The sequence below is a fragment of the Schistocerca cancellata genome, chromosome 7 (genome assembly GCF_023864275.1).
Source record: "Schistocerca cancellata isolate TAMUIC-IGC-003103 chromosome 7, iqSchCanc2.1, whole genome shotgun sequence".
Lineage (NCBI taxonomy): Eukaryota > Metazoa > Arthropoda > Insecta > Orthoptera > Acrididae > Schistocerca > Schistocerca cancellata.
The window spans coordinates 259,638,194-259,926,551 of NC_064632.1; the positions used below are offsets into that span (position 1 = coordinate 259,638,194).

At 40.9% G+C, this 288,358-nt stretch overlaps 2 protein-coding genes and 1 pseudogene across 3 annotated transcripts; 1 reads left to right on the forward strand and 2 right to left on the reverse strand.

The window, feature by feature from the left end:
- Positions 1-57,105: 57,105 nt before the first annotated feature.
- On the forward strand, positions 57,106-183,395 carry LOC126092045 (KIF-binding protein). The gene is made up of 6 exons (XM_049907451.1): positions 57,106-58,354; positions 72,424-72,572; positions 83,701-83,938; positions 124,848-125,108; positions 147,845-147,995; positions 183,074-183,395. Exons 1-6 carry the CDS (start codon positions 57,510-57,512, stop codon positions 183,200-183,202), a joined length of 1,773 nt encoding a protein of 590 aa, XP_049763408.1. The 5' UTR covers positions 57,106-57,509; the 3' UTR covers positions 183,203-183,395.
- A 49,694-nt stretch (positions 183,396-233,089) lies between these two features.
- Positions 233,090-250,837, reverse strand: LOC126092577 (40S ribosomal protein S7). 2 transcript variants are annotated; one of them, XM_049908266.1, is made up of 5 exons: positions 250,773-250,837; positions 250,340-250,507; positions 246,015-246,196; positions 238,874-239,024; positions 233,090-233,211 (listed from the first exon to the last, which is right to left on the reverse strand). In XM_049908266.1, exons 2-5 carry the CDS (start codon positions 250,505-250,507, stop codon positions 233,134-233,136), a joined length of 579 nt encoding a protein of 192 aa, XP_049764223.1. In that variant the 5' UTR covers positions 250,773-250,837; the 3' UTR covers positions 233,090-233,133. The 2 variants fall into 2 exon arrangements, with proteins under 2 accessions (XP_049764223.1, XP_049764222.1); XM_049908265.1 differs by having other exon boundaries at positions 250,719-250,817.
- A 3,936-nt stretch (positions 250,838-254,773) lies between these two features.
- LOC126093121 (5S ribosomal RNA) lies at positions 254,774-254,891 on the reverse strand (annotated as a pseudogene).
- Positions 254,892-288,358: the final 33,467 nt, after the last annotated feature.

Below are 288,358 nucleotides of genomic sequence, written 5' to 3' on the forward strand. Positions count from 1 at the left end.
ATATTTTTTGGACATTCAGCAGACTAGTTGCTGATGACAATAAGAATGTAGACTAAATAGTGTATCAGTAACTTGAAAGCAGAACAATAACCAGAAAGAAGCTATAAAGAGAACTGAGGTAAGAAAAAGAAAGTGTAATAATTATTAGGTTGAATGTTCCTGACAGCTGTCCGCCACACTGAGAACTGCGCAGACATCTTTACATTTCCTGGACCACTTTCTACTTCCTGTGTATGCTGTGTAGAAGTGACTGTGAAAGACAAAGATCTGGACTAGAGGCCCAGTGAAGCACACTTTTTAATTTATTGGTGAGGTTCATTACTGCACTCATACCACCAAGAGTTGAATTGTGCATAATTATATTCATTGCAAATGAAAGTAAAAAAAAAAAGTGCTAAGAACATTTGTGATAAACATAGTGTAGACTTACCAGCTGCCAAATTAGGAGCAACAGTGGAACTGAAAGACCCAAAATTTTAAAGACTGCTTTCAGATCTGTAGCTTTGGAATAACTTAAGTCTGTCATCAGTAAAAGGTTGAGAATAGGAAAAATGAAAGGTGTATACTTATGCATTACAGCTCCTTTAAAAAATGCCTTTCATTCAGATAATTATGTTGGGGCTCCTTTCATAACTGTGTAGCCTTGGCTTACGTGACTCAGTGGGCCTTGTCAAAAGATTACAGTATTGTTCATAAAATTTGACCGTGCTTGTCATATGAGGAGTGATTTAAATAATGTAAAATGTGTTAAACCTGGACATTCCATTGTTAGACTGAATGATTACTAACAACACCAGCATTATCACAGAGTGTCAGAGTGACAAAGGAAGGATGAGAGTTACAATTGATGACAATACACAGTCCAGAAGGAAGGGGATATGATGTCTGCAGTAAATTGGTACTGGATTGAACATTGCAGTAACATTAAGAAGGAAACACTTTGCTGATGTTCTGAATATATATTTGCAGCATCTCAGGAAGGAGTTTTAATTTTAATATTCATAAATAGCTAATTTTCTTTGATCACCACCAAGGCACCAATTGACATTACAAGATTTTCTTGACATGGATCAGGCCAGTTTTCTGTCAGCATCTATTTGAGCAATGTTTTTCCTTCTGCAAACCACACTCGTACCACCGATAAAAGAACACACTATATACATGTTATTGTTTCCACTGCATTTTGTTCAAGAATTTTGGGGGAAGGTATGATGCTTGCCATAGCCACATTGTTTCTAAGTTATGTATGCCTGACCTGTGAAACAACACACTTCTTGAAGCTCAATCCTATTGGCTGGATTCATATTAGACAAAACTGGTTTCCAATCCATGAAGTGATCATTAAGACCACCCTCCTGTTACTATAAGTGCTATTGTGCCCCAGTGAACACTGTTAGGGGCAGTTACGAAACAACATAATGTTTCAGTGTATTGTTGGTTGAACTACCTGTATTGTGACAATGCGGTAATTTCATTGAAGAGCCCACAATCATAAGATGAGCTATGTATACACGAGATAAATAGACATTGTTAGTAAGCAACTTGTGGAATACCACCTGCACATAACACTGACATAATTGCTCACATGAAAATCTGCACACATACCCATTACTATTTCCAAAGTGAAATCTTTGCAGTTTGCAATAAACCGTAGAAGTTGAAGTATATACAAAAGATCCATCAAGTACCTTTGACACTCTGCCTGTTCTTGTTGAGTCACCATTTGAATGAGCTGACTGGCATGGTTGAGAGACAAGTGGATCACAAAGAATTGGCGAAATGTTCCTCCCATACTTGTGAGGAGCATTAGTGTATTCTTGGTATTGTTTTTAAACAGTTCACATATTTGCTTATAAGTTTTTGATTTCTACAGGAAAGTGGTGTATCTCTCTTGTATGGACTTTCCCACCTCAAAAAAGTAGATTAATAAACATGTGTCTACATTAATTTGTCCACCTCTGATAGAGAGGGTCTTACATATACAATGGATAATTCATCTGTCCATTTCTCCTTTTAACAGGCATTGTAATTGTTGAATTGAGAGGGGGTGAAGGGGGTATAAATCTGCTTGATTTAAACAGTTATATATTTAAAGCCCCGTGCTCTCAGAAGATCCATACTTCTTCAATTCATAGGTAACACACTTTTGCACAATGAAGCTCTTCTCTACCATTCATCTTGGTATGCTTATGTCCCCCCCCCCCCCAAATCTCTCCCCCCCCCCCCCCAATCTCTCTCCCTGCCTCCCCCCCTGTCCCTGTGTGTGTGTGTGTGTGTGTGTGTGTGTGTCACTGTATTTATTGGTCTGTTTCATTATTTTTGTGCACAGTTACAAATTGATATTGGAGACAATGTATACATACAGGTTAATGTCTTCATGCTCTTCTCAAGAACTTATATCAGTTTTCTAGTGAAAAAGCATTGTGTTGATCACAGCTTACAATTGTTTTAAGGAAACAAATTTACATTAAATAACAACACTTTTTTATGAATTAACAATTAACCTAAATAATTATAAAAGCAGAGTGATATTTCCAGTTTGTGTGACATCTCCACGACTATAGTTTACAGCTTTTGTATTTGTACAAATGCCACAAATTTAAAGATTAGAAAATATTTACAGTTTATGTGACATACACTGAGTATGTTACTGAACTATTCTATAGGAGCTCATCCACATTTTAGAAAGCAGCAAGCTTCACCAGCTTCTACATAGTGTAAGATTTTATATATATATTCACCAACACTATAACACAGTGTATTTAAAAGATACATTTTTAGAGCTGTTTTAAAATTCCTTTAATTTTTTTGTGTCTTAATGTGGTGTGGTAGCTTGTTAGGAAGTTTTTTCCCTGCTAGAAGGGGCCCATCTTGTCTAAGTTTTGTTTTTGCATATTCGCTATGCAGTTCCTTTTTCTACCATGTTTTGTACTTATGAGTTGTTTCATTTTTTGTACTAATTGATCACCAGTGTTCATTATTTTCTTAGTGAAACATGTAACTTCCAAAATGTATAAGCAAGGTAGTGGAAGTACTTGTAGGTTCTTAAATAGTGGCCTGCATGAGCTTTAGTTGCTAATGGCCTTGCTGCAGTGGTAATACCGGTTCCCGTCAGATCACCGAAGTTAAATGCTGTTAGGCTGGGCTTGCAGTTGGGTGGGTGACCATCCAGCCTGCTGAGCACTGTTGGCAAGCGGGGTGCACTCAGCTCTTGTGAGGCAAACTGAAGAACTACTTGATTGAGAAGTAGCGGCTTCAGTCTCGTAGACTGACATACAGCCAGGAGAGCGGTGTGCTGACAACTTGCCCCTCCATATCCGCATCCAGTGACGCCTGTGGGCTGAGGACGACATGGTGGCAAGTCAGTACTGTTGGGCCTTCCAAGGCCTGTTCAGATGGAGTTTAGTTTAGTTTATGAACTTCTAGTAGTTGCATTTCCTATGGTCCTTATGATTCTTTTTTGGATAATAAAGCAACTTCTGCTGGCATGTGAGTTGTCCCAAAAAATTATGCCATATCTCAACAGTGATTCCATATTTTTTATCATTTGTTGTGTCATGCAGCCAGTAAGAATTTTCGTGCAGTAGCAGGTGGTACTTAATTTCTTATGGATGAAACTTACATGTTTGTCCCACTTTAGGTTGTCTTGGATCCATTGAAAGTCTGTGTATTGTATTTACATGGCATATTTGTAAATATTTGGTCAATGGTTGACACTAATGTTGCTGTTATCAGTGTTGTTGCTTCTGTTTTAGGTTATAGATTAAAAGTTAAAAGGAAGTTCAAAAGATCAGTTTTTGCTTTGATTCTTTGAGAAAGTTAATATTAAAATCTCCACACATAATGAGATTTTTGCACCTTTTTGTTAAGATGTATGATTTCAAGCTTGTTAACGGGGTAGGTACATTGCGTGTTGGAGGCCTATACAAGCAAATAATGACTACATTTTCAGCTACTAGTTCAAATCCAGATGTCCCTAAAACTCTTTCTTTGGGTATATCTGTTGCAGACTCAACATTTTTAGTTTTTATCTTTCAAGCCAGTCTTCTGTTATGCGAAGTACAGTAACAAATTTTTGTTCAGTCTCTAGAACTAAAAGACTCACTTTGTCAGTGACTGTACATTTAGATGAAGCATTGAGAAATTTGCAAATAACTTTGGGATTTGAAACTTATTTGTTAAATAATGTGGTAGTTTTGCTTCTGTGTTGTTCCTTTTCAAGTTACAGTAAGTGCCGTGATCATTTATCTCATTTGCTTCCCCTTCTGTCTGCCTCTGACTAAAAAGTCATCCATATGGGTGGGCAGCACTGTTTTTCTCCTGTGCACAGTGTTTGACCCTGTTTCTCCTGTTCTGAAGTGTCTGCTCTGATGTCCCTGATGTTGGTGACAGCTCAGCTGTTTCTGTTGAGACTGAGGCAGATGTTTCTCTTTTGTTATTGCAGGTTTTGTAGGCTTCACTGTTTCATTTGGAGCTACTGCTTCTGCTGTTTTTTGTTTCTGTGGGCATTTCATCTGGGATTGCTTTCTCTGTACCACTGCTTTTTGGTTACCTCACTGGGATGGCAGGTTTGTGCAGGCTGTTGGTTCTTGCCAGCTGTATTTTTCTAACGCTTGGGCGATTTTTTTTTTTGCTGAGTAATTTTTTGCCACTTCTGTTCAGACACATTCCATGTTTTGTATAATTGCACCTTTGCAGAAACTTCACACTAAGGAAATGAGCATTTGTTTACATTTTACAGATCTTGTGAAACTGCCTGTTAGCCTTTTTAATTTCAGAATTTACACAGGAAGTAGCCACGAGATCATGTCTGTGTGGTATTCCTGCTACAGTAATAATTTTCTTACTTGACAGTGAAGATATTTCCTCAGATTGCAGTTGCCAGTTCATTTCTGTAAATATCATTTGCATCCCTAGTCAACACAATACTTCCATTTTTGCTGCCTGAACTTTCATGTTTGATTTTTTTGGTAAATTCATGCACAGGTGCACCAGGTTTAACATATCTGCATGCTTTCACATTGAAATCATTTAGTAAGATTTCTGCAAGATTGTGTCCACGACTGTCCAATTGAACAGTCCATATCATTATGACTTCTTGCCTGTGTCTACAATTTTTCCTCGAGCAGAATTCTTCACTTCACACTTTTCTATTGTTTTATTGTTTACACCTGGTTCACTTGAATTGGTCACAACACTATCACACTCCAGTTTTGAAGGATCCTTAATGTAATTTTCATTCACCTCACTTATCTTCTTTTCACAGTTTTCTAGATTTTCTGTTTGCATCTTTTAACTTCGCTTCTCCAACTATCATGGTGCGATTTTGAAGAGCTCAGTTCAGTGTTTTCTTTTTGAAGTTTTTTAATATCCATCTTTAGCATACTGATAATAAACTGTAAACTGGAAATGCGTTTGTTCATCTTTGCTTTACAGTTAGCACACTGTTTCTTTTTAACACTAAAATTTACATTTCTTTGTGGAGTCACATGCTAAATTTTCAAACTGTTCGCCATCATACTCTAGGTGTGTATAGTGTGAATTTGTGTATGATGTACACTCAAGTGAGTAAATACCTGCCCACCTAGCTCTATCTTTTGGAGACAACAGACAGCAGCAGAAGGCCACTTGAATCAAATTGATGGTAGTTAGGATAAATGGAATGCAGCATTTCCGAGTTATTAGTATTTAAAGAAAATATCCAGGGCGGAGTGGACCACATTTCTATGCCAATCCACCACATTACTAATACAGTAATTTTAAGAACCACAAGTAATCCTTACAGGCAGCCTGTGTGTTGGTAGAATGACTAGTGCAGGCATGCAAATAGGAACAAGTGAATGTGCAGCACAGGATTATGTAAATCCCTGTGTGGGGTATCTCTGCTGTCTGGATTGTGAGGCCGAATGTCCACTGCAAAATGAAAGAGTAAGAATAGATTTTGGCTGGAGTACCTGATATGACTAATCATCTGTGCCACTTATGAGGATGAGGCCACCCACAAGGAGGGGGCCGCACCCATCCCACGCCCTAGTTCTCAGGGAAAGGAAAAAATATAGCATAGTCAGGTGTTTTTTCTTTCAACAAAATGATGTAGAAGTCAGTATTATGCAGGTATTTAACAGGGTTGGAAGTGGACATTTTTAATGGCTACTTGCAAGTCGCCGTTTATCTTCCAGTGCATTAAAAATACTCCATGCTCCCAGGTCTTGCGCCAGGGTGCTTTTGCATGTGAGTTTATATTACAATTAAAAGGATACCTGACAATAACTATTTCATAAAGTCAGTACTAAATTGGGAAGTGGTACTTTCAGTACTTTGCACAACAATCTAGCCTAGAGACTAGTGGAACACTTTCCCCAGGTTACATGCACAATGTCAGGATCCTTCACTTATGTTGACAAATAATGCTTTACAGGAACTAGTGCAAGTGTTCTGTTGTGTACAGATGACATTCAGTCTAGCTTAAAGAAATACCTACATCACCTGCCAAAGGAAATCGTCTGGTAGTTATTAATAAAACGTGGTCTCGTGACACACAGTGAGACATTATTAATAAAAGCAATATATTCCTTAAATGAATCTGCCATCATTAAGTTTTTTCCAAGTAACAGTGTAGATTTTGTAGCGTATTTGCATTCAGTGCAAAATATTTCGATTACAGCCATTATCAGATCCTGCAATAAAGCTCAAAGTAGCGAGTAAGAAATGATAAATAGGTTATACAGGGTGTCTCTCTCCTAAGAATCACCAGGTGCATTGTCTCTGGCATTTGCAATTTCGTTTTTACAATGTGTGGATGGAGCTGATCCAAACAAATACTGCTTATCACATTTTATGCAATACTTAGGGCCATTGAAAAGCGTCAGTTTGTTTTTAGATAGAACAAAATTATTTTTAAAACAGACTTTTGCTGCTCATTCAATAGATGTGCCTAAGAGTAGTCTAGTGCAATATTTGTTTTAATGATTTTTATTAACGTGGACAGTAAAACATGAAGAATAACCAGTGATCCAGCAGCCACTGAATAGGGTTCAAATGGCTCCGAGCACTATGGGACTTAACCTCTGAGGTCATCAGTTCCCTAGAACTCGGAACTACTTAAACGTAACTAACCTAAGGACATCGCACACATCCATGCCCAAGGCAGGATTCGAACCTGCGACTGTAGCGGTCGCGTGGTTCCAGACTAGCATTTACAACTGCTCGGCCACCCCGGCCTGCACACTGAATACGGCATGGGGCAGTGCGGTGCACAAGTTGTCATAAGTCAGGTGACGAAGACGTGGTGAATTAAGGTTTTACTGTGTTGTACTATCCTTGCTAATACATACCTTTGAACTGAATATTGTACTAGACTAATTGGTGACTACTCTACCAAATCTACATAGAAAATTCCACTTTAGAAGCCATTTTGTCTGACATGGACATTCAGTTGACACTGGCATTGCATGAAAGGCACCATGAGGAATATATTTTTAAGTTGCCTCCAGCTACTCATTGCAAGAACAAAATTTCAAATATCTGCCGAAACAACAGGAAAAAATGTGCCTGGTGGCTCTTAGGGGTGAGACCCGGTGTAATGGTGCAATGTGTTGAGTGGTACTTAAGTAAATAAATTAGTGAAATCAAAGTGAAGTAGAAATTAGAATACAAATGAAAAACTTGGTTTAGTTTAGAGAGTTACACACTGGCAAACAGCGGGCAGAACAGCAGAGCAGAAGAGACAATGACCATGAAGTCAGCAAGTTCCACGTAAGCGGACGCTGTCGATTCAGCCGTCAGGGCATCGCCCGACCGGCTCACGTGTTTCTCAGTTGTCACATGTGAGCAAAGGCCCTCGCCTACATTCCAAGAGCCAATGACCGACGTTAGGAAGATTCTTCGAGAAGCTTTTCAAAGTGACAGAAGAGGCAATAACCATGAAGTCGTTCACCTCCAGTAAACTGAAGTGAATAAATACGCGAGATGCAGTGAGCCTGACAGATGAAGGAAGAAGAGAAGAGTAGCAGTAGTTTTCAGTCAGTTTCGGTGCTGAAGACTGTCATGCAAGAAGAGACTACATCATGCACAGACGCACCAAGTCCGCCGCTGTAATGGAATAACAAGCAGCAGCCTTGGCACCAGAAGACAGAAGTTAAAAGGTATTTGAAGTCTGATTTTTACGTACCCGGGTGACTCGTGAGGATGGGAAGGAGACGGCCTCACATCAGCAGTCACCTTTGAGCTGGGATGAAGATCTGACAGCCGAAGACTGGCAAGCTGGTGTCCGGGACACTGGCCTTCCCCCACCGCGCCACTCCGCTGGCCGACGCACAACACACGCGGTCGCTTTGAGAAGAGAAACACTGGGATGCCACATCCAAGGTATCACCATCCGATGCACGACTTCGCTCGCAATAATTAAACGGGCCACCTCTCGCTGCGCGTCTCCAGTCAGCTGGGCGAGACGGCGACAAGAGATACACACGGCCACGCGTAATCAGACGCCACCGCTGCCACAGCAGAAGGCTTCACAAACGACACAGCTGCCGCTCTCAGAGCCAGCACATCGAGTAAGGAAACAGTTGTACAAATCTTCAATAAAAGTTATCTTACGTAAAAATGCTGTTTCATTCTACCTCATACGCGAGCCAAGGAAGAACCCACCCTGCCCACATGTTAAGAGAGAAAAATTAATTTATTTAGTATTTTCACCCTGACATAATGCTTTAGAATGCTCATCCTGACAATTGACTAGCATCAAAAGAGAAAATCCAGTTACATTTAGTTTCAGAACTGTTACAAATGTATCACTCCGGCAGAGTGATGTGTAACTATATCTCTACCTAGCTGAGGAATGAGGGTTGCAACGGGTAAACCATGTAATAGTTTAATGTTTAGGAATAGGCTTTTGTCTTCTGTTTTTTGCATATAACAAGAATACAGATGGACGCCGTGAATTTTCAAGGTGGGACAACAAATGCAGTATTATCAGGAGTTGCGGTATCTGCGTAGGACTTTTGCAGCATCTGTGAGTCAGCATACTGGTTTGGTGTAGCAGGATGCACCACTGAGTAAATGTGTGTGCTGTGACAATGCATAATCAAATCAAAGCAGAACAGAAGGCATCAATTAACATGATTCAGTAAAATGTCAGGTCTCAACATGTCCATACAACCATTGTTCCCTGTTATGTAACAGTGTAACATGAGAAGTTGTACATTGGGATACAATAAGCTGAATTATTAAGTGAAGAGTTACTTTGCAATCATTTGTAGAAAGACAAAATTTGGTGAAGTTTCTCTCGAGCACAACTGCAATGGTGGTGATGTCCATTAACCTGCACTGGCACGGTCCGAAGAAAATTTAATTGCAGATGCAGCAGTTCAGACAGTCAAGAAAACAGAAGTAAATCTAAGAACACACACATTTAAAGAGCAACATTGAATTCTGACACCCTGGCAACAGGACGCGGAATAGTTTGTGCTGTGAAAAAATCAATAAAAATTGAAAAAGAAAAGATTATAGTACTTTTACAGGAGATTTATTGGAGATTATCACTGTTGTCATTATCAAGCAAGTCAACAGCAGAACATTACAATCAAACAAATAAGTAAACACATGCAAGAGAGATAAAGGGATTTGAGAAGAAATAATTTGTTGATGAATTATAACCACATTAATCAACAAAAATTATGTCTATGAAGAATTTAATTAGTCCATTAGTCGGAAGGTCAATGGCCACGAATACAAAGGGCTCCTACTTATCTCATCCAATCCAGACATATGCTGCAGAAATTAGCAATACCTATGGCAATTTCAGACTGAATTTTGTTTCAGCTTTACGCCTGTATTGACTAGAAGTACAGAGCGGAATTTAGAAGATATATTCAAAATCTTTACTGCACAGCTATGTGAGCCAGATACTAAGTTAGATACAAATAAGGCTGAGTTAATAGAACAATTTGGTGCTCAAGGCATTAGATTTGAAAAAGCTCTTGCTGAGAGTAATGCTCAGACAGTTGCTGAATTATAATAAATTAGAGATAACTAATTCTGATTTAAGGGTATAAAAATGAATTATTGAATGAGGAAATAAGTTTTTGGGAAAATGTATTTTCAAAATATTTAGATCCTTCTGTTTAAAACTGCATATAAAATATTGAGATAATGTGCATAGAAGTATTTTAAATGATTATCTTTTTATTTTTATTTTTTTAAATTGCGGCACACAGTGTCCTGCAACAAGGTTATGAGACACAAAACATGTCTGATATAGCCTACCTTGCCAGAGATATAATTGAGCTCAAGGGCATTATCTTTTCTGTCGGCAACACTGCAAGACAGTTGACAATCTACACTCCTGGAAATGGAAAAAAGAACACATTGACACCGGTGTGTCAGACCCACCATACTTGCTCCGGACACTGCGAGAGGGCTATACAAGCAATGATCACACGCACGGCACAGCGGACACACCAGGAACCGCGGTGTTGGCCGTCGAATGGCGCTAGCTGCGCAGCATTTGTGCACCGCCACTGTCAGTGTCAGCCAGTTTGCCGTGGCATACAGAGCTCCATCGCAGTCTTTAACACTGGTAGCATGCCGCGACAGCGTGGACGTGAACCGTATGTGCAGTTGACGGACTTTGAGCGAGGGCGTATAGGGGGCATGCGGGAGGCCGGGTGGACGTACCGCCGAATTGCTCAACACGTGGGGCGTGAGGTCTCCACAGTACATCGATGTTGTCGCCAGTGGTCGGCGGAAGGTGCACGTGCCCGTCGACCTGGGACCGGACCGCAGCGACGCACGGATGCACGCCAAGACCGTAGGATCCTACGCAGTGCCGTAGGGGACCGCACCGCCACTTCCCAGCAAATTAGGGACACTGTTGCTCCTGGGGTATCGGCGAGGACCATTTGCAACCGTCTCCATGAAGCTGGGCTACGGTCCCGCACACCATTAGGCCGTCTTCCGCTCACACCCCAACATCGTGCAGCCCGCCTCCAGTGGTGTCGCGACAGGCGTGAATGGAGGGACGAATGGAGACGTGTCGTCTTCAGCGATGAGAGTCGCTTCTGCCTTGGTGCCAATGATGGTCGTATGCTTGTTTGGCGCCGTGCAGGAGAGCGCCACAATCAGGACTGCATACGAGCGAGGCACACAGGGCCAACACCCAGCATCATGGTGTGGGGAGCGATCTCCTACACTGGCCATACACCACTGGTGATCATCGAGGGGACACTGAATAGTGCACGGTACATCCAAACCGTCATCGAACCCATCGTTCTACCATTCCTAGACCGGCAAGGGAACTTGCTGTTCCAACAGGACAATGCACGTCCGCATGTATCCCGTGCCACCCAACGTGCTCCAGAAGGTGTAAGTCAACTACCCTGGCCAGCAAGATCTCCGGATCTGTCCCCCATTGAGCATGTTTGGGACTGGATGAAGCGTCTTCTCACGCGGTCTGCACGTCCAGCACGAACGCTGGTCCAACTGAGGCGCCAGATGGAAATGGCATGGCAAGCCGTTCCACAGGACTACATCCAGCATCTCTACGATCGTCTCCATGGGAGAATAGCAGCCTGCATTGCTGCGAAAGGTGGATATACACTGTACTAGTGCCGACATTGTGCATGCTCTGTTGCCTGTGTCTATGTGCCTGTGGTTCTGTCAGTGTGATCATGTGATGTATCTGACCCCAGGAATGTGTCAATAAAGTTTCCCCTTCCTGGGACAATGAATTCACGGTGTTCTTATTTCAATTTCCAGGAGTGTATTTTCCCCATTCACTTTGTTTCTTTTGTGAGTAAATCCATGTGATTGTTCTGAAAGTCATATCTGTGGAAGCCGGTGAGTTTTCTTCTCGTCAGCATGCCAACACCAAGTCTGAAGGAATTTAAAAAGCATTTAAAAATTGATGCAAGAAAGTAAAGGGTGCTCATAATTCCTCTGATTCGTCGTCTACATCAGTATTTGATATCCCAGTAGTGTCTAACTCCTATGCTGGTAGTGATACATTAAGTGATATTGCTGCCACTACACCTTAAAGTTCTTCAAAAAGAAAAATAGCTGGAATTGTAGTACAAGAACTGGAAGTGTCTTGAAGAAAAATCTAACCTATCCCGCGAAAAGTCTGTTAACAAAGTTCCAAGAACTGCGAGGTGTGAAGAACCTCCCTGTTCCACCCTCAAAATCTGACAAATTCATCACTACAGTGGGCTCTGCTTTTGAATATGTAGCACAGGAAAATATGAAAGATGCTGTTGAGGATGCTGCTGTTGAAAATAACAATAACGATAATGATGATGATGATGGGACTTGTCCATAGATTTTGATGGGAGCTGGAAGAAGAGAGGCCACACATCTCTGAGTGGTGTAACTGCTGCAAGTGTCGACACTAGCAAGTAGTTGAAGGGGCAATAAGTTCCAAGCATTGCAGATGCAAGGGTAAAATTAATGAATATGAAGGAAAGTGCATAGCAAATTATTATAGTTCAAATGGTGGTATGGAAGGTGCTGGAGTAGGAAGTATTTATCAACACTCAGTAAAATGGTAAAATGTTATGCATAAATTATTATTTTTAATCGTGGCTGTAATTTTCAGCAGCTTTAATATTATTTTGCCATGATAAAATTCAGTCATCAGTTGCAAATAAATTTTACTATGCTTTACCAGTTTCGACAAATTAACTTGTCATCTTCAGAAGCTTAGTACTGGTTTAGCAGATGTCAGTATCTTCTTCTTTGAAGCATCATGGCATGGTATATCCAGAAATGTACATGTTGTATGTGATTAGTTTAAACACTGATTGACAATTTACAGTAACTGAATCACATGAGATGTAAAATTTATTTACAACTGTTGACTGAATTTTATCCATAATATAATTTATACATAATTTTTTATAATTTATTTAATTATTTTTATAGTTTTTTTTAAATTTATACATAAATTGTCTTGGAGATGGTGACTCAAAGGCAATCAAAGAAATTGAGGAACTGATGCCCTATGGGAACATTGTGAACATTTGCAGACTAGTGTGTTTGCCAGGTTCAGAAAGACTTAAAACGGCTCAACACTAGCATGAAAGGCAAGAAATTAATGAAGGGAGAAACTTTAGATTGGAGAAGATAGTTGGCGCGAGTGCAGTAGACTAAACAGTCATCTTCATAATTTGCCACTTGCCATAATGGACAAAATAAAACCAATATTCTAAGACCTTTCTGATATTAGTCTACTAAAGAACTGTCTTCATGGGTGGACTCAAAATCCAAAAAAGTGCAAAGTTTTACAGAAGATGGTGCTTTGTGTAGGATTACAAACTGCAACAGCTATTCTTTGTTTAGAAAAGAAACTGCTCAGATCTTCATATAATGCAGTAAAAATCTGCTCAAAGATGGCTATACAGCATAAGAGTGCCATCAAGAGGAAGGTGTTGGATAATTCTGATGATGATACCTATTGAAAAGATTGAAGCTTATTTCTCGTAATATTAATTTTTTTTTTACACAAGGTACATTTACTCTATTTATAGTAGAAAGATGAAATTATCCGATGTTATTCCTTAGGGCCTTCTAATATATCTGAATTGAAAGATTTGTGAAATTGTTTTGTATTAATGGATTTGTATTTTAAAATACTTGTTAAAACATACAACCATTTTTAATGTTTGGAAAAAATAAAATATCTTGAAAACTAAACTTTCATTTTTCCAAAATGATTAATTCAGCAGGTAAACAAAACATATGTCTGGATTATATGAAAAAATCAAAAGGTTAGTCCCAACAACCCATGAGAATATGTTCCAAACTTTTGGCTCAATTTAACATTGTAAACATAGTGTGTTGTGTATACCCTTAAAGGAGAGAATAGATAAGCAGGTCCCAAAACTGCAAGAGCACATTACACTCTCTCACAAGGAAAAGTTAAAAATTAATAGTAAAATTCTTAAAATCCAATCCACAGTTTCTCATTTAGCAAAGGAGTTACGTATATTCTGAAATGACGAAACAGCTTGACTTAGTGAGAAATGAAGGTAATGAGTAATTTAGAGACATAAATACAGATTTAAGATTTTATGGAAATTGAAATTACTGTGTTCCATAAACAAATCTCATACTCTATCTTCAGATGAAATGTACTAGAGCAATACAGAGAATAAGATGTAACTACAATCGCAAATTCTAATCTTGTAACCTGGGAAGAGTAAGTTAGTAATTTAATTGAACAAAAGATTCAGGAAAAAGTTGGATCATCTATAACCATACCACATTTATCAGTTGAGACTGAAAGGCTAGAGGTGGAATTCCTGGAACTCTGCGTGAATTGGACAAATTTGTATAAACAATTTCCAAAGTTCAAACCTGAAGGGGATGTACACCCCACATTTTTCTTAAGGGTATTTGATAAGTCACTGCCCAAGTGTAGGGATGATTCAGATAAGATCAGTTTCGTCCTTAGCTATTTAGGAGGGGACGCTGCCGAGTGGGGAAACTGCACACTGCTAGGAATTCACTTCTGAGTGTGACTCAAGAAGAAAAACTTAAAAAGAAATATTGGTCATCCAGTACTTCAAAAATTGGGCTTTGCATTATTCAACTCTAAATAACATAATAGCAGCTAGAGTAGTTACAAGAAATACATTGAATGGTACACAACAAGGTCAAATTATTTGGGCAATTCTATTGAAGAAAGGCATTTACTACATAACAGACCTCACAGTATTTACAATCTCTTTGAATTTTGCAGAGATATATCTATGGAGACATGACTCGATTGCCATATTCTCTCACATTTTGCATTCTGTATAACTATCCTTCCTCTGTTACTATTCTATTTATTTTCAATTGTATTTCCCACACTATCTTTCTGCAATATGCTAAAACCATGGAGAACTAGATTTATGCGGAAAAGAAATGAGAACTGATCACAGGAGCTGCATTCGTGACAAATAATTGATATTTTTGCTCACAGATGTTACTCAGGATCTTGCAATATAAGTAAACAGCACCAAGTGGTTATTCAAGAAAAGTATTGAACATGCTTTAGAGTACTGGGGGTGTTCTCCTGTGTGCGGCTGTGCGTGCAGTGTGAATGTGAAATTCTATAGTGTGAGATGATTTTGGTAATACAGATATGAGAGACTGAGAATTTAGGTGCATTTATCTATTTGCAGCTGTGGAGACAGCCACATTCTCTCTGTGTGTAAATTTTTTGCTGCATTTAAATAAAAAATGAGATCTCAGAAATTGGGTACTCTAGTCCATCATCTCCTGTGTCACACACATTAAAATTGATATAACAAACTTTAAAGTTAAAGGGCATCCACCAGTGTACAGTTGTGAGGGCAGATTTAGTCCAAAAGATTTTGATACTGAAGTGAATATCATACACTTTACAGTTTATTCACAAGTTCTTGTAACCTATGGAATATTTTAATATCATCCTTTAAAGAGGGTTTGTCAGTGTGCAGCTGTGAGAGCAGCTTTAGTCTGTATTTTCAGGTTAAAGGTTTTCATAAATATTCATAGCAACAGAAGTCGATCAGTTTTGATAACTTAATAAAAGTTTCCAAAAAGTAATTCAGAGTTAATATCAGTGGCAGTTCATCCTACAGCATGACACAGCAATGAACCCCCATGGAAATATTTGCGTTTAGTTCACACCAAATCCAATTCTGCATCCGAGGGGACCACATGCAGGGTGCTGAGTTCATTGACAAGGGGTGGATAAGGGAGTGAGGACAGGAGGTTTCTTCTATGCTGAGCATTGGAGTAGTGCTCCGTTGAGTATTCGCCAGAGCCTCCGTTTCCCTTCCTGCTGTTGAACCTCACCACAGTGCGGTCCACTTTCCTCCCCACTTGTTCTGCCAACATCACACATAAATATTAGATTTTGACAAGTTTGTATCTACACTATTCGGTAACTCATTATCTGTTGTCTCATTGATCCCTCCGAGCAATTATATTTCTGAAACTTCGATAACAGCAAAAGTCAGCAACAATAGATAGGAGTTTTCTCTTATTTGTTGTGCTCAAGTTACTAATGCTGTGACCAGATTTTACTATTTGTCATGCAGGATAATTCAGTATGCCATTGTGAATTTGAAAACATGAGTTCTGAATGTGCAATTTCTATAATGTGAAATCAATATGTCTGGTAATTCTGTGCAAAGGCTTAGGGAAATTAATTTCTCTTCCCTATCACTTAAAGAAGAGCTCCGTACCAAGGATCTAGGGGGAACGGTGCCAGATATCGAGATAATTAAGCAAACTAAAAATAAAAGTAAAGAAATGGCAAGAATTTTCTGACTGTGCATTTATGGCAAAGTAGACTGAATAAGTGGTTGTGATTCCCACAAACTAACTGTACTCTTTTCCATGTTGGTTGTTTGCAAAAGAAAATGCTGGGTGCGAAATGACTTGGATGCCAAGATGTTTTGACAATATCAGACATTTATCACAGAAGACAGAGAAACACAAGTGGTCTAAATCACCAGTGACTGCACAGCTAGAGCACAATCTTTAAGGGAAACACAATATTAGAAACTAGACAGTGCTTATATGCATTCAGTTAAAAGACTCAGTGATCAGATTCGCAGAAAGTGCTATGTTCTCTCTAAAACTGTGGAGTCTATTAAATTTTGTGTGCTTTTGAGCTAGCACTTCGTGGACATAATGAATGCAGTGACTTGTCTATTCCAGGAATGTTCTGTGGTCTTACAAAAGTTCACTGCTGAGCTTCGTGCAGTACTTAGCAATAGCCTCGCAAAGATTACCATTTCCAAAGGCTCTTCTAAACATATTCAAAATTAATTATATACCTACCTAGAGTTTCCGTCATTTGTTTCATATTCAAAACTATTTACTTTTTATATGCTGGAAGTTCATCATGACCTAGTAAGAAATGAAATTTCTGCTGCCAGTTTTGTGCCAGTTACCGCAGCTGAGAGAACGGATATTTTAACAGTTCCACAGTTAGTTATGATTTGTTTGAGGGTAAACCTGTAAAAATGTGTTAGACTTTCCTCACTCCTCATGAACATTATGCAAAAATATTAGTACAATTGGATTACTTAAAGAAACATCGCTGGGTATTGTGGAGAATTCATATAAATTTAGTTCTCAGAGATATGAAGGAGCACCTCTCATGAGTGGTCATGATCAGATATACAGACTCTTCTCAAAGAGCATTTTAAGTATGCCTGCTTTGTTCACTGTTATGCCATAAGTTGAATCCGATTTTAGCCCAAGCAACAAGTGAGGTTGTCAGTTTTTTTTATACATATTTCTTGACAATGAAGTGTCCCTCATGTTCCCAATATGAGATGAAATTTTAAAATGAACTTTGCAAGTTGTCGGAAAAAAGAGGGTCAGTTATAGAATGGATGGAGCAAGTTGAGCTTACGTCTCAGCTTCCTACTACAGTTACTCAAACAAGAGGGCTCCACCTGAAATTAGAGCAGCCAACATTTCAGTTTCAGTTGTCTGTATTCAGTCGTATTATGCCACACATTGACATATTGTACAGTCAATTACAAAAATGGACAGTACAACAAGTGCGAGAACATTTCGAAAGAGCCATTCATGATACCCAAAGTAGCATCACTGACAAGATTCCCACATACAGAGAGGTGCTGTATCCTGTGTAGAGACAGACACAGGAAAATGAAATTCTGAAAACTGTTGTTGCAAAAGAAGTATGAGATACAGTTATCACTCAAGCTGCCGAATGCTTTGAGTTCACATGGTACCTCATTGCTGCAACTTTATTTGGTCCCAAAAAGTTTGATTTGTACACAAGTTAATTTCCATGAACATTGCAGCAAAGGTCTTGTGATATACATCACTTCCTTAAATACAGTAAGTTGAGAACAAACCTTCAGATGCTGTACACAAAGAATGAATGAGTTTAGAACTCTCTAGGTGTTATTCCACTTCTGCAATTTCTGATTGAAAACAGTTTACAGGAGTCTGTTAGTGAAACAATGAAACTCCTGAAGGTGATTGTTACCATACTCATAACCACATCTGTGGCAGAGCATTCTTTTTCTACACTGAAGATAATAAAAACTTTTCTGCGAAGTAATAGGAATCAAAAGCGGCTAATAGCCCTAGCAGCGACCTCCATCGAGAAGGGCTTTTATATGCAGAATTGTAAACTACGATGAATGCATCACTGATGGACTCCCTGCTCTTATGGAGAAGAGAATGGATTTTTCATACAAACATTCATTGTAAGGTAAGTGTATTTTCAGATAGCAGTTATTTTGTTATTCATTTTTAGCATTTTTAAAGTAGCATATGGAACTTCGCAGTCCATATTTCAGTGAACCCCATATAAAAAACTACAAACTGCCACTGGTTAACGTATACTAACACCAATGAACTACACATAAGATTGGTTACTATGTAAAGTGGGGTGTAGAGAATTTAATTGTGGTGGGGGACTGGAATTCAATAGTAGGAAAAGGAGAAGGAAAAATAGGAGGTGTATATGGACTGGGGGAAGGGAATGAAAGAGGAAGCCACTAGTAGAAGTGTGCCCAAAGCTTAATTTAATCATCATTAAGATTTGGTTTTAGAATCATGAAAGGAGGTTGTATACATGGGAGAGACCGGGACACATCAGAAGATTTCAGATTGATTATGTAACAGCAAGACAGAGATTTTAAATTATGACTCGTTTCCATGGGCAGGTGTGACTTTGACCACAATTTATTGGTTATGAACTACAGATTAAAACTGAAGAAATTGCAAAAGTGTAGGGAATTAAGGAGGTGAGACCTGGATACACTGAAAGACCCAAAGGTTGTTGAGAGTTTCAGAGGGAGCAGTAGGCAATGATTGACTGCAACGGAGGAAAGAAATACAGTAAAAGCGAATTGGTAACTTTGAGATAAGAAATAGTGAAGACAACAGAGGATCAGGTAGGTATAAAGACAAGGCCTAGTATAAATCCTTGGATATTACATCAAATATTGAATTTAACTGATGAAAGAAGAAAATATGAAAGTGCAGTAATTGAAGCAGGCAAAAGGGAATACAAACATCTACAATATGAGATTGACAGGAAGTGCAAAATGGCTGAACAGGAATGGCCTTTGGAGAAAAGAGAAGCGCCTATATGAATATTGAGCTCAGATGGAAAACCAGTCCTAAGCAAAGATCAGAAAGCTGAAATCTGGAAGGAGTATACAGAGGGTCTGTACAAGAGAGACGTACTTGAGGGCAGTATTGTAGAAATGGAAGAGAATGTGGATGAAGATGACATGGGGAATATAATACAGTGAGAAGAATTTGGCAGAGCAGTGAGACCTCATCTGAAACAAGGCCCTTGGAGTAGACAACATTCCGTCAGAACTACTGATAGCCTTGGAAGAGCCAGCCTTGACAAAACTCTTCTGTTTGGTGTACAAGATGTATGAGACAGGTAAATTACCCTCAGTTTTCAAGAAGAATGTAATAATTCCAAAGACAGGTGCAAATATTACCGAACTATGAGTTTAATAAGTCATTGTTGCAAACTATTAACACAAATACTTTACAGAATAGTGGAAAAACTGGTAGAAGCTGACCTTGGGGAAGATCAGTTTCGATTCCAGAGAAATCAAGTAACACACAAGGCAACACTGACTTTACAACTTCTCTTAGAAGACAGGTTATGGAAGGGCAAACCCACATTTACAGCATTTGTAAATTTGGAGAAAGCTTTTGACAATATTGGCTTGAATTAACACTTTTTAAATTTCTGAAGGTGGCAGGGATAAAATACAGGAAGCAAAAGATTGTTCAAAACTTGTACAGAAACCAGATGACAATTATAAAAGTCAAATGACTTGAAAGGGGACAGTGGTTGAGAAGGGACCAAGATATGGTTGTAGCCTATCCCCAATGCTATTCAATCTTACATTGAGCAAGCTATGAAGGAAAGCAAGAAGATTTTTGGAGATGGAATTAAAGTTCAGGGAGAAGAAATGAAAACCTTGAGGTTTGCTGATGACTTAATTCTGTCAGACACAGCACAGCATGGGGAAGAACAGTTAAAAAGAATGGATATAAGATGAACATCAACAAAAGCAAAACAAGGATATGGAATGTAGTCAAATTAAATCTGGCGATTCTGAGAGAATTAGATTAGGAAACAAGACACTAAAAGTAGCAGATGAGTTGTGCTATTTGTGCAGCAAAATAACTGATGAATGAAGAACATATAAAATGTAGACTGGTAAAGCCGAGAAAAGTGTTTCTAAACACAAGAAATATGTTAACACTGAATATAAATTTGAGTGCTAGGAAGTCTTTTCAGAAAGTATTTGTCTGGAGTATAGCAATGTATTGAATAGATCATGGACGATAAACAGTGTAGACAAGAAGAGAATAGAGGTTTTTGAAATGTGCTGCTACAGAAGAATGCTGAAGATTAGATGGGTAGATCATGTAATTAAGGAGAGAGTACTGAATAGAATTGGAGAGACAAGCTATTTGTGACACCATTTCACTAAAAGAAGAGACTGGTTAATAGGGCACGTACTGAGATGTTAAGGGATCATCAGTTTAGTATTGGAGGGAAGTATGGGGAGTAAAAATCATAGGAGGACACCAAGAGATGAATGCAGTAAGCATATTCAGAAGGATGTAGGCTGCAGTAGTTGTTTGGCAAAAGAGGATTGCACTGGATAGAACAGCATGGAGAGGTGCAGCAAACCCTTCTTTGGAATGAAGACCACAACAACAGCATAGATTTGTTATGAGAAATCGGAGAGAAAGATAATCAAGCAGCCAGATATGGGTATTATAAACAGGTTGCTGTGCTCTTATATGTGAGTTGTGGAATAAATAGGGTAAGTGTATCAAGGAAGGACGATGTACACCTGAAATGAGGAAGGGGATATTTAGGGACACTATCACTATGAGTAATGTAGTATAATGTGAGAAAAGTTTCTCTAAGGAAAGAGGTGTGATATGAAGAAAGTTTCTACAGAGATAGAACAATTTAGAGAAATCTGCCTGAATTGTAGTGGTCTGGCAACTATACTGAGTTAATAAAGAAGAAAGTGTCTGCGTTTTGAATGCTGACCATCGTTAAAGTTCAGGGGATGAATGATTGTAGTGTACAAAACTAGATTATTAGAGGCTAAAACTGTAATTCCATCAGTATGGTTCCAGTGACCAGCCACATGATACAAGTTACTAACATGTATAGTTAAAAACATAATTGGAGGTTGTTGTAATGAAGGGAAACATCAATGCTAGGGGTAAAATTGGCATAAAGAACTATGTATATACAAAAGAAAAGTATTTGAAATGAAAAAATTATACAATATAACTTAGATGTCTAGTTAAACCCCCTAACAAGTTTTAGGGTAGGGGTATTATTCTAAATGAAGGATTATGTTCATCCGTTGACAAATATGACTAAAGATTTTATGGAATGGTGGTGTCTGTTTTGCAGGATTGATCCCTCAGTGAATTTCCTTCCACCCCACCCTGACACTCCACACCGGTTGGGGAGGGGGGGGGGGGGCGATCCTGGGATGGGGTATGGGGGAAGGGTGTCTGTCTTAATGGGATCTGTCTGCCTTCTTTCTTAGGTTTTAAAATTCCTAATCTTACCTTGCCTTTCTTACTTTCCCACCATGGGTACCATTCTGTCCTCCCTCGGTCCACATTCAATAATTCCATATAGTGAACCATTACTTTGTTCATATACTTCAGTCTGCTTTTTCAGGTTTGCCCAAGTTGTAGCAATACTCAAGTAGCCTCCATATGAAGTATTCTAATGTTGGCATCAGAAAAGAAATTACTATTTTCTGGATTCCAGTTTGAAATGAATAGCTGATGTAATAACATCATGAAAAAGGCTACCCACTGTATAGTGGGATGCTGAGTCACAGAAAGGCACAACAAGACTGTTTGAAAGTTCATTCTATTGTTACATTCCGTCCTCGATTTTCCATTATTTAACTGATGTAATAATATACATAAGATGGAAGATGTAAAGGTAATATAGCAATTGTAAGGCCAAGATTCAAACATGTGTGTTACTAAATATTTATTTACTTCTGTATTTGTTGCAACATAATTTGACTGAGAATTCATTTTACAGAAGAAAGCCATACTGATCACACCGAAGAAAAAGCAAAAAGAATCTTGTACAAATAGTTTAAAAGATCTTAATTTGTGATGTTCTCACTCATTCTGTATATTCAAGATCATTGTGACTGCATTACAAAATACCAAAAAACTGAAGACCAGTGAGTTCACTCGCATAACACAAGGAACAAAAAACGTTTGTACTCCATTTCACATAGATTACAGGTTTTTGAGAGTGGCCCTAAATACTCCAGTATCAAGTTAATACAAGCAATGCAAAGACAATAACAAAACATCCCATACTTCCCTCCAATACTAAACTGATGATCCCTGTAAAAATAAGAAAATTTCTAATAGGAGAAGAATTCTATAGTACAGGGGCTGAAAGTGAGTAAACATTCATCCCATGAGTTATGAATTTTATATGTCACATTAAGAGAAACTAGTGTTAGAAAGTAAACTAGAAGTAGAACTACTCATGTACACTCAAAAGATAACATTATGTCACAAAATTGTATTTCTTAACTCTGGTATTGTAAATCATTGGTTCCTGAAAGATTAAACATCATGAATCATTATGTATATAATGTGCAAGGTATTGTACATATTTACCATGTTAGCTATTGTATGTATGTATTGTCTAGAATGTAAGCATAATGGCATATTGTATGTTACAAGTAAAGAGATATATAAAAGGTAATTTACAGGACCAATAAAAATCACAGTCACATTTGAGTTCAGAACGTTTTCAAAGATTCGACAACAAATGGAAGTCAAATATACTGAGCAGTAGTTTTGTGGATCATTTCTGCTACTTTTCTTCTAGATGGGTGTTACCTGTACTTTCTTCCAACTACTTGACACAGGTTTTACATACAGTTACAGATAAGAGTGTCTAACTGCAGATGCCTATGGCTGTGGGCAAACTCATCTGCAAATCTGATATAGAATCTGAGAGGGGTTCCATCTGGTCCTACAGGGTTGTTTAATTTCAGTGATCGCATCGTTTCTTAACAACACTGACATTAATGTCTACACCTATCATCTTTGCAGCAGTGTGAGAATTAAAACGGGGTCAGTATCCCCCTAGACTGTAAGGAACATTGTAAAATGGAGTTCAGTGTTCATACTTTTCCTTTGCTACCCTTATTTTCAGGAACTTTAGGCTGCTCCACACACAATTATCTGTCTCTGCAGATATCTGCACAAATGTCTGTGCACACAGTAAATTGCCACAAATGTGGTGTGTTAACATGACACAGTTTTAATCTACAGCTGGCTTGCCATTTGTCAGACTAGGCAAGATATTTCACCAGCAAGTGACCATGCCTTCATAAACAAAAACTAATTTACATAGGAACTCATAATGGAGGAAATATTATAATGGTCTGTATTCACAACTTATGCTACAAAACATTTCCAAGCACTGTGTAAGAAACAGAAATAACAATCCAAATGGTCTACACACTGGCTGCTTAAGCAAATGCAGTTTTCACACATAAATTTACTTTGTGAACTGCAGGGCAAATTCGATGACTGGTGTAATTATTTCAGGATGGATTTGGAGATGCAACTCCCTGTATAATACAGCAAAATAGTTTTACAAGGAGAGAAACGTGAGCGCCTGACAATGATGTTAAGTTTCCTACCAACAGGAGGAGTTACAATGATCTAGAATATTTTTATTGCATTTTCAAAACAAGCATTGAGTATCAATTACCAAAGTACGAGTGAATAAGACTTTTGGTGTTGGGTTGGGCTCATGCACAGTGAGTATCTCTGACACTTTCAGTCTGCTCTGAACAATGGTCAAGGAGAGGTGCATTCGAGTTGTCCCTCCATGTGGTTATTAAAATGTATTAGAAAAGCATCAAATTGGCCCTGAATTGGATTACAAACATTTCCTTCTGGAAATTTCACAATGGTGGCCCCGCAATGAATGACAGCAGCTACTACAATTAATCAATGTACTTTATCTGATTGTCTTCGTATGACAATGAAGCCACCCTATGATTGCCAATGCATGAACAACAGGTACAAGAAATTGACTCTCATAGTGCTTTGACAGGTGTCATGTATAATTTTGGTATAATAATTCAGGAGAGAAGATTATGATTATTTTTTTTATATTGATTCAATCAGGGCCAATTTAGGTTATTAAGAAACAGTTTTTGTGATCAAATTTTGCAAAGCCAGTTACTCTAGGTTTCATGTCCAAGTTATTAAGGCAGTTTATACTATTCAAAATTCTTGTAGTCAGATTGCTAACTTCTACAGTATGAAATATTTCCCTTTTCAGTATAACAAATAATTACTTTTACAGTGTAACTTGGGTTGCACATTACGACGGTACAAGTTTCATTACAACAGTTGATTTATTATCACATCTCTAGCTTACAATCAGAAACAGAGTACTTCAGCCAATAATTTTTATTTATTTTAATCACTTTCAGCTTCATAAAATGATTTCCACCACACAGTACACCCTACATTGCATGTGAAATGCTTAACTTCCTTTCTTCTTACCATGCTATCGATTGCAACAATGACCCACATGTGCATGAAAAATGTGCAGCTACTTTTTATCTGCACAGTGACTTTGGTAATGAGCTCAGTTGTCTTCCTAACAACAAGAAAATGTTCCAGAGACCATTTCCGGACCATGCAGCAGTGAATCATTCAATTCTGGCAGTCTATTCATGTCGGGCACAATACACCAGAATCTGCTAGTAACCCCACGCAAGGCCAGGCGTTTGGGCCATGTGGGAAGGTTCTCATTTTACCATCCATGTTGCGCATGGCCTGAGGGACCCCGGTTGCGGTCGCACTCCTACCACGTGTGCCACCACCTCTGTGACAGTGTGTCTGTGTCGTGAAGTCGGCCGCATTGTGTCCACACTTGTTTTGGTGTCAAAAGTGCGCATCTCCATTATGCTGTGCAACCATCCAAACACAAAATTCAGTATGGAATGGGGGTTGGAGAACACTGGACTCACTCAAGTCCTCTACTATTGAAGCAAATGGGCCAATCCAGTTTTGCCCGAAGTCTTAAGTGATAGTGCTAGCCACTATGTGTTACATCACCTAGCAAATGAATACTTTCTGATTGACACTGACTTTGAAGTGAGAACCATTCCAAGGGAGAATCCAATAACAGAGATTCCTGACTGCCCACTGCATGCCATAAACAACTTTCCTATCAAACTTTATGGATGTGTAACATGCTCTATATACCTTGGCCTCCACAAAAATTTTCATTTCAGTTCTTGGCCACAGATGTTCACAAACCAGTCTTGGGTGCAGATATCTTCTGTCACTTCAATCTTTCCCAAGATTTGACATAGGAACCCTTCACGAAACCAACTGCAGAGAACCAGTGCAAGTCATCACTGGTTGTTCACCACTACATGCACAACCAGCTTCAGAGAACGCTACTTCGCAAGCTTCTTCTCCATGCTCCACACGAGACAACTGTCAACAAATACACAGCAACTGTCAGACATCAGTATCAGGATACGGAAGATCACAATGTGCTACGAGGAAGTTGAAAAGGAGAAACTCTGACTAGACAATGAGAATAACGAGTTGCATACCACAATTCTTTCTTCAGGAAGTGAGTTAGAAGCCACATGTTCCTATTTGCATCCCTCAAACAGGGACAGTACTATTGTTCCAGCATAAGCAACACAAACAAGGCAGCAAGAAGCAAGAAGAATTCCACTTGGGACCTGTGGAATGGTACATTAGTTTATTTGTTTTAGTTGTAAATATTTGTCATGTATTGTTGTTTTTCTGACATGTTCCACATCCTGGAGGACCTCCTCACTACGGATCAATTGGAATGAAAGTAAATCTAATCTAATCTATCTTCAACAGCAGACACTAACATGCAGCTGAGACAGAATGCAACGCATGATCCACTGCGCACACAGATCAGTACAATGTACAGTCTTAGACATAAAAACTGACCGCCGGCCGGCCGCCACAGAGACTAAGACCGAGTCGTTCACTTAAGGTGGCCAATAAAACTGACCGCCCCTGACAACTCCAAATCCGGCCATCTGCACAATCTGACAACACTGTAAGATGCTGAAGTGTTTGGAGGAAGTGTTGTCTACTTCCTAGATGTTATGGATGGAGTGAGCCCGTGGTCTTGCGGTAATCGTCGTGCATTCTAAAACTTAGAGTCGCATGTTCGCGTCCAACTGTTTTTTTCTTTTACCACATTTCGGTCTAAAGTTATGAGTCGGATTCAACATCCAAGACAATTCGCTTAACATTCTACCCACCCGCAATAGCAAGTATTCCAGAAACAATTACGCAGGACAGCTCGTGGCTGCGTCGCGATCCTAACAGCTTACGCTCGGCCGTTTCCTCGCGCTGCAGCGGCTACCGGCCAGACGCCACCCGCCGCCTGAAATCCGGTGCCGCCCATGTGAAGGCGGCGCCACGCTGTCAGTGTATGTATCAATGCCATTTTCGAATTTGAAGTTCTGGTTATCATCTTGCAGTTAAGTATTGGATTTTGCATACTTGAAAATCATGAACTACAGTTAAGCATTGTAAAATTGAGCCGCAAGAGGAAAAAGGTGTAACATCTGCAACACAACGTTTACTTTGGTATAACAGAGGGGTGAATGTCGAGGAGGCAGCCAGAAAGATTTGAACTGTGTTTGGAGCGAGTGCTTTTGGGTAAAATACGCCAGAAAAAGATATTCTTGTTTCAACAAAGATCATTCTGGCATGAATGATTTTCCACATTAAGGAAGTCTCGACTACTGTCGATATATGTGGCAGATTAGCATTTTTCCATCATGCGACATTTGCATTCAACAAAGTTCAGAAGTCTGGTGTAGGAGTACTGCATGCTCTAATTCGAAACAACAAAAATCCACGGAGTGACTATTATTGAACGTCATCAGGTCGCTCATTGAGCATTCCTATGCAGTACTGTTAGTGGTGACGTGTTATGATGCCTTTGTCGTTAACTTCCTAAGAAGAAATGAAAGGCTGAGCCCCACCAAAAGACATAGACTACAGCAAAGAGTAGTGTGAACATAATATTTTACATCTGATAGCTCCAAAAGTGTGTTTGTTTTGATAGGAAACTCCTCTCTCAAGCACTTGTCCTTCTCGTCATATATTCGTAAAATTATGCCTTTCCCACTCTTGATATATCAACCGCCAAGGCAGTTCATTTCTAGACGAAAATACTCTTAAAACTACTCTGGTTTAATGACATCGTTAGAACCAGTGGGTTTCTACAGGCGTAAAATTCGCAAACAACTTTAGCATTGTCAGATTGTTTTTGATATCGTGAAAGAAAATTCAGCTGCTGATTAATTTCTCTTTGATGATTACTGTTGCGATTAGTAAACTAATGGAAAATGCAATTAAAACATGCACTGTACTAATACAAATTAAATTCAGCTTACTACATAAACATCACGACGGCAGTCTATCTTAATAAAGCATTAAGTGTCTGTAAGACGATTGAGCCTATTTTAACACGAATTAGTAGGATATTACCGACTTTTGACTTCGAAAAGATCTGTATTTACTTAGTTTCCTGTATCATTCGCAAGTTTTATGAAAATGTGGCATTTCATAGATAAAATTATGTATTCACAACAACAAAAAATATGTCTGCAGAAAACAAAAGTGGCATTATGAAATTGGCAGTACCGTAAGGTTTTCGCTCTGACACTAAGGGTTACTGTTAAGTAGCAAGACGAATTTTGCTCGAGCGTTATCTTACGATTCCCTTATTGAGTTTGTATCTGCCTTCTTGTAGCTCAGCTACAAAAGAATTAAAAATCTGGCTTTCAGCGAGTCTCGAAAGGCGAACGAAAGCAGCTTGCACCTGGCAGCGAAGCATGTTACCTGGGAACTGTTTTTTTTTTTCCTAAAGTTGGAAGACATCCTTTTGTGGTTGAATTGTTGGCAAAAGTCAGTCAGACGTGTGCCGTTGGTCTAAGCGTTTCGGTATGTTGGATTTGTGCCAATGGTTTTTCTACAGGATTTTTCTGTTCCAAATAGAGAGTTGAAGTCTCCCACTAGTATTTTCACGTCATCTTGGTGAATTTTGCTCATAGTATTTTCGAGTGTGTTCCAGAATTTTTCGACATTTTTGGTGTTTTTCTTATTTTCGACGTTGGTGGGAGCATGTGAATTGATGAGTGTGTATTTTTTACTGGGGCTCTGAATGAGTGTAGTCATAAGTCGATTGTTGATGGGTGCGATTTCTTTGACAGAGTTATTGATAGATCTGTGTTCGAGAAAAGCAATGCCGAAGATTGGTACACCTTTCGCTACCTTTTGTTGTATTTTGCTCTTGAAGATGCAATGGTTTCCGTAATGCAAGGTTTCACTGTCAGTCGTGGTTCGTGAAGAGCAAGGATGAGAATTCTTTGTTGGTCGATTTCTTTAGTGAGATTATTTAGTTTTCGTGCTAGGATCAATGTATCGATGTTTAGTTATAAAAAAAATAGTTCTTATGTGTGTGAAATCTTATGGGACTTAACTGCTAAGGTCATCAGTCCCTAAGCTTACACACTACTTAACCTAAATTATCGTAAGGACAAACACACACACACACCCATTCCCGAGGGAGCACACGAACCTCCGCCGGGTCCAGCCAAACAGTCCATGACCGCTGCGCCTTTAGACCGCTCGGCTAATCCCGCGCGGCGTGTAGTTTTCAAATGCGTGTAGGGAAGTTTACAAGAGATCTTCAATATTCTCTGCCGTGCTAACCTGGACTCCCCAGAATCCGAAATTCCAACTGCCGCCTGCCGACAGCTGGGTTGTGTACCACCTGGGGTAAAGTTGACTTTGGTTGCATAGTTCATGTTTGCTTGTGTTTCATTGGTTTGGCGTGGGTGATTCCAGGACCGGACAGGACCAGAGGGTGTTGAAGTTTTTGGAAGCAAATATTTTCAGCCGAGCTCATTGAGCTAACAGACGGTGACCAGAGTAGCGGTAGTTTTCTCTCAGACGTGTCTGGATTTTGAGTTCAACAGATTGAGTAGCCGTTCAGGATTGTGTTAGTATTTGATTCACCCCAAGTATTTGATTTCCTCGGTACCACCCATATGGGGGAGGGTTTCCCCTATCGGCCCCACGGGATTTTTATTATTATTATTATTATTGTCATTATGTCATCAGCAAATCTGATATGGTGCATCTTCCCACCACTGAAATAGATGTGCATTGTTCGATTCAGTATTTCCATCACATAAATATGGGTTATAATTACGTTACATTGCTGCTAGCAGACATATTTCTTACTTTTTCTTAGGCAGTTGCTACCTGTTACTCCATCATAGGAATTTATGTGCGCAGCATTGTTGCAATACAGACGTTCAAATTATCCGATTTCTGTAATTTCATTTCGATACCAGATCGTTCTAATCGGATTCTCGGACTCTCATCATTTGATAGACTGGGTAAACCACATTCTTAATCGGACGGTTGAATCTAGATCACTTATTTATGACAGGGCCTGAATTCTTAAACACTGTGGAAAATAATAATACAATGTGCTTATTACTAATATGTTATTTAAATATAACTATATGAGCGAACGAGATAACAGTTTATTTACAGGAACAGAGCCCCATCCATCATAGCACAGCAGTGCGAGATTGGTTTCAGGGCCAAGAGAGGATAAAGCTGTTCCCGTTGTTCCACGATCACGGAACATCAACCAGATACAGAATATGTGGGCAGAGGTAACAAGGTCATTGCCGTGTGGACCTAAAAATGCAAGCTACCTTTGGACGAATATAGAAAACGTATGGTGGGAAGTAAACCACCACGCTACACTGTCGACGACTTAATGAAATCAATGCCCCTATGCCTTCGAGATATCTTACGCAATGATCGTGGGTGGGTTGGTTACTAAAAGGATACTCGTCCACAAAACCCATGTGGACAATTATCTGATAGTCGGTCAAGCTTTGCTTTGTCGCAGCTCTTTAGATACAATTCAATTTATTTCAGTCTCCTCCTTAATATTCTTGCAATGCAAGGTAATTGAAAAATCTCATCCACTCGACGCCAACTGAGGATTTGACTGGTGCATGTGTTGTTCAACACACACAATAGTTGTCACCCTCTCTGGAATCAATGACTGTTTGTGTGTGTGTGTTTTCGTGTTCACGCACAATCTGAATCAATACTATTAACATTAGAGAGACAACCAACAATAAATATTGCATCAAATATGACTGTAAAGTATTTTAATGCTATGGGAAGTTACAAACTGAATTTTTACGCAATCCACGACCTGCATATTACGTTAAGTAAAATGTATTAACTCTATTGTATCGTTAGCAGAGACAGTGCGCTCTTGTTGTCAAGGCTCGCGACAAGTGGATCGATTAGCAGTGCCCAATGCCGCCGCGATTTGTTTATGTTGGCTGAGCGTGGACACTGCAGCAGACGCTTCGCCATAAACTTAAAGAAATCACCTTGGCTCTGACTGCAGTGAGCGGATATCACTGCCTGCGTGTTCTTACAGTAAACAACGTGAGACTCTACTCACAGGTGCCATGGAGCAATTGCAACGGGTATCATGTCATTAGTCATCAGAATATTAACCAGTGATGAAATGTCCACTCTATTTGAATCCCAAGAAAATAGGAACCTTCTCACAAAGGAATGTGAGGTGATATCAAAATTTCTCCAGCATACAAAAATTAACTGCAGGGCTTTCATGTATGCAGTAGTAGCACACAAGGAAATATTATGCCTTGGAAGCGTATATTTCATTTCCTCTTCTCATATTAACGCCCTTGTTTTAGTATGAAGTGAGAAAATGAACACGAAAAACTAAAGTTCCTGAGAAGCATATCAGTCATTTCCTCTTCTCACATCTTAACTTTTGTTTTAGTGTGAAGTAAAAAAATAAACAGTTTAAGCATAATATGACACCAGATTCTTATCGTAGGCGCTATCGAAAACGCAAAAAGCAGGGAGCTGTCCATTCTTTTTTCCAATAGTCGGTCTCCTTTCATGTATTACTCCCGCTAGGAGATTCTTATTTAAGGACTTGTGGGCATCAAGTTCTTGAACAGAACAAGCCTTACGTTATTGTGCTAATTACGGTATGGAAAAAATGCAACAAAGACGATTTCCCCTAAAGCAGGGGGGATATTTGCAAATGTCTGTATTCAGCAATGACTGCCAGCTGCCACAACACATCACAGAATCCATGCGGCTGGCAACACAACTGTGCGTGCACTTCAGATTTCATTCAGTAAGACGTCAGGAGATGGATGGAAACGTCAAATTAACGTCGCTTTCCGAGTTGTATTCAATCCAGAATGAGCTGTTATTAAGGTATTTGGGCGTTCTAGCAATTACACTTTTGTAATTCACATATTGTGCTACAGAAGAATGCTGAAGATTAGTTGGGTAGATCATATAACTAATAAGGAATTACTGAATAGGATTGGGGAGAAGAAGAGTTTGTAGCACAACTTGACTAGAAGAAGGGATCGGTTGGTAGGACATGTTCTGAGGCATCAAGGGATCACAAATTTAGTATTGGAGGGCAGCCTGGGGGGTAAAAATCGTAGAGGGAGACCAAGAGATGAATACACTAAGCAGGTTCAAAAGGATGTAGGCTGCAGTAGATACTGGGAGACGAAGAAGCTTGCACAGGATAGAGTAGCGTGGAGAGCTGCATCAAACCAGTCTCAGGACTGAAGACCACAACAACAACAACAACAATTCACATATTCCGATAGCCAAAGGACCCGTTAGCGTGAAACTATCGGGAACTGCATTAATATCAAACTGCAAGAACTCGAGACAAAACGTGGACTCCTCTCTTCGCTGGGTGACCTATTACTGTTATTTAGGATTCTCTCCGTCCTAGACGTAATGCAAATGGAACTTCAGAGGCACTTTCCGCTATTCTTGACAAACATCAGCAACTTGTAATCACTGCGAGTTACAACTGCGTGATGATGTGGCTCAGGTTGTCAGTAGTTGTGGTGGTGTTATGCTGTCAAACTGCTTACAGTGACGTTAATGGTAGCACACATAATTTAGCGCTGACTACTTACTTAAGTAAAGATAGTGTTGTGGGGTCGTCGCTTCTCTTTATTTGGCCTCAGCTTAAGTAATCCGATTTAACGTGCCCGCATCTCGTGGTCGTGCGGTAGCGTTCTCGCTTCCCACGCCCGGGTTCGATCCCGGGGCGGGGTCAGGGATTTTCTCTGCCTCGTGATGGCTGGGTGTTGTGTGCTGTCCTTAGGTTAGTTAGGTTTAAGTAGTTCTAAGTTCTAGGGGACTGATGACCATAGATGTTAAGTCCCATAGTGCTCAGAGCCATTTGAACCATTTTCATCGTGCGGGTATTAAATTAATTCTGCAATGAATTGCTTTACAAATATTACCCTCAGCTATGCAGCTGGAATGACTCATTATACAGGTACTCTATGTTGCACTTGGTTAAGGGATCAGTTCGCTGCAATCCTGCTTCTACTGTTCGTAAATACTTGTATACTTCATAAATGGTTCAAATGGCTCTGAGCACTACGGGACTTAACTTCTGAGGTCATCAGTCCACTAGAACTTAGAACTACTTAAACCTAACTAACCTAATGACATCAGACACATCCATGCCCGCGACAGGATTCGAACCTGCGACCGTAGCGGTCGCGCGGTTCCAGACTGTAGCGCCTAGAACCGCTCGGCCACCCCGGCCGGCATACTTGTATACTGACCATTCGTTATTTGACTAAATATGAACTACAATCTGATTCGCATATATATGACATGGGTTAGCGCCGGAACAAAGCAGTGACTAAGGGTTGGATGCCGTTGGAGTTCCGTTACACTGATGGCAAGAAGAAATGTTCGCGAATCACCTCTATTGCCTCAAAAACAATTGCATCTTAAATATCGAAGGACCGACGTCCACACTGTCACAGCGCGTTGAAATACAGCTAAGACGGCAGATGAATATTTGTGACCGACTGGGCTTCGAACCTGGACCTCCTGCTTACTAGACAGACATGCTGATCACTGCACTATTATTTTTTTTTTAAATTTTGAGAAGAGTTTCAGCACCAGGTAGGCGGAGGCAAAGAGGGCAGGGGTCGAAGATACGAGGCCTGGCCTCAATGCCTCCCCCATACCTGTCACTGAGCAGCTGCATTATTTCCATGTATTCCATGTTTGCACCCATATATACATTTAAATTGTGGAACAAAATTGAAGTAGTAATTAAGGTAAAATAAATTACAGATTGCCACCTCCAGTGGCGTGCGTTCCTTGTAGAACATAACTTATAACAGTGAAAAGGGTGACGGAAAAATACGTAACAAACATTCGTCCAGAAATGTATTCACAATTTAAGTTATTATGCCCTTAACCACAATCCGAGTTGGAGTCTCTCTTCAGTTACAGCTAACAAGTGTGCACCTATTGCACTATTGTAAGAACCGAGATGCAGTATTTTGGATTAAAAATTTTGTAAATTCGTTGTAAGAACTTATGAGACCAAGCTTACACACTACTTAATCTAACTTAAACTAACTTACGCTATGGACAACACACTCACCCATGCTGGAGGGAGGACTCGAACCTCCGACGGTGGGCACTGTCAGGACACAGCAGCCAACCTGTCTTCAGCACCAATCTACACACGCTCCTCGTCAGAGGCGAATTCCCATCTTTGCATCTTTGCTGCATACCACATGCGCTGTACCCCCCGCCCCTGCCCCGCCCCCGCCACCCCCATCCACCCGCCCCCCCCCCCCCTCCCGGCCATTATTCCACTCGCTCGCGGCCACACTGCTTTCCCGCTAGGGTTCGGACGATGTTTTGCGTCTAACACTGAAAACTTTCGATGACCCGTCGAGACCCAAATAATTATACAGGATGTTTGAGGAGGAATAGTAAATATTGTAGGAGATGGTGGTATAGACAAATTGCAGAAAAAATGCCATTAACCCCCTGTATATGGATATATGTGTGGTGTCTGTTCTTTCGGGAATGTCCGAAAGAAAAGACACTACGAATCCGGGTTCGAACCTGGTCAGGCACAAATTTTCATCTGGCGCCGTTGTTCTATTTTAATGCGCATTACAGCCTGGACATCTGTCCTTCAATCTTTAATTGATTAACAAGGCTGTCTATTTCGATTCGTAGTGTCTGTTTTTTCGGAAATGTCCGAAAGAACAGACACACACACACACACACACACACACACACACACACACATACACATTTTTATCATAAGTGCTATTCGGAAAATGTTTGGCAACTCAATGATAGTGCTGGAGCTTCATCAACCTACTCATTTCAGTACATATAGTTGTAATTTTCTGAACAATTCATGTTTAATAAGTGACAGCGACAGTGTCTCTCATCGTTTACTTTGTCGGAAACCTGCTTCTCTCGATTCTAGCCTATACTATAGCAATGAGTGATTGCTCACACTCTTGATGCCTCACTGGATGATACCTCACTGGACGTGCTACTGCAACTGTAGCCAAAGATTCAAATCCCGCTGGAAAAGTATGTTTCAAGTCAGATGGTTTTGCTCCCCCCGTACAGTCATTGAAAACGATCGCATTGAAATTAAGTATAGGTATCCTATGAAACCCTTGAGTTCATACTGTGGTGCTGTGAAGATGAAAAAGTAGTTTTTCACAATTATCAGATGACAGATGGAATTTGTCAGATTCCACTAATTATGATTACATTATTATCTGTTGATTCACAGGCGCTTTTCTGCCGCTTATTGTAACTGTTATTTGAATGTTAGAGCTGGAAGAATAGAAACATCAAATTTTCGCCATATGGAATGTTCGAATTCACCCTGAGTCTTCACGTTTCGAACAAAGGCAGAATATCCATCAGGAAAGCGAACAACAATAAGCCAGGCCATGCCTGTCTTCTGGCAGAATTGCCAATGACAGTGATCTTAATAACAATATTGTACAGCAAATATAAATTGCCAACTCTACCACTGGAGAAGCTCCAAAACTGTGAATCACGTCTGGTGAATACGCTTTCAAGGTTTCGGTCCGATTAAGTCAGTAAAACACAAATAATTTCCGCAGTTATTAATTTATGACATTTAGTTGGCATTCAGTGCATCGGCGTATTACAAGTAATTGCACTCTAGCCCCTAAACCTAGTTACAGAAATGCGAATAAGACTCATTGACATATAATGAGGATCTTGCGGCCCTTGCCACCCGCAACTTTGAAACGAAGCTATAGTCACTTCCGAGGTCACTCACAGAACACATCAGCTGGTATCCTTCCTGGCGGTGTAACTGAAACTTGGCAACAGTGCAGAATATGTTTGGCAACTCTGTGACCGACGAGTTACTTCCTTGATGGCACAGAACTATCCTGTTAAATTCACTTGATATTATCGTGTCATTTCAATTTAATACTGAGTGATTTTCGCTTGAGATGTGACATAAGGATTTCAGTTAATCCTTTTGAGCCCACGAAAATCGTTCCACATGGGAAATACAACGACTGTCGCCTCTTATGTTACGGTTTATCTACCATAGCGCTTACTGAGTCAATAAGTAAGTGGAAGACACCGCGCCTATTCGCTAGCTCCGCGGTAACGTGCTTGCCTGTCAGGTGCATATTGCCTCTGTTCGCCTTTCGAGCCTCGCGGAAAGCCAGATTTTTAATTGTTTTGTAGCAGAGCTACAAGCAGGCATATAAAAATTCAATGAGGAAATCGTAAGACAACGCTCTAGCAAAATTCGTCTTGCTCCTTTTAATAACCCTTAGTGTCAAAGCGAAAACCTTGAGGTACTGCCAAATTCATAATGCCACGTTTTTGTTTTCTGCCGACATATTTTTTGTTGTTGTGAATACATAATTTTATCTATGAAACGCCACATTTTCATAATACTTGCGAAGCAAATCTTTTGAAGTAAAACTTCACCAACTTGTTGGGAATGTGGAAAAAGCACTACCCTTTCTGGATGCTCTCTGTATCTTCCTGGATGTCAAGTAATACGACCTTCGAGTAAATGGTTAGAGATGAAGAACCTAGTGGTGAATGAACTCATAGATGAGCTGAATGCGGGAGACTACTCTTGAAAAGAATAAGTAGATGATCTATTCACAGTAAGACTTAGAAAATTTGCTAGTACTGTTAAACCTATGTGCACTGAACATAGTGAAAAAGTATTTAAAGACGAGTCCCTCGTAAATTGGTGCAGTATTATTTATGGGGAAGCATGTCCATCACACATACTGAAAAATTATGTTTCTCGATGAAACTTTAGAGAGGGTTGTAGTGTATCTAGAGGTAGCCCTGGATGGAAAACTATTACGAACACCCCACATAAAGAATATTTTCCAGTGCGAAAGATAATCTTATAAGCACTAGAAGCTGCTGTAGGGTAAACTAGGGTGTAAACCCAGTACGTACTGGATATACATCCCTGCAAAAAGACCAATGATAATTTATTGGCCTATAATATGAACAAAGTCGAACAGAAGATGGCTGCTAGGGAGTCTGGCAAAGTGCAGAGACTGGCCTGCTTTCACAAACAGATGGAATTAGCAGGACATACACTCTTGGAATGGATATTATGTTAGACATGCCCGCCTTACACCTGTAGCTTAAAATGGAGGCAGCGACAGGGACATAAAGGCAAAAAATTGGAAATAACTGGATATAGTTAGAATATGAGGAATCCCAAATCAGTAAGGCGATGGCTGAGGAAATGCCGACTAACTACGCAATAACTTCTAGCTGTTTCAATAAACTTTGCCATGTAACAGTTGGAATCAGGGAACAGTGGAAAAACGAACCACAACACCGTGCAGGAGACATAATATAGTGGTTTACTGACAGGTCGAAAGCAGATGAAAGTACCAGATCTGGTGTACCGATTAGAATCTCTTTAGGGAAGATGGCCAAAGTATTACACGTTTTTTTTTTCTGTCAGCATGTGCACGGAGCAAAATGAGAGTAGACACTACAAAAATCGTAGCATCTACTTTTATTCAGACAGCCAAGCAGCTCTGAAATCTGTATCAGCCCCTGCAACTAGATCGAAGGTCGTTGCAGAATGCCATGAAGCATTTTCTTTCAGACATGTCCAAAAGAACAGACACCACACATATATCCATATACAGGGTGTTTCAGGAGGAATTGTAGATATTTTAGCAGGTGGTAGTACAGATGAAAAAAATTCCATATAAATGCGTCCACTTTTTATTGAGTACAGAGATACAATTGTTAGTACGTAACGCTAACAAACTCAAAGCAAAGGCAAATGAGGACATTCAAAGTTGATTTTCAAAAATTCATCAACCAACTTCAATGCACATTTGACTTCTCTTGATAACACCACATGTAGCTCTACTGAGGTCGTCTTTGCGTTCTTTTATGAGTGAGTGCTGCACTATTCATAACCCGAACTATCAAATCGGCTCTTGGGTTTACTTTTTATTTGTAGACTTCGCCTTTAACCATCTCCGCAGGCAAAAATCCAAAGAGATAAGGTCCGAGGACCTTGAAGGCCAAGAAAAGTGCCCATATCTAATGATCCACCTTCCGGGAAATGTTAGGTCTGGATACTGTGTCACCTGACGACTAGAATGTGCAGGAGCCCCATCATGCTGGAGGAACATACACATTCACATACACATTCTTGTTGGAGGCTGTCCCTGTCGGAGATGGTGTGAGCTCTGTGTACAAGAGTTTTGAGCACGCCATTCTTTTGTGCCGGGTGGTGGCAGCTATCTGCATGTAGGTACAAATCGGTGTGCATCTTCTTCCTGAACATGCTGTGGCCCAAAGTGCCGTCAGCTTGTCTTCTAATCAAAACATCTAGGAAAGGGAGCAACCCATCCGTTTCGATCTCCATGGTGAACATAATACTCTCTGCTGCACCTGGACCACGCGTGGGGCCCGGACAGCACCTACTCATAGGAAGCGCCTGAGGGAGGAGCAGGAGGGGGATTGTCCCATATATACATGGCGCCGGCCCACCGCCGGTCAGTACATCAGTGCGCCTGATGATGGCAACGTGGTTGATTGCTGAAATATCGTGTCCTACGCACACTCTTACTAGGCTGTTCACCCGAGATTTATTTTGTTATCTCAATATGAACCCAGTGAAGAAGGAGTAGGTGGATTTATTGTGTTTCACTTGCTTGATGATAATCTCTCATGTTGTTTCTTCTTGTGCAAGCTTGTAAAAATAGGTTCTGGTAGCAGATTTATATTTGATGTCGTCTTTAAATAAACAGTCTTGGCCATGATGTCATTTCAACAAGTGATTTAATCTCTGATTTTGATACACTTTCACATTCATAGTCTACAGAGATGTTCATATATAATTATTGTGTAATATATATAATTATGATGTAAAAGTGCATAGAGTGAGCTTAAAATACATCTGCTTTCTAACATAAATGTCTACATGATAACGAAGTGGCTTGTCAGCTTTGTTTAGGCAAAAACATTGCAAAATCCCCAGGTTCACACTGTAGCTATTCGTCTAGCTTTTGTATTAAGTTAATAACATAATTAAAGGTATCAAGTACATTAAAGGTATACTGTATAGGTAGTGAATGAAGCTTACAGTCTTTATTGGTACTCATTTGCCGGCCGGAGTGGCCGAGCGGTTAAAGACGCTACAGTCCGGAACCGCACGACCGCTACGGTCGCAGGTTCGAATCCTGCCTCGGGCATGGATGTGTGTGATGTCCTTGGGTTAGTTAAGTTTAAGTAGTTCTAAGTTCTAGGGGACTTATGACCACAGCAGTTGAGTCCCATAGTGCTCAGAGCCATTTGAACCATTTGGTACTCATTTATGAGAATGTGAATATCGATGTTCTGTTGACAATTGTAAGCTTAATTTTGGCTACAGCTTGTTTTTCAATCTGTTGCAACTCATTGTTTAGAAGTTTTCTAATATTCTTGAATAAGTTACATACGTTTTGTGTTCAGTTTCAGAAATATGGAACTGTAGAAGGAATTTTGGTGTGAATAATTTCGTGAATTAGATGTTTCTGAAACCAAAATTACAATGTAATTTCCACATTTGAAATTTGGATATTTTCTGTTTGGAATAGATTTGATGAAAACTAGAAAGTGTGTCAGCACATCTGTCTCCTACGTTTTCTGATATGATATAAAGTCCAAATGGTGGTAATTTAATTTATAATTTAAGGCACTGTAGCACAACAAACAGGGGAAAAATGCCCATCACTAGGTTGGACCTATAATGCACTGTACCACTGAAACTACGTATTTGTACAATAAGCAAGTATAAATACGAAATCCACCAAATACTGCACGATAGCTTTGGAAACTGTGAAATCGAGATTGCACTGTATGTTGAGCTTTTGTTATTCAATTTGGGCACAGAGCATGTGAGCTCTTCAACCAGTCACAACACAGGATGACAGCACATAACACATTATGTAATCAGCCAGTCATATCTTCAAAATTTCAACGAGTGAACGCACAAACGACGAAAAAATGTCAAAAATGAAATGCAAATAAAGTAGATATTCCAATGCAATGTACAAAATGTACAGTACCAAGCAAAATGATGGTGTAACAGACATGTAACATTGAGGGAACGGAAGGCACCAGTTTTTTGGAAAGACACGGAATTGTTGTCGCTATTCCTGCTTGCAACATTCTTCGAAACTGCATCACAGTTCTGCCAGGAAGGTAAAGTTTACCCACTCCAGCAAAAAAGAGATGTAACATTTTTTTCTGGCAATGTGCTCAACGGAACATTTACACAGCTAACCCACAAAATGGTTGGCCCGTCTGCCATATTGTGAGATGGCACCAGTGATGTCCTACCAGACTCTCTCCACGTTCTGTGTGAAAGGAAAGCTTTTGTGTACCTACAAAGTTCACACTATGGTTCACACCAAGATGCTGGAAACGATCAACACCTAGAGAGTTGTATGAACTGAAGCAGTCAGTAATAATCGTCGTCTTCCTTCTTATTCTGAACGACACTTCCTTGGTCTGAAATTCAACAAGCTCAAGGAAGCACAATTTTTTCAACCCTCACTGAAATCCGATGAACACCTAACTTTTCATAGCCTTTGTTGTGTTTCCTTTTCCCAAATTTCACTTCACCAACTCACAAACAAACTGTTGCATTCCAACCTCACCTAGCTCTCTGGCTATAATACATATCAGTTTGTCACCACAACCAGATATCTTGCTTTGACATTCATTGGCTTCGCCAAGTCACTACCAAATTTTGCACTCCAACCTAACCTAGAACGCTGGCTAGGCTACATATCAGTTTATCACCACAACCAAGGCTTTTGCTTTCACATTCATTGACTTCACCAACTCACCATCGAACTGTTGCATTTCAAACTAACCTACATCTATGGCTACACTATAGATCAGTCTGTCACCACAACCAGGTTTCCTGCCTTCACTTTGGTTGGCTTCATCATCTCACAACCAAACTGTTGCATTCTAAACTAACCCAGACCTATGGCTATGCTCAGATTAGTTTGCCACCACAACCAAGTTTGATGCTTTCGCATTTTGGCCTTTACCAACTCACTATCAACCTAGATATCTTGCTACACTATAGATCAGTCTGTCTCCACCATCAGGTTTTCCACTTCCACATTTGTTGGCTTTGGTAACTCACAACCAAACTGTTCCATTTGTGTAATAATTAAACAACTAGCTCTCAATAGCATACCTTTTTATTTTATTTTTTTCTCATTATTAATTTATATGAATGTTTTCTTTTCCTCATTAGTAATAAGAAATTTGTACATTCCCAAAGAAGATGGCAAATATAGGTTTTTAAATTTATCTTTGTAAAAGAAGAGCATTGTCTGAAGAATATTCAATTTTTTAACAACTTTTGTTTCAGTCTCACTTGAGAGTACTTACTTATTAGATCTCACACAAAAAGGGCGTGCAATTTTTACTCATGCGTCAACAATGTGTGTAGTAAATGCTTTGTTTGTATAAAAATGCAAGCACATATACATACTAAAAGTTATCATAGCCGCAAGAATATTTTTATTTATTACGTCAATATTTGTTCACAGCATGACTTTTTCCTGCAATCATAAGAAGAGGCAGTAATTTCTTCCATCCTGCAAGACATTAAGCACCAAGTTCGCTGCAAAATCACACACTCTAAAGTCTATTCACCGAGAGCTGGGACGAAACATAAACAGTGTCACGTGAGCGATTACGCTCGTTTCCAGAGAAAGCATTCAGTGTTCACGTGATACCTTCGACCATAAATATAATAGACTGGCCCTGACGTCATTTTCGTGGCTCCAACATCTCTGGGCTAAAGTCACGTGAATGTTGGCAAAACATGGTTGTTTCGTGTTGCGCTTATGGCTGTACTAAGCGTTTTGTCGGGAAAATGGCTTTACATTTCACGTGTAAGTGTTTCTATGATAGTGCAGATGCGTTTATTGAAATCTGCTGAAGTGACTTTCATATGTTTTTTACGCTTGAAAGAGAGTATCACGTAAATTAAAGTGTTGAAAGCGATGCCTGTAAAGTCAGACTCATTTTACATTTTGGAAAGTATCTGTGATAATTCGGTTACAGAAGTAAGTATAATCGTTTCTCGTTCCTAGTCATAGGTCCCGTGAGGATGAAAACCGAAGGCAGCTTTGGATACAGGCCCTGAAACGGAAAAACTTTAAGCTGTTTGCACATACGCGCCTTTGCTCGAAGCACTTCGCGGAGAAGTGTTTTGATAGGTTAGTTATTATGTACAATGTATATCTATAATTTGTATTTACAGTGTCTGTCATTTTTAAACCTAGGCTCCAAAATTATTTTCTGAAACTGCAAAGTCTCATCTTTCATCTAAAATATCATTTTTTTAAAACTGATAGTTTAAACTTTTCTAAAAATAGTGAGAACTGAACCTTTGAAGTGCACCTAAAATTGATACTCTAAAATGGATCTGCTCCTAAAGTAAACAATTTTGACACCTATAGTTGACATAATTCCCATAGCCAATTTCTTTTATAAGTGACTAGAGCTCGAAACGTTGCGAATACAATGTTTAAAGTTTTGACACGAGGCCACTCTTACTGTTTAAAAGAATTTTAACGACGTTTATAGTAATTTCGTCCCGCTGCCCACCAGAGTGGCGTTCGATGTTTTTGTTAGATTTTATAAATGGTACTTTGAACAAATCCAGGTCAAATGTAGTTCTGGCATAATTTTTCACAAATAAAAAAGTAGTTTTTGTTGGAAGCGTTTGGCAGTCAATTGAGAAATGTGGGGAAAATCCGATACAAACATAGCATCGCAGACCGCTGATTGGAAATCCCGCCACGTTTTGCCAACAGTCACGTGGTTTATGTTGAAGCCACACCAGCCCCATAGCTTCTGCCCAGCAAGGCCAGTCTACTAGTATCTATGGTCAAAGCGTGATACATAAGGGTGTGGAAAATTCTTGGCGCACGCTTTGCAGCTGGCGGCGTTCGGCTGGCTGCCGAGCTGTCACAGCGGACCGTGAGAAACCTGGGCAACAATGTACGAAAAAAATTTAACAATCATGTTAAAATAATGTTAAACTGAGTTCATTCTGTCGAATCATATTTATTTTCATTCAGGTTGCTAACAAAACGCTTCATTCAAACACAGTTAATTGTTAATTTTAAGAACAATACCAGTAATAATAATGATAAAGGACGATACAAGGTTCACTCTGTCGAACCAGCACTATTTTCATTGAGGTTTATAACAAACCACTCAGCTCTCTCCTCTATAATGCAGTCTAATTTCCACATTTGAGTTTCCGCATTTTCTACGACATGGAGGACCCACTTGTTCCAATCCTCTGCAGTCACTGTTCTTACTGCTTCTTCTAGCAGTACTTTAACTTCTGGCATTTTGTATGTTTTGTTTTTCGCTGCAACATAGCCTTTGATTCTGGCCCATACTAACTCGATGGCGTTTAATTCACAGTGGTACGGAGGAATTCTGAGAACAGTTTTCCCTGCATTCTTCGCCATTTCATCTATTGCGTATTCGTTGTGCGCTGTTCTGTGATTTTTAACTAGATCTAAAAGTTCTTTCTTTAACATACCGTCTTCGAAATCGATGTTTTTAGATTTTAGCCGCTCTGATATTTCGTGCTTATTGGAACTCGCATTGGGAACTTTTTCTTTTCTCCGAGAATGGTACGGTGCGTTATCAAGAACAATAACTGCATTTTCATGAAGCCGAGGAAGAACATCTGGAAACCACTTCTCGAAGGTTTCGGGGCACATCTCCTCATGATAATCTCCACTTTTCTTGGATTCGAAAGTCCACAAACATCCTTCAACGAACCCTGCTTTGCTGCCAATGTGTGGATAATCCGGACAGAAACGCTTGTTTTGAGGAATTTTTAGTGTCATCTACCCAGACGTAACTTCGAGTATGTCCTGCATTCACCCACGTCTCGTCCAAATAGTAAATGGGTCTGCCTTCATCTCTCAACCGTTTAATGGTTCGAAGATAACGCCGCCTCTATAAAATGATGTCATCCCTGTCTATTAGCATGCTATCGCGCCCACGCCGGACATATTTGAAATTCATTCCTCTCAATAACTTATAAAATGTAGTTCTCCGAAAATTGCCCATATCTGCATCTTCGTTCACGACTGTAAGCACTTTGTTAATTGTTGGCAAGTCGTTACAGAAAAAAAATCGTGTACTTTCCTTCGTATCGCATTTCTCTCGAAGTCATCAACACTTTCAGCGTCTATACAGATGAACTTAAGATATCCTGAAATTACCGCTGTACAACACCCACTAACGAGCTCACACCTGCAACTGAGACGGCCACACTGACTGAGCGCCGCGCCTGCGAACCGCACAATGAATCGCTCATAAAGGACAAACGGTTGCACCCACCGCATTCGAACAAACTACAAAATTAAATTCAAACCTTTCTGAAACTTTTCTCGCTTACGCTCCTACAAAACAATTTAGGGGGGTAAAGTTTGTCGCTTACTATATTTCGGATGATGATTTGGTAAAAGTTCTGCATCAGACGTGAGATTTTAATTTATTACTTCACTATTACTGACTCTGTTGGGCAGAAAATTTGCAGACGTCATCAACATGACTGTGCGACACACAGTTTAGGAGAAATGACGTGATAAATATAGAGTAATGCGAAAAAACATATTTCTTTTTTCAGGGAGAATAAATTTTAATGCAATATAAAAAAGGTGTAGAAAGGTAGTTCTCGGATCACTTTATCATGTTCAGGTGCCAAATTATAAAAAACAAGACTTTCATTTTTTTTAATTTCTGTCGCCCATGCCTTGTACACCCCTCGACGGCAGCGCTGTGGCCACGCGCCTTGCCGTGTTTACAGTTTGTCTCTTGTTTCGGTGAATGAAGTATAAAAATCTATGTCGATAAAATAAGAGAAATTATCCTAGCCACAATATTCGTATTTTTCACCTTCAGTATTTGTACATTCCATTGTATTTTTCTTACGCTGCGAGGAAGACTGTTCATGGCACCAATTTAGTTTCAACAAGATTCCATACTTTAATTCCAGTACTGCAAGTAGTAATTATCTCTCATTACGTAAATTTCATGCCGATTCATACTCTTTGTGTTATCTGTTGGGCTGACTCCCAGCATGGTTATTCCAAAATCGGCCAACAGACTAGCACACATTCCAACAAGCTAGATCTTTGGCTATGCTAAAGATCAATCTGTCACCACAGGCAGATATCTCGCTTTCAAATTTGTTGGCTATGCCACTTCACAACCAAACTGTTTGATTCCAAACTCACCTAGACCTCTGGCTACACTATAGATAAGTCTGTCACCACAACCAGACTTTTTTGCTTTAACATTCATTGGCTTCACCAACTCAATATCAAACTGTTGCATTTAAACCTAACTTAGATCTCTGGCTACACTATAGATCAGTCTGTCACCACAACCACGTTTTTGGCTTCACATTCACTGGCTTTGCCAACTCACAAGCAAACTGTTGCGCTCTATTCTGACCTAGACCTCTGGCTACGCTCCAAGTCAGTTTGTCATCACAAGCAGTTTTTTTCTGCTAATTCAAGCTGTTGTCTAATGTCGTAACCTAACAGCAGTATATTAATTGTGAGAAATACAGCCAAAACAGCCTAACTACACTATTGAAATTCGTGACCTATTCATATAACAGCAGCCAGGCATATGTAACAACAAAAAATGTAAAATCCATTGCTTCATTCCCAGCAGTTTCACGCTAAATCACTGGTCTCACCTACAATTAACGATTGCAGCTGGAACCATTTTGTGGTTCCTGCCAACATTTTGAGCAGTACAGTTGTCTGTATAGGTTGCAAACCCAGGACACTTTGTTTTTTATGTGAAATACTACTTTAGACTTTGTAAATGTAATTAACTAGTGCATAAACTATAAATTGTGACTTCCCTGGAATTAAAGTTCTACGATTAAATTCTGTTATGTCTAAGCCATACCATACCTTCAGAAATCACTATATGGAAACCACGACATATTCGGAATAAAGGGACTATACATTAATCGCAAACAAGAGTAGCAATGTCATTTTTTTCATTTGAATCAATTTAAAATGTCCTCTTACATCTCAGCTTAACCAAATTTCTGATGAAAAAAGGAGAACCAAAATTATATATTAATTCACAATTCTGCTTATTTCTATACTGCAAAATTCCTACATAGTCCATACTGTCTGTATATTAATTTGTGTGTGTGAGCGTTCAACGAAATAGTCGCTTTGCCATTGGCTGACCAGATCATGTCTGCTATGTTTGCTGTAATTGGCTAACTACACTCCTGGAAATTGAAATAAGAACACCGTGAATTCATTGTCCCAGGAAGGGGAAACTTTATTGACACATTCCTGGGGTCAGATACATCACATGATCACACTGACAGAACCACAGGCACATAGACACAGGCAACAGAGCATGCACAATGTCGGCACTAGTACAGTGTATATCCACCTTTCGCAGCAATGCAGGCTGCTATTCTCCCATGGAGACGATCGTAGAGATGCTGGATGTAGTCCTGTGGAACGGCTTGCCATGCCATTTCCACCTGGCGCCTCAGTTGGACCAGCGTTCATGCTGGACGTGCAGACCGCGTGAGACGACACTTCATCCAGTCCCAAACATGCTCAATGGGGGACAGATCCGGAGATCTTGCTGGCCAGGGTAGTTGACTTACACCTTCTAGAGCACGTTGGGTGACACGGGATACATGCGGACGTGCATTGTCCTGTTGGAACAGCAAGTTCCCTTGCCGGTCTAGGAATGGTAGAACGATGGGTTCGATGACGGTTTGGATGTACCGTGCACTATTCAGTGTCCCCTCGACGATCACCAGTGGTGTACGGCCAGTGTAGGAGATCGCTCCCCACACCATGATGCCGGGTGTTGGCCCTGTGTGCCTCGGTCGTATGCAGTCCTGATTGTGGCGCTCACCTGCACGGCGCCAAACACCATACGACCATCATTGGCACCAAGGCGGAAGCGACTCTCATCGCTGAAGACGACACGTCGCCATTCGTCCCTCCATTCACGCCTGTCGCGACACCACTGGAGGCGGGCTGCACGATGTTGGGGCGTGAGCGGAAGACGGCCTAACGGTGTGCGGGACCGTAGCCCAGCTTCATGGAGACGGTTGCCAATGGTCCTCGCCGATACCCCAGGAGCAACAGTGTCCCTAATTTGCTGGGAAGTGGCGGTGCGGTCCCCTACGGCACTGCGTAGGATCCTACGGTCTTGGCGTGCATCCGTGCGTCGATGCGGTCCGGTCCCAGGTCGACGGGCACGTGCACCTTCCGCCGACCACTGGCGACAACATCGATGTACTGTGGAGACCTCACGCCCCACGTGTTGAGCAATTCGGCGGTACGTCCACCCGGCCTCCCGCATGCCCACTATACACCCTCGCTCAAAGTCCGTCAACTGCACATACGGTTCACGTCCACGCTGTCGCGGCATGCTACCAGTGTTAAAGACTGCGATGGAGCTCCGTATGCCACGGCAAACTGGCTGACACTGACGGCGGCGGTGCACAAATGCTGCGCAGCTAGCGCCATTCGACGGCCAACACCGCGGTTCCTGGTGTGTCCGCTGTGCCGTGCGTGTGATCATTGCTTGTACAGCCCTCTCGCAGTGTCCGGAGCAAGTATGGTGGGTCTGACACACCGTTGTCAATGTGTTCTTTTTTCCATTTCCAGGAGTGTAGATCATGTGTCCTGTGCTCAGCTTGTGTAACAAAAGCTCATCATACAGCACAATTTCGATTTCTCAGTTTCTGAAGTTACCATGTCGTATTTGGTGGACTTCATATTTATACTTTCTTATCGCACAAGTAATCAGTTTCAGTGTAATATGTCCTTGCTTGTTTCATAATTCAGGTTTTCTGAATAGCTGCATATTTTCAAATATGATTTTAAGCTTACATTGGTGACAATATCCGATGTGGCAAGATTTATATTCACTCGAGACCTAAGGTTCGACCATAAATCTTCCATGAATATGTCAGTACCGTGTCTATAATGTTACAACATGCCTTGACGTTAGCTCATCCAGTCAAGACAGCTCACCTGTCAGTTACATCTGAAATGAGCGAGACCATGGTCAGAGCAGTTCTTCAACAGATGCTAGCAGATGAATGATGACCATTACGTTTCTTCTTTCAGAAGCTAACAATCTACTACGTGATCAGCTTATGGTAGTCAATGCTTGCGCTGCACAAATTGGTGAAGCATTCCACTGATGATACTGAGGGCAAACCAGCTACTATTTACTCTGATCACTAACCACTGGTGGATTCCGTAGATAATCCATCAAAAAGCGGCTCCCCACGCCGTTTCTGAATTGTTGAATACATCACACAGTTTACGACTATGTGCTCAGCACCTCGAGGGGCATATATACAGTCACAGCTGACTATCTCAAGTACAAGCAGTTTTAGATTATGTTAGTTATGACGAGGTAGCCAAGACACAACAATATGATACGCAAATATGCAACTTCCTGCAAAATACCATGACTTGTTTGAAGCTCGACAGTGGTCCTCCGCATAAGTGCGGTGCGATGAGTTGCAAAATTGTCAGTATGCATACCTATTTTTTACATCTTGCACAGATTGCCACGCTCAGGAATTCCCCCCTCCCCCCCCCCCACCAAAACTGGTCATTGTCTGGTTCATCTGGCCGAATGTGAAACAAAACTGTAAATAGTGGACTCAAGCTTGCACTGCTTGCCAACACTGCAATGTCAGATGGCTGATGGGAAACACCTAAAGGATGGTCACAACATGCATATCTTGATCTGCTCAGCCCTCTCCCAGAGTCTAAAGGCTTCTGATACTCTCTTTCTATAACTGATTGTGTCACCTGCTGTGTTGAAGCCAAACCTTTGGCAGATATAATGGCGCAAATGACAGTGACAGCATTTGTTCACTTTGTCACTTTGTATATCACCTTTTGGGTGCTCCACCTCCATTGTGTCTCTTCAGAAGAAATTCCGTATGGCGAACTACTCACTCTGCCAGTAGATTTCACTTCTTCACTGCAATTTCCAGCAACTTAGAGCTACCTGCTCTTGTCAACACAGTGAAACAACACATTGTATGGCTCAGACTATCCCCATCACAGCCACACAGTTTGACAAAAATGTTTATACACCAAAGCCATATCAGACTGTGAATATGATATATTACTAATTTATACCTGTTCTGCATCAATCATACTCCAGCCCTCACACAGTACTAACGCAACAAACTGAAGTTTTATTTCCTGACAGTTCAGTTGCAGCTACAATCTTCTCACTGACGTCATACTGGACATGATTGGCTCAACGTTATTTGCTGTCAAGTTCCTAACTATCAGTTTTCCAAAGCAACAATACTTACCTTCAAGCGTTCAAGTGGAGACAAGTGTCACCACACCTACTCTCCCATCACCTTCTCAACCCAGCATTCACACACTGTAACTCTATGAGCTCCATGCAGACCAACATTGCTGCTACGGTTGCCCATGCTGCTCTACACCCTATCTCAGCCAATCTCACTTTTATTGAGACAGGTTGAGGATCGCAACTACACGTTCTTTTTCTTCTTTTTCACCAAGAAATGGCCCAGCCAGGCCCTGTGTGGCAGCCTGCCACAGCATGGTTGGTCATGTGCACACTTAAGAAAATTGTGTTGATAGCTACAACCTACCGATGACGCCTCCCCCAGTGCTCCACACTCCCAGAAGGGGGTGGGACAGAGGGAAGGGGGGGGGGGGGGGTCTGTGGAGAATATAGTATTGATAAAGCAAGTGCAACTGAATAAGACACATTGCACAGTGGGTTCTGCTCCCGCACATTATAACTGATGCTTTCAGTTTGCTGTGAACAATTGTGTAGCACATACACACATTCAAGTTATATCTCTTTGTGGTTAAGAAAGTGTATCGTAGCAGCATCAGTTTGTTCTTTCATTTTACTATGTGCACAAGCAAACTCCACAACTGAGATCATACGGTAGCCAAAAGATGCGAAGCTATTTATGGTGGCCAGGAGGAAGATTTCATGATGATGAGAAGTACATTGATTCTGTATTATGTCAGTTGTGGTATGCTACAATTAATACTTTTACATTTTTTGTAAATGTTTGGAATTCCGTAGATTCTAATAAATCATGGGTGTGGCCAATCAGCAATTGTGCAGTTTGTTTCAGAGTGTCTCAGGATTTTTAATTCCCTGTCAGAAGTAAGTATGCCATCCACTTGTTATAGTGTTTTTACTCTGGCACTGCTAATCTAACTTAATCTCATGTGTAATGAGGGGAAAAGCCTAGTTACTAATAAATGAGAGTATTATGGCTGTGTACTTCTTTAAATCACATGTTTAATCATACTATACTTTCCCGTCCATGTAAAATGTGTACATCCCATACTCATAATGTGAAAGTGAAAGAAAATGTGTGTACTTCCATAATTAATATGCAGATACTTATTCATATATGGTTGTGTAGATACATAATGAGATATACCAGAATCTTAACCGTATAATGAGACTCTGTTGGGAGCATTCATATTTTATTCTTTGATGTGTTATATGTATCGTAGTTTATGTTTTCTCCTTGATCTTCGTTATGTACATCGTTGAAAAAATGGTCTCTAAAAATGTGTGTTCCTGGCAATATTGTGTATTGCGTATTTGATTAAAAGGTCAACTTTATAATCTCACAGAGGACTAATTAGAGTCAATATCTAATAGGTTATGGGTCCAGGAGAAATTAGTGAACTTTCCATACCAAAGAAATAAACTGATAAATCGAGGTTACATAATTTTCGCGTGTGTTCAACGTTTTGCTATTGTATTTTTTTTTTTTACAGATAAACTTTCAAGATTTGGAAATACGGAAGCGTCCGATCTAACCCGTCGGCTTTGACCCATGACGTCACAAATATAGCGGAAACGACAATTCCAATATGGCGGATATAGAAACGTTGCATACGTATCACAAAGACGAAAACACATAGAAAAAGAACACACACAAAGGTTTCACAAAAACAATCTGCTAACATTGATAGCAAACAAAGATAATAATAAACAAGTGCTACTCAAGGCCAGGCAGGGGGGGGGGGGCTGCGCCCCCCCCCCCCTGACCCCCTCCCCGCCAACAAAAAACTCCCAACCTAACCTCGTATTCAGGGCTACGCTACAGATCAATGTGTAGGTCAATCAAAAGATAAAAAAAAGAAACAAATAAAAAAAAGAAAACAACAATATTGATTCATTAGACATTACGAGTAGTGACAAAACATAATAGACCATAAAGATTGAAATGACGTCACACACCACAACACCCTTACATCACGGGTCAAAGCCGACGCGTGAGATCGGATGTTTCTGTTGACCCCAAGATTTATTTGTTTAACTATTTGAACGTATTCAAGATGGCTTTGGGTGCACAATCACTGTTTAATTTTGAGAAGTTGACCGGTATGACAAACTAAAACGACTGGAAATTCATGATGGAAATGTACCTGAAACATGAGGGACTATGGGACACAATTGCTGGCACTGACGAAGATGAGAAGAATGTACATAAAGCATTATCGAAATTATGTTTATCTGTAAATTCATCTGTGTATCCAAAACTTCGTGGAGCAACGACTGCTAAAGAAACGTAGCAAAATTTACAATCTGCATTTGAAAATAAGAGTTTATTTAGTTATATTGGGCTGTTACGATGCTTAATGAATGTACGATTGGCTTCTGAGAAAAATATGGAGGCGTATTGGTCGTAAATTATGTCACTTGCTCAACAAATTCGAAGCATTAGTAAGAAAATGGACGATGATTTCGTAGCTGCAATTATGCTAAGTGGACTTCCAGCAGATTTCCAACCCTTGATTTTGGCAATTGAGAATTGGGGTATCGAGATTACTAGTGATTTAGTTACTCAGCGACTAATTCAAGAATCGACGAAACGTCAGTTTGCATCCACAAATGAGACCACAGATGCGGCTCTGGTAGCTAGTAAGCAGGACAGTAAACACCAGAAGACAAATATCCAACGTGATGTTCGAAATATCAAGCCCTTTAAGTGTTATAAATGTCAGAAACGTGGTCACAAAGCGAATGAGTGTAGAACGAAGAAGAAACCAAATAAATTTTCAAACTCTGCGATGCAGTGAGTACTGAAAACGAAATGTGTTAATGGCTCTAAGTGCATCTTCGCATCATAGTGATGGCTGGCATGTGGATTCCGGGTGTTCACGACACATGACGAATCAAAGAGACTCGTTCAACACTTTCCAATCGACCACAGCTGCTAAAGTGACAGTAGCAGGTAATACCGATCTTCGGGCTATTGGAGAAGGCGATGTTCGTCTTCCAGTTACTTCTGACAACAAGAATACACAGATAAACTGTTAATGATGTTGCGTATGTTCCAAGCCTTGCTTACAACCTATTGTCGGTTAGTCAGATGACAAGACGTGGATTGTGTGTATTGTTTGACAATGTGCAGTGCGGTGTATACAATAAAAGTGATGTAATTGTTTCTGGAACACCAGTAGCAACTGCAACTCAAATAAATGGTATGTACCGATTAGATGAAGTGCATCATTACGCAAATGTTGTAGAAACTCACAGTTATGAATTGTGGCATCGAAGATTGGGACATTTGAATCGTGTAAGCATGCATTTATTAAAAGAAAAAAATGGCTGATGGACTGAACTGGACGAACGTCAATTTAGATCCGTGTATTCCCTGCATAAAAGGTAAACAGTCTCGACAATCTTTTCCTAAAACATCAGGTAGAAGAGCATAAGATCTACTTGGCATTGTGCATTCTGATGTTTGTGGAGCAATGAGCATGGCTTCATGGGGAGGATCACGATATCTTCTCACTTTTACGGATGAGCTGTCAAGAAAATCTTTTGGTTATATGTTAAAATCAACAACAGAAGTCTGTGACACATTCATCGAATTCAAAGCACGAGTAGAAAATGAAACTGGTTGAAAAATCAAAATACTTCCAACAGATATTGGAAAAGAGTTCGTAAATCGGCGCATGAAGTTATTTTTAAAGACGAATGGAATTAAACATGAAACAACAACTCCTTACACGCCAGAACAGAATGTTGTTGCAGAATGCTTACATCGGACAATCATTGAAAAAGAAAGATCAATGTTAACAAATGCAGGTCTAAGTAGACAATTTTGGGCTGAAGCTGTAAACACAGCAATTTATTTGAAGAATCGATCACCAACAAAAGCTGTTAAGAACGTCACTCCTGAGGAATTATGGAGTGGTCATTGGATAAATTTGAGTCATTTGCGAATCTTTGGATGTCAAGCATTTGTACATATACCAAAAGGAAAAAGAACGAAATTAGTAGACAAATCTAAGGAACTTATCTTTGCTGGAGATTGCGAAGATTCTAAAGCATATCGTCTGATTGATCCAAATTCACCAAAGACAATTGTGAAAGCCTGTGATGTGCAATTCATAGAAAACGCAAAGTGCTCTTGTGGAAACAGTATTCCAAACAGTAACCCAATTGACGATAAACGTATAGACAGTCGTCAACTAGTGCCAGCGCCTAACATCATTGAAGAGGCAACTGAACTGACACAACCTGCTGAAGCTGACAGAAATGCAGTTTATCTTGAATTAGCACAAAGTGACACTGAGAAAACAGTAAATAGCAATGCACATAGTCACACGGAAGTTGTACAGCCAGAAATGCAACCAGAAATTAGAAAATCATCACGTGAAAGAAAACCAAATACTAAATATTTTAATTATGATTTTGCTTGTCTTTCTTGTATTTCTGAACCAAATTCGTATGAAGAAGCAATGAATTGTGATGACTGTGAAAAATGGAAGGAAGCCTTAGATAATGAATATAAATCTTTACTTGAAAATGAAACATGGATTTTGACTGATTTGCCACCAGGCAGGAAGGTAATAAATTCGAAATGGGTGTTCAAGGGGAAAGAAACGTCAAATGGTGAAATTGAACGTTATAAGGCTCATTTTTTAGCGAAAGGTTATTCCCAAATACCAGGAATAGACTTTGATGAAACGTTCTCGCCTGTTGTTCGTCATTCTTCACTTCGCATCCTGTTAGCTTTATCAGCTGAATTTGACCTTGACATTGAACATATGGATGTTCAAACTGTGTTCCTATATGGTGATCTCAATGAAGAGGTTTACATTCGTCAACCTGAAGGCTACGTGAAGAAGGGGGAGGAGATGAAGGTTTGCAAGCTGAAGGAGGCAATTTATGGTCTAAAACAACCGTCACGCATTTGGAATATGAAATTAGATGTGACATAAAAAAATGAACCTAAAGAAGTCAGAATATGATTCTTGCATTTACTTCAGAATTGAGACAAAATATACTCATAGCTGTTTATGTAGACGACTTGATCATTTTCTCTAATAGAAAGAATTGAAGATGAAAGATCTTGGTGAACTTAGTTGGTGTCTTGGCATGAGAATAAAACGAAACAGGAAACAAGGGACCATTAGCATTGATCAAAGCAAATATGCAGCAAACATACTCAAGAAATTTGGTATGGAACATTGTAATCCGGTTGCATATCCATTTGAACCTGGTTCAGAGCTGCAAAAATGTGAAAATAAATTGACAGATGAGGAAAACCTAGTGTTACATCGCATTCCTTATCAGCAAGCCGCAGGATCACTGCTGTATTTAGCTAAAAGCACAAGACCGGACATTGCATATGCTGTGGGGGTTCTAAGCAGATTCAATTCTAATTGTCGGAAAATCCACTGGGAAGCGGTCAAACGAATTATTCGATACATTAAAGGCACAGTCAATGAACGACTAACTTTCCGAAAAAGTGGAACAAATGAAATTGAAGGTTTCTGCGATGGCGAATATGCATCAAACCTATCAGCGGCTATCAACGACTGGCTATATCTTCAAGTTAGCTGGGACAGCAGTTTCCTAGAAATCAAAACGCTCTTTCAACTACAGAAGCTGAGTAAATGGCTCTATCAGCATCAGCGCAAGCAGCGGTATACCTTCAAGGATTGCTTCGTGAATTGTGTGATACACATAGTGAAAAACCAGTAAGTGTATGCTGTAATAATAGAGGTGCCATTGCACTGGGTCACAGTGGTGTGCATCACTCTCGAACAAAACACATTGACGTGAGGCACCACTATATTCGTGACTTAATTAAAACAGGAAAATTCAGTGTGAAACCTGCCTAAAGGTAAACATCAGTGGTGCTGTCAATCTGTGGCACTTTCAGAGTTCACGAATTGATATCTCGAGAACTTGTGGGGGTGTTGGGAACATTCATATTTTATTCTTCGATGTGTTATATGTATCGTATTTTATGTTATCTCCTTGATCTTCGTTATGTACATCGTTGAATAAATGGTCTCTAAAAATGTGTGTTCCTGGCAATATGGTGTATTACATATTTGATTAAAAGGTCAACTTTATAATCTCACAGAGGACTAATTACAGTCAATATCTAATAGACTCATCGATCTTAAAATGCATTAGAAACTGTATGTATGCAACTAAAAAGTACGTGTACATGTATAGCTTCAACTGACAATATGAGTCATGGGGTAAGCATGCTGAGAGGCTGATTAATAAACATCTAAATATTAGTCGTATTCCTGTTGGATCTTAGTATTTCTTTATCATTCAGGGAGCAGAGGAGATAAAAATACCACAAATTTGGTTTGCATATCTCTGTCACAGACTCCAGATCGAATAGATTATGTGGGAACATCACACAATTAACAAACAGTCCTGCCATTAAACTCTTTGCAGCAGTCACCAGAGTCACTGTGTTTTATATATATATATATATATATCTGTTTTTTATTCTTTGATTATGATTTTTATATTTTTGTATCTTCCATGCACAGAGTTAGTTTGTGCATAGTTATGAGATAACTCTGCTGTTTGTTCCCTGCATGCTAACTTATTTTCAATTGCAAGCTCGGAATGGTGGAACAAACTGTCGACTGTGGTTGTGATAAATAAAGCTAACAATTGTTTGAGGGAGTTTTTGTGTAGTCTGGTTCCATTGTATTAAGTAATCGCAGGACCTAATGATCGAATGATACTCTGCACAGCTTGTACCAACAGATTTCATTGCTTTGATTAGACCTTTTGAGTAAACAGCCTGCAATGATTTTTTCATTACTGTTCACCTTTTTGCCATAGAGGCAAATGCTCATATTTTCTTTATTGTTGTTGTTGTTGTAGTCTTCAGTCCTGGGACTGGTTTGAAGCAGCTCTCCATGCTGCTCTATCCTGTGCAAGCTTCTTCATTTCCCAGTACCTACTGCAACCTACATCCTTCTGATTCTGTTTAGTGTATTCATTTCTTGGTCTCCCTCTACGATTTTTACCCTCCACACTGCCCTCCCATACTAAATTGGTGATCCCTTGATGCCTCAGAATATGCCCTACCAACCGATCCCTTCTTCTAGTCAAGTTGTGCCACAAATTTCTCTTTTCACCAATTCTATTCAATACCTCCTCATTAGTTATGTGATCTACCCATCTAATCCGCAGCATTCTTCTGTAGCACCACATTTCGGAAGCTTCTATTCTCTTCTTGTCCAAACTATTTATCGTCCACGTTTCTCTTCCATACATGGCTACACTCCATACAAATAATTCCAGAAACAACTTCCTGACACTTAAATCTACACACGATGTTAACAAATGTTTCTTCTTCAGAAACACTTTCCTTGCCATTGCCAGTCTACATTTTATATCCTCTCTACTTCGACCATCATCAGTTATTTTGCTCCCCAAATTGCAAAACTCATTTACTACTATAAGCGTCTCCTTTCCTAATCTAATTCTCACAGCATCACCCGATTTAATTTGACTACATTCCATTATCCTTGTTTTGCTTTTGTTGATGTTCATCTTATATCCTCCTGCCCTCCAATACTTTTTCTTTATTAAGGAATTGTAAACAGCTGCCATCTTACCTTGAGTGCGTATTCCTTGCCTTTAATTTTCTACAAACTCGTGTGACACCTACACACTGATCAGCCAGAACTTTATGACTACTTACATAATAGCCGGTGTGTCCACCTTTGGCGTGAACAATTGTGACAGTTCGTGGCAATGGACGCAATGAGGCCTTGGTAGGTCGATGCAGGGAGTTGGCACCACATCTGGACACACAAGTCACCCAGTTGCTGTAGTAGGTCGATGGTCACAATGATCAGTGTAATTTCAATAAATTCAACGACTGACTCTGTAGCGCTCTGACACGTACCAGCCATTTTAGAATTCACTGAGCACACACAGACGGGAAACACTTGATTGAACAAAAAGCTGAGTCAAACCTGTTTTGTACGCCAGATTTGTGACGAACTGCTGTCCTCATGCTACGATTTGTCTGCACAGATATTGGTTGCGCACATGTAATATCTGCGCTGCACTCCATAGACCATATAGACCTTCGACCATTATGGTCGACCATTATGGTCGAAGATATAGACCTGCGAAGTGCGTTTAATAACTTTGATATTGGAGATAGAACACAATAGTAAACAGACCAAGATGAGTTTTGTGACGTAGTCTGTCAAAGTGTGTGACAGTAGATTTTGACAGCATTGGCGTAAGTGTTTGAGTGACACTGTCTCGTAATGAAAATTTGCGTATTGTGCCAGAAATAGGATAAATGTTGTCTATGTTTACGGCGCATTTATGTGTTCTCAATGTTGCCAACGACATATTACGTGCAGTAGGAGATATGCAATGTTGTACAGTGTACTAAACATTGGACTTTCAGAACGAAAGAGTAGAGTGAAATATTTGTAAACAGTGTTGGAAGTTTATGCGACGCTGCTCCTCGGTTTCAATCTCTTTAGAGCCGTAAAACGATTGTAAGCGAAATGGAGCCAAGTGGTGATTTTAGAGAAGTATTTATTGAATTGAGAGAGAAGTATGAAAAAGCTTGTTTGTTGATAGAAGAAGAATCAAAATCTGATCCCGAGAGTGCTCCATACCGCTCAAAATATGCTGCCAGTAAAATTTTAACTGAAATGAAATCGAAACTAGTGAACATTCTCGACGATATTAACGCAGAAAACTCGGATTATGCGACAGTGAAAGCAATGCTTGGAATTGTGTGGTTGTTGTTGGGAACGGTATCGTTAGATACAGAGGAGCTATCAACTGGGGAAGAGCAACTAATGAAATGTGTTGAATGTCTTTCTGATGATGCTTTAAGGCCAGAATACATTATTTCTCAGATAACAGCTTTAAATCAACTTGGACTATTGTGGTCACAACGAGACCAACCAAAGAAATCTCAGGAATTTTTAGAACAAGCAGAAACCCTGTATAAGACTTACTCTAAAGAAATTAATCTACCTGCCACTGATGCACCCAGTATATTTAAAGCCACTGTTCCCGAAACATATAGTTCAGGGCCAGGTACATCATTGGAAAAAACACACACATTGACATTGTATTACTTGGCACAAATATACGGCGCATTGAGTGACAATAGGAAGTCTGCTATATATTGCCACACAACGCTTAAAAGACAACTGGAGACAAAAGATTTTGATCCTATTGATTGGGCTTTGAATGCAGCCACATTATCACAGTACTTAATGGAAAAAGTTGGTTTTAAAGAAGCCAGGCATCATCTCGCTGCTGCTTCATTCATTCTTGATCAATATGAAGGTGAAATGGGTCATATGAATTGCAATGAGGAGGAGTTAGCTGCACGGTAAGTATGCTACTAAAGTTCGAAATTTGTTATGACTTGATTACTAGTTTCTGCAAATGGCTAGAGTGATTGGAGAAATCATCATGTAACCAAAGTCATTGCTGCTTTGTGATCACAACTGTTGACGTAGGAAAATATTCTCAGTTGCCATGTCAGACAGTATCAATATTTTTGTTGGACATAAAAATACAGAGCCGTTTTTTGGGGCAGAGCAATTAAGATTTAGGAAGGTTAACATTAGAATGTTTAGAACTGTTAATAAATGATGGAAGCATAAAGTGGAAGACTGACAGTTTAGATTAGTCTTTAGTAGTGAGACAGCATTTTAAATGTACAGTGGACTGCAGCATTTGCTATTATTGCTAGCAGCAGCTCCTAAACGGCTGTTATTAACAACTCATATAAACTTGTGACCTTTGTGTGTGTTTATGTAATAATATGATGATGTTACTAGTTTCACCTTATGATATTTAATTTTTAGTTGATGTTTGGTACATATTATGAAAGTGCACCATCATAGCTTGTATCCATTGTTGGCACGTTGTTAAATTAAGTACAAAAGACTATTTGTGATTTGCTATGACACACACTAAACAAAATTTTAAAATCTGAATCAGTGGATATGTTTATTGGAACAAGTAATGAGTCATAGCTAAAAGAAACACAAACAGAAAATAATTGCACCAATTCACTCATGAATGAAGGAGACAAGAGAGTTTAGCGGTGACGCCAAAAAATGTGCTGTAGAACGTAAGACAAATATAAGTCTACCAGGAGTGCAAGGGAAGAAGTGTAAGAAGAGAGGAAATGACATGGAAGTATTCAATGAAAATGTGATCAGATGGCTCCTAATTTTCAGGTTCTGTGGAGCTCTGTTCTGTTCTGGTCTTGTTAAACATTTTAGTATGGCATATATTACTGAGTGAGCTGGAGCAGTAGTTATGATACTAGGCTTGTATTTGAAATACAGGTCTTCAGTTTATGTGCCCTCATCACTATAAAGTGTTTGTTGCAGGTTGTGTGCAAATCAAATTAACATTGTATGATAGGTACCAACTGAATTAAGCAGTGCAGTTGTTAACACTCTGACCTCATATTTAGGAGGATGGAGTTTTCCCTGTTTGGCCATCCTTATTTAGATTTTCTGTGATTTTCTAAATTATTTCAGACAAATGCTAGAGTGGTTCCTTCAGAAAGTTCACGCCCAGCATACCACATATGTGTATATTCTGTGAATGCGTATATTTTGATCAATTTATTGTCATTGATTATGACGGCAAATTCTATATCATTGTGAGGTGCTGCCAGGGTTGGTAAATACATCAAATTAAAATCCAGAGTTAGGCTTCTGTTTGTTTTCCTGAATCACTAAAGGCAAATGATGGCATAATTTCTTTGAGAATGCTGTGGTCATTTCATACTCTATCCTGTGCAGTCCTAGCATGTATTTAATTTCTAATTGCCTCCTCATCAACAAGTCGCTTGACCTTAATTTTCATTCTTTTCCAGTGTGTTATTTGACAAAAATTATACTTGTTTTCAAAAAAATCTCAGTATTAGGCCACACCCTAGCTATTTATAGATAATCAGATATTTATTTCTTGTAGAGACCTTATTTATGATACGGAACAGATTGTAAAGATTGAACAACTTCATTCGCCAGTTAGTTGCGGTTTTCTCTGGGTTCTAAATTTGCTTATTGTAACATGATATGAAGAGCAAAAACAGAAACAATTGACATTCAAGAGTAAGTTTTATTTACTCACTAAATAGCTTCTTGGCTGCCATCAGATGAAGACTCAGCTGTCAGGTTGAAAGATATATTGTGGAAGCTTTCTGTAGGCTATAGCTAAGCCATTCCTCCACATATATTTTTATACAGGACTGTGAGTCCACTGTTATAAGCAGGAATGCTTTTGGAAAGTAAGAGATAAGTGTAGCAGATTAGAAGCTGTGAAGGCAGGTTGGGAGTTGTGCCTGTAATGTCATTTGGTAAGATGCCTGTAAAAATCCAGGTTGCAAATTTGAGTATTGGAGTGGCAGCCTGTCCTATCTGCCAGGACTTAAAAAAAACAGCACATACTCCAACGCGGACTGAAAAATTCATTCTGGAAATGGCAACTCATTAAAAGATCACAAGAAGGACAGAAGATTTGTGAATCTTGTGAAAAAAAATGTTATAAATTTCTTTTTATGTAAGTGATATGGTATCTCACTGTGAATTTTTTGAATTACTTATTTTAACTTTCCGTATGCATTTATCTAAAATAGAAAGTAAACAAGCCATGCATAGCCATTAATTCCATAAAAATCTAACTTCTGAAATAGAATATTTTAATTGCCACTATAATATGCCTTGGATAAGTTGTATAAGGTTGAAACTGACAATATTTTGCCCCCCCCCCTCCCCCTCTACACACACACACACACACACACACACACACACACACACACACACACACACCTCTGTCTACTGTATTTGTTGTTTCCATTGCCATCACTTTTGTTTGCCATTCTCATCAATCGTTTGCATTTCATAGCTTCTCTTTAACTTTTCCTTGTGAATTGATCCTTTTTATTAACTTATGTTTTGCTTTTTCCTCTGCAGCCAATTTTTGTCTTACATTTTGGTCTCTCTTTTTTTTTCAGTGTGACAATCTTTTCTCTGAGTTATGAAGCAAGATAGTTAAGCCACTAGTGTAGCATTCAACATAAGTAGAGCTCAAGTACCAGGATTTTCATCAGTGACTTTGAACAAGCACCAGAATAATTTCTTCAAAACCGTCACTTGTAAATTCCCTTGATGAAATAACCTGCTGACATTCGGGTGTCAAGTTTTGTGGTTGGTGCCACGGAATATCTTGGACCAGTCACTACAAATAATTTCAGTAATATCGATATCGTCATCACTGCATCAGTAGAAGTAATGTTCACCATAAAGTCCTTAAAAAGTCTAGTCCTGTGATAAAACATCAACAAAGTTAATTAAAGAGTTTAGTAACATATTAAGTTATCCATGTAACCAATCATTTATCAGTGGAACATATCTTGAATGGTTGGAATTTGCTGAAATTAAACCTTTGTTCAACAGAGAAGAAAAAAGAAATGCCAACAAATTTCTATCCATCCTCACTTTTGCTTGCATGCTTGAAAATTTAAATAAAGGTGATATACGATTGACTTCTTGACCATCTTCCAACAACTAATACCTTCCTGCGGGTCCGGGGATTAGAATAGACCCGAGATATTCCTGCCTGTCGTAAGAGGTGACTAACAGGAGTCTCACACATTTCAGCCTTTATGTGATAGGTCCCCTGTAGGGTTTGACCTCCATTTTCAAAATTTTCCCGAAGAGTGAGCCAATTGGGGAAGAGCGCCTTACATAGTGCATCATGTCCATTGTGCCTTTAGATCTTTAGCCCACTTTCTTGTCGTCACATTGCAGTTCAGCTCATTCTCCATCTCTTGGGCTAGGACATCTTCGTGGGTGCATTTTCCACCATGCACTGTGCAGTGTCGCTTTCTGCGCCGACGATGGCCATGGACTTCTTTGCATCTGATATCCAGCATGGTAGCCAGTCCGTTGTGGTGGGGCCGCCATGTACCCTGTTGGTTGTAGCTCCCTGACAACACAGGGATCACTCTGCTGATACCTGCACCATTAACTCCCCATGTATGCCGAAGAGTAGATGCCCATCACCCTGGGGCAGCAGGACTCTCGTCAGAGGACATCCTGCCAGGTGGCTTTTGCTGTGGCTGGGTGGCGCCCGTGGGGAGGGCCCCTGGTTGGAGTGGATGGCATCAGGGCAGATGACGCACACCACATCATCACTTGCTGGTGATCAGACACCAGCAGTCTTTAAGTGTTCAAAGTCTCAGTACAGTGCAAGAAAGTATGACCCTAAATCATTCCCCTCCCTGGCCACACTATGGGAGGAATGCCAAGCTAAGGATGGCAGCGAACCTTTTTTCACCCCGTATGTACAAGAACTGATGGAGACTCCTTTGTTTCAATGAAGCCACAGTTTTTTGTAGAGCATTTAGAGGACAAGTTTGGGGAGGTAGAGGGCTTGTCCATGCGCCCTGGGTCAGTCTTGATGAAAACAGCACCCTCTGCCCAGTCACAGGCTTTACTCGCTTGTAACAAGTTGGGAGATGTTTCTGTTACCATCACGCCACATAAGAGTTTAAATATGGTCCAGGATATTATATTCCACAGGGACCTTCTTTTGCAGTCTGTCGACAAGCTGTGCACCAATTTAGAGCGGTGAGGTGTTCATTTCGTGCGGCGCATCCATCAGGGTCCGAGGGATAATCAGGTTGCCACCAGTGCCTTCATCTTTGCCTTCGAGGGTGACACATTACCTGAGAAGGTCAAGGTAATGGTCTACCACTGTGATGTCAAACCATATATCCCTCCCCCGATGTGGTGCTTCAAGTGCTGGAAGTTCGGCCATATGTCTTCACGCTGTAATTCCAGTGTTACATGTCGAGATTGTGGACTTCCATCACATCCCAATACTCCATGTGCCCCGCCTCCTCCCATCTGTGTCAACTGCGGAGAGCTTCATTCACAGTGCTCGCCAGAATGGAGGATTTTACAGAAAGAGAGGAAAATCATGGAATACAAGACCCTGGACCGACTGACCTACACTGAGGCTAAGAGAAAATATGAGCCCCTACATCCTGTGGCTATGACCACCTCATACTCTTCCGCTACGAGAACAATGGTTGCCCCCAGCAGTTCTGCGAATTCCAGTCGGCTCTCAGAGCCAGAAGGCTACACCTGCAGTGGGGCAGTTCCCCCCTATTGCTCCCACACCACCTACGTCGGGAGCACTGCCCCTCCAACCATCGGGGACACCAACCCCACTTCGCAGCCGGAGAAGCATAAGTCTTCTTCGGCTCCTCTCACCAGGAAGGGATCCCTTGGGTCACTCCCTTCCCAGGTTTCTGCTAGTGGGAAACATGACACCCACCAGTGGCTGAAGTGCCCAAAAGCAGCTGGTCGTAGGGCTTCACAATTCTCCTCAGTTCTGGAGATTGAAACAGTGAAGCCTTCCCAGCCAGAGAAACCCAAGTAGCAGTGAGAAAAGTTCAAAAAGAAGACTCCTAAGACTAAGGAAATTGTGGTGGCACCCACACCGCCGCTACCTGCGAGCTCTGCGTCTGGGGTGAGGTGGAGATTCTGGCGTCCACTAAGGACCTAGATCTCGCCGGACCCTCCGGCACAATGGATACCGTCTGCTCAGGCAATAAGTTGGTGGCAGCAGGTGACCCTGAGGCGTAAACTGCCCCATTGAATTTCCCGTGCCTTCCCAGTCTTATAATTTCATCCTCCAGTGGAATTGCAGTGGTTTTTTCCACTGCCTGGCTAAGCTATGGTAACTTTTAAGTTTTACACCTGCTTTCTGCATTGCCCCACAGAAACCGTAAAGACTATAATCGAGTGTCAGATGGAGTTTGTATTAACTCAGTCTGTAGTGCAACTGTGCCCCATCAATCCCCTCTTGAAGCTGTGGCTGTCTGAATAAGGAATACACAGGAAATAACTGTCTGCAATGTATATCTTCCTCCAGATGGTGCAGTACCCCTGAATGTATTAGCTGCACTGATTGATCAACTCCCTAAACCTTTCCTATTTTTGGGAGATTTTAACGCCCATAACCCCATGTGGGGTGGCACTGTGCTTACTGGCCAAGGCAGAGATGTTGAAACTTCACTGCCTCAGTTCGACCTCTGCCTCTTAAATACTGGGGCCGCCACAGATTTCAGTATGGCTTGTGATAGTTACTCGGTCATTGATTTATCCATTTGCAGCCCAGGACAACTTCTATTTATCCACAGAAGAGCACATGACGACCTGTGTGGTAGTGACCACTTTCCCATCTTCCTGTCACTGCTCCGGCATCAGGCCCACAGATGCTTGCCCAGGTGGGCTTTAAACAAGGCAGACTGGGAAACTTTCACCTCTGTGGTCACTGTTGACTGTCCTCCACGTGTAACATCGATGTGATGGTTGAGCAGGTGACTACAACAATCGTTAATGTGGTGAAAAACACGATCCCTCGTTCTTTAGGGTGCCCCCGGTGATAGGCAGTCCCTTGGTGGTTGCCGGAAGTTGCAGAGGAAATTAAGGAGTGTCGGCGGGCTCTACAGCGGCATAAGTGGCACCCTTCCCTGTAGCACCTCATAGCCTTTAAGCGGCTCGATGTCCACATTCACCTGCTTTTCAAAAGACGGAAGCAGGAATGTTGGGAGATTTATGTCTCGACCATTGGGTGCCATACGTCACCTACCCAAGTCTGGACGAAGATCAGACATCTTTCTGGGCACCAGACCCCAACATTTGTCCCTGGCATTAACAGCAATGGCATGTTGTCTACCGACACAAATGTGATTGCTGAGCTCTATGCTTGAGCCTCTGCGTCGGAGAACTACCCCCCAGCCTCTCACACCCTCAAACGACAGATGGAAAGGAAAGTCCACTCGTTTGCTACATGCCACAGTGAACCCTATAACGCTCCATTTACAGAGTGGGAACTCCTCAGTCCCTTGCACATTGCCATGACACAGCTCCTGGGCCAGATCGGGTCCACGGTCAGCTGATTGAACATCTCTCATCTGACTTCAAGCAACATCTCCTCATGATCTTCAACTGGATCTGGTGCGATGGCATCTTTCCATCACAATGGTGGGAGAGCACCAGCATTCCGGAGCTTAAATCTGGTAAAAACCCACTTGATGTGGATAGCTATCGGCCCATCAGCCTCACCAGTGTTCTTTGTAAGCTGCTGGAACATGTGGTGTGTCGGCGTTTGGGTTGGTTCCTGGAGTCACATGGCCTACTGGCTCCAATGCCGGGGCTGCTTCTGCCATGGACGCTCTACCACTGATAATCTTGTGTCCCTCGAGTCTGCCATCCAAACAGCATTTTCTAGACACCAACATCTGGTTGCCATATTTTTTTTTGATTTACGAAAGCGTATGACATGACCTGGCAACTTCATATCCTTGGCACATTATACGAGTGGGGTCTCTGAGGCCCACTCTCGATTTTTATCTAAAATTTCCTGTCGCTTTGTAATTTCCATGTCCAAGCTGGTGCCTCCCATAGTTTGCCCCATATCCAGGAGAATGGGGTCCCGCAGGGCGCTGTATTGAGTGTAACTCTATTTTTAGTGGCCATTAATGGTCTAGCAGCAGCTGTAGGGCCGTCTGTCTCACCATCTCTGTATGCAGATGACTTCTGCATTTTGTACTTGTCCACCAGTACTGGTGTTGCTGACGGCGCCTATAGGGAGCCATCTACAAGGTGCAGTTTCCAGTTTTTGGCCGCAAAGTCATGTGTTATGCACTTCTGTTGGCATTGTACCATTCATTCGGAACCAGAACTTTATCTTGATGATGATCCATTCACTGTAGTGGAGATATACCGATCCTTAGGGCTGGTTTTCGATGCCCGATTGACTTGGCTTCCTCATCTTCATCAGCTTAAGCGAAAGTGCTGGCAGCATCTCAAAGCCCTCCATTGCCTGTGCAATATCAACTGGGGTGCAGATCACTCTATGCTGCTGTAGCTGTACAGAGCCCTTGTTCAGTCCCGCCTTGACTATGGGAGTCTGGTTTATGGTTCGGTGGCACTCTCAGCATTGCATTTACTTGACCCAGTGCACCACTGCGGGTTTCGCGTAGTGACAGGAGCTCCTAGGACGAGGCCGGTGACCAGTGTCCTGGTGGAGGTCGGATTCCCTCCATTGCAGGTTAGGTGTGCACAGTTGCCCTCTAGTTTTGTTGCACACGTTCATAGTTCTCCTGCACATCCAAAATACCGTCTCCTTTTCCCGCCCCTTAGCGGTTCATTTCCCTCATCGGGGGCCCAGGTCAGGGTTTATGATTGCAGTTCATGTGCGATCCCTTCTCTCCGAACTAGAGTCCTTGCCTTTACCACATATACTTGTGGTTCATTCATGTACACCTCCATGGTGTACACCCAGGCTGCGGCTTCGCCTAGACCTTTCACATGGCTTTAAGGACTCAGTTAACCTCATGACTTCCCGCTGTCATTTCCTCTCGATTCTCGACATGTACTGGGACCGTGAAGTGGTTTACACTGATGGCTCGATGGCTGATGGTCACGTTGGCTATGCCTATGTTCATGGAGGACATATAGAGCAGCACTCCTTGCCAGATGGCTGCAGTGTTTTCACTGCAGAGCTGGCGGCCATATCTCATGCTCTTGAGCACATCTGCTCATGCCCAGGCAAGTCATTTCTCCTGTGTACTGTCTCCTTGAGCAGCTTACAGACTCCCGACCAGTGCCACCCTAGTCATCCTTTGGTAGCGACCATCCAGGAGTCCATCTGTGGCCTGGAACGGTCCAGTCATTTAGTGGTGTTTGTCTGGGCCTCAGGTCACGTCAGAATCCCAGGCAACAAACTTGCTGACAGGCTGGCCAAACAGGCTATGCAGAAACCCCTTATGGAGATTGGCTTCTCTGAAACTGACCGGCTTTCAGTATTACGCTGCAAGGTTTTGCGGCTTTGGGAGACAGAATGGCATAACCTCAGTACGCACAACAAACTGCGTGTCATTAAGGAAACTAAGAATGTGTGGAAGACCTCCATGCGTGTGTCTCACAGGGACTGTTTGCTTTTCTGTCACCTCCGCATTAGCGATACGTGGCTGATGCATGGTTTCCTCCTCCGTCACGAGGACCCACCTCGGTGTCGCTGTGGCTCATGAATGACTGTTGTTCTGTAGCTGGACTGCCCACTTTTAGCCACTCTGTGGCGAACTTTTATCTTTCCCAGCACCCTACCTTCGGTGTTGGGCGACAATGCCTCAACAGCAGCTTTAGTTTTATGTTGTATTCATGAGGGTGAGTTTTATCTTTTGCTCTAAGTTTTAGCACATGTCCTTTGCCCCTGTGTGTCCTCCACCCTAGTGCTTTCAGGGTGGGGTTAAAAAAAAATGGCTCTGAGCACTATGGGACTTAACATCTATGGTCATCAGTCCCCTAGAACTTAGAACTACTTAAACCTAACTAACCTAAGAACATCAGACAACACCCAGTCATCACGAGGCAGAGAAAATCCCTGAATTTCAGGGTGGGGGTTTTAATGTGTTGCTGAGTGGCTGGCTTTTTGTTTTTATCCTCATGGTCAGACAGCCATGGGAACATGCTTTCTTGTTTTAATCTCTTCTGCCTGTTTCTTGTGTCTTTGTGGTTTCTTGTCCCCTTTTGTGCATTTAAGTGTTTGTTGCCCTTCAGTCGTTGTTGTGTTTTTCTTTTCATTCTGTTTTTTGTTGTCTTATTGTCACCCTTGTGGCATTGTTTCCTTCAGAATAAGGGACTGATGACATCATAGTTTGGTCCCTTCCCCCCTCTTTTAAACCAACCAACCAATAACTAATATGTTGTCGAAGTCACAGTTCAGATTTCTAAATGGTTCTGATGTTGAGAATGCTATCTGCACAAACAGTGAAAATGTACTTACTTTATCAGACAAATTACAGGCTTCTAGGACGTTTTGTGATTTGTCAAACACATTTGACTGAGTGAATCACAGTAGCTTTTTTCGTAAATTAGAATATTACTGTGTAGCAGGAAATCCTGCAGAATGATTCAAATCCTATATCTCTGCAGAAATGTCATTAGGAAAGAGATGTGTATTAACCTACCAGGTATCATCCAACTGGGAACTAATTACATGTGGTGTCCTTCAAAGTTCCATCTTGTGGCCCTTATACAGTCATTGCAATAAATAGCAAATCAAATATAGTCTTAGAAAAATCAGTTAATAAAGTCTCCATGGACATTAATAAATGGTTCCTAGCCAAACCAGTATGTGTCTAAAATATGATGACAAGCAGATAGAAGTTGACAGTATTAATTTCTTGGAATTACGGCTTGATAATAAATTCAACTGGGAAGAACTTATCACAGAACTGATAAAGTGCCTAAATGGGTCTCTGTTTGCACAGTGATATAAAATAAATAAGCTGGCATCATTCACTTGCTTTCATTCCAAGATGTCATGTAGGATTATTTCTTGGGGTAACTCATCAAGCCAAGCTAAAATTTTCTGAGCCAGGGATGGGTGGTAAGAATTATTTGTGATGTGCACTCAAGAACATCCTGCAGAGGTCTGTTTGGGGAACTAGGGATACTGACTACTGCTTCCCAATATATTTATTCTTCATCAAAAACATATCTATTTTTTTTTTAAACGAGTGGCTCAGTTCATGGAGTCAGTACTAGGAATAAGAATAATCTTCACAAAGATTGAAAGTCACATACTTTGTTACAGAAAGATGTTAATTATTCAGAAACACACATTTTCAGTATATATATTGTCCAATTGCAGACCCATTGATGGATTTCTTAGCAGGTCTGATTGATGTGTATATGTTACCAATAATATCAAAAATGGGAGTATTATATACAATCAAGACTTCTGTACAGATTCATTACATTAATGTAATCATTGTATCACCAGATTAGTGATGCTAAACAGGTACAACATGAACTGAAAGAGCTGAAGATAACATTCCGTGTGAATGGATACAACAACAAAGACATATAACGAGCTACGGGGTATGACAAAGACAAAATGGATAAATTTATAGAAGAAACTCTTCCTGTTGATTGCCTACCTTGTGCTAGAAGCATCAGTGACCATGTAGGCAAGGCTCTGCATTATGGAGGGATCAAACCCATATTACAGAGTGGCTGTAAGCTCGGAGATCTGTTGAGGTCCACTAAGGATGCTGTGGATGTACTCCACACTACAGGCATTTACGAATTTCAGTGTGAATGCAGTGAAGTGTATTTTGGTGAAACTGGGAGACCCACTAGCACTCACTTGTTGGAGCATGAACATTACTAATGACTGGTAAAGAGCAAGAAGTCAGCAGCAGCTGAACACCACCAGGAATGTGGCATTTCCATCAGTTTTCTAGAACCTCACATCATTTCTCGGCAGCTGCAGATACAGCAGTGAAATATAAGAGAGACTATTGAAATAAACAAATGCCCTAATAGCACAGACACGGAGGATGGTTAAGAGTTACTTACAACCTGGCTGCCAGCGATTCCAGTCTGGCGGATCGTGTGTCATCGCCAGCCAGCAACACCACTTGACCCAAGTTTAACAGCATAAACAGTAGACACAAGAGACCTGCTATATGAACTTAACACTCCATTGCTTGTAAACACAACCCCTTCACCAATGAGAGTTGCCAAAAGTCACTTACTAGAGTGGCATAAGCTTTAACCTGCTGATACTATCTTTCCTACCAATCATTTACTAGAGTTGCCTTCTAATCAGCCACCAGAATAGCATAGCCTGCCATACAGACATTCCCCTGTATAGGAGCCTCTCTTCTAATTGTCCAGTGACACCCCATGTATGTGAAGACAGTTGCCACCGGTATGCTTCACTCTGAAGAGGACTCAGCAGGTCGGTCTTATCGTCAGCAGTTTACTTGTTTTAGTGATTTGTAATGACGTGACCTAATACCCAAAATTATTTTATTCGTAATTGTGAAATAACATTGTAAAATATTTGTATTTCGTGATACATGGCTACAGTAGCCTACAAATTATCAAGTGCACCTCAGTGTATTGAATATTTACATATTTTATGATGCATTTGTTACTAACTTTTAAATGAAAATATGTTTAGGGTTTTTTGACTTATTCGATATCCGTGAGGACCATCTCAGGATCTGTGGAAGGTACATTAGTGCAGTATATCTATTTTTCTTTGTAAATATTTGTTGTATATTTCCATATTATGAGAAGGAAATGGCTACTCACTATGTAGCGGAGATGCTGAGTCGCAGATAGGCACAACAAAAAGATTTTCATACCTAAAGCTTTCGACCAGAGACCTATGTCAACAATACACACACACACACACACACACACACACACACACACACACATTCTTCCCTCCCCCCCCCCCCCCCCCCCCCCCCCACACACACACACACACACACATACACACACATATCCACGCACAAACCCAACTCACACACACACGACTGCAGTTTCAGGCAACTGAAACCACACTGTACATTTCTGTTTTTTAACATGTTCTACATCCTGGAGAATCTCCTTCTTGTGGATATGTTGTAACAAATAGTATGTGTACATCTAATTTAATCTAATATGGGTGCACATCATTACAAGGAATTAACGAGATGTTGTACAGAAACGGTTTCTAGTAACTGCAATCCTCTAACCATATATCCAGGCATGGTGCTGCTGGGACAGTGAGACACCGTAATTATATTGAGGAAGTGGGGAATTAAAGTCGCCATCATTTTACTCTACAAATTAAAGTTTCTTTTTTTATTTACAAATCATATCTGACATATTATGTAATGATTTCTCCATTTCTGTGAATGTGCGGTAGTGCTATGTCTCAAATAAGCTTAATTTGATTGTGTGTAAAGCTCTCCTTCTGTTGCTCTCTTAAAATACGCATTGCCACTCTGTGTATTCCTAATTGAGTGCATTACTTAGGGTATATGAGTATGTAATTGAAAATAACAAACTGTTTGAGGGTGTACACTGTCATGTGTTCCTTAAATATTTTGACGTACTTGTAAAAATACTGCAAGGTAGGAAAGGCTGGAAATATATAACATTAGTGTCACCATCTTCAGCCAGTAATGGAACAAAAAGAACCAATCCAGTTATGCATGTTCTCTGTACAGTGCGTGTGTATCCCCAGTCAAGGGAATTAATGATAGAGTTGAGGAAGAAAGAGAAAAAAGGGCAAAAAGATTTAGTTGCTTTCACACTTTGGTCTAAGAACCAAGACTGTTCATTGCATTGAACGTACCCCTCATTTCTGCAACTCTACTGGTCTCACCGAGTGGGGTGGTGCAGTGGTTAGCACACTGGACACGCATTTGGGAGAACAGTGAGTCAGATCTGTGTCTGGCCAGATTTAGGTCTTCCATGATTTCCCTAAATCGCTCCAGGCAAATGCTAGGGTGGTTCCTTTGGATGGCACAGTTGATTTCCTTCTTTCTCACCCCATTCTACCTTTCTGCCATTGGTGCTTTTCTAAATTCTTAATTTCTTAATCAAATTGTACAACTTTGAATCTTCTCCCTCTTCAGATTTCTTAACATTTTTTGTAGCAGTCCCCTATCCTCCCTCCCACCCCCAACAATCTCCATCACCTCCTTGCGGCCAGTTCTCCTATGCAATCACATTAATAATCAAATGATTAAATCATGCAGTAGTTATTTGCAGCTTTTGTAATTTGAAATTTTATGGACAGTGATCTACTTCATATAGATTTTTAAATGTATTAATTATTTCATGCATATGTTGAGTGAATCACATTCTGTACAGAATATCACATTTCTGTGAATTTTGTTAATAACCTGCATGATTTCATGTTGCAATATACTTTTATTTTACTGCTGCATGCTGGAACTCACTTCATTTGCATTTACTCTTTCCTCAATTTAAGTGTCTGTAACTCCACCATTTTTTTAGCAGTTGGATTACAGAGTAGGAGTTTTGGATTAACTGAAGAATTTGACACTACTTTCTCCTCACAGGCAGAATGCCATCTTTGAATGTAAACCTAGATCTCAGGATAGGCTACAGATCAGTATGTCACTATTGCTAAGATTTCATACTCACATTCATTGCCTTCACCACCTCACAACCAAACTGTCACTTTCCAACTTAACGTAGATCTTGGGCTATGCTACAGGTCATTCTGTCACCACGTACTATAAAATAGACACAAAAGAAGTATTGTCAGTCTTCCGTTCTCTTTCTGTTTGTGCTCATAATAAGGTCACATGCCACATCACAACTACATTTTGATATGAAGCCAACATCCACTATTGGTGGGTTCAGTTAACCTGAATTTTTCAAAAAAATTAACTGCTTTAGTGTAGACTTAATTAATGAATAAAGTCATGTCAAGCTGAAGTTTGAGCACTTGCATAGGTTTATTTAGTTGCTAATTCTTAAGCTAGATGGTATGGTTTTACTGAATTCTAATAACTGTTTTCATTTATTAACTTAGGGGAGAACGTCTTGCCCATAGGAGAGCGGATGTTACAAGATGTTGGGCTAAATATGGTCTTTTGCTTCTGTCAAATTCCAAAGAGAGATTAATGGAACAAGGAGAAACCACAAAACAATCTGAAGAAGTTGAACAAATAAATGAAAATGGTATACTGGAAATATATATATATATATATCTCTGAACTTACGGAACATATTATTCAAACATACAACAGTAAAATAGGTTATGTAGATGTGAGACAAAACATTTTATTTCCACATTATAATTCATTTTCTATATCTCTTCATGGTACATTAACCATGGGGAACAGCCAGAAATGAAATGTACCAGAATACAAAAGGAAACTCTTTCCTACATGTAATGTTCAAGTTGTCTTTCAATAGTATTTATAAATCTGTGAAAATGCCATGAGAGTTAATCTCAAGTGACCTAATGTATCTTTCTAATGTTGCGCATGGATTTACAGACCTCAGTAATATGAGAATGAAGACACTCTGCATCATGTAACAGGGTTCGATACATGAGAGTTTTATATTACCCCACAAATAAACACACAGGTTGTTTCAGGCCCAGAGAATATGGATGTCAGAGAATTGGTACCTCTTCCTCTCCTTCGGTTATGGAATCATTTGTTTAGATTCTAATGGACAACACTGAAATGACACGCTGCTCTATTATGCACGAAGTACATATGTTGGCACACTGATAAAGGCACATCTTCTAGTGTGTAAGATAGAATATTCTGTAAGAAATTATTGTGTGTTCGTCTGTTAACTTCTGGTGGAAGAACATGAGCCCCTAACAGTCACCAACTATGCCAACCCAAACATTGATAGCAAATTTTAGTTGATGACATGCTTCAAAAGTTATGTGAATGCTTTTGCCATCCCAGCTATGCTAACTGTGAAACTACTATGTCATAAAATTGAAACGGTGCTTCATCTGCGAGCAGCACAGTTACACTAAACTGTGGATTTGACACAGTGTTGAATAAACTATTCACAGAAGTGTACCTGTGCAGAAAAATCAGGTGCTCAAACTGTCTGCATGTACAGTACATCAGGCTGTTCCAGATCAAGTACTCACCTGTGGGCAGCCAGCTGTCCACGGGCTCAGGTGTGTGTAGGTGGGCAAGCGGATTATGCATGGACAGCCTATGCGACTATATTGCACTGGCCAAGCATCTGCAGACAGGAGTGTTTGAGTAACTCACACTTGTGCAGAATACTTGTAGTACCGCTACCTGATGGGTTTTCGGTACTGCATCTGTCCACTGGTGAGCTGACAAGTGCTTATAGGTGTCTGTGCCTCTTGAGACAACATTAAAAGAGCCTGTTGTACATGGTGTGGATACAGCAGGTTATCATATAACACTCACTATTCAGTCTTGTCATTGACATTACTTCTTGTAACTTCTTGTCTTGTGCTGACGCTAGTATCATCATGGCATGAAGAATTGCCTCCTTCATTTCCAGTGTTCTTGTCCTCACAGGCTGCCTCCAGTCACAAGTAGCAGGCTTAAGTATCCCACACTGCCTTAAACAGTGAGTGATCACTTGCTTCTAATGTTGTCCTACTATGGCACTCTTCCTTTTTGGAAATCTCTCTTGATACAAACACTTACTTTATTGTGATGTCTAATGGACACCTCTCATCTCAGCATTTGTGTACACTTACATTGCACTCTGCTGAAAGCCAAGTGTGTGACAAATGCTAGTAAAAAATTCTCTTCTCACCAAGACTATAATAATCATGTTAGTGGTTGGCGATGCACATAAGTAAAGTAGTAAAGTAAGTTAGTGAGTGGGAGAGTGAGTGACAACACAGGCAGTGACATGAATTATATGTCAACATTACCTTTGGTGAAATGGAGGGCAAAACTCTAGTAGTGAAACTAAAAATTACGGCTTAACCAGGTACAACCAAGATGGCTTCAGAACATTTTCTGTGAGAAATGGTTTCAGATAATATGATGGTACCCTCTACTCCTAAGTGTTTCCAATAGTTAATTTTGTGGAAATAAGGAGTTCATGAACTCATTCCAAGTCACATATTTCCTTCTCCTGTGTGTGTGAGAGGTGTCCTCAAAGTTTGGCCATAGGTTTGTGTTGTGGGCTGTATAAATGGCCTGGTAGATAACAGTAGAAGCTTATAAGACTGTTCATGGAGAAGTGATGTTGTATAAGGTGCATTTAAAAGGAAATGAGCAAGAGGCTGTAAAATGAAAACAGCTGAATGGATCGTAATGCCGTTGACTACAGAAGAAAGTATGGTTTCTATAAGGTTATGTTCACATGATGGAAAACAACCAATCACATGAGAGTATGTTGACACATGTTAACACAGCTTTTACAGAAAAAGTTTCTAGATGCAGTCAAATGCACATTCATACGCAATTAGAAAAATAGATAGCACCTATGTGCTATTCAATTGACCATGCGTTTGTCATGTCCAGATGTATCTTCTGCGTGTTTCTGTTGCTTTTGTTTGTTGGACATTTTGAAAAATGAGTGAAAGCAAAGTCTAGAATATTGACATTGAGATACTAATTGATGAAGCAGACAAGAGGGCTGGCAATTTGGAATAGTGCATCAGAATCATTTTAAAATGAAATTGCTAGACAGCAACCTTCAGAAGAATTGGTTTTGATATTCTGTAAGCGAAATGACTCTGAGGAAAAAAAGAAGAGAATAACTAAGAAAAACTTTGTTGTTATGAAGTACACCTTTGTTCATATCGTATGGTGCGTGCATGTTTAAGTGTACCTTCATTAACAAAATAGTTAGTAAATTTGGCCTGAACATTATCAGCTGGTGAAATGGATCACCCACTGTGGGGTAGTATTTATGCTTCTGAGATTTCCTTCTAAAGTATCATCAAGTTTAAATCCATTTCTCATGCAAACACAGTTGCAAAGTGCAGTAATCACTTTTACAATGTGTTTTGCACAATCCACACTGATATCTAATGGGTGATGTAGTATTATCCACTTATTACACACTATACCAAAAGTACAATCAAAGTACCAACAGGGGTTGGACAGAAGCATGGAAAACACCACAAGAAAGTGTGCTTGAACATAAATGCAGATGTTAGCCAAGCCTGCAGATGGTGCTGTTGTATTTGAGCACGAACAGCATCTGCAAGTGTTGGCCATGTTGGAGGTAAAAGAATTTGAATGTGTACAAACTTTAAGTGCTCATATGGGGGGCGGTACTTCTGTAACCAACGTAGTTGAAGTGTATGGTGTTTCAATAGGCACCATATTGAAGATTTATCCACATACAGGGAAAGCGAAAACCTTCATATGCTAATTCAAATGTGGATGAAAATGTGTTTTGAGAAATTTTGGCAGATGGTCATCAAAGAGAATTGTGATGAAAAATAAGGGGTTGACAGCTGCAGAACTGAATGTCACATTTGCGAACACTATGAGCACAAAAACAACATGAAAAGAACTCTGTAAGCTAGGAATCAGAGGGCGAGCTAGAATTCCAAAACAGTGATGCAGATGCCCATAACTGACAAATGTGATGCTGAAGCCATAAAACCTGGACTGTGGAGTGAGAAGAAAATCATTTGGTTGAATGAGTCTTATCTCACACTGTTCCCAATTTCTGGCCGAGTTTATGTCTGGCATATGCTGTCCCAAGCCTACAGTACAGACTACGTGCTGCCAAGAGTGAAACATGGTCACGATTTGATGATGATATGGGCAGCCATATTGTGATATTCCATGGGCCCATAGCTACTCCACAAGGTTGTAGTACTGCCAAGGATTATGTGACAATTTTGGTTGATCAAGTCTATTCCATAGTATATATACATTCCCCAGCAGTGATGTGTTCCAGACTACAGGGTCTCTGTTCTCACAGCTCGCATCACCCAGGACTGGTTTTGTGAGCACAAGGGTTAATTGTCACATCCCCTCTGGTCACCACAATCAACAGATCTTAATATTATTGAGCCTTTGTGTTCTATTTTGGAGCGAAGGGTGCGTGATCGCTATCCACCTCCATCAACGTTACCTGAACTTGCCACTATTTTGCAGGAATAATGGTATAACATTACCTTGAAAACCTTACAGGACTTGTACTTATCTGTTCTGAGTCAACTGGAAATAGTTTTGAATGCTAACAGATTTTCTGCACCATGTTGCAAATGGTAATGTGTTGTTATTTTTGTTTTTCCGTGATTTTGTCCCCCACCTGTACTTACTGAAGTTAGGCAATAGTTGAATTTCTTTTTTTTTTAAATCAACTGTGTTCTGCATTAGGATCTCAATGGCTTGTGTGTATCTATTTAGTTTTTAGTGAGTTTTTGATATAGATTGGAATATCTGAGAATTCCTAAATCACTGTCTCTTCGTAAGTATCAGTGTCAACCCTGATAAAGTGATAGTGTCACATAGCACAAGCAGCACTAGAGAAAAAAGTTTAAAAATTTTAAGATTGAAGTATAAGGAACCTGAATGTTCCGGATATTGTATTCTTATATGTTTACCATTGACAACTCTGATGCAGTGAGGAAACTTTGTATACTGTTTAAATTCTTTAGATTTTTCAATCCATTTTTCTTCATCTGGTTTTGGCATTGCAGTCTCTCTTAATTTCATGCAGGTAATTTTGTGTACTTGACAAATAATACCAGATGTAGTCAATTTTCCAATTTGAAATTACTAGTGTGGCTCCACTTGAAATATTCCTGTAATGATTAATATACACAACTATTACTTTTTACTGGTTCTTTGATACAGGCAAAATGGAAAAACTTAATGGATAATTTCGTTTGAGTGATGAAGAAATGAAGATCAGGGTCTGATGCTCGCAAGAACGATTACTTTCACTTTAAAAGACCCCTGTTCCTAAAGTCTTGCATACCAGCTAGAGAAAGGCATAGTAATTTGAGCATCAACATAGATGAAGCTGAGGCAGTAGGAAGTAATAGTGTGAAGGCTAATAACGATCCACTTAGCACCACCACCTTCCAAACCAGCAAAGAAATTCAAACCCATTGATAGTGATGACAACCTCACTAAATTTCTAGAAAGGGGTATAGAACACAGGCATCCTGAGTTCACCAAATTAACAGAGAACAAAGATGATGTGACAGATGAAGACAATTCGTATTGCTTATCTTTGGTGAATGAAATAAAGAAAATCCCTGAACGTAGTCGGCTCAGAGCTAACAAGGGAAACTCGCCATCCCATCCCCATCAGATTTAGTGGTAAGAAGACTCAGTGGACAGCTCATCAAAAACTGAACACAAATCAACCACGAAAACAGGAAGAAGGTGTACTGAACTGGAAAAAAAAGGTGGGGGGCACAGTAGAAACATAAAGCGCTAGGTAGAGCAAGCTAAAGGAGCAAAGCCAAATGGGAAAAAGGTCTACTGAACTGAAAAAAAAAAGGTGGGGGCAAAGAAGAAACATAAAGTGCAAGGTAGAGCAAGCTAAAAGAGCAACGGTGTCGTGGATAAGTGGATAAGTGGTCACGGCCAAACCGTGTTCTAATCTCTCTTGAGCCAAATTTTTTTTTTCCGCCAACTTTTTTTCTGCTGTTCACTGTATTCAAATTTGTGCTTGTGTCATAGTGTAATGTCCATTTGCAACAGCGAGGTGTGAGGGAGGGACCTATAATGACAGTTGATTCTGCACAACTACTCTATTGGAAAGGAAGTGACTTTCCAATGGGAATCACAAACGCTTGATGACAAGGTGACAAGTCAGCTGAATCCTCCACTGGAAAACACATCAGGTGTGTCATAAGTGGCATCAGTGACAGTATGTGTGTCATATGACAGGAATCTATTATCGACGCACCTGATTTGTATGCCTGGTAATTGAATGAGATATGCCCCTTTGCCCTATTTAGGTGTTCGTATGAATGTGAATGTGATACTCCCAAGGAAATGATGAAAACTTAATAGTTTGTCATGTAAGATGCAATAAGTGAATGCAGTAGTTTCACAACCACACAGTTTCTCTGTGAAAACATATGTTTTTAACGTTTTTGAAGTTGCATTCTGTTTTGTAAGTTTTGACTCTTGAATTCCTTTGTTGTAATGAAATTCACATCCATTTATTTGTTGTTTTCATTTCTGTGAGACATCTATGTGGTACCTCACCTGCTCTCACTATTCATCACATTTACTTGTGACAGTAACATATTCTTCCCACATGACTCATATTCCATAACCAGTATACTGTATGACAACTGCCAAGACTACAGGACTGGATAGACAGTTCATAATGTTGTGAAAATAAATAAATAAGTGGCAGGAGGCAGTTTTGAACAAGGATTGTCCTTATCACAGTCAAATATGGTGGCCACTTAACCATGATGTTGTGACTGTTCATCTCCTTTCCATATTGCACTTGTTAGCTTGGACTAATCACATTTTTTATTTTGCTTCTTTTCATAGTTCAGTACACTTTCTTCCTGTTTTTATGCTTGATCTGTGTTCAGTTTTTGACGGGCTGTCCATTGGGCCATCTTACCATGAAATCTGAGGGGTGTGCAATGGGGAGTTTCCCTTGTAAGATAGATACATACAATATAATGACACAGCACCAAAGCATGCACAATGACATCACCTGGCCATCAACATCAGAGTATTCACATGAAAACAATTTGCTGCACAACAGTTTTTTTTTATTATTGTGGTTATATAACACATGGGAGCATTTAGCACCAAGGACAACTTCATCAGTTGTCTCCATTGATGGTTCACCATGTCATTTGTTTTCTGATTGTTAAATTGTTGAATGTTAACACCGATAAAACTAAATGAATACTTACTGTAAAATAATTACGAGTCATCCTTTTCATGAAATGCAATATCTGATGGAATTCTGGTCTGCTTTAATATAATCTTAGATGAGAGGGAGCAAGTCATCAAATGATTTTATAAACATTCTGAAGTAACTAAAAATTTAGATTCATTGTCCCTCAGTTGTGGGTACAAGGTAATACATAGAGTCACACAGAGCCTGTCATTTAAAATTTGATATGCCCAGTTTGTGCATTTCCACCTTTTCTTACAATACAACCACACAATTATAGCTTCCTCCAAGTCCATATTCTGGGCTACACCAAAACAGTCTGCAAGAGAATAACTTCAGCAACTAATGTGCTCCATCGCTCTCCATCTGAACTGCCTTGAAATTCAATTGCACGTTAGTGAGAGTCAACATGCACTACATCTGAACGTAGCCTAAGAGTGACGAGGCTCCAAGCTCACCGTTAGTGGGACAGAAGCACAAACCCCCTTGTGACAGAGCAAGCATGTATGTGTGTCGACCATTCACTACATTCATTAGTGCTGAAAACAAAGGAATGGAGGCTTGCAAAGAAGATCAAAAGGGTGTAGTACTGTTTCCTTACAGCAGGAAGAGTTCGGGGAATGGAAAGTGACTGGAGGAATGACACAAGTGTACAGAGAGAGCACTGCATGTTTGTTGCGTTGATGGTGCTCATACCAACCTCTGAGGCAATGGCTCCCACCATAATTCACGTACCTTCAGTAGTGAGAACATCCACCCGCTGGACAATGGTATCGGCAAACATCCATCCATCCATCCATCCATCCATCCATCCTTCCATCCTTCCTTGAATTGCTTGTGACACGCCTTGATCCTTGCAGTGGTCATGCAGTGCTGTTTGTACAGTTGTCCTGGTTTTTGATGAATTTCCATTCCCTACAGTCCTTCCACTGTCAGGTAACATATTACACCCGTTTGCTCTTCTTTTCAAGCTTCTGTTTTCAACACAACTGATTGCAGTGGATGGTTAACATGTGCACATGCTCACTCTATCATCAAGTGTGTATGTGCCCTTGTCCCTCTAGTGGCAAGTCTGGGGCATCAGTGCTCTTATAGGGACCTCATCTTCCTCCGTGGGCAATTACGTTATGATCTGTCATCAGTTTTAATTTTACGTCCCCAGACTTGTTTCATTTTGAATGCATCACATACATAGGAAAATTACAATGCCAGAAAAATTCTAGTAAGTTTAGGAAGTGTTGCAGAATATTGACCCTAAGTGCAGGAAATGGGTGTTGACTTCAGTAAATAAATAACTCTGATTTGTGGTAAATAGTTGAAAAAGCCTAGTTATTATTTGATTATACTGTTGACCGTGAATCTCTGGAAACAGTAATTACTGTAAAATATCTGGGAGGAATTCTCCAGAATGACTTAAAATTGAATGGCTATGTAAAACTAACTGTAGGTAAACCTGGTGCCAAGTGGGAATTCATTGGAAGAATCCTAAGGAAAAACAATACAATCCTGAAAGAATGAAACTATATGGTTCAGAGGCCTTTCCAAGTTTCAATCATTTGTAATGTATTAATGATGTTAGAGAAAGTGTAGATTGCTACTCGCTGTTAAGATAACCCTTTGAGATGCAGACAGGCCAATGAAAAGACTGTTACACATTATAGTTTTCGCCCAAAGTCTGTGCTAGCAGTCACATGCACAGGAGGTGTTTGTGGGTTTTCTTTGCTGAAGAAGACTATAGCCAAAAGCTATAATGTGTGACAGACTTTTGATTGTGCCTGTCTGCGACTCAACAGGTCACCTTTACAGTTAGTAGCAATCTATCCTTTTCCTAATGTTGCTGATATTCCAATGTGAAGTTTACGTCTATGGTGTATATATGCAGACTGAAATGACGAATGAAAATGGTACAAAATTTCATTTGTCATTCAATCTGCATATATACATCAACCTTGAAAGAGATAACTTACAAAACACTCGTTTGACTTTTTTTTTGTATTGCTTATCATTGTAGAACACTTAATTAATTGAGGAGATAAAGAAGATCCAAAGAGGAGTGGCATGTTTCATCATGAATTTCTTCAATAAACATGAAGAGAATCACAGATTCTCAATGACATCCAGTGGCAGATGCCATGGAAGTGTTACGTATCACAGGGAAGTTTACTGCTCAAATTCTGAGAGCATTTGTTCTTTCAAGTCAGGCAACATATTACTTTCTTCCAAGTACATGGTGCCAAGTGATGGGAAAGTCAAAGGAATTGCATTTGATATGGTGGCTTACCCACATTAATCCTTACCATGCATCTCTTTCCAATTGGAACATTAAAGTAACTAACTCTTAATGCTACCAGATGTACCCTGTGCCACACGTTGAATGTTGGATTGTGGAGGTTGGAGATGGAGTTTATCAAGCAAAGAATTTACATTATCTGGTAGAATGTCTTTGAAATGTACAAAATCCCTGTATCCATTACATAACGCCGGTGTGGAATGTGATTGTCACTCAAGTTTAGTGAAGACTGCTGCTGTTAATGGTGATGCCTATGAACATAGAAAGCGAATGTCACTCTTACAAAGCTGCTCCAAGAGCTGAGGAGGAGTGCTGAAAGAAGACACAGGCCTCCTAACAGCACTCAATTCTGCATTACGGGTTTTCGATCTAAAGATCTAGTTTGCCACTTGATGCACTGAATTTGCACTGTTTAAGATATTAACCCATAAGATAAGCCCTGTGTGATCACATCCAACACCACAGAGCAATACTAAAGAAGAGGGCAGACAAGTGTGGTGTAGATCTGTTCCACATTCTAAGTGTTCTGCCAATAAATCACAATCTTTGGTAATAAACATAATGGATGTTGTCTCTGAAGATGTGTGCAGTTGCATTTCTTTTGTGTACTGTCCAACACTCAGATTATGCTTAGTTCAAAAGTACTTCTTTATTGGATACTGCTGGATGATATGTTCTGGTTTCTCATCAAACTGAAATGTGGAAGGTAAGCGACATGTAGCAATGAAAATAATTGTCTGCCAGTGATCTGCACTCAAGTGTACAAGTTGTTGGCACTATCATTCAGAATGTTCTGTCCTTAAAGAGTGGTGGAGAGATGAGTTTTGTGTGTGTGGTTTCATTGCATTCATGTCAAGCTTGGTTAAATTGTACAGTCTGTTGCCAAAATAAGGGGACCACTTGCTGCACACAAAAAAAACACTCCATGGACAAAATAAAAGTGGTTTGGAATGTCATTAAACAAGTAACAAACAAAAGTAATTGTGGGAATGAAACTGAAGCCCCAGATAGTTCTCATGGCAGAATGATATAATGACACACTGAATCATTGGCCACCAAGTTTGGTAATTACTTCCTCACACCGAAAGCAGATGTTGCATCTGTTTATTAACAACCAAATGTTCGTATATTAGATTTACTCCAGCATGCAGAGTTTACATCACCAGCATCCATTAATCTGAAAAGAACTATGCCAGAGGAATTTACATAAATCATTGTAGCACTGAAAAGTAGCAGTTCTGGCTAAGATGGTTTTTTTTGAAGAACTCTACCGTGGAAGCTATACAGTACCTCATGAAGATGCTATACAGTACCTCATGAAGAACATCCTAATAGAGGTAAACAGTGGACCTATCCCACTAGCATATTCTGTGACCTTCACAAGGGCTTTGATTGTATAGTAACTGGAATTTAATTTGTCTGATGAATTCTGCCATTTGACTCGGGTTTGCTTGTGAGAGCTAACCTGGCTTATGTGCTGTTTGTCTTAAAAAAACTGGTCATCACCTCAACAATAGGACAACAAAGATAATAAATGTGTCGGAAAATGAAATTGTGGTGTTGTACACATTATTAAGAAAATGCTATCCAGTATTCATAAAGATTTTCAGTTTCACAGCTACAGACTGGAGTGCCACCAAAAAAGGCAGAGAAGAGGTGACGAAAATCAGGTTGGTAATTTTACAAATGCCATTAAATCAAGTTGGCTATTACAATATCTCCTTTCAGTCACTCTAAAAGCAACAAATGCTGTTCCAGCCTCAAACATTGACTTGTTTATTATGTGCAATGACACAAACAGCATCAGTGCCTCACTGATGTGTCTGTCATAGTTAGATGAAGTACAACTTTCTCCACACATTTTTTGCCAATTGTTTCAGATTTTATTCACACTATTGCAATTTTTCCCATTCCATGTAAACCAGTGCACACAGTAATGTTGAAATTAATGGTATATTTTTTTGGTTGTTCCCTATGTTTTGACTATCCTGACACTGTTCTGATATTTCAGATAGGATTTTCATTTCTGCTGGAATGAAATAGATCCAAAATACAAATTATTTTAATGTATTTCATTATTTGCACTCCTACATTGTTTTATGGGCTCTTTGTCTTAATTATTTGCATAAAACAGTGTGTGTCATATAGTCTATATTGCTATTTGGTAATTTAATATGGTGATGTGGTTGGTTTTTGTAGGTGATGTACTGTTTGCTTTTTCATCACTAGAAGTGAATAGCTACGAAGATCAGATTACTGACAAATACATTCTCACATTTGATGATGCGAGGAAAGTTTTTCTGAAAACACAGGAATGGTTAAATGAAGCTAAACAGTATTACACTCTTGATAGCCACGCCTCTGATTATGTTCAAATTGTACAAGATCACAGCCAGTTATTCAGCCACCTTGCGTTCTTTGAAGATGATGAGGAAAGGTAAGCATGTATTTAAGGGAGAGTCACTTTGATATTGGAAAAATCCTTGTACATATTCTGAACAAGTCCTTATCAAGACTAAAAGTAAGATAAAGATACTTAATCAACAGTGACATTTATTCTTCATGTTATGTACAATTTTTCTGTTTGTGCAACTTTTCCTTTCACCTAATAGTCAGATTAAATCATCATTTCAAATATTACAATGTGTAGATTGAAATGCTCATACATTTTTGACGGCCTGAATTTTATGAACGAAATGAGGTTTGAACCCTCTTGCAGTTTACACTACATCCCAAACTGAAACATGTGTGCTTATCCCTAACTTCTGTAGAGCAGAACCCAAATGTGCCTCATTTTAATTCATAGTTTTTCTGTAATTTTCTTCATTTTCTGTAAACTGCCATTTTTCACCTTACATTACTATTTTAGTGCCCTTTAGAGATTGTATGTTTCCTTCTTCTGTGTATTGTAAGATGAAAAATCTCACACATCATTACATCTACATCGGTATGTATGTACGTACATACACATATATAAAAAACAAAGATACTTTAACTTACCAAACGACAAAGTGCTGGTATGCTGATAGACAAGGGGACTTATGACCTAAGATGTTGAGTCCCATAGTGCTCAGAGCCATGCTGATAGACACAATAAAATAAAAAACACAAAAACACACATAGCCTGAATATTTGTGTGTGTGTTTATGTGTTTTTTATTTTATTGTATTTATCAACATACCAGCACTTTCTCGTTTGGTAAGTTAAAGCATCTTTTTTTTTTTTTTTTTGAGGGTGCCATTTCCTTTCCTGTCCCGCTCACAAATGGAGCAAGGGAAGGACTATCTGTACGCTTCCATATGAGCCCTAATTCCTCTTGGCTTTGTGGTACTTATGCAAAGTGCACATTGGCAGCAGTAGAATCGTCCTACTGTCAGCTATAAATCATTTTTCTCTTAATTTTCTCAATAATATTTCATGAAAAGAACATTTTATTTTCTCATTTCACTTAACGAAGCATCTCCACAACACTTGCTTGTTGATTGAACCTACTGGTAACAAATCTACCAATGTGTCCCTGAATTACTTTGATGTCTTCCTTTAATCAACCAAGTGGGGATCCCAAACATTCAGTAATGAGTTGCACAGGAATTTTGCATATGGTCTCCTTTGCAGAAGAGATACACTTTTGTAAAATTCTCCCAATTAACTGAAGCTGACGATTGACCTTCCTATTACTACCCTTATGGGTTCGTTTGTGCTCATACCATTTTACATGGGTTTGCTAGGTTATGCATAGCTACTGATCTGAATTAACTTAGATTTTTGTGCATTTAGAGCAAGCTGCCATTCATCACTTCAAATAGAAATTTTGTCTAAGTCATCCAGTATCCTTCTACAGCCACTTAACACTGATACTTTCCTGTATGCTGTCTCATATCCATCAGCAAACAGTAGAAGATTGCTGCTCACTGTATCCACACTAACAAAGTAGAACCCTTTTTTAATCACAACTTTATTTTTAACTATTATCCCAAGCAACTACACTTCACAAAAATCAAACAATCATATTTGTGTGAGGTTCTGATTTGCAGCCTTTAAATACCTTTAAAAAATCATGTTTTGGCACATTAGTTGTTGGTCACTTTGTTATTGAAACACTACCAAATTGTCGAACTAAGAAAAACTTTGATTACACATCATGGCTACTAACATGGTCATTTGAATTAAAATCACTCTTGTTGGTGTTGTATCAAAACTGCAAAATGTACAAAAGTAACAAAGTTACCATGAGGCAATATGTTGTCAGGGCAAAGGATAAGACAAGTCATTTTTATTGTCGAGGATGGCTTGTTTGGCCAAAACTGGTAATGTTTCAGAAAAGAAGTAACACACAGCTATGTTTCCAAATCGTGATTTTTGAAATCTCAAAAGCAGTATATTAGCATTGTCTAACTATACAGTGTGATGTGCTTGGGGCAGTGTTCATTGATCCTGCATCTAAATAGATTGGGGTCTTAAACACTCAGTAGAATGTTCACAGATGTTTGCAAGATAATAAGAAGCAAGGGAAACTAAAAAGGCTTGATAAGGGTGAAAAACTGGACAAAGTAGCTAAAACGTCCAAAAATAAGCATCATCCAAGAAACTTGGAAGGACAGAATACAGACCTAAAAATTGGTTTTCTAAATACTCAAGGACTGAACGGCAAGGAACTGGTACTAAATGATTTTTCATCAGTGAATAAATTTGACTTGTGTTTAAGTGAACATTGGGCCACTGAAGCCGAACTTTCATACTGTAAGTTAGAAAATTATAGTCTATTAAACAGTTACTGCAGAAGAGTGCACAACAGAGGTGGTGTACCAATCTATGCTGACACATCAGTGGACGGCTTAATTGATACCTTAGATTTAGATTATCTATGTGAAGAACAGAATTTTGAGGCCACTAGTATAGTTATTAGTAGTATGAAACTAATAGTAGTATTATTGCACAGGTCTCCCAGTGGTATTATTAGTGTTTTCTGAGAAAAATTGGACATCCTCTTATGTACACTTACTGAGAACAAATTTACCAACTATGACATTGTAATAGGTGGTGATCTTAATTCGGATTTTAACATGTTGACTGATAAACGTAGTGTTAGTGACCTGAAAAACCTATTGCGGCAGTTCAACCTACAGTATACTAACTATAAACCTACCAGGGAACTAGCATGTTTAGACTATATATTTGTTAACTTTAAATATGCCCAAGATCAATGTGATGTAACAGTGTTCCCTTTTTCAGACCACAGATCAGTGTACTTTATATATGCAAATAGGATCAGCTCTGTCACTCCTAGTGATGCATCATCCAAATCAGAAATGGTGACCACTAGGCCAATGAGTGAAAGAAGACTTGATAAGTTTAAGAAATCTCTTGCAGATACGGCTTGGTTTTTCCAGAAAAATGATAGTAATATTTGTGCACCAAAAAATTCAACAGCTAAGATAATATTTAAACACTTTTTTAACTCATTTCTGCAAATGTTCAATGACAGTATTCCCATCAGAAGATGCAAGATAACAGATAGTGGCTGTAAAAAAAAAAGGGGGTCAAAAAAGAAAAAAATCTTGGTACACAAAAACGCTGTCTGATATGAAAGGTCATGTAATGACTGTGCTAGATATATACAAAAATACTATGACTGATAATGCAAAATCCTCATATGTAAAATGTAGAAATGATTATAAAAAAAGCAGTTGTTAAAGCAAATAAGGCACACAATGTCCAATGCATTGAGAGTGCTAACAATAAATACCATAAACAGCGTTGTGAAAGAACAACGAAAGGTCAAACTCAGCATCTCTTCACAAGATTTCAACGAGTATTTTATTAAATCTGTGGAGGAATCAAGCAATTGTATTAGTAAGCCTAATGTAAGTGCAGCTGAACTATTAGAAAGAAACTATCATGGAAGAGCCTATGACAATATTCTCACTTTTCTGAGGTTACACAACTACTATTTTAAAAATAGTTAGGACCTTCAAGTCACCAGATAGTGTTGATATTTATGACATGTTATGCAACTTGCTGAAAAAAGAATTGATTCTATTGTGTATCCATTGACCCACTGCATAAATAAATGTATATCAGGGGGCTACTTTCCAGAGGAGCTGAAACTATATAGGGTGGTCCCTGTCTACAAAAAGGGTGACAAAGACAACCCTGCAAGCTTCAGACCAATATCAATTGTTCCAGTCTTGGCCAAAATAATGGAATATATCATATACTATCAGCTGTCAACCCACTTCGAAAAACTTGGAATATTTAATGAATCACAATATGGATTTAGAAAAAAATTATCAACAGTTGATGCAATAGACTCCGTAATTAAATATATACTTAGAGTGTTTGAGGAGAAAGGCTATGCTCAGGCCACTTTTTGTGACCTGAGTAAAGCATTTGACTGTGTAGGACACGATACACTGCTAGCGCAAATTCCATTTATATGGCATCAGGGAAAACAGCGTAAAACTATTAACATCATATCTCCAAGACCGTAGGCAAGTTGTGTGTATTGGCTCAGAAAAGTCTACTGAGAAACATACTAGGATGGGAGTTCCGCAGGGCTCTGTCTTGGGACCATTTTTGTTTTTGGTTATGATAAATGACTTAACCCCCTTTATAAGTTTCAGTACGGTCCTATTTGCAGATGACACAACCTCCCTAAACTACAATTATGACCTGAATAAGCTAAAAGATTCTGTGGACAATACACTTGCCCAAGCAAAGTATTGGTAAGTCAAATGGTTTTCTCCTGAATGGGAACAAGACACAAATAATGTTATTTAGCCTAAGGGACAAAAGCCCTGTTAATGATCCCAGCTATGTAAAGTTTTTTGGGATTACTTAGACAGTAAATTCTCCTGGGAACAACACATAAAATATATTAGTATCAAACGGTCTAGAGTAATTTATTTATTAAGATGCCTTATAAAATATGTACCAGCAGCCTAAGTTAAGACTTCGTATTTTGCATTCTTCCAAAGTATTGTATCATATGGACTTATTCTCTGGGGAACCTCAAGCCATGTTCAAAATATATTACTTCTGCAGAAGAAAGCAAATCAGAGTCATTACATGTTCCCAGCATAAAGCCCATTGTAAGCCATTGTTCACCGAACTCAAAATAATGACTGTTATAAATCTGTACATATACCAAGTGTTAATCTGTACAAAAAATAATCTACATGAAGTAAAACGTAGAAATAATATCCATGGTCACAACACAAGGAAAAACAAGTCCATATAGACATCATACTGTAGACTAGCAAAGACAGTCAGTAGCTATGAACTAGTGGGCCATAAACTATTTAATAAGCTTCCGCAGACAGTACAAGATCTTCCAGAGTGTGAATTTAGGAAAACATTAAATAAGTGGCTTGTTGCCAACCCCTTTTATGAATTAAAAAAATTCTTTGACTGGGACATTGAATTGTAAGTCACTAATGCTTTATTATTCTGTTTATTAATGTAACGATTGTGCTGTGCAAAAATTTGTCTATTGCCGTAATGGCCTAAGACAATAAAATTATCTGATCTTATATAACTATTGACTCAGATAATAATAAAATATTTTTCTCCAGAAGTTAATAATATTTTAGCTTTTGTGCGTCTTCATAAAACAAAATTCTCAAATATTTTATAAATTCAGTTGTTGCGACACACACACACACACACACACACACACACACACATATATGCCAACGTCATCTCTGGGTGCTAAAGCTAGATTCTGCCTCTGCATTCTTACACACTGTGGCTGCATCTGAGGTAAGTAGCGGTCTTTGCTGGAGTGGGTAGCGACCTTAATGGAAGAGGTGTGGGGGTGGGTAGGAGGAGGGAAAGCAGGATTGAGGTGAAGTAAATTATAGTGCTGCCTGTGATGGTGTGAAAGGAAGTAGTGGGTACAGGATAGGGCCGGTAGTGCAGCACTGGGAAGCAGTGCTGTAGATGGTGGGGAAGAGGATGTGGGGAAACGAGAGAGGATAGAAGTACAGAAGGGAAATGGATTATGTAGATGCATTGAAGGCCTGAGTAATAATGGGGTGGGAGCAGGGAAGAGAATAGGCAGGTGGAGGACAGAGACTTGCAATGGTTGAGGCCAAGTGGATTACAAGAAGGAAAGATAAGTTTCAGGGAGAGTTCTCAACTGCAGATCATGAAAGCTGGTGTTGGTGGGAATAATGCAGGTGGCACAGGCTGTGAAGCAGATGTTAATGTGAAGCACATTTTGATGGGCACATGCTCAGCAACTGGATGGTCCAGCTGTCTCTCTGCCACAGTTTGGTGGTGACTATTCACGCAGAGACAGGGTGATAGTTGTCATGCCCACATAGAATGCAGCAGAGTGGTTACAGCTATTTTAGTATATCATATGTTTGCTTTTACGGGTGGCCTTGCCTTTGATGGGGTAGGAGATGCCTGTGTCAAGACTGGGGTAGGTGATAGTGGGAGGCTTTATGGGACAGATCTTCATCTAGGTCTACTGCAGGGACACAACCCATGAGGCAAAGTGTTGAGAGCAGGGGTGGAGTAGGGGTGAACAAGGATATTGCGTAAATTGGGTGAGCAGCAGAATACCACTTTGGGAGGTGTGGGGAGGCTATTTCTCATTTCAGGGCAGAGGAGAGGTAACCAAACCCTTGGCAGAGAACATGGATCAGTTCCACCAGTCCTGGGTCGTACTGAGTCAAGAGGGGCTGTTCCTATGTGCCTAGACACTGGGTATGTGGGAAATAATAGATAACTGGGGAGACAAGGCATAGTAAGTCTTTTTGTAGACAAGGTGGGGAGAGTAATTTTGGTCTGTGAAGTGCTTAGACCCTTGGCATATTTGGTTAGGAACTGCTCATCACTACAGATGTGATGACCCAGGGCAGCTAGGCCGTATGGAAGGGCTTCTTAGTGTGGAATGGGTGGTAGCTGTCGAAGTGGAGGTATTGTTGGTGGTTGGTAGGTCTGATGTGGCTGGAGGACTGATTTAGCCATCCTTGAAATGGAAGTTGATATTAAGGAAAGTATCATGCTGGACTGAAGAGGACCAGTTGAAACAAATGGAATTGGTTGTTATTTTTTGTGGGCTTATGTACTTTTGGAAGCATGTAGGATGTAGGAGTGCACCTTTAACACACCTCCACCACTCCCAACACTACATTTTCACCACCACCCTACCAGTCAAACTCAATTCAGAACCTGACTCAGTTACTTCTCCATCTAATTGTGATCCATCTCTACTACTACCAAATCATCCCTTGTTAACTTTTCAGAATTTCCTAACCTCGAGCCTTGCCTCACCATCATTCCCAAAATCCATCAATGTGGAAATCAACCTCACAATCTCAGAAAGGACCACAATCCTCCACCCGCAAACTGATACCAACCTTATAATCTCAACTGATGTCAAAGGCTCCACCACTGTCGTTATGAACTGCGGGGATTATTTCACAGAGAGACTCTACCAGCTGTAGGATACACCTGTGTAAAATGTCTGCCACAGTCACACCATTGCAGAAATCTAGCAGGATCTCCAGTCCTTCCTCTAATCCTTAGATCCGTCTCAGAATGTCTCCACTGAGTCCATCTCTCTTCTCCCCCACAACTCCCTGCATCCCCACTTTCTATATGCTTCATGAAATATATAACCCCAACCACCCATTATGCCTATTGTGGCTGGTTACTGTGCCCCTACATAGAGAATATCTATCGTTAAGGTACCAACACATTCAGCCTCCCCCCTGCGGGTCCGGGGATTAGAATAGGCCCGAGGTATTCCTGCCTGTCGTAAGAGGCGACTAAAAGGAGTCCATCCCCCTCACGGGGGTAGTTAGCGCCTGCGTCCGGAGACGGACGGTTTCACGACCTATAATCGTGGTCTTTTTGGTTTTAAACTTCTCGTTTCTTCCTTCCTTTTGTTGGTCCCTTTCTTTGCTCTTCTCCACCTCACTGTCTTCCTTACTCTTTCCCTTGACTTCTCCTTGCCTTCTCATTGCTTTTTTCTCCTTGCCTTCTCATTGCCTTTTTCTCCTTGCCTTCTCATTGCCTTTTTCTCCTTGCCTTCTCATTGCCTTTTTCTCCTTGCCTTCTCATTGCCTTTTTCTCCTTGCCTTCTCATTGCCTTTTTCTCCTTGCCTTCTTCTCCTTGCCTTCTCTGGTCTCCGCCTCGGCGTTTGAGACAGTCTGTCCTCTTTCTCCCTCTCTCTCTTCTTTTTCCTCTTCTTCCTTCCTCCCTGTGCGTGTCTGAAGGCCGACGCACGCGTTCGCACGCGTAGCCGGTGACGGGGTAACGCGTAAGTCCCCGCCCTGGGTAGACATGTAAGGCACGCGCGTACCCCCTGGTAAAGGCAAGGCCCGGGGAGGGGTGATTGCCTGAGCTGATACCTTCTGACCATGCCGATTGGTCCCTCCGTCTGTTTCTCGGGAGGTGTGACCTGAGGTGTAAACATTCACCTAAGGCGGGAGTGCCCTCTGAGAGGGTCCCCACAAGGAAGGAGCGCGCCATCGGAGACGCTGGCAATCATGGGGGATTCCTCCGCAATGGATTCTACTCCATCGCTTTCGACTTCGACCCAAAAACGGAAACGTGACCAGCCAACAGTGACAAAAGTACTACCGCCTGCCCCACAGTTCCTCGTAGTTTCTCGCACTGAGGACGGAAAGGATTTTTCCTCTGTCAACCCTTTTGTTATTCAGAAGGGCGTTGATGCCATAGCCGGATCTGTCAAATCTTGTACCAGGTTGCGTAACGGCACCTTATTACTAGAAACTGAGAGTGCCTTTCAGGCACAAAAACTGCTTCGGGCCACCCTCCTGTACACGTTCCCTGTCCGGGTGGAGGCCCACCGTACTTTGAATTCGTCTCGTGCTGTAGTGTATACTAGCTCCCTCGACGGATTGACTGACGAGGAGCTTCAATCTTTCCTCGCTGAGCAGGGCGTGACGGCTGTCCATCGGGTCATGAAAAAGGTCAACAGCGACCTTGTACCGACCCGGACACTCTTCTTGACCTTCGATAGTGTTAAGCTGCCATCGCGCATCAAGGCGGGCTACGAGGTTATTTCTGTTCGCCCCTATGTCCCGACACCTACGCGCTGCTACCAGTGTCAGCGTTTCAGTCACACTCGACAGTCTTGTTCCAATGCGGCTAAATGTGTCACTTGTGGCAGGGATGCCCATGAGGGTGACTGTCCACCTCCGTCTCCTCATTGTGTGAACTGTCAGGGTGACCATGCCGCATCCTCCCGCGACTGTCCTGTCTATAAGGACGAACGTTGCATCCAAGAAATTCGTGTCAAAGAGAAAGTGTCCACCTCGGCTGCTCGCAAGCTATTGGCTAGTAGGAAGCCCACGCTGCTCCCAGCGGGGAAATATAGTACTGTCCTCGCCTCTCCTCGGACTACCCGGGAGGTCGCAACCCAGACATGCGATCTGACCTTCAGCACCACGGTCGTCCGTTCGGCCAGTGCTAAGATCGCGCAGTCGACGTCTCCTCTTCCTCCCATCCCACCACAGACACCAGCCACTTCCTCAGCTTCTGCTAAGTCGAAGACCCCGAAGTCAGATGCACGGTCCTTCAAGAAGGAACCATCCCGTGCAGACTTCCTCCGTCCCTCGACCTCCCAGCCTTCGACCGGTACTTCCACCAAACGTCCTTCCAAAAAGGCGCATAGGAAGCACAGTTCTCCTTCTCCGCCACGGCGCATCTCTTCTCCTGCGCCACCCAGCGGTTGCCGCCCCAGGCCGTCATCCATTTCGCCTGGCCGCACCGCCGGTAGCCGTACATCTGGCCGTTCACCGGCGGAGGAAGCTCCCCCTCCCGGCCATCCTCCCGAGATGGCCGATGACCCTATAGACCCCATGGACGATGACTGTCCGCCTACTGATAGCGGCGGCAGTGCTCGCTCGAAGCCAGGCCCTAAGCGGCCTTCGAGGTGACCCCTTCTCTCATCTTCCTTTTCTTACGATGGCACTTATTCACTGGAATATTCGCAACATTCGCTCCAACCGAGAGGACTTGAAGTTGCTGCTCCGCTTGCATCGTCCGCTCGTCGTAGCCCTCCAGGAAACGAAGCTACGCCCATGCGATCACATTGCCTTGGCACACTACACCTCTGTGCGTTTTGACCTACCCCCTATGGTAGGAATCCCAGCTCATGGAGGGGTTATGTTGCTGGTCCGGGATGATATTTACTACGATCCCATCACATTGCACACCGGCCTGCAGGCAGTCGCCATCCGCATTACTCTCCCCACTTTTACGTTTTCCTTTTGTACCGTTTACACTCCCTCGTCATCTGCCGTTACCAGGGCAGACATGATGCAACTTATTGCTCAGCTACCTGCACCGTTTTTGTTAACTGGAGACTTCAATGCCCACCATCCCCTTTGGGGTTCTCCAGCCTCCTGCCCGAGGGGCTCCTTGTTAGCAGACCTTTTCAACCAGCTCAATCTTGTCTGCCTTAATACTGGCGCCCCTACTTTTCTTTCGGACACATCTCATACCTATTCCCATTTAGACCTCTCTATATGTACTCCCCAACTTGCACGCCGGTTTGAGTGGTATGCACTTGCTGATACATATTCGAGCGACCACTTCCCGTGTGTTATCCATCTCCTGCAGCATACTCCCTCTCCGTGCTCCTCTAGTTGGACCATCTCCAAGGCAGACTGGGGGCTCTTTTCTTCCAGGGCGACCTTTCAGGATCAAACCTTCACAAGCTGCGATCGTCAGGTCGCACACCTCACGGAAGTCATTCTCGCTGCTGCTGAATATTCCATCCCTCACCCTACTTCTTCTCCACGTCGCGTACCGGTCCCCTGGTGGACCGCAGCATGTAGAGACGCTTTACGTGCTCGTCGACGTGCTTTACGCACCTTTAAACGCCACCCTACAGTGGCGAATTGTATTAATTATAAACGATTACGTGCTCAGTGTCGTCGTATTATTAACGAAAGCAAGAAAGCCAGCTGGGCTGCTTTCACAAGCACCTTCAACAGTTTTACCCCTTCTTCTGTTGTCTGGGGTAGCCTGCGCCGGCTATCAGGCACTAAGGTCCACTCCCCAGTTTCTGGCTTGAAGGTCGCGAATGAAGTCCTTGTGGCCCCTGAGGCTGTCTCCAATGCCTTCGGCCGCTTTTTCGCCGAGGTTTCGAGCTCCGCTCATTACCACCCTGCCTTCCTCCCCCGCAAACAGGCAGAGGAGGCTAGGCCACCTGACTTTTGCTCCTCGAATTGTGAAAGTTATAATGCCCCATTCACCATGCGGGAACTCGAAACTGCACTTGGCCGATCACGGTCCTCCGCTCCAGGGCCTGATTCTATTCATGTTCAGATGCTGAAGAACCTTTCTCCTGCGGGTAAAGGTTTTCTTCTTCGTACATACAATCGCATCTGGATTGAGGGACATGTTCCCGCATGCTGGCGCGAGTCTATTGTTGTCCCGATTCCTAAGCCGGGGAAGGACAAGCACTTGCCTTCCAGTTATCGACCTATCTCACTTACCAGCTGTGTCTGTAAAGTGATGGAGCGAATGGTTAACTCTCGATTGGTTTGGCTGCTCGAGTCTCGACGCCTACTTACCAATGTCCAATGTGGATTTCGTAGGCGCCGCTCTGCTGTTGACCATCTGGTTACCTTGTCGACCTTCATTATGAATAACTTCTTGCGGAAGCGCCCGACCGCGGCTGTGTTCTTTGATTTGGAGAAGGCTTACGACACCTGTTGGAGGGCAGGCATTCTCCGCACCATGCATACATGGGGCCTTCGCGGTCGCCTCCCTCTTTTTATTCGTTCCTTTTTAATGGATCGACAGTTCAGGGTACGTGTGGGTTCTGTCCTGTCCGACACCTTTCGCCAGGAGAATGGGGTGCCACAGGGCTCAGTTTTGAGCGTCGCTCTGTTCGCCATCGCGATCAATCCAATAATGGATTGCCTCCCAGCTGATGTATCAGGCTCCCTTTTTGTGGACGATTTTACCATCTATTGCAGCGCGCAGCGTACACGTGTCCTGGAGCGCTGTCTTCAGCGTTCTCTTGACCGTCTTTACTCCTGGAGTGTCGCCCATGGCTTCCGTTTTTCTGCCGAGAAGACGGTCTGTCTTAACTTCTGGCGCTACAAAGAGTTTCTCCCACCGTCCTTACGACTTGGTCCCGTTGCTCTCCCACTCGTGGAGACAACCAAATTTTTAGGTCTTACCTTTGACAGGAAACTTAGCTGGTCTCCACATGTGTCATATTTGGCCGCCCGTTGTACCCGTTCTTTAAATGTCCTCCGTGTTCTCAGTGGTATGTCGTGGGGTGCGGATCGAACCGTCCTACTTCGTCTATATCGGTCGATCGTCCGCTCCAAGCTGGATTATGGGAGCTTCGTATACTCCTCTGCACGGCCATCCATCTTACGCCGCCTCAACTCCATACAACATCGGGGTTTACGACTTGCGATCGGAGCATTTTATACCAGTCCCGTAGAGAGTCTTCATGCTGACGCTGGCGAATTGCCACTCACTTACCGGCGCGATATACTGCTTTGTCGGTATGCCTGTCGGCTACTGTCAATGCCCGACCATCCGTCTTATCGTTCCTTTTTTGACGACTCTCTTGACCGTCAATATAGGTTGTATGTCTCAGCCCTGCTACCCCCTGGAGTTCGCTTTCGTCGCCTCCTTCAACACCTTAATTTTTCACTCCCTGCAACCTTTCGAGTGGGCGAGAGCCACACGCCACCTTGGCTCCAGGCTCAGGTCCGCGTTCACCTTGACCTCAGCTCGCTCCCAAAAGAGGTCACCCCCAGTTCGGTCTACCACTCCCGTTTTTTGGAACTTCGTTCGAAGTTCATCAACATGACTTTCATTTATACAGATGGCTCTAAGACCAATGACGGGGTCGGGTGCTCCTTTATAGTCGGGGCACAAAGTTTCCAATACCGGCTCCATGATCATTGTTCGGTCTTCACAGCTGAGCTCTTTGCCCTCTACCAGGCTGTTCTTTACATCTGCCGCCACTGACATTCTGCTTATGTCATCTGCTCAGATTCCCTGAGCGCCATCCAGAGCCTCAGTGATCCGTACCCGGTTCACCCTTTCGTACACCGGATCCAACGCTCTCTTCAGCGGCTGGTGGACGTCGGTCCGCCGGTTAGCTTTATGTGGGTTCCTGGCCATGTCGGTATCCCTGGGAACGAAGCTGCAGATGCCGCGGCCAAGGCTGCGGTCCTCCAGCCTCGGACAGCTTCTTGTTGTGTCCCTTCGTCCGATTTTAGCAGGGTCATTTGTCGGCGCGTTGTGTCGCTGTGGCATGCCGATTGGGCTGCACTTACCGACAACAAGCTTCGGGCCTTAAAACCTCTTCCCGTGGCTTGGACGTCCTCCTCACGCCCTTCTCGGCGGGAGGAGGTCGTTTTAGCAAGGTTAAGGATTGGACACTGCCGGTTCAGCCATCGCCATCTGCTGACGGCTGCGCCGGCGCCGTTCTGCCCATGTGGGCACTTGCTGACAGTTAGACACATTTTAATGTCCTGTCCCGATCTTAACCAACTGCGCCTCGATCTTAACCTGCCTAATACTTTCGATGCCGTTTTAGCGGATGACCCACGAGCAGCTGCTCGTGTTCTTTGTTTTATCAATTTGACACACCTCGCTAAGGACATTTGATGTTGTTTTTTAATCCTATGCCTGTCAGTCTCTTTTAGCGTGTTTTCCCTTTTAGTTGTTGTCCACTTGTGCCTCGCGGTGCATTTTTAGAGTAGTCAGGGCGCTAATGACCATTGAAGTTGTGCGCCCTAAAACCACAAAAAAAAAAAAAAAAAAAAAAACATTCAGCCTGTAAAGACACGAACCATTTCCCCTTCTGACTATTCACAGTTTCTGTTCTTTTACCACCCACTGCCCTGCTTGTCACTGTCGATACCACCTCCCTCCTACATTAATGTCCCCAATGCCTAAGACCTTGTCATTATTGAGTGCTATGCTACCCCTCCCAGTTTCTGATAGATTCTAAACCAACCACCATGACCAACTTTACCTTCACCCACAATCATTTGCACTATTGAGGCACCACATACAAACTTGCCTGTGGTATACAATTAGGCAGCCCGATGGCACCATCCTGAGCTAATAGAGTCATGTGCCATCTAGAGAAGTCCTTCCTGTCCACCCAGATTCCCAACACCCTCATGAGGTGCAGATTCATTAATGACATCTTCATGATTTATTTATTTACACATCAAGCTCTTTAGGACCAAATTGAGGAGCAAATCTCCAAGATCATGGACCATGTCAGTACATGAAATTACAACATAAAAGTGATAACAGATAAAAATAAAGTTTATGAACCCGAAAAAAGTCAATCCATAAGTTTAAGTAAATGCAATCAACAATACAACAAGAATCAGCTTAATTTTTCGAGGAACTCCTTGACAGAATAGGAGGAGTGACCCATGAGAAAACTCTTCACTTTCGATTTGAAAGCGTGATTTTTTAATTCGAGTGGTAGATTATTGAAAATGGATGCTGCAGCATACTGCACACCTTTCTGCACAAGACTTAAGGAAGTCCGATCTAAATGCAGGTTTGATTTCTGCTGAGTATTAACCGAATGAAAGCTGCTTATTCTTGGGAATAAGCAAATATTGTTAACAAGAAATGACAGTAAGGAATATATATATATATTGAGTGGCCAATGTCAAAATACCCAGACTTGTGAACTTACACCACTTATTGCCGGAACTGCTCATTTCTGAGTCAAAAATACACTCCTGGAAATGGAAAAAAGAACACATTGACACCGGTGTGTCAGACCCACCATACTTGCTCCAGACACTGCGAGAGGGCTGTACAAGCAGTGATCACACGCACGGCACAGCGGACACACCAGGAACCGCGGTGTTGGCCGTTGAATGGCACTAGCTGCGCAGCATTTGTGCACCGCCGCCGTCAGTGTCAGCCAGTTTGCCGTGGCATACGGAGCTCCATCGCAGTCTTTAACACTGGTAGCATGCCGCGACAGCGTGGACGTGAACTGTATGTGCAGTTGACGGACTTTGAGCGAGGGCATATGGTGGGCATGCGGGAGGCCGGGTGGACGTACCGCCGAATTGCTCAACACGTGGGGCGTGAGGTCTCCACAGTACATCGATGTTGTCGCCAGTGGTCGGCGGAAGGTGCACGTGCCCGTCGACCTGGGACCGGACCGCAGCGACGCACGGATGCTCGCCAAGACCGTAGGATCCTACGCAGTGCCGTAGGGGACCGCACCGCCACTTCCCAGCAAATTAGGGACACTGTTGCTCCTGGGGTATCGGCGAGGACCATTCGCAACCGTCTCCATCAAGCTGGGCTACGGTCTCGCACACCGTTAGGCCGTCTTCTGCTCACGCCCCAACATCTTGCAGCCCGCCTCCAGTGGTGTCGCGACAGGCGTGAATGGAGGGACGATGGAGACGTGTCATCTTCAGCGATGAGAGTCGCTTCTGCCTTGGTGCCAATGATGGTCGTATGCGTGTTTGGCGCCGTGCAGGTGAGCGCCACAATCAGGACTGCATACGATCGAGGCACACAGGGCCAACACCCAGCATCATGGTGTGGGGAGCGATCTCCTACACTGGCCGTACACCACTGGTGATCGTCGAGAGGACACTGAATGGTGCACGGTACATCCAAACCGTCATCGAACCCATCGTTCTACCATTCCTAGACCGGCAAGGGAACTTGCTGTTCCAACAGGACAATGGACGTCCGCATGTATCCCGTGCCACCCAACGTGCTCTAGAAGGTGTAAGGCAACTACCCTGGCCAGCAAGATCTCCAGATCTGTCCCCCATTGAGCATGTTTGGGACTGGATGAAGCGTCGTCTCACGCGGTCTGCACGTCCAGCACGAACGCTGGTCCCACTGAGGCGCCAGGTGGAAATGGCATGGCAAGCCGTTCCACAGGACTACATCCAGCATCTCTACGATCGTCTCCATGGGAGAATAGCAGCCTGCATTGCTGCGAAAGGTGGATATACACTGTACTAGTGCCGACATTGTGCATGCTCTGTTGCCTGTGTCTATGTGCCTGTGGTTCTGTCAGTGTGATCATGTGATGTATCTGACCCCAGGAATGTGTCAATAAAGTTTCCCCTTCCTGGGACAATGAATTCACGGTGTTCTTATTTCAATTTCCAGGAGTGTATCATTTTAGAATAGAAAGAGTTACCCCAAAATATAATACCATACAACATAAGCAAATGAAAATAAGCAAAGAAGACTAATTTTCGTGTTGAACGATCACTCACTTCAGATACCATTTGAATAGTAAAAATGGCAGCATTAAGTCTTTGAACAAGATCCTGAATGTGGGTTTTCCACAACTATCTATCTGAACACCTAGAAATTTGAACTGTTCAGTTTCACTAATCATATGCCCATTCTGTGAAATTAAAATGTCAGGTTTTGTTGAATTGTATGTTAGAAACAGTAAAAACTGAGTCTTGCTGTGATTTAGTGTTAGTTCATTTTCTACAAGCCATGAACTTATGTCATGAACTGCACTATTTGAAACTGAGCCAGTGTTGCACACAACATCCTTTACTACCAAGCTAGTGTCACCAGCAAACAGAAATATTTTAGAGTTACCTGTCCCCCACTTGACTGTACCCCAATCAGACCCCACATCACAGCCGTTATCAGCATTGTGAATAATGACCTTTCGCTGCCTGTTGCTAAAGTAAGAGGTGAAACAATAAACAATTGTGAGCTACTCCCCATATTCCATAATGGTCCAACTCTAGAGCTATATTTTGTGATCAACACAATCGAATGCCTTAGTTACATCAAAAATATGCCTAGCGTTCGAAACCTTGTGTTTAACCCATCCAGTACCTCACAAAATAAAAGACAATATTGCATTTTCAGTTGTTAAGTGACTTCTAAAGCCGAACTGTACATTTGTTATCAAATTGTGTGATATAAAATGATCAATTATCCTTACATACACAGCCTTTTCAGTAACTTTAGCAAACACTGATGGGATAGAAATAGGTGTAAAATTATCTACATTATCCCTTTCTCCCCTTTTATAAAGCAGCTTTACTACTGAATACTTTAACCGTTCAGGAAACTGACCATTCCTAAAGGAAGAATTACAAATATGGCTAAATACACGGCTAACATGTGCAGCACAGTACTTTAATATTCTGCTAGGCACTCCATCATAACCATGAGAGTCCTTGGTCTTCAGTGATTTAATTATTGACTCAAGAGGGAGACTATCTGTATCACAGAGTATTTCAGACATCAGTCTCTGAAAGGCATTTGCCAAGGAAGTTATGATTCCCTGTAGAAACTAAATTTTTATTTAATTCACCAGCAATGCTCAGAAAATAATTGTTAAGTACTGTACATATATCTGATTTATCAGTAACAGAAATATTTTTACTGCGAACTGACTTTATGGTGTCGACCCTGTGCTGCTGACCAGACACTTCTTCACAACTGACAATATGGTTTTAATTTTATCCTGTGAATTAGCTATTCTATTTGCACACCACATAACTCTTTGCCTTCCTAATAACATTTTTAAGCACCTTACAATACTGTTTGTAATGGGCTGCTGTAGCTTGATTGTGACTACTTCTAACATTCTGATATAATTCCCACTTTGTTCTACATGATACCCTTATCCCACTAGTCAGCCACCCGGGCTGCCCTAATGGAAAGCAACTCTCAAAGAGCATGGTATATGTGTTAAGGAAAGCATTATATTTATCATCTATGTTATCGGCACTATAAATATCGTACCACTCTTGCTCCTTGGCAAGGTTTAAAAACCTCTCTCTCTCTATATATATTTTTTTTATTAATTTTCCTACATAGTTTGTAATTAAATGTGACATATGTTTTGAGTACTAAAGCATTTTAGTGTTAAAATTTGTGCATCATGGTCTGAAAGGTCATTCACCCTTTTACTTACAGAATTCCCATCTTGTAATGAAGAATGAATAAAAATATTGTCTGTGGCTGTGCAACTGTTCCCCTGCACCCTAGTTGGAAAAAGCATAGTCTGCATCAGATCATATGAATTTATGAGATCTACCAACATTCTTTCTCTTGCACCACCGTATACAAAATTTATATTGAAGTCACCACATATAACTAATTTCAGGTACTTCCTACAAATTGATTCAAGAACCGTCTCTAGCTCGAGCAGGAATGCTCTGAAGTCAGAGTTAGGGGACCTATAAACAACAATTAGAAGTTTAGTTTCACTAAATTCAACTGACCCTGCACAACATTAGAATATCTGTTCAGTGCAGTGTTGTCATACATCTATCGACTCAAATGGAATACTGTTTTTTACATACATAACCATTCCCCCGCCCTGCAAGGAACTCTTTGAAAAACAGCCAACTAATATGTATCCTAGTAAAGGAAGCCTCTGAATTGTTAAATTATTTAAGTGGTGCTCTGATATACCAATAATTTCAGAGTCAACATCTTCTCTACTTGGAAACATTACATCCTCTGAAGGTGAGCCCTTAGTTAGAGGGACTTCCTTTTAGCAGGTATACCTATCAGCTGATTTCAGTCTAAAATAGGTGCAGCTCTAACACCAACTACTACAGGAATTTTTCCGTGAGTGATCCCACCACCACCACCACCCACTACACTTATAAGCTTTTCCAGCCTCTCCTTCCCATACCTATTGAGGTGAAGGTCATGCCTAGTGAATCCCAGTCTACTGATAGACCCCACTGACGCCACTGAGATGTGACCCATGCCCCCTGCCATCAGCACCCTCCCCAGCCCCATGTTAATGCACCTAACAGCCGCATTAAGATGAGGCCAGTCATGACGCAGAAACTGTTGCACGAAATGCTATTAGTGCCACCAGTTTGAGTGGCTCTCTTTACCAGGTCACCACCTACATCATATTCCCTGCCCCTATCAAGACTGTTCCCTGCTCCACGCACTATCACTACCTGATCCTCCTCCATAAGATTTCTACATAACTCCGCTATGCTGTCAGTCACTTGAGCTAACCCTGCACTAGGCTTCACAATGCTGGTGACATGGTACTCACTCCCCAACACTTCTTGCAGCTGCTGGCCCACACCTCTACTGTGCGAACTACCTAGCAGCAGAACCTTCTTCTTTTTGTTAGACTTTGCAGCTGACCTAGGCCCCCTAACTGCTGAGGACTGCTGCATGTTCCCTGCATCTACAGCTACACGAGGCTCCTCTCTGACAGTTGGTCAGATCCATTGCATATACGCAAAGTGTAACTGTCTGAATACCTCCTTTTCCTAGCTTCCTTCTTGCCAACTGCCAGTTCCCATTCCCCACCCACCCTTCACCCTCCTCAACCTATCTAGTTCCTCCTTTGTGTGATGTATCTGCACCTGAAGGGCACATCTTATGCTCCTGCTCCTCTATCAACTTATTTCTACTACAGATTCTGCATTCCCAGGGGAGGATCTTGCTAGAATGCCCAGTGGCTTCCCCACTGTATTCCTCCCAATGAAAATACTTTGAACAGATCCCACACCATAACCCACTACTCACAAACTTATGACAGAGCCCACACTTTTCACTCATGGTTAAACTTTACAGTTACTGAAGAAAAAAAAAAAAAACTGTACGTCTACAAAACCAAAGTTCAGTTACACCAGTAGAACTATTAATAGAACTAACAATAGCGGTCTCAAAATTCCGTGTCAACCAAGAAAGCAACTACTTGTACGATCTGGATCAATGACAAGGACTCTCTATCCACATTCCTCCAGAATCTCAACACCACCTCCCCCATTCACTTTGCCATGTCCCCCTTAGTCTAACAAACCACCTTCCTAGATGTCAATCTCCGCAAGTGTGGCTACATCAGTACCTCTGCTACCAACCACCAACAATACCTCCACTTTGGCAGCTGCCACCCTTGCCACTGCAAGAAATCCCTTCCATAGCCAGTCATAGTCATCACATCTGTAGTGGCAAGCAGTGCCTCTCCAAATAGCCAAGTGTGTCACTGAGACCTTCAGAGATCAAAATATTCTCCCCACCTTATCTGGAAACAGGTCTCCCATGCCTCGTCGCCCCAGACATCTACCATACCCACATATCTACTGTCGGGCCACAAAGGAGCATCACTCTCATGGTCCAGTACCACCCTAGAGTGGAGCAAATGAATAAAATTTAATAAAATAAATTAAGTTGATATTAATGGACTATGTGAACCTTACAGGTTAGTTGTGTGTCAGAAAAGGGAATTGTGGAGACTGGGTAGGGCTGCTAGATGCAGCAGCAGGAGGCTGTGCTGAATTGGACTACTGCTATACATCAACACTGCAAGAGCCTCCATGAAACCTATCCCACAAATCCTCATCGCCATCAAAACCTGCCTTGCAGACATGAAACCTACCCCACAACCGCTCATAGCTGTCAGACCCTGCCTTGCAGACATGCTACATTTACCAAACCCTCAGAAACTCCCTCCAAACACCCTGCAGATTCCAGTGTCTAAACAGACCTTCAGCATAGTCATGAACCTGTCCTCCAAAAACCTCTGTTCCACAGAAGTTACAGTCCTTTCCAAAGGCCTTATGTTTTGTCCCACTCCCAGATTCAGTCATGCTGGGCTTGTTAAAGACCTCTCCTCATGGTCCCTACAGTGGAAACACTTTTTCACCGCTAACCCTAACAATCAGTCCCATTCTAATACAAATATTGAACCCTGCCTAACTCAGTTCACTCCTCCATCCCTGCCACCAAATCCCTCCCTGGTAACTTAATAGAATTTCCTAACCTCAAACTCTGCCTCACTATCATTCTCCAAACCCTAGCATGGAAACCAACCTCACGTCTGCAGGAAGAATTCCTTACAAACCTTGCCACAGTGACACCATTCCAGAAATCCAGCAGGATCTTCATTCCCTCCTCAAATCTCTAGGTCCATCCCAGGACCCCTCCCTCCCCCTATCGCTCTCCCTCTCCCTTTTCACCTGTACCACTCTCTGCACTCCTACAGTTTACATGCTTTCTAAAGTATCTAAATCCAACCACTCAGGATTCCCCATTGTGGCTGGTTACTGTCCCACCTCAGAGAGAATCTCTACCCCTGTGGACCAATACTTGCAAACTATCACCCATAGCCTAACCTTGTTTATTCAGGGTATTACGATGCGGGAGATCCGGGAAAAACCCGTGATATTTTTAGAATTCCGGGAATTTTTCATTGTTTTTGTTTTCAGTTAAATTTTTGTAATTTTGACTGGTAAGAACCGATACTCTAACAAAGGATGTTACTGTATCCCGCTACTTCAGTATAATACTTCAACAATAAAACATAAACGAGAGAAAAAAACAAACGAAAATAACTTAAATTGAAAAGGAAATACGCCATGTACAACAACGACACACAGTGCTCATGCAAGTGCCTGTCAATTGAAAATGTATCTAAGGCTTTAGGAAGACTATGCAGTGCTTCATAACAACATATTGCCTCCAACGAGCGTGAAGTCGCAACTGTTTACATTCGATTTGTTTTACCAGTTACGCGCGGACTCATGCGCATGCGCAGTTGAGTCACATTTGAGTAGTAGATTCTCCCGCTTCTGGCAACAGGAATGTGGCTGTTGGCTGCGCAAGCAGTCGCAGCAAGCAGCTAGATGCTACCGGGAAAAGGGGGTGCCAAATTCATATTCTTGAGGAAAAAAACTTGTTTCACAAAGCACCTAGCATCCAGCGCAAGTTTGTTTATCGATTATTCATATGATTTTGAAACACTTCCCTGTTGGTTTTTGAACATTTTTGAACACATTTTAAGTTGATTTCTGAATGAATCATAAGTTGACTTTTGAATGCCTGCACAGTGTACGTGATGTCTCTGTCAGGAGAATCCTCGTCGTTTCTAGAAATAAACTTTCCACAGAGATAAGGGGATGGGGCTATACGAGCTGAGAGAGTAAAGACAAACAGATGAATGACAATTGCTGTCTGATTATGTGGTTGATTGGATTTGCGAATGATCAACATTGTTATAATAACTAGTGAAATCCACAGATTCAGACTACCTGAATGGAAATAAACAACTCACAGGAATAACAGGTGAGAAAGATTACATATTATCTTCTCGGTGTATCCAAGAAAATGAAATTTTGACAGAAAATTTTTGGCCAGATCCATACACTAGTAAGGACCTGTAGTATAGTCCCCGACTAGCAGCAACGTAAGTTCTATTCTGGAAGTAACATGGAAAACATGTTGTTTGAACACGTAATAACGCCTAACCGGAAAATAATCGCGGGATAACTAAACCTATGATTCTGTTAGGGTTAGTGAATTTAATCGGCGAACAAATTTTGACAGTGGAAGCAATAGCTACAGAATTGGTGATGACAAGATTGTTTGTTAGAACGAGGAAGGAAAAGAAACGGGGACATCACACAAATTATGGAAGAATAAGACGATTCCAAATTTATTAAAAATTTTGTAATACTACTTTTTGATCTCATGCTTGGTAATCTGGTGCTTATGAATGAAATGTGAAATTATTTCCTAACATATAGCTTTTTGCTGGTAGTAGGCCTAATAGGCATTTGATATTGGTACTTGTTGGATTATATTCTGTCGTGTTATAAAAATGGCCATTTGTGCAAAAACAGTCTCATTTATTTGGTGTGTTACAAAATTGCTGCCATATTAGAAAGGCCTATTTTGTTTATCTAGCAGACAGTGACAAAATAGACGTAATCAGATTGAGAAACCACACCAGTCTGACATTTCGGTTTTTCATGTAGCAAAACGTTTGCGGAATTTGATGAGGTAATAGATCCTTTCGCAGAAAGGAAAGCATGCCAGGTAAAGCTGTAGCAAAATTAGAGAGAAAAAATGCTAGGCGCTAAGGTTTGAAGAAATGTGTAATTTCTTATCTCTTGTCAGTATTGGTTTTATATATCCTGTATCTAATTTTATGTTACACAAAACAGCAAGTTATTAACTAATAGGCAATAAAGAGTTCAGATTTTCTGAAGAGTTCTTGTTCTCTTGATTACAAATAATTGCGAGATTTTTTAAAAAGGGGCAGGCTGTCAAACCGGCTGACTGGGAGCAGGAGACGCATCACAGGACATTTCAATTTCCACTCTCCTGAATAGAGTTTTGACGTGCGGTAGAAAAATGCTTTATGAAGAGGCGTGGCACTGCACTTTGGCATACTTAAGACCAAATAATATCTCTTACATTTCCTCCAATACATATGTTTTATCTATCAGACCTTTCAGAAAGATGTGCGCTAAAAGATGAACATATTTTGAAAATTCAGTTTTTTTAAGTATTGACCCGGTTCGCAAATGTCGTAGATCCAGGGCTGATGCGCAGAGTTATAGTGGGTAGTCTCCACATGACCCGTGTTTACATTTAGTGATTTTGCTGTTTCCCCTTCGTTTACTCTCACATCAAATGAAAACGAAACGGATGTCTGTGGCCAGGAGCTATCGAGTGAATTAAAACACATTCACATAATTACGGAAGGCTGAAATATGTCATTAGTTTCAGATTTTATTTTATTTCCACCTTTCTGACAGTCAAGCATTAATCGCCTTGCGGTACAATGAAGTTATTTTTGTCTGTTCGCTAAAGAAATTTGCCTTCTGTTAACCTTTTCCGCAGAGGCAGTCAATGTATTTGAAACGAAATGTTTAATTCCACAGTACTGGCTAGTTTCAACCGTTCGTTGCATTTCAAGTGCACACTTTCATTTTCTAGCACATATGGCATTATGCCATAATAAAGAACCAAACATGATATAATACAGTACTGGTGCTCTAAGAAAATTTACATCCCGAAAACCACACTGAAAAGCTTAACATCAGGTCGAGGTCTACTTCATTGCAAATCTGGACATACGAATGTGCCCTTTAAGTATGCACTTTAAATGTGCACATTTTAATATGGTTCACGAAATTCCGATGCTCTTGCTTGCAGTGTCCTCTGATGTCTTGTTTCTTTTATGACATAATGTATGATCTTTAAATGTTTTAAATGTGCATACATAAGGGCTTCCTACATCATGATAGATACCCAAGCGCGGTGCTGCTTGTTATCCGTGCTCTCTGGCAACTGCTGAAACGAACCTATTTCGCGGGAAAATATTGCTAATAGTGGTTTGAAAAGTGTTACTTTCAAAGTAAATATCCTTTTACGTAAGTTGAACTATGTGCAAGAATGTACCATGAATTTATTAAATCACAGAGCGTTTGACTCTCATTTAAAAATCAACTCTTTGATGACGAGCCATTTAGAAGAATTTCGAACACTGAAGATCACACATTTATGTCATTATTAAAAATTTTACTGGCTCATTTGTGTGATATACCTTAGCCCTTTATTTGGAAAATGGTGAAAATAAAAGCAAAACAAAAAATTCAATGCTTATATTTATTTATTATGCTTAAAGAAATACAATTCAGTCAGTATTAGAAATTTTTGACACAAATTATGAAAATTATGAAATGTTGCTTACAAGCAACATTGCCAGCAGTAGACCACATTTATACATATTATAGAAAAAAAGTGTTTGCCAATAACCTCAAGCAAAAGGTTTCCTGTACGTGAATAATTTAATTTATAAACACATTTATGCATTCCTGCTGTGTAATAGAACTGTTTTCCCTTCTAGTTCTTCTTGCAGTGGAATTTTTGGAAACAGTTCCTCTTTGGAACGAAGCACAATACTAGAGTGCATTTTGAACACATGACTGTAGAAAATCCAGATGGACAATAATGACAACGACCTTTGGGACCATATATAGGCCAATGCTCCATATTATCAAATCGGACATCTTGTGTAACAGTCGGAGCTGTTGCCTTCCTCCTCTTCTTTTGTGGTGGTGTTATGTGTATTGAGGGTCTTCCTACTTTCCTTTTCCGTGAAAACATCAAACCATTAGCAATATCTGCCCTGAATGACTTCAGTGAGGTCTTCTTGTCCAGAGATTCTCTTCGAAATACCAGCCAGGCATTTACAGCACTCAGATCTAGCATAATCCAAACAATCTCATGTACCAACACCTAGTTTTCATTGGTAGTCTGTAGAGCTCTATCAGCATACCAGCAAGATCAACTCCTCCCATATGCTTGTTATACTGACGTACAATACTGGGACAGAGCACATCAATTCTTTTTTCATTGCTGTCCCATCATTTTACTGTTGAGAGTGGTTGGACACCACAAAATGATCTTGCAAGTGTCACGATTTTATTGTTTTGAATATCCGCCGTAAGCATATGTAATATACTAATGGTTATGTCCCAACTATGGCCAATGTTGCTCAGAGGCAACATAAAAGTTTTATACTATTTACGTAATTCAAAACAATATTAGATTGGAATATTTCTGCTGTAAACTCACCTCTGGGTATTCCTTGAAGAAAATCTGCTAAGATTACTGCCAATTTATTGAAATCCGCTCTTTCAGAACCAAAATAAGACACCCCTGTTGCTCACACGATGAGATCTCTGTAACACCACTGCACAAACTGTGGAAAACCTTGAACTATTACAACAACTGGCATTCACAGTTTGTAAAGGAATGTTGCCTGGAGGCAACAATGCCAGTAAAAGGCACTGAGGAGTGTTTGTTGTCCCATAAGGCCAACGTAAATTTGATGTTGCTTGAGAGCAACACTGCCAAATAAAGGGTTAAAGTGTAACATGCGCAAAGAAGATCAACAGTATATGCGAAAGCTTAGCTTTTCTTGCAGCTTGAGACCAATATTATATGTGAAACATATGCAACACTATTATATTAATTTAAACTATTAACTTTCCCTGTTTGTGTGTTCTTGCTACTTAACAGTGATGTTGCTGTTGGCTGACTACATCACGTGTCCTATGCTCTGAATATCCGCTGTCATCGGCTGGCGAAATCACGTGACATGAGCTACGAACAGCTTACAAAAGCGCATCGAAATCTCGATTTCAATGATTCGGAAAGTAACATGCGTTGTTTGGTGGAATTCCAATGTATGCTTTCATAATACGAAAATACGCAGTGTACATGTTGCTGCACGTCAAAGATATTTCCAAAACGTGTCTTTTTCCCTGAGTTTTGTTTTCTAAAGTGCTGGGAAATTCTATGCCCATGTATAAAACCATAACTATTCAAAGGATTGATAAGGGAAAACATACTGTCACCTGGGAGAAAGTGTATTTTTAACCGAAAAATACGGGAATTTTTTTTCCTTGTCCACGTATACACCTTGTAATTAAAAACACGAATCATTTCCTTCTGTGACTCTCCACAGTTCCTGTTTCTTTACAACTAGGCACCCCACTCGTCATTGTCAATGCCACCTCCCTCTACACAAATATCCAAGATCCTCATGGCCTACAACCTCCTTCCTGGCCATTGTGAGCAACTATATCACCACCAATAGTTACTTCTTCTTAAAAGGTATCACCTATAAACAAATCTGTGGTACAGCAGTGGGCAGCTGCGGTACCATCCAATGTTAACCTTTTCGTGGGCTGCTTAGAGAAATTCCTTCCTGATCATCCAGAATCCCAACCCCTCACCTGGTTCAGATTCATTGCTGACATCTTCACGATCTGGACCAAGGGTGAGCATACCCTATCTGCATTCCTTGAGAACCTGAAAACCTCCCCCATTCACTTCACCTGGCCGTTTTCAACTCAACAAGCCACTTTCCTCGATGTCAACCACCCACTCAAAAATGGCCACATCAGTATCTCTGCCCGCATCAAACCTACCAGCTACATCCCTGCATGATCCTGCAGGCAGAACCAGCAATTTCTGCCACCCCTACCCCGTCATCGCTTCCCAACATCACCCTACCTCTTCCATACCCCCACTATCCAAGCCAGCAGAGGTTTCTGTTTTTTGCAGACGCAGTTGTAGTCAGGCCTTGTCACCTAGAGATGACAGTGGCCATGTGTTTGTGGGTTGTGCTTGTGTGTTTTTTTTTTTTAAAATCCGGTGAAGAACTTTGTCTATAATCTGAAATATTTCTAGCACGGACCAGATACATGAATGATATCCTTTGTTTAATTTATGCACCTCCAGCAGAAATTGATCTGTTGCATGCAGATATAAACACAATACACAAAAACATAAGATTGACAATTGAAGAAGACCATGACAACCAAATAAACTTCTTAGATATAACTATCAAAAAAGAAAACAGTCAGTATAACCTTGAATATTACCTCAAAAAACCTACTGCAATGGACACTATCATATATCAGAAGCAATCAGCACTCGTATACATGCTTCATAGACTCAGCACAGTACCACTCAGCACAGAAATCCACCAGAAAGAACTAGACATCATCACACAACTAGCAATAAACAATGAGTACAATAATAATCTAGTCACAAAGCTAACAAAAAAATTAAACAACAAATGCAGTCAATAAATGTGATACATGTTGTTGTTGTTGTTGTTGTTGTTGTTGTGGTCTTCAGTCCTGAGACTGGTTTGATGCAGCTCTCCATGCTACCCTATCCTGTGCAAGCTGCTTCATCTCCCAGTACTTACTGCAACCCACATCCTTCTGAATCTGCTTAGTGTATTCATCTCTTGGTCTCCCTCTACGATTTTTACCCTCCACGCTGCCCTCCAATGCTAAATTTGTGATCCCTTGATGCCTCAGAATATGTCCTACTAACCGGTCCCTCCTTTTTGTCAAGTTGTGCCACATACTCCTCCCCAATTCTATTCAATACTTCATCATTAGTTATGTGATCTACCCATCTAATCTTCAGCATTCTTCTGTAGCACCACATTTTGAAAGCTTCTATTCTCTTCTTGTCCAAACTATTTATCAACCATGTTTCACTTCCATACATGGCTACACTCCATACAAATACTTTCAGAAACGACTTCCTGACACTTAAATCTATACTCGATGTTAACAAATTTCTCTTCTTCAGAAACGCTTTTCTTGCCATTGCCAGTCTACATTTTATATCTTCTCTACTTCGACCATCATCAGTTATTTTGCTCCCCAAATAGCAAAACTCCTTTACTACTTTAAGTGTCTTATTTCCTAATCTAATTCCCTCAGCATCACCCGATTTAATTCGACCACATTCCATTATCCTCGTTTTGCTTTTGTTGATGTTCATCTTATATCCTCCTTTGAAGACACTGTCCATTCCGTTCAACTGCTCTTCCAAGCCCTTTGCTGTCTCTGATAGAATTACGAAGTTTTAATTTCTTCTCCATGGATTTTAATACGTACTCCGAATTTTTCTTTTGTTTCCTTTACTGCTTGCTCAATATACAGATTGAATAACATCGGGGAGAGGCTACAACCCTTTCTCACTCCCTTCCCAACCACTGCTTCCCTTTCATGCCCCTCGACTCTTATAACTGCCATCTGGTCATCATCATCATCATTTAAGACTGATTATGCCTTTCAGCATTCAGTCTGGAGCATAGCCCCCTTATGAAATTCCTCCATGATCCCCTATTCAGTGCTAACATTGGTGCCTCTTCTGTTGTTAAACCTATTACTTCAAAATCATTCTTAACCGAATCCAGGTACCTTCTCCTTGGTCTGCCCCGACTCCTCCTACCCTCTACCGCTGAACCCGTGAGTCTCTTGGGTAACCTTGCTTTTCCCATGCGTGTAACATGACCTCACCATCTAAGCCTGTTCGTCCTGACTGCTACATCTATAGAGTTCATTCCAAGTTTTTCTTTGATTTCGTCATTGTGGACACCCTCCTGCCATTGTTCCCATCTACTAGTACCTGCAATCATCCTAGCTACTTTCATATCCGTAACCTCAACCTTGTTGATAAGGTAACCTGAATCCACCCAGCTTTCGCTCCCATACAACAAAGTTGTTCGAAAGATTGAACGGTGCACAGATAACTTAGTCTTGGTACTGACTTCCTTCTTACAGAAGAGAGTAGATCGTAGCTGAGCGCTCATTGCATTAGCTTTGCTACACCTTGCTTCCAGTTCTTTCACTATGTTGCCATCCTGTGAGAATATGCGTCCTAAGTACTTGAAACCGTCCACCTGTTCTAACTTTGTTCCTCCTATTTGGCACTCAATCCGTTTATATTTCTTTCCCACTGACATTACTTTCGTTTTGGAGATGCTAATCTTCATACCATAATCCTTACATTTCTGATCTAGCTCTGAAGTATTACTTTGCAAACTTTCAATCAAATCTGCCATCACAACTAAGTCATCCGCATATGCAAGACTGCTTATTTTGTGTTCACATATCTTAATCTCACCCAGCCAGTCTATTGTTTTCAACATATGATCCATAAATAATATGAACAACAGTGGAGACAGGTTGCAGCCTTGTCTTACCCCTGAAACTACTCTGAACCATGAACTCAATTTACCGTCAACTCTAACTGCTGTCTGACTATCCATGTAAAGACCTTTAATTGCTTGCAAAAGTTTGCCTCCTATTCCATAATCTCGTAGAACAGACAATAACTTCCTCCTAGGAACCCGGTCATATGCCTTTTCTAGATCTATAAAGCATAGATACAATTCCCTGTTCCACTCATAACACTTCTCCATTATTTGCCGTAAGCTAAAGATCTGGTCCTAACAACTTCTAAGAGGCCTAAACCCACACTGATTTTCATCCAATTGGTCTTCAACTAATACTCGCACTTTCCTTTCAACAATACCTGAGAAGATTTTACCCACAATGCTGATTAAAGAGATACCTCTGTAGTTGTTACAATCTTTTCTGTTTCCATGTTTAAAAATTGGTGTGATTACTGCTTTTGTCCAGTCTGATGGAACCTGTCCCGACTCCCAGGCCATTTCAATTATCCTGTGTAGCCATTTAAGACCTGACATTCCACTGTATTTGATGAGTTCCGACTTAATTTCATCCACCCCAGCTGCTTTATTGCACTGCAACCTATTGACCATTTTCTCCACTTCCTCAAATGTGATTCTGTTTCCATCATCATTCCTATCCCATTCTACCTCGAAATCTGAAACATTACTGATCGCATTTTCACCTACATTGAGCAACTCTTCAAAATATTCCCTCCATCTGCCCAAGGCATCCACAGGATTCACCAGCAGTTTTCCTGACCTGTCCAAAATACTTGTCATTTCCTTCTTACCTCCCTTTCGAAGATTGCTAATTACACTCCAGAATGGTTTTCCAGCAGCTTGACCCATAGTCTCCAACCTGTTTCCAAAGTCTTCCCAAGATTTCTTCTTGGATGCTGCAATTATCTGTTTGGCTTTGTTTCTTTCTTCAACATAACTTTCTCTGTCTACCTGAGTTCTAGTATGTAGCCATTTTTGATACGCCTTCTTTTTCCTTTTACAGGCTGCCTTGACTGTGTCATTCCACCAAGCTGTTTGCTTCATCCTACTTTTACACACTACTGTTCCAAGACATTCTTCAGCCACTTCTAGTACTGTGTCCCTGTCCCTTGTCGATTCCTTTTCCAATGACTGTAATTGACTACATTCAACTAACTGGTACCTTTCTGAGATCACTGTTATGTACTTGTGCCTGATTTCCTTATCCTGAAGTTTCTCCACTCTTATCCTCCTACATATGGACCTGACCTCCTGCACTTTCGGCCTCGCAATCCTAATTTCATTGCAGATTAAATAATGATCAGTCAATGACAGATCTGGTTCCCCTGCCTTCCCAAGTATACCGGTGAATGTTCTTATGTTTAAAAAAGGAGTTTGTGATTACTAAGCGCATACTGGCACAGAAATCCAAGAGTTGTTTCCCGTTCCTGTTGGCCTCCATATCCTCTCCAAATTTACCCATAACCTTTTCATACCCTTCTGTTCGATTTCCAATCCTGGTGTTAAAATCATCCATGAGCAGAACACTGTCCTTGTCCTTTACTCTAACAACTACATCACTGAGTGCCTCATAAGAACTATCCATCTTATCTTGATCTGTCCCTTCACAATGCGAATATACTGACACAATCCTAATTTTCTTGCTAGACACTGTCAAATCTATCCACATCAGTCGTTCGTTTACATACCTTATTGCAACTATGCTGGGTTCCATTGCTTTCCTGGTGTAAAGCCCTACACCCCATTGTGCTATTCCTGCTTTGACTCCTGACAGGTAGACCTTGTATTCTCCCACTTCCTCTTCTTTCTCACCCCTTACCCGAATGTCACTAACAGCTAAAACGTCCAGCCCCATCTTACTTGCAGCCTCTGCCAGCTCTACCTTCTTCCCAGAGTAGCCCCCATTGATATTAATAGCTCCCCATCTCATTACCATTTGTTTGCCAAGTCATATCTTGGGAGTCCCTGGTTTGTCTGTTAGAGGTGGGACTCCGTCACCTCCAAAGGTCCGAGGCAGTTTGCTCTGATTATTGCCAGCATCATATTTAAAGTACCAGGGGAGCAGGTTGCTAGCCTTACTTACCCCGAGTCCCATTGGGTTTTACCCCTAATGGCTGAGGCACTAACCGGTGGATTTGGTAGTCTTTGCCGTATGAGAACAAAGGTGACCACGACTCAGAATATGTCCGAGATGCCCAGCCTTATTCCAAAGTAATTGGTATCCCGACTGTCGGGACCACTTACTTGGCCACTCATACGTTGCCCGTGGTTTATGAACTAGGACATGACTACAGGAACCCACACCATGAACCACACTGACATCTGGTTTCTGTACAAATTGTAAATAGCCTTTCGCTCCCTGTATTTTACCCCTGCCACCTTTAGAATTTGAAAGAGAGTATTCCAGTCAACATTGTCAAAAGCTTTCTCTAAGTCTACAAATGCTAGAAATGTAGGTTTGCCCTTCCTTAATCTAGCTTCTAAGATAAGTCGTAGGGTCAGTATTGCCTCACGTGTTCCAACATTTCTACAGAATCCCAACTGATCTTCCCCGAGATTGGCTTCTATTAGTTTTTCCATTCGTCTGTAAAGAATTCGTGTTAGTGTTTTGCAGCTGTGATGTATTAAACTGATAGTTCGGTAATTTTCACATCTGTCAACACCTGCTTTCTTTGGGATCTGTCACATACATACATACTCAGCCAAAACAGTAGCACAATAAAACACTGCACAAACAAGCACACACAGCAACAGAACAACAGTGACTCAAAGAATATGTGAGGACAAAAAAAAAAGATTCAGGATAATACACAGTGACCTACAAGCACAAACTCACACATAAAATAACAAACCTTTTCAAAAGACAAGGCATAAACGTGGCATTCAAAACAGACAGTTCAATCCAAAAGCACATTCCAAAAAAAAAAAAAAAAAAAAAAAAAAAAGAGAAAAGACACAGACCTCTACCAAAAAGCAGGAATATAACTGTTACAATGCAGCTCATGTGATAAAAGATAAGGAGGACAAACGAGCAGAACATTCGACATCCAGTGGAAAGAATATATCAGAGCATGGAAATATGGGACAAGTCACTCAACTTTTGCAGTACATTTAAGAGTAATTAATCACAAACCTACAACAGCAGAGAAAGACGCAAAAATAGTTAGCAGAAAGTATGAAAGACACCACGTAACCTTACAAGAAAATTCTCACATGTACTGAACAAAGGCGGAATGAAAAATGACCAAGTGAATACGACTAACTACTCATTGTTCACATTGATAGATCACATAATAGACAGTAATCCCAATATTTGCTGAAACATTTTTGTATGTTAAACAATGGAAAGTTCAGAATGGAATAACATGAAAAGGATAAATTTCTACTCAGCACACACAGGATGTTTTGAGCTGCAGACAGTCACAGACGTGACAAGAGACCTGTACTATGAGACTCTTTGCCCTGATCACTGGTTCAGTATTTTCTTATTGGTACAGTGGTGTCCAGTACCGGAAGTGTGGCTGTTTAAAATTTCACACTTAAAGCACGTACACATGATGATTATGTACCACAAATGTAAGACAGGTAGTGGACCCTACAATGGTCAAAATGTTCAAATGTGTGTGAAATCTTATGGGACTTAACTGCTAAGGTCATCAGTCCATAAGCTTACACACTACTTTACCTAAGGACACACACACACTGAGGGACGACTCGAACCTCCGCCGGGACCAGCCGCACAGTCCACGACTCCAGCACCTACCATGGTCAGATAGACATGGTTTTATTATAGGGTTATAACTGAGTTTTAAATATTAGTGCGGTTCTTATTTCCTATAAGCTGCAACATGGTCGTGAATCGAACAGTGACCCAAATATAGAGTAAATTTCCTTTACTTCTCGTCTATGGTCACAAATTTTTTGTCAGCATACTAGACCGAAACCAATAGTCTGATGACAAAAAATTTGTGACCACAGATGTGAAGTAAAGGAAATTTATCTTATTTTATAGTTCCACATAATTTTTAACCATCATAAAGAGTTTGTATGTGACAAAAACGTCATTCAATCTGCAGCAAAGTAGGCACTGATATGAAACTTCTTGGCAGATTGAAATTGTACACTGGACAGGGATTCAAACCCAGGACCTTTTACTTCTGCAGGCAAGTGCTGTAGCAATTGAGCTACCCAAACACCACTCACAACCCATCCTCGCAGCTTTACTGCGACTACTACCCATCTGGTACGGGTCCCACACACTTGAGCAGTATTATAGAACCTGTTGCACAAATGATGTGTTAGTAATCTCCTTTGTGGTATTCTACTATTAAACTGAAGTCCACCACCTGCTTTACCCACAGCTGAGCCTATAAGATCATTCCATTTCATGTCTCTACAAAGTGATACACCTAGGTATTTGTATGAGTTTGCAGATTCCAACAGTGACTCATTGATAGAGCAAGTTGGCAATCTCTGCACCACTTCGAAATCTTATCAAGATCTGCCTGAATATTTATGCAGCTTCCTTCCTTCTGTACCTCATTATAGATAACTGCATAATCTGCAAAAAGCCTGATTTTACTATTAATATTGTGTGCAAGGTCATTAATAATCAATACGAACACCAAGGGCTCAACAAACTTCCTTGGGGCACACCCAAAGCTTCTTCTACACCTGATGATGATTCTCCATTGAAGATCACATGTTGTGTGCTCCCTACCAAAAAGTCCTCAATTCAGTCACAAATTTCACTTGATACCCCATATGGTTATATTTTTGATAATAAGCATAGTTGTGGTACTGAGTCAAATGCTCTTTGGAACTCAAAAATACTGCATCTACCTGCCTGCCTTAATCCAAAACTTTCAGTATGTCATGTGAGAAAAGTGTGAATTGGGTTTCACATGATCACTGTTTTCAGAATCCATGCCGGTTGGCACGGAGGAGGTAATTCTGTTCGAAATTCCTCATTATGTTTGAGGACAGAATATGCTCTGAGATTCTACGACAAATTGATGTCAAGGATATTGGATGGCAGTTTTTGTGGATCACTTCTACTATCCTTTTTGTAGGTGGGTGTGACCTGTGCTTTTTTCCAAGAGCTGGGTACGAGTTTTTGTTCAAGGGATCTATAATAGATTATAGATGTAAGAGGGGCTAACTTAGCCACAAATTTGGTATAGAATCTGATGTGGATTCAGTCATGTCCTGGGGCTTTGTTCAGTTTTAAGGATTTCAGCTGTTTCTCAACACCACTGACATTATTACTTATTTAATTCATCTTTTTGGTGGTACAAGGATTAAATTGGAGCAATTCTTCTGGGTTTTTCTTTGTAAAAGAACATTTGAAAATGGAGTTAAGCGTTTCAACTTTTGCTTTGCAACCGTTAATTTCGGTTCTTATCTCATTTGCCAGGGACTAGGCACTAACTTTGGTGCCATTAACAACCTCTACATACAATCAGAATTTCTTTTGATTTTGTGAAAGATGAGTTGACAATATTCTGCTACGGTGGTCATTAAAGGCTTCATGCATTGCGCTCTTGACAGACAAATGCATTTCATCCAGCATCTACCAAGTGAGGTAGCACACTGGTTAACACACTGGACTTGCATTCAGGAGGATGATGGTTCAGACCGCATCCAGCCATTCTTATTTAGATTTTCTGTGATTTCCCTAAATCGCTGAAGGCAAATACTGGGATGATTCCTTCAACAAAGGGCATGCCCACTTTCCTTCTCATCCTTCCCTAATCTGAGCTTGTGTTCTGTCTGTAATTACCTCACTGTCAATGGGATGTTAAAAAACTAATCCCCTTGTCCTCCCTCTCTCATTTAGAATCTCTCTATCTGTAGCCCTATGCTTATTTTACAGCTGTCATGCAGTAATCTCTGTTTCTTGAAAAGTTTCTTTACAGTGACTGTATGCAACGGAGGCCCCACCCATTATGAACTGTTCTACTGGGTACATATCTATCCAGTGCATGGTCAAGTATTCTTTTAAATGCGAGCATTAGTTGCTCTTCATGTTCCTGCCCTGTGCCTAAAGTTTCAAGTTCCCCATTGTGATATGACACTACTGTTTTTTTTTATCTTTCTACTTATCTTAATTGTTCTTTCTAATTTTATAATCACTGTTTTCATAACTGTGTCATGGTCACTGATACCAGTTTCAATGTGGATGTCCTTAAAGAGGTCAGGTCTATTTGTTGCCATTAGATCAATATATTTTCATCGTGAGTGGGTTTCTGAATTACCTGTTCTGTCATTTTCAGAGAAGGCATTTAGTAGTGTTTCACAGGATGTATTATCTTGCTTGCCACTAACAAAATTTTCCCAATTGATTGATGGATGGTTAAAGTCACCACCAATGATAACAGTATGATTGGAGAACTTGTGTGTGTGTGTGTGTGTGTGTGTGTGTGTGTGTGTGTGTGTGTGTGTGTGTGTGTTTTGTTACATCAGGAGATGAGTCTCCTGGGCAATAGGATCCAATTATCATTTTACGCCCACACCTGATACTGAGTCTACTGAGTCTTGCCCAAACATTCTCACATGCAGCTTCAATTTTTCTCTTAGTGGATTTGAGTTTCTTGTCTACTGCAACAAATATATCACCTCCATTTCCCATTTGCCTATCCTTTCAATATACGCTTAAATTTTCCCCAAAAATATCACTGCTATTAATTTCAGGTCTCCACCAGCTTTGTGTACCTAATATTATGAGAGTTTCACTGCTTTTCAGGAGCGCTACAAACTCTGACACTTTATTGTGAATGCTTCGGCAGTTATTTAGGATTTTAATACTTGCACTTGTGGGAGGCATTTCCTTAGGTCCTACACTGATACTTCTGAGTTTCCTATGGCTATCATTATCTAGATTGGATGGAGAGTCACCTAATGTAAAAAATTCTTGTGTGCACCCCACACACAGTCAGCTACCTGAGCAGCAGCCTCTGATGTGCAGTGCACACCTGACCCATTTAGGGAGACCCTACAGTTCTATGGTACAAGTCCAGGAAGTCGCAGCCTATCATTTCACCTTCGAAGTCTCTGGTTCAGTCCTTCCACTCAACTCGGAACCAAAGGGCCATGATCAGTTCTGCGGACAATGCTGCAAATTCTGAGTTTCTTTGAAATTCCATCGACAAGGCTGGTCTTGTCAACCTTCTCTGCCAGTCGCTAGAATTATTTTGATTTGATTTATTACTTATTTAGAGACCTGTTGCCTTACATTTTATAACAGGTTGTTCATTTTACAGATTTTCAAGTAATTACAAAACATATTCCATATTACAAACAGCGATTATTGTTTTCAGCAGTTACAATGAAACTAATAATAATTTAAAAATACATTAGAAATTGAAAGAAAAACACAAAAAAATTGAAATTTTAAGAAGATATGATGATAGATGAGAGGAAAGACGGATAGAAAGAGGGAGAGCAATGTTACCCTATCTGAGCCAGCCTGGTGTGAAAGCCTTGGAACTACTTTGAGCCTTGCAGTCCCGGTTTGCTAAAGTTTAATTTACGGATTAATATTTCTGAACTCTCTTTACAAAAACACTAACTATTATGCACATTGTGGAAAGCACAGTGGTGTGTGAGTGTAAATTATGTTATTTCTTGGGATTATTATTTAACCTGCAGTTTCCTATATTATGTGTCTTGAATTTTACCTTTTATGCTACTTTTATACTAAGTGTTCAATTGCAAATGTTACAGCCCAACGGAGGTGTAATGACCTCGGGATGGGTATGCCTGCTGTTTATACTTAAGTTAGAACATGTTTACAGGGTTGACTGCATTACACATTTATTCTGATACAGTTCAATTATTTTAGATGTTTTCACTAGAATTACCCAAGTATGACCACAGAGCCCAGGTGACGGGCATAATTTGTTCCAACGTGTGCCACAGTCTGCAGTTGGTTACACTCTGTTTCCTGTGGCTTTTGGACCTGATGTCCTGTCCTGTCCCTTGCTGTCATTTCCCTAAGGGATACCATCACTTGACATACATTCAAACTGCTGATGATTAGTGACTCAGTTTCAGCGAAAGACAACACCTCAAACTTGTTGGTTAGGGTGACTGGTACAACACCTTGTGCCCTGTACAGGACACCTAGCTCTGCCACTGAAACACCACTCACAGTCAAGTGGGTGAACAATAACAGATCCCATGTTTTCTGCAGGAGCAGATAGTACTCGAGTTATCTTTGATACCGGTATCGCAGATACACAATTCCCAGGAGCTCTTCCAACATTGTGACTTGCAGCTGCTGCCAATTGTTTGACAATAGGCAGGGCAATTTCCAGCAGCCTATAAATGTCAACCAAGTCATCTCGTATTTGAGAAAAAGATTCACAGTAGGGTTGCATTTTAGCTGGTGTGATGTACTGCAGGCAAATGAACAGATAACTTTAAATTAAGCCTGCTGATTATCTTTTAATCTGTTGACCTAAAAAGTGCTAATTTCCTATAAGAATTGAAGCAAATACACAAAATAAGATGTCTATTAATGCAACAGAAAAACCTGTGGTAAAAATTTCTAGTTACCTAAAACTTTTTGAGGTTAATTATAGCTGTTAGCAAACTTGAAAACAGAGTGAATTTATGATAAATGTAGACAGTGTATAAGGAAAACTAGATGTAACACAATGTGTTAGTTAGAATACTGCTACAGAGACTAAATCACAAACACCGATTCAATACAAATTATATTGCGTACAGGACAATGGGAGCTTCTGAAAATTCTTGAAAATGCTCATTTATTTGTGCTGGTATACAACTAAATTCAGGGGTGGTCTATTCCTTGACAGTAATGATCAACCACAAACACTGATTTGCCATGAAATAAGTTACATATCCAAGACACTCATACTGTCAACTTACGAAAATATAGTTTTGTAAGTGTCCTAAAATTCTCAAAAATAGAATATTTCTCAAGTAATTATAAAATGAAATTAGAGAACAATTGTTTTGAAAAAAGCTAGGCGTACCTGTTCTCAAAAATTTTAAAAGAGCACAAGTAAGTTTAAGTATACAATTGATAACAATACGATTTTATGTCGGCACTCATGAATGTTTTAAATTTCACAAGATACCACAATACAAATGGATATTGATACAATCAGTGAAAGATTATACATAAGCAATGTGAACAGTCAAATATGCAAATCTAGAACTTCAAATTGGTGCACGAATATTGTTCATGCGGTCTCACACAAAGGAAAATTCTGAACTTTACTTTTATATATAAATAAATATATGAATTGTACGGATTTTTCACTTAGCTGTTTCTGTGCTGGCTTCCACACAGGCATGCTGAAGAAGAAACTGTAGCCTTAGTTTATCTCAGTCAGCATCACTAAAATGTGCAGCTAATAATATTTCATTGATTAATCACCAGGATAATTTAAAAATGTGGGAAGATGCTATTAAATCAGCGCAGGTTTTTAATACCTTCCAGGAAAGACAGAATTACTGACTTTCAGTGATACAAAATTAAAGTATTGAACTGGAATTAGAAAATTAGGGTATATGTTAACCTTCAGCTTGTGGATGAGCAAGTGATTGCATCTGAACACGAAGAAAACACAAATTACATATGTAGAAAATTAGTGGAGGAATCCAAAGAGAGAGATATGGAGATAAGTATTGGAGGAAAAAAAAAAAAAAAAGTAAAGCTATTCACTCACACAAAAAAGCACACCTCACACTGACATGACTACCAACTCTGCTCTGGCCAGAGCTGCCCGAGTTGGCAGTCATGTGTGCGTGAGGGGGGTGCGCGCGCATGTGTGTGTGTGTGTGTGTGTGTGAGAGAGAGAGAGAGAGAGAGAGAGAGAGTGAGTGAGTGAGTGAGTGGATGGTATGTGTTTCTGTTTTTCTGGCAAATACTGTAACAAAAAGCTTGTGTGTAAGTGTTTTTTAATTTAAGGTGTCATCTGTACAGTAAGTAGCAATCTATCTTTTCATATATTATTGATATTCCTACATGGAGTTTCCATTGTTCAAAAAAAGGGTATATATTGTCATGAGTAAGGGAGGACAAGATTCAAAGACATACGAGGGAATTACTAAGAACAGCTACACCTTTGGTGTGGCACTTAGGAATGAAACAACTATAATGTTATGGTCATACAATATGTAGGGGGAATACCTCTGAAAGTGTGAGTATGGTGATCTCTAAGAAGGCAGAAAGAAGGTAGACCTAGTAAAGGCTAGAATGCAGTAATTGTAGAGGCCATGCAAGAAAGACAAGTGACAGAAGTTACTTATATAGATCATGATTTGTGGAGACTGGATTATGGTAGATTGCAGAGGACCTTATGATACAACCACTGCAATATTATATAATTTATTTAGTGCTTGTGTTTTCGAACTGATGTATATTTGTGCATATGTGCAGCACTTTATTTTTCAGTATAATTTGTATTTTTTTTCTTTTTTAATAACAACAAAGAGCATTTTAGTTTATAGTGCTGTCCATAATGTGCACTTAGCTATTTATTAGATCATGTTTTCTGCCACTCTCTCTTCTTTGTCTTGTCCTGCTGTCAGTCTTAACTCAAGGGCCAGGAAAACCTTCTTATTTAATAACAATGACTGAACTCTCCATTTGTGTTTGGCAGAACATGATAATATTAAATAGGAAACTCTTATCAATGTTCTGCAAAATAATATTTAGTTGGTCACAAACCAGGAGGAGGAGGAGATTAGTGTTTAACGTCCCGTCGACAACGAGGTCATTAGAGACGGAGCGCAAGCTCGAGTGAGGAAAGGATGGGGAAGGAAATCGACCGTGCCCTTTCACAGGAACCATCCCGGCATTTGCCTGAAGCGATTTAGGGAAATCACGGAAAACCTAAATCAGGATGGCCGGAGACGGGATTGAACCGTCATCATCCTGAATGCGAGTCCAGTGTGCTAACCACTGCGCCACCTCGCTCGGTAGTCACAAACCAGGTTTCTGCTTCTTGGGCTATAGTGTGGAGATAGCTGAATGTCACGGACAAAGATAAAATGACATGTGACTTACACAGATATTATTTATACAGAAGACATGAAGTCTTGACATGTAGAGTGTTTACTTAGAAAAGTATTAGATATAATTTATTTTTTGTGTCATTCAGAAATAGCTAACGCCTCTATTAACAATAAAGGAAATATAAAGTTTTTTGTGTGGAGATACATTCTACAACTGATAAATAAATAAAGCTGAATTTACAGGTTTAATCCAATATTTGTATAACTTAAACTTAATTTAAATTCAGAATTATTTTTCATCGGTTATTAAAGGTAGCCCCACATAAAAAACTTTGTTTCCTTTTTTAGTTAATGCGGCTATTTCTGTATGTCAAAAAAATAAATAAAATAAAATAAAGATGTAATTCTTTCTTGGGTGAATACTCTACATATCATCGTTTTGTATATTTCGTATCTCCTGTATAAATAATATCTATGTAAGTATAGTAAGGAAAGTTCTGCCAGGATGTAAATAATTTAGGGGTAAAGGAGACCACTCACAGACTAGCCAAAACATTGAGTCATCAACATGTGCACACACAAAAGAATGCACATCATTTTATCTGTGTTCACAACATTCAGTTGTCCCATAACAATGGCATAAGAAGAGGAAAGCTGGTTTGTGACCAAATAAATATCATTTTGAAGTACAGTAAGAAGTGTTTCCTATTTCATATTATTGTTTTTCTTATTTTATATATATGAATAAACCAATTTCTTCCAACTCTGTACTCTATTTTGATAGATAAAGGGACTACTGTCCTTAAATCTCTCCCTCCCTCCATCCCTCCCTCTTTCCACCTGCCCCTGCCCCTGCCCCTGCCCCTGCCCTCCCTCCCTCCCTCCCACCTGCCCTCCCTTCCTATATAGATTAAGATAAGTGTGAAGTAAAGACAACTATAATTGTATGAATAAATTTCATAGTTACAGTTAATATTTTGTTATATTCTCTTAGGAATAAAAGTATCTAAAACATTCATTATTTAACTGGTACCTTATCTTTTTGTTCAGACAGAGTCGTATGCATAAACGACGTGTGGATCTTTTGGAATCAGTCTTACAACAGCTAAATCCACAGTACTATATGCTTGTATGTAGACAGCTGTGGTATGAATTAGCACTTACTTACTCTGATATACTTGACATAAAACTGGAACGATTACAAGCAAGTGATAGTCGGCCAACACCACATGCTCTGCGCAAGATCAATCACTTGGCTTCTAGCAGTATTGCCAACTTTACTCATTTCCTGGACTCACTTAAGGATCCTAGGCAAGTATCTTAGAAATTGACATTCTGTCTTCCTATTTATATATTATTTTGTTCAGCAGGAAAAAAGTCAGCCTGTCAGGTTTACATTAGGTAAATATTGTATGTGGTACTTTGTTTTAGACTACAACAGGCTAGATGCCAATAAAAATTAGATGTTTTACACTGCAACAGGCTAGATGCCAATAAAATTGCATGTGGACTAATGGTAGCAAGGAGAAAAGTTGTGAAAAGGTGGTTTGCAGCAGTGAAAAAGGAAAGTAATCATGGATATAAATAAAAATACATTAAACAAAAAGGAATAATTTGTCTTTAATTTTTTGCATTATTAATTATGAAAGACATACAAACTTCCAAAAAGAATGGAGAAACCACACAAATTAAAATTACTGTTTAAAGCATAGATAATAAAAGAAAAATGTATGTCACCTGGTTGAGGAAGATCAGCTATGGAAAATTTGAAGGTGTTGGGGAGGAAAACAGAGAGAAGTAAAAGGATCTGTTGTGTCTAGACTGTTTTGAGGAGTGGTAATAATGATTTTCATAGATGGCATGAGAGAAGGATGGAGCAGAAAATTTGGTTCGCATACTTACATTTGCAGTATTTATACTGGTTTTAAATAATCTAAATTTACAGAATGTATTAAGCAGGCACTTAACACTACATCCTACGCCCTTTATGGTGTTTTAAATGCCAGGATATATATATATATATATATATATATATATATATATATGGTTATAATAGAAGGAAACATTCCACGAAGGAAAAATATATTTAAAAACAAAGATGATGTGACTTACCAAATGAAAGTGCTGGCAGGTCGACAGACACACAAACAAACACAAACATACACACAAAATCCAAGCTTTCGCAACCAACGGTTGCCTCGTCAGGAAAGAGGGAAGGAGAAGGAAAGACAAAAGGATATGGGTTTTAAGGTAGAGGGTAAGGAGTCATTCCAATCCCGGGAGCGGAAAGACTTACCTTAGGGGGAAAAAAGGACAGGTATACACTCGCACACACACACACATATCCATCCACACATACACAGACACAAGCAGACATTTGTAAAGGCCCTTTACAAATGTCTGCTTGTGTCTGTGTATGTGTGGATGGATATGTGTGTGTGTGTGCGAGTGTATACCTGTCCTTTTTTCCCCCTAAGGTAAGTCTTTCCGCTCCCGGGATTGGAATGACTCCTTACCCTCTACCTTAAAACCCATATCCTTTTGTCTTTCCTTCTCCTTCCCTCTTTCCTGACGAGGCAACCGTTGGTTGCGAAAGCTTGGATTTTGTGTGTATGTTTGTGTTTGTTTGTGTGTCTGTCGACCTGCCAGCACTTTCATTTGGTAAGTCACATCATCTTTGTTTTTAAATATATATATATATATATATATATATAACACACACACACACACACACACACACACACATATACTACAGTGCCATGTAAATGTCAGACAACATCCCATTGCAGCCTTGGTGATTTTTGTTTATTGGGCATCAGGCCATATCTATCAGGGTCATATAATTACAGTGCTAGGATGTATGGAGAAAACATAGAAATTCAAAACAAAAACCAATTTTAACAAAAGAGGACAAGGATTGATATTAGACAGTTTGTGGGCCTTAGTGTTAAATAAAGCAAATAGTGCCAATCCTTCCTCTCACGTGTCGGCATGACTGTAATCTTAAGCAGCCATCTAATAACTTCATGATACAACTGTTGTGTGGATACATATAAACAGTTTTTGACTTTGTTGGCTTATTTAAGTTTGAACCTGCTGTCTGAGTCTTTATAGCCTTTGAATCTTCAGCAGTTGCCACTACAGTTCTCACTTTCTACTGTGTAACAGTTTGCTTCCTCTACCTGCTGCCACGTGAGGCTTTGATGCTGGTGTGCTCGTCTTGATTCACAGTTCCCTTGTCCAATGCTAATTATTTCTGCCATATATTTCACTGTAGATATTGTATTTGAGGGCGTTTCATGAATGTTGTTTTCTGATTTTCCTTTAACACTAAATTCTCTAATGATTTTACCCCCTCTGTCAGAAAACTTCCAGGACAGATTTTTTTTAAATTTCTGAGTTTACACAACTAAGGGGGAACAAATGGTGTTTTTATGTTACCTGATATGTATGCATCCTTGAAATGACCTTCTCTATGTTTCTGTGCAAACTCACTAGGTGGCAGGACTGTGCTTAGCATCACATTTGTTTGGGTTTTTGACACACTAGTTATCATGACACAGTTTTGCTGATTGTATGCAAAGGATGACAAACATTAAGTAAGTTCTGCATTAAGCTTGGAAAGACTTCTAGTGAAACATTAAGCAAGTATATGCAAGTGAGGCACTTTCAAGAAGCCACATTTTCAAGTGGTGCAGAAGGTTTCATGGAGGCAGAGATTCAGGGTAAGACAATCCCGGAGCTGGTCACTCGTCTACAGAACTTACAGATGCAGACGTTGAGTGTGCAAGGCAGTTATTGCAATAAGACCATCATGCAACTGTCTGTGCGATACCAGAAGAATGTAATTGATGTGTGTTTTAAGATTTTAGGTGAAGATCTAGGTAAACAGAAACTTAATGCAGAACTCATCCCTCAGACACCAACAAACGAACAGAAAGAGGAAAGATAAAGAATTTCTGCTGAACTACTGGATAGAGCCAGGCATGATCCCACATTTCTATCAAAGATTATTGCTGGTATGGAGGTGGTGCTACCAGTAAGACCCTCACACCAAGCATCAGAGTGTTGAATGGCGGAGTCATGGATCACCAATCTCGAAAAAAGTAAGATGACAGCCTTGGAGAACAAAGACAATGTTGGTCGAAATCTTTGATAGTAAAGGATTAGTTCACCATGTTTCTCCAGTTTAAACAGTGAATGAAACTCTTTACATCAAAGTCTTGAAATCTTTGTGACAAGCAATTTGTTGTTGCTGCCCTGATTTGTGGCATTCTCAGGGCAGGTTCTTACTGCAGTACAATGCAAGACCCCGTAATGCCTTATCTGTTACTCGGTATCTGGCCAGACATTCTGTTATTGCCACTCCTCATCCACCATATTCACCTGACCTCTCGCCTTGCATTTTTTCTTGTTTCCGTGAGTGGAAAGGCAACTGAAAGGAAAACTTCATCAAGATACCACATACATCTCACAGGCTGTGACAAATGAGCTTACAAGCATTGCCTTTAAAAATTTCTGTTCTTGCTTCCAAGACCTCCAGAAACACTGGCAGCTGTGTATAGGCAGCCAATGGACTACTTCAACAGGAGCTAGGATCATTACTTGGTAAGTGCAATTTTCTGTTAAAAAAACTTGTCCTGGAACTTTTCTGACAAATTGAGTGTCTATTGTTCTCAGCCTACAGAATCAAATGTTTTCATGAAAAGGTTGTTTGTACAAAGTTTCAGCAACTCTGTTCAGGTGAATTTTAGATAATATTTTATATGCCAGTGGCAGAAGTGACACTCTTCAGTAATTATTGTTGACTTGTTTTGCCACCCTTTTTAAGTAATGGATGGATTAATATTATTTTCTACTATTCATGAATCTTTTCTGTTTTCCAAATGTTCTCAAAAGCAAGTGTGTGTATTCTATAATCATTGGTTCTGAACATTTCAATAATTGTTCTGTATAGATAGTCTTCATCACTAACTTTTTAGTTGTTGTTGAATGTATTGGTGTCTTCATGAATTTCTAGCACTTGTAGTGGTTAATAAAAAAAGAAAAGGAAAAGAAAAGGTTGAAAATGTGGGAAGAAATGGTGAATAAAAAGGGGGTTTTAAAATCGTAAATGACCGTGAAAAAGGGAAAGAATGAAAAGCAAATCGGACTTCGTATTACAGAAAAGTTATCGGACTTCGTGATTCGGAAAGGCTATTGCTAGGGTGGTCCTTGTGGCGTTTCTGAGCAAAAGTCAAACCAATTTCCACTACAAAAATTATTTGAAAAAAGACAGAGAATAACAAATGTAGCTAACAGGGGGAAATGATGTAGATAACAGTTCATCCTTTACCAGGTTAACATGTCTTCTTTTGTGCGGCGTCCAGGTCTTCAAAAATCTCCTTCATTTCTGCGTGAAAAGTCTGCTCCGAAATCTTGCAATGAGTTTCATTGTCCAGGGATTTCTAATGTATCCAAAATCGTCTTGATATTAAATGCAATTTATTTTAGTTGCTTCTCTCCATCCTCCGAATTTCATAACAACTTCCACAATGTCTACACATTAATAAGTTTTTTCGTCTTAATCAGATCACATCTGCATTAAGCTTCCGCCCTCGAGAGACAGTAAAGAAACGGATAGAAAAACAAAAAAGAGTTACAATTTTAATATTTTCTCTGCCGTCGAGTGCTCATACCGCTGCAACGATATAATTTTCATCTGAGGGAATGAGTGTAGCACGGCGAAATTCAAAGTCCCGCTACATCGCCTCCTCGACTGTCACGCTAAAACTTCTAGCGTGGCAGGCTAGCAAACAATATAATAGATATACCTAAATGTCAATATATACATATTTTCATAGGAAAGGCCATGTGCATTCATAGGGGATGATCTTTGTCAATACTTACACTTTCTAACCTATATACTAAATACAATTGTTACAGTTTTTATCCTTTTTACAAAATTAATATACATATATTTACATAGTGTGTGTGTGAGCAAGCTGCTTGCCAGCCCAGTTAATGTTGTGTGCTTCCAGCGTTGGTTTCCCAATGCATCTCTGGCAGCATGTAGTCTTTGCGCAAGCGCAATAGCATCACTGAATTTTGCGTGCGGCAGTTTCAAAATCGCTGTGTTATGGCAGTCTTGAACAGTATTCACTTTCACATAGTGTTCATTACAAGTTGTTATTCCAGCATAAATGGCGTGTTAAGTCGGAGACACCATAAGATTGAACATGTGCGTGATCTGAAGCAATGTCCATGTCTTCTGTTACGACACAACACTCCAGGTCTTTGTGCGTTTTCATGACTATTGTTCCCGGGGCATATATGGTCGATGTAGTTTTTAGCCTCCACATCGCCTACGACAAGTGCTGAGTTTTTTGTTTCCAAAGCATGTGAAGGCCAGCCAGGAACAACGGTGTTGATGTTCGCAAAGGTAGGTGTTTCATCACGTTGTTTACACTTGCCAACAAACGTTCATTTGCAGTATGAAAATCCTCATTATCGTTGAAGTAAATTGCAGTTTATATCGGTTTACAAACAGTTATTTGGTTTATGCACCATAAGTTTCCCAAATTTCGTCGTTTATAATGTACACAATTTGCATCACTTTTTGCCATATTTACATTTTAACAGTTCACTTTGTCTAAGCATGTTTACATCGTTAATTATGAAAGCTTATTCTTCGTGGTCACATTTCAAAATATGTTGACAATATGTAAAGTTTTAACACATATACAAATACATATAAATTTACAAGGATATGCACGTGAAATATTTACACTAAAAATTATACTAAGTCCCATTGGCTTTCTTTTATTAGGGTATTATATTTTTTATTCAAGTTTGGGCGTGCCAAGGGATATCAGACTTAATATTTAAAGCACGGGCTTTCCTTCATTTATTATTTATTTATTTCTTTTGATTCCATATCTTGGCTAGTGGTTGACCAGGCTTGTAGTGCCATCAATATTCATGTCTTTTTATTCATACCTGAAAGTTTACTGTCACACAATATATTCTTACATTCCATAAACAAACAATACCCAGCTGCAGGAGGTGGTAGGATAATGGAGAAAGAAAAAAAGATAGAATGGAAGAAACTATTCACTACCAATAAACTACCAAATCCTACAGTTACTACATAAAAAGAGAAAATAATACATTATAACATTTGCATCACCTTCAAGGGGTGTGTGAAAGGAGGTGTTTACCATTTACCAAATCATGGGTAAATGTAAGTGTTCTTACGTCAAGTCTGTGTAGTATAACATCATGACAGATTCTCTGTTTGTGTTCTGACTGTTCATATGACTAAGTGTATTATACATTATCAAATCCTTGCATGAATAAATCACATGGCTGCTCAGTACTTCCTCGATATCTCCACTTCTTGTGGATACCGTCTATACAAATGGAAAATATATCTCACAGAGATTGTCTCTCTCATAATGTGTATTATATAATAACATATCAAATTTCCTCTCAAGAGTTCAACCATGAACTTTCTTCTACTTTAGTGAAGGTTAAACATCATGTATGTGGTGTATATATATCATTTCTTTTTATAAATCGTAAATAAAGAACATAGTATTATAATTGACAGTAAAATGTCTCTTTCTCAGTGTCTGTTGCTCGACGTTGGCTGCACGGGTGGTCACTGCTCCTTTGCACTTACCTTGCATAGCCTGAAAAGTCAAATGTTGTCTTCAACATAGATGTAATTTTGTCATCTGTTCGCTTAAGTGGAGGTGTTGTACGAGTCACAAAACAGCCTTAATAACTTTCCTATCTTTTGCTTCCTCAGGGTTTTCTGTCATGTGTAAGTATAATAAAGGCTAACATGGCACTAAATTTCACTTTCGTAATTTTTTATTTATTTATTTATTTATTTATTTATTTTTAATCAAATGTATTCACATGAGGGCTGTGTAAAAATTATATTTCAACTTAAGTTTCTTAAAATATCATTCTCCTGTCTGAACAAGAACTATAAATGTTTTCTTCCACACAACGGCTTAACAAAACTTAACGAAAGGTTACTAAGTTACACTTCTGAAATAAATTAAAGCTAATGTGTTTTCAAGTTACATTCTTATTACGCTTATTTCAACAGCTGTTATCACCATTATGTTCACTCTGCTTTTCTCACATTCGTTCATTTGCAAGGGCACTGTAAATAGATTCACATTTAATGTCTAGTACTCACGTGTTCTAACTCGTCACAAATGTTTTCTTTCAAACTGAAATCCTTATGTAATCTTAAAGATGTAGACTATTTACTCACTTCTCTAGGTAGCACAATATTACCAAAACATTCTCACTCATTCCTTACTCACATATTCATCACAATATATATATATCCTTATACATTAAACATATTCTTCATCAAACATTAATATATCACATACATGGGGCCATTTGGCACTTCCATTCCCATAAAACTCCAATAATATTTTCCTCAAATAATCTCTTGTCTCCAACTACTTCATAGTAACTTACCTTCTTATATTAACTTAAATATTAACTTGTTCATACTGATCATTCATTCTTACATCCTCATTCATTCTGCTACATACCTTTGTCATTACTGATCTCCTGTCATTAGATTGCCTTGAAATAACTAACTAATTGTTGATTCACCTTATAATTTACAATTAACAACAAATGTAACCTGCGTAGATCTCATTCCTTTATGAATATCTTCTCATTCAGTAAGTGTACTCACCTGAGTTTACATTCTCTTCATAATTATGTGTACAAGTGTAACTGCAGTAGGCTATATAATTTCCATAAATTAACGTTTGTGTTCTTAGGCTGTATAACTTAATGTTCGTGTATTCAATACAAATATTTACGATCTCGTTTTCACAGCAACTTGCTCATGTTCAACTTAGTTATCATTATATTATGTTGTTTTAGTGCACAAAGGGTTTCAAATGTCTGTGGGGATGCAGCCCCCTCGGCTTGTGAGATAACAGGTATTCTAGGGAGTAACAACCTGGGTGAGGTATGCTTGCTATTCTGAAAGGACCTGAGTATAATAGCTGTCATTTTCTGTTCAGTTGTTTTAATGTTGTAGACTTGGGACGTGAACGTAAAAGAACAAGGTCATCAACCTGATACGTTTCTTAATTCCTGATCTGCTGTCATTTTGTCATCGTACCTGAGGAAACAAACCGTGTCAGCCGTTGCACTCTTACAACACCTCATGACCGAAGCACGAGCGCTTAGCTCGGTCGTCGACTGGTTTCCATCATCTGCTGTGTTCGGCCGGGTTCATTGACCAGTTCCACTATGTTTACATTCTGGCCGGTTGGCACCCACGCGTCAGCTGATGGCGCGCCGCAATTGTTATTGCTACTTCGTGGCGGGGAGTGCATAACTGTACTGGGGAACGGCGGCGGATTCCGTGGAGGGTTATGATTTGTCATGCGTGAATTTTGTGTGTTCCACATATTCTGTCAGTGATAGTTGGGATTGTTATTGTTTTGGTGGTAATTATGTCTGTTACATGGCATGTTCCTGTCAAAGTAGCCCGGGTTGTACCAGTTATTCTCACGTCTCCTATTGTGGTTGTTGTTGTTGTTGTTGTTGTTGTTGTTGTTGTACTGTCTGTGATTTTCATTTTGCATGTAGTTATCATTTTGATGTGGGTGATAATTATTGTTATTATTATTATTCCACGAATTTCTGCGGTTGTTCCTACCGTCATACACGTTTCCATTTGAATATGTTTCGCGCGCAGACATCGTATTGTGTCGCGGCGCGGACGGATGGTTCCACCAACCACCGTCACTACGGTTCCCTATGGGGTGGGTGCTGATTTTGGTTACTAATATGAGTAAAATTTGAATGGCGTGAATCGCCTCTGTAAACTACGTCCATTTGATCTAAGAAGTTTAAGAAAGTCTTAACGTCATTCTCCGGTACTCCTATTAATTTGTCTCGGTATGGAAAGGGTAAGTGGCTCTTTAAAGTGTCAATTATCACTGGCAAGTCGGCTGGTTTGGACCAGTACAGTGTCTTGTCTAGTTACCTCTCAAAGTATTGTCTTAATGTCTCTTTTTTAGGGTCATAGGTCTCGGGGTTGCACACTTCTCTCCTTAGACTCTGTTGCTCATTCTCGGACCAGAATTCGTCCAAGAAGGCTTGTTCGAACTGTTGAAACGTAAGGCACCGCCGTTTCATAGTGGCACCCCACTTAGCAGCTCGTCCTCTTCCATAGATTGGTGACGTATCTGATTTTATCGACTTCTGACCAACAGCGTGGAAAAACACCGTCAAATGATCTAATAAACACAATAGGGTGGACTTTGTGTTTGTCCTCACTGGAAAATGTCTGGAAAGACCCATGCCTTACAAACGTGTCATCGGCCATGCCGGTTGGCATAACTCTATTGACGTGGTTTGTGTCACTTGCTACTCTAGGTGCCGTACCGTAATATTGCTCGTTTGGTGGAAAAGAAAGCGGCACATTGTAATTTTGATTTGAAATAGGTGATTCCACAATAGGTGTTCTGTCTGTGTCATTAGCCATGGTTTTAGCTGTTTTGTCGTTCCCTGACGATGCGTTTGCACCAATCGCCAAACACGGCACAACATTGTCTCGTAATATTGTCACTTCGTCTTCTATGTGTTTTGTCTCGTTTTTAACATGTGTCTTTGTTTTTGAAAGTATGTCCTGTGTAATTGTTTCAAGTTTTTTGTCCAGATAGTCGTCACACAATTTACATTCATGTACAATTCTTTCGGCCATGTTGGTGTCGTTGTTTAGTGACGTGAGGTCCGCTCGGTCTTCTAATTTTTCTATCTTTTCTTTGAGGTGGGTTTGTTCAAAACTACCATTGTGAGCTGTTGGGTAATATTTCCCACTTCTTCAGTCAGCTTTGCTTGGGTGGAGCTAGCTGAAGTGTGGGCCTGAGCTAACTCTTCCACACGGATGTTCACTTCCTGCTGCACATTAACTATTTGAGTTATCTGATTCTCACATTGGGTGATATTGTTTTTTGTTACATTTGATTGTAACCAAAGTTTCTTCCTGTTTAGTGACTCGGTCGGACAATGTCTCAAATCGCTGGCTGAGCTATTGAGTGATGTTATTTAATTCTGTCATCTGTTTTGTTGTTCGTTCAAAATTTTCGGTCATAGTACGGTTTAATACGTCAAATTTTTCGTCGCTTTTATCTAGCCTTTGTTTAAAGTCCTGACCAAGTGCATCCAGTTTTGCATCAATTTTCTAACATCTCGTTTCATGTTTGCAAATAACTCTAATAGTCGGTCCAGTTTGTCAGTTTCTTGTGTTCGATTTGTGTCACATTGCTGAATTTGTCTCATATTCGGTTCTGACATTGATGTTAACAATGGCTCTGACGGTCTAGTCTCGCGTCCATTCCACATTTCATCATTTAAAGTCGCCATCTGTGTATTATCACAAATGTTATGAGTTTGAGGCAAAATCATTGCATTGATCTGTGAACTCGTCCATGGAGGGAAACGCGGACTTTCTTGTTGGTTGAACGATGAATCTAGTTCACTTAACACATCTGCCGAAACTATCTCTACCTTACCAAGTTCCATTGTAATAGGATGTATAATCGTAAGTCAAAAAGGGGATAATATAAGTCTGACCAATAAAGATTTGACTCAAATTTAGGTTGAAATATTTTCTCGTCAATGTAAATGATTGCTCTATTGCAAACAATGGTTGAGAAAGATGCAGCAGGGCGGACAAAATTTTTCGTAACAAATGACTGTTTAGCAGTCAAATTCACGACTTCATATGCTACAACAATACTATAATCACCACAAACTACAATAGAGATAGATAAGTTTGGAAAAATCTAGAAGAAAACTACAGGATGTGTGGAAAGGGAAAAATGGATTCTGCAGTTGGCTATTGAATGCTTGAATGAAACATAATTGTGTGACTCACCATTAAATTTTCTGTCCCGCAGCGGCTGGTCAATCACTTCTGCGTAAATCATATTCGTCACAATATGGATTTTCTTAATACATCTCCATTGGATAATCACCAAAAGGTCTCAAAATAACAGGTTTGCAACAATATATGCCATGAAAAGAAAAACAGATTGAATTAGTTACAAAAATTCTTTACAATATTGTTGTATAATCATTTGCTTAGTTACAATAAAATTGGTCTTTTAGTTACCACTCAAATTTCAGGAGTTTTGGTTATTCTCTGTTGGGAAAAAATACAAATTAAAGTTTCAAATTTGCTCAAAAATGACACATCCGAAAATTGCGTCCTGTCGCGGGAGCCAATTGTAGTGGTTAATAAAAAAAAAAAAGAATAAGAGAAGAAAAGAAAAAGAAAAGAAAAGGTTGAAAATGTGGGAAGAAATGGTGAATAAAAAGGGGGTTTTTAAATCGTAAATGACCGTGAAAAAGGGAAAGAATGAAAAGCAAATTGGACTTCGTATTACAGAAAAGTTATCAAACTTCGTGATTCGGAAAGGCTATTGCTGGGGTGGTCCTTGTGGTGTTTCTGAGCAAAAGTCAAACCAATTTCCACTACAAAAATTATTTGAAAAAAGACAGAGAATAACAAATGTAACTAACAGGGGGAAATGGCGTAGATAACAGTTCATCCCTTACCAGGTTAACATGTCTTCTTTCGTGCGGCGTCCAGGTCTTCAAAAATCTCCTTCATTTCTGCGTGAAAAGTCTGCTCCAAAATCTTGCAATAAGTTTCATTGTCCAGAGATTTTTAATGTATCCAAAATCGTCTTGATATTAAATGCAATTTATTTTAGTTGCTTCTCTCCATCCTCCGAATTTCATAACAACTTCCACAATGTCTACACATTAATAAGTTTTTTCGTCTTAATCAGATCACGTCTGCGTTTAGCTTCCGCTCTCGAGAGACAATAGAAAAACAAAAAAAAAGTTACAATTTTAGTATTTTCTCTGCCATCGAGCGCTCATAGCGCTGCGACAGTATAATTTTAATCTGAGGGAATGAGTGTAGCGTGGCGAAATTCAAAGTCCCGCTACACACTATTGGCAGGAAATGTTCCTCAGAATATTCAGGTGCTGCTAAAAATTGTAATTTAACTGTTGGAACTAGAAAGTTCAAGAGCCTGTCAAAAAATTTTGCTGATATTTCACAATTTTCCTGGTTATTTAACTGTATTTTGCTATTTTCAACTTTGAAACAAATACTTCGTACTTGACATCTTTTAAGCATGTGTTCGAAAGTATGGTAAAAACTTCTGGTATTATTTTAGGTGGAATTTTTCTTGGATTTTTATAAACTGAGATTTTTAAATTTTGTTTCATTTTTTTTTATTTTTTGGATTACTTTTAATGTTTTTTTATTTGCTGTCTGAAATGTTCAAGGTGTTTTTATCTTTATTTTTTTTTAAAAAAAGCCTTCCCTCTTTCCATTTTTGAGCCCGTTTTTAAAGAGCTTCTTCACACTCTTCATTCCATTAAGTCATTTTATTCTTAGTCAGTCTTAAGGTATCTCTGCCACTTTGATAATTTGTACATGGAGTTCATGCCAGTCACCTTTCTTAGCTGACTAAATTTCTTCTTAAAATTTTTCTCCATTTTCTTTTGTGTACTGCTCTACTGGAATTGTATTTGATAACTTTCTGGGTCTTCTTTGTTATTTCATATCGGAGAAAATGTATTTTAACCATAGCTAGATAAAGACATGAATCAAATTCTCTGTTTCTGATTGCTTTAACACTGATAATTTCCTTGAAATTCCTTACGAATATTGATGTGGGGTCCAGCTGAAATTCTTGTAGATTTGTAGTTTCTTGGTAGTTTGCACAAAATCATGGACATTACTTCTAATTGGAGCATATCACTCATGTTGATCAGTCTTTTACCATTTATGTTTGTTCTTAAGTGTGCTGTATATTTGCCTACAATATCCTTTAATTTATTTTACCTCCCAACTTGTGCACTGAAGTTGCCAAGAAGTATATTATTGTTGTTTTTATATATGGCGGAGACTTCAGATTTTAGAAAATCCCAAAACTGGTTTACTTTCTGCAAATTTCATCTGTTATCTTCATTTATATGTTCATTCAGTTTATAAGGGCATAGCTTTTATTCTTGCCATATGTTGTGATTTTGACTTAATATTTGTTGTTCTGTCTACAGATTTTTTGTTTTGTTTGCATAAAATGTTGATTCAATCATTTGCATGTTTTCCATTATTTGCACTGCTGGCTGCCCGTTATAAATTCTGTAAAGTTGTGTATCAACTACATTCTTATCTAAGAGTCTAAAATTTGTAAATGATTCTTCTGCAGAAATGATGCCATTTCCTTTTGTTTTACAGTTTTCAGAAAAGAACTTATATTTAATGTTCCAAACCTCTCTTTGAACTTAAAGGCATTTCAATACACTCCACTTCTTATTTGCTGCGAATGTTGAGGCTGCCCAGAACCCTAGATCCCAATGCATTACAAATGTAGTGGTGGATTCATCATTTGTGGCAGTGCATCCCTGATATAAACTTTACATTTTGTAAATTGTGAATTCCCATAATAAGACCAGGTTGCGAGCCTGGAATTTTATTGATTTAGCCACCATTGACACTTGGAATAGTTGCTGCTGAGGTACCACCACTAATGTGTGGCACTGTCATAACCTCTGTCTAAATAGCCTTGGACAACAGGACACATTTTTCAACAGATTTGCCATTTCAGAGTTCATATTCTCCACCTTTGCTACCATTGAAGTCTTTACTGTAACCATTGGAAGGTGCCGTTACCTGGTACTTTAAGCCAGGCCAAATGAAATAGCATTTTTTAAAATACATGTCACTGCTTTACTTTTGGCTTCTAACAAGCAACTTAGAAGCCCTTAGGAACCACGTCTATGGAGACAGTGTTAAATAGAAATATAATTTGGTGCAGAGAATCCTGGTCCTTGGAGAGAGTGTTAAATAGAAATGTTTTTTGGTGCAGAAAAGGTGTGCGACTTTAACTTGGAGGCACGATCTACTGGACAGCCCCATCAATGTAGGTTGCTTGGGCTTTCCTATCGCAACCCTTTTTTCAACATTGAGTTCATTAAGCTCTGTCATTCGTTCCATTGCCATTGATGGTGCAGTACTCTCCATAGCAAGAACTCCGATTCCGTGCCATTTATTTTAGGACATTTTCAAACTTTTCGTTCCTCCTCCAACCACTATCCACTGCAGTGGTGTGCACATTAGAAGACGACTGTGTGATGCTTTTGCAGCATCGCCAGTGTGCTCTCTGTCCAACATCTCACTCTTGTCCCTTTGTCTATCCTGGTAACTGGCAATGCTGGGGTGAGTGCTACACTCGGCCACTGTTTCTGCTTCTGACCATCCCTAGTAGAATTTATATGCTCAGAAAAATGCCCCTGTTGCTTCTTAACATACTACTGGTTGTGTTTGTATCATACCATCCATAATGAATACTATAGTGTCAAAATCCCCCCCATGAACCATGGACCTTGCCGTTGGTGGGGAGGCTTGCGTGCCTCAGCGATACAGATGGCCGTACCGTAGGTGCAACCACAACGGAGGGGTATCTGTTGAGAGGCCAGACAAACATGTGGTTCCTGAAGAGGGGCAGCAGCCTTTTCAGTAGTTGCAGGGGCAACAGTCTGGATGATTGACTGATCTGGCCTTGTAACATTAACCAAAACGGCCTTGCTGTGTTGGTACTGCGAACGGCTGAAAGCAAGGGGAAACTACAGCCGTAATTTTTCCCGAGGACATGAAGCTCTACTGTATGATTAAATGATGATGGCGTCCTCTTGGATAAAATATTCCGGAGGTAAAATAGTCCCCCATTCGGATCTCCGGGCGGGGACTACTCAGGAGGACGTCATCATCAGGAGAAAGAAAACTGGCGTTCTACGGATCGGAGCGTGGAATGTCAGATCCCTTAATCAGGCAGGTAGGTTAGAAATTTAAAAAGGGAAATGGATAGGTTAAAGTTAGATATAGTGGGAATTAGTGAAGTTCGGTGGCAGGAGGAACAAGACTTTTGGTCAGGTGATTACAGGGTTATAAATACAAAATCAAATAGGGGTAATGCAGGAGTAGGTTTAATAATGAATAAAAAAATAGGAGTGCGGGTTAGCTACTACAAACAGCATAGTGAACGCATTATTGTGGCCAAGATAGACACAAAGCCCATGCCTACTACAGTAGTACAAGTTTATATGCCAACTACCTCTGCAGATGATGAAGAAATAGATGAAATGTATGGCGAGATAAAAGAAATTATTCAGGTAGTGAAGGGAGACGAAAATTTAATAGTCATGGGTGACTGGAATTCATCAGTAGGAAAAGGGAGAGAAGGAAACATAGTAGGTGAATATGGATTGGGGGGACGGAATGAAAGAGGAAGCCGCCTTGTAGAATTTTGCACAGAGCATAACTTAATCATAGCCAACACTTGGTTCAAGAATCATAAAAGAAGGTTGTATACCTGGAAGAATCCTGGAGATACTAAAAGGTATCAGATAGATTATATAATGGTAAGACAGAGATTTAGGAACCAGTTTTTAAATTGTAAGACATTTCCTGGGGCAGATGTGGATTCTGACCACAATCTATTGGTTATGAACTGCAGATTGAAACTGAAGAAACTGCAAAAAGGTGGGAATTTAAGGAGATGGGACCTGGATAAACTGAAAGAACCAGAGATTGTGCAGAGTTACAGGGAGAGCATAAGGGAACAATTGACAGGAATGGGGGAAAGAAATACAGTAGAAGAAGAATGGGTAGCTCTGAGGGATGAAGTAGTGAAGGCAGCAGACGATCAAGTAGGTAAAAAGACGAGGGCTAATAGAAATCCTTGGGTAACAGAAGAAATATTGAATTTAATTGATGAAAGGAGAAAATATAAAACTGCAGTAAATGAAGCAGGCAAAAAGGAATACAAACGTCTCAAAAATGAGATCAACAGGAAGTGCAAAATGGCTAAGCAGGGATGGCTAGAGGACAAATGTAAGCATGTAGAGGCTTGTCTCACTAGGGGTAAGATAGATACTGCCTACAGGAAAATTAAAGAGACCTTTGGAGAGAAGAGAACCACTTGTATGATTATCAAGAGCTCAGATGGAAACCCAGTTCTAAGCAAAGAAGGGAAGGCAGAAAGGTGGAAGGAGTATATAGAGGGTTTATACAAGGGCGATGTACTTGAGGACAATATTATGGAAATGGAAGAGGATGTAGATGAAGACGAAATGGGAGATAAGATACTGCGTGAAGAGTTTGACAGAGCACTGAAAGACCTGAGTCGAAACAAGGCCCCGGGAGTAGACAACATTCCATTTGAACTACTGATGGCCTCCGGAGAGCCAGTCATGACAAAACTCTACCATCTGGTGAGCACGATGTATGAGACAGGCGAAATACCCTCAGACTTCAAGAAGAATATAATAATTCCAATCCCAAAGAAAGCAGGTGTTGACAGATGTGAAAATTACCGAACTATCAGTTTAATAAGTCACAGCTGCAAAATACTAACGCGAATTCTTTACAGACGAATGGAAAAACTGGTAGAAGCCGACCTCGGGGAAGATCAGTTTGGATTCCGTAGAAATGTTGGAACACGTGAGGCAGTACTGACCTTACGACTTATCTTAGAAGAAAGATTAAGAAAAGGCAAACCTACGTTTCTAGCATTTGTAGACTTAGAGAAAGCTTTTGACAATGTTAACTGGAATACTCTCTTTCAAATTCTGAAGGTGGCAGGGGTAAAATACAGGGAGCGAAAGGCTATTTACAGTTTGTACAGAAACCAGATGGCAGTTATAAGAGTCGAGGGACATGAAAGGGAAGCAGTGGTTGGGAAGGGAGTGAGACAGGGTTGTAGCCTCTCCCCGATGTTATTCAATCTGTATATTGAGCAAGCAGTAAAGGAAACAAAAGAAAAATTCGGAGTAGGTATTAAAATCCATGGAGAATAAATAAAAACTTTGAGGTTTGCCGATGACATTGTAATTCTGTCAGAGACAGCAAAGGACTTGGAAGAGCAGCTGAACGGAATGGACAGTGTCTTGAAAGGAGGATATAAGATGAACATCAACAAAAGCAAAACGAGGATAATGGAATGTAGTCAAATTAAGTCGGGTGATGCTGAGGGAATTAGATTAGGAAATGAGACACTTAAAGTAGTAAAAGAGTTTTGCTATTTAGGGAGTAAAATAACCGATGATGGTCGAAGTAGAGAGGATATAAAATGTAGACTGGCAATGGCAAGGAAAGCGTTTCTCAAGAAGAGGAATTTGTTAACATCGAGTATAGATTTAAGTGTCAGGAAGTCGTTTCTGAAAGTATTTGTATGGAGTGTAGCCATGTATGGAAGTGAAACATGGACGATAACTAGTTTGGACAAGAAGAGAATAGAAGCTTTCGAGGTGTGGTGCTACAGAAGAATGCTGAAGATAAGGTGGGTAGATCACGTAACTAATGAGGAGGTATTGAATAGGATTGGGGAGAAGAGAAGTTTGTGGCACAACTTGACTAGAAGAAGGGATCGGTTGGTAGGACATGTTTTGAGGCATCAAGGGATAACAAATTTAGCATTGGAGGGCAGTGTGGAGGGTAAAAATCGTAGAGGGAGACCAAGAGATGACTACACTAAGCAGATTCAGAAGGATGTAGGTTGCAGTAGATACTGGGAGATGAAGCAGCTTGCACAGGAGAGAGTAGCATGGAGAGCTGCATCAAACCAGTCTCAGGACTGAAGACCACAACAACAACAGTGTCAAAATAAGCTCACCATACCCAGCCTTACATGAAAATCAACCTCAATGTTAAACACACATCCCAGAGTACATGCTGCTGGTGGATGCAGCTGAATGATGCTAGTGGCTGGACTATCACGTGATACACTGCTCCCTGGAAACTTGTATTGCCCCACCAATTGACATCTTGTGTGTGCACCACTGTGATGTGATAAGAGATTAGTCTGGACACAAGTGCCTTTATATCAAACACCACACTAGCCTCTGTGTTGGTGTTGGAAAAGTGCCACTTTCAATTCTTAGCAGATTACAAGGTTCCTTATTTGCTTGTAGATGTATTCTTCCACGGAAGCATCTTTAAATTCATAGTCTCTTGCTGAAAATTTTCAGGACTGTTTAACTACATTGAAAAACAACAGACACAACACTATAAGTTTTTTATTCACTTATTGGAATATTTATTTTGATTAGAACCCATTTAATCAGTGACCAGTTATTTACATAGTCCTTAGTACAGTTATAAGTTCGTTGTTCGTCACCAATGCAGTCAAGCAAGCATGCTCGTTTGTCAAAAGGCAGTCAAGGTAATGATCAGATGTAGCATTAGAATTGATCTACGAGTATTGATTGCAACAATAATCTGATTTAACGGACTGATAAATGATTAGGAAAATATTAAAGTTCAGTGTACTATGTAAAATATACACTCTATACCTAGACAGCAGATTCCCTACTTCCATGTGAAATTTCCATGATCATAACTTTTCTAATGTAGTGAATTTCTTAATTAGTAAATTATTTGGAAAATCAAAGGCACAATCAGATCAGAAAAATTGGGTCAACAAAAGTATAATGTCATGTCCTGGAGTTGGACAAACTTAAGGGCTCAAATAGTGAAAGTAATTTTGAATCTGTTAGACTTTAATTATGAATCTTTCCTAAGATAATGAGTTTTTGGAAAAATGAAATGTGTTTCTGATAAATTTGAAATTGGGACTACTCATTGAGTTAGACATCTTTGAGCAGAAACTGTTATTAGCTCGCACTGGTGATTACATGCTAAGGAGACAACTTCAGATACTAATTTATCCCAGAGGAAAATGTTCTATGGAAAGTTAATAAGGTCATTGGCATCAACAAAGTATTACTTATGATGTGGACAACAAAATTTACATGAATTACTTGGAGAAATAATAATCTGGCCATCTTCTGTATACTGGGTATATACAGGGTGATTTTTTCCACTGTGTGCAAACTCTAGGGACCGATCAATGAGAGGATACGGAACACAAAAGGTCTAGTGAACTTGCATCCAGATATGCATGGTTTCCATGCTAGAGACCATTCATTCACTCATACTTCATTACAGAGACTGCAGTCCAATATGCACTGTACTATGCAATGACAGTTACAGTATGCACGGTTTCCTCATAAAGGGTGGCACTGTTCCTCATACGTCATGCCCTAGCACCCTCTCCTGTCATAGTAATTGGTAATGTTGTGTCTGATTCAATTCTCTTGCTGACTACCTTGTAGTGGATGTGATACAGTGTTGTACACAATGGTTCCATATTTAAATCGAGAGCTTGCCGACATAGTTTTTACTTACAGAAAGCCAAATGGCAATGAGCAGTGGCCACCAAGGTTATATTAGGAGGCCTATCCCCACTAACAACAATCACAGCATTCAATGTTTGCAACAGTGTTTTGCCATTTGTCTGAGACAGATTCGTTTCAGGAAGAAGGAAATGTTCGGAGGAAAATGTTATTAGCTCTGTGGAAGGCGACCTCTGTGTCAGTACTAGGCAGTTGGCCTGCCATTACAGGGTAAGCCAGACGACCATGTGAAACATTCTCCTTGTCAGTTGCTACTACCTTTATCACTTAGAGCATGTGCAGGACTTACTAGCGATAGACTTTTCACATCAGGAGCAGTTTTCTCACTGGTTTCTTCAGGCAACCATGAGTCCAGGATTTGTCCATCCTATGCACAGATGAGGCCACTTTATGCAGAATGGTATCTTCAACTTTCATAAGTCATCTGTGGGATAGTATACAGAACCCCCATGGTATGGTGACAGCGAATCATCAGTGTCGGTGCAACCGTAATGTGTAGGCTGGGATAATTGGTGACCGTATTTTGGGATTAGTTTACCTTCATGTCACCTAATGGGCCGCAACTATTGGCGTTTCCTGTGGGTGACCTTGCCTCCCTTGGTGGAAGAAGTGCCACTGATGATTCAAAATGTTATGTGGCTGTTACATGATGGTGCTCCAGCCCAATTCACTGTTAATGTCCAGATGCATCTCTGTCATGTCTTCCCTGGTCCACAGACTGGATGAGGGCGTTCAGTTGCATGTCCTGTTTGTTCACCAGATCTCATCCCGTGCTATTTCTGGTTTTGGCACTATCTCAAAAGTATCATGTGTGCAAAGCACATTCCAGAAGTGGAGACACTGGAGCAGCATATTCATGCAGCCTTTGACACTGTTTGGATGCAGCCTGCCCATTATGAATGTGAAGTAGAACATCCTATGGCATGAACGCGCATGCGTTGAGGTACATGGAAACCATTTTCAACACATACCGTAACTGTGGCTGCATGGTACAGCACGTATTAAACCGCAATCTCTGTAACAAAGTATGACTGACTAAATGGCCTCTAGCATGAAAACCATTCATTTCTGGGCATAAGTTCACTAGTCCTTTTATGTTTCTTATCCTCTCATCAATCAATTTCTAGAAGTTTGTACATGGTGGAAAAAAATCACCCCATAGAATATTCAGCTGACAAACTAAAGGAAAAAAAAGAAAATAAATAAATAGTTAAAGGAGCAGAATAAAAAGTGGGATGCTATGTTTAAAGGTCCTTGTGGAATCTAAAGCTATTTGACTGCTCCAGAATTTTCAGCATTTCAGACTGTGGCTTATCCTACCAATAAACTGATTTTTACAACTTGCTATCATTTGTGATTTGTGCAAAGTGAGACATAGTGATACTTGATGTGGGCCACATACCAACCGTAACCTGTTGTTCAACCAGGCTGTTGCACTGGTTACTGAGAAGGCCCAGGATTATTTTTTGTTTACTGGGTTATGTCACTATTGTGTACATTTTTGAATAGCTTATTCATAAAATTTTAAGTCACACAACAGTATGCACAGATTCCCCAAACAGGGGTTCACTTGGCTGATCTTTGATGTTCCTTGAATGTGTCCTCAAGATCCATTTACCAAGTGAATATGCTGCATTTGATGTGGACTTACATGCAACCTTCTGGACAGTGGAGACGAAGAATCTTAATTGTGCTGAGAAATTCTTTGTTGGTTCCAACTCCCAGAGCAACCTTCTGCCCAGCACTATCCTTCTGCCCAGCACTATCCAGGACAGCTTTGTATACCTAAAATGTCTGGGGAAGGTTGTGGTAGTCTGCTGGGTATCAGAAAACATGAACAGTCAGGGAAACAAATTATCAGGTGTGTAGCCATGAAAAAGTGTACTGAAAATCCCAATGTACTTTGTGCTACTACATCATCCCCTACCACCTAACTGTTGATGTACAGAGTCGTGTGTTGGTAGGAAGAAGAGCAGTTACCACTGACTGGAAATAAACTGTACCTTGTAAAACCACCTATTTTGTTGAGCTGTATATCCTTGAAGCCACGTGGACAAAATGAAATCCATCTCTCCTGTCTATAAGTGGGACATTGACCCATTGGGGCTCCAGTGAGAGGACCCTCTAGTGTGTGATACTTCATTATGAACAGACTTCCACGTGCTTTATTTCGACAAGTAGTATTTTATGTTCATAGAGAAGGGCAGAGCTACTTTATGAGATGAGCTGCCGTCTATTTTAGCAGATGATGAAACAAATGTTATAGAGAATTTTAAGATTATTTGAAATCTCTGACTTGTTCCCTAAATTATTAGGGATGAAATTTTATTAGGACGGTTCACACACAGAATTCCCCCCACCCCGAGAAAAGAAAAAAAATATCTGGAGCTCTTACTTTGCTCTTTTATTGCTTCGAAGCTTTAAGAAGGTTTTTGGGCAGTGACAGTGTTTCTAATTGGAAAGGTAGTACAATTGTGTGGGTGACTATAAGTGCATATGGGAAAGAGTGAGCAGGATTTTTCAGTTTATGTTCTATGCTGATTTAACTTTTATGCATTTCAACTGTGTTTGCCTCAGACTACTTTAAATAACATCACCATTCATTGCCCTAAAATCTCCCTCCCTCCCTCCCTCCCTCCCTCCCTCCCATCTCCACTGTAGATTATTGCATTAGTTGCATAACTGTAGCAATTATTTGTAGGTGTTCTTTGGGAAACCTTATGCCCTGTAGGAATTATTTGTAGATGTTGTTGTTGTGGTCTTCAGTCCTGAGACTGGTTTGATGCAGCTCTCCATGCTACTCTATCCTGTGCAAGCTTCTTCATCTCCCAGCACCTACTGCAGCTTACATTCTTCTGAATCTGCTTAGTATATTCATCTCTTGGTCTCCCTCTACGATTTTTAACCTGCATGCTGTCCTCCAGTACTAAATTGGTGATCCCTTGATGCCTCAGAACATGTTCTACCAACCAATATGTTCTGTGCTAAATCAGATGCCCTTTTACAGGTCATTTTTACTATTACTCGTTTCTGCCTGCATGTATTAATTTGTTATTCTCTTATGTCTTTGCTTCCACAGCATTTTATGAAAGCATTATGCAGTCAGTCATTTGCAAAACCAGGCAGCATACCTAAATTTACATTATGTGTGGAATTAATTGATTAGTACTGATAATTTTTGAGCATGCATTAAACTATATCATTCACACACTTGTTGGAGCAATTTGGCTTGGTGACTGATGGGGGCTAGCTGAATTGATACAAATCGAAGGTTCATGACAGCACTGACACTGACAATTTTCCCTTGATTCCAACCTCATTTGACTTTATTAGCAGACAGCGCATAGTCTAGCATGTCAGCTTTTGTTTATGAAAGCAGATGTGACACACACAGTGAATGACGCAGGAAACAAAACTGAGCTTGCGGACACAAAATATGATGGCGACAACAATGCCAGTGTCACTGTATTGTATGCTGGCCTAAGATCAGTAGCAACTTGAAAGAACTGAATATTGGTTGAAAGCTGTACACCCTCTTTTTATTGATTCTGCTATACTCATCAGGTACCACACAAAATGTGCTCACAAAATGTGTGATGAATAGAGGTTTCACCTTTTAAAATTTAATTAATTGTGTTTCCTACATATTTTTGACACCATATTTTCCATTTGTTTTATGTATTAGTTTTCTGTCTGCTAAGTGACATGTTTCATTTTTTTTACAGCACCAAAGAATTTCCTGACACAATAAGTGAGGATCTTGAACGTCCTGCGTTGAATGCACATTGTCATATTGGCCGTTTGTACAGCAAGTTAGTTACTCCAGACAAGAAAGTAAATCGCGAGAATATTAAAAAGAGCATTGATGCTTACCAGGTAAGTTTCTGTAGCTGCTTGCAATTGTAAATACCAGGTGGTTATACTTAAAGTGCAGCTAGTCACCAAGATCCAATGCAGGCTGTAGTTATCAGCGAAATTTGGTACATCTGTTAATGCATTAATGCAGAACTGATGTATGCTGGAAAAAAGTTAGTTCCAATTTTGGCCACCGAGTGCAAATATGGCACTATACAGCATCTCATCAACATCCCAGTGCTCCTATTGGACAAATTGCATAACCGGTGGTTAATAATAAAATCAGTATCGTACATTTCTTGCTTGTTTGACCTTTTATGCCCATATCCCATTCCTGATCCACTACGTATGGAAACATATCTGTATATCCTTGTTCCCGAGTTGCACCTGGTGGCCGGAATTGCAACTGATTTTTTTCCAGTGTAAATTAGTTCTGCATTAAAATGTTTACCAACTTTTGCTGCCATACAATAATTACAGGTCGCATTCTACCTCTGTGTGTAGCTGCACTTTAATTATAAATACCCGGTAGTTGCATTTGGTAGTCAACATATGCATCTTACCTACTACTGAATTACACAGACCCTCATCTCAGGTAATGAGGCATTTTGAGGACATATAATTTATTAACTGGTGTTAAAAACCATTGCAAGACTAGTGGAAAAAACTAAAGTAAGAAATGCTAATTCAGAAGCAGTTTCACTGTATTATGAGTTGTCAGCAGCATAAAAGAATGTGTTAAAATTCAATCATGGAAATTCAAGAGTGGAAATAATAAATGAAATATAACTACTGGCAGTGACTCTCCTACAGATTTGTGATAGGTGATGCAAAAGCATGATTGAAGCAACAGGAAACCCCTTGTTATGATGTGGTGCTCATAACATTTATTCCCCCCAGGGGGGTTCGCCGCTCTTTGGCAGGTTTGTGCTTGGCTACCACAGGGCCCCAGCCTTTCAAGCATTTTTCTCCTTCAGTGCTGCATATCTCTCCTCATGGTATTCCTTTTTCTCTAAGAACAGTCTCACCATTGTTTTTTGTTCCTTTTTTCCTTTCTTCATTCACCTTCTCCCATCCTTTTGGAAGGTGTTTGACTCAGTTCCATACTGTTGCTTGCTCCAAAAAGTGTATGCTTACGGTCTATCTGATGACATATGCGGTTGGATAGAAAGTTTTCAGACAGACAGGGAGCAGTATGTCATTCTGAACAGGGTGACTTCAACAGAAACAAGTGTAACTTCAGGTGTGCCCCAGGGCAGCATAGTAGGTCCACTTCTTTTTACGATTTAGATAAACGATATAGTTGATGGTATTGACAGCAGTATTAGACTGTTTGCCGATAATGCTGTAGTCTACAGGAAAGTAACATCACACTAAAGTTGTGAACAAATCAATGAGGATTTGCAGAAAATAAATGTGTGGTGTAATGACTGGCAATTATCTCTCAATATTAGTAAGTGTAACCTACTGCATATAACAAGGTGAAAATTCACATTAATGTAAGAGTACAAAATAAATGCCCAGTCTTTGGAAGCGGTAACATCCGTCAAGTATCTGGGTGTGACTGTTCGAAATGATCTCAAATGGAATGATCAGATTACACACGTAACAGGCAAGGCAAACTCTAGATTGCAGTTTATTGGTAGAATCCTGAAGCGATGCAGTCCTTCAACAAATGAAATTACTTTCAATGCGTTAGTTCATCCAGTCTTAGAGTATTGTTCGTCTGTATGGGACCCTTACCGGTTGGATCTGATTCAGGAGACTGAGAAGGTCCAAAGAAAAACAGCAAGATTCGTGACTGGTACATTTAGCCATCGCGAGAGCGTTATAAATCTGATAGAAAGTTTGAAGTGGGATGCATTTGCAGACAGACGGTGCACTAAACGGAAGGGGCTGCTTGCTAAATTCCGAAATCTGATCTTCACCGAGGATGTAGAGCATATATTATTACCATCAACTTTCAAATCGTGCAATAATCACCATCCAAAGATAAGGAAAATTAGAGCTCGTACTGAGGTGTTCAGACAGTCGCTTTTCCCTCACGCAATCCACGAGTGGAATAGAGGGGGGGAATATGACTTTGGTGCAGATTGTGCCCTCTGCCACACACTGCTTGGGGGCTGGCAGAGTATATATGTAGATGTAGATATAGATCCTTCCTCCACTTCAACGCTTCAGGCTCCTCTTTTTCTTCTTCCTCCCTGTGCGCTCCTGAAGGCCAGCCCACATCTCTGACATGTAACAGGTGACTGGGTAATGTGTAATCCCAGCCCTGGATGGACAGGTATGGTTCACATGTACCCCCTCGTACAGGCCAGACCCAGAGAGGGCTGAGTGCCTGAGCTGCTACCTTCCCAAATTGTTGATTGATCCCTCTGTCAGGTATTCGTGTGGTGCGAACAATCACCTAAGGTGAGTGAGAGTGAGCCAACCTCTGAGCCCCCCCCCCCCCCCCTGCCCCCAGTTGGAACGAGTGTGCCATTGGAGATGCTCACAGTCTCACAATGAGCTAATCATCATCTACACAGTCCACATCTACCAAACATAAATGGAATGAAGCTCCTGATTCAAAAACCCTCCCAGCTGCACTGGTTTCTCGTGGTTTCACGTACTGAAGACAGTCAGTCCTTTGCAACAATAAATCCATTTATTATTCAGAAAGATGTTGATGCAGTTGCTGGCCCTGTGAACTTTTGATTCTCAAGCACAACTGCTTGCCGCTTCGCTTCTCCATAGCTATACTGTTCGTGTCGAGGCCCATGAAACTCTGAATTCTTCCCGTGATGTTATTTACACTAGGCTGCTCAATGGTCTGACTGAGGCAGAAATCTGAGTGTGCCTCTCTGATCAGGGTGTTGTTGCCATCCATCATGTGATGAAAAATGTATATGCATCCTTAGTGTCCACATGCACTCTTTCTCATCTTTGACAGAGTGGTGCTTCTGTCCAAGATCAAAGGAGGCTATGAAGTTATTACAGTCCGACTGTACATTCTGAACCGGATGTGCTGCAACCCTTGTCATTGTTTCAACCACACTTGAATATCTTGTCGACACCTGGCCAAATGTGCAACCTGTGTTAGGGATGCACACGAGGATGATTGTGCGCCTCTTTCTTTGAGATTGTATCATGTATCTCGATGAGTGGACTGTCCAGGTGATCTGGGTGAAGGAAAAAGTGCCTTACCCAGTCGCTCACAAGTATTGACTAGTTGCAAACTGTGCATTCTACCATCTGGCACTTACTATACTGTTCTTGCTACATCTTGCTCCATGAAGGACATGTACAAGCAGACATGTGACCTCAAATTCAGCACTGCAGTTTTGAAATCGCCCAGTGTCATGGTAGCATCACCATCTACTCATCCTGCTGTGCAACAAGCCACCAAACATTTGCCTCCTGGGGCAAAGTCACCGGCTACACAACCGACAGGCCAGAAAGGGCAGAAGGAATACTCCCGCTATGACTTCCAATGTCCCTCCAGCCAACAAACATCTGAGTCTTCCTTTGCCAACTGGAAAGGCTCCAAGAAGTCAGACAAAGGCAAATGGTCTTCTACTTCACAGACTTGGAGATCCCCTTAGACGGTGTCACCACGCGATATCCTCACCCGGCTGACCTCTATGTCATCAGTGCGCACCGTCAACTATTTTTCTGCCCTGGACTCCACACATCGACAGAGAGAGAGTGCGGATGCCTCTGTAGATCTCATGGAGCATGATCCTCCAGCCTCAGTGCCCTGTAGCAGTGTGTCTTCGAAGGCTGGCACTCAGCAGCCGCTGAGGTGACGCCCCTTCATTTTTTTCCTTCCTCCTGTTTCCTCATTATAGCTCTCCTTCAATGGAATGTTTGTGGCCATTGATCAAACCAAGACTATTTGCAGCTGCTCTTAGAATTGCAGCATCTGTTTGTTTGCTACCTCTAGGGGGGGGGGGGATTGTGTCCTCACGACCACTTTGAGCTCTTGTATTTCCTCCCAGTCCGTTTTTATCTTCCCCTACCCCTCCCCTCCCCGAGGACAGCATTTCATCTCATGGGAGAGTCACGCTGCTTGTATGGGGTGATATTTATAGCAAACCCATCTCAATGACTACCTGCCTTCAAGCTGTTGCAGTTCACCTTTTCCTTTCTCACGTGACCTTTTCCCTTTGTACCATTTATATCCCGCCGTCATTCGATGTCACCAGGGCAGACTTCTTCCAGGTTATTGGGCAGTTACCTTACCCCTTTCTGCTGCAGTGCGCATCATCCCCTTTGGGTTCCTCCCAGAATCTGTCTGAGAAGTGCCCTTTTGGCTGACCTCAATCAACTTATCCTCCTCTGTCTTAACACAGGAGCACCCATGTTTGTTTCAGACTCCACGCACACCTATTCCCATTTGGACCTATCCTTCTGCACTGCGCAGCTTGCCCTTCATCTTGAATGGTCCATTCTCTATGGTACATACTTGAGCAACAATTTCCTGTGTGCTATCCATTTGCTGACTCCTACCCCACCTACATGACTTCCCAGGGGGCTCGCCACTCTATGGCAGGTTTGTGCCTGGCTGCCATGGGGCCCCAGCCTTTGCAGCATTTTTTCCCTTCCATGCTGTATGTCCATCCACTTGCTATTCTTTTTCTTCTCCCTTAGGGAATATGTCTGCGTTGTTATAGGAAATGTTCTGTCGCTGGCGTACAAACAGTCTCACCTTTGTTTTTTGCTTGCTTTTCCTTTGTTTCTCTTTTCCTCTCTTTCCTCCGCTTCAGTGTTTGAGGATCCTCTTTTTTCTTCTTCCTCCCTGTGTGCTCCTGAAGGCCGGCCCACATGCCTGACGTGTAACAGGTGACTGAGTAACATGTAATTCCCAGCCCCGGGTCGACATGTAGGATTCGCATGTATCTCCAGTACAGGCCAGGCCCAGGGAGGGGTGATTGCCTGACCTATAACCTTCCCAAATTGCCGATTGGTCCCTCTGTCAGGTGTTCGAGAGGTGTGAACAGTCGCCTAAGGCGAGTGCGCCCCCTCGTGAAGGGGGCACACAGTTGGAAGGAGCGCGCCATCGGAGACTCTGGCAATCGTGGGGGATTTGTCTAAAAAATGTAAACGTATGGAGGCTAATGATTCAAAGACCCTTCCTGCTGCAACACGGTTCCTTGTGGTCTCATGTACTGAAGACAGTCAGTCCTTCACCACAGTAAGTCTGTTTATTATTCAGAAAGGTGTTGATGCAATTGCCGGCCCTGTGAAATCCTGCTCTCTTTTATGGAATGGAACTTTGCTTTTAGAGACCAATTCTGATTCCCAACCACAACTATTGCTTGCTACCTCGCTTCTCCACTGTTATCCTGTTCGTGTCGAGGCCCATAGAACTTTGAATTCTTCCCAAGATGTTATTTACACTAAGCTGCTCGGTGGTACAACCGAGACCAAAATCCAATCTTTCCTCTCTGATCAGGGAGTCATTGCTGTCCATCAGGTGATGAAAAGGGTAGCTTCCTCCTTAGTACCCACTTGCTCTCATTTTCCCACCTTTGATAGAACGGTGTGTCCATCCAAAATCAAAGCAGACTATGAATTTATCACAGTCCGACCGTACATTCTGAACACGATGTGCTGCTACCAGTGTCATCATTTCAACTACACTAGAATGTCTTGTCGACACCCAGCCAAATGTGTCACCTGGGTAGGGACGTGCACAAGGGTTATTGTCCACCACCTTCTCCCCGTTGTATCAACTGCAATCGCGGCTATGCTGCTGCCTATTGGGATTGTCCTGTGTACCTTGATGAGGCAGACTGTTCAAGAGATCCTGGTAAAGGAAAAAGTGCCTTACCCACTCGCTAGAAAGTTACTGGCTAGTTGCAAACCCTGCATTCTTCCATCTGGTATCTATAGTTTCATTCTTGTTACCCCTCGCTCCATGAAGGACCTGGCCACGCAGACATGCAACCTCCAATTCAGCTCTGAGGTTGTGAAATTGCCCAGTGTCTAGTTAGCATCGCCATCCCGCCCAATCCAGCTGTGCAACAAGCCATCAAACTCTCACCTCAAGGGGTGAAGCCACCAGCTACACAACTGGTTCGCTGGAAAGGACAGAAGGAGTACTCCCGTGAAGACTTCCTCTGTCCCTCCAGCCAAACACCTGAGTCTTCCTCTAACCAGAAAGGCTCAAAGATGTCCACCAAAGGCAAACGGTCTTCTCCTACACTCACTCGAAGATCCTCTTCGATTGTGTCACCACGTGATGCCTTAGCCGAGCCAGCCTCCATGTCGCCGGTGTGCACCAACAACCATTTTTCAGTGTTGGACTCCGAAGACCGACTGCACAAGCAAGCTGAGACTTCTGTGGACCCCATGGAGCAGGATCCTGCTGCTTCTGTGCTCTCTAGTAGCGACTCTTCCCCAGCTGTCACTTAGCAGCATCCAAGGTGACACCCCTACATCTCTTCCTCATCAAGACTCTCCTCCAATGGCACGTTCGCAGCCTTCGGCCCCACAATGAGGATTTACGGCTGCTTTTAGCATTGCAGTGTCCCCTTGTACTCTGCCTTCAGGAAACAAAATTGCACCCTTACAATCACTTTGAGCTTTCACATTTCTCACCGATTCATTTTGACCTTACTCCTGAGGTTGGCATTCCATCTCATGGGAGTGTCATAGTGCTCATACGGAATGACATTCATAGTCAACCCATCTTCCTGACTACCAATCTTCAAGCTGTTGTATTTCGCCTTTTCCTTCCCCACCTGACTTTTTCCCTCTGTACCATTTATGTAACTCCATCATTCGATTTCACCAGGGCAGACTTCCTTCAGCTTATTGGGCAGCTACCTCCCCCATTTTTGCTACTTGGTGACTTTAATGCGCATCATCCCCTCTGGGGTTCTCCCAGGACCTGTCAGAGAGGTGCCCTCTTGGCTGGCCATCTTAACCAGCTTAACCTCTTCTGTCTTAACACTGGAGAACCCACTTTCCTTTCTGACTCCTTACGCACCTATTCCCATTTGGACCTACACTTGTGCACTGCCCAGCTTGCCCCTCATCTTGAGTGGTCCGTTCTTTCTGACACCTAATCGAGCGATCATTTCCTGTGTGCTGTCCATTTGCTGACTCCTACCCCACCTGTGTGCATGCCCAAATGGCAGCTTCCTAAGGCTGACTGGCAGCTTTACTCCTCTGTGGCGACCTTCGAGGAACAAGATTTCCCCAGTTGTGATGACCTGGTGGAATATCTCACAAACATTATCCTTACTGCTGCAGAATGTTCCATTCCCCACACTTCCTCTTTACCACATCGTGTCCCAGTCACTAGGTGGACTGAGGCATGCTGCGATGCAATTCATGCATGGAGATGTGCTCTCTGCGTTTCTAACTGCCATCCTACGATGGCAAACTGCATTCATTAAAGCAGATGCGTGCAAAGTGTCATCGCGTTCTTCGGTATAGCAAAAAAGCTAGCTGGATTTCATTCACTAGTTCTTTTAACAGTTCCACTGCTTCCTCTGTTGTGTGGGACAATCTCCGACGGTTCTCTGGCACCAAGATCCATTCCCCAATTTCTGGCCTGACAGTCGCTGATGATGTCATTGTGGACCCTATTGCTGTCTCCAACACCTTGGGCCGCCATTTTGCGGAAGTTTCGAGCTCTTCCCACTATCACCCTGCCTTCCTCCAGCGAAAATGAGAGGAGGAGGCTCGGGTGATATCCTTCTCTTCCCTGAATCATGAGTGCTACAATGCCACCTTTACTATGAGGGAGCTCATGCTCTCAGTTCATCCCGATCCTCCACCCTAGGGCCAGATACCATCCACATTCAGATGTTGCAACACCTTTCTCTTGTGGGCAGGTACTTTCTTTTTAACACATATAACCACATCTGGGCAGAGGGCATACATAAGCCCGGTCAGGACAACAACCTTCCTTATAGCTACCACCCCATCTCTCTTCCCAGCTGTGTTTGCAAGGTGATGGAACATACGATTCATGCCTGGCTCATATGGTGACTCGAGTCTCACAATTTACTGACGCATGCACAGTGTGGATTTCGAGTGCGGTGTTTTGCAGCTGACCATCTCGTTACTTTGTTCACCCATGTCATGAATGGTTTTCTGCAGAAGTCCCAGACTGTGGCCATGTTTTTCGATTTGGAGAAGGCATACGACACCTGCTGGAGAACTAGTATCCTCCGTACTCTTTACACATGGGGCTTCCATGGGTGCCTGTTTTCTTCAGGCATTTTTAAAAGACCACATGCTCAAGGTGTGTGTGGGTTCTGCCTTGTCGGACACCCTTATCCAGGGAAACGGTGCACCTCAGGGTTCCATCCTGAGTGTTGTCCTCTTTGCTATTGCCATTAACACTATAATGACCTGTCTACCGCCTGGCATCTCCGGCTCTCTTTTTGTTGACAATTTTGCCATCTGTTGCAGTTCTTCACGGACCTGTCTCACTGAGTGGCATCTTCAGCGATGTCTTCATCATCTTTACTCCTACCGAGTGAGGTGGCGCAGTGGTTAGCACACTGGACTCACATTCAGGAGGACGACGGTTCAATCCCGTCTCCGGCCATCCTGATTTAGGTTTTCCGTGATTTCCCTAAATCGCTTCAGGCAAATGCCGGGATGGTTCCTTTGAAAGGGCACGGCCGATTTCCTTCCCCATCCTTACCTTCGCATGGTACACCCAGGTGTTACATGCTTCACCCACTGTCCCTGCTGTCGAGACATCTTTGCGGGTACCGGGCACGCTTGGGCCACCCTCTCCCCAAGGGGAGTGGCAGGTTCAGCGGCGTTCATGGCGCACGAGGCGGAGGGTCAATGTGGAGGCTGGCCGTGTGGCATCGCCCGCTCTGCCTGTGAGTGGACATGTGGCCGCTCCTTCAGCAAGGTCCGAACAGGCACACGGGGGGAGGGGTTTATTAGTTATTGGGAGCTCCAACGTTAGGCGGGTGATGGAGCCTCTTAGGGAAATAGCGGAAAGGTCGGGGAAGAAGGCCAGTGTTCACTCTGTCTGCTTGCTGGGGTGTCTCATCCGAGATGTGGAGGAGGCCCTGCCGGCGGCGATAGAGAGCACTGGGTGCACCCGACTGCAAATTGTTGCTCATGTTGGCACCAATGACCCCTGCTGTCTGGGTTCAGAGGTCATCCTCAGTTCATACAGTCGGTTGGCGGAATTGGTGAAGCGGAAAGCCTCGCTCACAGTGTGGAATCAGAGCTAACTATTTTTAGTATCGTTCCCAGAACCGATCGCGGTCCTCTGGTTTGGAGCCGAGTGGAAGGCTTAAACCAGAGGCTCAGACGATTCTGCGGAGATCTGGGGTGCAAATTTCTCGACCTCCGCTATCGGGTGGAGAAATGTTGGGTCCCCCTGAATAGCTCAGGCGTGCACTACAACGCCGGAAGCGGCTACAAGGGTAGCGGAGTACGTGTGGAGTGCACATGCGGGCTTTTTAGGTTAGAAAATTCCCTCCCTAGGCCCGACAAGACGCCTCCTGAGACGCGGCAAGGTAGGAGTAGGCAAAATGCGACAGGGAATAACAATATTAATGTGCTAATAGTAAACTGCAGGAGCGTCTATAGAAAGGTCCCAGAACTTCTCTCATTAATAAACGGTCACAACACCCATATAATACTAGGGACAGAAAGTTGGCTGAAACCAGACGTAAACAGTAATGAAATCCTAAACTCAGATTGGAATGTATACCGCAGAGACAGGCTGGACAGTGTAGGGGGAGGCGTGTTTATAGCGATAAGAAGTGCAATAGTATCGAAGGAAATTGGCGGAGATCCAAAATGTGAAATAACTTGGGTGAAGGTCACGGTTAAAGCAGGCTCAGACATGGTAATTGGATGTCTCTATAGGCCCCCTGGTTCAGCAGCTGTTGTGGCTGAGCACCTGAAGGATAATTTGGATAATATTTTGAGTAGATTTCCCCACCATGCTATAGTTCTGGGTGGAGATTTTAATTTGCTGGATATAGACTGGGAGACTCAAACGTTCATAACGGGTGGCAGGGACAAAGAATCCAGTGACATTTTTTTAAGTGCTTTATCTGAAAACTACCTTGAGCAGTTAAACAGAGAACCGACTCGTGGTGATAAAATATTAGACCTTCTGGTGACACACAGACCCGAACTATTTGAAATAGTTAACGCAGAACAGGGAATCAGCGATCATAAAGCGGTTACTGCATCGATGATTTCAGCCGTAAATAGAAATATTAAAAAATATACCTAAAAACAAAGATGATGTGACTTACCAAATGAAGGTGCTGGCAGGTCGACAGACCAGGGTGTATATGACCCGGGAGATCCGGGAAAAACCCGTGAATTTTTTCATCCGGGAAAAACCCGGGAATATTTTAGAATTCCGGGAATTTTTCATTGTTTTCAGTCAAATTTTTGTAATTTGGACTGGTAAGAATGTTACTCTATCCCGCTACTGCAGAATAATACTTCAGCAATAAAACATGAACGAGTGAAGAAACGAAAATAAAACTTAAATTGCAAAGTAAATGCGTCATATACAGCAACAAAACAAAGTGCTCATACAAGCGTCTGCCAACAGCAAAATTTGTCAAAGGCTTTAGGAAGAATATGCTATGATTCGTAACAACAAATTGCCTCCGATGAGCGTGACGTCACAACTTTTTACATTAGATTCTTTTTAGCAGTTACAAGCGGAATCATGCGCTTGCGCCGTAGAGTAGTACCTTCTCCCGCTTCTGGCTACAGAAATGTGGCTGTTGGCTGTGTAAGCAGCCGCAGGTTCGAATGTCTTTTTTCTTTTATGCCCTAATGTAAGTTCTTTTAATGTTTTACACGTACAAACATACGGCTCCCTACGACATCGTAGCTGCGCAAGCGCGGTGACGCCTGTCATCTGGCGCTCTCTGGCAACTGCAGAAACTAACCTATTTCTAATAGGTCGCGGGAAAATATCCCGAATGGTGGTTTGAAAAGCGTTACTATCAAAGAAAATTTCCTTTTAGGCAAGTTGAACTACGTACGAGAATGTACGATGAATTTATTAAATCAAAGAGCGTATGAATCTCATTTAAAAATAAACTCTTTGATGACGAGCCATTTAGATGAATTTCGAGCCCAGAAGAATAGACATTTACGTAGTTATTAAAAATTTTAATGGCACATTTGTGTGATATATCTTAAATTGTAATACGCGCATAAAAGACCAACATTATATGTGAAAGCTTAGCTTCTCTTCCAGCGTATTAATCTTATAGACCAATATTATAAGTGAAAGCTTTACTTTTCTTGTAGCAACGCTGTGTATAATCCGCATTACTCTTAAAGACCAACATTATAAGTGAAAGCTTTACTTTTCTTGTAGCAACATTATGTATATTAATTTAAACCATTAACTTCTTCTGTTTGTGTGTTCGCGCTACTTAACAGTGATGTTGCTATTGGCTGACTTCATCACGTGTCATAAGCGCTGAATACCTGGTATCATCGGCTGGTGAAAATCATGTGACATGAGCTATGACTGGCTTATAAAAGCACATCGCAATCTCGATTTCAGTGCTTCGGAAAGTAACATGCGGTGTTTGGTGGAGTTCGAATTTATACTTTCGTAATACGAAAATATGCAGCGTACATGTTACTGCACATGAACGATCTTTCCAAAACGTTTTTTTTTTTTCCCCTGTGTTTAGTTTTCTAAAGTGCTGGGAAATTCTACGCCCGTGTATAAAACCATAACCATTCAAAGATGGATACGTTATACAGTTCGCCATCCGCAGTGGCCGTGCGGTTCTGGCGCTGCAGTCCGGAACCGTGGGAATGCTACGCTCGCAGGTTTGAATCCTGCCTCGGGCATGGGTGTGTGTGATGTCCTTAGGTTAGTTAGGTTTAAGTAGTTCTAAGTTCTAGGGGACTTATGACCTAAGATGTTGAGTCCCATAGTGCTCAGAGCCATTTTTAGTTATACGATTCCAAGAGAAAATGTACTGTCAGTTAACAGGAAAAAAAGTATGTTTTCACCTGGGAGAAAATGTATTTTTAACCGGGAAATCCGGGAATTTTTCTTCTCTGTCCACGTATACACCCTGCAGACACACAAACGAACACAAACATACACACAAAATTCAAGCTTTCGCAACAAACTGTTGCCTCATCAGGAAAGAGGGAAGGAGAGGGAAAGACGAAAGGATGTGGGTTTTAAGGGAGAGGGTAAGGAGTCATTCCAGTCCCAGGAGCGGAAAGACTTACCTTAGGGGGAAAAAAGGACGGGTATACACTCGCGCGCGCGCGCACACACACACACACACACACACACACACACACACACACACACACACACACACACACACACATATATATCCATCCACACATATACAGACACAAGCAGACATATTTAAAGACCTATATATAAGAAATATTAAAAAAGGTAGAAAGATTTTTCTGTTCAGCAAAAGTGACAAAAAGCAGATTACAGAGTACCTGACGGCTCAACACAAAAGTTTTGTCTCAAGTACAGATAGTGTTGAGGATCAGTGGACAAAGTTCAAAACCATCGTACAATATGCGTTAGATGAGTATGTGCCAAGCAAGATTGTAAGAGATGGAAAAGAGCCACCGTGGTACAACAACCGAGTTAGGAAACTGCTGCGGAAGCAAAGGGAACTTCACAGCAAACATAAACATAGCCAAAGCCTTGCAGACAGACAAAAATTACGCGAAGCGAAATGTAGTGTGAGGAGGGCTATGCGAGAGGCGTTCAATGAATCCGAAAGTAAAGTTCTATGTACTGACTTGGTAGAAAATCCTAAGAAATTTTGGTCTTATGTCAAAGCGGTAGGTGGCTCAAAACAAAATGTCCAGACACTCTGTGACCAAAATGGTACTGAAACAGAAGATGACAGACTAAAGGCCGAAATACTATATGTCTTTTTCCAAAGCTGTTTCACAGAGGAAGACTGCACTCTAGTTCCTTCTCTAGATTGTCGCACAGATGACAAAATGGTAGATATCGAAATAGACGACAGAGGGATAGAGAAACAATTAAAATCGCTCACAAGAGGAAAGGCCGCTGGACCTGATGGGATACCAGTTCGATTTTACACAGAGTACGCGAAGGAACTTGCCCCTCTTCTTGCAGCGGTGTACCGTAGGTCTCTAGAAGAGCGTAGCGTTCCAAAGGATTGGAAAAGGGCACAGGTCATCCCCGTTTTCAAGAAGGGACGTCAAACAGATGTGCAGAACTATAGACCTATATCTCTAACGTCGATCAGTTGTAGAATTTTGGAACATGTATTATGTTCGAGTATAATGACTTTTCTGGAGACTAGAAATCTACTCTGTCGGAATCAGCATGGGTTTCGAAAAAGACGTTCGTGTGAAACCCAGCTCGCGCTATTCGTCTAGGAAACTCAGAGAGCCATAGACACGGGTTCACAGGTAGATGCCGTGTTTCTTGACTTCCACAAGGCATTCGATACAGTTCCCCACAGTCGTTTAATGAACTAAGTAAGAGCATATGGACTATCAGACAAATTGTGTGATTGGATTTAAGAGTTCCTAGATAACAGAACGCAGCATGTCATTCTCAATGAAGAGAAGTCTTCCGAAGTAAGAGTGATTTCAGGTGTGCCGCAGGGGAGTGTCATAGGACCATTGTTACTCACAATATACATAAATGACCTTGTGGATGACATCGGAAGTTCACTGAGGCTTTTTGCAGGTGATGCTGTGGTGTATCGAGAGGTTGTAACAATGGAAAATTGTACTGAAATGCAGGAGGATCTGCAGCGATTAGTCGCATGGCGCAGGGAATGGCAATTGAATCTCAATGTAGACAAGTGTAATGTGCTGCGAATACATAGAAAGATAGTTCCTTTATCATTTATCTACAAAATAGCAGGTCAGCAACTGGAAGCAGTTAATTCCATAAATTATCTGGGAGTACGCATTAGGAGTGATTTAAAATGGAATGATCATATAAAGTTGATCGTCGGTAAAACAGATGCCAGACTGAGATTCATTGGAAGAATCCTAAGGAAATGCAATCCGAAAACAAAGGAAGTAGGTTACAGTACACTTGTTCGCCCACTGCTTGAATACTGCTCAACAGTGTGGGATCTCTACCAGATAGGGTTGATAAAAGAGATAGAGAAGATCCAACGGAGAGCAGTGCGCTTCGTTACAGGATCATTTAGTAATCACGAAAGTGTTACGGAGATGATAGATAAACTCCAGTGGAAGACTCTGCAGGAGAGACGCTCAGTAGCTCGGTACGGGCTTTCGTTAAAGTTTCAAGAACATACCTTCACCGAAGAGTCAAGCAGTATATTGCCCCCTCCTACGTATATCTCGCGAAGAGACTATGAGGATAAAATCAGAGAGATTAGAGCCCACACAGAAGCATACCGACAATCCTTCTTTCCACGAACGATACGAGACTGGAATAGAATGGAGAACCGATAGAGGTACTCAGGATACCCTCCGCCACACACCATCAGGTGGCTTGTGGAGTATGGATGGAGACGTAGATGTACCTCACCCGAGCTTGCGCTCAGTCTCTAATGACCTCGTTGTCAACGGGATGTTAAACGCTAAGATCCTCCTCTTCCTCCTGCTCCTCCTCATCATCATCATCATCTTTACTCCTGGAGTATTGACACTGGCTTTTGCTTTTCCAGTGACAAAAACGTCTGTATGAATTTCGGGCAGCACAAATGGTTTCTCCACCAGCTTTACATCTTGGGCCTGTTGCCCTTCCATTTGTTGAAACTACGAAATTCCTGGGGCTCATGCTAGATAGGAAACTCTCTTGGTCCTCCCATGTGTCTTACCTGGCAGCCTGTCCTACGTGTCCTCAATGGCACTTCCTGGAGTACCAATTGAACCACTCTCCTTCGTTTGTACTGTTCCCTCACCCGTTTGAAACTGGACTATGGGTGCTTTGTTTATGCGTCTGCGCGCCCATCCTGTTTATGCTGTCTCAGCACTATCCACCATTGTGGCATCCATTTGGCCATGGGAGCCTTTTACGCTAGCCCGGTTGAGATTTTGTATGCTGAAGCTGCTGAACTACCAGTGTCATGCCGGCGTGACTTTCTCTGCAGCAGGTATGCGTGCGGTTTGTCTGCCATGCATGGCCAACCCTCCTGTGCCACCTCCTTTGATGATTCCTTTGATCGTCAGTATGGGGCTCGTCTCTCTCCTCTGTTACCTCCTTGAGTCCGCTTTCGGCACTTTCTACAGTGGCTTATCTTCGTGCTACCTGCATCTTTCCCAGTGGGTGTGAACCCTTCACCACCTTGGCTCTGTGAAGCAGCCCACGTTAACCTTGGCCTTCATTCGCTTCCTAAGGACATTACTCCAGCCTCGGTCTATCGCCTTCAGTTTCACAACCTTTGCATGGAACTTCGCGACAGTACCTATGTATACACTGATGGCTCTCGGACTGACCGTGGGGTCGGGTGTGCCTTCATCATTGGCAACCGTGTCTTTTGATATCGGCTTCCAGCACACTGCTTAGTATTTACAGCTGAGCTCTTTGCCTTTATTGGGCCATAGAGTGCATCCGGCAATGCAGCCTTTTCAATTGTGTCCTCTGCTCAGACTCACTCGGCACCCTTCAAAGTCTATGTGCACTGTTCACCGCCCATCCCTTAGTGCAGCGGGTCCAGGAAAACTGTCACTTGCTCACTCTTGGTGGAGCCAGTGTGATGTTTCTGTGGGTTCATGGTCATGTCGGTCTGCACAGGAAACGAGGCTGCTGACACTGCTGCCAGGGCTGCAGTCCTCATACCTCAGCCCACTCGTTCTTATACTCACTCTGATGATCCTTGTGTTGCTGTCTGTCAGCAAGTGGTGTCACTTTGGCATCACCACTGGTCCCCCCTTCATGGGAACAAGCTCTGGCTTATTAAGCCTCTCTCAGCAGCTTGGACGACCTCCTCCTGGCGCTCTCACTGTGAGATCATTTTAGATAGGTTGTGTGTCGGGCACTGTGTTTTTAGCTATTGCCATTTGTTAAGTGGTGCTCCCCCACCTCTGACAGTCCGCCATTTCCTGACGGCATGCCCTTTTTTTTAACCACTTATGTTTTTGTTTGTCATTTGAGTTATTGGCCATTTTAGTGAACAACGTGCAGGCTGTTGACCGTGTTTTACTTTTTATCCGGCGTAGCAATATGGTGAAGGCCGTTTAATTTTTAGTTCAGGACCTCCATTTCTCTATGGCATATTTTTTAGACTTTCTCCATGTCCCTGTTTTTAGCTGTCTTCCCTTCTGTCGATTGTGGTTAACATGTAGTTGTTTTTAATTCCTCTCTTTTTCATGTTCTATAGTTTTGACATGAGCATTATGCCCCAAAACAAAATGAAACAAATAAATCACGGTTATTGAACATGAAACACAAGAACAGTTGGCACGAAGTAAAAGTCCAGGAATAGTCATAAGTAAGCAGCAAGCAAGAATCCAGCCAACACAATAATCTGTAGCAAATCCATGGAATAGATAAGTGCCATCACCAGTGATGTGACTTCAGTAATAACATCTACTGAGCAAACATGTGAATCTGCTTGTGCTTCACTGTGGGGGCAGGGTTGTGTTCCATTTCCTGGAGTGCCACTCTTCCTGAATGCCAATGGAGTAAAGCACCACCTGTGGTGCTATGTGACAAATCTTGATTTCTTGTCTTCATTTCTATTGCTGATCCCTCCCTCCTCTGAGATGGTATGTTGACTTGGAAAAGCCCCAACTTATGCTGGTTTTGACATGTAAGAAGGGATAGTACCTTGAATGTTGTGGGTTAGAGTTCCTCCATTCCAACATCCCTTGCAAGCAAGGTAGGATGCTAAGGAAAAATGGGCGAATCTGTCTCCCAGTTGTAATGAAGCAGGGTTGCCCACTGCTATCCTGTTTTGGTTTTACACTCCTTCAGTAACTTAGTTAAGCAATGAACTTTTACTTTTTTCATTTTCACTAGTCAGATTCCAACTACAGATTCTGTGGCCTTCAGCCTTATAGTGCAGAATTCAGAAATAGTTTAAATAAAATTCCCCTAGTAAAATGTATTATTTCAGTACATTCTAATATCTATTCCGAAAGTAATGAGCTAATCAGTTTTATTGTAAATGCATACTATTAACAGTTATGGACAATGACGTATATTCTGCAATACATATTAAGTAAAATTCGAGTGAGCTAATAGATCAAATTCAACTATAAGACTGCATCCAAAAGAAAGCCTAAATTTTACTGATTCCAGCTAAGTGTTTATAGTAACCTAAAGTCTGTTAGTTAAATAGATATTAAGACTTAAAATCTGTAGCCTGTATGACTTTCAGTGCCAGTTGTGACCAAACTACTAAATAATTCCAAGATCTGTTTCGATACTTTTGCTACCTTTATTTTTCTACATAAAATGACTCCAGTCTCAACTTTGTAAGTGCATTAATTAAGAATTAAGTAAATTTGAACATGTAAAAATTATTGTTCAAAAGGGCTGCCATGGCTATAAGTCGGGAATTCCCACGGCGGATGCGTAAATTAGTTCCGCGTATTTAAATTGATACAGCTCACTCATGTTATTTAAATAATAAAACCCAATAGTTAACTTCAAAACCAGTTAGAAATGATAATTTTAACCCTGGGAAATTATAAACTATAATATATTAACAGAAATAGTCAAATATTCAAGCGCTCGTATATATAAGGTCCAAGCTGGTGCAATTCTCAGTTAGTTCTCGGTCAGATTCTTATGGAGCAAAAGTGCAGCAAGTTGGTTAATTTTTCCGGTCGATATCAAAAAAGTGTAATTGTGAACATTGTTAAAGACTGGAAGTTTTTGACCTACCTAATGTGACGATTATGTGTAAGAGGCCTGGTCACATAAATATTGTATGTGTGAGTGATAACAAATAAATCGCACTGTGGTTGTCATAAATGTTCAACAATGAGTACAGTCTTGACTTTTGATTTTGGAAAACTTAATCTAGGATCCTGGCTTCTTAATTTCAGTGTGCCTTATGTGAGACAGACGCAGCTACTGGGAAGACAATATTGAATAAGCAAAGCAAGGTAGGTCGAGAACACTGCGCACTAACTACTGGGTGAGGAAACAGCCCGGCACGTTACACAGTGCAGCAGTGTTGTTGCTGGTAGTGGTGGAGTGTCACCACTGTGGTCCCCATGATTGACTGATGGAGCTGTGGAATCAGTAATGGCTGCTACTGGCCTGCTGTGGGGAGCTAGTCCATGGCCAGAGTACTGGCAGTTGTGAAATTTTTGCTGTTTCTGTTGAGGTATAGTCAGCAGTGATAGAAGAATAGATGTTTGCAGTCTGGGTCAAAGATTATGACAACCAGGAGATGCCAACAGGTTCAGTCCATGATGTAGCTAGTTTTGGTAGTGTTGCCATTGAAGACCATGTGTGTCCACATAGTATGAGTAAAGGCAGCATCCCAAGGCACCAATGACTTGCGGGCAGCTGCCCAAGATGCTGGCTGAATGTTGGTGCTCACACTGTGGTGCCCATATAGAAGTGACATAGAGACGGTCCTCACTCATGCTGCTGCAACTACAATAGGTGGAGAAGTATGACAGTCAGTCATGCAGGAGCTCAGCTGGGCTCTTCCCAATGATCTGTGGTGACCTATAATTGCTTAAAAATACTAGGATGTCCTCTGATGATGTTAGATGAATCAATGTCTTCATTTTCTCTTTAAAGGTAGAGACCATGTGCTCTGCCTCCCCACTTGATCGTAGTTGGAAGGAATCGGTAAGTTGATGCTTGAGGCTGTATTGTTCACAAAACTTTGTGAAGGATGTGTACTTGAATTGGGAACCATGTTCTGTTACTACTACTCTTGGCAGACGACCAATAGTGAAACTGTGAGTCAGTGCCGTAATTGTGGTTTGTGACATTGTAGAATGCATTTCTTCACATATGGGAATTTTGAAACCCCACTACAATTCACATCATATTCGCAATGACACCAACAAAATCAATGTGAACCGAGTCCCAAAGATACGATAATTAAGACCATTGACAAAAAAAAGGACCATTGGGGAGAAGCTTATCAGGGTGCACAATCCAAACTTGAGTGTACTTGTTGCTCAATCTCCTTGTCTGTTGTTGGCCAATAGGTAGAGCAGTCAGTAAAAATCTTCATGCGGGTGGTGCCCTAATGTACCACATGCAGTAAAGGAAGCACCTTAGAGTAGAGGATGTATAGAACTACCACTGTAAGGACTTAACTTTTGCAATTAAGTGACAACTCAGTGAAAAATAGACTTTCAGTGCCATGTTTTCTCCTGCTGGTGGGTGATCTGGCCAGCTTAACTTCAGCCATTTGAAGACTTGTCAAGGTGTGGATTCCTCCTGTAACTCTACTGCAGTTGTGGAACTGGTGGTCAAAAATTCTTCCAAGTACTGTTCCTCTGTTTTGATCTTAAAACAAAAGGACTTATGTTGGTCAGAATTGAGATTTGTACAATCGCATTGGCATGACAGCTGGTAGTCTTGTACCCAATGTGACAGTTAAATACACTCCTGGAAATTGAAATAAGAACACCGTGAATTCATTGTCCCAGGAAGGGGAAACTTTATTGACACATTCCTGGGGTCACATACATCACATGATCACACTGACAGAACCACAGGCACATAGACACAGGCAACAGAGCATGCACAATGTCGGCACTAGTACAGTGTATATCCACCTTTCGCAGCAATGCAGGCTGCTATTCTCCCATGGAGACGATCGTAGAGATGCTGGATGTAGTCCTGTGGAACGGCTTGCCATGCCATTTCCACCTGGCGCCTCAGTTGGACCGGCGTTCGTGCTGGACGTGCAGACCGCGTGAGACGACGCTTCATCCAGTTCCAAACATGCTCAATGGGGGACAGATCCGGAGATCTTGCTGGCCAGGGTAGTTGACTTACACCTTCTAGAGCACGTTGGGTGGCACGGGATACATGCGGACGTGCATTGTCCTGTTGGAACAGCAAGTTCCCTTGCCGGTCTAGGAATAGTAGAACGATGGGTTCGATGACGGTTTGGATGTACCGTGCACTATTCAGTGTCCCCTCGACGATCACCAGTGGTGTACGGCCAGTGTAGGAGATCGCTCCCCACACCATGATGCCGGGTGTTGGCCCTGTGTGCCTCGGTCGTATGCAGTCCTGATTGTGGCGCTCACCTGCATGGCGCCAAACACGCATACGACCATCATTGGCACCAAGGCAGAAGCGACTCTCATCGCTGAAGACGACATGTCTCCATTTGTCCCTCCATTCACGCCTGTCGCGACACCACTGGAGGCGGGCTGCACGATGTTGGGGCGTGAGCGGAAGACGGTCTAACGGTGTGCGGGACCGTAGCCCAGCTTTATGGAGACGGTTGCGAATGGTCCTCGCCGATACCCCAGGAGCAACAGTGTCCCTAATTTGCTGGGAAGTGGCGGTGCGGTCCCCTACGGCACTGCGTAGGATCCTACGGTCTTGGCGTGCATCCGTGCGTCGATGCGGTCCGGTCCCAGGTCGACGGGCACGTGCACCTTCCGCCGACCACTGGCGACAACATCGATGTACTGTGGAGACCTCACGCCCCACGTGTTGAGCAATTCGGCGGTACGTCCACCCGGCCTCCCGCATGCCCACTATACGCCCTCGCTCAAAGTCCGTCAACTGCACATACGGTTCACGTCCACACTGTCGCGGCATGCTACCAGTGTTAAAGACTGCGATGGAGCTCCGTATGCCACGGCAAACTGGCTGACACTGACGGCGGCGGTGCACAAATGCTGCGCAGCTAGCGCCATTCGACGGCCAACACCGCGGTTCCTGGTGTGTCCGCTGTGCCGTGCGTGTGATCATTGCTTGTACAGCCCTCTCGCAGTGTCCGGAGCAAGTATGGTGGGTCTGACACACTGGTGTCAATGTGTTCTTTTTTCCATTTCCAGGAGTGTATGTTGATAAGAACAGAGCCTGCTGCTGGGGGCCACAGATAAGTAATTTTTTGCTCTTCTTCTTTTGTCTCAGACTCATACCCAGTTAGTCAGTCCGAGTACTGATTCTTTTGAACGCTATTCGTAGGTACTGTAATTCTTCAGTGCTGCTTTCCTTGTCTGGAAGTGTTTGAGCCCTATGGACCAGAGTCTTTAGCACTCAATTTCTTTGTGAGGGCTGGTGATAGCTTGAGGTGTGGAGGTAGCAGTGAGTTTGGGTTTTCTATATACGAGGTCTTTTCAAAGAATTGTTTAACTTTATCCACAAAATTTTTCTATGCATATCTTTTACTTATTGTGCATGGTCTCATTCGAAATACTCTCCTACATAATTGATACACCGCTCCCAGTGCCGTTTCCACTTCTGGAAGTAGTCTTGGTCTGCCTCTTGCTGGATTGCACAAAGCACCATCTGTGAATTTTTTTTTATCTCGTGTATTGTTGCAAATCTTTGTCCTGTCGATAGGGTTGTCAATTTTGGAAATAGAAAAAGTCTGCGTAGAGGCCAGGTCTGGAGAGTACAGAGGATGAGACAGCACAGTGATTTCATTTTAGTTCAATAGTTTTGCACCGACAGGATGAATGCATGGGTGAATTATTGTGATGCAAGAGCCGTGAACTGTATCGCCGCATTTCAGGACATTTCCTTCTCACATTTTCTCACAGCCATCGCAACACGCTCCAATAGCACCACCAATTAACAGTTTGTCCCTGTGGCATGAATAATGAACTAATCCTTCAAAGTCAAAGGAAACTGTCTGCATGACTTTGACATTTGACCTGACTTGACTAGGTTTTTTTTGTCTTGGAGAACCTTTCCCAACCCATTGTGAAGATAGAACCTTGGTCTCAACATCATAAACATAGACCCACATCTCATCACCAGTTATGATTCTCTTAAGGAACATCTCGTTCTCATTTGCAAGATCCAAAAGGTCTGTACAGATTGCGAGGTGAAGGTCTTTCTGGTCTTGATTCAGGAGCCATGGGATGAACTTGGCAGCAACTCAATGCATTCCAAGATGATGTGTCAGGATTTCATGACATGATGCAACTGAAATGTTACATTTTTCTGCAGTCTCTCGGAGTCAGTCTTTGATTGGCATGCACAGTTGCATTGATGTTCCTGATATGAGTATCATCGGTAGATGTCGAAGGGCATCCTGAACTAGTGTCATCTTTAACTTCTGTCTAACCATTCATAACTTTGAGAACAGCATAAGCATTCATCACTTTAACCTTCCTGCATCATTTGGTGTGTCTCTAAACGTTTTCTGGAGTTTCATGCAAAATTTAGCGCAGACGCATTGCTCCTCTAACTCTGCCATCTCGAAATTCGCAAACTGTGCAACACAACATTCTACTCATTACAGTACTGAACGATAACTAACATTCATACAACAATGAAACTTTCAGCAGTTACACATTAAACACAAGTGTATGCAGGGCTGCCAAATTGTTGCTAAATTATGAATGTTCCGAAATTTTTTGAACAGATCTTCTACACTGTGGTCCGAGAACCTATCCATTCGTCTATTGACTAACATGTCAAGGAAAGATAAGAGACCATACTTTCCAGATTCCATTGTGAATTTTATATTATGGTGGAGAGAGGCTAAATGTTTCAGGAAATCTTAAGAGTTTTTTTTTTTTTTTTTTTTGTTCATGTGGCCACACTACATACATGTTGCCCACATATCAGTGGAAACATGTTGGCATGAACTTGGCAGATTCTAGTGCCTTTGCTTCAAAGTGTACCATGTATAGATTTATCATAACAGACAATAATCAGCTACCATAACCGTGCTGTCGGTTTGTTCATAATGTTTTCCATTGAACAGGAAATAAGTTGATACCAGAACATTCCAAAAGGTCAGAGAAATAGTTGAACTTTTTTGCAATTACTTAAAACCATTCAGAAAGTATAACTGCTGTATTGGGGAGACCTCATCATCCCAGAGCTGCAGTCTGCAGTTGACTGATGTGATGTATAAAGTGAGCAGAGTTGCAAAATTAGTGTTGTTACTTCAAATATTTTCTGAGAGTGTTACAGGTATTTTGTGAGCTGGTATGTAGGTGTGCCAATATTACTAACTATGGGTCTTAGGCCAGTGCCGTCCTTGTGTACTTTAAGAAGCCCATATTGTCATGGTGGCACAGCTGCATGTGTTCTGAGACCATTAATGATATTATGTGATGAGCATGAGTCACCGAAAAGAGTCATCGTCTTCCTCTCCGTTTTACTCATAGGATCAGCATCTGTCTGTAGAGAATTTCATTCAAAGGATCAGAAATGTTTTTGTTATGGTCCATTATGGTTGTAACTCTTGTTAGCTGGTAGAATTACAGTCCCTTTGTTCTCTTGCAGAGTGGTAGGGGCTACTAGTTCTTTCTTGGAGAATTTGGATTTAAGCATTGCCACCTTTGTAAGTGCTCAACGGGTATTTTGACATAGCTCTTCTGCTGCTTCCAGTGAGAGCAAAGCTACAACATGTTCCATGGAATTGATGTGATCTGCTACTGGTAGCATTTTTGGAGCAAGTGTGAAATTTAGCCCTTTAGTAGCAATCTTCACTGCATTAATTAAGGAATCTATCAAAATAAAGAGATGTAAAACCAAATAAACTGGGGTGGAGGTTTCAATTTAAGCAAGGTGTGGTGTCAGAAACTAAATTTGTTAATAACTCAATGCCCATCTTGTCCATCAGAATTGGAAAATGCTGCGAGAATATGTGTTTCTTGGACTACCAGTGTGGGCTCTAAAAAGCAGATCAGCATCAAAGAGTGTAGCAATCGCTGGGAGTTGATTTCAGCTATATATAGTAGTGCAACATAAACAATATTTCACAATGTGTTTGGAGTCAGATAATGAGTACGCCCAATAACACAGCTCACAGCACCTAAAGAAAGACAACTGGATCAGCTATTGAAATATTGTCACAGAAGAAGCCGAGTAGCGCAGTCGCCATAGTGTAGTGGTTATGATACTAGATTGTTGCATGGAGGGTTGTGAGTTCAAAACTCACCTGAAGTGAAATATTTTAATTCCTATCTTCGGTTCAAGTACATTCTAGAAGTATCCACAAATGGCAAGAATCATTGTACTGGAATGTTCTGTAGCTGTATATATATATATATATCATATGTGTTCTGGCGCTCTTTTATGTGCAAATGCTGAATAAACCTTCATTAAGTGAAGTTAGTGTTCGATATTCATCTGCTTACACCTTCCTCTACATGACATTATTCTGGTGGAGACACCAGGTATAGGAACTTGTGATACTGCACATTATCGATGACACAGTGGCTCCCATCAGGCCACAACAGAGTCACCGTTTACGTGGCGAGAAACGTGAGTTCGAGCAATATTCAACAGATCGTAGTCTATCGGAGACAGAAGAAGAATAGGATGTCACGATGACAGCAACTGTGTGCCACCACATGAGACATCCTTCCGGGTTCTCTGGTGACGATGGCCAAGATCAGAACAAGTGGCTGAAGGTATAAGGAGGTTTCAACAGCAGACGACATCATAAAATGGTGCCAGTATATCGAGACAATCCATCAAAAAAGAATTACACACAAGAAGTTTGAACGGCTTCCAAATGTCGTATGGATGTCTGTGATGGAGGAAGCAACTGATTTCACAAGTGTTCTTCGTCACATAGTGAGAGAGGAAGTTCAGAAGGCACTTGGATTGTACGGCAAGCAAAAAACAGAGACGCTTCAAGAGGTCATAAAGAAAGAAGTGGAACAGACATTGAACCCCATCTCTCGTCCTTCATTTCCCTTTAAAACAGTAAAAAAGTTGAGATCCAGGCGAAGTTACGTTTCTGCAATGCTGCATGAGGGACCTGTTTGGGCATCAAGAAAGACTGATGTCTGGAGGACCCAGGATAACCAACCAGTATGTTTCCACGTGGATGACCGAGACATGTGGTGCACTATTGTCGAGAAAGGTTGCAAATATTTGATGACGCCCATGCCAGAAGACAGCAGACCAATCTTAGCCAACGCCAACTCTGGGACGACGAAGATGAACACGAAGATGTGGGTGCAGGACGACATAGGTCACCATCGCCACAAGCTAGCCATTGGAGAGGACGCTCCCCAACACGCTGATCAAGGTCTCCATCACTGTTTAGAAACTCCAGCCGATCACCTAGCTGCCGCAACCTGGAAAACTAAAGGGTGCGACCTTCCTTGGAGGTGAGGTCACCGAAGAGAAAAATCCTCCACCGTCGATCACTACCAAAATGATAGGAAACTACGTCGATATCCTCATGGATGGCCGACCAGCCCAAGCTCTTGTGAACTCTGGAGCATCATACTCAGTCATTTCGGAGAAGTACTGTCGCCAGTTGCAGAAAACCATATTCGTCGACAAAAAAACATCTATGCTGAAGGTGGCTAATGGGAAATATGTAAAACCTACAGGAAGATGTGTCATTCGTGTGGGTATAAGTGGCCATACACAGCCCTTAGAATTCAAAAGTGTAGTCATGACGTCATTCTCAGATGGGACTTTTTGAAAGCTTATCAAACGATAATAGATTGTGGCCACTCGAAGATTATGCTAAACGAGATGAGATACTGTGGGCAAGAAGATGCGCATCCGAGTGTGTGGGGACTATGTGTGTTGGATGAAGTGATCCTTCCTGCAGTCAGCGCTAGAAAGGTAACTGTCATGTGTCATGCCATGCATCAACCCAAGGATCTTGTAGTGGAATGTAAGAAAAGCATACCATTGAAGAATAACTTGGTCATCCCAGTCTCTGTCGTCTCGTTCAAGAAAGGATTCGGCGAATTGCAGATAGTTAACTGTCGCCGAGAACCGCAGATCCCTTCCAAAGTGCATGTGCATAGCAAATGCTGAGCCATTACTTGCAGAACAGCTGAGCGTCATAGAAACCTCCCATGCCGAGTCTGTGGGCGAAATTAGCGCTACCACTACGAGACGAGATCTTCTAGCTTGACTATCACCAGATCTCACTAAGGAACAACAGAAGAAGCTACTTGCCATTCTTCAAGAGTCTTCTGAATGTTTCAATCCTCAGGTGAAGAGCAAATTAGACAAATCGTCGGTGAAGTACCGGATTAGCACTGGAGACCATCAACCAATAAGCCAGAGAGCATACAGCGTGTCAGCAATGGAACATTGAATAATTAACGACGAGGTAGAGAAAATGATGAAGAATGACATCATTCAGCTTTTGCAGAGCCCATGGTCGTCACCAGTGGTCTCGACAGGAAGGAGGATGGCAGTTGGTGCTTTTCTGTTGGTTACAGGAAGCTTAATAAGATAACTAAAAAGGACATTTACCCTCTTCCACGAATTGACGATACACTAGATTGTCTGAAGGGGGCTACATATTTCTCAACCATGAACATGTACTATCCCGGATACTGGCGAATCGAAACAGATGAGGCTGATCGCGAGAAAACTGCATTCATGACCCCTGAGGGCCAGTATGAGCTTAAGGTAATGCCGTTTGGTTTGTGTAATGCACCAGCAACTTTCGAAAGATGGATAATCTTCTAAGGCACCTGAAGTGGACGATGTGTCTTTGTTATTTAGATGACATTATAGTGTTCTCAAAGACATTTTATGGACACATAAAAAGACTGAGGGCCATTCTCAAGTGTCTCCAACAAGCTGGACTGAAACTTAATCCAAGAAAGTGTCTCTTTGGAGCAAAAGAAATCAAAATACTTGAGCACCTTGTGTCAAACGAAGGTGTGCGGCCAGACCCAGAAAAGGTGAGAGCTATAATGGAATTTTCTATTCCTAAAAGTATTAGAGATGTGAGAAGCTTCCTTGGATTGTGTTCTTATTACCGTTGTTTAATCAAAGACTTTTCTATCAAAGCCTGGCCACACCAAGAGTTGTTAAAAGTCGATGCTAAATTTATCTGGGGTGGTGCTCAACAAGATTCTTTTGATGTGTTGCAAAAAGCTCTGATGACTGACCCCGTACTTGGTCTGTATGATGAGAGAACACCTACAGAACTACACACAGATGCCAGTGGTATGGGATCAGCGTTGTTCTGGTGCAGATTTCAGATGGAAAAGAGAAGGTTATAGCCTATGCTTCTCGGACACTTACAAAAGCCGAGAGAAACTACTCAACTACAGAAAGATAATGTCTTGCTGTGATCTGGGCCGTGTGCAAATTTCGACAGTATCTCCATGGAAGACAATTCACAGTTGTTACAGACCATCATTCACTTTGTTGGTTGACAGGTCTTAAGGATCCAACAGGACGGCTTTCCAGGTGGGTGTGGTGTCACCGCCAGACACCACACTTGCTAGGTGGTAGCCTTTAAATCGGCCGCGGTCCGCTAGTATACGTCGGACCCTCGTGTCGCCACTGTCAGTGATTGCAGACCGAGCGCCGCCACACGGCAGGTCTAGAGAGACGTCCTAGCACTCGCCCCAGTTGTACAGCCGACTTTGCTAGCGAAGCTACACTGACAAATACGCTCTCATTTGCCGAGACGATAGTTAGCATAGCCTTCAGCTACGTTATTTGCTACGACCTAGCAAGGCGCCATTCACATTTGTTATTTATCTATGGATGCCTGTACCGTCAGACCGATGTTCACCAATTATGAATTAAAGTTAAGTATTCCAGAAGCTATGTACTATTTTTGGCTACTATAATTCCTTGTCATTTTCCAGACCTCACGCCAGCCTGCGTGAGCTTAAACGCGTGTCTTTCGGCTACCCGTCCTAGTGGATTGGCTGTCGGGTCAGTCCACTACAGTGGGCACTACGTCTTCAAGAGTATGACATTAGTATAGTGTATAAAAGTGGAAGAAAACACCAAGACGTCAACTATCTCTCAAGAAACCCTGTGCAAGACCATCAAAACTTTGATGAAGATAGTGACTGTCTCACCGCACTCGAGGATCTCTCTGCTGAGCAGGACGACACCAAGATATCTCAAATTATGCTTGCCTTAAATCGATCAGAGGATGTGAAAGGACAATTTAAGGTAGTTAATGGATTACTTTGCAAGAAAAACTTTGAACCGTTTGGAAAGAAGTGGTGACCAGTGATTCCTAAACACATGCACTTAGATGTTCTACAGAAATCCCATGACACACCTGAGGCCGGACATTTAGGATTTATTAAGACATATGATAGGATCCGCAAGAGATTTTTCTGGCCAGGTTTATTTAGGAGTGTACGTCACTGTGTGTCACACTGCCGAGAGTGCCAGAGGAGAAAGGCAGTTCCTCAGAAACCACCTGACCGACTCATACTGATTCCACCAGCTGAAATGCAATTCCAGCATGTTGGGATTGACTTCCTCAGACGATTGCCAACGTCTGCTAGTGGCAATAGATGGATTATTGGTTGCACTGATTATCTGCCATTACCAAAAGCCATGAAAACAGTCAAAGCATTCGAGGTAGCCAAAATCATTGTAGAAGACATTGTATTAAAACATGGTGCCCCAAGGTCATTAATTACAGATCAAGGGAAAGTTTTTCAATCGAATCTTGTGACAGAGATAAACCACCGGTGCAACATTACTCGTCACATGACGACTGCCTACCATCCGCAAACTAACAGGCTTACTGAGCGTCTTAATAAGACCTTAGCCTACATGCTATCAATGTTCATCAATGTTGAGCAGAGCAACAAGGATGAGGTGTTACCTTTCATGACGTTTGTCTACAACACCACCAAACAAGACACCACAGGATTTATGCCATTTTTCCTGGTGCATGGGCGTGAGGCGACGACAATGGACACTGTGTTTCTGTTACATCCTGATGACATGGACGATGACTACATCAGCCAGGTGTTAACCAGAGCTGAGGAAGCTCAGCAGTTAGCTCGACTCTGCACACTGCAGGCTCAAGAAAACAATCGCCGAAGGTATGGTGCGACCCACCGCCGTATTGTCTACCAGCCTGGTGACCTCATCTGGATCTTCGCTCTTGTTTGGAAGGTTGGTATCTCTAAGAAGCTCCTCAGGTGCTACTTTGGACCTTATAAGGTTGTAAGACAGTTGCCTGATGTTATTTATGAAGTTGAAGATTTTGACCCTGACACAAGATGACAAGAGGTCAGAGATGCAGTCCACATCCTTCAAGTGAAGGCCTATAAGGATCCTGCAACCCAGCGTAAATTCGAAGCTCCAGCAACAGGCAACAAGCAGAAAGGTAACAAAGAACTTATCGGCAAGGGAAGATCTAAGCAGCTCACCACCAGAGCGAACATCAGGCATCAGGCATCGAGAGTCTGAGTATGCAGTACCGATGACTCGTTCCCGGACTAGGAGGACATAACACCGAGACACTGTTATCTTAAGGAGGGAGCAATGTCACAGAAGAATCCGAGTAGCGCATTCGCTGTAGTATAGTGGTTATGATACTAGATTGTTGCATAGAGGGTCGCGAGTTCAAAACTCACCTGAACTGAAACATTTTAATTTCCATCTTTGGTTCGAGTACATTTTAGAAGTATCCACAAATGGCAAGCATCATTGTATTGGAATGTTCTATAGCTGTGTATATACCATATGTGCTCTGGCCGGAGGCAGTTCGCTCCGCACTCTTGTATATGCAAGTGCTGAAAAACCTTCGTTAAGTGAAGTTAGTGTTCGTCATTCATCTGCTTACACCTTCCTCTACATGACAATATTGTGCAGGAAAATGGAAACAATAGTGCAGCTGAACACCCAAAAGTACACCATTAGTCAAGTGTGCCAAGAAGGCTTGAGAAATCACATTGCCAATATTTATTGAAAGCTTGGGATACTTTTTATTTGCAGGAGATATCCTCGGTTTTGTGGGAGATAGCTTTAATGAACTAATTCCTTCAAATAAGACGTGAAAGCACTGCTCAACTTTTCAACTTTGTGTGTGTGTGGGGGGGGTCGGGCATGTGCTCACACGTATGTATGTCTATACGCACTTTTTGAGAACAGCTTTTGAAACAAATTAACTGTCTCACTCATATTAGAATGTCAAAATACCTTGAGTCAGCAACTAGTTTCTCACAAAAGAGAATATTTGAATTTAAAACACTAATAAGAATACGTCAGTTACTCCAGATGCACTGATTTGAGAAATTCTGCTTTCAGAGTCACACTTTCCAAATGGAAAGCAATCCTTCTGGTAGACATAATTACTTACTTTGGCAAATTTAGGGTAAATTTCATTTTAAAATGTTCGTAGTGCTTTTATCCTTGTGTTAACATGGTCCAGTCGACCCATTGTAAACATGATTTACATTCATGCAAATCAGCATCTGAGAAAGACACTCTTGTATTAAAAGTGACCAAACTGGGCAGAAAATGAGATTTCAGCTCAATTTAACAATACATAAAATACACTGGTGTGCAAAGCTTAAGGACAAAAGTAATTTTCACATGATGTGTTACTGCCAAATAACAGCTCGATGAAACTTGGACCGTAAATAGAAAAAACTTCTACAGTATAATAAAGAAAGTAATTGAAAAAAATATGCAATGAGATGAACAGAAATGACACTTTTATTAAAAAAATAATGACACTGGAGTCACTGTGATTTATGTTAGTCCCCTGCACAATACAAAAGATGGGATATGGTTCTTAATAGTGTGTTTGATCAGCACAGAAGGAAATGCATGCTCTGCAACATGATTCCATATTGGCAAAAGTTTGGTAAGGAATTCTTGTGTGCATTCAATTCCTCCACCAGAGCAGTTGGCAACTGCTGGATAGTCCTTGGTGCATGTGGATATGCTGCAATACATCTCCTTAACACATCCCACATGTACTTGATACGCTGTAAGTTGGGAGAATAGACAGACCAGTCAATTTGCTGACTATCCTCTCATTCCAAGAGCTCCTCTACCTGTACAGTTCGATGTGTTCATGCATTGTTATAATACAGCTTCACAACAACATTGAATGGTGAGTGTACAGTGTTCAAAGATCTGGATGTCAGTATGCTCATGCAACATTATACGTTCCTACATGTCGCCATATGAGGGTGTGTAATGCACCCAGTAACATTGTCTAACATGATCATTATGGTGGTCCAGGTGTTGTGGTGTGAGGATGCGTAATGTTGCATGAGCATACTGACATCCAGATCTTTGAACACGGCACACTCAGCAGTCAACATTGTTGTGAAGCTTTAGTCCTTCCCAAAGTGTGTCTTTTCAGGGATGCATTTGCCCCCTGACTTCATATTGATGGATGGTAATGCACAACTCCATCAAAATTTGTAAGTGAAGGAGATCTTGTGGAATGAAAGGTTATTCATCAAATGGACTGGCCTGCCCGTTCGCCCCAACTTAAATCCCATGAAACACATATGTGATGCGGTGGGGAAGTGTATTTCAGGATGTCCATATGCACCAATAACAATCCAGCATGTCCTTATGCACCAATAACAATCCAGCAATTCTAGGCCTTTCATTTTATGACCTGTCTATTTTTCACTGTCCCCCATCCCACCTCTGTTACATAAAATGCACTTAGCTTTTCATTCTTCTTAACTTGTGCATGCTGTTTTAGTAGTAATCTCTGTCTAGTAATACTACCCTGTCTTCCACCTTTAAGCTCTCAGGTTTTCAAATCTCATCTGATGCAGTCCCCAACGATCAGTTTTTCCTTGTACCCCTTTCCGTAACTGTACCCCTTTCCGTAAACATCTCCAAACCTTTTCCTGCAACCCTTTTTCTTTCTCTTCAACCCTTCTGCCAGGAGAAGGAGCCACTGGTTCCAAAAGATTGTAAAAGTTAAACCCTTTTGTGTGTGTGTGTGTGTGTGTGTGTGTGTGTGTGTGTGTGTGTGTGTGCTGTTTGGGGAGTAGATTTTTTATCTATCCATTTACATCATATTGTCAATAATCAATACAGTCTGAGATTTTTGTGGAACTCAAGAAACAGTACATCATTGAGTACTTAATTGTTGAAGTATCTGATACTTCGGAGCATGTAAAGTAGCCAAGACTTATGAAATGTTTCATATTTTAGATGGGCACAGGATGTGTTAATGGTAAACTTTGCACTTCCTACACTCAGCCAAAATCATGTAACTGTTCATTTTGCACTAGTCTCTATAGTACCAATTTCAAGTAGATACTCTCTCTCTTTTAACCCTCCGTTGCTCGTGCAGATGACACTTGTTATCCACATGACTTTCCCGCCCAGTTTTGTCTGACAGGTTTGTATTGAGTTCGCACCATTTTCAGTACCTTTCTGTTAACTCTCCGGCTGTTAGCTCCAATCATTGTTGTCTTTCAGTTACGAAAGATACATTGTTTATAGTCTGGAGGACTCTGCTGCCACAATCTGAAACAAAGTAAGTCTGTATAACTTTATTGCTTTCCTAGATTCAATCGATCTTTCATGTGCGTAAATTTAGACATATTGAAACTGATTGCAGTTACCTTCCATGTTACGTAGTATTCTCTTTATTTTTAAATTGTGGAAGAAACGTCAAAGGCAAAAAACCTTGGACAGAGTTTAGTAGAGATCCTAATGTATGGTGTAAATGTTCAATGAACTGAGTGATGAAGATGCTCACAGTTATAGCGCTGACTCAGAGACTGAGGATTCTGTTCATGAAAGCGGTCATGATTCAGGAACAGAACAAGAAGTGTCAGAAAATGATGAATATGAATCACAGGAAGAAGTAACTCAGGAGGATGCATTTTTCAAGGGAAAGATGGAATAACTAAATGGAGAAAAAATAAATATCCTACCAGTGTGAGAAGCAGATCTTGTAATTTTATTACGCATTTGCCTGGACCAAAAAATCAAGCTCGTATAAAAAAGACAGAAATAGATATTCTGAATTGGATCTTGGATGAAAACATAATAAGCATTATTGCAACATGCACTAATATATACATCATTTAAGTTCATGGTAACTTCTCTAGGGAAAGGGACGCTAAAGAAACAGATGCAATAGAGATCAGAGCTTTCATTGGTTTGTTATATCTATGTGGATCTTTGAGATGTTCTTGGAAGAGTATATCGAAATTGTGGGATAACTCGAAGGGTAAATGACTTCATGTTATTTGTGCATAAGTGAAAACCGACTCAGGTTTCTGTTTAGATGTCTGTGGTTTGATAAGTTCCAGGACAGACGTGTTTGCAGAGAGATTGACAAGTTGGCTGCTATCAGAGCTATCAGAGAGGTACTGGAACTATTCAAGAACAATTGTCAATAATATTTTTCACCTAGTGAATATCTTACTGTTGATGAACAGCTTATGGCATTTAGAGGAAACTGCCCATTTAGGCAATATATTCGTAGCAAACCAGCAAAGTATGGGTTAAAAGTGTTTGCTTTGGTTGATGTAAAAACGGCTTACAGTTTGAATTTAGAACAGTACGTTGGTAAGCAACAAGAGGGACTATGTAATGCCAGTAATTCAGCTGAAGATATTGTTCTTCAAATGGTCAAACTGTTTCAAACATTAGAATATATTATACTGTGTACAAATATTAAATGTATTACATTTAGATTCCATAAAAAGTCATAAAGACCATTCAAAGTGTACAAATAGACCGCTTGCTTTGTGGATGACACCAGTCATACGCGCGAGTGACGATGTCGCGAATTTTCGTGCGAGTAATGGAGGATTAAGAGGATTTTTATGGAAAGCACTAATTCAGGAATGAAAAATGAAATAGATTTTTTATCCATTCACTTATTTATACAGTGCTAAAAGTGTAGACAGATAGTAAAGTATAACAGGGCATTAGGACTTACAATAATTTTGTTTGATCAGTTATTGTATCATATAAAATTTGGGCAGCTTTCCTAATGTGACACAGAAAACTTCAGTTTGAATCACACTATTTTTTTTTAATTATCTCATTATTTGGTTAATGGCCATAAAAGTATTGTAAGAACTGACTCTTTCTCATAGTTATCTGATCCTTGAATTTATTATTATTATTATTTATTATTTATTTATTTATTTATTTATTTATTTATTTTATTATTATTTATTAATGTTGCCATCCTACACAAAATTTTGACTGCTTTCCTCAGCTGTCTTTTTCAGGTGTGCTGAGGACTGATGTCAGTTTCTTACTATTTGGACTCCAGCCAAATTGTGAAACAGACAAACCATAAGTTGCCTTTTTATCAGTGACTGTTTTCTGACACTGGTAATTGTATTCCATCACACTCCCTGTTTAAAATTATGATCTCTTATGAGATCTAGCCAAATTGAGTAGACACATTGAGTGCCAGGTTCAACACTTTTCAGTTTATAGCAGAAGCTCTAATCCTTTTTTATCACACTCTCCCAGACGTTTGGTGCCTGCACCACATTGCTTTTATTTCCCTATTTCATTTTGCACTGACAGATAAGGTACTGCCTGACTCTAGCTGATTTTGGTCGGTTGGTTCAATCAGATATAACATTAATGTTTCTTACATCTTTGCCCTGCAGTTCTTGTACTGTATCACACGCATCGTGCTACATGACACATTATGTGATTTATGTGATGTACATGTGGTCATATTTTAACACAAAATGAGAGGCTTTTTTTTTAATTAATTGCATTGTGTTAAAAATTATCATCTGTGGATTTGTTATGTGCTGAGAGGTTAGTAGTCTGTGGACCAATTACTAGATGAGTGTTGTTAGCATGCTTACTGTGTTTACAGTCCATACATTATACCCAGGAAGAATGGATTCAGTTTTTCAGTTCAGTAAAAAAATTAAAGTAGTGGGCTGCATGAGACAACAATTTGTCTTTCAAACTTCAGCTTAAGTCTGTAGTACAAGACTGATGCATTATTACAACATAAGAGTGAGCCACCCATAAAAAAGTCATGGCAGTGTCAATGTATTAAATATTATCAGACATTTAAAACTTTGGTCATAAAAGAAGGAATATTTTGATAGTGAGTATATATGTTACAGTGAAGTTTTGGGCACTTGGATAATAATCTCTTTAAGTAAAGTTACAGTGAATAAATAATCTTTACATATTCTGCTTAGATTTTCTCACTGATAACCCACGCTATTTAAAAACTTACTTTCAAATCTTAATCACCACCACAGACTTGTTGAATATTATGAGAAATCTTTCTTGCTTGAATATTGCTTCAATCATGTTAACATAAGTTTCCTTATGCAACTAACTTTTCTTTTAGTTCATTGTGGATTACTGCGAGAAGCACGAGTCTGGACGCCAGAAGATGTCCGTAGAACTTGGAGTTTGCCAAGAGATGGTGCAGCTGCTCCCTCTGAAACTTGAAAAACTCACTCAGGACGTTAAATGAGTGCTTTTCATTTGCACAAAATGACAGTGAGATCTGCTGAAGCTAATGCAAATAAAATAATACTTAGAGTTAATGTGACAATTTGTAAGCTTCTTACTATGCACTGTGATTGTAATTTTATCATATATCAGCAGTTTCTCATAATCCTTTATTTATATAGTTGTCTGCTGAGAATAAATTGATTTTGTATGCTTTGGAAATTCACTTTTAAATATTTTGATGTGTATTCCTGGCATTCCGGTCAGAGTTGTTGGATATGGCAGCCGTGTGTATGAGGAGTGTGTGTGTGTGTGTGTGTGTGTGTGTGTGTGTGTGTGTGTGTGTGTGTGTAGATTAAGGCAAAGCTATAGATGCTTGAATGACTGTATGAAAGACAGATGCTGTGTATAAGAAAACTAAGGAAACCTTTCAGAGAAATGAGAAGCAGCTATCTGAATATCAAAAGCTCAGTAAGGCCGGTATTGAACTATCATATTTCTTTGACAAAGATTTGAAAGATATGATCAAACATTCCTCAAATTTGTTTGACAAAGATATTTGACATCGTGCTAAAAAGGGGCATTACACTGTCTTCATATTTTTCATCAAATTTCAAGATGACAGACAACAACCTCTTATTATGCGCTGCAGTTGCGAGTACCACAATTTCACTGTGTGTGTATTTGGAAGAAAAGCGGCAGAAAAAAAAGAAACATACTTGAATTAAGCCATCGGTATTACGTCGAGATAGTAAAAGCATTCAGCAAAATGTCTCAAGAGAGCTGCTAATGGATGACGTAAATTACTTATGAATGGGTGAGAGTGTATTTCAGTATTTGCTTAGCAAAGTGGCTTCTCATATTACAAAAGAGAATACTCTTTTGAGAAATACTTTACGTGCAGAAGACAGGCAAACTGTGACCGAAATCTTTTCTGTCATCTCACTTTCTCTTTTTGTTTATGCAAGTAGTTTCACTTCGTATTCACCTTCCCTTTTTACGGTAATTTACCATACAATTTTATCCTGCCTATATATACTCAATAGTATGTAACTTACTTCCAAATCATAACAAAAAAAATTTTTTACCACCTTCAACACTACCGCTGCTATAAAATCCAGCGTTCCGTTTACAAACATTTCTCGTGTAACCTCATGAATACTGTTTCACAGCTTCAGTTCCTTTCACCTATTAAACAACCATTTCGGCAAGTTATAACAACTTTCGCTTTATTTCCATTCCCGTTTTTCCCACAACACCGATCATTTTTTAACAGCTTCCCATAGGTTTTAACATTAATATTTCTTCGGCAGACAATTGTTAGCCTCATTTTCATAATCTGCCACCACACAACCAGTCCTTTTAATACATTTACATGCAGTTTTTTTTTCAAAATTCTCCACCCTTTAGTGTGTTTTGGAGGTTAATACAACTACCTAACCTTTGTGCACATCGTTGTTTACCAACCTAAGTTCACCACAGGATCAACATAGCTCTGCTTTAAGCAACACTTTTTCGACTTTTTTCACACCAGAACTCCAGTTGCTTTCTAGTTCACCTTTATTTCTTCCCATATATTTTTATTTTCATTTGAGCCTCATGTTACACTTTCCACTTTCTAAATACCATGCCACCCTCACAACATCCCCACAATGACCCCATCAAGTTTTATTTACATTCCCTCTGCAAACATGCCTTTGCCCTAGCCAGATTACGCTCCCGTATTTTATTTACTCAGGCTTGTCTGACATTGGGCATTACCCCCAAAGGCCTCACACTTAAAGTTCCCATCTCTGGTGTAACCCTTCTTTCCATCAGTCCCTATACCAGATCCAAACCCAACAATCCATAGCCCTCACCTGCCTAATCCTTCACCTACACATCAACTCAGCCAGTGAACACACCCGTCAACTCCTGTCCCTAATCAAAGTCCTCAATCTTTCCTCTCCCACATCCACACTGGCTGTTCAGAGCATCCTCCTACAGGCCAACTGCAAATCAGAACAGCATGCCACCCTCCACCTCAAAAAACTATCCAATCTCGTGGTTTCCCACCTCAGGAAAGGCAACTCACTCACCCTTCACAACCTTTCCAGCAAACCTCAACCTCCTCTCATTGCACACAGACCCAGTCTCTCCCATCTACTCAATCTCCCACTTCCAGCTCCACTCCCCCCAAAACCTCAAAATTGTAATCAACACAATCTGGAACCACAACATCCTAATTCAGTATTTAACCGTTCCTCCAAACCTCTCTCCCAATCCGAAACCTCTGTCCTATACAAAGACCTCACCTTCAGCCCTACTCCCAGATTCAACCAAACAGCCCTCGTCAAAGATTTACTGTCCTACACTCATAGTCTCTGCCGGACATATCACTTTGCCATGAAGAAAAATAATCCTAATCCTACTCCTAATGATCCAGCTCCTCAAGACACTATACAAATTGAACCCTGCCTGGAACAGTTCTGTCCTCCGTCGCAGCGGGACCCACCTCCTCTTCCTCAAAATCACCCTCTCCAAACTTTCCAGGAATTTCTCACTTCCAGCCTTGCCTCTCAGTCTTTCTTGAAAAACCTTAATTGTACTCCCAACATCACCACAGCTGAAGCCCTGACTATCCGTGATCTGCAGGCTGACCGATCCATCGTCATTCTTCCAGCTGATAAGGGTTCCACGACTGTGGTACTTGATCATTGGGAGCATGTGACCGAGGGACTGTGTCAGCTTTCAGACAACACTACATACAAAGTTTGCCAAGGTAATCCCATTCCTGATGTCCAGGCGAGGCTTCAATGTATCCTCAGAACCTTAGGCCCCCTACAAAACCTTTCACCTGACTCCATCAACCACCTGACCCCACTGACACCCCGCACCCCTACCTTCTACCTACTTCCTAAAATTCACAAACCCAAACATCCCGGCCGCCCCATTGTAGCTGGTTACCAAGCCTCCACAGAACGTATCTCTGCCTATGTAGATCAACACCTTCAACCCATTATATGCAGTCTCCCATCCTCCATCAAAGACACCAACCACTTTCTCGAACGCCTGGAATCCTTACCCAATCTGTTACCCCCGGAAACCATTTTTGTAACCATTGATGCCACTCCCTTATACACAAATATCTCGCACGTCCAGGGCCTCACTACGATGGAGCACTTCCTTTCACGCTGATCACCTGCTACCCTACCTAAAACCTCTTTCCTCATTACCTTAGCCAGCTTCATCCTAACCCACAACTTCTTCACTTTTGAAGGCCAGACATACCAACAATTAAAGGGAACAGCCATGGGTACCAAGATGGCCCCCTCGTACGCCAGCCTATTTATGGGTCACTTAGAGGAAGCCTTCTTGGTTACCCAGGCCTGCCAACCCAAAGTTTGGTACAGATTTATTGATGACATCTTCATGATCTGGATTCACAGTGAAGAAGAACTCCAGAATTTCCTCTCCAACCTCAACTCCTTTGGTTCCATCAGATTCACCTGGTCCTACTCCAAATCCCATGCCACTTTCGTTGACGTTGACCTCCATCTGTTCAATGGCCAGCTTCACACATCTGTCCACATCAAACCCACTAACAAGCAACAGTACCTCCATTATCACAGCTGCCATCCATTCCATATCAAACAGTCCCTTCCCTACAGCTTAGGTCTTCGTGGCAAACGAATCTGCTCCAGTCCTGAATCCCTGAACCATTACACCAATAACCTGAAAACAGCTTTCGCACCCCACAACTACCCTCCCGACCCGGTACAGAAGCAAATTGCTAGAGCCACTTCCTCATCCCCTCAAACCCAGAACCTCTCACAGAAGAACCCCAAAAGTGCCCCACTTGTGACAGGATACTTTCCGGGACTGGATCAGACTCTGAATGTGGCTCTCCAGCAGGAATACGACTTCCTCAAATCCTGCCCTGAAATGATATCCATCCTTCATGAAATCCTCCCCACTCCACTAAGAGTGTGTTTCCGCCATCCACTTAACCTTCGTAACCTCTTGGTTCATCCCTATGAAATCCCCAAACCACGTTCCCTACCCTCTGGCGCCTACCCTTGTAACCGCCCCCGGTGTAAAACCTGTCCCATGCACCCTCCCACCACCACCTACTCCAGTCCTGTAACCCGGATGGTGTACACAACCAAAGGCAGAGCCACATGTGAAAGCACCCACATGATTTACCAACTGACATGCCTACACTGTGAAGCCTTCTATGTGGGAATGACCAGCAACAAACTGTCCATTCGCATGAATGGACACAGGCAACAGTGTTTGTTGGTAATGAGGATCACCCTGTGGCTAAACTTGCCTTGGTGCACGGCCAGCACATCTTGGCACAGTGTAACACCGTCCAGGTTATCTGGATACTTCCCACTGACACCAACCTATCAGAACTCCAGAGATGGGAACTTGCGCTTCAATATATTCTCTCTTCCCGTTATCCACCTGGCCTCAACCTCCGCTAATTTCAAGTTGCCACCCCTCGTACCTCACCTGTCATTCAACTACATCTTTGCCCCTGTGCTTCCGCCTCGATTGACATCTCTGCCCAACCTCTTTGCATTTACATATGTCTGCCTGTGTCTGTATATGTGCGGATGGATGTGTGTGTGTGTGAGTGTATACCTGTCCTTTTTTTCCCCCCTAAGATAAGTCTTTCCACTCCCGGGATTGGGATGACTCTTTACCCTCTCCCTTAAAACCCGCATACTTTTGTCTTTCCCTCTCCTTCCCTCTTTCCTGATGGAGCAACCATGGGTTGCAAAAGCTTGAATATTTGTGTGTGTGTTTGTGTGTCTTTTATTTTATTGTGTCTATCAACATACCAGCGTTTTTTCGTTTGGTAAGTTAAAGCATCTTTGTTTTTTATACATATTTTCCCATGTGGAATGTTTCCCTATATATGTGGGCAATAAGAACTATTTCTATTTTTGAATAATGGAATTAGTGTTCCAACAACTACAAAATTAATAAAAAGTATGAAACAGATGAAGCACTTTTTAACTTGTGGCATCTAGAGTTCAAGGATAAACAAAGTAGAAAGGAAAGCTAAGAAAGAATTTTTTATTTTTTGTTCTCTATTCTGGCTTCCTGAAAAGCTGCCTGGATGTTTCCAGATGGAGAGGTGGATGGCTGGAGCTGTGATTGTGGACATGAAGTCGTTTGCAGCATATTCCACTTGCCCGTCAACACAATTAATAGCATGCACTGTGCCCCTTGCTCACCCCCAACCTTGCTGAGGCAAGTTTATCAAAAATAAATAACTAAATAAAAGCAGTCAAAGGAACACATTTCACATTGCTGTGAACAGAAGACAAATGACTTTTATGATCAAATCTATGGCAAGGCCCTAGATTTGATCATATTTATTTGACGACAGGTGGCATTTGACAAAGTTCCCTACTACACCATCAAATTTCTTTGACATAAATATTTGACATATCAACTTTGACAAAGAAATTTGATAGTGTAATACTGGCCTAAGCAAATGAAGGGAAGGCTGGAAGGTGAAAGGGTTATATAGACACATCATATAAAGGAAATAAAATTGAAGACAGTATTATGTAAAGTGAAGAGGAAGTAGATAAAAAGGAGAATGGAGATGGATACTGTGAGAAGAATTTAACAGAGCACCGAAAGACCTAAGGGAGGTATTGTGTATTTGTACCACCCCACGGTCGCCATAAAGCTGGCAACAGAATTGCAAGTTTCTGTCCAAAGCTGATAGCATCTGTGCAGAATCTGGCAGACCCAATAGTGCATGCCCGCTGAGCCATTTCTCCAGTGGCTCTGTACCATGAGCGCCACATTGCCCACTTGCACTTTAAGCTTCTTCACTACTTGAGACTACACAGTGACCCCTAGTCACGGCTCTGACACTGTCGTTCATGCTTTAGTTAACAGAGCCTCATCCTTGTTGCTATTGCATCAGCTGACCTCTGTTTCTTGCTGCATTATTTGTAATGAGTCTTCATACAGTTGGAGGAATAAAAGTTAAGTACATCATTTCAGCTCCTGTCCAGCTTTCCTATGATGACAGTTGCCACGCCACTCTGTAACCCACCTAACCTTACTGTTGTATACAAAATTGTACACAACAAGAAGTTGGAAAAAATATCCTGCAGTAAATAACATTCCTACAGGTATATTAATATCCTTAGAAGAACTCACCATGGAAAAACTATTCCACTTGGTATATGAGATATATAGACAGGCCAAATATCATCAGAAACATTTCAGCTCCTGTCCAGCTTTCCTACGATGACAGTTGCCACGCCACTCTGTAACCCACCTAACCTTACTGTTGTATACAAAACTGTACACAACAAGAAGTTGGAAAAAATATCCTGCAGTAAATAACATTCCTACAGGTATATTAATATCCTTAGAAGAACTCACCATGGAAAAACTATTCCACTTGGTATATGAGACAGGCCAAATATCATCAGAATTCAAGAACAACGCAATAGTTCTAATTCTGAAGAAGGCATGTGCTGATAGTTGTATTAAAAATCATCTGTTTAGTAAGTGATGGTTGCAAAAAAAAAAAAAAAGATGAATTATTTACAGAAAAATGGAAAGACTGGTAGGAGCTGACCTGTGGGAAGATCAGTTCGGGTTCTGCAGGAATGTAGGAACATGTGAGTCCACACTGACCCTACGACCATAGGTGTCTGCCCCCCTTCTCCCTCCCCCCTGCAAAGAGGTGGCAGCTGCCTCCTTGCTTTTTATTCATTATTTATTTCTAGCAATTGTTGTTTAGGATTCCACTAAATTGCAGATTTAACATTGCCAGTCGAGATAAGAAATACTGCAGTTCTAATAGTCACTATACTTGGTGAGTTTTCTTAGTTTTCACCCTGTTCATGGGAAATTATGCCAGCTCATTGGTGCGGCTGCACTTTTGGCACTGACGTTGTCAACATGGATGGAAATCTCTACAGAACCTTGCAGGAAAAATGTCTCATATTTTTCTGTCGGTTCCTCATTCAGCCCATATCGAGCTGCAGAAAAGAGCAAGCCTGACAGCTTAGTATATGGATTCCATCACAGATATCCAGCACACAAAAATGATGGCAATATATATGCCAGTCATCCATCCCCGTTCCCATAAGGACCCCTGCTCCTCTTTATGCACAATGTAATCACAACAGCAGTTTACCATTTGTCTGTTGAAAAGAAACCCATGTGGCTTGCTAATTTCGTCTTCAGTTGTAAGTGATAGAAATACTCAACCATGCTGTATTGTAAGTGTTCACATCTATACTTCATTATTCTCAGACGCGCTTGTCAAAAATAGAAAACATAATATTGTGATGTAGAAGACGGGAAGAAAGTGTGCAGTTTTGAGGTCAAAAAAATGTCCTCCCCAGGACTGATACCTTGTTAAAATCTGTGGGTGCAACATGCAGTCACAGAACTATGAATTCTGCATTCCATTTGTGGCCAACAGGAGAGACGAAAATTACCTTGGAGCAATTCTAGGCTGCTAAAAGTTGATTCTACTGGGCTATTTGAAGATGGTTATAGGAGGTTTCTAACATTCATCTAGTTATATATTGGCCCTAGGCTACACTTGACCAACCCAACCAAAAAAAAAAAGGTAGCTTTCAAATCACATTTAGTTTAACTTAAGTTATTCCAGCGGACACTAAAAATTATTGTACATGAAAGTAATGCAATAAATCCGTTAATGTGAACAGAAAGGAAGTTCTATAAGCAAATAATTATAGATGGCGGCAAGAGTTGAATGAGCCCTTTTTAACATTTATTTCCATTTCTTCACTTCGAGGGGTATTAATTCGCCATTTTTGTTCATATCGAGCAGGATGTTGTCAACAATTCTGACTTTTTTTTCATACTTAAGATTTTGAATTTGCTGTTTCAACCAAACATAGTGGAGTATGAATAAATTATTTTTGTGAATATTTTTATATTTGTGAATATTTTTATTTCATAAGTCATTGGATATCCTGGATTTAATCATATGAGGATGTATGTTCAGATTGTTGAATCAAACAGGTGGCATCCATATTCATATTAATAATATAGGATGAGGCACTTTGTAGAAGCCAAAGTAATCTAACTTTAAAATTTTAAGCAGGGAAACCAAGGCTTCATTAAAGTAAAAATGTTCAAATGGGTGTAAGGTGCAGTAATTGTGCAGAGATTAGGAGACTTCAGAGGATAGACTAGCATGGATAGTTGCATCAGACCAATCTTTTGACCAAATACAACAACAACAACAACATTGCAAAAATTTACTTCCACGACTGAACTATCAGCATGTCTGACTTTCACATGGGGGACACAGTTTTGATTACCTTTTCAGTGCTTTTGCCTAGATGTGGAGACTGTAATGGAATAAGCACATTGATTGTGTGGTGGTTGATCAGTGTGGAGAGACTCCATTAGTTTATTTTTGTGAAAAGAAAGAATCAACTAGTATTTGTAATCATGAAATGGAAGTTGGTTGTTAAGTGAAAAGTCATCAATCAAGTCAAATCAAATTTTTATTATCATATAGCATGCCTCATACAATCAAAGACTGTGACATTGATGACATGTCAATTTAAAACTACTTACAGACTAATAAACATAATCTAAGGTTACAAAACATATGTTGTTGCTTCTTCAGGCAGGTATTATTTTGAATGGTTATCATTTTACAAAAATCTATAGTTATACCGGTAATACATATGGTGTTACTGATTTAGGTAGATACTATGTTACATGGTTATAATTCAAGAAATCTACACTATAATAGGATTTACTTTTCAAATATTTGTCCATTATTTCTTATGTTTGGGGTACACTTACCCTTCAAGATTTTATTTATAAATTTCATGTCCATATCGTGCAGAGTTTTTTCATATAGTTTTTTTAATGTCTAAAGGCTTAGTGCAGATTATTTTTTTCAGATCCCAAGAAAATTATGCTACACTTAAATACTGAAACAAATTGCACATAACATCCAGTTTTTTTTTTTATTTATTTATTTTTTTAATAGCTGTATCAAATATGTTATATAAGGTGTTCATGACATACACAAGATTTTTCAGGTGAGTCAGTATGCCATCTAGATAATGACTCCACAGCATATTTTTATTTACTAACATACCAAGGAATTTAAGACAGCGTGTGTGTCCAACTTTTTATCCATATAGCGTAGTTTGTTTTGTGGTGAAATGAACAATTTCTGTTTTTGCGATGTTTAAGTTCACATTATTATTTTTGACCCATGCCTCCACTGCTCCAGTTGTCTGCTCAGTATGGGAGTCCTCTTCAGTTTCACAGCAGACTATTGCTGTTGAGTCATCTGCATAAGGAATGGTATCTGACTGAACCTGGCATGGCATGTCATTGATGTAATAAAAAGAAATAGTAGTAGCCCTAATATTGAACACTGTGGAACATCTAATTGTGTGTATTTACAGCCAAAAAGCAATTTTTTGTCACTGATGTTAATAATACTCTTTGTGTTCTGTTTGCCAGATGTGATGACATCCAAACAAGATTTTCTTTGGAAACCATAGTCGGTCAGTTTCTAAAGAAGGGGGCCATGATTTACAGTATTGAACACTTTAGTAAGATCAGAAAGCTGCCCAATACTTAGGTTTTGTTACTGAGACAACTACTGACTTTTGTGACCTATTTATTTATTGTGTGGGTTGTGCTGCAGCCTTTCCTGAAACCATACTGACCCCATAAAATTATGTTGTGGGATGAGTTATCATCATTTTTTACTGTAGAAGCTGTGTTAGATTGATCATCAGTTCTGTTAGAAATATATAATTACCTTATGCAGCTTTCATAAACACGTGTATCAGATATGTGAAAGAAAGTAGATGATTGTGTGAACCCACTGATATGTCAATTAACGCAGGGGAGCCTGCTTCATATAGAAAGAGAATGCAGAAGCAGCATTTAAGGGAGAGAATAGAATGTAAGCATTGCATTGAAATGTAAACATTTGAATTTTAAATATACAGTGAGAAATTAGACTGATAGAGAGGACATTAGTCGTGAGAGATGGTTACAAGAACTGTGACATCATCGTTCTTGGCTGTGGTGTGTACGTTCCCTTCGTATTATTATAACAATGAAAACAATCAATTATTGACAAAATTATTTAATTGGGTAGATAAAAAATCTACTCACCAAGCAACAGCAGAATACACACATAAAAGATGGTTGTAATTGGCAAGCTTTCAGAGCCAGTGGTTCCTCCTTCAGGCAGAAAGGTTGAAGGGGAAGGAAGAGGGGTGAAGGGAAAGTACTGGAGAGGTCTAGGAAAAGGGGTAGATTTTGGGAAAGTCTACCCAGAACCACAGGTAAGGGGAGACTTACCATATGGGATGAGAAGGAAAGACTGATTGTTGGGGATTGCATCGGACGAGATTTGAAAACCTGAGAGAGCTTTATGGTGGAAGGCATGGTAATATGCAGACAGAGATTGCTGATTAACATCTTGCATGAGTTAATAAGAGTGAAAAGCTAAGTGCATTATATGTAACTGAGGTGGGAGGGGGTGGTGAAAAATAGATGGGAAAGACAATGAACGATGTAGAAAACTAGGACAGAATGAAGCAAAGAGTAGTCGCAGTGAAGAAATGCTGAGATGGAAGAAATTAATGTAACTTAAGGCCAGGTGGGTGGCTAGAACCAAGGACATGTTGTAGTGCTAGTTCCCACCTGTGGAGTTCTGAGAAACTGGTGTCTGGTGAAACAGGCACCAAGGTCACAAATGTCCATGTTGTAGGACATGCTCTGCAACAGTATATTGCGAGTTACCAGTATACACCCTGTGCCTATGCCCATTCATCCTGATTGGTAATTTAGTGGTAGTCATGACATTGTAGAAGGCCGAACAGTTTACATAACAGCTGATATAAGAGGTGTTGTTTTGCAGGTGGCTCTCCCTTTGATAGTACACGTTTTGTCAGTTACAGATAGGTGGTAGTAAGAGGGTGCACTGGGCAAGTCTTACAGCAATGATGCTCACAGGGGTAGTGGCCCTAGGGCTGGGAGATGGGTGCAGAAGGAGCATAGGGTCTGACAAGAATATTGTGGAGATTGAGAGGGTGACGGAAAGCTATTCTAAGTGTGGTGGGTAAAATTTCAGACAGAATGGATCTCATTTCAGGGCATGATTTTAGGAAGTCACAGCCCTGTCGAAGTAGCTGATTAACACATTTGAGACCAGGATAATACTGAGAGTCACCAATGGTGTGCTCAAAAGCTGTCTTTTTTTTTTTTAAGGGATCAGCAGTACCAGGGTTGGATGTGATGGCCTGGGAAATCTGCTTTTTAACTAGGCTGTTGAGGTAATAACGTGCAGTGAAGGCTGAGGTGAGAATGGTGGTATATTGCTGTAAAGAGACTGCATCTGAATGAATATGTTTGCCTCAGATGCCAAGGCTCTATGGAAGGGAACATGTTCCCTTCCACATTCTGACTACCACTATCCAAAAGGCACCTCCCTTCCCAGTTACTAATGTTTAGATTGGTGTAAGGTATTGTGATCTTATCATGGACATTATGGTCAACAATTTCAGTAAGTAAGTTTTGTTCTATTTCATCAAAGTTATTCAGGGCAACCTCCATATTTATTAACTGTATATCTGTCTGATTGCTAAGTTTACTTACTGTTTTACTGTTACTGTCTACTTCACATAAATATAAGATCCCCTCTGTAGGTTCCTTATCATAACAGTGTGAGTTTTATTCTATACTTTTGTTGCATTTTCCCTCAACATCACTTAAGCCTTGAGTATGGCTGAGCAATTCTAATACTTTAGTTTTTAGATAATTTAAATGTTCTGCAAAAATCCCCATTGCATCATTAAGTTCAATTAATTCTGAAAATTCTCCATCATTATCATCACAACACAACTTCACTTCTTCGTTTAAATCAACAAAATGTTTCACATGTCCAGCACTACCATCATTAGCTTCTAACTCATTATAATCACTAATAGTACAATCAGCATCATCAACATCTGCATCATTCACATCATCATTATCAATAACACTATCATTTACAGAACTACAAGTTACACTATTACCCTTGGTATTATTATTCTCTTTCAGGTCAAATAGATTTTCGAGAATATTATTTTCACTACAACTAGTATGCTCATTCACAGGCTCCTGACTAAACTGATTTTCTAAATCTCCACTCTCCAGACAAAACTCATCGTTTACCTTCTTTGACTTACTCTGATTTGTTTTATGCTCTTGCCAAAACTTGTACCAACACCTCTCATCTACTGATATTTTATTTCCCTGAAAAATATTCCTATTCTGAACCTGTCTTATTTTTTGTCTATTTTCACATTGGTTATATTTGGTTCTTACCTTGTCATATTGGGTATCTCTGGGATTGTGGACCGCCAACCAAGAGGATTTTAATGCAAAATGCCAAAAACTGCAGATGTGAAATGAAGCCTGTCGACATCAACCACTGCTAGCAAGAGGGGAAGGTGCAGACTATGTAAAGAAACACCATAAGTAGCTTACAGACCAACTTCATAAGGATAACGCTGTTTTTAACCTAAAAGAATCAAAAAATAAATGTACAAACATGTGTATCTAATTTACAGAATACCAGAGAAGATGCTATGTAAATGAAAGCAAAACACATTTGGTGTAATTCTTTTTAATTACATTGCATGGGGGGGGGGGGGGAGAAGACTGGTTGTTATTTGTCCACAGCCCACCTCTATTTTCAAAATTCCCATCACCATTTATGTTCCCAGAATTTCTATTTTCATAAAACTGTTGGTCCCCACTGTTTGGCCTTACATCCTGATAATTTCTAAAATTATTTGGATTCCTGTCATTCCTCCCCAAGGTGTTGTTGTTATGTCCTTGGTTAAAATTGTCATTATTATTTGTATTTCTATTGTGATTGAGATTACTCTAGTTTGGCCTCCTGAAATCAGTACTATGTTGGCCAAACCTGTTAAACGCCATGTCCAACTTTTCTACATATTTCAGGAACTGGTATACAGACTCATCAGGCCCATAAACTAACCCCATTTGAATTCTTTCTGGTAACCTTCTCTTAATTGCATCTATTTGAGTTAATTCATCAAAAGGTTGATCTAAGTGTTCAAGTTCCATGACCTGGTCTTTGCAAAACTCTTTCACATACCCCTCTCTGCTCCTTGTACATCGGAGCATTTAAAAATTCACTCATGCCTGTTCAGTGTCAGACCAAAACTTTTTAAAGAAACACTTTTCAAATTCATCTATGGATAAATTGCTACAGTAAAGTTGGTTGGCCCATGACTAGGCTTCCCCTTCTAATGGTCTTTTAATGAACTTAATTTTTAATTCATCACTCATACAAGGGAGAAAACTATCACGGCAGTGGTGTATAAAATCAACTGGATGAAAATGTTTGCCACCAGGGAAACACTTTAGTGGCATAGGAGGATAGCTTGGGTGTCCTACATTACAGAATGTTTTTAGAAAAGTCCCATCTTGTACCAGTTGTACTTGTTTTTTGATGATAGTGACATCACTATGTAAGTCTGGCACATTTGAGTCTGTTATCTCAGCTATCTTCTGAACCTTTTTATCCACATCTGAGGCAACACTGTCTATTTTTTTTTCATTTAGCTTATTTATAAAGATTACAGCATGTTTACTAGTGTCTCCAACAGCATCTTCACATCTAACTTCAATAGCACCTACCTCAGATCTGAGATCTTTGTCTGCTTCCCCCCTTTTCGTCTCTAATAATTGTATTTTGGATTCTGAAGCCGTTACTGTCCCCTCTACTTTTTTTGCACATTCAGCTATAGCTTTCATTGGAGAACACGCACCAACTAAGTCTTTTCTAATATTTGAAATTTGTGCATTAAGTTTGCTGTAATGAGATTACGTTCTGAGACTATTGTCTTTTCAAGTTTTGCACTATTTTTTTCCACCATTGATGATTTTTTTTTTCAAGTTTTCCACTATTTTCTTTCACTGATGACATTAATGCAGTAAACATGTTTTGTAAATTTAACTGTTTGGGTTTCTCACTCAACATTGTTTCACTTACATGTGACTGTTCTTGTTTCTCACAGTCTGGACTGGAATCTAACGCACTTCTGCCTAAAAATCCCGAGTCTGCCCTGATTTCATTTAACTGCTTAGGTTGACTATTGTCTAATACATCCTGAAACATGTCTTTATTGGCTATGTCCTGTTTAAAGTCACTAGTTGAAGCTGGTAGTTTCGGCATATTTATTTGATTGTTCTGATCACTATCCATTTTTTGTAAATTTGTTCATAAATTATCAATGCAAGAAAAAATCGGTCAAAATTTTCACATAATACTGCACTGAGAAAATACAAAAATAAATGTTTTAATTGGTACTTAGCTTATTATTGTCCTGGATTGGGTAGATGGTGTCAACTTTAGTAATAATGCTTCCACCTTTTACAACCATGTGTGTCCATAGTGTTACGTCATTCAAAAACTTCTCCACATGTACTATGGCAGTCTGTATTTAGTTTAAAATCGTTCCACTTTGCAACACAATTATATGCTTTTTTATCACCTGGAACGTAAACACTATCAAAAATCCAAATGTACAAGTATCCTGGTCGTAGTGGCACCACTTTAACGACCTCCTATGTTACGTCATTGGATGACCGTTATTTGTAATAATTGTTCATGGAGTAATTAACCCATTACTGGCCAAAATTCTATTGGATCATTTTTTGTAAACTTTTATACATAAATACGTTACATTGAGTGATTAATTAAAAAAAAGCTGTTTTGAAAATTTTCAGTTTATTAGAACAAAAACTACAGACCATCCCATTTTTGGGACATTGGCCAAATGCGCTATCCAAATTCACAACCTTATTCTCCATGCATAACATTGTAAGAAACAACACAAACAATAAATAAAGAATGTTTTAATATTATTGAATGTCTATTCAGTATGAAATGAAGCAAAACACTTGTCGTGTACACCAACATTGCACCTATCACAAATTTTTATTGTTTTTTTTTTTTTTTTTTTTTTTTTTTTTCTTGCTGTAAGCTCATCTCTTCTGTGTTTTACTTGGCACAATGAAATGATTTCCTGGATCTAGTTGTACATCTGTGCTCACCCATCCTCCCATCAATTTGCTTCCTTGTCATCCTCTGCTTTTTGGTACTGATCCTGTTTTCTTTGATAGGTAAACCATCACTATTCTCTGTCGGACATCCAAAAGTGAGAGCTTCTCATTAGAGTTAGCAATTTGGTATGCATGCCATGTGTTTACTACGCAGATATCTATCATCTGTGTGAATCATGGCCACCACCATTTCTTTGACCTTATTCTCGTCCTATAAAGTGATATCTGCTTGTCCAGTAGATCTACGCCACCCATATGGGCTTTGTATTCTTCAATGAGATTTGGCATTGTAACCGATATTTCCTTTTCCTTTGCCCGTGAGTATCTTTTAGTGGAACTCAGAGGAGTAATAGCACTGTAATTTGTCGCTACACATACTGGTGTGTTGTCACTCCATTTCACAACCAGAACTTCGTTCTCTTTGTCAAACATGTAGTCATAGAATCCTCGTTCCTTTTCTTTTGCCGTTCTTTTCGAGTCAATCAAAGGACATGCATTAGTTCGGATCTCTCTTATTGTTCCTGTAGCTTTCATTTGACTCTTTCTGAGTGTGATCAGTGTTTCAACACTGGTGAAAAAGTTTTCAAAGAAAAGCTTATAATTCGGATACTCTGATTCTGGAATAATGCTGGTTAGTTCATTTATTACCCTTGCACCTAAAGGCTCCTGTTTGTCAGTCTTGCCATGGCATGGCAAAAAATTATAAAGAAAGCCACTGGAACTTGTAAGACACCAAATTTTATATCCAAATTTGATAGGCTTTCCCCTCAGAAACATTTTAGCTGAATGTTTGCCATAATAATGTACCATCATTTCATCAACTGAGAGTTCTGAATGAAATATGCCAAATTTACCAAATTCCTTTTTCAGCATTTCAAAGTACAACCTTAGTTTGTACATCTTGTCGTTTCTGTCTATTTTGGAGTTGTCATTGAGATGAATGAATCTCTTTATTTCCCAAAACCTGTTTCTTGACATGGAGTTGAAGACTAAAGGAACCCGACATCAGGAGCCTGTTCCCAGTACATATTCTCATGGGGAAGCTTATGATAACCACTCAGAAGTAGTATGCCAATAAATGATTTTAGTTCTTCTTTGGTTAGCACAACATTTATTTTGTTATGTTGGCAAGCATAGATTTCGCTTTGTTCAATAATAGTATCCATTAGTTTCCCAGAAAAAAAATCCTCAAACACCTGCGGCACTGTCTTATTTGCTAGACATTCCGCAACATAATGTTCGTTGCTCTTCCCTGGTTCACTAGTGTTTGTGTACGTTGGTTGACATTTATACCACATATATTTATATTTTTTTGTAGGTAACATACCATTTTCTGCTCCATCACCTAATGCTTTCCTTCTTTTGGCTTCTGGAGGTACAACTGTAGCATTAGCTTCATCTCGGCTGGTTATGAGCTCTAAAGTACCGGCTACATCTCGTACAACATAGTCTTTGTTCAGTACATTTTTGTCAATGTCTTCTTCATCTGTTATTACATCTGCATCGGGTGGAGTAATCGCCAATTCTACGTCATCATCTTTATCGTCACTCTCTTGATGGTTCTCTAGTTCTGTTAGAATTTCTTCAAGTGTAAGTGCACGCGCCTTGTTTTTATCCTGTTGGAATCGTAAAATTCGAATAGAATATGAAAAAAGGCAGATATAAAGAACATAAAATGCAGTTCTCTGTATAATACGTGTATACAAGAATACAGCACATCAACAATAAATGGTAATGTAACATGCCATTGTTCCATTATTGGGACGCGTAAAATATATCGATATTGCACTTACTTGAAAAAATTTGAAGTATACTTAATCTTACATGGAGATCCATATGTTCATAACAAACATGCCCAGACAACTAAATCACAGCTCATTGTCATCCAGGAACTACCAGCAGACATACAATGCTGCCAAGTGCGAGAACAAAAAATCGGCAAGTTTATAATTTTCCTGACGTGAAGTCCTTAGAAAAAAGTTATTTATTTTACATTTTCAGCCATTATAGCAGTTAGTTGAACCTACAGATGCAACAATAAAGGCTAAAAGCTCCATTGCTTACGTAGAAATAAGTAAAATATACGCTTCCCAAAAAAGGGACAACAGCCAGTAATAGGTTAAATATTGTTGGCTGGGTCAAGTGGCAGCTAAAAAAAATACTCATCTTGTTTCTTGAGGGTCTTCTTAAATCTGTTGCATGAATTTCTTCTTTCTGGAAGCTAGGTTCTCTTGTAGGACTGGAAGTCCTATAGGTTGACGTGTTTGTAGAATAATGTAGACAGCAAAACTGATTCATATGTAATTTTCATATTTAATAGTCGTAGATGCCTGCTGCCATAAATTTACAATGTTCACTCAGTGAAGTACATTCCATTTACACGCAACTCCTGAAAACTTTACATTTCTCCTTCCTTCCTTCCCGCCACACACACACATGCAAGCCAACCGCACCCAGTTGACATTGTTCCAAAGTACATCAGTAAAGATACATTCAAACTAAGATCGAAACATAGAACATTAAATAAAAAATAATTTACAAAAAATGAAATTCACTCAGCAGTACAATACAACAATTACGATAACATATATTCACATAAACAAAAAAATATCCTTTTGTAGTACAGTAATTTTGTGAATTTTTTTTATCACAGGGGTTAATCGTGTTAGCACAACATATTTTACAGTCAGAGTTTAAAACACTTCAAATAAGATTGAAGAAAGGATAAGATCGTAAATTTGAGAATATACGTGGTCCAAACAGCTTATTGCACATTACAGTATGTTTGTCTATTGTTGACGAAGGCCAGTGGCTGGAATCTTTTATTGTGAGAGTCTTTTTGTTGTGCCTATATGCGACTCAGCATCTCCACTATATGGTGATTAGTAACTTTCCTTCTCATAATATTGTTACATTCCATCATGGACTTTCCATTGTTTGATATATGAAACAAATTGTAATTTATTGCTATTGAGACACTGGCCAGAACCGTCATATCCCCATGAACACAAATTATTAGCAGCCACATGTTACATTTTCAATAAGTACAATGCAATAATTATTAATGAAAATAGAGTCGTTATAATTATTAATGTTAACAGTGTTTGGTATGACTGGTATGGTACTGTCAGGGCATGCAGAAGTTAAGTCATGCATTTGATTGAAGTGGGCCATCTGCTTAGTAAAAGTGTAATTCACATATATTTTGTCATAAAACGTAAAACTATTTCATTACTGGATGTAACGGAAACAATTAAAAATTGTGGACATGTTTATTGTGTATATATATAAATTAAATGATGTATGAAAAATGTCAATATTATGATACTGTGACATACGGAAGCTTTTGCCTTGAACATAGGAGTAGGTCATGTGTCTGAGGCTTTAAATCAGTGGGGAGACTGTGTCTCATGGTGTTTTCCATCTCGTCTTCCATCTCGTGCTTTTGGTTTTGAACACTGGTAAGATATGAGGCTTGTCTGGAAACTAAGGTTACAAGGCATGTAACTTTAGCATGGAATGTCCATGGGGGAAGTTGGTACCATTGCCATGTATCGGGAAGCCAGCGAAAGAAACAGGCATTCCCAATAACCAGACGCTCATGATTAGTGCTGTGGTGACTGTTAGAAATGAGTGTTCTCATGGTGGCTCCCACCAAGTGCAAAGTGCGTGCTGTAATTTGTTACCTGAATGCTAAGGGAATGAATGCCACTGTGATTCATCGTGAAATTATTTCAGTTTATGGATAGGGTGTAATGTCAAGGCAACACATGACAAAATGGGTAGAGAATTTCAATTTTAATTGATGACCTTCTTGCAGTTTGTCCAAACATTTCACGAACTGTTGTTCATGAAATCGTAACTGATTGACTAAATTATTGTAAGTTGCGTGCACGATGTGTGCTCAAGATGCTTACCGAAGCACACGAAATGAGCAGAGTCAGTGCTGCTTGCAAATTTTTTTATTTGTTTTGAGACTGAAGATGAGGCATTTCTCAACTCTATAGTGACAGGAGATGATACTTGAGCTTATCACCATACACCAAAGAGCAAATGACAATCAATGCAGTGGCGCCATGCTCATTCTCCTTCAGCTAAAAAAATTCAGAACTCAGCAAACATGGAGGTAAATCATGGTGTCAGTTTTTTTGGGAGACAAAAGGGGTTCTGCTCATAGATTTTTTGGAAAGAGGTTAAACAATAAATGCTACAAGATATTGTGCAACCATGAAGAAACTTCACAGATCCATACAAAACAAACATTGTGCAATGCTGACAATGGGAGTCTATCCCCTTCATGAAACAACGTGCGTCCACACACTGCTCATGCAACTTTTGTTGACTTCATTTGGCTGGGATGTTTGAGGCCACTCCTCTCACAGCCCCAATCTCGCACCTAGTGACTATCATCTGCTCACTGAATTGAAGGAACACCTTTGTGGAAAACACTTTTCTGATGGCAAAGAGGTGAAAATCAAAGTGAAGAACTGGCTGAAAAAGGCAGCATGAGATGTCTGTGACACAGGAATCAAAAAACTCATCCCACGGATGACAAAATGTATTGAAGTAAATGGTGATTATGTGGAAAAATAATGCAAGATCTATACAACAACACATGTAAATTTTGTTAAAATAAATTCATTTTTTGTGCTTTAAAAAGTTCTTGTAACCTTACTTTCTGGAGTAACCTCATAGGTGAGATCTGGGTAGTCAAAGTGCTACATATGTTTAAAACTGATTAGTAGTGCTGCATTATGGACTAGCATCAAAATTTCAGTTCACATTGAACTCTCAAGGACTCCAAGTGTGACTGATAGAACTTTCGCGAGTTATAGTGATCATATTATTTGTAAATGTGGTTAAAAATTTTCATACAAAGCTTTCTAAAGTGAGTTACTTGTGGTGTGAACTTTAAGATAAATAGTGCACCAAACATTGTAAAATGCTCTGCTTGCAACACATGGGTTTATTTGTTTTACCAGTGATTCAGAGACTTAAAATTGTTGAGATGTATCACCACAGTACGTACATGATTATTTGGTTATTTCACTTACATTAAAAATACTGAAAGATAGCAGATAATTTAGCTGATTTGTCTTCGTTATTTATTCCTTTAGAGATGTGGCAGAGATGCGCTGTGTTTTTGGGGAGGGGGAGGGGGGGGGAGACATTACTCATGATGCCAGAACAGAGTGGTCCCTTCCCTGATGGATTACAGTACCACGGGCCAGGTCCACTAACAGTTCAGTCGAAAAGGTGAAGGAAGTTGGTGCTGAGCACCAGATCACTGATCTATCCATTAAGTAAGTTCCATGTAAACATTTCTCCAAGAACAGGACTCAGCCTCTTAGGTGCTGATGTGATGCAAGAGGAGTCATTTGTCATGTGGATATGTATGGGAGTAATGGTACTCAGCACTGAAGGTAGACCAGGAGCTGAGATACTCACATCAGAACCTGTGTCGATGAGGAAATATTGTTGATTGATGCAACTGAAGATGCACGGTCTGCTGCCGTGTGGTGACATGTGTCATCATCATCTCATTAATTCTTTAACTATATAACTTGATCAAGTGCTGGGTGATCAAAATTCACACTTTGATATATTGTATGCCACATATATCTTGCATTAATTGGTCCAAAAGACAACAGGGTGCAACCAAACCTCTATAGAGCACAAATCACATAATTTCTAGGTTGCATGCTTGGCCATCTGTGAGATGACTGTTGGGTTTGCTCTGTCATAGCCCATCAGAAACTCAAGTCATACACACCCTACAGATACCCCAGTATCGTCAAAAATGAACATGACTTTTATTAGTGCAGTGCTTCAGAAGTGGACATTGGTATTGAAAAATTGAATCCTAGATTTATTAGGCAATTTCATTCCAGACCCTACTCCACATGCTGGCTTGACGAATCATCTGCTCGAACAGCCATATTTGTTCACATTGTGTCTTCCACATCATGTTCAAACTTGTACAACATGTTCACGTCATCGTCTGGCCGAGCCTGCCAGATACTTTTTGAAAGTTCCTGCCACACATAGGACTGTGCTGCATACGGATGCCAAGCACTCGTCCTTTGTACCACTCCGGATTTTGCCTCGATCATTGGCACAACCATTCAATGGTGATGCCATCACCCATTACATAGCTCGACCTAAAGTGCAGCCGTTTCGCCTGGGTAAAGCCACTATCTGGTTTGCAGTTTTTGAGGTATCCTCAATACATCTGGTACATCAACTGCCAGAGCCAAATTTGTCATGTTACTCAATTAACCTCAGTGAACATGCAGATGTGATCTGTGAAATTTTTCTTTTGCCCCCAGTTGATGATAAATACCTTGCAGCAAAATGTGCTCCTCTCTGGCACCTCTCCTGGACACTAGAGCAACAGTTACAATCTATATACAATGAACAACTGAGGGACAGAATGCCTTCACAGCTTTGGCACTTGTTCCACACACTAGTGGATTTCAAACTGTGCTGGACCACATGCTCTGGACCCTCTGAGTTGTCAAACTCTTGCCTCAAATTCAACTTGTGATTATTTTGGATGAACAGGAATCTTTGGAGTGCAAGTTAAAATTGGCAAACAGAATCTTTACACTATTACAACATCAACAATGTATAAATACTATACACTACAATGCATCTGAGCATACCTCACAGCAGCCTTTCTGTACCTGCCACTTTGCTACAGACGAGCTGGACCAAGCTTGCACAACCGCCACCAAACAAGATGTCCACTCTGGCACAGGGTAAACTGATCTTCACTTGACCACAACAGAAATCTCAAACTACTGGCAACCATGCCCAGCATACTTATATGCCAGTACAGGGATGGTTTTCCTGGTTCTGCCGGCACTTTGGTGGCACCGTGCAGAACTGCTGTGTTATTACCCAAATGTGGCATGTGGTCTGGAATAGGCTTACTGGATCACAAAGGCCAGTCAAGTCACTGTACTTCATGTTGTGTCAATGAAACGTCTTCCACACCACTGTCACCACACGGCAGCAGACCGTGCATCTTCAGTTGCATCAATCAACAATATTTCCTCATCGACACAGGTTCTGATGTGAGTATCTCAGCTCCTGGTCTACCTTCAGTGCTGAGTACCATTACTCCCATACATATCCACATGACAAATGACTCCTCTTGCATCACATCAGCACCTAAGAGGCTGAGTCCTGTTCTTGGAGAAATGTTTACATGGAACTTACTTAATGGATAGATCAGTGATCTGGTGCTCAGCGCCAACTTCCTTCACCTTTTCGACTGAACTGTTAGTGGACCTGGCCCGTGGTACTGTAATCCATCAGGGAAGGGACCACTCTGTTCTGGCATCATGAGTAATGTCTCCCCCCCCCCCTCCCCCTCCCCAACAACACAGCGCATCTCTGCCACATCTCTATCAGACAGCACTTGGCATCGTTGTTCAACTGATGAATGTCAATGATACCTACAAGAATGCATTGCATCCATTGTCAAACTGCAACAACTTTAACTACGAGGGTAATCCCAAAAGTAAGGTCTCCTATTTTTTATAAGTACAGAACTCTGTTTATGTGGCAGTTGGTCACACTGTTATGAAGAGTGCTTCCTGCGCTGTGTGTAAACCTGCGCATGCCGCACTGAGGCGCTCAGTCTTGGCTTGGCAGCTTTTGAGAATGGAGCTTCTGTTGGATGTTACCGCCCAGTGCGAACTGCACGCATTTACTCGGTTTTTGAATGCAAAGGGCACTGCACCGATTGAAATCCATCGCCAACTGACCGAAGTGTATGATGAGTCGTGCATGGATGTCAAAAATGTTCATAAGTGGTGTAGAGAGTTTGCAGCTGGTCGGACCGAAATTCATGACAAACAAAGGAGTGGGAGACTGTCAATTTCTGAGGAGACAGTGTTGAAGGTTGAGCAAAGCATGCGTGAAGATCCACGGATCACCCTGGATGATCTCTGCACCACTCGCAGAATTTTAATGGAAACATTTAACTACCGGAAGGTGTGCGCAAGATGGGTGCCACGCATGCTGACTGAGGATGACATGTGGCAACGAGTTGATGCTTCCCGCGCATTTCTTCACTGCCTTGGAGCCGAACAGGACAGCTTTCTGGACTCAATTGTCACAGGTGACAAAACTTAGGCATACCACTTTACACCTGAGACCAAGCAACAATCACGCCAGTGGTGGCATCCTTCTTCACCAAAGCCGCGGAAATTCAAACAAGCACAGTCTGCTGGTAAAGTCATGACCATGACAACCGTTTTTTGGGATCGGAAAGGGGTATTGTTGGTCGACTTTATGCCCACTGGGATCACAATTAATGCTGACAGGTACTGTGAGACTCTGAAAAAACTCAAACAGGCAATTCAGAACCGGAGAAGAGGAATGTTGAGCAAGGGCGTACACATTCTCCATGACAATGCTTGCCCACACATCACTCGGCAAACCGTTGCTCTCCTGCAACAGTTTCAGTCGAACATAATCACCCACCCACCGTATAGTCCTGACTTGGCGCCCAGTGACTATCACCTGTTCCCTAGGTTAAAAGAACATTTGCCCAGAATGTGATTCAGCTCCGATGACGAGGTGAAAGAAGAGATTCATAAATTTCTGAACAGCATGGCAACAAGCTGGTATGACATGGGCATACAAAAACTGCCACTGATGTAAACCATTGTAGAAATAAACAGGTCTATGTACTTATAAAAAAATAGTTGTCCTCTCTTTTGGGATTACCCTCGTACATTATTTCAACATGAGACTGGAGTCATTATGTGTAAGGAATGAAAACGATGTTATGTGTTGTGCCATTTGCCAGGTGTCAGAGGGACTCAAGACCACACAATGCTGCTTGGATGGTTTTCAGACACAACATTCACTCTTGCCCATTCTGAACGTCTCCACCACACCGTCTCCACTCGATTTCAGCATGGCATCAATGTTCTTCCTGGTTGCATTAGAGTCCACACAGCCCCCACATATAATCAAGCTCAATAATTCTCTTCCTGGTCTTGTGCCCTCCACTAAAACTTTGAGTGTTCCTATGCCCCTGCGCAACCTGTGCCATTCACAATGGAACGTTTCATAAGATTACCATCACCTCAGGCCCTTCTGTCTGCTACAGGTTGTGCAGATTACCATCGGACAAGCTTAGCACTTACAAAGTGGCAGTCAAAGGTATTTTACAGGCTGGGATTATGAGACCTTCTGATAGTTGGTGTCCTTCTCCCATTAAGTTGGTGCCCAAGAAAGATGGGACAGTGAGACTGTGTGGAGACTATAGGTCTCTTAATGCCCACACATTGACAGTTACTCTATACCAATCATACAAAGTCATGCTGAAAAGTAATTCCTCCAGACTGCTGAAGGAGTGGGTGCTCCATGTGTCAACAAACTCTTCAGATTCGGAACTTGATTACAACATGCTGTTTCTCATGTGCCGAAATAGTTACGTAACACATGACCATGTCACATGCGACAACAAGTTGATGATTAAGAGCCCTCTAGTGGTAGAGGACTTCAAATCTGTAGACATGAAAAATAAAGATATAGAAAATTAACAACATTTGTTTTATTTAAAAAGCTTTAAAGAGTTATTATATAAAATATTTGGAGGTATTACATTTCAGCATCCCTTGGCTACATGCAGCATACTTTCAAGCTATAACACTGACATACCCACTTCTGCACACCCAACTCACGATTACTGCTGATATGAGTGATTTCAGTATTGGAGCAATTCCTCAACAAAAAGTTGCAGGCATACAACATCCACTCTGCCCCCCCACCCCCCCACCCCCCACCCCCACCCCCCGTAAACTGACCACTTAACAGTGCAAGTGGTCAGCCAATGACCATGAACTACTGGCAGCATACGAAATGGTTCATCAGTTCAAAGACAATGTGGAAGGCAGACCACTCATCACCAACACCAATCATTGACCTTTAGCAGACTTGAACTGTAATCGTTCGAAGGATACGTGCCCTCAATGATTTCACCACCTTGATTATATAGCACAGTTCACAACCAATGGTAAACATCTGCACGACATGGAAAACATCCTCTCTGCACAGACTAACTACGGCAAATTCGCAGAGGCGCAACTGTGAGATCAACAACTCACGGATTTACTCTACGATTCCACGACCCTCTTACTGCTGAACATTGCTCAGTTCTTGGCGCAGATAAACAGCTCTTACGTGATTTTTTACTGAATCACATTCATCCCCTTGTACCCAGGTCACTGCAGAAGTTCACCTCGAGCAGTTTCACAACTTGCTGCACCCTGGCAGCTGCCCCATGACACGAGTCATCAGGAAAGCTTTACGTGGCCTAATGTAGAAAAGGACTGCAGAAAGTGGATGCTTCTGTGCTTAGCCTGACACAGCCGCCACTTTGTCACTTTTAGATATAAAAAGTATGCTTTCAACATGTACACCTTAACCTGGTAGGTTACTGCCTGATTCTGAAGGCTCCTAATAAACACTCTCAGTCACTGATGGAGTCATGCGATGGGTGGAGGCCATTCCTCTCAGAGACATCACAACAGAACTGACGGCCAGAACTTTTGTTAATGATTGAATTGTCTATTTCAGTTGCCTGGCCTCTATAACCAGTGATCAAGAGCAGCAGTTTGAATCGGCATTATTCAACATACTGCAACTCCTGTGTCATTTGTCGGTATTGTACCTTTGCATACCACCGACATAGCAATGGTCTTGTTGAATGCTCGCATTGTACTTTGAAAGGTGGCATCGTGTGCCACAGGGATCAGTGGACCAAGACTCTTCCCTGGATATTGCTGGGCATTTGCTTTGCGCACAAGGATGGCTTTGGTGCCTCCCTGGTGGAGGTCCTATAAGGTAAAGTACTTGCTCTACTGGCAGACTACATGCTCTAGGACCGGTCAACATCAGCTACAGACATGCTCATCCTCTTCGGATGTGTCCAAAATTTTATAGCATGCCTCTGCGCTCCCTCAACAGCTGAACAGCACTCCAAGGACCTTTGTCCACAAGGTGTTGGCCAACTGTGAGTTTGTCATACTTCACGATGATACTGTTCAGCTGGCACACTCCAGCCACTGTAAACAGGCACTCACACAGTTCTTAAATGGGGAATTCGCACATTTGACATATTACTTCATGGCAAACCTATGATTGTCACGATAAATTGACTCTAGCAACAACACTTTGATTGACGGTGCATCACCTGCTTCAGCCCGTGCAGTCTCACCCACGGCTACACAGATGCACACCACAGCTGCCACCCTCTCTACATCTGTCATCTTCAAAGTACGCCTGATGCTCAACACTTTCTACATGTCAAACTAGTTGACAACTTCCTGGTCATCAAGGGGCGGCATGCTAACTGACAAAGCGAGAAGTTCTCATGCGATCCCAACCCACTTAATGACTTTGGCCTGGCCACCATCATGTCGCAGCTATCGTCCGATCGTTTCCACACTATAATGGCCCTTAGGACACTGCGCCTGGATCACCTCTACTCCAACAGATCCCAATGCCTCTACTTCACTGAGGGTTCACACCAACCCCGGCCTGACACTGGGTGTCTATGGTCATTCCCATTACAGCTGCACCCCACCCCAGCTCTGGGCCTACCATCTCTCTGCCACGACACAGGGGAGATCGCCTCACAATGATGGAGCACAGCTACCTTCTCCCCAAGTGCTCTGCAGTCCCAATGAGTGGGTCCATTTGCAGATGCCATGAAAGATGAACCTCTCTGACCATCGACTGCATGCTTCAACACCAAGCATATCTTTGTAAGTTGGCCTCAGTTCACTCTGTGGTTGCCAAGCAATGTGATGTACTTCTCTATTTGTGCTGTATGGTAAATAAAGTGTGTTCTAAAGCAGCACCATGTCATTACCAATTGACTAATTGTTACCTTTATTTCATCATGGGGTAAGATTCTACAGACCCAACACGTGGCCCAACCAACATTTGACTGAAAGAGATACATTGGGCCAAGATAAGACGCCATCGTACTACTCAACTAATGCTTACAATGTCATCGAGTATTAAACATGCCAATGAACAATTACCAATGCACAGTTTTATAGTATGAAAACCAAGTACTACACCACAAAATTGACCATTTGCAGCATCTCTGCACATGCCATTGTTTAATGTGTAACTGCTGGAAATTTCATTGTTGTATGTCTGTTAGTTACGATATTGTTTAGTGCTGTATTGAGTAGAACATTGTGTCACGCAGTTTGCAAATATCGAGATGGTAGAGTTAGAGGAGCAATGCATATGCATTAAATTTAGCATGAAATGCAAGAAAACCTTTAAAGAGACACACCAAATGATGCAGGAAGCCTATGGTGATGAGTGTTCAGCCACACTGGGTATTACGAATGCTTCACACAGTTTTAAAATGGCTGGGCAGAAGTTAAAGATGACTCTCGATCAGGGTGCCCTTCAACGTGTACCAATGACACTCATGTCAGGAACGTCAAAAAAACTGTGCGTGTCAGTCGAAGACAGATTGTCTGAGAGATTGCAGAAGAATGTGACATTTCAGTTGGATCATGTCATGAAATCCTGACACAGCATCTTGAAATGCATCATGTTGCCACCAAGATTGTCCCACAGATCATGAGTCAACAGCAGAAACACCATCACTTCACAATCTGTGAAGAGCTTTTGGATTGCACAAATGAGAATGAGATATTCCTTAAGAGAATCGTAACTGGTGATGAGATGTGGGTCTATGGTTATGATGTTGAGATTGATGTTCAGTTTTTACAGTGGGTCAGGAAATGTTCTCCAAGACTGAAAAAGGCTGTATAGTTCAGGTCAAACGTCAAAGCCATGCTGACTGTTTTATTTGACTTGAAGGATTAGTTCGTTATGAATTCATGCCACAGAGACAAACTGTTAATCAATGGTACTATCATGAAATTTGCGATGCCTGTGAGAAAATGTGAGAAGGAAATGTTCTGAAATGCGTCGAGACAATTCACGGCTCTTGCATCACAATAACACACCAGCACATTCATCCCTGTCGGTGCAGGACTATTCCACAAAAAACAAAACCTCTGTGCTGCCTCATACTCCATATTCTCCAGACCTGGCCCCTGCTGACATTTTTTATTTCCAAAGTTGGCAACACTGCTGAAAGGATGAAGATTTGCAACTATGGATGAGATAAAAGGAAATTCATAGACAGTGCTTCACACGATCCAGCAAGAGGCATATCAAGACTGCTTCCATAAGTGGAAATGGTGTTGGAAGCAGTGTATCAATTGTGGAGAAGAGTATTTTGAAGGAGACTGAGCACAGTAAGTAAAAGGTAAGCATAGAAAAATTTTGTGGACAAAGTCCTGGAATTTTTTGAACAGACCTCTTAGATGCGTTGTCACCAAGACTTTTGTCACCCAACAGAGGAAAAAAGTGTTTACTCAAAACATGTTGCTAAAGGTTGAATTAATAGGAAAAATGGAAGAAGAAAACTGCAAAAGGTAGATGACTTATGTGTTTCAAACCAGTTAAAAAAGATATAAAAAAAATTATCTCATGGAACTATAGTACAGCATGGGTTATCCACAACAATTAGCGATTGGATAACTGATTATTTTTTATTTTTTTTTAGAGAACTGTGTCATAGGAGTGATATGAAACAAACAGTGAAAACCTATTTTACATCATACGTGTTACATAAAAGTTTAGGAAAAGAAATTCTGTAGCCTACTAAAACACATCTGAAAAGAAATTTTCTTTTGCTTTGCAATATCATTTTTCGCTACTAAACTTCATACTCATTTTAAAGTCGGCATCACATTCTTATTCTTGTTTTAACAACTTTTAATAGTCTCAGGTAATGATGGGCTTCTTCACTGGACAGTCTTTTTTCTGCACAATTTGATGTCACACAAATGTGTTGTTCCTGAAGAGGGGCAGCAGCCTTTTCAGTAGTTGGGGGGGCAACAGTCTGGATGATTGACTGATCTGGCCTTGCAACACTAACCAAAACGGCCTTGCTGTGCTGGTACTGCAAACGGCTGAAAGCAAGGGAAAACTACAGCCGTAATTTTTCCTGAGGGCATGCAGCTTTACTGTATGGTTAAATGATGATGGCGTCCTCTTGGGTAAAATATTCTGGAGGTAAAATAGTCCCCCATTCGGATCTCCGGGTGGGGACTACTCAGGAGGACGTCGTTATCAGGAGAAATAAAATTGGCATTCTACAAATCGGAGCGTGGAATGTCAGATCCCTTAATCGGGCAGGTAGGTTAGAAAATTTAAAAAGGGAAATGGATAGGTTGAAGTTAGATATAGTGGGAATTAGTGAAGTTCAGTGGCAGGAGGAACAAGACTTTTGGTCAGGTGAATACAGGGTTAAGAAGGGACCGGTTGGTAGGACATGTTCTGAGGCATCAAGGGATCACAAATTTAGCATTGGAGGGCAGCGTGGAGGGTAAAAATCATAGAGGGAGGTCAAGAGATGAATACACTAAGCAGATTCAGAAGGATGTAGGTTGCAGTAAGTACTGGGAGATGAAGAAGCTTGCACAGGATAGAGTAGCATGTTGAGCTGCATCAAACCAGTCTCAGGACTGAAGACAACAACAACAACAAGCTCTTCCTAATTACCACAAAGGTTTTGATTGTTGACAACAGTGAAATGATATCATCGTTCAGAAGGACTTGAACAGCAAAGTCATCCACATTATATTTGGGCTAGCCTTGGATGTCTTTTGAGTTGGATTCATGAAATAATAAAGATACTTTAATAGCACAGCCAGTTCTGATGCAAATTGGCTGTTTGGTGGCTCTTGATGTGCAGTAATGGAAGGAGTTTATTCCCAACACAGATTTTAGCTAATTTTGACGTACATGTGCTGAGTAATTTCTCACATCCTTCCCCATTCATGATGATATGCAACAACGTTCTGTATTGTTGAAAACTTTTAATTGCTTCTGTTCTTAATAGATGTGACACTACAGGGAGGGGAGGAGGACGTTAAACATTCAGTTTCACATCCCACTGAAAGGTTGTTGTCTAGTATCAATCAAACAACAAAACATTTCCAGGATCCCAAGCTGTAATATCATTCTAAAAATCTGCTTGCATCCCTCTGTGAATTTCTTGGTTCGTGGAAGGCACCAACAATATTTTATGCTCATAAAGTAATATGGAGTTTTGGACATACCTCCAATCAGACAACCTGTGTGTTTCAGTAACATTTCCACATACCGTACCAGTAATATGTGATTTGGTTGCCTTGGAGTTAGGTGCTAATAAACTAAGTATTTTGTTGGCATTTTATTCCAGTAAAAACTAGTTTCATCAGCATTATGAACTTTTTTTATAGCCATCCTTATAAGTCATGTTGTAAAATACTTTCAGATGTTCACCTGCTTCCGTATGAACCAGGATATCCTATTCTCTAATTACACGCAGCTGTCGAGGTGTATGTTTGGTGTCTGCGTATGTGAGTAGGTCTAGTCTCACTCAAAAAAGACCAAGAGCTTATAAGTTAGTGGGAATACTGTTTCCTGTTTTATACTCTACACATCAGTCCACTATAGGTGAGTGGTTGCCTTTCCCATATTTAATTATTTTCCTTAATGTCGACTCAACAAGTGTCTGTTGCAAGCAGCACTTTTGTAGAAATGAACAGATATGTTATGCGGATTAAAATAAAAGACAAAAAGAAAACCTTGATTTTTTCACGATAGCTGCAATTACATTGTTGTTCTTTTATAGGTTTTTAATGTAATAACCCAACAAAGGTAGTTTTTCTTTTATCACACTCTGCCCCCTCTAACAAACCGTAAGTAGATTTGATGAATTAGCCAGTGAAGTGTAATGTATATTTCACATGTCATTATCAATACTTTGACACTAACTTCCTGATATACACACATTAATAAAATCCTTGAAGTGCAGCTATATCATTGCAGCATCAGGAACGATCTGTGATACAGCAGCTGTTGAAATGCATAACAATTACTAATGTAAATGTCTCTCGTTACTAATAACAAGAGTGTAAATGCTAGGCTTTCTTCAGGTTAAGTTGCTCATAGGTAGTTTTCTGCTTTTAAAGTTCCCCTTCAGTTATAATCAGAAGCCAGTGAAAAGTGTCAACCTACATATGTGCAAAGTTTAGGGTAAATGATAAGTGTTAGCCTGGACTGCAGTTCGGTTATAAGAAGCAGTCAGCCTCCTTGTAAATAATTATTTAAAAAGCTGGGTATCCTTATGGCACCAAGCGAGTACGTTTACCAATCCGTTGTGCCTACCAGAGAAAGCATTACTAAGTATATCACTAATAATTCTATATATTACAATGGTCCAAGAGACACTTTGGACAGGGGCAACATTAAAACACCCCGTCCCGTTACATGATCATAATGTAATGCTTTTACAGGAAAATCGCATTCCAAGATCTATAGTGCATGTCAGAAATGTCTTGTCATTCTCCTGTGCTCAACATCTTGCTCGTCAAGGGAGGATGGTTGCTCGTCAAGGGAGGATGCTGATACAGTTTTTCAGATGGACTGGGGGAAGGATGTGAAGATGTGTATGGACATAAATGTATGTTTGTGGAGCTGGGGTCAGGTTTATGAAGATTGGAGTTAATGCAAAGAGCATAGCAACATGTTCATTGTCCAGGAGTCAGCAACGGGTGTCCAGTGATGAAGAGCAAATTATGTTTTATGCACGGTGTCCGAGGAGGAATGATCAATATTCAGTGATATGACAGAAATGATCATTCAAAACAAGAAAGTCTAGTATACAAAGGCTCTAACATGCATACCTAAAGAGCTATGAGCACTTCCTCTTTGATTCTGTGAAACAAATCTCTTCTACTGCAAGCTCTTTGCTTTCCATATTTTGAGAAGTGGCAGTATGGACCAAAACAAGAAAAAAATGTCGAGTAAACATGAGCTCTAAAATGCATTTATGAGCACCAGCCCCCCCAGGGGCTCAGCATTCATTTGCTGGGTACGGGCTTGGCGACCCCGGGGTCCTGAGCTGGGGACTGGTCAGCGCCGCCAGTCTCCTGTCACCGTAACCCCCGGACATGCTTCAGCGACCACGGTATGGCGCGGCGGTGGAATGTTGTGTGCTGCGGGGAATGGTAATCTTGGCTTGACCGCCTGGATTGCGAGGAAGGCCAACCTCTATAAAAACCCCTCAATCTTCCGGTGTGCTCCGCGCCTATGAGATGCATGGCTGTTGAGGTGGAACAGTCGCAAGCGGGCAACCTCTGGGGCACCTGCCACACCCCAGTTGTATAAGGCTTACTCAGGCACGCGGGGCTCTGTCTGAGCGGACCTTTAGTTCCCTAGCTGCTCGTGGGATCGAGATGGAACCCTCGAACTTTTCTTCTTTTCCTCCCAGCGGAAAGGGTGGGCCGCTGGTAGGTTCTAACACCCAATCTAACAAGAGGGCTCGTGTAGCCAGTCCTCCTGATTCAGGTACTAGTAACAGAACGCATTCTGCTTCTCAGAATGTGTTTCTCATAATTAAAAGAAAAGATGGGAGTTTTGAAAAAGTTTCGCCATTTTATATACAGAAGGGCTTAGAGGGTATTGCTGGCACGTTAAAGTCTGTAAAGCGCTTGCGCAATGGCACCTTGTTGGTTGAAACATCTAGCTTCCAGCAAGTCCAGAACCTTCAGAAGGCACAATTTCTTGGGGAGTTTGCGATAGAGACTGAATTTCACAACAACTTGAACTACAGCAAGGGTGTTGTGACTTGCAGAGATCTCGTCGACATTCCCCAAGACGAACTGAAGTCTGAATGGTCCCGGGAAGGAATTGTCGACGTGCAACATGTTATGAAACGGGTGGATGGTGCTCTCATAAAAACTGACTCATTTATTCTTACGTTTAACAGCACCAACTTGCCAGAGCATGTGAAGGCAGGTTTCCTACGTCTCAGTGTACGGCCATATTACCCCAACCCCATGCGGTGTTTTAAATGCCAACACTTTGGCCACACTACTCTCAGCTGTAAAGGGGAAGCCACTTGCGGGAAATGTGGTAAAGCCGCTCATGAGGGAGTTGATTGCTCCTCTCCTCCCAAGTGTGTCAACTGCTCTGGGGATCACCCTGTGTGGAGTAGGGAATGCAGAGTTTTCCTTGAGGAACGGAAGATCCAGGAACTTAAAACCACTAAACGCATCCCGTATGGTGAGGCAAAATAAATCTACAAGTCCATGCAGCCGCCCACGTTCGCTGCCTCCTTTTCTTCCGTTCTGAAACAGCCTGTCTTGAAAACCGATGCCGCTACCCAAACGGAGGTTGCTACTGTCAGCACTAGCACCTGCGTTTGTCAGTGTACATGTGCTGCTGCCATTCCTGTGAAGCCTGCTGCTCCCCCCCGGCCTTCTGACCAGGCTGTGGTAGCTGACATCACGGAACTTCCTGCCCCTTCCCGGGTCCAGTCTTGTGTACTGCCCAGTGCTGCTACACCCCCTACTGCTTCTGAGGTTTTGGCTCCAATGCCACCTCAGGCCAGAAAATCGAAGCCAAAGACAAACGTGAAGACTCGCCCACTAAAGGAGACTGAAGTTCTACAGTCTGCTGATGTGGATGTCATTCTCTCTGACGTCTCTCTCGACTCCTCTTCTGAGGCGATGGAGGTAGATGTCAGACTGGGGCAATCTTCTCGCCCCAAAACTGAGCCTCCACCTGTTGTGGGATCTCCTCCCCGACAGAAAATGCGACTGAAGGTACTCCCGCCCTGATAGATGGCTCCCCTTATTCAGTGGAACATGAATGGATTCCGGGCACATGTGGAGGAACTGCACATCCTAGCACGGCAACGCCCCCTGTGCTTGTGTTTACAGGAAACACATCTAAAACAATCTGATGCTCCTGTACTCAGGGGCTATAGGTTGTATCGCAAAGATGACCTGACTGGAGACAGGGCCAAAGGCGGAGTCGCCGTGTTTGTCGATAATGACCACCACTCCTCTGCTCTCCCCCTGGATACTGACCTGCAAGCAGTTGCAGTTGCAATTTATTCCGGTCGGAGGCTTACCGTTTGCTCCCTTTATTTACCCCCTCTGGATGCAGTGAACTTAGAGGCTCTCACAAACCTTATCGACCAACTCCCCCGCCCGTTTCTCCTCCTGGGAGACTTCAATGCCCATCATGTCCTGTGGGGCTCCACTTTTATTTGCGCTCGAGGTCGAATTTTGGAGAGCCTCCTAACATCTCAAGTGTTGTGCATCCTCAACACAGGTACTCCAACTCATTTCTCTAGTGCTACAGGGTCATTCTCAGCCATTGACCTATCTTTCTGCTCTCCAACCCTCACTGACTCCGTTCACTGGGAGGTCATTGATGACCTACATTCCAGCGATCACTTCCCTATCCGCATTCATCTCCTGGATGGTGTATTGCTGGAGCAGCGGCCGCCATTGTGGATGATTGGCAGGGCTAACTGGCCACTGTTCACTTGGTTGGCTGTCTTTGACCGCCACAACAGCATACAGGAATGGGTGGATCACATCACGCTTGTGATCCACCATGCTGCTGACCTGTCCATACCACAGTCTTCTGGCACTCTTAAGCGGCGCCTTGTGCCTTGGTGGACAGAAGAGTGCCGTTCAGCCATCCGTGACAGGCGTGCGGCTCTTCGCCGATTTAAATGCCGCCCAACAGCGGTCAGTCTTACCGCCTTTCGTATCGCGAGAGCCAGGGCCCGCCGTGTCATTAAAGAGAGCAAGAAAAGATTATGGCAGGAGTTTCTGGACTCCATCAACCGTTCCACTTGTTCCACAAAGGTATGGGAAGCCATCCGGAGGATTTCCGGTAAATGCAGCCGTTTACCAATAGCTGCAGTCCTGAACCAGAGATGCCTCCAAACGACACCCAGCGCCATAGCTCAGTCGCTGGCAGAGCATTTTGCACAAAGTACTGTCACTGCAACCCAGGATCCAGCGTTTCGTCGCTACCGTGCGACTGTCGAAAGAGCGAATTTGAACTTTCGGTCGAACGGTTCTGAGGCCTACAACTCCCCTTTCTCCATGTGGGAACTTGAGTCGGCTCTTACTGAGACTTCTGACACTGCACCAGGTTACGACCACATCCGATACTCCATGCTTAGGCATCTGCCAGCGGCGTCAAAGGAAATCCTCCTTGAATGTTTTAATCTCATATAGCACACAGGAGTGTTCCCAACCTCGTGGAGGGAGGCAATCCTCATCGCTCTCCTCAAACCAGGAAAGGACCGCACCTGTCCCAGTAGTTATCGTAGTATCGCCTTGACAAGCTGTGTCGGAAAGACCCTGGAACGGATGGTTAACCGTCGTCTGGCCTGGCTGCTAGAGACCAGACAGCTCCTTAGCCGCTTTCAGTGTGGATTCTGAAAATTTCGATCCACAGTCGACAACCTGACCCTCCTCGAGGCGGCTATTCAGCAGGCTTTCCTCCGTCAGCATCACTGTATCAGTATCTTCTTTGATATCAGTAAGGCATATGATACTACTTGGAGACACTATATTCTTGCACAACTGCATCAATGGGGCTTTCGTGACCGCCTCCCTATTTTCATTCGGTCTTTCCTGTCTCAGCGGTTTTGTCGGACCCGCGTTGGTAACACACTGTCTGATCACTTTGAGCAAGAGAACGGTGTCCCCCAGGGCAGTGTTTTAAGCGTTACCCTCTTTGCCATAGCAAGCAACAGTATAACGTCTACAGTGAGGAGTCCAGTACAGTGCTCCTTGTTTGTGGACGACTTTGCTGTTTTCTGTTCCTCCTCTAGTGTTGCATCCGCGAGCCGTCAATTGCAACTAACGGTGCGGCGGTTAGAGGAGTGGGCTGCAAAGACGGGTTTTAGGTTTTCTGCCAATAAGTGTGTTTGTGTTCATTTTAATCGTTCTCGTCGTCTTTTTACGTTGCCTGCCTTGCATATGGGGGATACTGTCCTACAGTTTGGAGACACAGTGCGGTTTCTGGGCCTAATTTTTGACTCCAGGTTGTCATGGTTGCCACACCTATGTGAATTGAAAGCCAGAACGCTGAAGGCACTGAACATCCTCAAAGTGCCTCAGCCACAGGTCTTGGGGAGCGGACAGGGCGCGTCTCCTTCAGTTTTATCAAGCTTTCGTGCGCTCACGGCTGGACTATGGCTGCACAGTATATGGGTCAGCGAGGCCTTCTTATTTGCGGATCCTTGACGCTGTTCACCATGCTGGGATTCGACTGGCTACAGGTGCTTATCGGACCAGTCCCGTACCCAGCCTCTGTGCTGAGGCTGGCGAACCGCCACTTACCATCCGGCGGCAGCTCCTGCTGGTGCGCCAAGCTTGTAAGTTTCTTGCAGCTCCCAGCTCGCCTGCTCACCATCTTGTTGCCCATCCACCTCTGGATCGCCTTTTTTCCCGCCGTCCTCGGGCTACGTTGCCGTTTGGGATCAGAGTGCACCGTGTGCTTGAGTCCCTCGGTGTGGAGTCTGTACAACCCCAAATCCTGGGTTTTAACCGCCTGCCACCCTGGTTACTGAAGAGGCCACGTGTGATTTTAGATTTATTGCAGTACAAGAGAGATTGCACTCCTGCCACCGTTTTTAATGCAGCATTTTCTGCTATTTTATCTGCGCACCACGACTATGTAGCTGTTTTTACGGATGGGTCGAAACAAGGGGATTCCGTGGGTTGCTCAGTTGTTTCTCCGGATCGTGTCCTCAAGGTCCGCCTGCCTCAGACTTTTACTGTCTTTGATGCAGAATTGTCTGCGATCTTGCGGGCACTGGAGCCGATGAGACTTTCTTCCTCTCTTAAATTTCTTGTCTGTTCCGATTCACTCAGTGCCCTTCAATCATTGCACCATTTGTATCCGGCGGATAAAGTAGTCCAGACCATCCAGGATGCCCTCCTCCGACTACAGCGACTGGGGAAGATTGTAGCTTTCTGCTGGGTTCCGGGGCATGTCGGCATTGCTGGGAATGAAAGGGCAGATCTCGCAGCCAAGGAGGCGTGTCTTGATCCACACGTATCTCAGTGTGCTATCCCGTTTCACGCACTCACCTCGCTGTTGAGCTCACGGGTCATGCGTCGGTGGGAGGATGAGTGGCTGGAAGTGACTGACAATAAGCTCCGTCTAGTCAAGCCCACAATGCGTGTGTGGTGTACTTCCTTTCAGCCCCATCGACGGGACGAGGTTCTCCTCACTCGGCTTCGAATAGGCCACAGCCCTATGACGCATGGCTTCCTGCTCCGGCGAGAAGACCCTCCATTGTGTGGTGCTTGCGGCGTCCAGGTCACTGTGAGCCACATTTTACTGGATTGCGTTTTATTTTCCGACCAGCGGGCCTCGGCTGATTTGCCAGCGGACCTGCCAACTCTTTTAGGCAACACTCGGACGAATGTGGTTAAAGTTTTAAAGTTCTGTGCCTTGTCAAATGTTTTTACAAAGATTTTAGGGAGAGGATTTTAATTTGCTCACTGTGTGACGAGCTCGCCCATCTTTTATGTAAGTGGCCAGCCAATGACACTTTCCTGTGTCATTCTTGTTGCTATGTTTTCCCTTCCCTTAGGTTTTACTTTCTTATGTAGTATTTTCCCTCTTTTCCTGCCTTCTTTGAATGTGTTTTTCAGTTTTATTAGGTCTCTCCACATTCGTTCCTTTTACTGTGTGTCAGGGCGCTGATGACCTCGATGTTGAGCGCCCATAAACCCCAACACACACACACACACACACACACACACACACATGAGCACCAGTTCACTGTCACGAAACACATCTCTTCTGCTGAGCAAGTGCTTCTAGCTCCTAATGTGTGCATTTTAGAACTCATGTAAACGACTTGTTTGCTTCGAACAATTGTTCCTGTCAATCACTGAATATTGACTATTTCTCCTGGGACACCTTGTATTATAAGTAGGGACAGGAAAATTTTGCGAAAACAACAGTGTAACAATGTGAAATAAGCAGTCTTTACAAGATGTCATGAAATCTGTAATTTTGGCACATAAAAATGTTGTAAATCTGAAGACAGCAGTTTACTAATAATTCTAACTGATTGTTGTGGAATGTTAAAACTGGATTTTCACTTCTAATCTCCTCAAGGTTGCAGTTCATGAATAGTCTCAAACTGGCAGCTCATCTCCTGTGTAACGAACTTTGATCTGATGACGAAAATAGCATTGAAATTAGCAAAAATAACACCGAATTTGGCAAAAAAGTTACACTGAATTCAATAAAAAATAACACTGGATCTGGCAAAGAAATAGCACCAAACATTTTTAAAAAAATAATCACATTTGGCAAAAACAACACTTACTTTGGTGGAAAAGATACAAAATTTGGCAAAAAAAGAGACACCGAATTCGACAAATAGGTAACTAATTTGCAAAATAAACACCAAATTTGGCCATAAAACAAAATAACTTTCTCCTGTACCTAGTAACAAGTTATATGGAGCAAACTGTGTCTAAATCAAATAATATTGTACAACAGGATCTAATTGGATGGGGCATTACAGTTGTTAAGACACTGACCTCATATTTGAGGGAGGGGGGGTGATAGATCATTCTGTAGGTCCATCCTGATTTGGGTTTTCCTTAAATCATTCCAGACTAATTCCGGGATAATTCCTTGATCAAAACCACTTGTTCTGTCCTCATAAAGCATACTTGTATATTATGAGTGTGTGTACGAGATGGATTCAAAAAGTAAGTTTCCCTGAGGTTGTGAACAGAAACAAAACAATTTAACTAAAATATTTATTGGAACAGACACAGGAACTGCTGGACAATTTTTCAAAATATTTATCACCGGAATTCAGACATTTGTCGTAGTGGGACCAACTATCATATCCCTGTGTCATAAAGGCCTGTTGCCTGAGACTGGAATCACTGTGTGACAAACACCTCTGCCCTTATCAGCCAGAAAATGCTGACTCCCACTGGGCAGGAATTTCTTGAGGTTTCAGAATAGACAAAAATCGCTGGGAGCAAGGTCCAGGATATAAGATGACTGATCAAACACATCCCAGCCGAATGTTAGCAGGAAATCTGTCGGGCACCGAGCTGTGTGTGGCCTAGCATTATCCAGCTGGAAGACAACCTCAAGCATTAAGCATCCTGTACTACTTATTCTGAATGTCTCATCACAGTCTCTACATTGTTTTGTAGAAACACTCAGCACTCAGTGTCTGACCTCTGGTCAGTAATTCCAGGAGAATTCCCCGTCTGTCCCAGAATGCAGCATTTTCTGGTCCGACACAGATTACTTGAATTTTGTGCTTGCCAGGATAGCCACTGTGATGCCAATGCACTGACTGCTCCTTGATGTCTGGGGTATTGTGTGCAACCATCATCTGTGATGTTTTCGCCCAGAAACTCATTGCCATTATCACGGTTCCACTACAGGAAATTCAAAACAGGTGCTCTGTGAATTTCATCCAACAGGAAGCTGCTCATCTGTGGGAACTGACTTCTGAATTTGACGATTGCGATGTGATTATTCTCTGTAATACATTCCTGCACAAGCTGCCTCTAATGAGGGATAGCCCCCACAGCACTCATTATGACCATTTTGGCGACCTGCTGCAAAGTCTCTGCACCACCTGCTTGCTCATGACGTTGGGGCCATAAATTTGGCACAGTTGGCCAACTTCAGCCAACTATGTTCTGATTCAAAAACTGTAACACTGACCGCACTTCACACATGCATGGAACTGGAATAGAGGTCCCCATTCCGCTGGTATTAGACCTCGGGAAGTTCCATAAGCAAATGCCACGTCACTACTCTATCACGTACACACAGTCACTTCACACAACATATTGCTAGCTGTCGAACACATCAGGAATTCACTTTATGGTGCACCTCTTACATGTTGAGCAATTTATTTTCATTGTGTTATGATGAAAAATCTTATGTCTTTGTGACATGATTCCTGGATGAATAAATAACAGATACTTGCCAAGTTAGCTTCTCTCAGTGGTCATATGAACCCAACCTTTTAAATTCTGCTTGTGGAATTGAGTCTTTTTCCTCTGAATGTTTAATTTTTTGCATAGTCGTGCAAACTCACCTCCTTTCATCAGTCCTGCCTTATCATCTTGCACTTCTGTTAATCTTTTTTGGCGTTCATATCCCACACTGCATGTTTCATTTTATATATATATATATATATATATATATATATATATATATATACCCGTCCTTTTTTCCCCCTAAGGTAAGTCTTTCCGCTCCCGGGACTGGAATGACTCCTTACCCTCTCCCTTAAAACCCACATCCTTTTGTCTTTCCCTCTCCTTCCCTTTTTCCTGATGAGGCAACAGTTTGTTGCGAAAGCTTGAATTTTGTGTGTATGTTTGTGTTCGTTTGTGTGGCTGTCGACCTGCCAGCACTTTCATTTGGTAAGTCACATCATCTTTGTTTTTAGGTATATATATATATATATATATATATATATATATATATATATATAATAGAGGGAAACATTCCACGTGGGAAAAATATATTTAAAAAGAAAGATGATGAGACTTACCCAACAAAAGCGCTGGCAGGTCGATAGACACACAAATAAACACAAACATACACACAAAACTCTAGCTTTCGCAACCAACGGTTGCCTCGTCAGGAAAGAGGGAAGGAGAAGGAAAGACAAAAGGATATGGGTTTTAAGGGAGAGGGTAAGGAGTCATTCCAATCCCGGGAGCGGAAAGACTTACCCTAGGGGGAAAAAAGGACAGGTATACACTCGCACACACACACATATCCATCCATACATACAAGACACAAGCAGACATTTGTAAAGGCAAAGAGTTTGAGCAGAGATGTCAGTCGGGACGGAAGTATAGAGGCCTCTATACTTCCGTCCCGACTGACATCTCTGCTCAAACTCTTTGCCTTTACAAATGTCTGCTTGTGTCTTGTATGTATGGATGGATATGTGTGTGTGTGCGAGTGTATACCTGTCCTTTTTTCCCCCTAGGGTAAGTCTTTCCGCTCCCGGGATTGGAATGACTCCTTACCCTCTCCCTTAAAACCCATATCCTTTTGTCTTTCCTTCTCCTTCCCTCTTTCCTGACGAGGCAACCGTTGGTTGCGAAAGCTAGAGTTTTGTGTGTATGTTTGTGTTTATTTGTGTGTCTATCGACCTGCCAGCGCTTTTGTTGGGTAAGTCTCATCATCTTTCTATATATATATATATAAAGAAAGATGATGAGACTTACCAAACAAAAGCGCTGGCAGGTCGATAGACACACAAACATACAAACAAAATTCGCAACCAACGGTTGCCTCATCAGGAAAGAGGGAAGGAGAGGGAAAGACGAAAGGATTTGGGTTTTAAGGGAGAGGGTAAGGAGTCATTCCAATCCCGGGAGCGGAAAGACTTACCTTGGGGGGAATTTTGTGTGTATGTTTATGTTTGTTTGTGTGTCTATCGACCTGCCAGCGCTTTTGTGTGGTAAGTCTCATCATCTTTCTTTTTAGATATATTTTTCCCACGTGGAATGTTTCCCTCTATTATATATATATATAGAGGGAAACATTCCACGTGGGAAAAATATATCTAAAAAGAAAGATGATGAGACTTACCCAACAAAAGCGCTGGCAGGTCGATAGACACACAAACAAACACAAACATACACACAAAATTCGAGCTTTCGCAACCAACGGTTGCCTCATCAGGAAAGAGGGAAGGAGAGGGAAAGACGAAAGGATTTGGGTTTTAAGGGAGAGGGTAAGGTGTCATTCCAATCCCGGGAGCCGAAAGACTTACCTTAGGGGGAAAAAAGGACAGGTATACACTCGCACACACACACATATCCATCCGCATATACACAGACACAAGCAGACATTTGTGGTGTAGGACAGTAAATCTTTGACGAGGGCTGTTTGGTTAAATCTGGGAGTGGGGCTGAAGGTGAGGCCTTTGGATAGGACAGAGGTTTCGGATTGGGAGAGAGGTTTGGAGGAAAGGTTAACTACTGAATTGGGGTGTTGTGGTTCCAGATTGTGTTGATTACAATTTTGAGGTTTTGGAGGGAGTGGAGCTGGAAGTGGGAGATTGAGTAGATGGGAGAGACTGTGTTTGTGTGCAATGAGAGAAGGTTGAGGTTTGCTGGAAAGGTTGTGAAGGGTGAGTGAGTTGCCTTTCCGGAGGTGGGAAACCAGGAGATTGGATAGTTTTTTAAGGTGGAGGGGGCATGCTGTTCTAATTTGCGGTTGGCCTGTAGGAGGATGCTCTGAACAGCCGGTGTGGATGTGGGAGAGGAAAGATTGAGGACTTTTATTAAGGATAGGAGTTGATGGGTGTGTTGATTGGCTGAGTGGATGTGTAGGTGAAGGATTAGGTGGGTGAGGGCAATGGATTGTTCAGTTTGGAACTGGTATAGGGACTGATGGAAAGAAGGGTTGCAGCCAGAGATGGGAACTTTAAGTGTGAGGCCTTTGGGGGTGATGCCAAATGTCAGACAAGCCTGAGAAAATAAAATATGGGAGTGTAATCTGGCTAGGGCGAAGGGATGTTTGCGGAGGGAATGTAAATAAAACTTAATGGGGTCGTTGTGGAAGTGTTGTGAGGGTGACATGGTACTAGAAGGTGGAAAGTGTAACATGAGGCTGAAATGAAAATGAAAATAAATATAAAAATATATGGGGAGAGATAAAGGTGAACTAGAAAGCAAATGGAGATCTGGTGTGAAAAAAGGCGAAAAGGGGTTGGTTAGAGCTGGGCTATGTTGATTCACTGGTGAACTTGTGTAGGTAGATAATGATGTGCACAAAGGTTAGGTGGTTGTGTTGCCGCCAAAACACGTTAAAGGGTGGAGAAATTCGGGAAAATTTCAAAAAAACTACGTGAGGATGTATTAAAAGGAGTGGTTTGGTGGTGGCAGATTATGGAAATGAGGTTAACAATTGTCTGATGAAGAAATAATGACGACCTGCCACATTCCACGTGGAAAAAATAAAGATGATGAGACTTACCAAACAAAAGCGCTGGCAGGTCGATAGACACACAAACAAACACAAACATACACACAAAATTCTAGCTTTCACAACCAACGGCTGCTTCGTCAGGAAAGAGGGAAGGAGAGGGAAAGACGAAAGGATGTGGGTTGTAAGGGAGAGGGTAAGGAGTCATTCCAATCCGGGGAGTGGAAAGACTTACCTTAGGGGAAAAAAGGACGGGTATACACTCGCACACACACACATATCCAGACACAAGCAGACATATTAAAAGGCCAAAAACTCCATGCAAAAAACTCCTTGAACTGTGTGGCTGTAAACTGTGTTCCGTTGTTCAATAGCAGGTTCTCGGGTTTGCCAAAATTTTGAAATAATGATCTCGTAACTTATCTATCACACTCTTTGCCCTGTCCGCCACTCGTGGTCTCGCGGTAGCGTTCTCGCTTCCCGAGCACGGGGTCCCGGGTTCGATTCCCGGCGGGGTCAGGGATTTTCACCTGTCTCGAGATGACTGGGTGTTTGTGTTGTCCTCATCATTTCATCATCATCCAGGAAAGTGGCGACATTGGACTGAGCAAAGATTGGGTAATTGTACGGGCGCTGATAACCACGCAGTTGAGCGCCCCACAAACCAAACATCATCATCATCACACTCTTTGCCTTCACTCTTTTTACAGGACACAGTTTTATTAACTTCGACCAGCATTATAAAACATCAAGCTATGCATAGAAAGCATTTATCTGTTTTGTTGTTGCTGTTATGAAATAAAATTCCTTTGTGCATTTTCCAACTTTTACCGTTACTTGTGTTTTGCTGAAAATGTTGAATGTGAGCATTTAGGTTGACATTTTGTAACTGTAGAGTTCCAATTACCAGTATCCTGCTGATACAGTCATTGTGCTAATGTGTTTTGTCCCAGCAAATATCACTGACATTTCTTCTATTATATGTGGTCTATTTTTTTAAAGTTCAATTACTACTACTCAGGTCGAAACAAGCTATCAACCCAACCCCCCCCCCCTCCACACACACACACACACACACACACACACACACACACACACACACACACACACACGGTCACAGTCTCTGGCTGCCGAGACCAATACTAATGCCTTGCACAGAATGGATCATTAATCTTTAGAATGCAGTCTTTACTTATTCCTGGTTTCATTGAGAAAACATCCCTGTGCTTCTCCAAAAAAGTAACCATGTCTTATTTTTATTTTGTGTTAAGGTGTTTGAATTATTAACTGTATCATCTTGGTTTATTTGTAAATCTTAATTGTGTGATCCTTCAATTTTACTCACTAACCCAACTTCTACTATAAGCACTAAGCTTAACTTTGGTGTAGTTCCCGAATCAAAATATAAAGTAATTTTTTTCATCTGATCCATATGAAAATATCAGTGTAGCATTTTGAAAATCCAATGTAATCTTTTGTTCTGTAAGCTAATCTATTTCTAGAATTATAGAGACATTTAAACCTATAATGATAGACACTGGGTATTGAAATGTATAGCCATTTAACAAAAATGTAATTAATAGTCCTTCACATTCTGGTTTACTAGTGAGTCAAGTTACAAAAGTCTGTGAATAATATGTAACATGATGTTTTGTTCTAAACAACTGTGACCTATTACACAAACATTACTACCTGACTCTAGAATTATTCTTTCTGACATGTCCTACAATACCCTTAGCTTCTTGGTTCTTTTATGTGTTTTTCTGTAATAGTTCTCTCAATTTTTGCCATTATCATAGTTAATTAAATTAGAAATACTGTTGCCGTCTGTCATGTTTGTCCTGACCTTTTATGCTCTTGACCATTGTGTCGTATGTGGAGACGGCTATGCATTGTATAGTTTTGGTTAAGATTATTGTTGCCGCTGCTTGCTTACCACCTTCCTGATTGTCTCTTGACGGCTTTATTTGTTCCAAATATTTTAAGAAATGATTAACTTTAACCCATTCTTTTTCTGAAAGTTTCTCTCTTATCCTCCATGGTAAGCAGCTACAAATTACTTCCAGAAATGTTCCTTATGAGATCATTTAAGCACCTTGCTTTATTGGTATGCCACTGTACGAAATCTCTAACCTTTCAAGAATTACTGTTGCATGGTTTGGAATGTAAGAATTCTAAATGTAGCTTCTTCTGCACACCATTGGTCCAATATTTTGATTTAAAATCAGTTTTCAAAACCTGGTAAGTTTTGAAGTCTAATTGTAACATTCCCCATTGTGCCATATCTCCATTCATATGGATAATTGCAAATTTTTAAACCATCCATATTTCACATAACATACTGCCAAAAGATTTCAGAAACAGAACAGTATACATATGAATCTCCTGAAGGTGAAAATTTTGAAAATGCATGATTAAGGCCTCTACTTGATACAGCAGTGAAATCATCACATCTATTGCAACCTCACTTTTTGCTAATAAATCTTCAGTCTCACTCTATACTTGTTTTGTATCGTCTTGATCTGAATTACTATAATACATCTTTTGTAGTTATTTATGTAATTGTCAGTACTAGTACTACTGCTACTGCAGTTGTTTATCTGTCACCTATGAGTGTATTAAGTAAAATGTCTTTGGTCTCAGTTTAATTCAAATTTTAGAGACACTATTAATAATCTTGTTCAGACTTTGTTACATACATGTCCTATGTTACAGTCCAACTTTCCTTCAATGATTCCTAGTAGTTCATTGTTTCTGCAACATGATAATATCCTAGATATGATCACTTCTCCAACCTATCCATTCTACCGTTGAGTTGGTTAGTGAAGTCTTCATCCATTATCCCATTTGCATCAACCTGTTATTCATTTGAGAAAACTGGTCTAATACTGACTGTATAAACCCTTCAATTTTGTGTTACCCTCTATGAAAACCATGTTACTTTATATGAATATGTAGGTAAATCTAAAATCTAGAGGGAGACTGTTCGACTAGGTGCATAAGCACACAGTAAATAAAAATGCACCCACCAGATTTAAGTTGTGCAGGCGTCCATGCGTTGGCTGCCACTGCAGTGCGCCTGTCTGAGGCTAGTGCTGCCATCTCAGTTATAGTTTGTAATGCAAACCCACTGACAGCCAACAGGTTGACATGCTCAGAATGCCAGATGTAGTTTAACTAGATGCCTCACTGATTTGTTCTTGGGTTATGATTTAGTGCATACACTTAAGAATGTAGTAGACTATCTTGATTAGTTGAATCAGTTGCTTCTCTACCTCACAAAACATCAACCAGTGTCCAAGTATTGCTTATCTGGTCAGTCGAAATTATGAACCAGACACAATGACTGAAAAAAATTGTGATACACAAAATAATTCATGTAGAGTAATGAAATTTTGGGAATACATTTGTCTATGTATACATATTTAAGTAATTAACATTGCAAGCTCACAGGTTAATGTAAGAATGACAAAAGTCATTGCAAACGTGAAATACTGGCACATTAATAACCAATATAACTGCCAGACTATTGCATGCAAGTGTGCATGCATTGTGTTATATAGGTGCTGGATATCAGCTTATGGGATGGAGTTCCATGTCTGTTGCACTTGGTCGGGCAACACAGCACGAGCCACTGTTTGTGGTTGACGCTAAAGTTGTCCAATGATGTCCCATATGTGCTCTACAGGAGACAGATCTGGTGATAGAGCAGGCCAAGACAACATTTCAACACACTACAGAGCATGTTGGATTACAACAGCAGTATGTGGACAAGTGTTATCCTGGTGGAGAATACCCATTGGAATGCTGTTCACAAGTGGCAGCACAACAGGTCAAATCACCAGACTGGCATATAAATTTGCTGTCAGGGTGCGTGAGATAATCACACGAGTGATATTGCACTCTAGACTGTCACTTCAGGTGTAGTTCGAGTGTGTCGTGCAAGCATACAGGCCCTTAACTAGCCCCCTTCTAACCAACACACAGCCATCACTGGCACTGAGGCAGCATCAGCTTTCATCAGAAAAACAAGACTTCCACTCTGCCTTCCAATGAGGTCTCACTTGACACCACTGCAGTCGCAAATGGCATTGGCTTGGGGTCAGTAGAATGCAGCTACAGAGTGTATGGATCAGAGCTGTCCTTGAAGTAACCAATTTGTAACAGTTCATCATGTCACTATCAACTGCAGCTGAAATTGCTACTGCAGACACAGTAGAATGCGTCAGAGCCATATTCTGAACATGATAGTCTCTCATCTCGATAGTGCCACGTGACTCTCCATAGCCCAATCTTCTTGCAACTGTACATTCTCGTGAGCACTGCTGCTAGCAATCATGTACAGTCGCTACATTCCAGCCAAGTCTTTCTGCAATATCACAGAAGGAACATCCAATTACCCGTGGCCCTCCTAAATGACCTTGTTCAAACTCTGTGAGGTGTTGATAATGCCATCTTCGTCACCTTAAAGACATTCTTGACTAACAACTCACCACATCTAATTCAAAGAAAACATTCACAACCGTTACAGCATGTATTTAAAGCAAACCTGATTTGCGTCCTCATAGCAGCGGCTACTGGTGCCACACTTATTAAACTGGCAGGAAATGTGAAGAGACATCACCTTTCAGTTACATTGCTCAACTCCTTGATGATGTGATTTTTTCCCCGTCAATGTATAAAGTTCTCTTTGTTCATATATGGCTTGATGTTTTATTGTTTAATTCATTGCTGAGCTGTATTTTTTTTGATATAATATTGTTAACATCTTAAATGGTCGTAATTTGTTGGCAAATATTCTTTAAAAGAAGTATGTCACTGTCATGGCAATTTAATAATGGTGTTTAAAGTTTTATACCTATCAGTACTGTATTTCTGTTATTTCCATGGCGGTAGTGATCGATTAATATAAAAATGTAGGTTGGTTCTTCATGCTGCATCCAGCTGTTACTGAAATCATGATTCTGACATGTATTTATTTTTCAGTTCTGACCTTGTTTCTTATAGCACTGTTCTTCACTACGTAGTCAACAAGTGAGAGTCGATTGCTGTCAAACCCACACCCAGTAAACATCAACAGATACTCCTTAGTTATTCATTACTTTGGTGCAGGTACTCTACTGAAGGACGAGTCCAAGAACTACGATAAATGCACGAGTTAATCTTCTCTTGATAGAACGACACTTGTAACGTTTAAGTGATAGATATTATCAGAGTTCCCACTAACGTGAAATTTGTCTCTTGTTCACAGTATAGGAGTTTCTGATAAGTCCACTAATTTTAATCAAAATTATTACTGGTAAAACCACAAAGTCTCGTATCCCATAAACCTCTCCTCACACATCCTCCCACTACCACCTTATCCAGTCCTGCGAAACATTTCCAACCCCATCAAAGGCAAGGCCACCTGTGAAAGATACTGTTACGTTTTAGATCATATGTTTATTGTCCACATAAATGGCCACCACCAACTGCAGTCAAGAGACAGTTGGACCACCTGCTCAACATAATTTATTTAACTTTAAAGACTGCTTTAGAGCTTACACCATCTGGAGTCTTCTCACCAACACATCTTTCATTCCCATCATCATCCTGTTCTTAATCTTTGCTAATCTGTCCCCAACCTACCGATCCTTTTATGCCTTCATCAAGCCAATGCCCTATGTATTCCTTTCCCTTTTATACTTTTCGCCCCCTCCAAAGCACAGCCATCTGATGCAATTAGCAGCCTTATTCTGTTTACAATACATTCCTACTTTCTCCCACTATCTACTGCAGCTATAACACTGCTCATCTCAGATGCAGTAGTGTGTGTCTGCAACTCTTAACGCCTCCTTCATGTAGTGAGTAGCACGCTATCTAGTCAGTATTTTTGTTTACGATGCGGTTCTAGTAAGACAAAAGAGGTAAAATTACTGCTATGTACTATCCTCCAAAGCTTATGAGGGACCAAGTTATTTTCTACACCAAAAGTTACAACTCAATGTATGGAATAACTAATAATGTTTGTAATTTGTGTTTAAATTCTGCACTACTTAAACATTTGCGGGGAAGGCACTTTTGAGTTGAATAAAAAAATATTGTCATCCCACAAAAATTTTCAAGTTATGGAGTTGTATGAAAATAATAGTTAAAATGACATAGGTGAACATAGAAAGGTTACAAGCAATTAACAGACTGTTCCCAATGATGAGGTTGCTGATTGCCGAATCCAAGGTGACAGCATGATGTGTAAGGGTGTGTTAAGAGCTCAGAGATATGTTTACATACACAATATGAAAGACCCTCACACTGACAGGATTTGAATACCAGAGCAGGACCATTAACCTAACAGATCATTGAAGTTGTAGTCAATTATGGCCAAGTACAATTAAATTAAACTGTAGCAAACGATGAAAGGAGGTGCAACATCAATTTTTTTTCCTTTTTTCTTTAGTGACATTTGGCCATCAGCATACAGCCATGCGAAACCTTTTCTGCTTAAGTCTTCATAAAAATGTCATCCATGTATCTACAGCCATTGTCTCCTAATCACCATGGCAGGGAATACAGAAAGATGTGTTATTTACTGTTCTATATAACATCAATTACATAATTTAAAAAACACTCCAGTGAAACCATTTAGGTACCTGGCCAAACCTGCAATTTCATTGGTATCATGTGGACAACACCTTAATAGAATTTCTTTAATTTTCAATACCCATTTGTGCTTTTTCTGTTTCCATTGATGACATTTATCTGAGAATACAATGTTTAAAAAAACAATGCAAGTACCAGAATGTTGGACTTCTGCAGCACAATAAAATCTTAATATAAACTGTATACACAAATGTTTAAAAACTGATACATCTGGGTTTACTATATAAATAAAAAGTGATTCTCCACATTTTAAATAACCATTTTAATGTCTTACAAATATTGTTACAAATAAGTTTCTGGGAACTCAAATGTCACTTCCCTTCCCGTTAGCTTCTTGTAGACAGATGCGAACGTGTCAACCTGAAACAAAGGTTTATTATAAATGTGCTTCTGGAGTACACACAATAATGCTTTTTATTTAGCTACACTGACTTTTTAAGTAATATTCATGAACAACCAAAATAATAAAAGTTTCAACCAGTGAAACATGCCAAACTCAACTTTAAAATACAAACCAAAATTGCTGTAAAAAAAATGAAAATTCCTTGGCTTAAAATTAAGTAAACTACAAAAAGAAATTAATTAGAAATCAGATGTGAGAAATCTAAAAATCTCCACAACATTTATGAGGAAAATTCCTTCAAATGATAAAAATGTGCTAGGATTAATAAGAAACTGTTGTAAAAATTCTGTGATTTCACATTATGCCATAATAGTCTATGCATGTGTGCTATCTGAATGGCATCCACTATTGTTGTCATAGATCTACAGAATAATGTGCTATCACATAAATTTTATAATCTGATTTGTTGATATGTTTAAACTTTCAATGGACTGTTTATCCACTGAGTTCCTGTTGCTTCTGCCTATCAGGATACTTTAAAATGGTTAAAGACACAAATTTTACACACAGAAAAAAAATGGCACCTGCATGTAGTATCAAACCATTTAAACAATTTGTGGCAATGGCAGACCATAGCTCAATGCAGATCACAGACTCTGGGAAACAAAAATAATTGCCAAACTATATATTATGATGTATAAAGCACACACTGGATTTAAATAATATGTAAACCCTAAGTGAAACTGCATGGAGTCCTCGAGCCACCATGTTAAACCAGACCATCCTCACAACAAGCAAACCAAGATAGGTTTGATAAATGCTAAACACAATGAATGTTACTTAGTTCAATTTATAAAGAAAACTACATTGTTGGTAGTTTATGGATATTCAGTCTTTGTTGTAGATATAAATGCTATTTCTAGTAACCTCTAAGAAGTTAAAACTAACTAAATTCATGTACACCAATTCAGTTACTTAAATTGTGGTACAAAAATAAAAGTGCACTTCAGAAACTGTGGACTCCACAAAGAGAAGGTACGTAGCTTCTGGTGGAACTGGAACTCCTAATACAGGCAACAAGCAGTGAAGTAAAAGCTTTTGAAAAACGAAGCTTCTTTTTCATGGAAGAAGGAGTAATTTGTTGTAGTAGTACAGCACATTATTTAAAACGAAAACCAACAGGACTTCACATCATTTGAAGAGAATGCTTTCAGAGCAAGATAAAAATAAAACAGAGGCAAGCACTGAAGGAACAGAGTAAGAAGTAAAGTCATATCAGACAAGTACATGGCAAACAAATAAAAATACAAATGAAGCATTACAAATAGGTGACTATAATAGAAACAGAGAGGGGAACTTACAAAATAGAAAAGAGAATAAAATGTTATGGAGAAGAGAGAGAGGGAGGGATAAATAATGATGATGATTGGTTCGTGGGGCACTCAACTGCAATCATCAGCGTCCGTACAAAGTCCCAATTTTTACACAATCCAATCTAGCCACCGTCATGAAGAAGAAGAAGAAGAAGAAGAAGAAGAAGATGATGATGATGATGATAACACAAACACCCAGTCCCCAGGTAGAGAAAATCCCCAAACCGGCTGGGAATCGAACCCGGGACCCCATGATCCAGCAGCAGCAATGCTAGCTGCTAGACCACGAGCTGAGAACAAGGCAAGGATAAAGCTCAGTGAGATAAATGCCAGGAATGTAATAGAATGAGGAAGTACAGGTGTCAAAGAACAAATGATGGGGAACTGGGAGATGGAGAATAACAGGAAGATATGAATGACCGGCATGGTAAGAATGTCTGCATAATTTGAAATCAATCTCAATTCCCCCTCCCCCAAACAACATTCATATTCTGCAAAACACGGAAGTGCATGGAAGAAGGTTCTTCCCATTCTATTCACAAATAGGGTGCACAAAGGCTGCTTAACAGTCTTTGTGTGTACTGTTATAAGTCTAACCTTTTATTTGTGATATGATACATAGGAGGCAATAGTATGCTCTTAGTTTTCCATCTTAATACTGGTTCTTTAAACTTTGTAAGTAGGCTTTCGCAGGCTACCTGGCACCTATCTTCAGTTGTCTACCAGTTTTAAGTTTTTCGATGCTCTCGGAGAATCAAGTAAACCTCAGACTGCTGCATTGCCCTTCTTCATGTACAGTTAAAATAACTTCCCACTTTTGAAAGTACAACCGCAGCACACACAACACAATCACACGTCTGATTTCCCCTTTCGTGCCACCAACAGGTCAGCTAATAAAGTGGATCCTGTCACTACCCTACTAGTAAATGGAACACAATATAGTCCAGATCACGGATTATGGCTGGTCAAAGCACAGATGGGGATCGCAGAGCTGCTGGTTTTGCAGCGACCGTTGTGGTATACACACAGAGGGACTTTGTGCTCTAAGAAAGAGGATATTCACAGATTATGTCTATTGCTTGCTTATGTGGAATTCGTCTCTTCCCATCATCAGCCACGACAACTCAACATATGAAATAGAAGTGAATTAAATACCTCACTACAGTCACATTTAATGCTCACACTGACTACAACATCCGCATAATAGCACTCTGAACACCACTGTGTATCGTAAGACTACTTCTAGATGATCTGGTCTTTATCAAACTATCTGACAAGTAGCAATGTATAAACAGTTCAGTAAATGTTTCTAATTTTTTTTTACTAGTGCAACCCGTCTATCCTGTTTTGTCAAATTAACTGAAGAACAGTTACCACTCAAACAGCATAATTATATGTAACAGGTGCACATTTTCTATGGTACAATTAATTTCAATCACATTCAATTATCTTCACATCTACAAGCACCATGCCTTGTCTATACAGGAATTACACATTAGAACACAAAGTAGTCTTGTTGCTGGACAGACATGATGGGTTGCTTATGCCTGGGGACCTGAAAATTTTGCATTTGCTATAGATAGATATACAGATGCAAATCTTACTCAAAATGCAAAATTGCTTAAAAAATGCTTTTTCTTGATGTACCGGTGCACTCACACTGTTCTGATTCTACACCAATTGTGTGTATCTGAATGTCTGTATAAGGTATTTATTACGTAATGCAACATAGGACTCTAGAACAAAAGAAACGTGTACATTTACCTATGAGAGTGGTTTGAAAAGTTTTTGGAACAGAATAGAAAAAAGTACTTACATCACTGAAACTTTTTTATTTTTCAATGCAGTCTCCTTGTAGATTAATACACTTGGTCCAATGATGTTCCAGTGCCTTGATCCTGATCTTTAAAATGAGTTTCCTCCAGGACTGCAAAATAGTTGTCAACTCCAGCTATCAATTCTTTGTTTGAAGTGAATCTTCATCCACCAAGAAAAATTTTCGGTTTTGGAAAGAGATGGAAGTCTGATGGTGCCGTATCAGGCGAATAAGGTGGGTGTGGCAACAATTCTTACCTTAGTTCATATAATTTTGCCGTGGCAATGGCACGTGTGGGCGGCTGTGCATTGTCTTGATGGAAGAAGACTTTCTTCCTTGCTAAACCTAGGCTTTTTTTCACTTATTTTTTGTTGCAATTTGTCCAGCAGGTTAGCATAGTATTCTCCAGTAATTGTTGCCCAGTGGTGAGATAATCTACAAACAGAATCCCTTTCACATCGCAGAACGCTAATGCCATGAACTTTCCCTCCTAAGGAATTGTCTTTCTTTGGTGGTGGAGAATCAGCATGTTTCCATTGCTCTGAATGATGTTTTGTCTCTGGGGTACAGTAGTGCACCAAAGTTTCATCTGTGGTCACAAAATGGGCCAAACATTTTTCTGATATGTACATTTCCATGAGTTTTTGATCCACTGTCAAAAGACTCGCAGCACCCATCTTGCAGATAATTTTTTCATTTCTAATTCTTCAGTTGAAATGTGATATGACAACTGGCAAGCATGAGCAATTTCACGAACATTCAATCGGCAATCCTCCACGACCATTTTGTGCACTTTTGCAAGGATTTCTGGAGTAATGACATCTTGGCCGGCCACTGAGCGGATCATCTAAGCTCTCCCAACCAAATTTAAATTAATTTGTCCAGTTGGCAACAGCCGAATATGAAGGAGCAGAGCCCCTGTGTATTCTGGAAATTGGCATGGATGTCCTTTGCTTTCATACCTATCTTTACGAAGTACTTCATCACTGCTCGAATCTCTTTTTTCCACCTTCGCAAATCACTACGCGGGAACAACAGAGCCACGTCACCACCACAGCTCTTCCAAGAGCACTGACGTAGCAAGTGTTTACAGGCAACAGTCGAATGAATATCTTGTGAACAACTCACCTCTCGTGGTGATTCCGAGAACTTCTCAAACCACCCTCGTACTAACTAAAGATCAAATTCTGACATAATGCAGACACTTTTTAACATGACAGATGTTTTGAACTGTGACTGGATCCAATATTGGTAGAGTGAGCCTGAACTACCTCATTCATTTCTCTGCCAACCTCAGCAAGCAATTGGACAGTAGCCATTACATAACGCTTTGAGTGAATGTCACTGCAACGGTAACCCAGCCATTACTGTGCTGTGCAGAGTAATTGTTTGTAAGTGTAAAATTCAAAACACAACCACAGAACACTGAAGGACCATGCAAAATTAATTGAGCGCCCACATAGTTCTCGGTATTAATAATACTATCAACGGCTTTATACACTGTCAGGCAAGAACGCCGTCTCCTCCTCTAATAATGTGACATCTTCTGTGAGAGCGTTCCAATGCTGTTGTCCGAGCACCTGCACGAAGACTGACTCCATTTTACCAAAATCGTTACTTACATAGGAAAAACTGCTGCATCCTAAAACCTCCGCTTCTCGATGTACCCTTGTCCGTTTAGTGACTGACGCTACATATTTTCTAAGTCCCGCGACTGTGTGTTATCCAGGACAAGCGCTGAGGTCATTCTGGCAGCCCTGCGGCCGCGTAAGCAGACGCACTGGCACGAGTGCTGCTAGAATGACCTCAGAGCTCATCCGAGATAACACACAGTCACGGGACTTAGAAAATTGTACCGTCACCCACTAACCAGACAAGGGTACATCAAGAACCTGAGGCTCAAGGATGCAACAGATGGGAAAACAAAATTAATGTCAAGAAACACATTATATCAGAGAACCACCGTTCACTGACAGGAAAATGCTGCTGCTTCTCACCAGCAACAATTTGTTGGAAGCTTAAAGAGTGTCAAAAGAAGAAAAAGACTATTGTGGAAAAAAGGTTTACATTTGTGCAAAAGCGAAAGTTCCTGTCAAAAAGCTTCCCTATCCCCCGTCATGTCTGACTATTCATGCATGTTGTGTTACAACCTTTTAAATTTCTAATGTTAATCATTTCCTAATAAAATTTAGATGCAAATTCCATCAAAAACAGGCTACATTTTTAGTTCTCAACTTACACAAACTACAAGGATCTGAAGATGATCGAAATTAGTCATACCATAAAAAATGTGCAATAGACTGAAAAATAAACTTTTACAAAAATGTCAACACAGTTGCAGAATTTCTTTTGACATATATGTCGGCTATAGTGTAAATTTATATGCTGACTAAATTCTCCACGGGGGAAAGGAACTCAACTATGGTATATCAGATTTACCATTAATAGTGACAGTGGAAATGCAGACAATGCATTTAAATCTGAACAAACCTTATGCTCAATGTTTGTTTGCTGTGTCTTGTCTAGGTGCACTTTGATGAGCTGGGATCCATCCAGCTTCACTCGGATCCTCTTTCCAACAATTTCAGCAGGAAAAACTATATCTTCCAGAATGGCATCATATACTGCTGTCAATGTGCGGCTGAAAAAAAAATTAATAAACGTGTTAATGGCTGCAGAAGCTTCCATTTCTTTACTCTATGAAAAAGAATTGCTTAGCTGTCCAATTCTTCATGAAAGACAGCAAATGTGTATGCACCATACAGAAAATTAAGCTGGTTACCACATCTGTCATCATCAATCTTACTAATCATCAGTACTAGAGCAAAGTTACTAGTAAAGACTGCCACCCTCTCAGCCAATTATACCACAAACAAAAATGGGCTTCAATTTAGCCAAAGTGTAAATTAACTTCGTATTAATGAAGCATAATGAACATTGTTAGAACAAATAACATTTACAAATTGATAGGACTGTAGAATTTGTTTAGTCTTGTCAGCCTCCCTGCTTATGAAGTATTTCTAGCGGCATCGTTCTAGTTTTGGAGAATTTTATTCCTCTGTAAGAAATTTTGGTTAGCTGGGTTCTAAGGGACCAAGCAGGGAGGTCATCAGTCGCTGGAGTTATGTCCACAAGAAATTTGGCACAATTATGGAAGTATATAGGTCATATCAGACAAAAGGTCTCCCTGGGCACATATGTGGTGATTAGAAACCTCACCCAAATCCATCCCCTAACCGACCCAATTAAGTGTGAAGAGTTACAGTGTAAAAAATGCTGCCTAGCCAGGAGGCTTGTACTAGTAAAAGTGAGAAGGCTAAAAATTTAATGAACGTCAGAGGAACCAACAACAAGAGAAAAATAATTGCATCAAAAGGTGGGTACAGCCACACAAGTGTCACTCAGAGCTTTGCATGCAGTAGGTGCTGTCTCTTCCACAGCCGTCTCACCCATGATCTGTTATAGTCTACGTGTTAAAAAGACAGGAACAGCGTCCACTCAGATAAAGCATAAAAATCTATTTTATTGTTCATTACCAGCATTTATCAAGGACAAGGAATCAAAGCCTTGCCTTCATCGAAGTGCTAACCATGCAGAATACGGTACAGCAGAAAGAAGGGCTAACAGCATCTAAAAACAATGTCCGCCCCGGTAGCTGAGTGGTCAGCGCGACAGACTATCAATCCTCAGGACCCAGGTTCGATTCCCGGCTGGGTCGTTCTCCGCTCAGGGACTGGGTGTTGTGTTGTCCTAATCATCTTCATCATTTCATCCCCATCAACGCACAAGTTGCTGAAATGGCGTCAAATCGAAAGACTTGCACCAAGCGAACGGTCTACCCGACGGGAGGCCCTCGTCACATGCCATTATTATTATTATTATCTAAAAACAAAGTAACAGATAACCAGGCAGCTGACAGGAAGTAGAGAACACAGTTCCCCCCAGCGGCGGAAGGTACCCCAATCTGAGCCACATTGCTCTAGCTCCAAAAGTAGTTTAATGTTATACCTAAGAATAAAAACTAATTTCTCTGAGAAAACAAAGACCAGTTCCGCCATCTGTACATTGGCTGTCTTCAAATATTACAGGCAAAGAATCTGTAAGACATGCTTACTATGGAGCCAGAAATGCATTCCACCAGGATGTGAACTGTCTGAGGCTTCACAACCACAATGTGGGGATGGCTCATAACATAAAATAAATTTGGGTTCATCTGGTATGAATGGTACAGAGGAAACAGTATGGTGATTCCTTCAGAGAGGAACTGAAGGAGGGGTGATGTACAACAGTAGCCTTTTTGATAATGGGGAGTTTATAAGAGAGGGCTGTAGCCACCAGATTACGTTCAACCTCTGCAAATCCACACCTGGAATGACTGAAGCAAATTTTGGTCAAGTAATCACTTTTCTCGCCAAATGGTCAGCCAGTTCCTTCCATAATGTACCCGCATGACTTAGCCCCCAGAGAAAGATAACTCTGCAAGCAATACAATGAGGTCAAAGAGGTTCATGAACCACAGATCTCAGGGTGACAAGAGTAACACTGGTCAATAGCCTGCAGACTGCACACCAAATTACTACAAATTAAAATGAGGTTGAGAGGCCTTTTCAATAAAGCTTTGAACTTTATCAATGGTTATCAGTTCGGTCATAAAAAACTACGTTTCCAGAAGCAAATGACGTTCCTACTGGGAGGAGATGTAAAAGCATATCCTGTTCTGCCTAAGGATTTAGCAGTGTCAATGTAAATGACAAGGGCAAAATTTAAGTACATTGTAAATTGTAGTCGGGAGAGATACATGCCTAGTAAATGGATAAAGGATGGAAAAGACCCATGATTGTTTAATAACAAAATTTGGCAGATGCTAGTGGAGCAGACTGCTGCACTCTCAGTTCAAAAGGGAACACACAAATGACAAGCGAAGGTTGTTAGAGATTCGTCCGCCTGTGAAAACATCTATGCGCAAAGCATTGTACTACTACCACCGTTGCACCTTAACAAAAGATCTGACACAGAACCCGAGAAAATTCCAGTCGTACGAAAAATTGTTAACCAGGTCTACGGCTTCCATCTAGTCCCTTGTTGACCAGTCTGGTGTGGCAGTTGAAGAGAGCAAAACAAAGAATTTTATAAATTTCTTACTCCAGAAATCTTTTAGGCAAAATAATTGTACAACATACGTATGGATAACATAGGAATAATAAGTAAATCTGGCATAGAGAAACAACTGAAAGATTTAAAAACAAATAAATCACCAGTTCTGGATGGGATCTCAGTTTGATTTTACAAAGAGTACTCTACGGCATTGGACCCTTACCTACCTTGCATTTATCAGGAATCTCATCCAGCACAAAGTCCCAAGCAATGGGAAAAACAACAAATGGCTCCAGGATATGAGAAAGGTAAAAGAATAGACATGCAAAATTACATACCAATATCCCTAACTTCTGTCTGCTGCAGAATCCTGCAACATATTCTCAGTTCAAATATAATAAACTTTCTTGAGACAGAAGCTTATGCCCAGGAATCAGCAAGGTTTTAGAAAGTATCACTCGTTCAAAACTCAGCTTGTTCTTTTCTCAAATTATATTGAGTACTAAGGATGAAGGGCAACAAGCAGATTCCATATTTCTAGATTTCCAGAAAGCATTTGACGTGGTGCACCATTGCAAACTTAACAAAGATACGAACTTATGCAATAAGTTCACAGATATCCGAGTGGCTCGAAGACTTCTTAAATAAAAGAACCCACTATGTCGTCCTCGATGGTTTGTGTTCATCAGGGGGCAATGGTATTGTCAGGAGTGCCGAAGGGAAGTGTGATACAACCGCCATTGTTCTCCATGTACATAAATGATTTGGCGGACAGAGTGAGCATCAATCTGCAGCTGTTTGCTGATGATGTGACGTAAGATAAGTTATCCACATTGAGTGACTAAGAAGATACAAGATGACTTACACCAAATTTCCAGTTGGTGTGATGAATGGAAGCTAGCCCTAAATGTGGATGAGTAGGAAGATCAAACCCATAATGTTCCGATTCACTATTACTAGTATCCTGCTTGACACAGTCAAGTCGTTTTAAATATCCGGGTGTAACATTGCAAAGCAATATGAGGTGGACCGAAAATAAGAGAACAGTGGTGGGGAAGGTGAATGGTTGACTTCGGTTTATTGGGAGAATTTTAGGAAAGAGTATTTCGCCTGTAAAGGAGACCACATATAGGATGCTGGTGCGACGTACTCTTGAGTGTTTGGGATCTTTATCAGGTCGGACTGAAGGAAGACATCGAAGTAATTCAGAGGCGGACTGCTAGACTTATTATCAGTAGGTTCAAATCTAAAGTATTACAGAGATGCTTCAGGAACTCAAATGGGAATCCCTAAAAGGAAGGTGATGTTCTTTTCGAGAAAAACTATTGAGAAAATTTAAAGAACCGGCATTTGATGATGACTGCCAAATGATTCTACTGCCAACATACATTCCATGTAAGGACCGCAAAGCTGAGAGCAATTAGGTCTCATATAGAGGTGTATAGACAGCTGTTTTTTCCTCACTCTATTTGAAAGTTTAACAGGATGGGAAATGAGAAGTGGTAGTACAGGGTACCTCCACCACAGACTGTACTGTGGCTTGTGGTGTATCTATGTAGATGTAGGTGAAACATGCTGAACACATTCTAAGGGGGTCAGGCAGAGGTAATCCTGGCCTAGGGAAGATGTCAGGTGTTCATGTCCCCTGTATACAAAAGGAATTTGATACTTTGGATGTTTATGAAACTTTCTGATTTTGTAGCAGAGAAAGAGTTGGTTCCGTTGGAACTAAAGTGGTAAGAACCCCACTTTGGCAAGGAGACTGCCCGGTGTGAGCAATGGTGTTTAGTTTTAATAATTATGGATTCAATCCAATAATTTCAAAGCCTTAATGTCATTAACCTGGCAAATAGCCCAGTCAGGATATAAGACCAGGGCCTGGTAAATATGGAGTAGAGGAGCATGATCCACATCCAAAGAGGCATGGGCAAGGAAGCAAAAAGCATTAAGCTTTCACACACACATACACACACACACACACACACACACACACACACACACACACACACACACACACTTTAACCAACAAATACAGGGCAGTAAAGTCAGATTTTAATTAAAGAGGAGTCTGAAAAACAGGGTCTGTGCACCCAAGGCCCACATGCTGGATAACCAAGCACAGTTATCAGTTTCGATGGACTATGTTATGACAATACAAATATACAAGTCAATCTCTAAGGAGATAACTGAAAGCAACAAGAAAAGGTTCAGGTGAAGAACCTTTGGATGGCACCTTGATCTGGCCTTTAGCTGAGGCTACAGACTAGGAGCTACACAAAATGCAAAGATCACTGACAGGCAGTTCAGGAGTGACAGCTGGTCTGATGGATTTAACTGCCCATCTATGGCGGTGATGAGTGTTCTTGGACTTATGGGGAGCCGAGTGACTTATCAGCTCTAACCTGAAACAACCAGTGGGACAAAATCTCATGAACAAAAATTAAGAGAGACCCTCTAAAGCCCCAGTCATGGAGGGTAAGAAAAATGTGATGTCACCAAGCAATATTATATGTCTGATGTAGGTTTAAAAAACAAAAAACCTACAATCAGATGTTTGCGTTTACAAAAATCCAGTCTCATGGCCGTTTCCAACCTAACCACATGGTTGATCATTGATTGTCCATTCCAAAAACCACACTGACAGTACAAAAGGCCCTGTGATCTAAGAACCCAGCATAACTTAAATTACCATCCTTTCAAGCAGTTAGCAGTAGATGTTGGATAGTCTAATGTCTACAGGCACTTTGTTTTTGTGTAATTTAAGGATTGGGACGACAATATCTTGCCACTGCAGAAGGAAAACATTTTATAGCCTAATACAGTGTAACACCCTGAATAACAATCAGAGGTTGGCTCATCCGATTATGAATTACACACCCTGTTAAATGTTCACCATAAAATTTTTGCGTGACCCGAGTAGGGACTGAAGGTGAGGACGACGTTTTCAACATGTCTTACGCATTTGAAAAGTAGCCTAAACCTTTCAAGAAGTGCTGGTAAGGTGTTAAACAGGAACAGACAGACTGCCATAAACGATGAAATACAGAACAGTTTTTTTATCTTTGGCAGCTCTATCAAGTACGGATATTGGCCCACATCTGGGACGAACAGGCACACATTCCTAAGGAGCAGCTTAGTATTTATTGAGGGAGTAAATATGCTAGGTACTGCAAAGTACCTGGTCACAGTAGGGACAAAAGTTTATATCATGGGGACAAGATATGAATGATCATACTTTTGCTGAGCTTCAATAGTACAAATGTAATTTGAGACCTTCAGTTCTGTAACTAAGATAGCACACTTCAGAGATATGAGAGAGTGGCTATTTCCACAACTGAGACAGGTGATAATGCTGTTGCCAGCCAAAGTCTCCACAAACTAGATGATGTGTACACTGGGCAGAAATATGCCAAAAATGCTGGCATCTAAAGCACTGCACCATGGGCAGGAAATACGAATGTCACCTTATGAGGGCTACAAGGCACACACCTCCACTGTGTGGATCAGATATTGGAATGTAAGTAGGTTACTTCTTTCAATCCTTACAAATGTTATTAAGGAGACTCCCAAGATTATCTACAAACGCTCTCAAATTGTCAATATTCCCTTCAATGTAATGTTGGTACCTAGTAACCAAAAAACCTCCAGCTATGACAGATTGTAATGTCTGTGACAGTATTGCTAGTCTTTGGCCAGTTATATCTGAGCAGGAACTGAAAATCCATACAAAGCTGACTACATTATGAGCATGAGGCATTTAAAGTGACTGGTGGGTGACTGTCACTTATGAGTAGACTCGCTGAAATGCCAGCCGAAGTTTTAAATAAAAATAAAAATGCCATTATCAACTGAAATCACAGGAAATGGAACTGCTGAGACACAGTAGATGAAGTTAAATAATGACTTAGCAACAACGTGGAAAAATATTTGCTGCAGTATAACAATATCTCTACCATCAAAATCAGAATCTTTACTCCGAACACAATCAGTGTACCTATTTGGTTTGTGGCAATGAACATAACTGATTTGTAAACAGGATGCTGGAGTGATTCTTAAATTATGGTGCATCTTTGCATCACAAAAAATGTGTGTTCAAATGTGTGTGAAATCTTATGGGAGTTAACTGCTGACGTTATCAGTCGCTAAGCTTACACACTACTTAGCCAAATTATACTAAGGACAAACACACACACCCATGCCCGAGGGAGGACTCGAACCTCCGCCGGGACCAGCCACACAGTCCATGATTGCAGCGCCTTAGACCACTCGGCTAATCCCGCGCGGCTTGCGTCACATCCCTACTTTATTACTCAATAAAAACTCTACAGAAATTTTACATTTCAAATAATGGAATTGTTGTCAATAAAAATTAACCTCATGTGTGCAACCCCAAAACACAGAAAAATACATCAAACCATCATAAAAATTTGAAATTCATGAAGAAAGCCATTATGCACTATGTCACAAGATTCTAAATTTAAAAAGCAAATTAATAATATATAAATAGTCTTCAATTAAGAAATGTTTGCATATTCACCTCCTTGGTCGCTTTTGCTTATTCTTTGTGCGAGTTTTTCTGGTTGGCTTAGGTAAAATTTTCCTTTCTCCAATGAAGACCACATTCTTTCCTGTGAATTTTTTCTCCAATTCTCGCACAAGGCGTATCTGAATCTTACGGAAAGCTTTCAGTTGTGGAATTGGTACATATATTATTATTGACTGAAACAAAAAATGAAACTTAGTTAATGAAAAAGTATCACTCTGTATTTACAAATAATACCTAGAGACATTTCACACAATTGAATTCCTGATGGGAAGATTTTGAAAAAATTCACTGAAAATGGTAAATGCAAATAAAATAATGAAGCAAACAACAGAAGTCAAAGAATGAATTCTGACACTGAAAGAAAGCAAGAATACTTTGTACGTGACACCGATTTCAGAAATAATAAGTATTTTCCTTAGGAAAATGGACGACAGAAAACTATCATAATTACAACAATTATGTCAAGTGAATGTTTCAAAGTTAATGTACTAAATCAAATGATAGATAATTATTCTATTAACCTGCCACAATAAACAGTATACACACAAAACAATCTTCCAATGATGAAATTTTTTTAGAGGTTTTACAGCACTGCTGTCAGTAGTATTTGGTTGATTTTTCTGATATTTTTGTTGAGGACTTCTGCCTGAAGACTGGTTTGATGCAGCTCTCCACACTAAATTATCCTGAGCAACTCTCTTCATAACAGAGATATAATAACTGTGCACAGGATGGAAGGTGTGAGCAAACTCATTTTCTGGTTTTTGCTAAGGTAGCTGCCCATCATCTTGTTCTGACCCATGTATAGTTCTACTGAATTTCTCCTACTTGATTAATTACCCTTTACCCTCCACATACAGTGCAATATTTTTCCATGGTAAAATTTTATTGAGCTTTCATATTTACATTGCATGTACTTTAAATAGATTTTAGTTTATCAGCCCTGGACTGCTACATTAGTGATTTAGACCCTATGCCTGGAATTGGAAAATGGTTTTTGAATGATAAAGATTCTTAAATGGGCAAGGAGAATATATGAGTATGCCCAACATTCATGCATCTACAGGGTGAATGAAATTATTCTAGCAGTGACATAATGCATTTAACTTTTAGTCACAGTGTGGATGTGTGTGTGAATTCCAAAGGGACCAATCTGCACAGGTCATCAGTCGCTAGACTTACACACTACTTACACTAACTTATGCTAAGAACAACACACACATCCATGCCCGAGGGAGGACTCTAACCTCTGGCAGGAGGGGCCGCGCAATCCATGACATGGCGCCTCTAAACGCGTGGCACAGTGTGTACGACATGCTGTCAGTTGACCACTGATAAATGCTGATATGAGAATTAATACAATTTTTAAATAAAATTTTCAGATTTACAACCACGGCAAATGGTTGTGTTTACTCAGCCGAACTGACTGTCATATTAGAAGCTGGTCGAGAAAAGGACCACATTAATTTCCCATTAGCTTATATAAGAGCTTTAGATCTGTCAAGAAATAAGTGACCAAATCAGAAAGCACAATAAAACAAAAATATCTTAGACCATATTACATGACACACCTAACGTGTACAGCTTACAGGTAGACAGCCTGCCACCTAGCAGCAAAACGGGCGAAGCTACGATTTTAGCTGATGGTTTATCTCCCGAGGAGAAATAGGAGCTGTTCTATTCTGCAGTGGATCTGTGCATGTGCAGAGCACACTACTTCTAGCAGGCTTTATATTTATTATTATTTTCACATGGTCAGCATAAAAGGTATTCGACAGCTTTTTGAGGACACCTCGGCGGCTGCACGATATATTCTACACATTTCTCGGAGACTTATTTTTTATAACTACACTAACAAAACAAATGATTTTTTGTCTTGCTGTTGAGAAAACCTGTAGGGTTGCACCTAATGAGAACTTTTTACTGTAGAACTGAAATGGAACAAAGAAGGTATAGTATATATGCTTATTGACGCACACAGAAAGGAAAGGTATATGCACAATCCTCAACACACACTGTATCATAATAGCGTACGTCTACAAATGTTTCAAATTTGTATGTTTCATTTAATGTGCATATAATTTTACTTTCAATGTGTATGTGCCACCTTAATTGATGACAGTACTGCACATGTTGGATTTGACTTAATCTTTTCTATTATTTCAATGTGCCAGGAAGGATAGTGTTGAGAGAATAACTGCAAGAGTCACAGCAATTGTGCCAGCGTGTGTGTGTTGGTGTGTGTGTCTACTGCTGACAAAAGCCTTAATGGCCAAAAGCTATGCTTGTGTTACTCTTTCTATTGTGCCTATCGCAGCTCAGCATCTCTGCTATATGGTGAGTAGCAACTTTCCTTCTCTCGTATTAACATTCCATCCTGGATTTTCCATTATTAAATATATAGTTCGGTAATTTTCACACCTGTCAACAGTTGCTTTCTTTGAGATTGGAATTATTATATTCTTCTTTTAATCTGAGGGTATTTCGCCTGTCACATATCTTGCTCACCTGACGGTCGAGTTTTGTCAGAGTTGGCTCTCCCAAGGCTTTCAGTAGTTCTAATTGAATTTTGTCTACTCCCAGGGCCTTGTTTCAACTTAGATCTTTCAGTGCTCTGTCAAAAACTTCACGCAGTATCGTATCTCCCATTTCATCTTCTTCCATTTCCATAATATTGTCCTCAAGAACATCGCCCATGTATAGACCCTCTATATACTCCTTCCACCTTTCTGCTTTCCCTTCTTTGTTAGAACTGGCCTTCTTTGTTAGAACTGGGTTTCCAGCTGAGCTCTTGATATTCATGCAAGTGGTTCTCTTTTCTCCAAAGGTCTCTAATTTTCCTATACGCAGCATATCTTACCCCTAACGAGACAAGCCTCTACATCCTTACATTTGTCCTCTAGCTATCCCTGATTAGCCATTTTGCACTTCCTGTTGATCTTATTTTTGAGACGTTTGTATTTCTTTTTGCCTGCTTCATTTACTGCATTTCTATATTTTCTCCTACACTACATACACCTTCTGAAAAGATTTCCTCACACTTAAGTTGATATTACATTAGTATTAAGTTGTGGTAAGTTTATATTAAGATCCAAATGATCCTTAGTACTTTAGTGCAGAAGTACACTACACAATGTAGATAACTTAAGTAATTGCATATAGGAAAATGTCAGGTAAAGTGCAGACACTATATCGTGGCACTTGGTTGCAAGTATAAACAAATGAAAACTGAGAATGCCTGAGAGGAACGAGCAGTGGGTAACTAGGCCCACCCCCTCTTGCCTGACTGAAGTCCATCTGCAAAAACACAACTGATATCCCTGGAATCACCTATTACTCCTGTTTTGAGATATATCTGAACCCCACTCACTATAAGTACAGAAAAAGAATGCACAACACAGAGCAGCACAATGTCACAAACATAGTTCACACCTGACTTCTACCTTTATGTTACACAACTGTAGTTCAAAAACGCCTCCACCTTTAAGTGTCCAAACAATTCATCTAGGTCCCCCCCCCCCCCTCCGGTACTTTTCACAGTTTATGTAGAATATATGCAGATACGTGCCACGGTGCTACTATAGATATGTCTACGTAACACAGCTTCCTGCCTTTATCTTACAGTTTTACATATTCATAATATCATTCTATTATGACAATTACGGTGTCAAATTGGGGACGTCAGCACAATCTAACCCAACACAGATTGTAGTTATAATACACTAATGAATGGAAGACTCAGCTACGCACACCAAACAACATACTGCTGGGCAATGGAGCCTCTCCCATTTCCTCTCACAAACCCCAATTGCATTACTCTACAATCTACTGGCATTTATAGCATACCCAACATTCTCTCTCACCCGACTCACTATACTGATGGAACGTATGTATAACAACATAAGTGTGACTGGGTAGCCACCAAACAAAATTCGGAAATATCATTCGAAAGAAGATATCAGTAAAGTGTATCGTAATAGAGGAAGGGGTCATTGACCAAATCAACACATAAAAATAAAACCTTTCAATCTTGACTCCCCTAGCAAAAGTAAGACCTGCATGTCACAGACTCTTAACTTTCGGTAACACAATACTATGGATGGCATTTTTGTAGTTTAACGAAGTGACAGTAGCACAACACAGCAAACGACAAGTTTAAAGGTCCTCTAGACAGTATTTCAAACATCAGATGCAGCTTGGCAAAGTAGCATGTAACATCCACCGATGTGTCGCGGTGTGTAGACTACAAACCACACGCACAATAAAATATAAATAAACGCGACGCTATTTGGTCACATAACCCTGTTACAAATTACCTTTTTGCCGTTGAGTTCAACTTCTTTCGCCTTTGTGATATACAATTCGCGAAGTTGCGCCTTCAAATCACTATTCATTTCCAGATCGAGGAGTGCTTGTGAAATTGAAGTTTCGAAAGCGTCCGGCTCACCGCCGCCGCTTTTAATGATCTTGGCACCCGATAACATCTGAAACAAGCAAAGTATAATATTTCAGTCATTACAACAAACGGAAGCTCCACTGGCAAACTCATACAACATGCTTGGGTATGAGACTTCCACACGATATCCAACATCATCGACGCGCACAAGGCCTTAAAAATAAAATCATCGCTTCTTTCAGCAACAATAAGAAATAAATAAAGGTTATAAAATACACGCTTCTGCCAGATTAACTTACTTCAAGGCAAAATAATTCCCAAATCTAATACAATACACAATTCTAAACGTGTACCTTGCCGTCCGAGATCGCAAAGACTTTCACCTACTACACAAAGACATAAACTTCAAAGATTTGACAGTAGAAGACGCTACAATTTAATCTTTCACAACTGCAAATAAGAAAAAACAAATTTAAAATGTACTAGAAATGAGAATTTATGACAACTACCGTACAATAAATTTTAAAAAGAATTGGAGCATAGACTAATATAATTTGAATGATAATACTGAGTATTAACTGACATGTTCATCATTCTTTTCCAGTGTATCAGGACAAAAGTGAAAACATCTTTGTGGGCCAAGTCAAAGCAGATGTTCGTACAGCAGTGAAAACTGACTACTGACTAGCTGTGTACTGTGAGTGGGAAGAGGATTAGTATAAACACGTGGAACATCTTGAATTGATAAGTGCGTGGTATCGTAAAACAACTACTCACGGGGGATATCTACATATGCAAACAACAGTCTTAGTATCTTTGAAGTTGACCTAAAAAAGTTTTTGCGTTGGCCCAGATTTAGAGTTGGTTGCATTAAAAATGTGTGATGTATATAATATTGTCGTGACAGTGTACCATGCACCTGGTGCAGACTTTGATAAATTTCTCACCTAACGCGTTCGAATTCAAAAATTATCTTGTGTGGTGACTTCAGCATCCATTTAAAAGAATGCTACACTAAGGAGAAAACATTAGAGTACTTGATGAGTGACTATGGGTTGTATGTGAATAATTATGAACCAATCAGAAGAGAGGATTGCCTCGACACTGGTGTCACCAACGTAAACACCTGGGACTACAAAATAATTTTGATGGCTCCATTCGATAGCAAATCGTGATGCGTTAGTTGACCACCTAAATAGTCAAATGAACAAAACATTCTGGCGGATTAAGACTGTGTGGTAGATTGAGACTTGAATGTGGGACCTTTGCCTTTCATAGGCAAGGGCTCTACCAATTGAGCCACCTAAGCACGACTCAAGACCTATCCCCACAGCTCCAGTTCCTCCAGTATGTCGTCTGCTACCTTTCCAACTTCACAGAAGATTTCCTGAAAAAGTTGTGGGACAAGCACTCCTGGAGGAAAGGATATTACAGAAAAGATATTACAGAAACCTGGCTTAGCCACAGCCTGGGGGATGTTTGCAGAATGAGATCTTTCACTTTGCAACGGAATGTGTGCTGTGTAAGAGTCTACGGGTTGCACGCAGCCTTACGGTACGTAACACGCGCTCACCAGCCGACCTATCTGGAATGCTGACAATTTTCTTCGTCAGTAAACGCGCGTATGGCCGCAGTGCGACGCAGGGAGTAAGTGACTGGCCGCTGTCGGCAGAGCGCTGTATTAACTAGCATAGCCTCGGGCGCGAATATGTCTCTTTTCTTAGCTCACCATGGAGCCTTTCGATACAACCGTAATTTTGAAGTCAGACACAGTGATGATGGATGCAAGTAGCGTCCGTGTTTTATAATCAGCCTTTGCTAATAAAACTGTTTAAACTTACCTCTTGTGTTCGCGTATTGCCGTACCTCAAGGACCCACTGCTTGCAAATCCTGACAAATATTTCATCTAATTATCATCAGGGGCAACAACACAAACAACCCCCTTATAGAAGTGGTGTCAGCATGGGGATAATTATGGAAAATCTACAGCCTTGAAGAGGTGCAGCATAACGTAAACTTCGAGCAGCAGCAGCAGCATGAACATCTTCCGACTATGCTGGGACATTCACCATCATCACCCCATCCGCCCCTTGCCATAGACAGTGATTCCTGTTAGTTCCAGTGAAAATCAGACCGAAACTGACTTCGTGATAAGAGCTGTATATCGTGGGAGAAACATCAAATTACTTATTGACACAGGAGCACAGACCTCAATGTGGTGTGGCACAGATAAACGGGATAAACTAAAACAGCCGCTATTAAAAGAGCGAGGGTTAAACGGAGGAAAGCTAGGTAACTATGCAGAAGTTGACATAGAATTAATTCTTGGCCAAGGCCAAGAGGAAGGTGAAAATAAAGATAAATACACAGCAAGGGTACGAGTGGTTTCAAATAACGAAATGCGTTACGACAGTGTACTTGGATTTGATTTCTTGTCCGCTAACGAGGCAGAGATATTTGTCGCAGAAAGAAAGATCAGACTAGGCCGTAGCAACTACAGCCTAGGAAATCGTTCTTCAGATCATACTCAAAGGAGTAGCAATACTGACGGCGTGGGAATGGACCGTCCAAACGATACATGAGTTCAAACCGTCTGAGACGATGTTCAAATTGATCAGCCTCATCAAATTCCCAAGGGAGCAGGAAAGACAATCTACATTGAAGTTCAGTGACCCCGATTCAAGGAAGGAACTTTGTTATTAATTGAGCAATCCGAGAAAAGTAGTTACTGGATAAAATGCATTGTTATGTTGCTAGAAGTGTAGGTGTCGCTACAATGATGAGACAGAATGTCGCAAAAGTCCCAGTTACAATAACGAATGTGAGCAATGCCACGAGGAACGAAACTTGCTGAGGTGTCGAGCGTAAATAACAGTGACATAATACAGATTCCAGATGAAGAAACAAATGCTGTAGTTATAAACACAGATTTTTGTAACAGTACCCCAAAACTGGATTGAAGAGACGAAGTTAATAATGAACTGAAGTGCAAAATTTGGAAGAAGATAGAACATTTGACAGCTGATGAATAGTAGATTTTAGCGCCTGTTTTGTTGGAGTATCCAGATTTATTCCGAGAACGTGCAAATTTACCTGACACTCATTCAGTTCAGCATTGTATTCATACACGGAATGCATCCCTAATTACACAGACACCTTACCGAATACCATTCAGTCAAAGAGAGTTCATAGAAGACATGGTTAAAGAACAATTAGAAGCCGGAATTATAAAACCAAGAGATCCTTCAGACCCACCATGGTGTTTGCCTGTTGTAACTGTAAAGAAGAAATCAATTTCTGGAGAACCACAGTTTTGTTTTTGTGTTGATTACCGATCTTTGAATGCTGTGAGCACACCCGACATTTACTCCTTACCAAATTTAGTGGAAACCTTGGATTATTTGGGCAGATGTCGAATTTTTTCCGTATGTGATTTAACAAGTGGTTATCCCCATCCAGATGATCAAGCAAAAACTTCATTTGTAACAGCAACAGGAGTATACAAGTATCTTTGTATGCCATTTGGACTTCGTAATGCTCCAGCTACATTTCAACGCCTGATGGATTCAGTTTTACGAGGGCTTACCCCAACACAAGCATGTGTTTACCTTGATAATGTAATAAATTTTGGTGAAAACATGAAGCAGCATACTGAGAGACCACAAGCTGTTTTTGGGCGTATAAGAAGTACAAACCTGTCCTTATCAATAGATAAATGTCGTTTTGAACAAAGTAAAGTTAACTCTCTTGGTCATGTTATAAACAGTGAAGGTGTTCAACCTGATCCAAAATTAACTGAAGGTGTAAAGAATTTTCCTGAACCACAGAATGTGAAAGAACTACAATCATTCTTGGGATTGCCAAATTTCTACAGATGATTTGTAACCGGTTATGCGAATATAGCACCTCCAATGACACAGCTACTGAAGAAAGGAGCCACATTTAATTGGTCAGCAGAATGCAAAAAGGCAATGGAAGAACTTAAAAACTGCTCTAACCACAGCCCCAGTTTTAGCCTATCCGGATTTCAGTAAACCTTTTATTCTTTCAATAGATGCATCCAATTTTGCCATAGGTGCAATATTGTCTCAAGAAGTTGATGGTCATGAACATCCAATCTCACTTGCTTCCAGACAACTAAAAAAAAAAAAGCACTCCATCTTCAGGCCACGAGTGGCCTACCGGGACCATCCGACCGCCGTGTCATCCTTAGTGGAGGATGCGGATTAAGAGGGGCGTGGGGTCAGCACACTGCTCTCCCAGTCGTTATGATGGTATTCTTGACCGAAGCCGCTACTATTCGGTCGAGTAGCTCCTCAACTGGCATCACGAGGCTGAGTGCACCCCGAAAAATGACAACAGCGCATGGCTGCCTGATTGGTCACCCATCCAAGTGCCCACCACGCCCAACAGCGCTTAACTTCGGTGATCTCACGGGAACCGGCGTATCCACTGCGGCAAGGCTGTTGCCAACTAAACAAAGCAGAACGTAATTATACTACTACGGAGAAGGAACTTTGTGCTTTGGTTTTGGTATAACAAATAACAGATGTTTCTTAACAGGAAGAGAATTTACAGTTATTACAGATCAAGCCGCACTTAAATGGTTATTGAGTTTAAAGGATCCAAGTTCCAGATTAACAAGATGGGCATTAAGACTGAGTGAGTACCAATTTTAAGTTATTCACCAATCTGATAAACAACATGTGAATGCTGATGCAATGAGTCGAAAAGTCAATGTTTGTGTTACAATAAAGTCGAGAAGAAGAGTTAAAGGCAACGCAAGGAGAAGATCCACAATGCAAATTATGGGAATATGATCAACGTTTTGTCGAAATAGATGGATTATTGTACAAAGTCTCACTAGAAATAAGTGTCCAAGGAATAGAAAAGCAACTGAAATCACTCAACAGAGGAAAGTACACTGGACCTGACGGTATACCAATTCGATTCTACACAGAGTACACGAAACAACTTGCCCCCCTTCTAACAGCCATGTACCGCAAGTCTCTAGAGGAACGAAAGGTTCCAAATGATTGGAAAAGAGCACAGGTGTTCCAGTTTTCAAGAAGGGTCGTCGAGCAGATGCGGAAAGCTATAGGGCTATATCTCTGACATCGATATGTTGTAGAATTTTAGAACATGTTTTTTGCTCACGTATCATGTCATTTCTGGAAACCCAGAATCTACACTGAAGGAATCCGTATGGATTCCGGAAACAGCGATTGTGTGAGACCCAACTCGCTTTATTTGTTCATGAGACCTAGAAAATATTATACAGGCTCCCAGGTAGATGCCATTTTCCTTGACTTCCGGAAGGCGTTCGATACAGTTCCGCACTGTTGCCTGATAAACAAAATAAGAGCCTACGGAATATCAGACCAGCTGTGTGGCTGGATTGAAGAGATTTTAGCAAACAGAACACAGCATGTTGTTCTCAATGGAGGGACGTCTACAGACGTTTTAATGTTCAACTTTATTGTGAAGCCATGAGCCAGATATTAACATAGAACATCTAAGACAAAAACAAACACAAAGCAAAGAATAAATGATTATGTGCACACTAGAGTCTTTGCCGCTGCCCCTGTATTGTGCACACGCAACTATTCGTCTGCGTGCTCCCACACAGCTCCCTCCCTGAAGAGCAGAGCTCCAGGAATGTGCGGAAATTTCTACCGGACCCTTCGCCCAGCTCTTGTGCGAATTTCCAGCTGTACTTCCTCCATTGTCGTATCCTCTCGCGTTTTTCAGCCGGCTCGCTGTCCTACCATCCGTTGCACCCTGCAGGGGCCCCTCGTCTTGCTGCAGGCCCGCCTCCTCTTCTTGTCTTACATCTTTTAGCAGTAAGTGAGCCGGCTTCACCTGGTCTATTGACACAGTAACACACTTATCGCGAACTAGGATAGTCATGGCCTGGTCCGTATGGTGTAGTACTTTATAAGGTCCCATATATGGTGGCTGCAAAGGAGTTCTGACTGCATCGGTTCGCAACATTACATGCGAGCATTTGCTCAATTCTCGATGTACGAACGACGGCCTAACGCCATGCCATGTCACTGGCTGTGTCCTAAGCTCGGCCAGTTAAGCCCTTACTCTCGTTAACAAGTACGGTAGGTCCGTCTCGCCTGTACTCTTCTGGAAAAACTCTCCGGGTGAGCATAAGGTTTTCCCATATACTAATTCCACTGTAGATGCTCCGAGGTCAGGTTTGAAAACAGTGTGTAAGCCTAGTAACACTAGTGGCAATGCTGCTGACCAATTCTTGTCATGGCACATTAACGCGGCCTTAAATGTTCGGTGCCACCACTCTACCACGCCATTGCTTTCCGGATGATAACTTGTGGTAAGGTGACAGCGGAACCTGCACATGTTTGCGAGCTCCAGGAACAAGCAGGATTCGAACTGACATCCTTGGTCCTCGTGACATGTTCCGGACATCCGGACCATGCTACGCGCATCGTCAAGAACACCTGATTGACTGTCTCTGCTGATATATCTGAAATGGGGATTGCTTCTGCCCATCTCGTAAATCTGTCAGTTGCCGTCAATAGATACCGATAGCCTTCGCACATTGGCAATGGTCCAACAATATCCAGATGAACATGTTCGAAACGACCAGTTGGCCCGTCGACTTTACCCACTGGCTTCTTCACAAGGCGTCCCACTTTACATCGCTGACAATCCAGACATGTCTGCACCCACTTCCGACAGTCTCTCTCATTTTCTGACCACACGAATCACTCCATTATTAATTTTACACCGAGCGAGGTGGCGCAGTGGTTAGACACTGGACTCGCATTCAAGAGGACGACGGTTCAATCCCGTGACCGGCCATCCTGATTTAGGTTTTCTGTGATTTCCCTAAATCGCTCCAGGCAAATTCCAGGATGGTTCCTTTGAAAGGGCACGGCCGACTTCCTTCCCCATCCTTCCCTAATCCGATGAGACCGATGGCCTCGCTGTCTGGTCTCCTTCCCAAAACAACCCAACTGCTAACTGCTATTAATTTTACACTCGATCGAGGTCCTGGATGAGCCAAACCATGCAACCCTTCGAATACCTCCCGGCGCAAACTCTCCGGCACGAAAGGTCTAGGCTGTCCCTGTGAGGTATCGCACCATAACTGTATTGTCTCACCTTCTGGACACAGTTTTCTTCAACCCGGTGGGCGTGCTCTGCCAAAAAACTTGCAGTTGTGTATCATCCTCCTGCTCTCTCGCCATTGTAGCATAGTTCACTGAATACTTTATTGCTGCAACTCGTGAGAAGCAATCTGCCACCATATTCTCTGCCCCGTTAATATGTCGTAAATCAGTAGTGAACTGGCTTATATATTCCAGTTGCATGAATTGTTTAGGTGACAAAGTATCCATACGCTTGCAGAATGCGAAAGTGAGCGGTTCGTGATCTGTAAACAATGTAAATAATCTGGCTTCCACGTAAGGCTGGAAATATCTTATGGCTTCATAAGCAGCCAGCAGCTCTCTAATCATATGCACTCCAATTCCGCTGTGGGTCTGTGAATTTCTTGAAGAAGAATCCTAAAGGATGCCAGTGACGAGCAGTCCACTTATGCAACGCTGCCACAGTCGCCACCTGACTTGCGTCAGAAACAATAGCTAGCTTCGCATCTTTCTCTGGGTGAGCTAGTAAAACTGCTTTCTTTAGGCTTTCCTTGATCTGCTCGAACGCGCGCTGCATACTTGATGTCCATTATAGCTTCTGATTTTTCCTAGTGTTCGTGCCCGCCAAAGCCTCCATGAGTGGTGCTTGTAAGGCCGCAGCTCCTGGCAGATGTTTGCGGTAAAAATTTAAAACACCTAGGAATCTCCGCAACTGTTGCAAATATAACGGGCGAGGCATCAGCTGTATAACCTCGACCTTCTCCTCCAAAGGACGGATGCCAGCTGCTGAGACTGTGTGACCCAGGTAAGTCACCCGATCTTTATGCAAACTGCATTTGGTGTCATTCACCTCTACACCATAAGTACGTAGCCTCTGAGGTGCTCTTCGTGGAGGGCTGCTGTCGCTGAGAACACCAGTATGTCGTCTAAATAGGCAAAAGTGAAATCTAGCCCTCGTAGCACCTCATCGATGAAACGTTGCCATGTCTGTGCAGCGTTTTTTAAACCAAATGGCATGTGCAAAAACTCTAAAAGACCGAAAGGTGTAGTGACTCCTGTCTTCAGTATGCCACTGTCAGCCACCGGTATTTGGTGGTATACTTTTTTACAGTTGACTACACTGAAACATTCACCTCCGGCCAATTTATTCGTAAAGTCGCGAATGTTGGGAACCGGATACCGATCAGGTATCGTACGGGCATTCAACAACCTATAATCACCACAAGGTCTCCAACTTCCGTCTTTCTTCTGCACTAAATGTAAAGGCGAGGTCCGTGCACTATCAGATCTTTGTATCACTCCCATTTCCAACATCTCTTCGAATTCAGCTTTTGTGTCTGCAAATCTCTCTGCGGCCAACCTTCTCGGTCTAAGGGAGACCAGAGGCCCGGGCACGGTGTTTAAGTAGTGAACTGTATGATGGGCCACCATGGCTATTGGCTGTGCTGACGGTTTTCTAACTCGGCATACTTCTGTCACTCCAACCGAACCGTGTACCTTCTCTGTGATTATTTCTACATGACCCTGCACCACCTCTTTGCCCCTTCTAAGCTGCGATAACCGAAAGTCCACCGCAAAAACCGAATGCATATAGAAAATCTGCTCCTAATATGCACTCTGCCATATCTGCAATGAGAAAATTCCAATGAATAATAATACTAGCTCCTAAATTCATATCTTTGACACAACTGCCATATGTCATTATGGGCTGTTTATTTGCAAACTTGAGGCAAAACGATGTGCTGTCACTGAGGGAAGTACATTTCCCCTTTGGCTCCTTCCCGGCAACTCCGCTGTCCTCATGTGTCGGCAGGACCTCCGAACCGGTAGCTCTCAAGGCCTCCATCTGCCTCTGCAGCCCGTCTAGCTCCTCCTTGACTTTTGGAAGTTGTGTACCAGTAACAACGCGCCGCTGCTTATTAATCGCCGCCGCTTCGTATTCTTCCGTCGTCGCCTCCGCCTTTGCTATTCTGAGAGAATTTGTTGGTTCAACCATTGCATTAACCCTGTCGGCGCGTTGGAGTTGTGCTTGTATAACGTATCCGTCATTCGCTGCCACAGCTGCTCTTACTGCAGACGGGAGCTGTGCTGCCCCAACGGAATGAAGTGTAGTGTCTGAAAATTTATTTTCCGTCACGATCCACGCAAATGCCTCCAATATTCGGAGGGAATTCTGTCACCTCTACGTTCACCTCGCAACACCTAGGAGATTCTCTGGTCTAGCGGTTTAGTAAGCCGGTTTATTAAAATGCCCTTCAATGTTGTATATTGCTGCGTTTACGGCGGCCGTCTAATTATCTCTTCAACCAATATCACTGCCGTGGCATGCTGACTGTTTGCCGCTATCATGCCAGTTGTAACATGGAGAACCAAAGTTGCGGTTTATCGGCCAGGAACGGCGGCAGGCGTACTTTCATGCGTTGTCCCAGCGAAGCTTCCTCTCGTATATGTGTTCCGACCGCGGATTTTGTCCTGGTGATATCACTGTCCCGCTCCGCTGAATCCATTCCGTGGTGTCGAACGTCGTTCCATAATTCCCCAACCTGACCGCGCAGCATACCCTGATCGTGCTGTAGAACTTCTGCCGTTTGGTGTATGTTGTAGTGTACCTTCGTTGTCCTTCTTCTCTGCCTTTTGCCGTACGTGTTCTTTTGACTTTGGGGTCACCACTTTGTAGCCACTACGTAGCTCCATTCTATTAATGATACACTCGTTCGTATTCTTAATGTTCAACTTTATTGTGAAGCCATTAGCCAGACATTAACATAGAACATCTAAGACAAAAAAAAACACAAAGCAAAGAGTAAATGATTATGTGCACACTAGAGTCTTTGTCGCTGCCACTGTATTGTGCACACGCAACTATTAATCTGTGTGCTCCCACAGGACCATTGCTTTTCACAATATATATAAATGACCTAGAAGATAGTGTCGGAAGTTACATGCGGCTTTTCGCAGATGATGCTGTAGTATACAGAGAAGTTGTAGCATTAGAGAATTGCAGCGAAAAGCAGGAAGATCTGCAGTGGATTGGCACTTGACCCTTAACATAGACAAATGTAATGTATTGCGAATACATAGAAAGAAGGATCCTTTGTTGTATGGTTATATGATAGTGGAACAAACAATGGTAGCAGTTACTTCTGTAAAATATCTGGGAGTACGTGTACAGAACGATTTGAAGTCGAATGATCATATAAAATTAATTTTTGGTAAGACGGATGCCAGGTTGAGATTCACTGGGATAGCCCTTAGAAAATGTAGTCCATCAACAAAGGAGGTGGCTTACAAAACACTCGTTCGACCTATTGCTCATCAGTGTGGGATCCATACCAGGTCGAGTTGACAGAGGAGATAGAGAAGATCCAAAGAAGAGCGGCGCGTTTCGTCACAGGGTTATTTGGTAAGCGTGAGAGCGTTACAGAGATGTTTAGCAAACTCAAGTGGCAGACACTGCAAGAGAGGCGCTCTGCATCGCGATGTAGCATGCTGTCCAGGTTTCGAGAGGGTACGTTTCTGGATGAGGTATCGAAGGTATTGCTTACCCCTACTTATACGTCCCGAGGAGACCACGAATGTAAAATTAGAGAGATTCGAGCGCGCAAGAAGGCTTTCCGGCAGTCGTTCTTCCCGCGAACCATACGCAACTGCAATAGGAAAGGAGGTAATGACAGTGGCACGTAAAGTGCCCTCCGCTACTCACCGTTGGGTGGCTTGCGGAGTATAAATGTAGATGTAGATGTACACACAACCACCTAGTTATTCCAGAAAGCATGAAAGAGCAAAGCATTAGAGAACAACGCAATTGTTTATTATCAGGACGCTATGGTAAAAAAGCAACGAACATTAAAATAGCTCAAATGTTTTGGTGGCTGAGCCGCAAAGTTGACGTTTTCGAGTTTGTTTCACAATGTGATTCCTGTTGCAGACGGAATAATCTAGGAAAAAGTAGAGCATCTTTGCAAGAACTGCCAGAGACAAGTGAACCATTTGAACGAGTAGGACTTGATGGCGTAGGACCGTTGCCTAAGACTAACAATGGAAACAAATACATACTGACAATGTTAGATCATTTCTCTAGATACCTTGTCATGGCACCAATACCTGATCAGAGCGCTGAGACTATAGCTAAAGTTTTTGTAAAAGAATGGATTCATAAGTTTGGATCACCATTAAGTATAATTACTGATCAAGGAACGAATTTTATGAGTGAATTACTTAAACAGACTTGTAAGCTCATGCAAATAACTCAGTTAAGGACTACACCAGCACACCCTGAGGGAAATGGAAGAGTCGAGCGAGTCCACAGAACAATTATTAAAATGGTTAGCCATTATGTTAACAGCAAACACGACAGTTGGGATGTCTGTTTACTGCACTTGGTAAGTTGTTACAATTCCAAAATGCACAGCTCAGCTGGCCTAAGTCCATATGAGATCGTCTACGGAAGAATAATGCATTCACCCTTGGACTTTGCACGATCGACTGCCGGAGTCAGCAATGAACACATAAGGGATCTAGCACGCAAGCTAAAAGGAAGCATGGAGGGGAGTGAAACAGCGAAATCATCGATCCTTTCTTCAGCAAGCAAGACAACACGACCGCCAAGCGGCAGTGCCATAGTATTGAGTTGGAGATCTTGTGCATCTGAGCAACGTGGTGTTAAAGAAGAGTCAAGTCAAAAAGTTTAAGAAGTTTTGGAAAGGACCATATCCAATATTGGAGGTGTTGTCGCCTGTTGTCGCAGTTGGAGCTTAAGCTCTAACTGCCCATTCGTTTGATTGTCGTTCATGTCAATCGGGAAAAGCCATTTCTGGGTAGATTTCCTGTAGTATCGCAAGACGACGAGGACCGACCGAGAGGCAGACTGCTGTTCTCAAACCCAGGAAGCAAGAATCGCGAGCTCAGAGTCCAGACTTCGAGGCCGAGGCATTGCCACATTCCGAGCGATCCTGTTCCAGACATCCCTACAATCTACGTAAACGTGTATAGTGTGTGAGAGTGCAATGCTTGTGTTTATTTCAGCCTTGTGCTTATGTGACTGTGTTGTGAAAATTTAGTACTGTAGGTATTGCACAAGTGCACAAGTGAAACTAAACCTTTTATTCCACAGGTTACCACAAAAAACTCATTTATTTTATATTCCTTGTTAATTCTAGTATTTAGAACTAATTAACTATCTTCATTTTTATTCTAATGTTTGGTATTATAGCGTATTCTACTAATGCTGTAGCAATAGTGCCACAGAGTACAGGTGTTTTGTTTGAACTACGATCAGATATGGTAGTTTCAACAAGTAATGCAAAACTTGTCCTCAAGTACAATCTGAGTGAAATCCAGCAACAATTCAATTCTGTAAAGAAGCAAATTGATCTAATTCGTTCTGTTAAGGGTAATGATACAATTTGGAAATGGGTACATCTTGGTACAATAACTGGGTCATAGCCAAAAAGCAGGTAGTTTCTACATTTGCTAATTATGGACAAGAGATTTACTGTTTTTTAAAGCTTTTGCCACTCAAAACTTTAATTAGGTGTAAATGTGCCTGGTTTAATTTTGGAGGGAGTATCCTTCATAGTGTCTTTGGTACATTAACTAGTCGAGATCTACTGGAAGTTAAAGGCAAAATATTAGCTCTTGAACAACAGTCCAGTACAGATTCAACTAATGAAATTATCGTATTAAAGAATATGCAAAGAACCATTACTAACCACATTGAACAGATTTTAAAGCAATTTATCTTACATTTCCACGTAATTCATAATGAAATGAACGCAAATATCCAAGAACTATTCCAAGGATTAAATGCTGTGAGTGCACACTTAGATTTAAAAACTCTTTTGTTAAGGATTACTGATAGTTTATCAAATGCTAGAATTGGTGCCCTTAACTTAAGAACAGCCTTAGAAAGCAGTTCAAATGTTTGTTTGAGCAATGTGCAATTGTTACAGATCCCACTATCAATTGAGCGAAAGCTAGATGCAACCTATACTATGATTTACCCTGTTAACTCTTACAATTTATACGATTACTATAAGTTAACCACCACACACTCTTTAATGACTAAAGATGAATGAACTGTTATTGTTTCTATGCCCATTGCTAGATCAAAGCATAATTTTGAAATGTATAAGATATCTACTTACCCTGTGTAAAGGACACAGGCAGGTATTCATGTAAAGTACATACTGAATGATTATCTACTGATCAGCAGGGATCGAAGATATTTTGTGTCCCTAAATGAAAATGATTTGCGTGTGTGTAAACATAGTCATAAGTTAATTTGCACTGAATCAGCAGTACTCTTAGGCAGTAGAGTGTAGAACTGTGAGAGAGAATTGTTTATGAATCATCCCCTAAGAGATGATTTCCCTAGAATTTTAACACATCTTTATCATACATTCTTAAACAATGTTCTGAAGGTATAATTTTCTCATTTAACTCCACATTGATGTCACATTTACTTGTAAAAATATAATACACATGAGATACCTTTACACTCAGATTGAAAATAGTGGATTAATCTTGAATGCCACACATTGTGATTTATCATGTGAACTATTTGATACGCCTAGTGTATTGCCAACTATATGTCATGCAACTGGACATTTGCCATTAATGAGAATGTTATCTGTTTATTACAATGATTCAAACATATTGACATGTTTTTCTGAAGACAATAATTTAATTAAGGATATCCATGAAAATTTTATTTCTTCCAATAATGAGTTAAACTTCATTGAAGCAGCAAATAGAAGTAAGTCCTTCGATTCATCCAGTAATGTTAATGCATACTTGATTGTCAGTATTGTGTTTTTATTGCTTTTATTAATTTGTCATTTGTCAACAGCATTTGTCATGTATGAAACTGTCATCCTGAAGGCAAGCTTCTCTGTACTGAACGTTACTGTGTCTGCAAATGAAATACATGTTGCATTGCCTTCTGATGCCACAAATGGCGAAATAGATTCATAACGCTCAGGAGATCGTTTTGAGCCACCTATGGTTGCTTTAGTCTCTGGGGAGAGTGATGTAAGGATCTACAGGTGGCACGCAGCCATACGGTACGTAACATGTGCACGCCAGCCGACCTATCTGGAATGCTGACAATTTGCTTGGTCAGTACATGTGCATCTGACCGCAGTGCGACGCAGTGATTAAGCGACTGGCTGCCGTCCACAATGCGCCGTATTAACTAGCGTGGCCTCGGGTGCGAATATGTCTCTTTTTCTTAGTTCACCATGGAGCCTTTCGATACGCCCGTAATTAGAATGTCAGACACAGTGATGATGGGTGCATGTAGCATTCGTGTTTTATAATCAGCCTTTGTTAATAAAACTGTTTAAACTTACTTCTTGTGTTTGCATATTACCGTACATCAAGGACCCAGTGCTTACAAATGCTGACAAATATTTCGTCTAATTATCATCTGAGGCAACAACACAAACAACCCCCTTATAGCTGATATGAACCTTTCTAGCGGATTAAAACTTTGTGCCGGTCAGAGACTCGAAATAATGACCTTTTCCTTTCGCAGGCAAGTGCTTTACTAACTGAACTGGAAAGTTTCATATCAGTGCACACTCTACTGCAGAGTGAATGTGTCTTTCTGGGGACAGAAGAAGCTCTGTAAAAATACTGTAAGTGGTATTCTGACTATACCTTCCCGCTAGTGCTGGTATGAGACCCACCCCAAATCTTACAAAACAAACAACAGCAGGAAAAGAAAGAAAAATGCACCCCATATGGCAGACCTGGTAAACGTGAATGGAGAATGGACCAGCAAATAAGTGCAGAAAATTGATTTGAGTCAAAATTACTACTCCAAAGAATAGAAGACAGAGAAGTTGCTCTAGGTATCTAGCGATCAACAACAATGCTTTATAACACACGTAACAAGAAATCGAAAATAATTAAGAGCTTCTTTTGAACGAATTGTCTAAGGAAGAACAGTAAACAAATAAGCAATGTAAAATATAAATTACTGTCGCAAATCTGAAACATAAAGTATAAAGAAGACAGTGGCAGCAGAAAGTGCACCCATATCAGAAACAATGAGTGCACGGAATTAGTTCAAAATTTAACAAAATTGTTTGAACTGGAAAATGCATATGGCCGACATCGATTCGGTGGGAGTTATCAATGCAGCGCAGCGAGCAGTTATGCGAATATGGGGAGGTGTGTTGTCCAGTCAACGGCAGCATGGAGCATGAGAGCAGATATTGGCTTCAGGTTCAGCACTTGCTTTGGCTTCCGCTGTCCTACAGTCAGCACGCAGCTCACAGTCAGCAGAAGGGTGAGTCGTGAACATTTAAAAATTAGAAACAGTTCTGTGAATATATGGTTTAATGTTAATATTGTCGATTGGTAACAAATAGTGCATGCCGATCACAAGGAAGATGGCAATGCAAAACGAAGAGTTAAGATCAGTACTGGAAGGTATAATTAAACAACAAGCAGAGAAGGATAAGGAAAGACAGAAAGCGGAGCAAGTAGAATTAATTAAGTCCATTAAGGAACAATTTACTGAATCAATAGATGACATACTAAGCCACAAAATACAAGAGGTTAAAGCTAACTTAGAATCTAACTTTAATGCACAAATTAATAATTAAAACATTAAAATAATGGAAATAAACTCTAAAGTAAATGAATTACGAAAATCAGTGCCAGTAGGGATACAACAAGCAGTTAACAGATGATTTACAAGAAAGTGTACACAGAATAGCAACCTGAGTGTGGACAGGCTATGTAGATAATGTGAATCCCGATTCCAATTGGTACGAGGTAGTATTTCAGACGAAAATAAGCGTATCACGTCCAGACAGAGAAATGCTGTAATAGAGACAACTGATGCTATAAAACATTTGCAAAAACGTTTACAGTTTTTCGTAGAACAAGAACTAAAAGACAAAACAGAAACAAAATCACTTCCAGGGAAGATACAATTAACAGTAAACAAGAACTTTATATTTTTCAAACAACGTACAGGAATTCAGCCAGGTAATATTTACAGCGATCGCCGATACTTTGGCGACAGTACACCCCGCCATTTTCAATGCACAAACTGGGCCTTGCCTTGAAAATGGCGGGGTGTACTCCCGCCGAAATATTGACGGTCGCTGTGAATAGTACATGGCTGAATTCCCATAAGTTGTTTGAAAATTGTATACGCCAGGAGAATCTCATATCGCACAAGCACTTGATAGAATGTGGGAATCAATAGAAAATAAGAAAAAGTAATTAGAAAATAGTAAACCTGAAACGATGACAACAGTAACTAAAGCTGCAATACATGATTTATATATAGGAAATGGGTTTAATTTAGCAAAGCAGCTTACAAAGTATAAACCAGACGGTGATGCACACACTTTATTTTTTACGAGTGTTTCCCAGATCTTTAACTAAAAAGTGGGATGACTAAAAGAAAATAGATTTCGCATAAGGATGTTTAAATTAATACTTTTCGCGTTTTGTCGTGAACAACGTTGCTAATCCTCATCTCTTACCAAATATTATGCTCCTAGGTCAAGTTGGAAGCGCCTACATTGACTGATAAGTGAGTTAAGGATTACCAAAATATCTAATATATATCGCTGTACTTGTCGATTGCAATGACATAGAAGCTTCTATGTTGTACACTACGAAGGGACCAGACATCTTAGTACGTGACATAAATTTCCACTCGATAGCTCCACCCAGCCCTCAGAGAATTCGTGCTATGTAATGGTCGAATATTACAATAATCGATTTACAAATGACAAAGAAGTAACTTTTTCGTAACAGTTTTCTTTAAATTAACACTTTTCGCATTTTGTGATAAATATTGCTGCTAATCTTCGTCTCTTGCCCTATATTACGCTCCTAGGTCAAGTGGGAAGCGCCTGCAATGGCTGATGAGTGAGTTAAGTGAGTTATCGATTACCAAAATATCTAATAGAAATCAATATAATTGTCGATGGCAATGACTTAGAAGCTTCTATTGGGTACACAACGAAGGGACCAGACACCTTAGTATGTGACATAAATTTACACTCGATAGCTCCACCAGTCCTCAGAGAATTCGTGCTACGTAATGGTCGAACAATACGATAGTCGATATACAAATGACGAAGAGGCTTTTTCGTAACATTCTACTGCAAATTACCACTTTTTACGTTTTGACGTAAATGTTGCTGCTAATCCTCGTATGTCGCCGAATAATAAGTTGCCAATAAATCGCGAGGACTGTAAACCGTCTGGACTGTTTAGATTTCTGAAAAGGGACTTCACTTTGCACCAGCTATCATAAGGTCAGCGTCAGTCAAACGCCGTCTTATGCGCTGCCTCAGGTGACGTCACTTTGTGGTGAGCAATTAAGAAGTCAGGGCGAAAGACCATTTAATGGGAACCTACCGGAAAGGTCGCGTCTGAGCTGTACATAACGTGTTTGGATAGAGACATCAAATTTATTATTAGTACTATCGTCAGGAATATTACTATGTTTTGGGTGTGAAATTTGATCCAATATATCAATCAATTAGAACTCGAAAACTCGAAATCTTCATTTATAGTCATAGTTCCTTATACCACAGATTAAATCGAGAAAAGAAATAATCATTTCTGTGGGCAGGACGAGACTGTGGACTTGCAGACTCTCGTAAAAGACGGCAACTCGCCACCCCACATATGGTTCGTATCGGCAGTAAATTAAACAGTGAAAGTGATCAGTACGAAACAATGAACTCGACATACACTAACAGGATACCAAAATGAAATAGGCAGAAACCAGTGCGAGAACAGTGCTAAGTTTTAACGCGAGTGTGCAAAATAAGCTGTGAATGTTAACCACAGTAATCTTGATCGTGACGGAAGGCGAAAAGAATACGACACTAGATCACGGCTCCCTCCTGCACTGAGGTTAAAAGAAGACAGAACATCATCACGGAGCTGCATGAACTTGCAAGCCACCTGCAAGGTACTACTCGCGCTCACCAGTGCCCAGTCCCCCTGGAGCTACTGCACCCTGACATACAAAAAATGGACTGTATTGTTATGAATAATGCGGAAATTAAGATGGAACCAGTCTGTAACGATGAATCCTCAGAATCAGAAACCGAAATTAATGAGGATGGGTCCATTAAAGTAATAAATCCAAAATCGGTTGGTGATTTGCCAAAAGTAGAATCTGAAATGAATTTCAATGATACTTCAAAGTTAGAACTATTTTCTGAGGACGAGGTAATTGAATTAGAAGTCAAAAAGGGCTCAATGTAACTGAAATTTAGCCAAGTCAGGGAAGGCTAGAAACTCCTTTAAAATCAGTGGAAATGCCTAGTGGCAATGTAGAAGCACCAAACTGGATGCAATTACTGTTTGCTAAACTTGAATCGCATCATAAAGAACTAAAGCATTAAAGGATGAAATGACCTCAAAACTGAGTAGTTTAAATTATAAAATTGACGCTAATCACAATGATCTGCAAGTCAAAGTAGGGCAACAGCGAAATAAACTGCATAGTCCTTTCAAAGGCGAAATTAGAAAAGTTCGCAAAGAATTCAAAGCAGCAGATGAACTTATGGAAAGAAGGTTGTCAGAAAGAATAGGCAACGAATCCAAACTTTGCTCTAATTGATTTGACGAAGTAACTATTGAAGTAAATGCTTTTCAGAAAGATATTAAGAAAGTAAAATCTGACTGTGTGAAATTTTGTGAAGATATTGGTAAAAGATTCTCTGACAGGGTGAAAGCAGTAGAATTACAAGCTGAAGAACTAAATACTAGTATTACCAACATAGAAAATAGAGTAACCTCTGACAGTTCCTGTAATACTACTGTTCAGCATGTTGTTTCAGTTGATGCAGCTTTCATCAGATATCGTCAGTGAGGAAATTTCTTTCATAAGAAGTCATTTGTCAGGAGATGCTTTGCAGTGGTCAGCTGATGTAATGATAAAATAAAAACTCTTTCTGAATTTAAAACTGCATTTCTTGACGAGTACTGGTCACACAACAAACAAAACGATGTCTCGAGAGAGTTTCTGAGTGGCAAAAAGTTTGCTCCAGGTCGTGAGTCCGTGAAAGAGTTCTCTAGGAAGTGGGTTTCACAGCTGTAACATTTGACAGAAAAGATGAAACCGGAAATGATTATCATGGGACTAGAAGGCAAGCTGCCTTGGTGCTGACAGAAGGAAATTATTTCCGCACCTGGGGATAATGTAGATAGGTTCATTTAATATTTGGCGCGAGTAGAAAGAATAGCTGTTGCTGAGGAGCAGGTTCTAAAAAATAACAGGTTTTCTAACAATCACATAAACAACAGAAATAAAGACAGTGGGAACGTGAATATTAGAGTGTGGAGGTTCGGAATACCAGGTCTAATTATCGTAGTCAAGACCATGGTGAAGGAAGAGGGGGTAGACAGGCACCACGCTTTCGCAACAGTTATTATGACGAGAGCAGAAATGTAAATAATGTGCCACTGAGACAAGGCGGAGAGCATAATACTACCCTATCTGATTCTGTATTAAATGAACCCAACAGGCAAACATGTGGAAAACTAAATCCCATGTATGAGGAAACTGGCGCTCACAAGGCTGAAACAGTAGTACAACCAGTAACAAAAACACAAACCCCACTCACACAGGTAATAGCGACAATGAAATATGAATAGACAGTACCAGCGACGTGTTAAACCACTCTCTAATATAGTTGACAGCATTTTGGACGTTGTAGAAAAATGGGTCAAGGAAGAGAAAGAAAACGCTATAGATAATAGAAGGAAGAAATTAATGAGTTTGAATCTAATAGAGACGAAGATGAAATACAGGTTTACATCTTCGACGATAATGGCAATCTGAAGGCTAAAGTTCGGTAGAGGAAGTGGAGTCAGTTTTGCAAGATTTTAAAGTGGAGGAATCGATGGATGAAGGGGGTAGCAATAACAATGATGTCAAGGAACCTGATAGCTGTTTTGACTTGCCACAAACTGTAAAAGCCGACGACAGTGTTTTAGATAACAGTGGTGCATAAGGACACAATTCCTCAGAGGTAGGGAATAGTTCAGCTGATGAGCATCAAACGAAAGTAGTGGAAGTCGTCAGAGTGCTTTGATTTAAAATTGGTGGACAAGTTGGAAAAAGCAGCTAAGAACGTAGTGACTGATCACCCCGTGAATCTATGTGTGAATGTATTTACAACTGAACAAAACCACTTTAGCTGGAAACAGATTGAAAAGGATTTGGTAGAAGATGTTTGTGAGGAAACTGTTCAGACTAAAACAACTCACACTATTATAAAAACTAACGTCTCAGGAGTAACAGTGTGTTGTCTTCTTGACAGTGGCAGTGAAGCAAGTGCTTTGTCCCAAACATTTTTTGGTTCTGTTCCTAATAAGAGTGAACCGACTGTCATGAAAGTAAGTGGTTTGAGAATAATAGGTGCTACTGGAAACGTTACTAGACCAGTACACTATGAAGCTTTGATCTCAGTTGGTATAGGTGACGTGATAATAGATTATCCTTGTTTAATTGTGCTCAGTTTAAGTGTTGAGATATTAATAGGTACAGATTTCTTAACAAAATATCAGGGCAGGATTGATTTTGATGAGAACAACTTAGTTTTAACCTCACCTGGTTCTCAGGTAGTAAACGAGCCTTTTATAGGGAGTTATATAGGCAGTAATAATGAAGCATGGAAACTGCCTATTAGGGTGATGAGGGATAATGGATACTTGCCAGAAGATACTGAATTCAATAATAATGTGCAAGCTGCTAATGCAGAACGGAGCTATACCTCAGAAGAGATACAGGCAAAGGTACAGTCAACAAATCAAATTTCTGATAAACAAAGAGCAGAATTAAGGGAAGTATTAACCATGCATCTCAATGTATTCTCGAATACATCTGGTGAAGTTAAAGGGTATGTTTCAAGAAAGCATGCAGTTAAGAAAGAAAGTAAACTCATGTTGGCATGGGGTGTCATTGACAAAGCAGTTAGTGAACATAGTAACCATCTTGTTGTTGTGCCGAAGTGTGACTGAAGCATTAGATTAGTACTGGATGTGTACCAGTGACCATCCACAAAATGAAGTTCTCATAAGAGAGAGTGACCGTCCCTAAAATATGAAAGAGCAAATACAAAAATTCCGAGTTAGGTGCTTTACATCTGTTGACATAACTTATGGATACTGGAATTTGCCCCTGGAGAAAGAATCACGAAAATATACAGCCTTTTTGTCTGAAGGAGTGTGCTAACAGTACAAAGTAGTCCCATTTGGATTAAATATTTCTGTGTGTACCTTTGCAAGAGTAATGGCTCATGTATGGGTAGGAATTGTTAAATCAGGTAACTATTTGTGTAGGTGATGTACTGTTGGCTACTCCCATACTGGAAGACCATATTAGTCTATTGAACATCGTGCTAGAAGCTATAGAAAAAGGAGGCATGACATTGAAGTTAGAGAAGGCTGAGTGTGTAAGGTACAAAATAAAATTCCTGGGCCATGAAATTAGTAGGGAAGGTATATTACCTGATCCCTCCAAATTATCAGTATTTGAAAAGTTTGAAGAGCCCTAAAATACAAAGCAGCTCAGATCAGTGTTCGGTTTGTTCGGATTCTACCGCCGTTTTGTTAAAGACCACTTGTTTAATGCATCTTGAGTACTCCACTTGTTAAAGAAGAATACCCTGTGGGTTTGGACTGAAGACTGTCAGTCTGCTTTTGAAGAATTAAAAACTGTTTGATAAATATTCCGCTTTTACACCATCCCGATTTTTCAAAATCTTTTGGCATGTCAGTTGGCGCAAGTGGTTATGGGATTGCTGTAGAGGTGTTTCAGACAGAAAAGGAACGCGACCAAGAGGTTCATAAAACCGTCACTTTTGCGAGTCGTTTGCTGCAACCTGCTGAGCGAAATTATGGAATTTCGGAATTAGAGTCACTGTCCATCGTGATTGATATGCAGAAGCTTGAGCATTATTTGCTAGGGCAGAAGGTGACAATCTATAGTAATCACAAGGCGCTTACGTTTCTAAAAACCTGCAAACTGAGACATCCAAGACCAACCAGCTGCGCTATGCACCTTCAGCAGTTCGACCTTGAAATTAAGTACCTCTAAGGAAAGAACAATCTGGTAGCATATGGGCTATCTAGAAGTGCTGATCTAGGTAGGGAATCAGAAATTGCGCTAGCAGACAGGAATGAAGTAAGCATGTTGGCCATACATGAGCTCAAGGAGAGAGTGCCTTGAAGAAAATATTTAAAAGCTTAAGATGGGAGAAGAATGATTATGATCAATTGAGGTAAGTCAAAAACCATTTAGGAGTCCCTAATTATCAAAAAGTAGCACAACACAACTGCTTACATAAAGGAATTTCATTCTGAAGAGGAAAGTTAGATTCAGCACAATGGACAATATGTTTTCCCTCACAACACGTGGATCTGCTGATAGATTACGTGCATCTACGATATGGCCATTATAGGGCCAAGAAATGCATTTCTAAATTGAGTGAGAAAGTCATTTTCGATAACCTGCATCGTAGAGTAGCAAGAAGGTTAGCATCCTGTGTTATTTGCCCCTTCTCGTCATCTAAAGGAGGATGTACCCATGTTTTTGTGGTGATTGACGGTTTTAGCAAATATGTCAAACTATATCCGATACAGAGAGCTAATGCCAAAACTCTGGTAGACTAGCTAGACAAGGACAATTTTGTAAAGGTTGGAAAGCCTAAGAGTCTCTTATCAGATAAAGGTCCTCAATCTGTATCAGAAAAATTTGAGGTATGTCTTGAAAACGCTGGAATTCGCCATATAATAAGATTATCTTGGGAATTAGTCACCGTATAGGGTAGGGTAAACATAGTCATGTGTAGGGACTGTGGTTGTTGTGAGCGGACGCAAGGAGAATTGGCCACTCTTCGGGGGCAGGTGGAGGCTTTGTCTGTTAGGCTCATCGAGCTCGAGGCGCAGGCGTCGGCTCGTAGTGGCGTTGGGGCAACTGTGGTGAGACCTATGCCTACTTCGGTGGCCTTGGAATCACATGGAACCCCTGATGTCGCTGCGTCTTCCGGCAGTGAGCATCTTACCGGTCAGCCATCACTCCAGGGTGAATGGCGGACAGTGGTGGGCTCTCGCGTGCCTGGCCGAAAGGCGAAGGTGGGATCTGGCCGCGTGGCAGCTGCCTTACCCCTTTCCAACAGGTACGGGGTGCTTCCTAGTGGTGATGACATCGTTTCCGAGCCACCACAGGATGCCTCGCCTGTTGGGCCAGTGGCCGATTCTCCGGCAAGGTCCCGACTGTCACAGAGGGCGGGCCTATTAGTTATAGGGAGCTCCAACGTTAGGCAGGTTATGGAGCCCCTCAGGAAAATAGCTGGTAGGTCGGGGAAGAATGCCAGTGTGCACTCGGTGTGCTTGCCGGGGGGTCTCGTCCGTAATGTGGAGGAGGCCCTTCCGGCAGCTATTGAACGCACTGGGTGTGACCGGCTGCAGATAGTAGCACATGTCGGAACGAATGACGCCTGCCGCTTGGGTTCTGAGGCCATCCTTGGTTCCTTCCGGCGGCTGGCTGATTTGGTGAAGACAACCAGCATCGCACGCGGAGTGCAAGCTGAGCTTAATATCTGCAGCATAGTGCCCAGAGTCGATCGCGGTCCTCTGGTTTGGAGCCGTGTGGAGGGTCTAAACCAGAGGCTCAGACGACTCTGCGACTATAATGGTTGCAAATTCATCGACCTCCGTTATTGGGTGGAGAACTGTAGGGCCCCCCTAGACAGGTCAGGCGTGCACTACACACCGGAAGCAGCTACTAGGGTAGCAGAGTACGTGTGGCGTGCACACGGGGGTTTTTTAGGTTAGAGGGACCCCCCCTTGGGCGAAACGATAAAATACCTGACGGCTTACCAGAGAGGACATTATCATCGTTGATAAAGAACGTCCGTCCTCAGAGACCAAAAACAGGAAAAGTTAACGTAATATTGGTAAACTGCAGGAGTATCCAGGGCAAGGTTCCTGAATTAGTATCTCTTATTGAAGGAAATAGTGCGCATATAGTATTAGGAACGGAAAGTTGGTTAAAACCGGAAGTGAACAGTAACGAAATCCTAGACACAGAATGGAATATATACCGCAAGGATAGGATAAACGCCAATGGTGGAGGAGTATTTATAGCAGTAAAGAATTCAATAATATCCAGTGAAGTTATTAGCGAATGCGAATGTGAAATAATCTGGGTTAAGCTAAGTATCAAAGGTGGGTCAGATATGATAGTCGGATGCTTCTATAGACCACCTGCATCAGCAACCGTAGTAGTTGAGCGCCTCAGAGAGAACCTGCAGAACGTCGTGAAGAAGTTTCGTTATCATACTATTGTAATAGGGGGAGACTTCAATCTACCAGGTATAGAATGGGATAGTCATACAATCAGAACTGGAGCCAGGGACAGAGACTCTTGTGACATTATCCTGACTGCCTTGTCCGAGAATTACTTCGAGCAGATAGTTAGAGAACCAACTCGTGAAGCTAACGTTTTAGACCTCATAGCAACAAATAGACCGGAACTTTTCGACTCCGTGAATGTAGAAGAGGGTATCAGTGATCATAAGTCAGTGGTTGCATCAATGACTACAAGTGTAATAAGAAATGCCAAGAAAGGAAGGAAAATATATTTGCTTAACAAGAGTGATAGGGCACAAATCGCAGAATATCTGAGTGACCACCATCAAACGTTCATTTCTGAGGAAGAGGATGTGGAACAAAAATGGAAAAAATTCAGAAACATCGTCCAGTACGCCTTAGATAAGTTCGTACCGACTAAGGTCCAAAGCGAGGGGAAAGATCCACCGTGGTATAACAATCATGTACGAAAGGTACTACAGAAACAAAGAAAGCTTCATCATAGGTTTAAGAGTAGTCGAATCATAGCTGATAAGGAAAAGCTGAACGAAGCGAAAAAGAGCGTAAAGAGAGCAATGAGAGAAGCATTCAACGAATTCGAACATAAAACATTGGCAAACAATCTAAACAAGAACCCTAAAAAGTTTTGGTCATATGTAAAATCGGTAAGCGGATCTAAATCCCCTATTCAGTCACTCGTTGACCACGATGGCACCGAAACAGAGGACGACCGAAGAAAGGCAGAAATACTGAATTCAGTGTTCCGAAACTGTTTCACTGCGGAAAATCGTAACACGGTCCCTGACTTCAGCCGTCGCACGGACGCCAAAATGGAAAATATTGAAATAAACGATATCGGAATTGAAAAACAACTGCTATCACTTAGTAGCGGGAAAGCATCCGGACCAGACGAGATACCCTTAAGATTCTACAGTGATTATGCTAAAGAACTTGCCCCCTTTCTATCAGCAATTTATCGTAGATCGCTGGAAGAACGTAAAGTACCTAGCGACTGGAAGAAAGCGCAGGTCGTTCCCATTTTCAAGAAGGGTCATAAATCAGATGCGAATAATTATAGGCCTATTTCGCTTACGTCAATCTGTTGTAGAATAATGGAACATGTTTTGTGTTCTCGTATTATGACGTTCTTAGATAATACAAATCTCCTTCATCATAACCAACATGGATTCCGCAAACAGAGATCATGTGAAACTCAGCTCGCCCTATTTGCCCAAGAAATTCACAGTGCCGTAGACACTGGCGAGCAGATTGATGCCGTATTCCTGGACTTCAGGAAGGCATTTGATACGGTTCCGCACTTACGTTTAATGAAAAAAATACGAGCTTACGGAATATCGGACCAGGTTTGTGATTGGATTCAGGATTTCCTAGAAGAAAGAACACAACATGTCATTCTTAACGGTTCAAAATCTGCAGATGTAGAGGTAATTTCGGGAGTACCGCAAGGAAGCGTGATAGGACCTTTATTGTTTACAATATACATAAATGACTTAGTTGACAACATCGGTAGCTCCGTGAGGCTATTTGCAGATGACACGGTTATCTACAAGAAAGTAGCAACATCAGAAGACTCGTACGTACTCCAGGAAGACCTGCAGAGGATTAATGCATGGTGCGACAGCTGGCAGCTTTCCCTAAACGTAGATAAATGTAATATAATGCGCATACATAGGGGCAGAAATCCATTCCAGTACGATTATGCCATAGGTGGTAAATCATTGGAAGCGGTAACGACCGTAAAATACTTAGGAGTTACTATCCGGAGCGATCTGAAGTGGAATGATCACATAAAACAAATAGTGGGAAAAGCAGGCGCCAGGTTGAGATTCATAGGAAGAATTCTAAGAAAATGTGACTCATCGACGAAAGAAGTAGCTTACAAAACGCTTGTTCGTCCGATTCTTGAGTATTGCTCATCAGTATGGGACCCTTACCAGCTTGGATTAATAGAAGAGATAGACATGATCCAGCGAAAAGCAGCGCGATTCGTCATCGGGACATTTAGTCAGCGCGAGAGCGTTACGGAGATGCTGAACAAGCTCCAGTGGCGGACACTTCAAGAAAGGCGTTACGCAATACGGAGAGGTTTATTATCGAAATTACGAGAGAGCACATTCCGGGAAGAGATGGGCAACATATTACTACCGCCCACATATATCTCGCGTAATGATCACAACGAAAAGATCCGAGAAATTAGAGCAAATACGGAGACTTACAAGCAGTCGTTCTTCCCACGCACAATTCGTGAATGGAACAGGGAAGGGGGGATCAGATAGTGGTACAATAAGTACCCTCCGCCACACACCGTAAGGTGGCTCGCGGAGTATAGATGTAGATGTAGATGTAGATAATGATCTTGGCATGTTTTTCGCAGGGAAATATGAGCGAGAGAGTTATGCGTGAGTTAAAACATCCTTTCAAGCATGGTTGATTTTCCAGTCCTATCTCAGAGATCTTTAGATGAGAAGAAGGCACAGGCTAGGGCAAACATACTTAAAAGGGCCCTGGACAGAAAAAGAAGGCATGACACAAAAACTCTTCCCCCACTAGTTTTACCATTGGTGAACTAGTGTTGGTCAAAACTAAAGAAAAATCTTTTCCTTTTACACACACACACACACACACACACACACACACACACACACACACACACACATACATACATACATATATATATATATATATATATATATATATATATATATATATATATATATATATATGCATGCATTAAATACTATAGTGCAGAGAGATATGCACCGTGTAGAACCAAACGAACCCCTGGAATTACTTATAGCTGATCTTTTTGGCCCCTTCTCGTCATCTAAAGGAGGATGTACCCATGCTTTTGTGGTGATTGACGGTATAATTTTGTACCATAGATAAAATTGGCATAGAAACAAAACAAGTAGATATATGCCCTCCAGTTTTTTAATTTGTTTTATATTCATCTGTTCGTCTCCATAGGTGATAATGGGCAGATGTATTAAGAGTTCCACCGAGTTAATATTGTTAAAAAATATTTTTATCTCTATAAGTGGTGGTGGGTGGATGTGTGAAGAGTTCCGCCACATTAACATTGCTTTAAAATGTATATTCTAATCGGACATTAAAGAAGTTTTACAAACGTTATTTGGGAGAGGAAGTTTATTAAAAAACCATGTGTTCATCTTTGTGCTGGCGCCGAGAATCCTGCATCAAGAGGATCGAAGCAAACAAGAGAAATTTGTGTGAGTAGAGGAGGGGCGATCGTCATAACCAACTGTATGTACAATAGCTATAACGAGAAGCAAGTAAATTTAAATTGTGAATGTTGATCTTAAATGTTTTGAATATTGAAGGTCTGTTCATATTAGTGCCAGTTTAAGTTCACTCAGGATATGTGTACCTTCCAATTTCTTTCAATTGTTCTTTAAAATTTCCCTTTTAATTATTTAAGCAGCAATTTTTAATCAGTTTCCACTATACATTATATTTTATGCACCCCTCTTATTTTATTCCCCCCAAGCCACTATTCAGTGGCGACTGTTCAAAGGACAGCGCCAAGCGAAATATGGATAGACCTTTCAATTGTTGAGATAAAATTTTTTGGGATAAATGATCCATTTTATTGTTACAATAAACTAATGAGGCCTTTGTTACATGTCAGTGAGATTGGAAGTATTAACTACTTAAACGAGCAAATTAAAATTAAATACTGCCTACAAACGAGACCCGCCAGGAATGCGGATTTCAGTGGTTAAGGTAGGAAGCTGCTAGGCTGTATGCTTATATAGCCGCACTTGGCGCCGTCTCTGTCGCCGTAGGTAATCTCTTTTCCTTCCAATTAATATCCTTTACAATAAGTGCATTTCTATAGGAAAGACGAAAACTTGCGTTAATTTAACATTAGGGTACAAAATAATTCATTCAAATTCTGTAAGACTGTATCAGAGGACAATCAGGTTCATTAATGAATATGCATATAAATCTGCTTTAATTGAAAAGTACCGATAAAAAAAATTCCTGTTAAAAATTTTTTTCTTCTCATAATTTTTTCAACACTGTTCACAATGGAGTCAAAGGAAATGGTCATTGTTGAAATTTCATTACAAAATGCAATATGCCAAGATGTCGGAAATTCGAGCTTGACAACAGTTGAAAGTAACACGCCAAATCATGAACTGGCTGATGGCTACCAAAACAACCAGGTTGGCGTCTCACTATTAAGAACTGATGACGTTAGTTATATAACTAATCATGATGTCACTTTTATGACACTCGGTGAGACAATTTCTTATTTCGCACTGGGAAACATTTTTCCAAGTAGTGAAACTGAAGTGCGCTACAGCGAAACTTTCTCTGACTATTTGCTCACTACGTCGCGAACGCAAAACTAGGAAACAGTTCGAAAAAGCAATGTCAATACAAGAGACACACACAGTTTGACACAACTCATGCAACTAATAACACAACAACGTACAAAACAACAGGAATTTCAGAAAAATATAGGACATCAGTTTGCTCAGCAAAATCAGGCATTAAACGATTTCAAGTATAGTATTAGTCAACAGTTCAGTGAGGTGAGCAAAACTATATGCACTGAATTGTATGATGAATTATCCGGTAAGTTCACAGAGCTTGGTAAACAACTAAAACAAGAAACAATTACCGACATGTCTCAGAATATAAATACATTAACGGAAAAAGTAACAGGAACAGCTTGCAGGTGAGTTACAAAATCTTAGTGAAGCATATTTTCAGATTCAGGAGACGCAATCCCAAGTGGATGCATCGGTAAAAAAGTCACGAACACAGTCAGCGAGCTGCAAGACATATGCAAAAACCTACCTACAGAAATACACAAGCTGAGTCTAAGAGTAGATCAGTTAGGTTTAGAGTCAGAATTTGCCAAAAAACAGAGAGATAAGTTCTGTGCAGATGTAAAGGAAATAACTGAAAAAGTGAAGCCAGATGTTGGATAAGGGCAACATCTTTGGTGAAATGGTAGTGCCAGAACGCAAAATTTATGTAGATGCTGTGGAAGAAGCCCTAAAAGAGAAATAAAGTCAACTTCTAGCTAAAATAGACTCAAGTTTAAAGGAAACCGAGGAAATGTTATGAGGCAGTGTTGCCAAAACTACTGATATCCCAAAACAATATATGACAGGAAACAAACCCATGCTTTTAGAGAAGTTAGAGACCTTCACTGGTTACCCACAATACAGGGTTAGCCCATCAAAGTAAAATAGTGAAGGTAGCATAATGCAACAACACTTGCCGGCAGTTGCACCTGTCGAGCAAGCTCAGTTGCCATGCGCTACCCCACAAGCGAACATAAACACGCCTGTCACTGACAGTGTGGCGTGTTTATCAACATTACTTGCAGGTGAGGGATTACTTAGGCATTGAAAATTTCAGATATTTACTTCTGAAGGGAAAAGAACCCACCCTGTGGTCTTTATCAGAGCATTTAGAAATGTTTTACCTCGTACCCAGACCGAAGCCCAGAAAATTACATTTGTTGTTGGATACATGCAGGGTGACGTTCTGTTAAGGGCTATGGACATGGCGAAACGTTGCCACTAGTATGAACAGTTTGATAGAGCATTTCTGGATAAGTATTGGTCTGAGGCAGCACAAGAGAGGCTCAGAGGTGAAATATTCAACCCAGCTCCGTTCAATAGAAAGTACAGAAGCTTAAGGGGCTATTTTGAAACATATTTGAATAAAACCAGATATTGGACGAACCCGGAATCTAAAGTAGACGTGCTGAAAATTTTAAAGAGCTGTCTTCCTGCCCACATTAGGGAAAAACTCATTACCATCCTGGACCACGACACCAAGTACTTTCTATCAGTACTGGACTAAATAGATTTAATATACAAAGAGAGACCCAAGACCAGTCCGACGAAAGCCTGTTAACACGCCAATAGCGACACAGAGATTTCCGTACCAACAAGAAAAACAACAGATTAGTAGTACAATACGGATGGCAACCTTATCTCACACAGACCTATGGTAATGGTAACGGTAATCACAATGGCAATGGAGAAAGCTGTAAATACAAAGGTGGGTATAAAAGAAATAGGCAAAACTTTAGCAAAAACAATTACAATGTGCGAGTAGCGTATGGGCAGCCTGTACAATATGTACAGACACAATCTACCGGCAATAACATAGGTCTGCAAAGAATATTTTTTGGAATTTGATAACTGACTTACACGCACTTTTCAGCGCTGATTTCAAAATTGCGATCCATTTTTTCCTATGACGTCAGGTTTTCTCACAAAAAGGGAGTATTTTTTGGTATAATAACAAAATTTAAGCAATTTATCACATTTTTTCCAAATTTATAAAACTTTATTTTATTTAGAAATCATGTTCTAAACTACATTTCCAGTGAACTTCCATTTCTTTTTAATCTCATAAGTCCCTATAACAACGCTTTCGCTTTCTGTTGAAGCTTTTCCGGCTGTGAACTCGTTGAGGATCATCCCTTTTTATCTTCCAACAGTAGTCCACTATCATGTTGATGTTCCATTTTCCTTGATATCTTCTTTCCATTTTTTTATGTCTTGGTGGGATCTTTCACCCTGCACTTCACTTGCATCACCAAGGTTTGCAGGGAAGTAGTCAAGATGTGAGTGGAGAAAACGAACTTTAATGGCCGGCCAGTGTGGCTGAGTGTTTCTAGGCGCTACTGTCTGGAACCGCGCTACCGCTACGGTCGCAGGTTCGAATCTTGCCTCGGGTATCGATGTGTGTGATGTCCTTAGGTTAGTTAGGTTTAAGTAGTTTTAAGTTCTAGGGGCTGATGACCTCAGATGTTAAGTCCCATAGTGCTCAGAGCCATTTGAACCATTTTTGAACTTTAATTCTCATGTTACAGCCCAGCTTCTTAAAGCTCTTGAGCACATCTGCGACGATTGTCTTGTAGTTTGGATGTCTTTTGTTTCCTAGGAAACCCGTAAAAACTAATTTAAAAGATGTCCACGCTGCCCATTCTGTTGTTTCCATTTTATCCACAAATTTGGCATCTGTCGTTAGTTTTCTAATGTCTGGTCCGACAAAGATACCTTCCTTTAGCTTTGCTTCAGATAAACCAAGAAACTATCCACAAAGATATCTGAAACACTTCCCTTCTTGTGGCAATGCCTTAACAAATTGTTTCATCATCCCCAACTTAATGTGAAATGGTGGAAATAACACCTTTTTGGAATCCACAAGGCTTTTCCTCTCAACATTTTAACCCCTATCTGTAAGGTTTTTTTCAAGGGCCAAGCTTTTTTTATGTACTGTTGCTTTGTGTCTCTACTGCCCCATTCACAGAGAAAGCAAGGGAACTTTGTATAGCCGTTTCTTTGATCAAGCAGCATTGAAATCACTTTTAAATCACCACATAGTGTCCATTTGTGGTCTGAATAGCAGAGTCTGCTTAAAACTAGTTTAAGGCTTTCGTAACATTCTTTTAAGTGAACGAAGTGACCAACTGGTATAGAAGCACACTTATCATCTGCTTTAAGGCTTCTTTCTGAAGAATCAATAAAATGTCTCCACTCTGAAGCATATTCTATTCTGAAACGTTCCGTAAGTCCAGGAACATCACTGCAAAACACCAGGTCACATTCTTGAGAGAAGATCGATACCAAGAAAAGGATACCCAGAGCCAACATATGTTTATCTTTCAATTTAGATCCTAAAACCTCTTCTGATTCTTTAGAAAGGCCTAAGTCTCTAATTAAATCGTTCAGTTCAGATTGTGCGAATGGAATGGGATCGGGTATGCCAGGATCATAACAATCTCTGTCTTCTTTACTATCACCTTGCTGAATCAATGGCTCATGATAATCTATATCATCTAAAGAATCTGGATGAGAGGGTACTGGTACTTCAGGTCAGTGAGGAACAGGGCGAATAGCTGATTGAATGTTAGGGTAAGAAATATCCTTTTTGTTTTTCAAATTGAAACCTCGAACATTGCAAGAACAAAAATAGCACTCACCACTATGATTTTTGGGCTCCTCCAAACCATTGGTATTCCGAAACGTAAGGACTGCTTTTTATGTTGAAACCATTGCCTCAGCTCTTCAGCACACAATGAACAAACTTTGTGTGGGGCCCAAGGCTTACCTTGATCGCCTAACTTTATACCAAATTAGGCGAAATATACTTTTTCAACAAGATAAGTAATGTTTCTTTGTTGCTTTTTAACGGTATAGGTACCACAAACGTAGCAGAAGTAGTCTGGCGAGTTTATACATCCTCTGGTAGCCATTGTCCATTGCACATAAGATAAATTCACAACACAAGAAAACAGTCACTACTTTAAAGCACTAGTAACAACATGTGAACAGCAAAGAGTGAAGAGGTATGTGAACTGAAGGACAATAGCAGAAGCTCACTGCTTGCAGATGGCAGGGGAAGGGGCAGCGCGACAGATAGGCACTGACATGAAAATACTGCTGGTTTCTCCTAATTACTCTTTATTTTACGTATATCTAGTATAAAAAAACGGCTAAATAACAGTTTATGGAGGTCCTAAAAACCAAAATTCAAACTCACTAGAGTGCTGAAATATCGAAAAAAGCTAAAACTAGGCAAGCAGTTTGTGAAATAACTGTATATGGTGGAATTTTTTCACTATTTTTCCCGAAATCAGCGTTGATAACACTATAAAAATCACTTAATAAATTTGAAACACTTTTTAACTCGAAGAGCCGATCGCTTGACAAATGCAAAACAATAACAGACAATCGAATAACCCATAGACAGCGGAATTCGACCACCAAAGTAACACACATATGCCGAATAACACTCAGAGGCAAAGAGAATTTCAGTATCCCCACACTGCCAGTGCAAAATTGCAAGGTACAAACTGCCACTGGTCAGAAAGCGAAAGGAGTCAAGATACACTCCTTAATTCCCATACAATTAGGACAGTTTTCTGTATGATGCAATTTTTTGGTAGTAGAGAAATTAATAGTTGATTGTTTAATCGGTATGGATACATTTAGAACATATTGAGGCGTTACTTTCGTTTTGCCTCAGGTTACAGTAGGAAGTAATTACGTTTTATATATCGAGATAAGTTTTTCTTTGATTGCTAGCAGCTTCAATACTTCGCTGGGGGAAAGGAATATTTGACACATTTGTTTATTTCTTTTCATCATTTCACAAAGAGGTCACACACCGTTTATATGTATACTCCTTGTTCCATCCTGTATGAGTGTGCATTGGTATGAATGGAAGTCAAATGTAGCGGGGGCATGGACCAAAGGGAACAGTTTAAGGGAATGGCAGTCATTGCCAACATTACAAGAATAGCGGCAGGTAGGCCAGAGCAGCAAGCAAAGATGAAAACAGGCACGACGGTAGGTTACAAAGTTGGTGCGGGGGTGAGGTGAGTCTCCCCACCACCGCTTTTGAATAGGAACGTTGATTGGATTTTGGCACGTGGAGAGCATGGTGGGGCCAGCCATGAGACGGACCAGACACGGGAGCACAGCAGCTCGCAGATTTGGTGAGATAGAAATGAGATAATATGGCTACAGATTCACAACAGGGTATGCTCTTAGCACGCATTCAACGTACCTTCATTGGTACAGGTTACGGTTTTAATTTATTTGGAATAGTTTTTCCTGAAATGTGTTTGTGAAATTTTGCTTTGTGGTAGTGAGCATGCAACGGGAACCATCAGTTCATGTAGCTATTTCCCGAGTTATAAGCTTCACTTTTAGCTCAATGAGTGCAGATTGCGTATCAGATGGTAGATCCAGAAATTTCTGTCGGGAAATTTAATTATTTTTGGTACTTTCTTTGTGAGTTCAGTTTGCACTTCATTTTGGCGCCAATAGTAAATCACTTTTGCCCAGAATCTTTTCTCTGATAGAGGTTATCTACCTTCAGCAGTGGCCTACCTTAAACTTCTAGTGGTGTAATTCACGCATGACGATAAGTGAGTCTTAAAGAATGAATAACGATTTTCCCGCTAGAGACGCTGTGGCCCACTTATGTATTTTTTGTGTTATTATGAAATTATGCGTCATATATGAAATTATTCGTGTAGCATTTCCGTTTTGTCATTGTCCTACCCATGAGAGGTAACGCTGATTCAGACACAATTTGTAACTCAAGAAAAATTGTAATGTGTCGGCTTCTAAAGTTTTCATCAAAATAGAAAATAAATCTATTAAATGAGAGTCAGCATTTCAGTTTAGAAATATTCCCCCAGACACCTGATACATGAAGTAGGTAGGATGTATCTTATTCAGTTCGATTTTCTTAAGTTAATGAAAGACAGAAAAAAATCTGCAATGTGAATTTAGATAGGCTACCAGCTACTATAGAGATGGCTTTAAGAACAACCACCCCAGAACATGTTATCTTAGAGAAACCCGCACCAGTTTCTGTTGCGCGCATTTCTGAAATAATTAATTTGTTTGCCAAATTAATCAAATAAGGGTCAAAATATAAATACCATTTCTTATGGGCCTGGCATATTAGCAGCCAGGACGCAATGTCGGGTAGAATTCTCTAAGGTAACGCAGGGAGATGGTCACACAGGTTCAATATAAACTAAAAATCTATAAAGATCGAGCATACAGCCAACGAGCAGTCCTATAGCAATAACAAGTACTGATTTACATAGGAAACTGCCAATGTCAGATGACTGTATATAACCAATTATTTGTAATAGACCTAATCAGAGGAAGTACTAACAGATGTAAAACTGAAGTTACTCGCGACCTTGAAGTTTAATTGATAAATTCTATAGTTATGTTTGTCAACACATACAATAACGATTAGCTGTCTGCAGAAGAAATAAACGTCGACACAATAAGCACAGTGGTAAGTGATTCAAAATGCTTGTCTAAAGAACAGCAAGCGGAATTTAAGGAACTGATACTTGCTTATATACATGTATTTGAAAAAAGACCAAGTATTATTAAGGATTTCGTGCACAAAATGGAAGTGTGTCCTCATGAAACTGTTTGTTCTATCTCATACCCTATATCATGGACAAAGAGGGAAGTAGTAGGACATAATACAACCATCATTTTCCCCTTATTGTAGACCTATCTTGGCTGTGAGTAAGCCAGATGGCAAGGTGCGCTTGGTCCTCGACGCGCATGACATTAATAAGATTATTATACCAGTCCTAACACGTCCAGACAATTTAGAGGAATAGCTTCAAATTCCACAATGCTAAATTTCTTACTATAATCGACCTTCATCTTGGCAAATGAAACTACATGAAGAAAGTCGGAAGGATACCACCTTTGTATGTGGGTCCAGGAGCTTCGAATTTCAATTATTACCGTTTGGATTGAGTGTAAGTGCAGGTGTATTTATCCCAGCACTTGACAGAGTGCTAGGGCCTGAACTTTTGAGTAGAGTAACAGTATACATGGACGACCTTTTAGTCGCTACACCCACTTGGGTAGAACATTTAAGATTAATTGAGCCGTTTTTCCAAATATGGAGTAACAGTAAAACCTCAACAAATCTAATTTCAGACAAGAAAAGGTAAAATTTTTAAGACACATAATTTCTTTGGAAGGCATACTGCTAGATCCTAAAAAACTTGATGCCATTAGGAACTGCCCTATTCCTCAAAACAAGAGACAGTTAAAGGCATACTTAGGCCTAGTGTCATTTTTCAGGAAAATTCATCCCTAACGAGCTTATGAACAGTGATGCTCTACTCAATCTTCTGTTGAAAAACAGACATTGGTTATGGGACAAGCAATGTCAAACCGACTTCGAAAACATCAAGGAAGCCTTATTAAATGCTAATATTTTATCTGAATCAGACATGAAGAAAGATTTTTGTTGATGCACCGACACGTCTTCTCACTGTCTGGGTGCATGCTGTTTTCAAATTGTAGGAGAAGAGGGAACTCTCATCCGTAAAGTAATTAGCTTCTCCAGTCGCACCTTATCCAAAGCTGAAGGTTTATAATCAGTTATGGAGTTAGAGGGTTTGGCATTAATTTGGTCCTTTAAAAAGTTTGAGTGTTTCCTTTTGAGTAAACACACAAAAGTGTTCTGTGACCATCAGTCCCTATAATTTTTATTAACTTGTAAATTGCTACAACAACAGATAGCCAGGTGGTGTATGTATCTTCAAGCATTCGATTTTGAAATAGTGTACCTAAAAGGAAAACAAAACATAATAGCTGATGCTCGACTACCACAAGGCTTAGAGGAATTCAACAATCTTTTAGAGCAAGAAGGTTAAATAAGAGTTATATTGATGGAGGACAAAACACTCCGGCTATACTATGTCCACATGTGCAAAGATATGGAGCAATTACAGCAGTAAGAGACACGCTGGAGTAAGGTAAGAGCACAACTTGCACATAATGGCGATGAAAAATTAAAAAAAGTTTTTCACTATTCATGAAGGTGATTTTATCTTACACACACACAATACTTGGGGTCATTTTGGCACTGCAAAATTCGCTGATAAAATAGTTAAATATTATTATTTCCCCAATCTTAGACGAAGAGTACTACAGGTAGTAAGAAAGCGTATTGTTTGCCAGAAAGCAAAACATTCTAACATCTCCAAACACATATAACTACATCCCATTGTGGCTAAGAAACCTCTAGAAAAGGTATCGTTGAATGTGGCTGGACCCTATCCCAGAGGTAAATGGGGAGTAAAATATGTCGTAGGGGCCTGTATGATATTTTTAGTAAATACATAGAACTGTATGCTTTACAGAAAGTTACAGCCAGTTCAATTATAAGACGAATTAAAGAGGATTATTTTGCAAGAGTTGGAAAACCAGAAGTCATGTTAACTGATAACGCCTCATATTTTTTAGGATGTAAATGGAAAGAGTTTGTAGGCTCCAACCGAATCAAACACATTTTAGTATGCAAATTTCATCCCAAATTGTCCCCTATAGAAAGGGTTTTTAAGGAATTCAACAGGTTTGTGAGGACCTATATACCTCATAACGCTTATATTTTGAGGAAGGGCTGTATACCCTCTAAGTTGTACACATGTATAATAATATTAGATTTAGGATGCTGGAAAATCACATTACAGAATAAACGTTGTTAGTTGTTTTTATTCTTATATGTCAAATGTGTAAATGCTAAGATGAGTGGATGTAACAAGGAAGAATTTTACTTTTATGTGTCTAGAGATGATGATACTTTAAACACAACCCTTCGCCTTGTGGGTAGCCCAGTTGTAAATGAATAAACAAAGTTGTGAAAGGCATGGCAGGGTGCACTGCAATACACTACTAGTGGTAACAGAGTGACGCAGCACATGCGCATTGGGGAGAAAGATAGTCGAGAAACTGTAAGTGTTGGAGCACACAAAAAAAACCGCATGAGCTACAGACTCCACTAGCATTTTTAAAGCCTATTGCATAAACAGGAACATTGAAAATTAAGGGAGAGTCTATTCTACAACTAC

What these genes read in the sequence shown, in the direction of transcription:
- LOC126092045 (XM_049907451.1), top strand. Translation starts at nt 57,510, where the DNA reads ATGGAGCCAAGTGGTGATTTTAGAGAAGTATTTATTGAATTGAGAGAG. An exon ending in TGAACAAATAAATGAAAATG is followed by an intron (nt 72,573 to 83,700) that starts GTATACTGGAAA and finishes TGGTTTTTGTAG; the next exon opens with GTGATGTACTGTTTGCTTTT. An exon ending in AGAGCATTGATGCTTACCAG is followed by an intron (nt 147,996 to 183,073) that starts GTAAGTTTCTGT and finishes CTTTTCTTTTAG; the next exon opens with TTCATTGTGGATTACTGCGA.
- LOC126092577 (XM_049908266.1), bottom strand. Translation starts at nt 250,507, where the DNA reads ATGTTATCGGGTGCCAAGATCATTAAAAGCGGCGGCGGTGAGCCGGAC. An exon ending in AAGCAAAAGCGACCAAGGAG is followed by an intron (nt 239,025 to 246,014) that starts GTGAATATGCAA and finishes TTTTTTTTTCAG; the next exon opens with CCGCACATTGACAGCAGTAT. An exon ending in AAACAAACATTGAGCATAAG is followed by an intron (nt 233,212 to 238,873) that starts GTTTGTTCAGAT and finishes CCTTTGTTTCAG; the next exon opens with GTTGACACGTTCGCATCTGT.